The sequence below is a fragment of the Jaculus jaculus genome, chromosome 5 (assembly GCF_020740685.1).
Source record: "Jaculus jaculus isolate mJacJac1 chromosome 5, mJacJac1.mat.Y.cur, whole genome shotgun sequence".
Taxonomy (NCBI): domain Eukaryota; kingdom Metazoa; phylum Chordata; class Mammalia; order Rodentia; family Dipodidae; genus Jaculus; species Jaculus jaculus.
The window spans coordinates 56,854,299-57,123,624 of record NC_059106.1 but is presented as its reverse complement, the minus strand read 5'-3'; the positions used below and the strand labels follow the sequence as shown (position 1 = coordinate 57,123,624).

At 47.7% G+C, this 269,326-nt stretch overlaps 5 protein-coding genes, 1 non-coding gene and 1 pseudogene across 16 annotated transcripts; 2 read left to right on the top strand and 5 right to left on the bottom strand.

The window, feature by feature from the left end:
* Window positions 1-13,679: 13,679 nt before the first annotated feature.
* Rcan3 (RCAN family member 3) lies at window positions 13,680-41,316 on the bottom strand. The gene is made up of 5 exons (XM_045149094.1): window positions 40,945-41,316; window positions 30,898-31,131; window positions 18,213-18,386; window positions 16,194-16,365; window positions 13,680-15,050 (listed from the first exon to the last, which is right to left on the bottom strand). Exons 1-5 carry the CDS (start codon window positions 41,314-41,316, stop codon window positions 14,866-14,868), a joined length of 1,137 nt encoding a protein of 378 aa, XP_045005029.1. The 3' UTR covers window positions 13,680-14,865.
* Window positions 41,317-66,700: 25,384 nt separating this feature from the next.
* LOC101598674 lies at window positions 66,701-68,633 on the top strand (annotated as a pseudogene).
* Window positions 68,634-78,809: 10,176 nt separating this feature from the next.
* Window positions 78,810-128,849, bottom strand: Nipal3 (NIPA like domain containing 3). 4 transcript variants are annotated; one of them, XM_045149428.1, is made up of 13 exons: window positions 128,733-128,849; window positions 125,258-125,602; window positions 110,661-110,729; window positions 108,947-109,118; window positions 106,684-106,743; window positions 100,928-101,073; window positions 96,761-96,857; window positions 92,391-92,526; window positions 89,421-89,509; window positions 85,991-86,054; window positions 84,773-84,867; window positions 82,990-83,021; window positions 79,228-79,362 (listed from the first exon to the last, which is right to left on the bottom strand). In XM_045149428.1, exons 2-12 carry the CDS (start codon window positions 125,360-125,362, stop codon window positions 83,005-83,007), a joined length of 1,050 nt encoding a protein of 349 aa, XP_045005363.1. In that variant the 5' UTR covers window positions 125,363-125,602; window positions 128,733-128,849; the 3' UTR covers window positions 79,228-79,362; window positions 82,990-83,004. The 4 variants fall into 4 exon arrangements, with proteins under 4 accessions (XP_004657375.2, XP_045005365.1, XP_045005364.1 ...); XM_004657318.2 differs by lacking the exon at window positions 82,990-83,021 and having other exon boundaries at window positions 78,810-79,362; XM_045149430.1 differs by lacking the exons at window positions 82,990-83,021; window positions 125,258-125,602; window positions 128,733-128,849 and adding an exon at window positions 124,769-124,787 and having other exon boundaries at window positions 78,810-79,362.
* Window positions 101,757-101,859, bottom strand: LOC123461225. Its single transcript, XR_006637519.1, has one exon. It is a non-coding gene; the product is annotated as a U6 spliceosomal RNA (small nuclear RNA).
* A 165-nt stretch (window positions 128,850-129,014) lies between the features above and the next one.
* Window positions 129,015-182,390, top strand: Stpg1 (sperm tail PG-rich repeat containing 1). 4 transcript variants are annotated; one of them, XM_045150209.1, is made up of 10 exons: window positions 129,015-129,223; window positions 130,039-130,201; window positions 139,321-139,455; window positions 140,589-140,707; window positions 152,007-152,108; window positions 157,920-158,090; window positions 164,765-164,873; window positions 169,154-169,319; window positions 179,025-179,215; window positions 181,229-182,390. In XM_045150209.1, the coding sequence occupies exons 3-10, from the start codon at window positions 139,386-139,388 to the stop codon at window positions 181,303-181,305; spliced, it is 1,005 nt and encodes a 334-aa protein (XP_045006144.1). In that variant the 5' UTR covers window positions 129,015-129,223; window positions 130,039-130,201; window positions 139,321-139,385; the 3' UTR covers window positions 181,306-182,390. The 4 variants fall into 4 exon arrangements, with proteins under 4 accessions (XP_045006144.1, XP_045006143.1, XP_045006146.1 ...); XM_045150208.1 differs by having other exon boundaries at window positions 130,039-130,288; XM_045150211.1 differs by lacking the exon at window positions 140,589-140,707 and having other exon boundaries at window positions 130,039-130,288.
* LOC123460658 (M-phase-specific PLK1-interacting protein-like) lies at window positions 134,312-134,785 on the bottom strand. Its single transcript, XM_045149093.1, has one exon. It carries the CDS (start codon window positions 134,783-134,785, stop codon window positions 134,312-134,314), a length of 474 nt encoding a protein of 157 aa, XP_045005028.1.
* A 3,407-nt stretch (window positions 182,391-185,797) lies between the features above and the next one.
* Window positions 185,798-219,884, bottom strand: Grhl3 (grainyhead like transcription factor 3). 5 transcript variants are annotated; one of them, XM_045151199.1, is made up of 16 exons: window positions 219,672-219,884; window positions 206,642-206,828; window positions 203,077-203,138; window positions 200,969-201,314; window positions 200,641-200,714; window positions 199,801-199,954; window positions 199,546-199,657; window positions 198,477-198,571; window positions 196,161-196,319; window positions 195,680-195,758; window positions 195,435-195,568; window positions 193,694-193,728; window positions 192,533-192,621; window positions 191,761-191,846; window positions 190,189-190,253; window positions 185,798-186,456 (listed from the first exon to the last, which is right to left on the bottom strand). In XM_045151199.1, exons 1-16 carry the CDS (start codon window positions 219,686-219,688, stop codon window positions 186,342-186,344), a joined length of 1,809 nt encoding a protein of 602 aa, XP_045007134.1. In that variant the 5' UTR covers window positions 219,689-219,884; the 3' UTR covers window positions 185,798-186,341. The 5 variants fall into 5 exon arrangements, with proteins under 5 accessions (XP_045007134.1, XP_045007135.1, XP_004657569.1 ...); XM_045151200.1 differs by lacking the exon at window positions 219,672-219,884 and adding an exon at window positions 216,979-217,118; XM_004657512.3 differs by lacking the exon at window positions 219,672-219,884 and adding an exon at window positions 216,979-217,118 and having other exon boundaries at window positions 206,642-206,822.
* Window positions 219,885-269,326: the final 49,442 nt, after the last annotated feature.

Genomic DNA, 269,326 nt, shown 5'->3' with positions numbered 1-269,326 from the left:
CCTGCCACAGGCAGCAGGAAGGGTCTGGAAGCCAGAGAGGGTTCTGGAATCCCAAGAGGGCAGTTAGTATGCTTTGGGAGAGCATGACAGGGTCACAAAAGTCAGCTCTGGCTTTGGTTTTTCTGAAGAACAAAAGGAGTTCCATTATCTTAATAGAGTTTTGGGGATAAGGAAGAAAGCCCCTTTGTCATATGACTCAGCCTATGTGTCAGGAGCCACTGAGGAAGGCACTAGATGAGACATAAGACCATAACTCAAGTGGCCTTGGAGTCCCTTGCTTTCTGGCTCAGCTTTGAGTCTTGGGCAACAGAGCCTCTTAAATGACCACATCTGGGGTTGGGGAGATGTTTCAGCAGTTAAAGGCACTTACTTGTGAAACTCACTGATCCAAGTTCAATCCTCCCCAGGACTCATGTGAAGCTGGACACAGGTGGCACATGCATCTGTGGTCCCTATGTCCTATGGCCACGGGAGGTGGAGCCAGGAGAAGCTGAAGATTGAGGGCCAGCTATCCTCGTGTTTGTTTGCAGGAAGGTGGAGAATCGCTCATGGAGAAGTTCAAAGTCTATGTGGTGGTTTGGTCTCTGACCAACCAATTTGTGCTCCTACTTTTGGAAGCTTTGGAGACTGGAATATGTGTGTGTGTGTGTGTGTGTGTGTGTGTGTGTGTGTGTGTGTGTGTATAAAATGCTGGGGATGAAGCCCAGGGTCTTGCACATGCCAGGCAGATCTGCTACTGAGCCGCATCCCCAGTCTGGCCCTGGAGACTTTACCTCAGAAAGGATTGCACAGTCTAGCTTCTTTCTTCAAAGCCTTAATCTGCTGTTTATGGCTTCTGAGATGGTTGCTGGGGAAACGAGCCACATGTCATGTAGGATTAAAATGCAATTTCAGTGGGGAGACAGTACAGAGGATCACATCTAAGTCCACACTGATGCATCCAGTACAAGAAAGAGTGACAGCCAAGCTCTCTAGAGCAATGGCTTTCGAAATCAATTCTTTGCCTCTCAAACCAGGGGTGCAGAGAACCACAAAGGCCCAAAGTTGTCATCATTGTTCTTAGATATTGACATTTCTTTTTAAATATTTTATTTATTTATTGAAAAGGGAGAGAAAGATAGAGATGGAGGGGGGAGAGGCAGTTAGAAAGAGAGAATGGGAGCGCTAGGGCCTCCAGTCACTGCAAACGGACTCCAGACACATGTGCCACCTTGTCCATCTGGCTTACATGGGTATTGGGGAATCGAACCTGGGTCCTTAGGCTCTGCAGGCAGGCACTTTAACCACTAAGCCATCACTCTAGCCCTCATCAAGGTTCTTAGTTGTCTGTGGGGAACACGGTGCTCTTGTCCTGGGCATGGGTGAGCATTCCTTCTCACCCCCACCCCCACATCTGAGGATAGAGGGAGGGTGAGGAGAGAAAGGATGATGGCTGCTGCAAGTCATGTGATCCCCTGGGCTTCTGTCCTCCCATTTCTGATGTAACAAGGTAGGCTGGGTGAGGCCTGAGGTGACTCCCAGCTCTGTGGTAAGTTTGCTTCCCATGACTGTCCCTTTAATCAGCCAGCCCAGGTCCTTCAACAGCTTCCTCCTTTTCATTTTTTTTTTTTTTCAATGTAGGGTCTTACTCTAGCTCAGGCTGACCTGGAATTCATCTGTAGTCTCAGGGTGGCCTCGAACTCATGGCGATCCTCCTACCTCCACCTCCCGAGTGCTGGGATTAAAGGCATGTGCTACCATGCCTGACTTTGTTTTCATTCTTCATTTTAGGAGTTAGCACAAGCCATTTACAGGTAATTAAAGGGAAAACATGACAGGCTGTACATTTTCTTTCTTTGCCATTTTAGGGACTGAACCCAGAGCCTTGTGTGTGCTAGGCAAGTGCTCTACTATTGGGGCTCTGTGCCCAGCCTGCGAAATGCAGCCGGTGAAGCTTAGCCCTCAGCCATAGGCAGAAGTGACTCATTACCTTAGAGAGGAACCTGTGTCTGTCTAGGGGATTCTCAGAGCACTTCCTGGCTTGTAGTTACCTCATTCACACCCATCTCAGCTGCTGAATCCCAGATCCACAGCTGTCATGGTCATCTTGGGAGCCTCTGAGCCAAAGAAGAAAGTACACATTGAGAGTAGACACAATTCCAACAGCTTCTCTGTCTACTTGCCGTGTGATGTCAGTCAGCTCTCCCAAAATCTCTGGGCTTTAGTTTTCTCTTCCATAATTCATTTAGTCACTCACTGAATCTTACTGAGAGTCAGCTGTGCGCCAGCAGTGAGTGAAAGGAGTTGACAATCCCTGCTGATCCTTATGTGCTGATGGGCGAGCCAGCGCGAGGAAGCAAAGCGATGATACAGTGTGCTGGAGGAGGCGAATGCTCTGGAAAGAAACGAGAGGAGCTGGAGCAATGATATCTGCCCACTGTCTACCCCAAAGGTTTGTAGGGGAGCTCATGAGCCCATAGCATCACCTTGTCATAGACAGGCTGTGGAAATAAAATAAGAAAGGCGTGGTGGCACACACCTTTAATCCCAGCACTCGGGAGGCAGAGGCAAGAGGATCGCCATGAGTTTGGGGCCATCCTGAGACTCCATAGTGAATTCCAGGTCAGCCTGGGCTAGAGTGAGACCCTACCTCAAAAAACCAAACCAACCAACTAACCAAATAAATAAATAAAATGAGCAAATGAACTTTTTATTAGCATATATTAATTATGCATAACAATGGGTTTCATTATGACATTATCATACGTGTGCACAATGTGTTTTTTTATTTATTTGAGAGAGAGAGAGAGAGAGAGAGAGAATATGGGCACGCCAGGGCCTGCAGCTGCTAAATGGAGTCCAAATGTATGTGCTATGTTTATGTTGTGCATCTGGCTTATGTGGGTCCTGGGGAATTGAACCTGGGTCCTTTGGCTTTGCAGGCAAGTGCCTTAACCACTAAGCAATCTTCCCAGCCCCACATGTGTTTTTGTTTTTTACCGATTTTTATTGACAACTTCCATACTTATAGACAATAAACCATAATAATTCTCTCCCAAGTCCACTCTCCCTCACATCCCCTTCCTCTCTCCATTAGTCTTTCTTTTATTTTGATGTCATTGTCTTTTTCTCCTATTATGAGGGTGTTGTGAAGGTAGTGCTAGGCACTGCAAGGTTATGGATACTGAAGCCAATTTCTGTCTGGATGATTGCATTGTAAACAGTCCTGCCTTTTCTTTGGCTCTTACATTCTTCCACAATGGTCCCTGAGCCTTGGAGAGTGTAATAGAGATGTTTCAGTGCTGAGCACTCCTTTGTCATTTCTCCTCAGCACTATGGTGTCTTTTGGGTCATCCCAGTGGTTACTGCCAACTGAAAAGAGAAGTTTCTCTAACCAAAAGTGAGAGTAGTGCTTAATATATGGGTTTGAACATTAAGTAAAGTGCCCACAGGGCAGTTTGGTGAGCATAATGTATACATTTAGCCAGACACCAACAGGCATTACACTCTTAAGGCTCATGACCTTCCCAACCATAGGCTTTTGATTAGGTTTTCATTACCAGGCATGTGTTCCCTCCCATAGAGTGGGCCTCCAGTCCAATTAGAGAGCAGTTGGTTTTCCCCATAACAAACATGCCACTATTACACCCATTGGCTCATTTGGCCTGGTTGGCCAAACTTGAGGCTTGCAGTGTCCTCTGTTTTTATCACTGATGGCTTCTGTCTCCCATAATGCTTCATGCAATGCAGCTTTTCCAGCTTCCTGTCAGCTGGCCTACAAGGGGGAGGTTTTCAGCTCAGCTCCAGATTGATTTCTCAGTGACCTTGCAGTCTAGGTATGTGAAATCTTCAGCAATAAGGTCTTGCCATCGATTTCTGATGGGAAACTAAGAGCCTTAGCAAATGGCCTGCAATGTTTTTGGAACCTCCCTGGCCAACAACTCACTGGAAGGTATCTGTGGTGGTTTGATTCAGGTATCCCCACAAACTTAGGTGTTTTGGATGCTAGGTTCCCAGCTGATGGCAATTGGAAATTAAAGCTTCCTGGAGGCTGTGTGTTGTTGAGGGTGGGCTTATGGTGTTATAGCCAGTGTCCCCATGCCAGTGTTTGACACACTGTCCTGTTCCTGTTGGCCAGGGGATGATGTCCACCCTCTGCTCATGCCGTTGTTTTCCCTGCCATTGTGGAACTTTTCCCTTAAACCTTTTTTTTCCCCATAAACTGCTCTTGGTTGGGTGATTTCTACCAGCAATGCGAACTTGACTGCAACAGTAAAGTGGTACCAAGGAGTGGGGTTGCTGCTAGACACCTGACTGTGTGGCTTTGGCCTTTTGGAGCTGATTTTCAAAAGGAATGTGGAAGGATTTGAAAGCTTGGCCTAAGAGACACCTTGAGGTGCTGTAAGTACAGCATGATGGACTATTCTGGTCAAACTCAGACCTGAATGCAATAAGAACTATGGACTGTGAGGTTTGGCTTATGAGGGTGAGAATGAGCTTTGCTTGGACTGGGCTAGAGGCAGTTTGTGTGAGAAGCTTACTGTTATGCCCATGTTCTGAGAAGTTGTGCAGGGTTGTTTTGTGTAGAAAGAGACTGGTGTGCGCAGAGGGATATGGCACAGAAAAAGTGAAATAGTTGGGTAAACTGCTGCCCATTCAGCTGCAATTGAGAGATTACAACCTTTGAGATTGGGCCTGTTGACCTGCACTGGCAACAGGAAGAATGTAGACTCTTGAAGGGACCTGAGTGCTCAAGGAGTGTCCTGTTCTTCAAAATCTGCTTTATTATACACTCCCCCCCAGATTAACAAATTGGCCCCCTACCTGGTATTGTGGAGTATAAGAAATGCAGCAAAGAGAGGGTCATTGAGTTTGCAACATGGTCTTGTGTTTTGGAAATGGCCATGGGCAGTGTGAAACAGGTTTACTGGATGCCTACATGGAGACTGGATAGAGCTGTGAGGATGAACTGTAGATTGCAGTGGAGACCCAGTGGAGATGCTGGGACCATGAGATGACTGCTAAGGAAAGCTGCCTGTCCTGGGTGAAGTTTTCCAGGACTGTGAGTAGCCTAGGTGGAGGGGCGGAATTGGAATTCCAGAGACTTGTTGCTGGTTAGAATTATTCAACTTGGAGATTTGTCACTGGCTAGTTTTTGGACTTGGAGCTACAATTTGATGTTTGCCCTGTTTAAATCTTTAAGGTTATTTGTTTATTTATTGACAATTTCCATAACTACAGACAATTACCCATGGTAATTCCCTCCCTCTCCCCCCTCTTCCCCTTTGAAACCCCACTCTCCATCATATCTCCTCCCCCTCTCAATCAGTCTCTCTTTTATTTTGATGTCATTGTCTTTTCCTCCTATTATGAAGGTCTTGTGTAGGTAGTATCAGGCACTGTAAGGTCAGGGATATCCAGCCCATTTTTGTGTCTGGAGGAGCACATTTTAAGGAGTCCTACCCTTCCTTTGGCTCTTACATTCTTTCAGCCACCTAATCCGCAATGGACCCTGAGCCTTGGAAGGCATGATAGAGATGTTTCAGTGCTGACCAATCCTCTGTCACTTCTCAGCACCATGATGCCTTCTGAGTCTCCCAAGATCACCACCATCTGAAAAGAGAAGCTCCTCTAACCAAAAGTGAGAGTAGCATTAGTATATGGGTATGAACACAAAGAGAAGTGCTTACTGGGTAGTTTGGATTGCCCTGTTTAAATCTCATATTTGTTGAATGCTTCTTTGCTATGCCCAATGCTATCTTTTGCAATGTGAACGTTTATTCTGTGCCATTATGGGTTTTGGAGGGATTCTTTGGTATTATGGCTCAGTTAAAAGATCTTGGTTGATAATTCCTTATACACCACCACTCACTTTTTGGTAGAAGAGTGTATTTTGCTGTTCTGCTTATTTCCCCCCAGGCTGCTTTGGTGTAGCTCTTAGGCTGTCATCTTACTGGGAAGTTGTCCCACAATGTGTTCTGATCACACTCACTTTCTCATTGCTGGGACAAAACATCTGACCAGAAGCAGCTTATGGAAGGAAAGGGTTTATTCCAGTCTTATAGTTTTGAGGGGAAGTTTCATCATGATAGGGAAGGCATGGCAGGAGCACACAGCCAGACATCACTTCTTCACATTGGCAGGGAGGCAGCAAGGAGAGCCAGCTGAGTGCAGCAAGTGGGGCTGGTCTATGACACCTTGTTGCTCTTAGCTTAGTGTTGCTCCCAGAAAGCATCTGACCCAAAGCAGCTTGTGGGAGGACTCGAGGGGAAGCTCGATGATGGCAGGGGAAACCACGGCATGAGCAGAAGGTGGATATCACCTCCCCCAATGACACATCACTCTAACAAGGTCCCAATTACTAAGGTTCCATCAGTTGGGGATCAAGGATTCAGACCATGTAAGTTTATGGGGACATCTGAATCAAACCACCACACACCCCCAAACCCTGTCCCCAGTGACACACTTCCTCCAACTCTCGAAGGCTCCCAATTGACAATCAATATAGACCATCACAGTACTATGACTGCATCTGACACGTGAAGAGAAGGAGGCTTGAACAAGTCATATAACTTGTTCAAAGTCGCCCCGAGAGTCTGACCTTGGACCTTTGGACTTAGGTAAGCAGGGCTTAGCACTGTGGTAGGAACAGAACCAGGGGGAGGCTTGAGGTCTGGAGACTGAGAACCATTGACTCTTTGAGGGGGACACAGCCTTGGGCAGAGATGTCACTGATACTATTATCGGACTGTTTGCTCCACTCTTGTCCAAATCACACCACCTACCACCCTTCCCAACCTCCTTGGGCTCCTGTCCCCTCATGCTCAAGCTTTGAGGTCCACTCCTGATTCTCAAACACACTGGGACCATTCCTCTAGGGGTGTGACGAGCGTTTCCTTACCTGGCCATCTGCAAGTGGCCCTCCTTCACAATTCTGTTTCCTGCCACAGAGCTTCACATACCTTCCTCTCCCCCGTCATAAGCAGCGTCAGCCTTCTCAGGCCACCCTAGCTCAGGGTCTGCCTCTGAGCAGAGCCCATGATCCCTTGTCTTGCCCTCAGCTGGCTGTTTGAGGAGTCACAGCACTTGTAGGCTCTGAGAGGGCAGTCACTGGTCTTTAAAGCTAAGCAGATTGTGTGCATGTGTGCATGCTCATATGTGGGTGCATGTATGTGTAGGTGTGCACGTTTGTGGAGGCCACATGTAGATGTTGGGTTTCTTTCATTTCTGTGTATGGGGGGGTATATGTGGTGTATGTATGTGGGGTGGGGGTGGTGTATGCACACGTATATGCATTGATGTGGCATCTTGTGCACTTGTCTGCGGTGCCCAGTTTGCTTGTCTTCCATGGGCTCCCTCCGTCCCTCACCTGCCTGTTTTTTCCTTGCAGTGGAAGTTCTGATTCTGGAGCATGGTGTCTGCAAGCCCCAGCGATTCTTTGGTCTCTGCTCCCAGCAGGGCTGAGGTTCCAGGCATGTGCGGCCATGCCCAGCTGTCCTGGAGGTCGGAACTCGGGCAGTCTCAGGCCCACACGTGCCTGAAGGACACTTAACCACTGAGTCATCTTTCCAGCCTCTATCTTATTTTTAAATTATCTATTTATTTATTCCATTTTATTTATGTATGAGACAGAGAAAGAGGCAGAGAGAAAGAGAGAATGGACCTCTAGCCACTGCACCCAAGCTATGGAGGATAGTTCACATTCAAACCACAATTAAGGATCATGTTTCTAACACATGAACTTGGGAGACACAGTCAAACCACACAGTTCTCCCTAGTGTTCATTTCCCACTGTGGACACCAATTTACCTCCATAAATAATGGTGTAATGAAGAGCCTGGTATGGTGGTGGAGGGGGAGGCAGGAGGACCAGGAGTTCAAGGTCAGCCTCGAACTTACTACAATCCTCCTACCTCTGCTTCCCGAGTGCTGGGATTAAAGGTGTGTGCCACCACGCCTGACTTATGTTTTTATAAAAGAGAGTGAGAATTGGGACATCTTGTGTGTCTGACGGATGTGGATTTTGGGGAGTTAAACCTGGATCCTTAGGCTTTTCAGGCAAGCATTGTAACCACTAAGCCATCTCTCCAGCCTATTCTGTATTTTCTTTTTTTAAAATTTTTATTTATTTATTTATTTATTTGAGAGCGACAGACACAGAGAGAAAGACAGAGGGAGAGAGAGAGAATGGGCGCGCCAGGGCTTCCAGCCTCTGCAAACGAACTCCAGACGCATGCGCCCCCTTGTGCATCTGGCTAACGTGGGACCTGGGGAACCGAGCCTCGAACTAGGGTTCTTAGGCTTCACAGGCAAGCGCTTAACCGCTAAGCCATCTCTCCAGCCCCTATTCTGTATTTTCTTAATGTATTTTATTTTATTTATTTTGTGTATGAGAGAGGCAGATATAGAGAATGGGTAAGCCAGGGCTTCTAGTCACTGCAAATAATTTCAGACATATGCGCTCTGAATGCATCTGCCTTACGTGAGATCTGGGGAAATGAACCTTGGTCCTTAGGCTTCACAGCCAAGGACCTTAACCACTAAGCCATTTCTTTAGCCTCTATTCTGTATATAAAAACATTATTTGAGAGACAGGGAGGGAGGGAGACAGAGAGAATGAGAATGGGTATGCCAGGGCCCCCAGCCACTGCAAACAAACTCCAGACACATGTGCCACCTTGTGCATCTGGCTTATGTGGGTCCTGGGCTTTGCAGGCAAACACCTTAACTGCTAAGCCATCTCTTCAGCACCTTTAACCACTGAACCATCTCTTCAGCCCTATTTTTTTCAAGGTAGGGGTCTCACTCTAGCCTAGGCTTACCTGGAACTCATTCTGTAGTCCCAAGCTGGCCTTGAACTCACAGCAATCCTACCTCTGCCTTCCAAATGCTGGCATTAAAGGTGCGTGCCAGGATGCCTGGCCCCATTTTTTTTTTTTTTTTCGAGGTTGGGTCTTACTCTAGTCCAGGCTGACCTGGAATTCACTCTACAGTCTCAGGGTAGCCTCGAACTCACGGTGATCCTCCTACCTCTGCCTCCCAAGTGCTGGGATTAAAGGCATGTGCCACCATGCCCAGCCCCATTTCTTTCTTTCTTTTTGCTTTTGTTTTTTGAGGTAGGGTGTCATTCTAGCTCAGGCTGATCTGAAATTCATTATGTAGTCTCAGGGTGGCCTCTAACTCATGGTGATCCTCCTATCTCCATCCCCCCCCCCTTTTAAAAAAATAAAAATAAAAATAAACTTTTTCCAGCAATAAATCGTTTGTAGCTAAGGAATAAACCAGACAAATTTTCCTGTGGCTAAGAGTGGATTTGTGGCGGTTCTCAACTGCTGGTGGTAACCATGCCTGGACTCTGGCCCAGGTTCAGCATTAATGTTCAACAGGACTCCTGTTAGAGGATCAAGCAAGCACCTTAACCACTGAGCCTTCTCCCCAGCCCTGTTAGAGAATCAAACGCGGTCTTCCTCTCCAGTCTTTCTGTGTTATTCCCTAAATCACTCCAAAAGCAATGTAAATTTCAAAGACACAAAGAACTTATTGTTTAATGGACTGATTTAAAAAAAATTAAATTTATTTTTCTTAGTTTTAAAAACAAAACTTGTTACAAGTAATCATGACGCTTTCCCCCAAAACTACATTCTGTATTTGTCACCTTGATAGGACAAGAAATGCTCAGTCCTCAAAACACAGGAGAGCTGAAGTTGACAAGGGAAAAACCTACCACCATCTTGTCACATCAAACACACTAACACACAACAGAAGAGAAGACAACGTGAATGATGGAATAATTTCCATCAGGACAGGGAGGGTTTACCACAGCTCACGACACTGAAAGGTGACAGGACCACAAACATGTTCAAACAACACAGTATATTCAACTCCAAGGTTCAGGGAAGATCCAAGTGCACCGGCTAAGAAAGTGTTCTTGCACTTGGAAGTATGATCTAGAAGTGTCGAGAAGCAATACTTACTTGGGGCTCAGAAGCCATGGAAAGAATATGGCACAATGATAGGATTGCCACCTCTCTCTCCTCAGTCCCCAGTCTGTGTTAGGAAGATTACAGGCTAATAGGAAACAATACAAAGACACATGTATTATCTGCATAAATAGAAATCTTCTGTATGCCAAGGACAAACAGTTAAAACCATGCAGGAGTACCACAGGTTCACAAGATCAGACTGCTTCAGAAAGAACTGTAGGGCTGGGAGATGGACGGCTCCGTGGCTAAGGGTACTCGCTTTCCATGCCTGGAGGCCTGGGTTCAATCCACCAGTACCCATGTAAAGCCAGATGAAGCAAGGTCCATGCATCTGGAGTTTGTTTGTAGTGGCTAGAGGCCCTGGCATACTCATTCTATCTGCCTCTCTCAAATAAACAAATAAAATAAAAATATTTTTTGAGAGTGAGACAGAGAGAAAAAGAGAGAATATATTGACATGTCATGGCCTTCTGCTATTGCAAACAAATTCCAGACCCATGCACCACTGTATGCATCTGGCTTTATGTGGGTACTTGGGAATCCAACCTGGGCTGTCAGGCTTTGTAAGCAAGTGCCTTTAACTGTGGAGCTATCCTCTCAGATTTTCTTACTTAAAAATTTTTTAAAAAAATTTATTTGTGTGGCTGGAGGCCCTGGCGCACCCATTCTCTCTCTCTCCCTCTATCTGTCTTTCTCTCTGTGTCTGTCACTCTCAAATTAAAAAAAAAAAATTATTTGCAACCAGAGAGACAGAAGAGATACAGAGAGAATGGGTACCTCCAGCTGCTGCAAACTAATTTCAGACACATGTGCCAATTAGTGCATCTGGCTTTATGTAGGTACTAGGGAACTGAACCTAGATTGTTAGGCTTTGCAGGCAAGTACCTTAACCATTGAACCACCTCTCCAGCCCCCTTATTTCTTTGTGAGACAAGATCTTGTCATGTAGCACAGGATAGCCCTTGACTCTTTTTTTAATGTATCATTTTTATTTATTAGTGAGATGAGAGAGAGAATGGGCATGCCAGGGCCTCTAGCTACTGCAAATGAACACCAGACACTCATACCACCATATGCATCTGGTTTATGTGGGTTCTGGGGAATTGAACTAAGGCCCTTAGGCTTACCAGGCAAGTACCTTAACTGCTAAGCCATCTCTCCAGCCCTAGCCTTTGACTCTTGATCTTCCTGCCTCAGCTTCTGCATGCAGAGATTACAGACATGTGCTCCCACACTTGCCAATGTTTCCCTTAATTCAAGACAAGGTAAGTGAAGATGTGCAACCAAGAAGTAATGGAGAGGAAGGACAGACAGACCAGGTTCACTTGACAGGCAGGAGGCCATAGGCTCTGTGGAAAAGAAGAAAAGCCAGCAGATAGTGAGCAGAATGCACTGAAGGTTTAGTACATAGTCTACCATTTAGTTAGTTCGAGGTTTTCCTTTTAAAAATAACTGCTTGATCAGTAAAATAATATATGTTGCCAGGTATGGTGGCGCATGCCTTTAATCCCAGCACTTGGGAGGCAAAGGTAGGAGGATCACTGTGAGTTTGAGGCTAGCCTGAGAATACATAGTGAATTTCAGGTCAGCCTGGGCTAGAATGAAACCCTTCCTTGAAAAACAAAAACAAAAATCTATGTTGCCAGGCATGGTGGTGCACACCTTTAATCCCAGAACTTGGGAGGCAGAGGTAGGAGGATCATTCTGAGTTTGAAGCCAGCCTGAGAATACATAGTGAATTTCAGGTCAGCCTGGGCTACAGCGAGACCCTGCCTTAAAAATAAAAAAAATTTTAAAAGGGGGGGGAAATTTTCCAGCTTTGTAGTCCCCTCCTCCACAAGGAGTCTGTGTTCTCTCTGCTTTAACTCTTATTTTAAAATAAACTTTATTCTTCTAAGTGCTTCCCTGCCCTTAAGAAAGACAAAAAAGAATGAACCATGTGTAGCAGTGCTGCCTGTAATCCCAGGGCTTGGGAGGCGGAGATCAGAAGTTCAAGGTCACCCTTAGCTACATAGTAAGTTTAATGCCAGCCTGGGTTACATGAAAGCCTGTGTCAAAAATAAGCAGGGCTGAAGGTTAGGGTGCCTGCCTGTACAGCCTAAGGAGCTAGGTTTGAGTCCCCAGTACCCACATAAAGCCAGATGTACAAAGTGGCACATGTGTCTGGAGCTCGTTTGTAGTGGCTACAGGCCCTGGTGCACCTATTGTATCTGCCTCCCTCTCTTGTTCATAAATGAATAAAATACTAAAAGATAAACAAAAGGTATAGGCGACTCATTTCTTATAAGATGGTTACATGAACTAGATATAAAACAGCCAAAAAGAGGACAGCAACCTCAAGGCTCTGGCTAGGTTCACAATATTAACAGATAGATGGGCATTTAGTAGCATTTATTTATTAAGAGAATGGGTATGCCAGGGCCTCTAGCCATTGCAAACAAACTCCAGACACATGCACCACCTTGTGCATCTGGATACTGGGGAACTGAACTTGGGCCCTTAGGCTTTACAGGCAAGTGCCTTAACTGCTGAACCATCTCTCCAGCCCCTAGTTTTTCTTTTAGAATTCATCTTCTGGAACTATTATACTAGAAAGAAGGAAAATATTGTTTGCCACTTAGGAAAGTTTTGATGACATTACACACACTTACACACACACAGATGTTCTTCAATTTATCCAGTATTCTCAAAAGATCTAAAGAAGTGGATAGCTTGAACTACTTGAGTTCAAAAGCTTTACAATATGATCTTTAATTTTCAGGTGAAAAATGAAAGCTAAGACAAACAAAACATCAGGGTTTTGAACACATACACAATTAAATTATAGTGAATAAATACTGCACAATAGGAAACTTAAAAATATTCCCAACTGTTGAAATAATACAACTTCTCTGGCAGCTGGGGTCTATCCTGCAATCAAAAGGCATAATGCTGAGTTCCAAAGTGCAAAGCCAAGATGGGTTCAGGGGTGTGGCTGGGGCCCAATCACTTGGGAGGATCAACTGAGCCCTGGAGTTCAAGACCAACCTGGGTAACACTGAAAACGCATTGAAAAAAGAAATCAAAATAAGTTTATTGAATGTTTGTCAGCTAAACCAACAAACAGTGATCTAAATTCACTAAATCAGTGGCTTACGGAATAGATTTCAACTCAATTTGCACTAAGGCTTACCCGTGGCAAATATATATAAATTGTGGAATTTATTATCTCAGAGTATTGTAGGGCAAGGAAAATATAGAAAACTTTTTTTTTTTCTGTAGTTAGGCATAGCTCACACCTGTAATCCAAACACTCAGAAGCTGAAGAGGAGGACTGTCATGAGTTCAAGGGCAGCCTCAGCTACAGCATAGTAAGACCTTTGTCACAAAATATCTTTTAAATTTAAATTTTATTTAATTTGTTTATTTGAGAGACAGAAAGAGAGAGAGAGAGAATGGGGACACCAGGGCCTTTAGTCACTGCAAACGAACTCCAGATGCATGCACCACCTTGTGCATCTGGTTTACATGGGTCCTGGGAAATCAAACGTAGGTCTTTAGGCTTTGCAGACAAGCACCCTAAGTGCGAAGCTCTCTCTCCAGCCTTCAAAATATTTTTAAAAAATATATCTATTTACTTATTTGCAAGTAAAGAGAGAGAAAGAGATAGGAGAGAGACAGAATGAGCACACCAGGGCCTCCAGCTGCTGCAAATGTACTCCAGACACATGTGCCTGTGTATCTGGCTTATGTGGGACCTGGAGAGTCAAACATGGGTCCTAAGGCTTTGCAGGCAAGAGCCTTAACAGCTAGGCCATCTCTGCAGCTCCCTCAAAATATTTTTAAAAGTGTGATTTCTTCCCCTAATTCATAGAAAAATAGAATGCCTGACCTTTCTTTCTGAACAAGCTGACATGTTTAAATACTGAGCCTGAGTGCTCACTCCTGTGATTCCAACACTTGGAATCCCAGTGGATTCAGAACCAGTGTGTGCAAAATGTATTTCAGGCCAGCCTGAGCTATGGAGTGAGAATTTGTCTCAAAACAAATGGTAATCCATTCCCAATTAAAATGACCTTCAGAAAATCTGGTTGTCTTTTCTAGTTTAAGACTCAGGGTGATGTAAATATACACAGAGCAAAGAAAATCTCAAGAACTAGTAGGTAAGCCAACATCAGGAAGGGCAAGATAAAAACTGGCGAGTGAAGACAGCTGTCACTCACCAGGCTGGAATATGGAAGGCAGCAGCCATCGAATCTGTCAGGCAAGTCTCCGGTGATCATGTCCCACTTCCAGAAGTGGTTCCCCCAGGGAAGCCATGCCCGAAGGAGCCTGCCCGGGAACAGGGCGGACCGTGATCTACAATTTCAGCCCTGCCACTTGTTTATGATATTCACATCCATTTGGCATTTCTTCCCCAAGAACAATGGAAAAAATAGCTGAGGAATGTGATTTCTAGGAACGTTTCCATTAATCAGTTTTCATACAAAAAAAAAAAGTCAAAAATATTGAGTAACAATCAACCTCTGATCAATATGTTGGTTAGAAGCTATGATGCTGGTACAAAAAACACCCAGCAGATTCTCCAAATCGTAGCACTTTCTTAAATCTGTAAAAATGGCAGTGTACTAAATGACTACAGCTCTGGGCTTTGGTACCCAATGGTCTGTGGATAATCAGGGACACTAACTGCTGGGGAAGGGATAGTTGCCACATCCTGGGGACAAATTCTTTCACTTAAAGTGCCATTTAGAACGTTGTTCAAAACTCTACACAGGTGGAAGCACCCACTATTCTATCCTGCCAGGCTGGGCCTGTCGAAGCCAGGCCTGGCTGCCCACAGCACCCCTTGCTGCACGCAGCGGTAGGAGGCGCAGACACAATGGCTAGGCTGTGGCTGGCAGTGCCCCTCTGCCAGCGCCACTCACAGAGCACAGTCCAGTGGCTGCGGCTCGCTCGGCGCTGCCGTAGGGGCATCAGGACGCCGTGTCTGTGTGATTTTCTGCTTTGGGTTCTTTGTGTCTTCTTCCTCTTCAGTTTCACTTTCACAGACATGAACCACAACACTGGGAGTGGACTCAGTTCCTGCGTGCAGTTCGTATTTCTCCCCTGCAGAGAAGCAAGCACCGTAGAAAGCTTCATTTCCAACACAAAGAACTGTCCCTTCTCTCCCAACTTTCTGTTCTACCGAAGTATTTATTGCATTTAATAAAGGGTCTCAGGGGCTGGAGAGATGGCTTAGTGGTTAAGGCGCTTACTTGCCTGTGAAGCCTAAGAATCCAGGGTCAGTTCCCCAGTACCCATGTAAGTCAGATGCACAAGGTGGTGCATGCTTCTGGAGTTTGTTTGCAGTGGCTATAGACCCTGGAAAGCCTATTCTCTCTATCTGCCTCTTTCTCTGTCTCTCACATAAATAAATAAAAAAAAATTTTAAAGGGCCTCTAAACCAGGTGTGGTGGCGCACGCCTTTAATCCCAGCACTTGGGAGGCAGAGGTAGGAGGATTGCCGTGAGTTTGAGGCTACCCTGAGACTACATAGTGAATTCCAGGTCAGCCTGAGCTAGAGTGAGACCCTACCTCAGAAAACCAAGAAAAAGAAAGGGTCTCTGGCTGGTTTAGCAATTAGGCACTTGCTTGCAAAAGCCTGCTGGTCCAGGTACAATTCCTCAGTACCCATGTAAAGACAGCTCACAAAGTGACACATGTGTCTGGAATTCATCTGCAGTGGTAAGAGGCCCTGGCGCATCCTCTTCATTCCTCCTCCCTCCTCCGGGGGTGTGTGTGTGTGTATTTAAAGTTATTTATTGAGAGAGACAGAATGGGAGCGCCACGACCTCTACTACTGCAAACAAACTCCAGATGTTTATATGCATCCTGAGGAATCAAACCCTAGGCTTCGCAGGCAAGTATCTTAACCACTAAGCTATCTCTCCAGTTATATGTCTATTTATTTATTTAAAGACAAGATTTCATGAAACCAAGGCTGGTTTGAAACTCCTGATCCTCCTGCCTGCCCCTTCCAAGTGGTGGGATTTACAAGCATGCCAATATACCATCTAACCCTTATAGCCATGCTCAGCAAACCCAGGCTAAGCAACCTGCTGAAGCTTACAGCAGGGGACAACACCCACCCAGAATGTGAACCCAGTGTGACTGCACCTGCACTCCATCACAGGGCCAGACTCCCGCTGCTGAATACAGTCTCCAACACAGAAAGCTTCTGGAGACAACAGCACAACCTATATCTGTTACCTGGCCCCAGTTTGGAGACTGCACAGAGCAAATCATAGTTGATCACAGGCATGGCGTCTTCACTCTGCTTCCACCCCACCGGCGGAGAGGCCGGAGGGGAGATGAGGAACTGCTTGGTGGGCTGTGGTGGCAGTAAGTAGGACTTGTCCCGAGCCTCCCCGGACACCTGCACCTGCACAGAAAGAAGGATATGCTCACAGCCACTTTGCAAACAGAGCTGTGCTTTCCTCATTTCTGGATTGATAATTACTGTCACTTTTGGGAGAAGAATTAAGTATGAGTCTCAGACGGTCTGCAATCTCCCAGAAGGGTGCACTGCACAGGAAGGGGTACACGTATCACGTACTCAGTAAACATGGGTGGAGCCAAAGAGCAAACAGATGAACAGGGCTTCTTGCTCCATCTGGATCCCAAGTGTCCCTCAGAGGCCCACATGGTAAAAGCCTACTCCAGGAAGGTGGTAAAGGCTTCAGGAGGTGCAACACTGAGAGGTCTTTAGTTACTGGGAGTGCACCCCGAAGGTGACAGTGGAGCCCCAGCCCTTTCCTTCTTCTGCCTGAGGTGAGTGTGGTCTGCCATGATATGTGGCCCTTGCCACAGGCCAAAAGCAGTAAGGCCAATCAGCTATTGACTGAAATCTCAAAACTGTAAGCCAAGAGACCTTTCTTCTTTATAAGCTGGTGATCTTGGGTGTTGGTTACAGTGGTGGGAAGCTGGCTAACATGCTACTAAATTTCAATCTTAGGAGGAGAAAATTACTTTCTTATTTCATTATTATTATTATTATTATTATTATTATATTATTATTTTAGGCTGTTGTATCTCTCTAGCCCAAGCTGACCTAGAATTCACTATGTAGTCTCAGGGTGGCCTTGAACTCATGGCGATCCTCCTACTTCTACCTCCCATTGGGATTAAAGGTGTGCACTACCATGCCTGGCTTTAAATTTCAATCTTAAAAGGAGAAAATTACTTTCTTGTTTCATTTCATTATTATTATTATTTTAGGCAGGGTCTCACTGTAGCCCAGGCTGACCTGCAATTCACTATGTAGTATCAGGCTGGCCTTGAACTCACAGTGATCCTCCTACCTGGGCTTACTGAATGCTGGGATTAAAGGTGCGTGCCACCATACCTGGATCCTCTCTTATTTTAAACTCTACCTCAAGAGACTACCAGAAAGAATGTCTAGATATCAATTTCATTTAGTTTTCACTTGGAATGCAGGGTGACAATTAAACTGTCTGTTTATTGCTGTTTGAGACAAAGTCTTGTTATGTAGCTCTGGCTGTCCTGGAACTGTGTCACCCAGGGGAGCCAAGAAATCACCATGCTCCTGCCTTCACCTCCCAAGTGCTGGCATTACAGGCATGTACCACTATGCAAAGCAACAAACCTGTCTTTTGTTGTTGTTATTGTTTGTTTAATTAGAAAGAAAATTGCATTAAAAAATACAACACTTCATGAGTGTCATCTAATGCTATCATACCATCAAGTCTTTTGAGAAAACCACTGATTTCTCAAAAGGCCATGCCTGGCCTTTGCAGGACTGGAGTAAGGGGAGCTAGTGCTTACTACCCACAGCATGCGGGACAGGCTGGAGAAAAAGGGCCTTTCTGTGTAGTTCCATGCCCCCTGCTGGCCAGGGTTGGATCCATAGCTTCTTTCTTGAAGGTTCTGCATATGAATCACAGAACACAGAAAATGATCTCCCACTATTTTTCCCCAGGACGTCATATCCCAAGTGCCATTACGAATGCAGAGGAGAAAATGAATCCACTAACCCCATGGTGCCAGATAAACAAATTCCTTTAATGATCAGTCTCAGCAAAACAAAGTTAAAGGCTAAATACACTCTACAGATAAATAAAAACGCATCTACAAAGGACATTTTTATATTTTCTCTTATTGGGATATTCCTTTCAGAAACCTTTGACACAGTGGGTTAGGCAAGGGAGCTGGAAGCGGCTGGGGATGGGGTATGGAAGTCGGGGGCGCGGCCAGCCTGCCATGATGTACCTGCGCAAAATACAGCTTCAGTTTCTTCCCGTTGAAGTCGGCTTCGTGGAGTTCTATTCGAGCTCTCGCCGCCGCTTCCGGTTTGCTGAAGTTGATTCTAACTCTTCGAAAGCTTTTGAACAACTGGAATGTCACTTGGTCGTCATAGAGGGTGAAAAGTGCTTCAAACCTCTCCTAGGAGATGCAGAGCAGCAGGGAAGAGAGAAGGGAGAAAAATAATCAGGATGTGCAAATCTGGCTACAATGCACTTTACAAAGGAGGGGCCTCAGAGAGCCCCAGCCTCAGGAAAACAAAACAAAACAGAGTTCTAACAGTTCATTTTCCCCTTGATGTAGCATTGGGATAGTTAACCTCTTGCTGTCAATTTCAAAGGATTTGGAATCACCATGGAGCAAATCTCTGTTCTTCCCTATGAGGGATTTTTTAGATTAGATGAGGTAAGAGGACACACGCTAACTGTGGGCAGCGGCATCCCATGGGCTGGGTTCCCGGCCTGTATGAAAAGGGGAATGCTAGCTGAGCATTCAGCATTGGTCGCTCTGTTCTATTTCCTCCCTGCTGGTGTGATGATGCCAGTCAACTTCCTGTTCCTGTCGTGCTTTCGAGAGGCAGAGGTGCAGAAGTGGGAGGATCACTGTGAGTCTGAGGCCACCCTGAAACTGCACAGTGAATTCCAGATCAGTCAGCCTGGGCTAGAATAAGACCCTACCTTGACACAGCAACAAAACAAAAAAAACCCCACGAAACATGGGGAGTTAACTGATGCAAAACTGTTATAGGTTGAGCACATTTTAAATAGTTGCACTTGCCTGCAAAGCCTAACAACCTGGGTTTGATTCCCAAGTACCCACAGAAAGCCAGATGCACAAAGTGGCACATGCACCTGCAGTTTGTGGTGGCTAGAGGTCCTGGTGGGCGCGGTGTCTCTCTCCTTTCCTCCCTCTCTCTCTGCTTGTAAGTAAGTAAATAAATAAATCTTTTCCGACATCAATACAGTGTTCACAGTCCTGGATTGCAGAGGACTTTGGATTTTGAATTAGGGACACTCCATCTGCATCCTCTGAGGCAAACTGTAAAGGTCCTCAAGGTAGCTTTTCCCAAGGTCACCCCTTACAAGTTGGCATTAGAACAGAAGAGAGGAGACTGCAGACAGCTAGTAATAATGAACACTGCTGATGGGAACTAGGGAGATGATGAAAATGAGTGTGACCAACATTAAGAACACACCTGTTTGCAGATCGTTCAATCCAGATTCAATAGTTCTTCTTTTCTTAAAATTTAATTTTAATTTATTTGTTTTTCAAGGTAGGTTCTCACATTAGCCTAGGCTGACCTGGAATTCACTATGGATCCTCAGAGTGGTCTCAAACTGACAGCAATCCTCCTAACTAGCAGAGCACCGGCCTCTGCCCTCGCCAGCTCTGCATCTGGGCAGTACTGACATCCCAGCAGTGCACCGGCCTCTGCCCTCGCCAGCTCTGCATCTGGCAGTACTGACATCCCAGCAGTGCACTGGCCTCTGCCCTCGCCAGCTCTGCATCTGGCACTACTGACATCCCAGCAGTGCACCGGCCTCTGCCCTCGCCAGCTCTGCATCTGGCACTACTGACATCCCAGCAGTGCACCGGCCTCTGCCCTCGCCAGCTCTGCATCTGGCACTACTGACATCCCAGCAGTGCACCGGCCTCTGCCCTCGCCAGCTCTGCATCTGGCAGTACTGACATCCCAGCAGTGCACCGGCCTCTGCCCTCGCCAGCTCTGCATCTGGCACTACTGACATCCCAGCAGTGCACCGGCCTCTGCCCTCGCCAGCTCTGCATCTGGCAGTACTGACATCCCAGCAGTGCACCGGCCTCTGCCCTCGCCAGCTCTGCATCTGGCACTACTGACATCCCAGCAGTGCACCGGCCTCTGCCCTCGCCAGCTCTGCATCTGGGCAGTACTGACATCCCAGCAGTGCACCGGCCTCTGCCCTCGCCAGCTCTGCATCTGGCAGTACTGACATCCCAGCAGTGCACTGGCCTCTGCCCTCGCCAGCTCTGCATCTGGCACTACTGACATCCCAGCAGTGCACCGGCCTCTGCCCTCGCCAGCTCTGCATCTGGCAGTACTGACATCCCAGCAGTGCACCGGCCTCTGCCCTCGCCAGCTCTGCATCTGGCACTACTGACATCCCAGCAGTGCACTGGCCTCTGCCCTCGCCAGCTCTGCATCTGGCAGTACTGACATCCCAGCAGTGCACCGGCCTCTGCCCTCGCCAGCTCTGCATCTGGCACTACTGACATCCCAGCAGTGCACCGGCCTCTGCCCTCGCCAGCTCTGCATCTGGCACTACTGACATCCCAGCAGTGCACCGGCCTCTGCCCTCGCCAGCTCTGCATCTGGGCAGTACTGACATCCCAGCAGTGCACTGGCCTCTGCCCTCGCCAGCTCTGCATCTGGCACTACTGACATCCCAGCAGTGCACCGGCCTCTGCCCTAGCCAGCTCTGCATCTGGCAGTACTGACATCCCAGCAGTGCACCGGCCTCTGCCCTCGCCAGCTCTGCATCTGGCACTACTGACATCCCAGCAGTGCACCGGCCTCTGCCCTCGCCAGCTCTGCATCTGGCAGTACTGACATCCCAGCAGTGCACTGGCCTCTGCCCTCGCCAGCTCTGCATCTGGCACTACTGACATCCCAGCAGTGCACCGGCCTCTGCCCTCGCCAGCTCTGCATCTGGCACTACTGACATCCCAGCAGTGCACCGGCCTCTGCCCTCGCCAGCTCTGCATCTGGCATTACTGACATCCCAGCAGTGCACCGGCCTCTGCCCTCGCCAGCTCTGCATCTGGCACTACTGACATCCCAGCAGTGCACCGGCCTCTGCCCTCGCCAGCTCTGCATCTGGCAGTACTGACATCCTAGCAGTGCACCGGCCTCTGCCCTCGCCAGCTCTGCATCTGGCAGTACTGACATCCCAGCAGTGCACCGGCCTCTGCCCTCGCCAGCTCTGCATCTGGCAGTACTGACATCCCAGCAGTGCACCGGCCTCTGCCCTCGCCAGCTCTGCATCTGGCAGTACTGACATCCCAGCAGTGCACCGGCCTCTGCCCTCGCCAGCTCTGCATCTGGCACTACTGACATCCCAGCAGTGCACCGGCCTCTGCCCTCGCCAGCTCTGCATCTGGCAGTACTGACATCCCAGCAGTGCACCGGCCTCTGCCCTCGCCAGCTCTGCATCTGGCACTACTGACATCCCAGCAGTGCACCGGCCTCTGCCCTCGCCAGCTCTGCATCTGGCACTACTGACATCCCAGCAGTGCACCGGCCTCTGCCCTCGCCAGCTCTGCATCTGGCAGTACTGACATCCCAGCAGTGCACCGGCCTCTGCCCTCGCCAGCTCTGCATCTGGGCAGTACTGACATCCCAGCAGTGCACTGGCCTCTGCCCTCGCCAGCTCTGCATCTGGCAGTACTGACATCCCAGCAGTGCACTGGCCTCTGCCCTCGCCAGCTCTGCATCTGGCACTACTGACATCCCAGCAGTGCACCGGCCTCTGCCCTCGCCAGCTCTGCATCTGGCACTACTGACATCCCAGCAGTGCACCGGCCTCTGCCCTCGCCAGCTCTGCATCTGGCAGTACTGACATCCCAGCAGTGCACCGGCCTCTGCCCTCGCCAGCTCTGCATCTGGCACTACTGGCATCCCAGCAGTGCACCGGCCTCTGCCCTCGCCAGCTCTGCATCTGGCAGTACTGACATCCCAGCAGTGCACCGGCCTCTGCCCTCGCCAGCTCTGCATCTGGGCAGTACTGGCATCCCAGCAGTGCACCGGCCTCTGCCCTTGCCAGCTCTGCATCTGGCAGTACTGACATCCCAGCAGTGCACCGGCCTCTGCCCTCGCCAGCTCTGCATCTGGCAGTACTGACATCCCAGCAGTGCACCGGCCTCTGCCCTCGCCAGCTCTGCATCTGGCAGTACTGACATCCCAGCAGTGCACCGGCCTCTGCCCTCGCCAGCTCTGCATCTGGCAGTACTGACATCCCAGCAGTGCACTGGCCTCTGCCCTCGCCAGCTCTGCATCTGGCAGTACTGACATCCCAGCAGTGCACCGGCCTCTGCCCTCGCCAGCTCTGCATCTGGGCAGTACTGACATCCCAGCAGTGCACTGGCCTCTGCCCTCGCCAGCTCTGCATCTGGCAGTACTGACATCCCAGCAGTGCACCGGCCTCTGCCCTCGCCAGCTCTGCATCTGGCACTACTGACATCCCAGCAGTGCACCGGCCTCTGCCCTCGCCAGCTCTGCATCTGGCAGTACTGGCATCCCAGCAGTGCACCGGCCTCTGCCCTCGCCAGCTCTGCATCTGGCACTACTGACATCCCAGCAGTGCACCGGCCTCTGCCCTCGCCAGCTCTGCATCTGGGCAGTACTGACATCCCAGCAGTGCACCGGCCTCTGCCCTCGCCAGCTCTGCATCTGGCACTACTGACATCCCAGCAGAGCACCGGCCTCTGCCCTCGCCAGCTCTGCATCTGGCAGTACTGACATCCCAGCAGTGCACTGGCCTCTGCCCTCGCCAGCTCTGCATCTGGCAGTACTGACATCCCAGCAGTGCACCGGCCTCTGCCCTCGCCAGCTCTGCATCTGGCACTACTGGCATCCCAGCAGTGCACCGGCCTCTGCCCTCGCCAGCTCTGCATCTGGCAGTACTGACATCCCAGCAGTGCACCGGCCTCTGCCCTCGCCAGCTCTGCATCTGGGCAGTACTGGCATCCCAGCAGTGCACCGGCCTCTGCCCTTGCCAGCTCTGCATCTGGCAGTACTGACATCCCAGCAGTGCACCGGCCTCTGCCCTCGCCAGCTCTGCATCTGGCAGTACTGACATCCCAGCAGTGCACCGGCCTCTGCCCTCGCCAGCTCTGCATCTGGCAGTACTGACATCCCAGCAGTGCACTGGCCTCTGCCCTCGCCAGCTCTGCATCTGGCAGTACTGACATCCCAGCAGTGCACCGGCCTCTGCCCTCGCCAGCTCTGCATCTGGCAGTACTGACATCCCAGCAGTGCACTGGCCTCTGCCCTCGCCAGCTCTGCATCTGGCAGTACTGACATCCCAGCAGTGCACCGGCCTCTGCCCTCGCCAGCTCTGCATCTGGGCAGTACTGACATCCCAGCAGTGCACTGGCCTCTGCCCTCGCCAGCTCTGCATCTGGCAGTACTGACATCCCAGCAGTGCACCGGCCTCTGCCCTCGCCAGCTCTGCATCTGGGCAGTACTGACATCCCAGCAGTGCACTGGCCTCTGCCCTCGCCAGCTCTGCATCTGGCAGTACTGACATCCCAGCAGTGCACTGGCCTCTGCCCTCGCCAGCTCTGCATGTGGCACTACTGACATCCCAGCAGTGCACCGGCCTCTGCCCTCGCCAGCTCTGCATATGGCACTACTGACATCCTAGCAGTGCACCGGCCTCTGCCCTCGCCAGCTCTGCATCTGGCAGTACTGACATCCCAGCAGTGCACCGGCCTCTGCCCTCGCCAGCTCTGCATCTGGCACTACTGACATCCCAGCAGTGCACTGGCCTCTGCCCTCGCCAGCTCTGCATCTGGCACTACTGACATCCCAGCAGTGCACCGGCCTCTGCCCTCGCCAGCTCTGCATCTGGCAGTACTGACATCCCAGCAGTGCACCGGCCTCTGCGCTCGCCAGCTCTGCATCTGGCACTACTGACATCCCAGCAGTGCACCGGCCTCTGCCCTCGCCAGCTCTGCATCTGGCACTACTGACATCCTAGCAGTGCACCGGCCTCTGCCCTCGCCAGCTCTGCATCTGGCACTACTGACATCCCAGCAGTGCACCGGCCTCTGCCCTCGCCAGCTCTGCATCTGGCACTACTGACATCCCAGCAGTGCACCGGCCTCTGCCCTCGCCAGCTCTGCATCTGGCACTACTGACATCCCAGCAGTGCACTGGCCTCTGCCCTCGCCAGCTCTGCATCTGGCAATACTGACATCCCAGCAGTGCACCGGCCTCTGCCCTCGCCAGCTCTGCATCTGGCAGTACTGACATCCCAGCAGTGCACCGGCCTCTGCCCTCGCCAGCTCTGCATCTGGCAGTACTGACATCCCAGCAGTGCACCGGCCTCTGCCCTCGCCAGCTCTGCATCTGGCAGTACTGACATCCTAGCAGTGCACCGGCCTCTGCCCTCGCCAGCTCTGCATCTGGCAGTACTGACATCCCAGCAGTGCACTGGCCTCTGCCCTCGCCAGCTCTGCATCTGGCACTACTGACATCCCAGCAGTGCACCGGCCTCTGCCCTCGCCAGCTCTGCATCTGGCACTACTGACATCCCAGCAGTGCACCGGCCTCTGCCCTCGCCAGCTCTGCATCTGGCATTACTGACATCCCAGCAGTGCACCGGCCTCTGCCCTCGCCAGCTCTGCATCTGGCACTACTGACATCCCAGCAGTGCACCGGCCTCTGCCCTCGCCAGCTCTGCATCTGGCAGTACTGACATCCTAGCAGTGCACCGGCCTCTGCCCTCGCCAGCTCTGCATCTGGCAGTACTGACATCCCAGCAGTGCACCGGCCTCTGCCCTCGCCAGCTCTGCATCTGGCAGTACTGACATCCCAGCAGTGCACTGGCCTCTGCCCTCGCCAGCTCTGCATCTGGCACTACTGACATCCCAGCAGTGCACTGGCCTCTGCCCTCGCCAGCTCTGCATCTGGCAGTACTGACATCCCAGCAGTGCACCGGCCTCTGCCCTCGCCAGCTCTGCATCTGGCAGTACTGACATCCCAGCAGTGCACTGGCCCTATGCATTTACCAACTCTGCTTCCACGGAAGGAACCAACTGTGGGCGGAATGACGGTAGCTATGTCTGTACTTAACGATGTGCAGACCTCGTCCATGTCGCTATTCCTTAAACAGCAACATGTAGCAATAATTTCTGAAGTTGTTATACCTTCTCAGACATTAATAATCTAGAAATAAAGTGTACAGGAGGATGAGAAAAGATTCCATGCAAATACCATGCCATTGTATACAAGGGGCTTGAGCATCTGTGGAATGTTAAATCTACAGGGGTGCTGGAACACAATTTTCTACAGATATCAATGGACAAGTATACTGTCCTCTAGTTCACAGGCATGAGGCATCTTTTCATTAACTTATGTCTTCTACATAAAGCTATTATTTATGTCTTCTCGAATTCCTTTCTGCAATGCTGTGCAGTTTCCATGTACACAGTAGTGACAGCGAAGGGGGCAAGCTCTAGAGAAGCTGGGCTGTGTAATGCCTGTAAGACAAACTCAGTCAGGCTTTATTCCTGCTCTAAAGATCTGATTCTACAGTGTTTAATCTAGCCTTGAAGCTAACTAGATCTTACTTATTCTTGGCTTGAACACCACTATGGATTCAACTAAAGAAACATGTACTGAGACCTGATAATCTTCTAGTACCTGTTAAAAATACATACAGTTCAGTGTAACAGAAAGTTCTTCCCTAAACCTTTACAATACCCCCCACCACCACCACCATACTCAGTATCAAACTCAGGGACTTACACAAGCTACCCAAGGGTTCTACCATTGAGCTATACCCCAGCCCTAAGTCTTCCAATTTTGTTAATTTATTTATTTAGTGACAGAGTTTCATGTAGTTCTGGCTAGCCTTGAACTTCCTGTTGCCTCCACCTCCCAAGTTCTGGGATTACAGGTGAGCACTACCATGGCCTGGTTTATATGGTGCTGGGTACTGAACCTAACTGAGTTACATACATCCTCAGTTCCAAAGAGAAGCAAGACTAATGTGCCCTTATTTTAAGAAATGGAAATTGGGATTGAGAAAAAATGAGCCAATATAACCACACTGGGACAAATTCTAAACTGTTAAGTAAAAATGAAGTATTAACTCAACAATGGACACTTAAGTCTTATATTTGGCCAGCCAGGCCAAATGAGCCAACAGGTGCAACAGTGGCATGTCTGTCATGGTGGAAACCAACTGCCCTCTAATTAGACTAGAGGCCTGCTTCAAAGGGGGGGGGGCATACATCCCTGATACTGAAAACTTAAAACAGCAGTAGTCATGAGCCCTAGGGGTGTAACGTCTGCTGTTGTCTGGCTAAATGTATATACTATGCTTATCAAACTGCCCAGTAAGCACTTCTCTTAATGTTCATACCCTTATATTAATGCTATTCTCACTTTTGGTAGAGAATCTTCTCTTTTCAGTTGGCAGTGACCTTGGGATGGCTCAGAAGGCATCATGGTGCTGGAAAGAAGTGACTGGAGTGCTCAGTACTGCAATATCTCTATCACACCTTCCAAGGCTCAGGGTCTATTGTGGAAGAGGTGGCAGAAAGATTGTAAGAGCCAAAGGAAGGGTAGGACTTCTTACAATGTGCTGCTCCAGACACAAAATGGCCTAGATATCCATGACCTCACAGTGCCTGACACTACCTACACAAGACGATCATAATAGGAAGAAAAGATCATGACATCACAATAAAAGAGAGACTGATTGAGATGGGGAGGGGATATGATGGAGAATGGAGTTTTAAAGGGGAAAGTGGGAGGAGGAAGGGTATTACCATGGGATATTTTTTTATAATCATGGAAGTTGTTTTTTAAAAAAATTGAAAAAAGAAAAAAAAATGAAGTATCAAGGCTGTAGTGCTCCTGACAAAGCAATTGCCTAGCTCAGCACATGCATGGAAACAAACAGCCATGATGCTAAGTAACTATGAGTGAAAAGACAAGCCTTTCCCTTAGATTCTTCTTATAGCTTGTTTTCTCAGGATTGCATTCTCCCATACACTTTAATCACTGCTAGGTTACTCACAACACTGAATACAGTGTGCGTGCTGTTTACTAGTTACTATGCGGCACTGCTGAGGGAGTAACGACAAAAATAAAGGTCGGTATGTGTTCAGTACAGACACAAGCTTTCCTAGTATGCTAACAGTGACTGGACTCATGGATACTGCATCCACTCCCTGAGAGACATGGAGGGCTGAATTAATACTATCAAGATTAATTTAATTATCTTTAATATAAAAATCTAAAGCTCGGGGGCGGCTGGAGAGATGGCTTAGTGGTTAAGCGCTTGCTTACGAAGCCTAAGGACCCCAGTTCGAGGCTCAATTCCCCAGGACCCACGTTAGCCAGATGTGCAAGGGGGCGCACACGTCTGGAGTTCATTAGCAATGGCTGGAAGCCCTGGCGCGCCCATTCTCTCTCTCTCTGTCTGTCACACTCAAATAAATAAATAAAAATGAAACAAAAATTTAAAAAAAAATCTAAAGCTTTTAAAAGTATGAGGAAAACGGAAAGGATGATTTCAAAATTGGTAAATCGATTGAACTAGGGAACAAAATAGTATTTGTACATGAAAACCACCTGTAAAGAAAGAGAATTTCCAGGGCTGGGGAGATGGCTTAGTGGGTAAGGTACTTGCCAAGCCTGAGGTCCTGAGTTTAGATCCACAACACCTACATAAAACCCAGTATGGTGATGGACATTTATAATCCCAGCAAGATATGAGGCCAAAACAGATTTCCTGAAAGCTCATGGGGCAGCTCGCCTGGCCTACTCCGAGATGACTAAAAGGCCTTGCCTGCCTTAAACAAGATGGAAGGCAACGACTGATGCCCAGGGTTGTTCTCTGATCTCCACACATGTTGTGGCACATGTGTCTGTATCACAAAAACACACATGTACACATACACAAAGTTAGGGGTGAGGGTATACAATTCACCCCTTGCTCCAGGCAGGCTTTCTCTGTGGTGTCCTCACTATTTTGCCTGTCAGCTGAGCTTCCCAGTACACCTGAGCACCAGCCCTTTGCTCAGAAGCCCTGGGGATCCCACAGAAGGGCAGCTCCTGTACTTGATATTCGTGGTGCTTGTAGGATAGCTCATACCCACCTCTCAGCCCAAGTGTCCTAGTTTGGCCACTTACCAAGTATGTGTCAACCACACAGAAGTGCCTGCTACTTGACCTGGCCTACATTTTCCTCGGGCTCATCAGTACATCCCGTTTCCTCTGGCTCAAATTCCTTCCTCTGCTATTCACAACTCTTCTCTAGCAGCACTATGGAGGTCCTTTATTCCATCTGGCTGTGAGCCCGCCACCTTTGGTACATCAACGGACTTCCAAGTGCTTCTAACGGCACTAACGTTCCATGGCAGGGCTGTGTGCCCTGTGACACACTGTGTATTCCCATAGCAACTGGCATGGGGCCTCATTTGATGCAGATACTCTAATATGTACTGAGTCAAACTTGATTGACTTCTGCCCCCAGAAAGCCACCGAAAGGACAATTCTTTGTGAACACACATAGAAAAGTAAAGGACCAAGCCAGGAGGCAGAGACAGAGGCTAGTTTGGCCACCTACTGAGAACCAGGCCAGGACATGTAATTTCAGAACACAAGCAAACAGAAGGGGGTGGGGAGACGGAAAGGTCAGTGCTGTACTTTGGGAAAAATTCTCAGAACATTAAAAATGAGTAGCAGTGGCAGAAATACTTTACTTTTGTGAAATTAAGATCTGTAGGAAATAAAAATATATATATTTTTAAAAAGACCTATAGGAAGGGCTAGAGAGACAGCTTAGCGGTTAAGGCACTTGCCAGCAAAGTCAAAGGACCCAGGTTTGATTCCCCAGTACCCGTGTAAAGCCAGATGCACAGGGTGGCACACGCATATGGAGTTCATTTGCAGTGGTTAGAAGCCCCAGTGCACCCTATCTCTATCTGTTTTCTCTCTCATTCTATCTCAAATAGATAAATATTTTTTAAAAAGATCTGTAGGAAGGGCCAAGCCAGGTGGGTCATGTCTGAAATCCCAACACTCAGGAAGCTGGAGTAGGAGGACCACTGAGAGTTCAAGACCAGCCTAAGGTAACAGTGAGTTCCAAGTTTGCCCAGGCGAGGGTGAGACTGTCTTAAAAACCAAAACCAACCTAAAGATCTATAGGTGGGGCTGGGCAGGTAGCTCAGTTGGTAAAGTGTCTGACCTGCAAGTATGAGGCCCTGAGCTCAATTGCCAGAACCCACATGAGAAAGGCAGGACATGGTGGCACGCACTTATCATCCCAGTGTCAGAGAAGCAGAGGCAGGCTCCTAAGGGCTCGCTGTCCAGGCTGCCTGGCCTACTTGGGGAGTTCTAGGCAAATGAGAGATCTTATCTCAAAAAATGGTGGACACCACCCAATGAACAACACTGGGGGTGTCCTCTGGCTTCCATACACACATTCACATATGTGCCTGTGTATCACCACATGCTCAGGCATGCATGCATGCACAGGCGCACACCACAGAGCTATATGGTTGAATTGGGACTGTGACTCAATGGTACGGTATTTACCTAGCATTTGTGACATCCAGGATTCCATTCCCTGCATCACGAAAGAAAGAAAAGGAAAGAAGAGAAAAGCAAAGAGAAGAAGGAATCTATATTTTGTGAGGTCATGATGGAAACACACACAAACACATATACACACACTGTCTTTCCAAGTAAATAATAAATGAACTAAAGGAGAGTAACCTTAATAATCTTATTTTTCCTTTCAGGTTGAGAAAGTAACACAAGAAATGTTAACTAGCAAATAGTAAGTAGTCCTGAGGCCAAGAGAAAGCCGAGTCCCTTCTTTGGTAAGTACATATCCAAAGAATAGAAAACCAAGCCAAAAACATCCTGAGTTTAGAGGCCAGGCAGGGGGGCATCCATATGCCTGTGACCCCAGCTCCAGAAGACAGAGTTAGATGGCTGCAGGTCTGAGGTCAGCCTGGTCTACACAGAGTTCCAGTCCAACCGGAACTAAAAACAAAATAGCATGAGCCTTTTCCTCAATCACAGTCTCCAAAAACCAACGAGTAACTGAATAAAAAGCAAATTTAGGACTGTAGAGACATCTTAGCGGTTAAGGTACTTGCCAGTAAAGCCAAAGGACCCAGGTTTGATTCCTCAGTACCCATGTAAAGCCAGATGTACCAGGTGGTGCATGCATCTGGAGTTTGTTTGCAAGCTGGAGGACACACCATAGCTTCCATGAGAGCATGCCCATGCTCTAACTGCCCCATTCTCTTTTTCTCTCTCGCACACACATATAAATAAATTCACCATATATGTGTGTGTATGTATATATGTATATGTGTGTATATATATGTATATGTTTTTTGAGGTAGGGTTTCACTCTAGCCCAGGCTGACCTGGAATTCACAATGTAGTCTCAGGCTGGCCTGGAACTCAAGGCAATCCTCCTGCCTCTGCCTCCTGAGTGCTGAGATTAAAGGCGTGCACCACCACACCTGGACAAAATAATATATTTTTTTTAAAGCAAGTTTTGAGTTGGGCATGGTGGTGCACGCCTTTAATCTCAGCACTCAGGAGGCAGAGGCAGGAGGATTGCCTTGAGTTCCAGGCCAGCCTGAGACTACATTGTGAATTCCAGGTCAGCCTGGGCTAGAGTGAAACCCTGTTTGAAAAACAAACAAAAAGAAAAAGGCAAATTTAATAAGACTTGACTCAGCCTCATTCAAAGCTGGTGCTTACTGAAGCATCTGAGGAGAAGAACTGGTTTTGAAACCCGGTCTGTTTCAGACGTACACTTCTAAAACACAATCAAAGGTCTAGGAAGACACACACCTTTGGTCTTTAATTTTCTGTGCCACAAACGCCTGGACAGGCTGGGTGTGTGCTTACCTTCTGCTCTTGGACCTCAAACACCGCTTCATGGACACTGCAAGCAAAAAGTGAGGTGGGCAGGTCACTTAAATCCATCATTTCCTCCAAATCATCTTCGTTTTCACCAAAAACCATCTCTTCTTCCTCTTCCTGGTCACTGCTACAGAGATCGGACTGGCTGTCATTCCAAGATTTCATAGTGTCCCTTGGCACTGTCCCCAGACAACAGGTCTTCTCTGTAGACACCCACTGCTGGAAAAAGAGAAAATCACCTAGAGATAAACTCCACAGGCTGTGCAAGGGTGTGATCAATCCATTCCTCAAGACAGCAACTCATCAAGTGAAGTGATTTTATCCAGGAAAAATCAATCAGCGTTTAAATCAATTCACTTCAGTCTTCACAAATGAGGTTTTCTATCTATAAATCTGATTTGCTTAGCATATTTTATGGGGCAATGATATTTGAAAAAAAAAGCAAGTGCTTTCTAGTGAGAGTGGTTAAAAAAAAAGGATGGTATAAAAGGAGACCATATCAATATGTACACTAGTTTATGAGCAGTGGGAGGGGAGATGTGAGCCAGAACGGCCTTCACATATTTGTTTTGGGTTTCAGATGGAAAATATTGGAGGTGGCCCAGCAACATCAAACCCACACGGATCTGCTCACCATCTGCACCCTGAAATATGGTCTGTGATGCGCAGGATCTGCCTTTCTTGCCCAGAGTGTTCTTTTGAATATGCTCTCAAAGAACAAAATGAGTCAGGATTCAGAGTTCCCTATCAAACTAGTCTTTGTGAACATGTATTAGACACTTCTACACAGTACACAAGATTAACATCAAAGACAATCCGAGATGTGCCTTTTCTGAACTCTGACATGGGCTGCGAACACATGGCTTAGATGGGGCATGTTACAGAATGGTTCCTATAGGATAAAGATGGAGGGGTCCTCACTAGTCTACTCTATCAATCAGGACTCATCTGGACTTGGTTCTGTCAACATTCTGAGTATGGGGCAGGAACTCGGGTGGGTCGCTACATGAAAAGACACAGTTCTTGCCCACCAGGCAAGCAGGCCTTTTCCCAAGAGGACTATCCGGTGCACGCTCACCATGGGCCTTGTTCCACTGACTGTTACTGTGTGCCTCTCCTCTCCCTCAGGACACAAGCGTGTTCCACAGCTCCTCCACCTGGTTCTACTTCCCCTCCATTCACCCGCCTCTCCACCTTTCCTGCTACTTCCTGGAAAGAGTAGACACATTTGCCATGCTCACTTCCTCTGCCACTCCCTCTTGGCTCCAACTGCCCTCCCTACAGGCAGCAATGGTTTCCAGAGCGCCTGAACCTAATTGCAGGTCCCTGCTGCCTGCAGCAGCAAGTTCTCACTGTCCCCTCCCATGCACTCCCGGCCTCGCCCTCTCGGTGCCTGCCAGCCAGGTTTTCCTTCTGCTCCTTCCCTACTGCCCCTTGGAGGTTTCAGCTCCAGCCTCCTCTGGGCTTAGGTTTCCAGAGTGGTTGAATGGCATTGGAGCCTTGACTTCTGAGCTCTCAGCTTAGTGACCTGCTCCTCTGGGCCTCTGCCCCCACCCCAGCAATATGCCAGTGCTATCTTCATTTCACACAACTGCTCCTAAACCACGTCAGCACCAAAGGGTAGGGAAGCAGGAGCAGACTCTGGGGTGCTACAAAGGATGGGTAACCGGGAAAAGTACCATGTTCCCAGGAGACTCTGAGCTGCCTCTTGGTAGTTCCCTACACACACAGTCCCCCGCCAACACACTGTGGACCTCGGCTCCACCTCTCTCCAGAGTTCTACACACACATCTTTAGCTTTGTGCTGAACAACTATCAACTTGGGTAGTCCACAGGCCCTACAATCATTTTTAGCTGAGTCCTTTAATTTCATGGTTGTGCCGGAATTTTCCAGTCTGAAGGAAGCCCTGTCAGGAAGCGGTATTTTACTGCATCTTTCTTATTATAAACGCTTCCTCAAGTCTAGGTCAGGCAGGGTTTGTGGCTCTCATAGCACTCTGTTCCCATTTCTGCTCTATGCTCCTGTTGTGATTGTTTGCAATTCACTCCTAGCTACAGACTCCCAGTGCCTCTACATCCCCAAGCCCCCACCCTCCAAAGCCTCAGCCCTCAGCTGCTCAGTAAGGGGACTGAACCTGAGTAAGCAGCATGGTAGTAACCCCAGCCGCATGGCAGCTGGGGGGGAGGGACAGGGAAATTCAGTTCTTCATGGGATGAGAGACAAAGGTTACGGATGGGGCATTAGGGCAAAATGCCATTAACTCACTACTGGATGGTGCAGGAAACGTCAGAAAGGGGTGTGGATCAGGCTGTCGTGAACGTGGTGCTGCAGGGTGCTGACACAGAAGCCTATCAATGTCAGTGGGCCATTAAAGGTGTTTAGGTTGGGAAATGATATAGTTAACCCCTTTTAGCTTTTACTTTTAAAGTTTTAATTTACAAGCAGAGACGGGGGGGGGGGGTGGGAAAGAACATGAATGGAAGTGCCAGGGCCTCTCACCACTACAAACGAATTCCAGATGCATGTGCTACTTTGTGCATCTGGCTTTACGTGGATACTGGGTAATCAAACTTGGGTCGTTAGGTTTGGCAGGCAAGTGCCTTAACTGCTGAGCCATCTCTCCAGTCCCCACTCCCCATTTAGCTTTAAGGATCATAAAGAGTGAGTGATTTTTGCATCTAAACTATTAGATGCTCCCCTATTTAAAAGAGGTAAGGGAGGGCTGAAGGGACGGCTTTGCAGTTAAGGCATTTGCCTGCAAAGCCAAAGGACCCAGGTTCAATTCCCCAGAACCACCTTAGTCAGATGCACAAGGGGAAGCACGTGTCTGGAGTTTGTTTGCAGTGGCTGGAGGCCCTGGCACTCCTATTCTCTCTATTTCTCTCCCTTCCTCTTTCTGTCTAATTAATTAATTAATTAATTAATTAAAAAAAGAGGTAAGGGAGCTGGGCATGGTGGTGCATGCCTTTAATCTCAGCATTTGAGAGGCAGAGATAGGAGAATAACTGAGTTCAAGGCCACCCTGAAACAACAGTGAATTCCAGGTCAGCCTGGGCCTGAGGGAGACCCTACCTCGGAAAACCAAAAAAATATATATAATAATAAATAAATAAATAAAAGAGGTAAGGGGGCTGGACAGATTGCTCAGTAGTTAAGTGCACTTCTTGCTCAAGCATGAGAACCTGAGGGGGTGTGAGACTGAGGGAGTTTGAACAATGGGTGTGACCATGCACATTTGTAATCCTAATCCTGTGGGGCACAAGACAGGAGATTGAGAGCTGCAAGCTCCAGAATCAGTAAGAGACCATCTCAAGGAAAAACAGATGGGGGAGTGAGTGAGCAATGAAGGGGGACACCTGACGTTCTTCTCCAGGAGCCACGGCAAGTGCACGGGTGCTGCATTAGCACACACACAACAAAGGCCAGGAAAATGCTGTGCCCAGTGTGTTGGAGTTGGTAAATCAGTGAGCTCTGAATAATAAAATGTGTAATTTGAGAGTCAGGTTATTTTCTATACATACACACACACACACACACACACACACACACACACACACACACAGGTGTGCAGTGCTAAGGATCAAACACAGGGATCTGTGCATGTATGTGCTATCACTGAGTTACAGCTCTAACCCCTTGCCTAGTTTGTTTTGTTTTTAACTTGAGAGAGAAAGAAAGAGAGAGAGAGAGAGAGAGAGAGAGAGAGCGCGCGCGCATGAGCGAGTGAGCATGGGCGCACCAGGCCTCCAGCCACTGCAAACGAACTCCAGACACATGCACTCCCTCGTGCATCTGGCTAATGTGGGTCCTGGGGAATTGAGCCTTGAACCGGGGTCCTTATGCTTCACAGATAAGCGCTTAACCTAAGCCATCTCTCCAGCTCTCTTGCTTAGTTTTTGTTATGTGTGTGTGTGTGTGTGTGTGTGTGTGTGTGTACAGACAGAGGAGGGGAATGGGGGAGAGAAGGAGTGGGAGAAGAGAGAAAACAGAACAAAGAAACCTGAATTTTTTTTTTTTGGTAAATTTTTTTTTTATTTAATTCTTGTTCATTTTATTTATTTATTTATTTGAGAGTGACAGACACAGGGAGAATGACAGATAGAGGGAGAGAGAGAGAATGGGCGCACCAGGGCTTCCAGCCACTGCAAACGAACTCCAGACGCATGCGCCCCCTTGTGCATCTGGCTAACGTGGGACCTGGGGAACCGAGTCTTGAACCGGGTCCTTAGGCTTCACAGGCAAGCGCTTAACCGCTAAGCCATCTCTCCAGCCCTTTTTTGGTAAATTTTTATACACAAAAATAGGTTCTCTAGGCCATTCACATCATCACAACCGGCCGAAACCTGAATTGTTTTTAAAATTTTTTGTTATTTATTTATTTGAGAGTGACAGACAGAGAAAGAGGCAGATAGATAGAGAATGGGCATGCCAGGGCCTCTAGCCACTGCAAAGGACCTCCAGATGCGTGTGCCCCTTGTGCATCTGGCTAACGTGGGTCCTGGGGAATCAAGCCTCGAACCGGGGTCCTTAGGCTTGACAGGCAAGCGCTTAACTGCTAAGCCATCTCTCCAGCCCACCTGAATATTTTTATCCAGAGTTATAAGCTGGCTTTTTATCATATGTTACAAATGTCTGAAAAGCAAGATGGAGTCTATCTGCTCCCAAATTACTTCAGCATGTAAGAACATGATCACTTTCTTGTATAATCCACAGTAGGGGAGAAAAAAAACAACAGGGAATTTAATGATGTAATATTGTCTATATTCAAATATTGTCAGTTATCCCAATAATATCTACAGCAATTTTCCTTTGAAGTTTCGAATAAATTAATTAAATAAGGCATTGAGGGTTGAGCCTACCGCCTCTCACATACTAGACAAAACATTGTACCAATGTGCTACATCCCCAGTCCTTTTTACTTTTTTTTTTTTTGAGAGAGAGGGGGATGGGAGAGACAGAATTGGCATGCCAAGGCCTCAGCCACTACAATTGAAGAACTCCAGACACTTGTGCCACCTAGTGGGCATGTGCGACTTCATGCTTGCCTCACCTTTGTGGATCTGGCTAGCGTGGCATCTGGAGAGTAGAACATGGGTCCTTAGTCTTTGCAGGCAAGTGCCTTTACTGCTAAGCAATCTCTAGCCCCTCTCTTTTTACTTTTGAGGCAGGTCTAAACTGCCCAGTCTGGCCTTGAACTCTCTGTAGTCCAGGCAGTCCTGGAATTTAAGATCCTCCAGCCTCAGCCTCTCCATTAACTGGGATTACAAGCCCAGGTCATCAAAGTTTTTAATGATTATTAAGTCATCTGCATTTGGTCCCAAGATATTTCAGTCTTCCTTTTAGTGCTGCTGTATTTTTTTTTTTTTCACTTACACACCTCTATGTACAGGATAGACTGTGAAATTCCACAGGAACTGCGAACAAGTGAGGAGTCCTTGAGTCTACCCTAGCAAAAGGCAGTTCTATCACCAGACTGCCAAGACTGGCGCTCAGGTCTCCAAGCACTCTGTGTCAGGCAAATTACCCTGTCTCTCTACTTCTGTCTCTTCAATTATGGAATAGAGATGTCACAAATCTTTACCTAATAAAGATGTTAGAATTAAATGAGAAAATATCTGTTAGTATTTAGAACAATACTTGGCATATGGCCAGTGCTCAAAGACTACTTGATCACAGCATGCTCTGTCTATTCACTGTTAGCTGAAACAAGCCCAACAGTTGGCAAAACCATTGGCACAACTGAAATACAATAAAATGGAGGGGGACTCCAAACCCAAGTGCTCTAATTTCAAGCACCAAAAACTAGAAAAGCCCTAACATTTTGTATCACTTCAAGACAAGTATTAGACTTATCAGTAAAGGAAGCTCCTAAACAACCACTGAGGTAGTCATCTGGTCCTAGTGAGAAAACATTTAAAGATTTAAAAGCAGGAGCTGAGGTGGGGGGCCGTCCAGCATGCGTGAAGCCCTTGGGTTTAATCCCCAGCATCACATACACAAGGTGTGGTGTTACACACTTGCAATCCCAGTATTCAGGAGTTGCAGGCAAGAACATCAGGGGTTCTTGGCTACATAGGAAGTTCTAGGTCAGCCTGGCCTACATGACACCCTGTCTCCAAAGTAAGTAAATAAAAATAAACCTTGAAAAAAAGATTTTAAAAGCCCCCCAAAAATCTAAGAGCCTGGAGATGACGGTGGCTTAAAAGCACCTGCTGCTTAAGTATGAGGGCCTGGGCGGGGCTGCAGTCACCTGAGTTTGACTCCCTGGAGCCCTTGTAAAAAGCTGGGCGTAGTCCGTAGTCCGCTGTGGAGGAGGAGGGCAGAGAACTGCAGGTGCTCTGGGCTGAGGGAGAGACCTTGCCTCGGAGAGATACGTGGATGAGTGAGAACAGAGCACCTGCAGTTCTCTGCCTTCTGCACGCATGCTCATGGCACAGTGCAACTGTGAACACACATGTGCACATACCACACATATTCTACACGTACCAACATACATACAAAAAAATAACTAAAAGCAGAAAGGCATTTGTAGCCTTTCTATGATCCCTACAGGATTTTTTTTTAATCATAATGTAATACACATGGTGAGCAGTCATTATCAGACAGATGTTGGCTCTCTTGGCGAAAAACACCATGAGGGGTGTTTTTTTTTTTTTCCTGTTTGTTTTTGTTTGGATTTAGCTTGTCAACTTTGTCAATCATTTCATAATTTCCTGACATCTGGAAAGCAGTTAAATTTGAGAAGGGAAACATGGAAGGAATCACATAAAGTAACTCAGCTGTTAAAAGATAACCTGGGTTTCACTAGGGCAATGATTAAAAGAAAAGACAGGGCTGAGGATATAGCTCAGCTGCAGAACACCAGGAGGAAGAATCTGGATTCCATGCCCATAGCGATCACTGGAGTTGTGACTGCCTTTGCTCCACTCTGCACTAATCAGGGCTTAGCATCGCCTCCAGTGCTGCGGTAGCCCTGGCTGGCTTCTGGCAAATTGTGTCTTCATAGAAACATCAAATGGGTGGAAAAGCTCCAAGGAGCATGACCATCTGCTCTGCCGCAACAGCCTTGTGACAGAAGTAATCCATCAAGGTAGAATGTCAAGCCCTGTCAGCACTGATAAGAAAAAGGTAAATTCTTTCTCTTCTAGGATTTTTTAAAAAATGCTTTCCAACTTGAAAAACATTTAAATATGCTAGCCAGATATACATCTTTGTGAATGTGGTTTTTTTTTGGAGGCAAGATATCACTCTAGCCCAGGTTGACTTGGAATTCACTGTGATCCTTCTACTTCAGCCTCTCACATGGTATTAAAGGTATAAGCCACCACACCTGGCTTTTTTTGTAATATTTATTTATTATTATTATTTGGTTTTTCCATGGTAGGATGACCTGGAATTCACTATGTAGTCTCAGGCTGGCCTCAAACTCTTGGTGCTCCACCTACCTCTGCCTCCTGAGTGCTGGGATTAAAGGTATGTGCCAACACACCCCACTATTTTATTTATTTTTTGACATGTTCAAGCTGCTACCAAAGTAGGGGAAGCAAATATTTACTTTATTTTAACTTCTAATCTAAATTTTCAAAAGACCACCTAGGACTGACAGTGTGGGGGTTCTGAATCCCCTCATCCACCACTTATAGGTAAGGTTCTATTGTTTCTTAGCAGCAGTGGAAAGTAAGCAAATAAACAAAACCTTGATGGAACAGTTATGTAAAATAAGTAACAAAAATTAGATTTTTAAAATATTTCATTTAAAATTTTATTTATTTATTTATTAGAGTCAGAGAGAGAGAATGGGCATGCCAGGGCTTCCAGCCACTGAACTCCAGACGCGTGTGCCCCCTTGTGCATCTGGCTAACTTGTGAACCTGGTTACTCTGGCTTTGCAGGAAAGCACCTTAACAACTAAGCCACCCTTCCAACCTGAGTATTTCATTTTTATTTATTTGACAGAGAAAAAGAGGTAGAGAGACAGAGTAAGAGGGAAAGAGAATGGACAGGGCCTCCACCCACTGCAAACGAATTCCAGATGCATGCACCACCCTGTGCATCTGGCTTATGTGGGTCCTGGGGAATCGAACCTGGGTCCTTTGGCTTTGCAGGCAAGCACCTTAACCGCTAAGCCATTCCTCCAGCCCCGAAAGTTAGAATTTTTTTTTGTATTTTATGTGTTTTTTTGATAACAGGTATCACTTTTACTGACAATCTAGAATTGGTTTTTATTAACATTAAGGTTCCTGATCTACCAGAAATACTGGTATTTGTTAGAATAAGAAAGATAACAGAAATTACAACATGGAATGATCAGGCTTTTTTAATGTTTGGGGCTGGGGGTGTAGCTCAGTAGATAAGACTGCCTGCTTAGCAAGCATGAAGTCCTGACTCCGAGCCCCAGCCTTGCACAAAACTGGGCATGGTGCTGCACACTTGTAATCCCAGCATTGGGGAGGTAGAGGCAAGAGGATCAAGAGTTCAAGGCCAGCCTGGACTACATAAGACCCAGTCTTTAAAAACAAACAAAAAAACAAAAAACTAATGCTTTTTGTCTTGCTGTATATAATTCATTTCCCCTCTACATAATCTCTCAATTTCAGGGGAAGATGGAGCTTGTCTAACCTCTACCTTCTGTGGCTTTTGGATCCAAGTAGCAAACGATATTACAGGCTGGAGATGCCACTATTTCACAGATTTTAAATAAATGGATTTATAAGTTTCACTATTTTTCTCTTTTTTATTTTAGAACAGCAGTTCCTGTAACATCAATTAAAATTGGTTCTTATTTGTTACCCTAATGTTCCTGTGTTTTAAAGCTTTAAAAATACATTTCAATGGGGGGGGGGGTGGGAATCTCATTTCCCCTGGAAGAACTGGAAGCTCCTCCCTGGAGAACAGGCTGGTGCTGACCATAAGAATCTGCTGCATCCGAAGTCCATTTCTCAAACAGCCACACAAAACCTCCACCAAAAATGACGAATTTGCATGAGGCAAAAACACCTCGACTCTGAGTCTTAATAGTTTTTAGTTTGATACACTGTAGTCTTAAAAGACCACTGTTTTGTTTGAGACAGGGTCTTGTTATGTAGTCCAGGCCAGCCTCCTGAATGCTGAGATTATAGGAGTACATCATCACCACGCCCGCTTCTTAGAATAAGATATTTTAAGTCATATGTAATCATAACTACAGATAGCTGCTTCACTGGCCAAAAAGGCGATGGGAGGCTTTTAAGAAATGCAAGGACGTCTATGACAAAAGTTCAAGAAAATGAATGTGCCCTAGTAGGTACCTTTCAAGAAAGGGGGTTGAGAATGTTTTTGGCTTTGACCGCCACACTGCAACCTCACTCTAAATCTTAGTTTGAATCTGAAACACGGGTGGGGGGAGCTGTAAGAATCCTAATCTCTAAAGGAGATGATGAGATTTCCCACGGAAGCTGGAACGTGGCAGGCTAGCAACTGACCTCTTCTGATGGCATTACCTGTCCAGGGAGCGGACAGCAGATGGCAAGTTTGAAGAAGTCAGAATCAAGAGAAGCGCTGACTGATTAACCATGCAAGGTGGGGGAGGGGGCGTCCACCTGCTGCCCTCCCGGTTTTACAAGCCGCACCTTTCCTGCCTTCAGGGACAGGTTGGACCTATCAGCGTTCCAAAAATAAACAAACAAATAAAGTCCAACAGTGGGTGAAGAAAATTGCTGGTGGGTGAAGGAAACCATTTTTGGGGGTGGGGGATTGTTTGCAGGATGCCTCCCTAAAGGTTGCTGGGGAAGACGCTGGGCCCGAGGGGAGGCGATGGATCAGGAGCAGTATCTCCGGGGCTCCGGGCAGTCCCAGACGGATGCTGTGGCAGCTGCAGCAGTTTTAACTTTTGGGGCCTCAGGGGAGCCCCCACCCACAACACACACACACACACACACACACACACACACACACACACACACACACACACTCACACCGCAGCCAGGCCGGCTGCAAAGCCGCTCCTCGCTCCCGAGCGCCGGCCGCGCCCTGCGTGCGACGGGGACACTCACCTGCGCGCACCGTCGCTGCACGAAGGACGCGAGGGCCAGAGAGGCCGGGGGACCCACGGGGCAGCGCGGAGCCCGAGCGTCGCCGAAGTACGCGGCCTGGGGCAGAGGGCCGAGCCGGAGCCGCCGGGCGCCACGCCCTCGACGCCGGCGGGAGCGGGCGGCAACTCCGGCCCAGCGAGGTGGCTGGCGTCGCCCGCGCGCGCCCGCCCGCGCGCTCCCCCGAGCCCGCGCGCCTCGGGTTCTCCTCGGGCTCGGCTCACGGGCGCGCGGCGCAGGCGCACAGGCAGGTGGGCGGGGCCCTGGAGGCTGGGCGGGGTTTCCCGGAGGCGGGGCGTGTTCTGCGCGCGCGCAGTCGCTTTCTGTCGCCTGCATCTCATTCCCGAGCTGGTGCGGGGGGCAGCAGCTTCCGCCCTGACTTAGGAGTCTTAGATACCTCCCCAGAACAGGTCCTCTGGCGACCTTATCGTTGTTTTTGTTTTGTTTTCAGCGTGACCCAGAAACAGTTTCTCTTCTTGTCCTGCTGGCCCCATGTGACGGTGACAGGACAGTTAGTAGGAACACGATGAACGTTTTACTCGTGGTCTTCACCTCATTTAACCTCGCGGTAACCAGCCAACTGGCTACGTATCCGCGCCCTGCAAAAGCCGGGAAGGGCTGGCGGGGCTTCATTTCCCGAGGAGACACGCACCAGCTGTGGGTGACACCAGGTGTGTGACTGTCCCCGCGACTGCGTCCTCCCCGCAGGCTGCCCTTTCCCTCCTGTCCCCCTTCTTAGCCTTTCTCTCTCCTCACTGCTGCGCGCCCTAAGCAGATGTGCAATGTCGATAGCATTTGCATATGTAATGTTCCCCTTTTGTTTACAGAGCCTTTTTCCGCTCACAGCCTTTTGCTTGTCTCCCTTGGAGACAGCGGGGAACGAATTAGGCCCCTTGCAGACCGGAAGCTTTCCGTAAGTTTCCAGTCTCAGTGATTGAACCGAGGTTGGCACTGGCCACATGATGATGATAATGACTTCTGCTGCCTGCGAAGCCGCTAAGCCCAGCCTCGAAGGGAGCTCACAGGCCAGGCAGCTGTGCTAAACAGGGCCGCCGGAGAGGACCTTGTCTCAGCTCTCATTGGGAGAAAAGAAGCGCTGATCTCCCACTCGTGGCCCCTCAGATGTCAAGTAAAACAAAGACAAGGTCAAAGGCAAGGAAGCAGTGTTATTCCTCAGCAGCTGGTTGTGGGGCTGGGAGGCAGTGGTTGGATTAGGGCCCCGATCTTGCTGGCAGTTTCTGCCGCTTTCCAGCCCGCCACTCCAGCTCCATCCTGACCTAACCATGTTCTTCTCTCTCTCTTTCTTTTCGTTTTTCGAGGTAGGGTCTCACTCTAGCTCAAGCTGACCTGGAATTCACTATGTACTCTCTGGATAACCTCGAACTCATGGCAATCTTCCTACCTCTGCCTCCAGAGAGAGAGAGAGAGAAAGAGGCAAATAAGAGAGAGAATGGGTGCACCAGGGCTTCCAGCCATTGCAGACAACTCCAGATACATGCACCACCTTGTGCATCTGGCTTACATGGGTACTGGAGAATCAAACCTGGGACCTTTGGCTTCTCAGGCAAGTTCTCTCCAGTCTCTCTCTCTCTCTTTCTTGGTTTTTTGAGTTAGGGTCCTGCTCTAGCCCAGACTTACCTGGAATTCACTATGTAGTCTCAGGGTGGCTTCGAACTCACAGCAATCCTCCTACCTCTGCCTCCCCAGTGCTGGATTAAAGGCATGCCTTCTGCTGCTGCAAACAAACTCCAGATGCATGTGCCACTATCTGCATCTGGCTTTACATGGGTCCTGAGGAATCAAACCTGGGCTGTTAGGCTTTGCAAACAAGCACCTGTAACTATTGAGCCACCTCCCCAGCCCCACCCCCAAAGAATTTTTCTTACACATTAACGCTGTGGCTGTGAGCCATCACCACATCCAAAGCCCACTTAGCTTTGTATAACTGTTTCCTTCAGGTAGAGGCCCTGTCTGGGGATTGAGCTTGCAAGGATTTGGCCCAAAAAACTCAAGGAGCTCACAGAGAGGAGGCAGTGGCTGTAATGTCATCGTGTATGGACACTAAAGGAAATATTTGCAAGTGCCCAGAAAGCAAAGGAAGAAGGGTGCGATCCTGCCTTTGGACTCAGGGAAGACTGCAGACCCAAGGGTATCTGAGGGGGAGCTCTGCAGTTAGCACAGGGGGAAGAGAACATAGAAATAAATGATAGCGTACACAGAGGCATATAGGATGATCTTTCTAGTAGGAATTATGCATTCAACATTCTCTCTGCCCTCCTCTCTCTGGTATACAACTTAACAAGTGGAGGACATTAACTCACAGAAAAGTCCAGGGTTTGAGACATGGCTGAATCCAGGGGTTCAAGCAGTCTATCTGTTTTTAGTCTTTTCTCTGCATTTCTTTGTGTGTGTATGTGTGTGTTGTGTATACTGTATGCATATGTGTGCACATGCAGTTGCATGTGCCCCATGCACACACATGGAGGCCAGAGTAGAATGTCATAGTCCTCCTTGCTTGTTCTTCCATTTTGCAAACATAAAGATTTTAAAAAATATTTTTGGGGACTGGAGAAATGACTCAGTGGTCAAAGACACTTTCTTGCAAAGCCCAGTGGCCTGAGGTTTTATTTCCCAGTATCTGCTGTAAAACCAGATGCATGAAGTAGTGCATACATCTGGAGTTTGTTTGTAGCAGCAGGAGGCCCTGGCATGCCCATTCTGTCTCCTTGCTTGCAAATAAGTAAATAAAAATATTTTTAAAATAAAATAAATTTTTAAAAAGTGTATTTGCAAGGAGTACGAGAGAGAGAGAATGGCATGTCAGGGCATCTTGCTGCTGTAAACTCCAGAAATATGTGTCACTTTGTGCATATGGCTTTACATGGGTAGTGGGGAATTGAACCCAGGCTGTTAGGCAAGTACCTTTAACCAATTAGCCATCTCCCCAGTTCCTGCTCTTTCATATTGTTTCCTTGAGATGGAGTCTCTCACTGAACCTGGAGCTGCTGTTTTCAGTCAGAAAGGCTGACCAGCAAGCCCCAGATATGCTCCAGTTTCTGCTTCCCTCAGGGGCGTGTGACCATGCTCAGCTTGTCATACGTGTGCTCAGGATAGAACCTGGGTCCTCAGGCTTGCACAGGAAGCACCCTTACCCTCTCAGCATCTCCCTGGCTCCTTTCCTTTCATTGCTTGACTCTGTTTTGTTTTGATTAATTAATTAACTTGACAGAGAGAGAGAGAGAGAATATGATTGGGTGTGCCAGGGTCTTCAGCCTCTGCAAACAAACTGCAGACTCATGCACTACTGTGTTTCACATGGGTACTGGGGAATCACACCCACGTCCTTAGGCTTCACAGGCAAGCACCTTGCCAGCTGCACCATCACTCCAGACCTTGACTCACTCTCCCTTCCCTTCCCTTTACCCCCTTCCTTCCTTCCTCCCTCCCTCCCTCCCTCCCTCCCTCCCTCCCTCCCTCCCTTCCTTCCTTCCTTCCTTTCTTCCTTTTATATATATTTTTTTAATTTTTTAATTTATTTATTTGAGAGCGACAGACACAGAGAGAAAGACAGATAGAGGAAGAGAGAGAATGGGCCCGTCAGGGCTTCCAGCCTCTGCAAACGAACTCCAGATGTGTGCGCCCCCTTGTGCATCTGGCTAATGTGGGACCTGGGGAACCGAGCCTCGAACCGGGGTCCTTAGGCTTCACAGGCAAGCGCTTAACCGCTAAGCCATCTCTCCAGCCCCCTTCCTTTCTTTTAATGCAAGAGCGAGAGGGAGTGAGAGAGCGAGAGAGTTGGCACGCCAGGGCCTTCAGCCATTGTCATGCTCAGGCTGCCATGAGATGGCAGAACAGCTGCTTACAGATTCAGCTAACATCCTTACCGGCAGAAAGAGTTTACTTCCTCCAAACGTCAACAAAAGTCCCATCCTGCATCGCATTGGTCTAATTCAGGTTCCTTGTGCCTCACTAAACGATGCTCTTGAGAAGGGCACAGTGTCCCAACAGCCCAGACTTGGGCTGTGTGTTCAGGAAGCTGGGAGGGATGGCTTCCAGTGCTAAGGACTTCCTGTTAGTCTCTGTAGGCCCACTCTGTCCATTTTCTTCCTGCACACAGTGCTTCCAGGGGTCCTTTGGGCTCTGGCTTTCAATCACATTCATTCAACAGAGGAGCCTGAGAGCTGACAAGGATGAATCAAGGTGACCATTCCACTGCTACCTTCCCTTCTTGGTGGCTGCAGAGGATTACATGACTTAACTGCAGTCTAAGTAACATTCTTTACACAGGCACCCTGTCATGTGAGTTACCTTCTCATTGCTGTGACAAAATACCTGACAAGACAGCTGAAGGAGGGGTTTATGTGGGCTTGTGGTTTTAGAGGATTTAGTCCATCATGGCAGAGTTCCAAGTGACAAGAGCGTGTGTCTGGGAGTCCTTACGTCTGGGAAGACCAGGAAGCAGAGTTAGATAGGCTGACCCTCTGTTTCCCCTTTTTATTTGGTCTAGGATAACAGCCCGTGTGATGGTGCTATCCACATTCAGGATGGGTCTTACCTCCTTGGATAAACCTCTCTGGAAATGTCCCCACAGACCTGTCTAGAGGTGTGTCTCTTAGGTGATGCTAAAGGAAGCTGATGGGCTGAGGTTGCAGTGCAGTTGGTAAAAAGCTTGCCTAGTGTGGTAGTTTGATTCAGGTGTCCCCCATAAACTTAGGTGTTTTGAATGCTAGGTTCCCAGCTGATAGTGATTTGGGAATTAACACCTCTTGGAGGCAGTGTATTGTTGATTGTTGGGAGTGGGCTTATGGGTGTTATAGCCAGCTTCCTCTTGCCAGTGTTTGGCACATTCTCCTGTTACTGTTGTCCATCTGATGTTGGCCAGGAGGTAATGTCCACCCTCTGTTCATGTCATTGTTTTCCCTGCTATCATGGAGCTTTCCCTTTAGTCTGTAAGCCAAAATAAACCCTCCCCCCCACCACAAGCTGATTTTGATGGGTGTTTTCTGCCAGCATTGCGAACCTGACTACAACACCTGGTATGCACAAAGCCCTGGATTTGATTCCCAATACAGTATTAAAAAAATGGAGCTGAGCATGGTGGCACGTGCCTTTAATCCCAGCTCTTAGAGGGCAGTGGTAGGAGGATCACCATGAGTTCGAGGTCACCCTGAGACTACAGAATGAATTCCAGGTCAGCCTTGACTAGAGTGAGACCCTATCTCAAAAAACAAACAAACAAACAAATGGAGAGCCAGGCGTGGTGGCATATGCCTTTAATCCCAGCACTTGGGAGGCAGAGGTAGGAGGATCACCATGAGTTTGACACCACCCTGAGACTACATAGTGAATTCCAGGTTGGGCTGAGCTAGAGTGAGACCCTGCCTAGGGGAAGAAAGGCGTGAGGGCTGGGGAGACGGCTCCGTGGGTAAGAGGGTTTACTGTGCTAGCATGAGGGTCTGAGACTGCCCGAGTTCTGTTTCTCAAGACGCATGCAAACAGATATAAGTCTGTAACACTAGTTCTGTGGGGATCAGAGACTAGAGAATTGCCGGGGCTCACAAAAACCTCAGCTCTGTGATTCGAGAGACTTATGTCAAGGTAATACATGGATGAGTGGTAGAAGAAGGACACCTGGCATTCTCCTCTGGCCTTTAGGAACACCTGTAATTTCATCTGCACATATGCTTGCATGTGCCACAAACACACACCACATGCTACACAAACAAAAAGGACTGTGGTGCATGCTTGGGCTGCAAGGCCACTGAGAAATCCTGCTGGAATTGAGTTGATAACCTCCTCCATGTAGACCAGCTGACAGAAAGCTGAAAGAAGCCATTCTGCATGCAGTTCAACGGGGGAAAGAGAAATCACCAGTGAAGATACTCAACAGTGGACACTGCAAGCCTTATATTTGGCCAGCCTGGCCAAATGAACCAACAAGTGCAATAGTGGCACATCTATCATGGTGGAAACCAACTGCCCTCTAATTGGACTGGAGGCCCGCTCCATGGGGGGGAATACATCCCTGATACAGAAAACTTAAAACAGGGGTAGTCATGAGCCCTAGGGGTGTAACATCTGCTGATATCTGGCTAAATGTAAATACTATGCTTATCAAACTGCCCAGTAAGCACTTGTCTTAATGTTCAAACCCTTATATTAATGCTACTCTCACTTTTGGTAGAGAATCTTCTCTTTTCAGATGGCAGTGACCTTGGGATGTCTCAGAAGGCATCATGGTGCTGGAAAGAAGTGACCAGAGTGCTCAGTACTGCAATATCTCTATCACACCTTCCAAGGCTCAAGGTCTATTGTGGAAGAGGTGGCAGAAAGAATGTAAGAGCCAAAGAAATGGGTAGGACTCCTTACAACGTGCTCCCCCCAGACACAAAATGGCCTGGATATCCATGACCTCACTGTGCCTGACACTACCTACACACGACCATCATGATAGGAGGAAAAGATCATGACATCAAAATAAAAGAGAGACTGATTGAGAGGGGGAGGGGATATGATGGAGAATGGAGTTTCAAAGGGGAAAGTGGGAGAAGGGAGGGTATTTTCATGAGATATTTTTTATAATCATGGAAGTTGTTAATAAAAAAAAATTGAAAAGAAAAAAAGGAGGACTGTGCTGGCACACACCTCTAATCCCAGCACTCAGAAGATGGAAGCAGGAGCATAAGAAATTCAAGGTCATTCTCAGTTCCATAGAGTTTGCAGCCAGCCTGGTATACATACTTGCATGCCCTATCTCAACAAACAAGCAGGCAAACAAACAGAGAAATCAAGTTGCCAGTGAACATTAGCCATCAGACCACCCCTGATAAATTCTCCCTTTTCTGCCCTGAAGGTGACAGTGGCTCCCCTCTGTAGCCAGTCACAGAGAATTACCTCATCTCTCTTGCTTGATTCCCTCAACCCTGTCACGTGTGTGTATATAACCTTGATGCAAAGCTCCTTATATTCCCATCTGCAGGAACCCTGGAGGTCACACTCAGGGAAACTCAACTTGCTGTTACCAAAAGAAAGGATGCATAGAGAGCTGGCAACAGACCTGAGTGACAGCTCTGGAAGTGGCAGGACAGTCATGCAGTCCAGAGGTGACTGAGGTGGTGGAGATGGGGAGAAATAGATGCTGGCTCTACTCTAAAGACAAAGTCACTGCCATTCACGGGTGGGTGATGTATGACTCGTGAGCAGTAGAGAGGATGAAGGATGGAGTCAGAAGACACTTCCAGGGCCTTAGGAAGGCCTTGGCAACGAGGTGTGGTGTCAGTTGAATTCATAAACCCAGCTGAGACGACCCAGAAGGGCAGGTAGGACACAAAGAGCAAAGGGCAGAAGCCAGGCTGGCACCAACCTGTACACGGTGGGTGTGTATCAACTCTATTGTCTGGAATCGGAGAATGAGAGAACAGAGTGGAATCTTCCATGTCCTTTCTCTTTGCTGTTGTGTCTAGCAAGGAGCCGGGCCCACAGCTTGTTATGAATGAGCTTGACACAGTTTCACATTTCCAGCGTGCCCTCCCTCTGCTCATCTCTGTCGTTTGAGTTACAGGCAGAGAGGACAGGGAGCGAAAACAATTCCCCGGCCCATTGAAACCTGCGCCAAGGATGATAAGCAGTTGTCGTCCTGGAAAACTCAATGAGGACCTGTCAGCTGATGCCGCAGATCCCAAATAGCACAGCTCTTATCTTGCAGGAAAGTTTCCAGACAGGCGATCCCATTTCTGATTTTCTTATTCCAATTTGTGTAGCTTTAACAGGCAAGTATGCTAAAGCATTCTTAATGCTCATATTAGGTTTGTGCCATGGAAGTAATGCAAATGACAGGAGGTTTCCCTTTCACGCTGATGCATTGCCGGTGGGATATAAAGGCATGCGGCTATTTTGGAAAACTGTGATAACCATTTAGCTATCAAACTAAATGTATACCTAACCTATGACCCAGAAATTCCACTCTTGGGCATATATCAAGAGAAACGTAGGGCTGGTGATTGCTTAGCAGTTAAAGCACTTGCCTTCAAAGCCAAAGGATCCAGGTTCGATTCCCCAGGACCCACATAAGCCAGATACACAAGGTGGTATATGCATCTGTGGTTGGTTTGTAGTGGCTGAAGGTCCTGGTGTGACCATTCTCTGTCCTCCTCTTTTTCTCTCTCAAAAATATAAAAAGCAAAATATTAAGAAAAGAGAAATGTGCTGGCTGTGGTGGCACACGCCTTTAATCACAACACTCAGGAGGCAGAGGTAGGAGGATCACCGTGAGTTCGAGGCCACCCTGAGACTACAGAGTGAATTCCAGGTCAGCCTGGGCTAGAGTGAGACCCTACCGCGAAAAACAAAACAAAACAACAACAAAAATGTAAGCACATGTGTACCAGAAAACGCCTTCCCAAATAAAATAGAAATAAAGGGCTGGAGAGATGGCTTAGCAATTAAGGTGCTTGCCTATGAAGCCGAAGGACCTAGGTTCGATTCATCAGTACCCACATAAGCCAGATGCACATGGTGGCGCATGTGTCTGGAGTTTGTTTTCAGCGGCTGGAGGCCATGGTGCACACATTTACTCTCTCTCTTAACTAAATAAATAAAAGTCTTCCCATAAATCCCTCTCTAGCCCTTTCTCTCTCTTTGGTTTTCCTGTTCCCTGGTATCTGCACATAACACTCTCTTTCCTCTTTCCCTCTGTAACTCTTTCTCTTTTCGTCTCTCTCCCTCTCTTCTCACTTAATTGTTACAGTAGTCTTAAGTGTAAAAAAAAAAAGGCTTGTCCAGGAACCCCCTCCAAATTACAAATATTCCTGTTAGTCACCAGGAAAAGAAAGAGAAACAGTGGCTGATTCAAACAAGAGGCTACTAAGCAACAATGAAGGATGGACTCTTGGTACACATAGCAGAAAAAAAAAAAAAAAAAATCCCAGCAATGTTGATAACAACCCTATTCCCAGGTGGGCTCCCTACCCCCTCCTGCCACCCACATGGCAGAGCTCTCTGTGTTTCCTTTTCTTAATCTATTTTTTTTTTCCTTCTCTTAATCTAATAACATCTCTCTAAACCTTACCCTCTGGTCTATGGATTTGTTGTTGTTGTTTGTTTGTTTGCTGTTTTGGTTTTTCGAGGTAGGGTCTCACACTGGTCCAGGCTGACCTGGAATTCACTATGTAGTTTCAGGGTGGCCTTGAACTCATGGCAATGCTCCTACCTCTGCCTCCCGAGTGCTGGGATTAAAGGCGTGTGCTGCCACACCCAACTATGGTCTATGGATTTTAATTCTTTAAACTCATAAGACAAGAATCCAGGGTACTATAAATTTACTAATGTGTTAGCATATTTGCGTATTGGCAAGGGACCCCAAAATTCCCATTTCATATTGGTGTGATTGGCTGGGAAAACTCACGGGGTGTCTTCTCTACAACCTTCTTCTGTTGGGAACTGGACACTTTCTGATTTCTCTTTATGCCTGCTTTTTTGTTGTTGTTTGTTTGTTTGTTTTTTCGAGGTAGGGTCTTACCCTAACCCAGGCTGACCTGGAATTCACTCTGCACTCTCTTACTTCTTACCTCTGCCTTGCCAGTGCTGGAAATAAAGGCATATGCCACTACGCCCAGCTTTTAAAGAAAATATTTTATTTATTAGAGAGAGAGAGCAAGAGAATAGGTACTCTAGGGCCTCTAGCCACTGCAAAGGAATTCCAGACGCACCTTATGCATCTGGCTTACATGGATGGGTACCAAGGAATCAAACCTAGGTCCTAAGGCTTCACCTAAGGCAAGCACCTTAACCACTAAACTAGATCTCTAGCCCTATGCCTAATTTTTAAAATGCTAATTCCCAATGCCCTGTCTGAGAGAAATTCAAATGTCACCTGGGATTGCTGAACTGGGTTTTGGGTGACCATTGCTGTGGACTCAGAGGTCAATAAAAACTGAGCTAAACTAGCCAGGCATGGTGGCACACACCTTTAATCCCAGCACTCGGGAGGCAGAGGTAGGAGAATAGCCATGAGTTCAATGCCACCCTGAGACTACATAGTGAATTCCAGGACAGCTTGGGCTAGAGTGAGACCCTACCTCCAAAAACCAAAAATAAAACTAATAAAACTAATAAAAAAAAAAAGATAGGGACAGCCAGGACTAGAACTAGACTCATGGATGGTGAGAAAGGAGGAGGAGAGATAGGAGGAGGAACAAGGCGAGAGGGAATGAGGGGATGAGGGAGAGGGAGAAGAGTGAGAGGGGCTAGGGGAGCCCCTTTGTAAATTATAGCTAATATTGTGAGGAGTAAAAATGTAGTCTCAGGGTGGCCTTGAATTCATGGCGATCCTCCTACCTCTGCCTCCCAAGTGTTGGTATTAAAGTTGTGCTCCCCCTGAAAAAACACACACACACACACACACACACACAAAAACAACAACCAAAAAAAAAAAAAAAAGCCAAACGGAGCAGGAAGTGGGGAGAATGGCCTTTTGAGTGTTCCACGTCTTCTTTGCTTACTTAGCAAGGCTGGTCTCCTGAGCTGAGGGGGATGGGCTAGGCCTGAGCCTACACTTTCTTGCCAAGCCTCTGGGCCATCATGAGTGCCATGGGTACCACAGGATCCAGAAGTGACTGCAGCCCCTCAAAGCATGTAGAGGCTTCAGTGCCAGCTTCCCTTGTCAATGTTTGGCACACCCTCCTATTCCTGTTTGTCCACTCAGTGTGTGGCCAGGAGGTGATTTCCAGCCTCTGTTCATGCCACGGTTTTTCCTGCCATCATGAAGTTTCCCCTCAAGTCAGTAAGCCAAAATCAACCATTTCCTCCTACAAGCTGCTTCTGGTTGGATGGTTGTAGCAAGTAGAAACTGACCCTTAAAGAAGCTACTTGGCTTTCCTGACATAGGTCTCAATATTTATTCCAGAGGTTTTCATCAGTATTGCTTTAGTGGGTGACTGATCAGTCATAGGCCTTACAAAAAAGTCATCTAGATTGTGAGAATTAGTATGGAGTCACAATGGTCCAGAGCAGCTCAAATCCATAGACTTGGCCCCCTTATGTTCACCAACAAGGAAGGCAAGGATACAAGGCACCATAGATCACATTGGTAAAGGGTAACTAAATTCAAAGGTGAGATTTCCCCTAAAAAATGGGGCTATAGAGGATGCTATGGAGCAAAAGACAAAAGAGATTTAGGAGACTTAGGAGACATATATTGCCATTTGTTTTACAGATGGGTAGTTGTGGTGGTTTGATTCAGAGATTCCCCATACACTTACGAGTTCTGAGTACTAGGTCCCCAGCTGGTGGCAATTTGGGAATTGGAGCCTCCTACTAGAGGTGATGTACTGTTGGGGGTGGGCTTATGGGTGTTATAGCCAGTGTCCTATTGTCAGTATTTGGCACACTCTTCTGCTGCTGTTGTCTACCTGATGTTGTCCAGGAAGTTGATGTCTACCTTCTGCTTCCCTTCAAGTCTGTAAACCAAAATAAACCCTTTCCTTCCATAAGCTGATCTTGGTCCAGTATTTTCTGACAGCAATGTGAAACTGACTGCAACAGTAAATTGGTACCAAGAGTGGGGTCATTGATGCTAGAAACCTGATTATGTGGCTTTTGGCCTTTTGGAACTAATTTGTGGGAGGAATGTGGATGGATTTGAGATCTTAGCCTAAGAGATGCCTTGTAGTGCTGTAACTACAGCTTGATGGACCATTTTAATCAGAGTTGAAAGACCTGAATGCAGTAAACTATGGACTGTGAGGTTTAGCTTATAGAGCGAGAAATAACTTTGTAGGGACTGATCTAGAAGCAGTTTGTGTGAGAGGCTTGCTATTATGCCCGTGTCCTGAGAACTTGTGCAGGGTTGCACTGCAAAGAAATGGACTGGTGTGAGCAGAAGGATATGGCACAGAAAAAAGGTAGGGCCAAAATTGCTGCCTGTTCAGCTGCAATTGCTTGAGAGATTACAATATTGAGATTGGGACAGCTGATCTGCATTGGAACAACAGGAAGAATAAGTCTAAGAAGCCCACATGCTGAAAGAATGTCCTGTTCTTCAAAGTTTGCTTTATTTCCTCCTGGATTAACAAATTGGTAGCCCACCTGGTACTATGGATATAATAAATGCAGGAGAGGGTCACTGAATTTGCAACACAATTTTGAGCCTTTTCTTGGAAATGGCCATGGACAGTATGAAGCAGGCTTATTGGACTACCTGCATAGAGGCCCAATGGAGCCATAAAGATGAACCATGGGTTGCAGTGGAAATCCAATGGAGATGCCAGGACTATGAGATGGCTGCCAAGGAGAGCTGCTGACACCAGATGAAGTTTTCCCAGACTTTGAGTAGCTTAGCTTCAGGGGCAGAATTAGAAGTCCAGAGACCTGTCACTGGCTACAGTTGTCAGACTTGGAGCTACGGAGCTTGATGTTTGCCCTGTTTGTTTTAAATCTTTTTTAAAAAAATTATTTTTGAGAGAGAGTGCAATAGGGAGAGAGAGACAGAGAGAGAGAGAGAGAGAGGGAGAGAATGGGCATGCCAGAGCCTCTAGCCATTGCTAATGAACTCCAGATGCATGCCCCACCTTGTACATCTGGCTTATGTGAGTCCTGGAAAATCAAATATTGGTCCTTTGGCTTTGCAGGCAAGCTCCTTAACCACTAAGCCATCTCTCCAGTCCTGTTTTAAACCTTGTATTGGTTGAATACTTCTTTGCTATGCCCAATGCTATCTTTTGCAGTGTAAATGTTTATTCTGTGCCATTATGTTTTTTTTTGGTTTTTTTTTTTTTTTTTTTTTTTTGGCATTCTGGCTCAGTAAAAAGATCTTGGACTATGGGGATGTTTGAACATCATTGAGATTGATAAAAAACTATAGGGACTTTTTTTTAAAAAAAACTATGGGACTTTTAAAGTTGGGCTGAATACATTACATTTTAGATCATGTACAGTTACCAGTTTATGGGGGCTAGGGGCAGAATGTAGTGGTTTGATTCAGATGTCCCCCATAAACTTATGTGTTCTGGGGGCAATTTGGCAATTGGAGCCTTCTGGAGGTGATGTATTGTTGGGGACAGGCTTTTGGGTGCTATAGCCAGCTTCCCCTTGCCAGTGTTTGGCACACTTTCCTGTTACTGTTGTCCACCTGATGTTGGCCAGCAGGTGATGTCCATCATGCCATCATTTTCCCCTGCCATCATGGAGCTTCCCATCAAGTCTGAAAGCCAAAATAAACCCTTTCCTCCCACAAGCTTCTCTGTTTTTAAATTTTTTTTTGTTTATTTTTATTTATTTATTTAAGAGCAATAGGCAGACAGACAGAGAAAGAGGCAGAGAGAGAGAGAGAAAATGGGCACGCCAGGGCCTCCAGCCACTGCAAATGAACTCCAGACGTATGTGCCCTCTTGTGCATTTGGCTAACATGGGTCCTGGGGAATGGAGCCTTGAATCGGGGTCCTTAGGCTTCACAGGCAAGTTCTAAACCACTAAGCCGTCTCTCCAGCCCCACAAGCTGCTCTTGATCGGGTATTTTCTGCAATGTGAAGCTGACTGCAATGGTAGTATTGCATTTTGTTGGGGACCCATCAGTAAGGACTTAATTCCATAGACACCATGATAGGAGACGACAAGGCGTAAATCTGGGGTCCTATCAGTAAGAGTATAAATTTGTAGTCTCTGGGCTGGAGAGATGGCTTAGTGGTTAAGATGCAAGCCTGCAAAGTCTAAGGACCCAGGTTTGATTCTCAGATCCCATGTAAGCCAGATGCATGTGGTGGCGCATGTGTCTGGAGTTTGTTTTCAGTGGCCTGAGGCCCTGGTGCGCCCATTCTCTCTCTCTATCTCTCTCTCATAAATAAATAAATAAAAATAAATCTTAAAAAAATCTGTAGTCTATAAACAACATAGACTATATCCTAGTATGATCTAGAAAATGCTTTTGTGCAGGCTTTCTTGCTATATAAAAATACTATGCCACCTCAGCACTCCTGGCTGCCATGAGATCACGTGTGCTGAACTCTGGTTGGGGGATAAGCCTAAGGCCCCAAGGACTTGCTTTTCTAACTAAGTAAGATTGAGATTTTGCTTTTCTGCTTCTTTACCTTTTTCTGCCACACGGTAATGCAAATTATACTCATTGTGATATGCCCTTTAAATTCACGCTAAGCTGGATTCTGAGAAATGGGTTGTTCAGGTAGGTTCACACCATGTGTCATACACACCATGTCCTCAGGCAAATTGGCCCATTGCCTCTGGATAAGAACAGGGAGAAACCAGCAGCTTATAGTTTTGGTTCTCTTAGTTTCTTATTGTCTAGGATCACTAAAGCCTTGTTGGAGTATGGTTCTCAGCCTTTTATGAGACAGAGAAAATGAACATAACAATCAACAACCAGATCTAACAAGTTAAAACCTTATGATTTAACAATATGAGAACAGGTAATCTTAGTTTGTTATAAATATAATTCAGGTGTGTCATTGCTAATGAAATCACTTCCAGGTATTTTAAATTTATTGGTAAGGATTATCTCCAGGACAGTTATCAAGTTTTATATGCCATCTACAAATCCATGTTTTTAAAACAAGTTTGTATGATTCATTAAAAAAACATGTCTCGATGCCGGGTGTGGTGGCGCACGCCTTTAATCCCAGCACTTGGGAGGCAGAGGTAGGAGGATCACCGTTGAGTTCAAGGCTACCCTGAGACTACATAGTAAATTCCAGGTCAGCCTAGGCTAGAGTGAGACCCTACCTTGAAAACAAACAAACAAACAAAACAAAAACAAAAACAAACAAACAAACAAAAAACAAAAAAAACATGTCTCGGGCTTGGGAAATGGATCAGTGGTTAAGGTGTTTGCCTTCAAAGCCTAATGACCTGGTTTGATTCCCAGTACCCATGTAAAGCCAGATGCACAAAGTGGCACATGCATCTGGAGTTTGTTTGCAATGACTATAGGCCCTGGTGAACTCATTCTCTCTCTCTCCTCTCTCTCTACATGCAAATAAATAAACAAAAATAGAAAAGTCTCATCAACAGGTCACAAAGTCTAAAATTCACTAATGTTTTGCTCATGAAAACAATTATAAAATATTTCTTCAAAATGTTTAATCAAGTTCATGATGTTTCTATATTAAGCTTTTAACTACTGAAAAAACTGAGTCTTAATAGGATCAAGACTTATTCACTGATTTTTCTTTTATAAAACTAATTCCAGGGCTTGAGACATGGTTTCACAGTTAAGGCACTTGCCTGTGAAGCCTCAGGACCCAGGTTTATATTCCCCAGGACCCACATACACAGGTGCATAAGGTGACATGTGTCTGGACTTCATTTGCAATTCATCTGCAGTGGCTAGAGGCCCTGGTATACCCATATTCTCTCTCTCTGCCTCTTTCTTTCTCTTTCTTCTAAAAAACTTTAAAATTTCATTTATATGCGAGAGATAGAGAAAGGGAGGGAAGGAGAGAATGGGGGCGCCAGGGCCTTCAGCAACTGCAAACTCCAGACACATGCATCACCTTGTGCATCTGGCTTATGTGAGTTCTGGGAAGTCAAACCTGGGTCCTTTGGCTTTGCAGGAAACTACCTTAATCATTAAGCCATCTCTCTAGCCCCTCTCTCTTTCAAATAAACAAATAAAATATTAAAAGAAAGAAATACTTAAAAAAAAAAAACAATTTTGCTGGGCATAGTGGTGGATGCCTTTAATTCCAGCACTCAGAAGGCAGAGGCAGGAGGATCATCATGAGTTCAAGGCCACCCTGAGACTACATAGTGAGTTCCAGGTCAGCCTGGGCTAGAGTGAGACCCTACCTTGGGAAAAACAAAACACACACACACACACACACACACACACACACACACACACACACACATCCTGTTATTGTTGTGTTTATAACTTAGGTTTTATAAAAGAAATTAGTCTAACTCTAGTTATTAAAAGTTTTATTCTTTGGGATATCAGAAAATCTCTCCCTTTTCTGATAATCTATGTGCTGTCTCAAGTTTTGAGACTCTTCATTATCAATTCTGGGGTCAAAGTGAGTTAACCCCAACTTGTAATGTTAAAATGTTATTTACAGGGGCTGGAGAAGATGGCTTAGCAGTTAAGGTGCTCACCTGCAAAGCCAAAGGACCCCAGTTCGATTCCCCAGGACCCATGTAAGCCAGATGCACAAGGAGGCGTATGCGCCTGGAGTTCATTTGCCATGGCTAGAGGCCCTGGCATGCCCATTCTCTCTCTCTCTCTCAAATAAATAAATAAATGGAAAGAATGTTTTTTACAAACTATAATTTAAGCAACTGTTAGATAGCTTCATCCATTTTAATAATTATGGGTAACAAAAATGCTAAGACTTAAAATTACTATATGCTAATTAAAGTATTCTTAAAGTACAACAAATTAATTGCTACCCAAAAGGCCAAGGAGGGCTAGAGAGATGGCTTAGTGGTTAAGGCACTTGCCTAAGAAGCCTAAGGACAAAGGTTTGATTCCCCAGTACCCACACAAACCAGATGTACAAAGTGGTGCATACGTCTGGAGTTCGTTTGCAATGACTGGAGGCCCCGCCCCCCATCTGCCTCTCTCTCTCTCTTTCTTTCTCCTTGCAAATAAAGTATATTTTAAATTTATCCAAGGACATTGTTTGTCTAACAGTGTTTTCTTTTTCAAAACAAATTTGTCAAGGATTATATTAGAGCTCAGCTGTTTTAGTTTAGCAATGATCAGGTTCTGCTCGATTCTTAAATATTTGTTTATTTATTTATTCATTTGAGAGAGAGAGAAAGAGGCAGATATATAGTCACTGCAAACAAACTCCAGACGCATGCATCCCCATGTGCATCTGGCTTAAGTGGGTTCTGGGGAATCAAACCAAGGACCTTCGGCTTTGCAGGCAAACGCCTTAACTGCTGAGCCATCTCTCCAGCTCTGCTCTCCTCTTATGTGTAATCTGACCTCTCAAGTTCCTTAATTTATAACTTGCAAATCGTATTCCCTGTGTCAGGATATAGTCTCGCACTCAAGTTATCTTCATCTGAGAAAAATGGTCTCAAGTTGCAATGTTCAGTTTCCAACCTTCCCTGGGGTAATTGGTATGTTTTCAAACACAGGTGCCAAGATTTTGTACTATCTTGTCTTTTCTTGACATATGATTTCTAAGTCTGTGCTGGTAAGAATGTGGTTTCCAGGGCTGTTCACCTGCTCTGTGGTTAGATACTTAAAAGGATAAGACATGCCTGCTTTTTATGCTTCAGATGTGACCTACCCTGTCACAGGTAACTAAACTGAGATGTTAGGCAGAACGACTTTAAGCTTTTCTGCTATTCTTAAACTAGATCTATTTTACTACTCAGATATAGCCCCACCCTTCTTCAAGGTTGGTGTAATTTACTAAATGTTTTAATAACCATAGGTAGAAGCCAAAACTAACTGGAAACACCAGAGCTAAAAATGACAACTGATATTCTGGCCTCTACTCCCAGGTCAAAAAGGCCACCGAGTTGACAGGCAGGACTGCTGGTGTGTTCTACACTGGCTCTCTGGCAAGTCACCTGTTGTCTTAATCAGGGAGGACATGGAGACCTGGAGAATGAACTCAAAAATTGGTGTACAGAGCTGGAGAGATGGCTTAGTGGTTAAGGCACTTGCTGGCAAAGTCAAGGGACTCAGGTTCGATTTCCCCAGTACCCACATAAAGCCAGATGCACAAGGTGGCACATGTGTCTGGAGTTCATTTCCTGTGGCTGGAAACCCTGGCACACCCATTCTTTCTCTATCTCCTTCTCTCTCTCCTCTCAAATAAATAAACAACAACAAAAAATTTTTTTTGAGGTAGGCTATAGCCCAGGCTGACCTGGAATTTACTATGTAGTCTCAGGGTGGCCTCAAACTCATGATGATTCTTCTACCTCTACCTCCTGAGTGCTGGGATTAAAGGCGTGCACCACCACACCTGGCAAATAAACAATTTTTTAAAAAAATTTACAAAAAATTGATGTACAATCAACAAGAGGGCAGTCAAAACAGAGGATGGCCCTGATTTATCCTAACAGATAACGCCAACACTGAGGGCCATAGAATCCTCTCAGGTTTCTAGTCTCCTGGAAAGCCACTATTAACCTTCAAAAGTACATATATGATTAAATCTCAGCCACCTGCTTGCTTTTAAACAGCAAGAGAGAAACATATAGTCAAAAAAATATAAAAGGATAGAGGGCTGAAAAGATGGCTCAGCAGTTAAAGCACTTGCCTGCAAAGCCTAAGTACCCAGGGTTGATTACTCAGGACCCATGTAAGCCAGATGCACAAGGTGGCGCATATGTCTGAAGTTTGTTTGCAGTGGCTGGAGGCCCTGGCGCGCCCTTTCATTCTCATTCTTTTTCTCTGTCCAATAAATAAATAATTTTTTTAAAAGAAGTGATTGTTAGAATCAGAGGTCCTTGGGGCTGCGGGGATGCCAGCCCCCTCCCTGGGCCACATGGGTGCTGCAGCTGATTCATCTCCAGCCAGGTTGGCAAAGGAGTTGCGTCTGGCACTTGCTCCCCAGGACCACACGCCACCCCCTGCCACCTCCTCTAACGTATGTGTCAAGTGCCAAGAAAAAAATAGTAAATTATAAGAAGGGTGTTGTTCCACCTGTTGATTCACTTTAAGTCCTGCTCTTGAAAAGAAAGAATAGATGAATGTGGCTGAAGAGATGACTTAGTGGTTAAGGCATTTGCCTGCGAAGCCTAAGGACCCCAGCTTGATTCTCTAGGTCCATGTAAGCCATATACACATGGAGATGCATGTGTCTGGAGTTTGTTTGCAGTGGCTGGAGGCCCTGGTGTACCCATTCTCTTTCTCTCTTCCTCTTTCTGTCTCTAATAAATAAATAAAACTTTAAAAAATAATTAAAAGAAAGATAATAAATCAGTTTCTTGCAAATTTTCTCTTCATCCAAGGAATGTCTTTATACCTAAATTTATTTATTATTACATCAATGTATGCTTCCTTAACATAGATTCCCAGAAGAGGTTACCAGGTGAAAGGGCACAAGCCTTTTAGAACTCTTTTTTAAAAAAAATTATTTGCAGGCTGGAGAGATGGCTTAGCAGTTAAGGCACTTGCTGGCAAAGCCAAAGAACCCAAGTTTGATTCCCCAGGCACCCATGTAAGCCAGATGCACAAGGTGGCACACGTATCTGGAATTTGTTTGCAGTGGTTGAAGGCCTTGGCGCACCCATTTTCTGTCTCTCTCTCTCTTCCTCTTTCTCTCTCTCAAATAAATAAATAAATAAAAATAAAAAATTAAAGATTTATTTGCATGTGTGTGTGTATGTGTGTACCAGAGTCTCTTGCCACTGCAGGTGCCTGGCTTTAGCTGAGTGGCTTGGGAATTGAACCCGGGCCCGCAGGTTGTGCAAGCAAGTGCCTTTAACCAATGCACCATATCTCTAGCCCCTAAAATAATTCTTTTCCTCTTCCCTTTCTCCTCCTCTTCCCCCTCCTCCTTCTTTTCTCATTCACCACCCTCCTTCTCCTGCTCTCTTCTTCTTCTTCTTTTTTGTTTTAGCTTTTTGAGGTAGGGTCTCTAGTCCAGACTGACCTGGAGTTTTCTATGTAGTTTCAGGGTGGCCTCGAACTCACGGTGATCCTCCTACCTCTGCCGCCAAAGTGCTGGGATTAAAGGTGTGCGCCACCACGCCTGGCTTCTCTCTTCTTCTTTTTTTTTTTTTTTTTGGTTTTTCTCAAGTTAGAGTCTTACTCTAGCCCAGGCTGTCCTTGAACCCACAATGATCCTCCTACCAAAGCCTCCTGGAGGACTGTGTGCGATCACATCCAGCTTTTAAAAATATTCTTAATCATTTACTTGCAAGGAGAGAGACAGAGAAAAGAAATGGCATGGCACATCAGGGCTTCTTTTTTTTTTTTTTAATTTTATTTATTTATTTATTTGAGAGCGACAGACACAGAGAGAAAGACAGATAGAGGGAGAGAGAGAGAATGGGCGTGCCAGGGCTTCCAGCCTCTGCAAACGAACTCCAGATGCATGCACCCCCTTGTGCATCTGGCTAACGTGGGACCTGGGGAACCAAGCCTCGAACCAGGGTCCTTAGGCTTCACAGGCAAGCGCTTAACCACTAAGCCATCTCTCCAGCCCAGGGCTTCTTGCCATTACAAATGAACTCCCATTTGGCTTTATGTGGGTACTGGGGAATCAAACTCAGGCAATCAGGCTTTGCAGGCCAGCGCCTTTAATCATTGAGCCATCTCTCCTCAGCCCCCTTAGAATTCTTTTTAAAAATATTTTTATTTTATTTATATGCAGGGAGAGAGAGAGAGAAGAGAGATAGAAAGAATGGGCACGCCAGGGCTTCTAGCCACTGCCAAAGAACTCCAGATGCAGGCACCATTTTGTATCTGGCTTTATGTGGGTACTGGGGACTCTAGCCCAGATCATTATGCTTTGCAGAAAAATGCCTTAACTGCGGAGCCATCTCTCTATCCGCTCCTCCCCCGAGCCTAGGGTTCTTATTAGATGACAGATTCCACTCTGGGGAGGGTGTTCAACCCCTCCCCTCCCAGCTTCCGTTCCTTTCTTACCACATCCTTGGTAGCTGTGAACACCATGAGTACCAGAGGCTTTTCCTGTTCCACAGCAGCATGGGGACAGCCTCTCTGCCACTGGCTGCGACCTCTTCTCTTCTCTGTACTCCAGGTGGACACTGTCCATTGTCAGATCTCCTTCTGAGCTATTAGCAGCACGTCATGGACATAACAGCTCCCTATATGTAGCAAATAGTGACCCTGTTACTGTATTTGTTGAAAATTTTCTTTCTGATTTCCTTGCTGAAAATTTTCTAACTTTTTGTTGTTGTTGTTGTTTTTGGTTTTTCAAGGTACGGTCTCACTCTAGTCCAGGCTGACCAGAATTCACTACATAGTCTCAGGGTGTCCTCGAACTCACAGTGATCCTCTTACCTCTGCCTCCCGAGTGCAGAGATTAAAGTAATGCACCACCTTGCCCAGCCATTTTATAACTTTTGAATGTAAATTATTCCACCCTGTGATTTCTTCACCCTCTAAGTGTCTAGTTGATAGTAACCAGATATTAACCATCACACATAATCCCCCTTTTAAAAAAACTTTTATTTTATTTTATTTATTTGAGAGAGATAGAAAGAGGCAGAGAGAGAGAGAATGGGTATACCAGGGCCTGTAAATGAGCTCCAGACGCATGTGCCACCTTGTGCATCTGGCTTACATGGATCCTAGAGAATTGAACCTGGGTCCTTTGGCTTCGCAAGCAAATGCCTTAACTGCTGTACCATCTTTCCAGCCCAAGTCCCCATCTTTTGATTACTGATAGCAATGTGACTATGCATGTACATATATAAATATCTGTTCAAAACTGTTTTCAACTTTCTGTGAAAATCTAGAAGTAAAATTTTTCTTTTTGTTTTTCGAGATAGGGTCTTGCTCTGGCCTAGGCAGACCTGGAATTCATTATGTATTCTCAGGCTAGCCTCAAAGTTGCAATGATCCTCCTACTTCTGCCTCCTGAGTTCTGAGATTAAAGGTATACGCCACCATGCCTGGCCAGAAGTAGATTTTTAAATTTTTTTTTTGGTTTTTCGAAGTAGGGTCTTACTCTGGCTCAGGCTGACCTGGAATTAACTATGTAGTCTCAGGGTGGCCTCGAACCCACAGCAATCCTCCTACCTCTGCCTCCTGAGTGCTGGGATAAGGTCATACACCACCATGCCCGTAGAAGTAATGTTTTAATATGTTAATTCCATATTTAATTTTTTGAAGACATATATACAGGGTCTCTATGTGTACATGCTGGCCTTGAACTCTCTAACTCAGAGTGGCCTAAAACCCAGGATCCTCTTGCCTCTGTTTTGTAAGTGTTGGGGTTACAGGTTTGAGCACCACTCTATGTTTAATTTCTGAGAACTCCCCATTCTGTTTCCCATAGTGGCTGTACTGTTTTCCACTCACACTGCAGTGCGCAAACACCCCAGTCCAACTTACAAACACTTGTTATTGTTTATGGTGATGAAATGTTCTAAAGTTGACTGGTTGCACATGCCTGGGGGCATACTAAAACCTATTGAAATGTATGATTTAAACAACTGACTTGGTTGTTATGTGGTTTCTATCAATAAAGCTACTTTAAAAAAAATTGAAGTTGGGTGTTGTAGTGCACACCTATAGTGCAACACTTGGGAGGCTCAGGCAGGAGGGTTGTGAGTTTGAGGTCATCCAGAGTCATACCCTGTTTTAAAAGAAAAAATAGGGTCGGAGAGATGGCTTAGCGGTTAAGGTGTTTGCCTGCAAAGAAAGCCTAATGAATGAATGAATACCTTCCAATGAGTTGATGGCCAGGGAGGTCAATGATACCCCCAAAACATTACAGGCCATTGCCGAGGCTCTTGGTTTCCCATCAGGAATAGTTGGTAATAGATGGTAAGACCATTGCTGACGATTCCACATACTGGGGCTGCAAGATCACTGAGAAATCCTGCTGGAGCTGAGCTGAAAACCTCCTCCATGGAGACCAGCTGACAGAAATCTGGAAAAAACTACACTGCATGTAGTTCAATGGGAGAGAAAACACCAGTGGAGATACTCAACAGTGGACACTGCAAGCCTTAAATTTGTTTATTTATTTGAGAGACAGAAAGAGTGGGGGAGAGAGAGAGAGAATGGGTGCACCAGGGCATCCAGCCACTGCAAAAATGAACTCCAGATGTGTGCGCCCCCTTGTGCATCTGGCTTATGTGGGTCCTGGGGAATCAAACCGGGGTCTTTTGGCTTTGCAGGCAAACGCCTTATCCGCTAAGCCATTCCTCCAGCCCCCAAAAATATTTTTTAGGAAAGAGTGGATCGCTGAGAGTTCAAAGCCACCTTGAAAACAAACAAACAAATAAGAACTATAAGGCAAGATCAGAGGAGAGTCCCTATGCACTTGGGATACAGTCCTGCAAGGAGAGGTGAAGTGTCTGTGCCAGGAACCATGAAACTGGTGTGCAAGCAATGGAAAGAAGTGCAAATTAGATCCTGTGCTTGTTGTGCTGGAGTGAAGACACATCACCGAGGATGGGAACAGAAAGGAGGTAAGAGTTCATGTCTGACAGGCGGTTGTGACAGTTAATCCGATTGTCAGCTTGATGGGATCTAGAATCACCTAGGAGACAAATCTCTGGGCTTGGCTGTGAGGGAGTTTCTAGATTAGGTTAACAGAGGTGTGGAAACCTATCCTTCATGTGGGCAGCACCATTCCATGGACTGGGGCCCTGGACTGGATAAAAAGTGCACTGCAAAACTGGGTGTGGTAGTGCAGGTCTTTAATCCCAGCATTCGGGAGGCAGGGGTAGGATGATTGCCATGAGTTCGAGGCCACCCTGAGACTACAGAGTGAATTCCAGCTCAGCCTGGACTAGAGTGAGACCCTACATCCAAAAACAACAACAACAAAAAAATAAAGTCTGCTACTTTACAGATAGGTACCTGTGGCTTGGAGACCTTCCTCACTCTCCCGAGCAAGCAGAGAGGGAAACGCCCGCTTGTGCACTGAGCCTTGGGGCTCGGGTGCCTCCATGGGGCATCAGCATTGTGCTCTTCTTGGTTACCAAGATGGGCCTGGCAGTCCCTGCCTCCCGTGTGGTAGGATTAGAGGAGCGCGACCACACCTGCCTGGCATTCACATGGGTGCCGGGATCCCAACTGTGGTCCTCACATTTGCTCACAAGCACTTTGTCCACTGAACCATCTACACAGCTTGACGCAACCTTTTCTAAAATGATTTTTTTATTGATTTATTTATTTGACAGAAACAGGTGGGGGGGGCAGAGAAAGGACAGGCCAGGGCCTCCAGCCCCTGCAAATAAACTCCATACACATGTGCCCCCTTGTGCATCTGGCTTACGTAGGTGCTGGGAAATTGAACCTGGGTCCTTTGGCTTTGTAGGCAAATGCCTTAACCACTAAGCAATCCATCCAGCCCTTCAAACTTTTTTTTTTAAATTTATTTTTTAGAGCAAGAGTGAGAGAGAGAAAGAGAATTGGCATGCCAGGGCCTCAGCCACTGCAATCAAACTCCAGATGCTTGCGCCACCTAGTGTACATGTGCAACCTTGCACTTGTGTCACCTTTATGCACCTGGCTTATGTAGGATCTGGAGAGTCAAACTTTTTCTTTTCTTTTCTTTTTTTTTTGGTTTTTGAGGTAGAATCTCATGCTTGTCTAGGCTGACCTGGAATTCACTATGTAGTCTCAGTATGATCTCAAACTCATGGCAATCTTCCTACCTTTGCCTCCCGAGTGCTGGGATTAAAGGCATGCACCACTACATCCAGCTTCAGACTCAAATATTTTGACAGAAGGTATTTGGTAACTCTATGACAGTATGATCCAGGGCTACCCAGCCTCTTGAATCATCCTGGGAGTGGGCACTTCTGGGCATGGTAAGTTGGGCACAGAGGGTAGCAGTATAGCTATACTTCTTTTTTTTTGGCTTTTATTTATTTATTTTTTCTTTTCACAATTTTTATTGACATTTTCCATGATTATAAAAAATATCCCATGGTAATATCCCCCCCCCGCACTTTCCTCTTTGAAATTCCATTCTCCATCATATTATATTTCTGATGCTTTTCATTATGGACAAACAGGCTTCAGGAAGGTAAGACAGGCTTCCTTTGCTTTCAATTAGAAAGTAATCCTGAGAATGCAGGGCGTGGAAGTTTCTAGAGTGTAACACTGAGACTCCCATCTGTGTCCACTGAAGAAAGTGCAATGCTCTCAGGGCCATGTGGCCACTGGTCATCTGCCCTGGTGGCCTCAGTGACTGCCTTGTGCCATCACCATGAGGTGTTCCTCTCTTGGTCTGCTCTTGTGTTTATACATTTATGTACTACTTCATGTGTCTTGCAATTTAATGAGAACTTACTACGTAAAGTCTTTCTCTTTACACAGGGTATAAAGACTGCTTCCCATCTTGTCTGTTTCTGATTACACAAATAAAAATGAATTTATTCTTGAACAAAACTATTTTTTTGTTTTTTTTTAAATTTTTATTTATTTATTTGATAGCGACAGACAGAGTGAAAAAGGCAGAGAGAGAGAGAGAGAGAGAATGGGCACTCCAGGGCCTCCACCCACTGCAAACGAACTCTAGACGCGTGCGCCCCCTTGTGCATCTGGCACCACGTGGGTCCTGGGAAATCAAGCCTCAAACCGGGGTCTTTAGACTTCACAGGCAAGCGCTTAACTGCTAAGCCATCTCTCCAGCCCAAAACTGATTTTTAATTTTTTTTTAATTTTATTTATTTATTTGAGAGTGACAGACACAGAGAGAAAGACAGATAGAGGGAGAGAGAGAGAATGGGCGCGCCAGGGCTTCCAGCCTCTGCAAACGAACTCCAGATGCGTGCGCCCCCTTGTGCATCTGGCTAACGTGGGACCTGGGGAACCGAGCCTCCAACCGGGGTCCTTAGGCTTCACAGGCAAGCGCTTAACCGCTAAGCCATCTCTCCAGCCCTGATTTTTAATTTTTAAAAATACTCTTGGTCGCCAGGCACCGCTGTGGCCCAGTGGGCAGGGGGCCTATAAAGCCGGAGCCCTGCCATCCTTCACTGGCTGCACTCGTCCCTCGCCGCCGATCCGGCTCGCATTCGGTGCCTGAAAGAGGAAACAGTGACAGACGTGTAGACTGCAGTCCTCTGTCCTTTACACAGTTCTTTCACCATGCCTGGATCACTTCCTCTGAACACAGAAGCCAGCTGGCCAAAAGATGTGGGAATTGTTGCCCTTGTGATCTACTTTCCTTCTCAGTCTGTTGATCAAGCTGAGTTGGAAAAATATGTTGGTGAGGATGCTGGAAAGTACACCATTGGCTTAGGTCAGGCCAGGATGGGCTTCTGTACAGATGGAAAGGATATCAACTCTTTCTGCCTGACTGTGGTTCAGAATCTGATGGAGAGAAATAGCCTTTCCTATGATTGCATTGGGCGGCTAGAAGTTGGAACGGAGACAATCATTGTTGAAAAGTCTGGGAATACTGACATAGAAGGGATAGATACAACCAATGCGCGCTACAGGACACAGCTGCTGTCTTCAATGCCACTAACTGGATTGAGTCCGGCTCCTGGGATGGACAGTATGCTCTGGGAGTTGCTATATATGTCACAGGTTGCCGGTGTGGTGGTGCACGCCTTTAATCCCAGCACTGGGGAGGCAGAGGTACGAAGATCGCCATGAGACTGAGGCCACCCTGAGACTACATAGTGAATTCCAGGTCAGCCTGAGCTAGAGTGAAACCCTACCTCGAAAAAAAAATATATATATGCCACAGGTAATGCCAGACCTACAGGTGGAGTTGGAGCTGTGGCTCTGCTCATTGGGCCAAATGCTCCCTTAATTTTTGACGGAGGTCTCCAGGGGACACACATGCAGCATGTCTACCACTTCTGCAAGCCCGACATGCTCTGAGTACCCTGTCGTGGACGGGAGACTCTCCATCCGCTGCCACCTCAGTGCGCTGGACCGCTGCTATCCGTCTACCGCCAAAAGATCCGTGCCCAGTGGCAGAAGGAGGGACGTGATAAAGATTTCACCCCGAATGATTTTGGCTTCATGATCTTTCACTCACCACATTGTAAACTGGTTCAGAAATCTCTAGCTTGGATGTTCCTGAATGACTTTCTTAATGATCAGATCAGAGATAAAAATAGAATATAGATGCTATACTACAGAGTGGCTTGGAAGCCTTTGGGGATACTAAATTAGAAGGTACTTACTTTTTTTTTTAAAATTATTTATTTATTTATTTGAGAGCGACAGACACAGAGCGAAAGACAGATAGAGGGAGAGAGAGAGAATGGGCGCGCCAGGGCTTCCAGCCTCTGCAAATGAACTCCAGACGCGTGCGCCCCCTTGTGCATCTGGCTAACGTGGGACCTGGGGAACCGAGCCTCGAACCGGGGTCCTTAGTCTTCACAGGCAAGCGCTTAACCGCTAAGCCATCTCTCCAGCCCCAGAAGGTACTTACTTTGACAGAGATGTAGAAAAGGCATTTATGAAGGCTAGTTCTGAACTATTTAAGCAGAAGACAAAGGCATCTTTGCTTGTATCAAACCAAAATGGAAGTACGGTACATCTGCTGTATCTGGTTCCCTTGCTTCTCTTCTAGCCCGGCGCTCACCTCAGCGGTTGGCAGGGAAGAGGACTGGGGTGTTCTCTTACGGCTCTGGTTTGGCTGCCACTCTGTACTCTCTTAAAGTTACATAAGATGCCACGCCAGGGTCTGCTCTTGACCAAGTCACAGCAAGTTTATGTGATCTTAAATCAAGGCTTGACTCAAGAATTTGTGTAACACCAGATGTCTTTGCAGAAAGCATGAAGCTCAGAGAGGACACGCACCACCTAGCCAATTATAGTCCTCAGCGTTCAATCGATTCATTCTTTGAAGAAACGGGGTACATGGTGCAAGTGGATGAAAAGCACAGAAGAACTTACGCCCGCCGCCCCTCTCCGAATGACCATGCTTTGGGTGAAGGAGCAGGACTCGTGCGTTCAAACATAGCAACACAGCGTATTCCATGCCCTGCTAAACACGTGCCACAGCTCCCAGCGACAATAGCCGTTCAGAAGCCGCCTCATTAGCAATGGCGAGCACTAAGCTCCTCTGAGGCGTGAGAGTTCACAGTGATCTGGGGCTGGGTTGGGAATATGCGATTGAAGCAATGGGATGTCTGGGGACAATTTTAAAGGATTAAGTGATGCTTCAGTTTTTATGTGCCTGACACAGAACCTAGAAAACTGTCGTGTTTGGAAAAGTCTCTGCTCGACTTGGTAATGTGCTTCCTGTTGGGGTCGGCCAATGCTAAATGCACTCAATGACGCATTCAATGACGTTAAGGGCTCTGCAAAACTTTATACCTCTCTGGTCGGTCCTTTGTATGCATGCAGCAGAGGCATTGTCTACTTTACAAGAAATTTTTTTTATTTTTTATTTTTTTTTTTATTTGAGAGCGACAGACACAGAGAGAAAGACAGGTAGAGGGAGAGAGAGAGAATGGGCGCGCCAGGGCTTCCAGCCTCTGCAAACGAACTCCAGACGCGTGCGCCCTCTTGTGCATCTGGCTAACGTGGGACCTGGGGAACCGAGCCTCAAACCAGGGTCCTTAGGCTTCACAGGCAAGCGCTTAACCACTACGCCATCTCTCCAGCCCTACAAGAAAATTTTTTACATGTATGTGAGAATTTTATACTTTGGACAAATAGGAAAGTACCTGTGGCTTTTAAGAAACTTCTCTAGCTTGGGGAATATAGACAGAACATGTGATATGCACAAACCCTGCTTGAAATTGGCAAGACAAACATTTTTTTTAAAGATCTATAAACCACACAGAGGCAGAAAAGCAGACAGGCATGCTGGTTCTGGGATTTGTAACGGCAGGTCAGCAGTGACAAGTGATTCATGCCCTCTTCAGAGAGATGCCAGCATTGAGTAGGCCTCTGTCCTGGGAAACAAGGTTCATCTGGGGTTTCTGATTAGTTCATGGTGGACTGTGTTACTGGTATGTGAGGAGGCATGCTGCAATTCTTAGCACCTTATTCTGAAGGATGGAGGAAACCTTTGGCTGCTTCCTTTTTAAAATTTAAACTAGGAAGGATGGGGCGGGACATTACTAGGTTATACATGCTTCAGTATTATAAATTCACTTTCAGAGACTGACAGCTTAATGAAATTGATGGGATAAAAGTTCTTTTCCTTTGTGGGTGTGTGTGCCTTTTTTGGTGTATCTGATCAATGAATATAGGAAGGTACAACCCAAGTTTTTACACAGCCTGAGTAGCTAAAAAGAATATTCCACTCTAAGATCTGGAAATAGAATTTATAACATTTTCCTTGGACTTACACCATAAAACAACAAATAGAAAAAATCATATGGGATGAAAATATTGCTTAGAAAGTTTTGTAGGTGTTTTTGGTGCTGAACTATATCGACATGAGCCTTAGATTATAAAATAGAGATAGTTGGAACTAATGTACAGAAATAAATTTTTTAAACTTTATTTGCTGTTAAATTCTATGAAGTTTCAGTTATCTAAAAATACACACAAACATAAGTTTTAGATTGCAAGGTGATATGTAATGTAGTGTTTATAAAATACCCTTGTTTAATATGAACTAGTATTTTGATTGTACAGTTATAATTTGTAAAAATGATTTCATTTTAACATCCACTGGTATAGATTAATAATATAAGTTCAGATTTAAAGAATGTTGGGAAAATGGCACATGTAATACTTTGGCAAGTATTTGGAGTTCTGTATGCTCTGAAAGAGTCACTTAGTGTTGGTGCCAAGAACTGGGTTTTCTCAAAGTCCATTGCTGGCAGTGGGCAAGCCTGGTAATGCTGGCACAGAGCAGTAACCGCACACCTTACTAATAGTGAGATGAATAACTTGGAAATAAAGTTTTAGACGAATATTTCAGATAAAAAATATTATTTATTTGCAAGAGAAAGTGATCAAGAGAAAGAGGAGAGAGAGCCAGGGGTGGTGACACATACCTTTGATCCCAGCACTAGGGAGGCAGAGGTAGGAGGATCACCATGAATTCAAGGCCATCCTGAGACTCCATAGTGAATTCCAGGTCAGCCTGGGCTATAACACACCGTACCTCGAAAAAAAAAAAAAAAAAAAAAAAAAAAGGAGAGAGAATGGGCGTACCAGGGCCTCTTGCCACTGCAAACAAACTCCAGATGCTGAGCCACTTTATGCATCTAGCCTTATGTGGGTACTGAGGAATCAAATGCACACTATCAGGCATTGCAAGCAAGTGTCTTCTACTGCTGAGCCACCTTTCCAGCCCACCAAATTATAGTATTTTTTATTTGTTTATTTTTATTTATTTGAGAGTGACAGAGAAAGAAAGAGGCAGATAGAGAATGATCCTCTAGCCACGGCAAGAGAACTCCAGATGCATGTATCACTTTGTGCACCTGGTTTATGTGGGTCCTGGGGAACTGAGCCTTGGACCAGGGTTCTTAGGCTTCACAGGCAAGTTCTTTACTGCTAAGCCATCTCTCCAGCCCAAGCTATTTGTTTTTTTAAAAGGAAACATGTTAAACAGAACAAGTTTAACTACAAAAAAGAGTAACTTTTGCCAATTATTTATTTAAACACTTTACAGTTTCATGAAGCCAAAAAATAAAAACAAAGTAACAACTGAGTAAATAACTTCTATTTTTAAGTTACACTGTTTATTAAAGTCTGAGAAAGATGGGGGGTGTCAGGATCTCCTTCTGCTGGGGACAGGCTGAAGTTGAACCAGTCACTTGCCTGGGTAGTAGGGACACAAGGCCATTTCACGGGGTCCTTAAGGACTCAATTGATGACAGCGTGCTCCCAACTCCTCAGCCTCTCTAGAAACTTCGCCTCCCCTTCCTCTTTAGCCTGAGTGAAAGTGCTAACACAAGGCAGGCCTCCTGCCTCGTAAATCCCAGTCTAGCACCCTAGAAAAGCAGGGTTTGCAGCAGATGCTGGGGCTCCATCTGGCTCTGTTTATCAGCCATGTGACCTGAATCTCTTCTCTCTTTCCCTGCCCCTCCTCAGCAACTGGAGACTCGCACATGCTAGGCAAGCACCCTGCTGCTGAGCTGGACTTTTTTTGAAAGAAAAAAATTGCTAGGTGTGGTGGTAAAAGCCTGTATTCTCAACACTTGGGAGTTGAAGGCAGGGGATCAATAGGTCAAGGCCAGCCTATACTACATGTTGAGCTATATGGGCTATACAAAATCGTGTCTCAAAATAATTAATTTTGGGTGGAGAGATGGCTTAGTGGTGAAGATGCTTGCCTGTGAGCTGGGTGTGGTGGTGCACACCTTTAATCCCAGCATTTGGGAGGGGAGGCAGAGGTAGGAGGATCTCCGTGAGTTTGAGGCCATCCTGAGAATACACAGTGAATTCCAGGTCAGCCTGAGCTAGAGTGAGACAGAATTGAAATGTCAGGGCTTCAGCCATTGCAATCAAACTCCAGATGCTTGTGCCACCTAGAGGACATATGCGGCCTTTAATCCCAGCACTCAGGAGGCAGAGGCAGGAGAATCACCATGAGTTTGAGGCCACCCTGAGATTACATAGTGAATTCTAGGTCAGCCTGAGCTAAAGTGAGAGCCTACCTTGTAAAAAAAAAAAAAAAATTAGAGAGGAGAAATAGAGAATTGGTGTGCTAGGGTCTCAGCCACTGTAATCAAACTGCAGACACTTGTGCCACCTAATGGACATGTATGACCTTGTGCTTACCTCACCTTTGTGCATCTGGCTAACATGGAATCTGGAGAGTAGAACATGGGTCCTTAAGCTTTGCAGGCAAGTACCCTAACTACTAATCCATCCCTCCAGCCCTAAAAAGTTTTTTTTTTTTTAATTTATTTGCAAGCAAAGAGAAACACACACCCAGAGAATGGGTGCACCAGGGCCTCCAGTGAACAAACTCCAAATATATGTGCACACCACTATATATATCTGGATTTACATGGATATTGGGGAATTGAATCTAGGTAGTTAGGCTTTGCAGGAAAGCTGAGCCATCTCTCCAGACCACTGAAGGAGATTTTTTGAGACAGGACCTCTAGCCACTGCAAATGAACTCCAGATGCATGCACCACCTTGTACATCTGGCTTACATGGGTACTGGGGAATCAAACCTGGGTCCTCAGCCTTTGAAGTCAAGTGCCTTAACCACTAAGCCATCTCTCTAGCCCCACAAATTTTTATAAGACAGGATCTCATTAAGATTTGGAATTTGGCTTTGTACTTTGATCCTTCTGCCTCAGCCCCTTTCAGTACTGGGAAAATAGATGTGTGCTACCATGCCTGAGCCCAAGTCTTAGTTTCTTGATCTATCAAGCCAGGATGGCATTGAAACTTAACCCAGAATTGTTACAAAGGAGAAATGAAATGTACATGAGCATACTGTGTGGTCTACAGTTAGTGCTCAGTAAGTTTGTGAGCATTCATGTATGACTCATATTTGTACATGACATAAATATATATGCACTCCTGCCCGTGTGAGTGGAAATCCAGAATGAAGAAACGTGTGTGCATAAGACTGCTTCATTAAGAAAAATCATGGGCTGAGGAGATGGCTCAGTGAGTGAACTGCTTGCTGTGCAAGCCTGAGGACCTGAGTTTGGATCCCCAGCACCCACATAAAAGCTGAATGAGGGGCTGGAAAGATGGCTTAGAGGTTAAGGCACTTGCCTGGGAAGCCTAAGGACCCGTGTTCAACTCACTCTCCAGATCCCACGTAAGCCAGATGCACAAAGGTGAGGCAAGTGCCAGGTCGCCCATGCCCACCAGGTGGCGCAAGCATCTGAAGCGCGATTGCAGCAGTTGAGGCCCCTCCCCCTCTCAAAAACTTTGCACAAGAAAAAAAAAAAAGTTGAGTGAGTATGCCGCACTGCCCGTCATCCCTGCACTCTAGAGCAGGCTGGCTAACTAGACTAGCCAACACGGCAAGCTCTGAGTTCAAGTGAGAGACCCTGCCTCAATAAGCAAGGTGAAGAGGGCTGGGAGGATAGCGTAGCTTGCTTACAGAGTCTGCCAGCCCAGGCTCAATTCCCAAGCTCCCCATGTAAACCACAATGGGACACAAGTGTCTGGTATTTGTTTGCAGTGGCGAGGGTCTATTACATAAATAAACAAGATAAATAAGGTGTAGAGCAATAGAGGAAGACATCCAACATCAACCTCTGGCCTCCTCATGTATGTACACCTGCATGCACATGCCAACGCGAGGACACAAAGATGAACACAGACACCCAAGGAAGATCACACGTGTTCATTTTCATAATTTAAAAATGAATTAGCCCTGGGCATGGTGGCATAGGCCTTTCATCTTAGCATTCCAGAGGCTGAGGTAGGAGGATCACATGAGTCAGAGGCTAGCCTGGAGCTACAGAGTGAGTTCACTAGTATGAGACCTACCTCAAATAAATAAATAAATAAATAGATAAGTAAATTTAAAAAAATTCCAGGGCTGGAGAGACATCTTAGTGGTTAAGGCACTTGTCTGCGAAGCCTAAGGACCCAGGTTTGATACTCTAGGTCCCACATAAGCCAGATGCACAAGTTGGCACATGCATCTGGAGTTTGTTTGCAGGGGCTAGAGTCCTTGGCGTGCCCATTCTCCATCTCTCTCTCTCCCGCTCTCTGTCTCTAATAAATACATTTTAAAAAATCTTAAAAGAAAAAGAATTCCGGCACTTGGGAGGCAGAGGTAGGAGGATCACCATGAGTTTGAGGCCAGCCTGAGACTATATAGTGAATTCCAGTATGGGCTAAAGCAAGACCTACCTCGAAAAACAAAAACAAACAAATTAAAAAGTAACATATTAAAATTATTATAATTTATTTATTTGCAGTGTGTGTGCACACGTGCACTCCTGTGTGCTGGCATGCCCAAGTCTCTTGTCACTGCAAATACATGCCTGTCCACCTTCACCTGGGTGGCTTGGGAAGTGAACCCAGGCCAGCAGGTCTTACACGCAGGAGCCTTTAACCACTCAGCAATCTCCCCATCCCTTAAAAATGAAGATATCTTACATGAAGAGGAAAACCATTATTTCAATATAGCACATTGTCCTGATGGGATGCTGGTCATACTTGCAAGACTTTCCACAGATTCACTCTGATCTTTATGATGCCCTTAGGTAGTTTCTATTACTCTGTTTCACTGACAAGGCACAGAGAGGTCAGGTAATTTGCCCTGTGCCACACAGTCTGCTTTAACCATTGTAGGAATGGGGCAGGGGCAAAAGAGCTCACTTTGGCCTTGGCTGGAACGTGGTCATCTTTATATCTGCCCAGTTAACACAGCAGCCCCTAACTAACGTGGATACTTAAATCAGTCAAGGGCTGGAGAGATGGCTTAGAGAACATCTGTGGCTGTGGCTACCATCCTGGGCAGTACTAACAGAACATTTCCATCCTTGCAGAATGTTTAATACACAGACAGCTGCAGAGACAATGAGCCAAACACAGGACTTGAACTCAGCGGGTGCTGCACATACCTATATATACATATTTTTTAATTAAATACCACTTCATAATGTTATCTGCACATAGTACACACAGTCTTTTTTTTTTTGAAAAAATAAGACATGCCTTATTAGTCATGAAGTTAACAAAATATAAGCATCCACATAGAACGTTCCAGAGTGTCTTCATTTATACGGACTCTTGGAGACATGTTGACTGCTTTTGTCTGTCAGCCAGTGTTGGACCAGGTTTGGAATTCACAAGACTTCAGGGCGGGTGGAGGCCCTACCTGCCCAGACAGCTGACCCATGTCCACTCATCCAGTGTCCTCAACCTGGCCGGCCCTACCTGACCTCTCCCACCAAGCCTGAAGCTTACAGTGAGGGCACCAGGTTGCAGCGTGTGTGTGTGTGTGTTGGGGGGGGGGGTGTTTCCAAAGGCACCAGTCCGCAGAGCACTTACTCAAATGTCTAATCAAGGACTCCCAGCCTATAGAACAGGGGAACATGGTGGGGGTGGGAGAGGAAGACCAGAGAACTGAAGATTCATGCAAATTTGGTGACCCTGCTGGAGACAGGGGACTCCTGGGAGGGAGGGGAAGGGATGGCATTTAATGTTGCCTGGAGGATTCTGGAAGCCAGGCATGGAGGTACACGCCTGTCATCCAAGCACTGAGGAGGGTGAGGCAGGGTGACTGACAGTTTGAGACCGGCCTGAGCTACACAGTGAGCTCCTATCTTAAAACAAAATACAAAGCTAACAAACAAGAAAGGTAGGGGTTTGAGTGACGTCAGAGCCAGGAGGGACAATAAAGTCAGGGCTGTGGGTGGGACACTGACCTTCCTCTTCAGCATCCTAACACCCTGGGCTACGCTGCCATTAGCCACCAGGGGACAGAGCCCTGGTCAGCTGTCCCCCACTGACTGGCTGCTCTGCTCACCCTCCATTCAGAAACCCTGGGGCTGGGGCTTAGCACTTAATGCTCTTGCCTGCGAACCCTAAGGACCCAGGTTCGATTCCAAGTACTCACAGAAGCCAGATGATGCGTCTGGAATTGGTTCACAGTGGCTGGAGGCCTTGGCGTGCCCATTTTCTCTCTCTACGTCTCTCTCAAATAAATTAAACAACAAAAAAACAAAACGAAAAAACACAGAAACTTCGGAGCTGAAGTAGCTAAGCCATGACGTGACTGCCTCCAACCTGAAAGCTGCCAAGTTGCCCAGACCCACGCAGCATCTTCTGGGCGCCACTGTTTCCCTGATGTCCAGCACACTTGAAGTTAAAATACACTTGTATCTCGCAGGTGGGGAAAGCTAGGGCTAAACACAGGAGAAAAGGGAAGGACGGGGCAGAGGAGGGCTGGGCACACACATCACGCCAAAACGACGGCTGCTTGCTGGGCTCTAAGCATTCAAGCAGCCCCTGCCTCACCCCCTTGTCCACTCTTCACAAAGAAAAGTAACTTCTTGTGCTCCAGCTTCAGAAAAACCACTGGGGGACAGGGAGTGGCTGAGCAGCAGCGGAACCCGATTTTAATTCCTCTGTACTCTGTGGCCCTCTCTCTTCCTCCACACAGAACAAGGCCTTCTTTCCAACAGATGCCGGGATTTTTTCTCATGAACCATCACTGGCTCCCAGGTCCTCTGGGGTAGCTTTTAAATTTCTCTAAGTATTCAAGCTGCTTGAGGATTCTGCCTTCATGGCAGAATCTTTTTTTTTTTTTTTTTTTTAGTTTTTTGAGGCAGGGTCTCACTCTAGGTCAGGCTGACCTGGAATTCAGTCTCAGGGTGGCCTCAAACTCATGGCCATCCTCCTACCTCTGCCTTCCTAGTGCTGGGATTAAAGGCGTGTGCCACGACGTCTGGCCTCTACTGCAAAACTTTTGTTTGGTTCTGAGACACTAACAGCCCAAGCTGGCCTCAAACTTGTGTCAATCCTCCTGCCTCCACCTTCCAAGTACTGGGATTACAGGTGCGAGCTACCATGCCCAGATTTCACTGCTAATCCTTTGAGGCTGATCTCCCAACACCTTCCCTGGCTCTTCTTTTGATGATCATCTGGTTCCCAAGCTCTGGGCCTTTGCAAAACTGCCTGCGTGTGTGTGTGTGTGTGTGTGTGTTTGGGGGGGGTCATCACCCTCCTCTCAAATCTTCACTGTATGTGTGAATGTATGAAAACCACCTCCCATTCTAAAATCCCACTGTCTCGTTTAGGTCTCCGTGACTCATTTTCTGTGGTGAGCCTTATTTGAGATTCCTGGGTACTTGTGTCACCCTCCTCGAAGACATTGATGGCAGGAACTACTGATGGTTACATCTATGTTGCCCCCTACAGACCCGGAGGACAAGAACCACGTCTAATGCTTGCATCTGCGTCACCCCTTGTCGGACGGGAGGGTAGGAACTAGTCTGATGCTTATAGCTTTGCCCTTCAATCACTAAACACGTGACAAGAGGGCCCCTGCTGGCCGAGTTGATGCTCGTCCTAAGGGGATGGGCTCATTCTCTTGTTGCCTTTTTTTTTTTTTTTTTTTTTTTTTGAGGTAGGGTCTCGCTCTAGCCCAGGCTGACCTGGAATTCATTATGTAGTCCCAGGGTGGCCTCAAACTCATGGTGATCCTCCTACCTCTGCCTCCCAAGTGCTGGGATTAAAGGCGTGTGCCACCACACCTGGCTCTCTGTTGCCTTCTTAGAGAGATAAGCTGCAATACAGATGCGGTGAAGACAAAATACTGGCCTGTGAACACCATCACCTTGCCCATTAGCAGTGGGCCTCCCAGGGAAGCAGTCAGTGCAGTTCTAAGGTGGCCGCTGGTAGGAAATGCCACAGGCCCTGGGAACTACGTAGCCTGCCTACAGCGCCCAGAGAGGATGAAGAACTAATGACTGGAACTTTCTGGCAGGGTTTTGTGGCTCCTGGGGTTGTTTAGTAGCCCGTCTTTTCCATAAGCAGACTTCTGAGCGGCTGTGTTCCCAGCATCAGATCATCAGATCCCCTGGGAATGTAGGCTCTTTGGTCTCAATCCCAGGACCCCAGATCTCTGCAGCTGGGGAGCAGTAGCTCCATTTCACATACATTCCTCGGAAAGCCCGATGCTTGTCAAGGCCTGCAAATGTTCACCTACCACCCTAAACGTACATACCCGTCCAGGGGAAGACAGTCCCACAGACAGCCAGGAAGAGAGTAGCAGCTCGTGTGTGAGAATGCATGTTCCGGCCGGTCCCAGGCCGGGGGTCGTGGGTCCAGACAGTCTCAGCTGGCCCAGGAATGAAAGTGCCAAGCTTGGTTTGTGGGTTGGTAGAGGGGAGGAGGGAAAGGAGAAGAGTGAGGCCCAGTCAGTGAGCGCATCGGACTCTTCCCAGGGGGCGCTGGTGAGCAGGAAGAAAAGCAGCTTGTGCCCATCTTTTGTGGGGACAGATGGAAAGACGACTAAGGCTCTCTGCTCCTGTCTTTAACTTGTGTGGGCTGAGAGCCACTTCCCTGCTTCTACCCTCTGGCTTTTCCCTTCCCTAACCTCTGTGCAGGGGTGGGGCCCTCGCCCGATCAGTTCTTGGAGTTGGCCCAGTAGAAACACACCAGCTGATTTTCATGGGAGGTCACGGATGGCTGAGGCCAGTGTACACCTCCAAGGTGCAAATGACAGCACATTCCACTCAGGGTTGGCCCACTGTGCCAATGTGCAGGGGACACAGATATGGTTAAACTCCAGAACCATGAGTGAGAAAGGTATGCGTGGTGAGGTGGAGGGAGACTAGCTTTAGAGGTCTCTAGCCTTTCAATGGACTTGAAAAGAGAAGCAGAATGCCAGCCTTGCTTTTTAGCTCTTAGGAATGTGGCCTCCTGTGGTCACAGCCTGGGGAGGCTCAGTGAGTGTCCGCAAGGAAATACAAAGGCTTCAAACCCACACTGGTCTCCAGAGTGCCCACCAGGAACACTGCTCTTATATGCCCCCCCCCCCACCTCCTGGAAATTCCCAAGGCCAAGGCCATTTAGTATCTTCTTTGCCAGAGACAAAGGCCTTCCATCCAAGATCCCCTTCCACAGAGTTCTTAGTTCCAAACCAGAAGACCTGAAAGGCAGGCGTATAGAATGAAGGGCGAAACCGTGGTCAGCCTGGCTTGGCTGGCTTGGGCAGTTATAACTAGGGGAGGTGGCTCATTCCTTCTTGGTGTGCTCCAGGACCCGGTAGGGAACCCCAGGGTTGCTTCTGGAGTTGTGTTCTTCCTGCATGACCGGCAGTGTAGCTGGAGCGTAGATCTCAGAAATGCTGTCATTGTTTTCCAGAGCCCCGTAGGAAAAAGAAGCTTTGAGGTCAGGCTGGACCGTCGTCCCCTTGGCATGCATGTCTTGCATACCTGAAATGAAATTCGTTTTCCCCAGTCATCACGTGAAAAGGGGACTCAGAAGCTGTACCTTTCTCCATCACACCACAGACCAATCAGAGCACAGGGGCTAGTCCATGTGCATTATCAATTTCCTGGATGCATCAGATTTAAAAGAGAACACCCATAAATATGCTTTAGAAATCCAGTTGCTAAGCAACAGGAAGACATCTTCAGGAAATACACACACACACACACCAGGCACGTTCAGGAGGACCTGATTAGTTGGCCCAGAATGAGGTGGGATGACTGCTGAACCCCGGATGGAGGAGAGGGGACACTGTGCTTTGGATGTGGTAGATGCCATTTCACTGTGGAACCACTAATTCGGGATCCAGAAGACTTATTATACCATTGAGGGAAGATGGTGACTTTTGCATCCCTGATACCTGATGGCAAGCCTTGTGTTGTGATGCTCAGTGGGAGTGTGTGGCCTTTCTTAGTATCCCTGGTACACCTGAGGGTGAGGTAGGAATTGGCTTGTTACCTCTGAGCACAGTGATGCTGGATTTCAGGTATATTTGGGGGCAAAGGCCTTAATCTTTTTGTTGTTTTGCTTTTATCTTATTTAATTTTTTTAAAAAATATATTTTATTTATTTAAGGAGAGAGAGAGAGAGAATGGGTTGCCAGGGCCTTCAGCCACTGCAAACAGATTCCAGATGTATGCGCCCCCTTGTACACCTGGCTTATGTGGGTGCTGGGGAATCGAACCTAGGTTCTTAGGCCTCTCAGGCAAATGCCTTAACTGCTAAGCCATCTTTCCAGCCCCTTGTTTTGCTTTTAGATATAGAATCTTGCTATCTGGCCCTGGAACTTACTGTGCAGACAAGACTGGCCTCCAGCTAACAGCATCCTTTTATCTATCTCTGCCTCCTGAATTCTGGAGTAACAGGTACACACCACCTGCCTGGTTAAAGATCTTAATCTTTTGGGGTCTTATTCTAGCCCAGGCTGACCTGGAATTCACTATGTAGTCTCAGGGTTGCCTTAAATTCATGGGAATCCTCCTACCTCTGCCAGTGCTGGGATTAAAGGTGTGTCCAGAAAAGATCTTAATCTTTAATTTCTTACCCATCTTAATATTATCCTCATGGCCAAGGGAGACCGGTTATATTTTCCTTTTACTCCCCTCCCTCCCTCCTTTCTCTTCTTTCTTTTCTTTTGAGACAGGCTTTCACTATGTAGCCCTGGCTGTCCTGGGACTTTCGACATAGACCAGGAAGCCTTGAAATTGTAGTGATCCTCCTGCCTCTGCCTCCTGAATGTTGGGGTTTACAGGCATGCACCAGGTGCAACTGACACCTGGTTACTTTTGAGGCCAACTCTGTACCTGCCAGGAATAAAGTCCCTTCTAATTCTTGTGTCCTCCCAGCTGAGCCCGAAGAAACTAACTGCCAAGCATTTCCCATGAAGCTGAGGATGGTTACAGCTGGCCCCTGACTGTCTGTCATGCCCTGGGCACTGGGTTAACTCAGCCCTACCATCAACACCAGCAGCAATGGCAATGGCGGAGGTGTGCTGGTGTTAATGGTGCAAGCACTTTCTTTTACACAGTTTATCCCATTGGATCCTTGTGCCCACTGAGAAGGAAAATGCAGCAGCTGGAGGTAACTTACCTAAGATAACACAGCTCTGAAGGGCAGTGCCAGGTCTTAATGCCAGGCTGTTTAAACTTTGGAGCCCATACTCTTAACTGAAGTGCTTGCTGTGTAGCACTTAATCCTCAAACAATCCTGAGAGAGAGATGAGCTACTACTCTCGTTTTTCTGGATAAGAAAACAAGGATCAGGGATCAGCTTATTCAAGGTCACATAAACTGGGACCTGGCATCCAAGCCTGTGGTTCCCACACACTCTGCAAGTGGCCTTGGGAAGACTCCTGGGGAAGGTTCTAGTCTCCATGGGGCACATACATGATCAATAATTATTTCAAGAGGACAGTTTAAGAGTCTAATGGTAGGCCGGGCATGGTGGTGCACGCCTTTAATTCCAGCACTCGGGAGGCAGAGGAAGGAGGATTGACATGATTTTGAGGCCATCCTGAGACTACATAATAAATTACAGGTTAGCCTGGGCTGGAGTGAGACCCTATCTTGAAAAAAAAAAAGTCTAATAGTTTGAGTTTTGGGGGCGGGGGAGACAAGGGGTACCTGTTGCTCAGGGGAGAGTTGGCTAAGTGTTGCATGCCTTTCAAATTTTGTCAGTGTCCTCAGCCAAAGGCCACCAAGAGCCCTAGACAGTGCAATGGGGGTGGGTTGGCTGAGTCAGTGACATGTTGTACACCATGGGATGTTGGAAAGATTTATTTGGGGATTTGAGCTTGGGTTTGGGGATCTGGGAGAGAGCTCAAGGAAGCCTGGCTTTGCTCTGGACTTGACACTGTCAGGAAGTAGGGCACTTCTGTCCTTGAGGGTCGCAACAATTCTCCAAAAGACCAGACAGGGCTCAAGCTGGGGGTACAGCAGCGGTGTGCCACACTCATGCCAGGATGAACCGGGATGGGAATGGTTGCTGGTTTTTGTGGTTTGGACGATGTTCACATTTGGTCTGTGTTCAGACGTGACAAGTGAGTGCTCCCATCTCTGTGGAAACCCCTCATGGTAGGTGTGGCCCTGCCTGCTCCTAGTGTTCTGAGAAATGGTTTCTTGCCCCCCCCCCTGCTTTGGGGGTCTCATGCATCCCAGGTCGGCATTGAACACCTTTGTAGGCAAGGATGACTTTGAACTCCTGATCTATCTCTTACCACTTCCCAAGTGCTGGGATTCCAGGCACATGCCACCATGACTGGTTTATGTGAGGCTTGAACCCAGGACTTCATTCACGTTAAGCAAGCATTCTACCAACTGAGCCACATCACCAGGCTGGGAAATGGTTTGTTTGGCCAGGAACAACAGAGCCAGCAGAAGCCCCCAGCTCCTGCAAGCCAGGACCGTTTTCTTTCCCCGACTGAGGAAGGTGTTGAGGGCTAGAGACGTCAATCCTCTCCCACCTGTGACATCTTCTGGAACGGCAAAAGCCCCGGTCCTCAAGTGGCCAGAAAAATGGCTCTATCAATACTCTGAGTTTGGCATATGCCAGCTGGCACCAGATCAAACAAGTGCTTGAAACTTTCAAAACAATCTTTTTTAAAGCAAAATGAAAACAAGGCCAAATTGAACCAGGCATCTACCATGTCCAGTCACTGCACCAGAGACCTTGAAACATATGGCCCCACTACCCAGGAGAAGGAATCCTCATTTACAAGTGAGGACGCAAGGCCTTGGGGAGCACACAGCAGGACGGCGGCAGAGCCGACATTCGAATCCAGGCTGCGTGAACTCCAAGCCCTGCGCAGTACAGACCGTGAGCCTCGCCCTGGGGCAGGGTCTCCACTGTCCACCTTCTCATTTCCCCCTGGTCATGAGGTACAAGAGCCACCCCCACAACCAGGCCATGTTGGTGTCCAGGATTGCTTGAGGCCATCTTCCACTCCCCACCAGAGAGAATGACTGTATATGTGTATATACACATATTTGCACAGATATATACACACACAGTTTAGAAACGCACAGACACACAGGCACATACACATACTTGCACACACAGAGTTGACACCTCACCTATCTGGAATTCAGCTATCCAGCGCCCTCATCTATCCGGAACACAGCCGAGAAACAAGGAAGTAAGCAGAAAAGGTGTCTGAGCAGCCAGGTTCCGTGTTAACACAGTCCATGCATTACAGCCCATGCCCTTCACGTGCCAGGAGAAACCTCAGGGCCCCAACTCAGACCTTGGCCACTTTGCTACAATCCATAAAAGAAACTAACTGGGTCCAGTGGGAAGGTCGGCACAGAGTTGCTTTACTCGGGCAAGCTGGTCACAGCAAGCAAGACAGACAACAGCTCAGTAGCATAAGATGAGAAAATAATACAAGAAGGGGACAGTAAGCCATGTTATCAGGGGCATTTTATATGGGAGCACGTCGGTCAGCCCTGAGAACACACCTGTACCTCAACATCATTGCTAAGAATTGCTTTTTTTTTTTTGGTACTGAGACACGGTCTTGCTAGAATAGCTCGGGTTGGCCTTGAACTCATGAACCTCTTGTTTGAACCTCTGGAGCACTGGGATTACAGGAGTGTACCAGCATAACTGTCTTAAAAACCATTCTTGATGAAGGAGTTCTCTATGATGTGCTTATATTTTGTTCATTAGATTGTATAAATGAAGAATGGGCTATGATATTATAGAGAGAGGTCCTTCTTACATGTTTAAGATAAATTCTGAGTTCAAGGGCTGGAGAGACGGCTTAGTGTTTAAGGCACATGCCTGCAAAGCCTAAGGACCTAAGTTCGATTCCCCAGAACCCATGTAAGCCAGATACAGAAGGTGACACATGCATCGGAGTTCATTTGCAGTGGCTAGAGGCCCTAGCACGACCATTCTCCATTTCTCTTAAGTAAATGAGTAAGTAAATAAAAAGTTTGAGCTCAAGTGGGAACCTGGAGAATTTAGCCAACCTAGCCAGGGCTGGCCCAGTCTTTTTTTTTTTTTCTCCAAGGTAGGTTCTCAGTCTAGCCCTGGCTGACCTGGAATTCACTATGTAGTCTCCGGGTAGCCTTGAACTCACCTTGATCCTCCTACCTCAGCCTCCAGAATGCTGGGATTAAAGGCATGTGCCACCATGCCTTGGCCCAGTCTTTTTTATAAAACAGCTTATTTATTGTGCATGTGTATGTGTGTGTGTCTTGGGGGGCATATGTAGAGGTGTGCCAGGGTCTCTTGCCACCACAAATGGAAGCCAGATGCATGCACCACTTTTTGCATCTGGCTTGACATGAGTGCTAGGGAACTGAACTCAGGACAGCAGGTTTATAAGCAAGCACCCTGAACTTCTCGGTCCTAACTGGCCTGTTCTGACTTTTCCTAGGTCTTCACAGACCAGCCTCCATACTGTGCCATATTCGGCTGACTCACACTTGTATGTTTCTGCCAGGGTGTAAAGGCATTTGAGTTTCTGGGGATAAGTCCTGGACAACTAGGACCATCTAGGAGTGTTGTATTTCATTCACACTATTTCCCTTCCCCTCTCTGATCCATGCCTGCTGGATGAATGGAGCTTTCCATCTGCAGGCTTGGAGCCTGCATCAGCATAAACCCACAGTCAACTGGGATGCTCTCTACAAGATCCTGAGACAGACATGGGAACTGCAAGATGTGCTCAAAACCAACCGAGGTGACTCAGCCATCGCCTCCTCTGGGTATGACGAGATTTAAAAAAGATACAAACCAACAAAGGACAATGAGAGAACGGTCACACCATAGCACACGGCACAACTTTCCTACACCACGCCCAGGGCTGGCTGGCTTTTCCCACGTGGGCACATGGGGTTTTAATGTTACCTGGCATGGCATCCATGGAAATATAGGGCTCAAATGGAATGGCCTTCTTCCTGTTCCGTGTGATCAAGAAGACACCCAAGAAGGCAATGAGGCACCTGGGAGAGTGAGGAAAGAGAGGAAGACAAATGAGGTCCAGGTGCAGGGAAGGCTGCGGAAAACCTCCAAGGGGCTGGAGGGATCTGTGGGCCGCGGACACTAGTGAGTAAGAGCAGCCCTGCAGTCTTCACATGCCCTGAACTCCCTGTAAGCTGTAATCAGAGTAGAACAGATGCCCAGGTGAACTGCTCGGGGATCTGCTCTGATTTAGCCAGTATTTTCAGAAGCTTGCCTTTAAAAATGTTTATTTCAAGGCTGGCGGTGGTGGCGCATGCCTTTTATACCAGCACCCAGGAGGCTGAGGCAAGAGGATCGCTGTGAGTTCAAGGCCACCCTGAGACTACATAGTGAATTCCAGGTCAGCCTAGGCTAGAGTGAGATCCTACCTCGAAAAACCAAAAAAGAAAAAAGAAAAACAAAACAAAACAAAAATGTGGAGGGAGAGGACAGACAACCCAAAATTTGTCCCCTGACATCCACATGACCTCCATGGTGTGTGCCCCCCACATAAATAATAAAAATTATTTAGAAAACTCAAAAGGGCTGGAAAGATGGCTTAGTGGTTAAGACACTTGCCTGCAAAGCCAAAGGACCCAGGTTCAATTCCCCAGTACCCATGTAAAGCCAGAGGCACAAGGTGGCGCATGCATCTGGAATTTGTTTGCAGTGGGTAGAGGCCCTGGCACACCAGTCTCTTCCTCTCTCTCTCAATCTCAAGAAAATACATAAAATATAAAAAATTAAAAGGTGTAGTCATTTAAAATTTTTATTGGTATTACCAGATTGTACTCCACACTGAAGGACTGTTCCCAGTGTCCCAGATAATTAATGGAATATTAACTATCAGCAAAAGTGATGGAGTATCACAAACTTTCCTACATGTTACTTAGATCTGAGGTGAAGATGCGTTCTCTGTATGTCACAGTGTGAGGTTTTAGAAATGACAAGGAGATAAAAACCTCACAATGGAAGAGAGGAGAGTTAAGGCCTTTTGGGGTGTGTGTTTGTGTGTGGCAAGAACCTTGCTTCAGGGGCCAAAGCCTCCAGCCTGCAATTCCCCCTACTCCAAAGGATCAGATTGAAGTGATATGGGGACAGGGAAGTCTCCTGCTGGCAACTCACCCCAGAGCAAACATGCAGATGTGTAGCACGTCCTCCCCAAGGAAGTCCAGGTAGAAGACAGCACCTGTGGCGCGGAGGAGGAGAAAGGATGGGTGACTGGATGGAGTCAGAGCTCTCCACGTTAGAAGAGCGCTCTTCCATGCCAAAGTGACCAAAAATGCAGTGACTATGATGCTGAAAGAATGGACTGAAAGTCACTGTGTGTGGGTGAGTGGGGGGATTATCTTCTCCACCTACACTCTTATTTCTACCTTTTAAAAAATTTATCTTAGGGCTGGAGAGATGGCTTAGTGTTTAAGCTCTTTCCTGTGAAGCCTAAGGACCCCTGTTCGAGGCTTGATTCCCCAGGACCCCTGTTAGCCAGATGAACAAAGGGGCACACACGTCTGGAGTTCGTTTGCAGTGGCTGGAGGCCCTGGTGTGTCCATTCTCTTTCTCTGGTGTGCTCATTCTCTCTCAAATAAATTTTAAAAAATTATCATGAAAGCCAGGCGTAGTGGTGTATGCTTTAATCTCAGCACTTGGGAGGCAGAGGTAGGAGTATCATCTTGAGTTCGAGGCCATTCTGAGATGACATAGTGAATTCCAGGTCAGCCTGAGCTACTGTGAGACCCTACCTTGAAAAACAAAACAAAACAAAACAAAACAAAAATTATCTTGGGCTGGAGAGATGGCTTAGCACTTATGGGGCTTCCCTACAAAGCCTAAGGTCCCATGTTTGACTCCCCAGATCCCATGTAAGCCAGGTGCATAAAGTGATACATGTACAAGGTCACAAATGCACACAGGTGGCACATGCGTCTGGAGTTCAACTACAGTGGCTAGAAGCCCTAAAGCACCAATTTTTTTAAATCTCTCTCATCAAAAATGGGCCAGTCTGGGGCTGGAGAGATGGCTTGGTGGTTAAGTGCTTGTCTGTCAAGCCTAAGGACCCCGGTTCAAGGCTTGATTCTCCAGGACCCACGTTAGCCAGATGCACAAGGGGGCGCACACGTCTGGAGTTCATTTGCAGTGGCTAGAGGCCCTGGTGTGCCCATTCTTTGTCTGTCTATCTGCCTCTTTCTCTCTCTGTCTGTTGCTCTCAAATAAATAAATAAAAAACTAAAAATTTAAAAAAAAGGGGGCCAGTCTGTTGTGCTTGCCTCAAAAAAGGTTTATTTCTTGTCTGTGCACATGAATATATATGTGTGCAGATGCACGTGTATGCTGTGCATATGTATGTGGGTGCACATACCACATCCATGTATGAGGCCATAGGACATTCCTAGGGTGTTTTTGCTAGAGCTGCTTACAAGCTTCTGGACTCTCGAGGCTCTGCCTCCCATCGACACAGGCGTGTTGGGATCACAGATGTGCGTGCCACTTTTGCACGGGGGCTGAGGAAGCTCAAACTTGGGTAGGTAGGCTCTGAAGCCATCTCCTGAATCCCTAGATCTTTTTTCTTTTGGAAAGCTTTATTTTTGTGGTACTGGGGACTTGACCCTAGGACCTCACGCATGTTAGGCAAGCACTCTACCACTGAGCTGTAGCCCCAGCCCTAAAACTTTTGGGATAATTCTAAGTTCTAGCCTTCCTCCAGCATCATCCAATCACATCTTCCACTGTTAGCCACTTGTGGTGGTTTGAATAGATGGCCCCCAATATATTCAGTGTTTCATTAGTTTGTAGTTTGGATCTGCATCCACCTGGCTGGAGGCGGTGTCACTGGGCAGATCTTAAGATGTGGTGGTGAGTTTGAAATTCCAATCTAACAATATGCAAGGTACCTAGCTGGAGCTCCTGAAGTGTGCTGTGTGGTTTCTGGCTTTTGGCTTGTGCCTCTCTCTGTGTTTGGTCCTGTGAAGGCAGGCTAGCTTCTTCTGCCTTTATGAAACTTCCCCTGGATCTGTAAGCTTCAATAAATCCCTTCCTCTGCAACTGTGCCTGGTCTGGAAGTTCATCTCAGCGAACCTGAAGGTGTCAGTCATACCACTGGACATGACAATCCTTCTGCCTTCAGCCTCCCAAGTGCTGGGATTGCAAGCGTGAGCGCCATGCCTGACTTGTGACAGCTTTTTACTCAATGTATCTTAGACATGACTTAATGGACCCATGGAAACCCAGGAACATGATGAGAGATTGCTTGAAACTAAACTATAGACCTTACTGACTGGTTTTACACAGGCATGCATGCACATGCACATCACACACACACACACACACACACACACACACACACACACGTGCCTTTGGGCCCTCTCCCAACTTTGTTAAGGCAGATAAACAAGCTTGGTGTTCCCTCGCTGGGTTTTCTGACCGTGCGTGGCTAGAAGGCACCGGGTGTGCGTCTGTGAGTGGCAGGCTTGCTGCTGCCTAGCTGCAGCCCCTGCAAACCGCGCTCATCCAAGGCTGCAGCCATGCTTGCCAGCGCCCAACCCCCTTCACTTCCATTTAGGCTCAACCTCCCTCCGCAGGTGCTGTTCCTTTCAACCATGACTGCCCTTCGCTTCACTTTTCTTCCTTCCTTCCTTCCTTTCATTTTTTTTTAATTTTTTATTTATTTATTTGAGAGCGACAGACACAGAGAGAAAGACAGATAGAGGGAGAGAGAGAGAATGGGCGCACCAGGGCTTCCAGCCTCTGCAAACGAACTCCAGACGCGTGCGCCCCCTTGTGCATCTGGCTAACGTGGGACCTGGGGAACCGAGCCTCGAACCGGGGTCCTTAGGCTTCACAGGCAAGCGCTTAACCACTAAGCCATCTCTCCAGCCCTTGTTTTGTTTGTTTTTGAGGCAGGGTTTCACTCTAGCTCAGGCTGACCAGGAATTCACTATGTAGTCTCAGGGTGGCCTTGAACTCGCGGCGATCCTCCTACTTCTGCCTCCCGAGTGCCGGGATTAAAGGTGTGCCTCACCACGCCTGGCTCCTCACTTTTTTTGACCGTGACTTGGCTTCCCTGCTCTGGTCAGCGACCCCTGCGTCCCCGATATTGCTCACGGCAGTCCCACAGGTCACATACCTGCGCGCTCCTGCCACATGGAACCCGTATCACCCATCCACTGTGCAACACATGCTCGTGGCTCCACAGCCAGGCCTTCTGCAGAGGGAGGCACTGAGCTCTCATCAACCTTTTTACTGTGAGGGCTTCAGTGACTGTCACCATTTATAAAACAAGTAAGCCAGGCACAGTGGTGCATGTCTGTAAACCTAGCACCTTGGAGGCTGAGGCAGGAGGAGGAGTGCTTGAGATCAGGTGTTCAAGGCCAGCCTGGCACTAAAGGGAAACACCACCTCAAAATGAATAGTAACAAATGACAAATGCACAGATATGATTATAGTCTCTGGAGCCACTTCAAAAGGCCACTGGGAGAAAGGAAAAAAGGAAACTGAGAAAGCCACCTCCACCCAGGGTCAGTGCCCAGCTGCTAAGGCAGAAAACAGAAACCCTTACCTGCCGTGATGGCCACGGTGGTAGACAGGATGTAACCCACGCTGGCGATCAAGGAGGAGTCGTAGATCTGGGAGGCTTGACTTAAAAACCTGTAACACACAGCTGCTCCGGTCAGTGTGAGCATGTTGGGAAGGGACCACGGCGGGGCTTGAGGTGTGAACATGAGGTATGGAAAAGTGTTTGGGGTCTCTAGTGGCAGCCTCCTCTCACTATGGGGCAACATGCAACCCTAGGCCTGGCAACATTGCTTGGCCCCCCCTGCCCTAACGCATGCCTTTGTAAGCAAACACCTTTAACCACTGAGAAATCTCTCCAGTCCCACCGCCACCCCCCCCCCCGCCACAATATGTTTATTTATTTATCTACTTATTTATTAGAAGGGAGAAAGACCAGAGAGCCTGGGCGCTCTAGGGCCTGTTGCCACTGCAAATGAACTCCAGAGGCATGCAGCACTTTGTGCATCTGGCTTTTATTGTTTGTTTGTTTGTTTTTGGTTTTTTGAGGTAGGGCCTCACGCTAGCCCAGGCTGACCTAGAATTCACTATAGAGTCTCAGGGTGGCCTCGAACTCACTCACGGCAATCCTCCCACCTCTGCCTCCCCTGGGATTAAAAGAGTGAGCCACCATGCCTGGCTTATTTGTTTTTTATTTTGAGGTAGGGTTTCAATATAGCCTGATCTGACCTGGAATTCACTCGGTAGTGTCAGGGTGGCCTTGAACTCACAGAGATCCTCCTATCTCTGCTTCCCAAGTGCTGGAATTAAAGGTGTGCACCACCATGCCCGGATGCATCTGGCTTTTTACATGGGTACTGAGGAACTGAACCTGGGCCTGCAGGCTTTGTAAGTAAGCGCTTCTAACTGTGGAGTCATCTCCCTAGCCCCCTGCATTGTCATTGCAATGAACAGAGCTGCTTCTGGGTTTCTTCCACATACACTCTCTAGAACACTCTCATAGCATTTGTCACATTTAGACCAGTGCTACAGTTAAAAAAATAAATAAGGGTTGGAGAGCTGGCTAAGGCACCTTCCTGCAAAGCCAAAGGACTCAGGTTTGATTCCCCAGGACCCACAAAAGCCAGATGCACAAGGTGGCGCATACATCTGGAGTTTAGAGGCCCCAGCATGTCCATTCTCTCTCTCGCTCTCTCTCAAAGTAATTAATTTTAAAAATAAATAAATTTCAGTGGTCACTGCAATAGACAGGACAAAGAGGAAGTTGGAGTCGTTCCTAACCTCTCCATCTGTGACAGACACCACCCTCATGTGGGAAAGGCCCTCTGTCCTTTCTCGGGGGCATCCTGCTGACAGGGTGAGCACCCACATCTCACGTAACTGCTTCTGGGCAGTCGCCCACCTCCCCCAGCTCTCCTCCCAGCCTTGACTAAGCACTGAGACTGCAGCTCCGTGCCAGGGACGAGGAGACCAACAAACTCCTAGGAGGTAGCAGTGGTCCCTGGTAACCTGTGTGACCCTGAGCCTTCATGTGCATGTGACAGTGGCTCTCTGCAGTGGTCTGGGACCATGTGACAGGGCTAACAATAAGGATAGTTGAAATGTAACACTGATGATAATTGTCATGAAAGAAGCTGGCGTGTATGGGCACCATCCTGGGGGCACCTTAGGCAGGCACTGCGGATCTTGGATGCTGGGGGTGAAGCTGGCTTCAGAGCAGCTCAGTGGGATGCGGTGGAACAGGGGCAGAGGCCGGAAGTCTCGACTGCCCTCTGCCTCCGTTCACCACACTGCACATGGGACAATACTCCCTCGCTGCAAAAGGTGCTGTCAGGACAGGTGAGCAGACAGCCACGCAACCTTGTGCCCCGTCGGCAGCGGCTACTCCCGTGGTCCCCTGAGTGGCAGATGAGCCAAGCTTGAGCTTCTGGGCTGGCTCAGCCTCACCAGGTCCTCTGGGCCTACTCAGTTGGCACCTGCAATATTCTTGGTGTGCCTTCTCATTTTCAGGCCACCAGCCAGGTCCTGAATGTCGACGGGAGCAGGACCCAGGCCTGTCCCCAGAACTGTGGGACTTTACATCACTCTCATGCTCACAGCAAAAGGACACACACTCTTTTCCTGGGGAAGATCTGAAGCAGAGGTTTTATTTTGCCTGTGTATATGTTGTACATATACGCATGTTCATGCACATGTATGCTGTGTGTGTGTGTGTGTGTGTGTGTGTGTGTGTGTGTGTGTGTGTGTGTAGGCCAGAGGTCTTTGTCCACTGTTTTCCTAAGCCAGTCTCCACATTTTCTGAGACAGGTCTGTCCCTGAACCTAGAGCTCGCCGATTCAGCTAGACTAGCTACCAGCAAGGCCCTGCTTCCACCTCCCCAGCTCGGGGATTACAGGTGGGCCGCCATGCGTAGCTTTTATGAGGGTGCTGGGAATTCAAACTCAGTCTTCATACTTGCACACCAAGTACTTTACCCACTAAAGCACCTCCCCAGCTCTGAGGCAGATTTCTTGAGGACAAGCAATGACAAATCCTATGTTCTAAACTGGGCATGGTGGCACATGCCACCTTTAATCCCAGCACTCGGGAGGCAGAGGTAGGAGGATCGCCATGAGATCGAGGCCACCCTGAGACTACATAGTAAATTCCAGGTCAGCCTGAGCTAGAGTGAGACCCTACCTTGAAAAAACCAAAACAATAACAACAACAAAAATCCTGTGTTCTGCCTAGCAGACAAGATGATGGCTCCTAAGGACCTCAAAGCTTTTCTCAAAGTTCCTGAGAGAACAGATTTTCAGCCAGAGACCACTGGAAGCAAGTTCTCACATTTTGAGGCAGTGGGGGGGGGGAACACCCACAATGGGCTTCATCATTCAAGTGCCACAGAGCACCCTGTGACAACTCCATACCCCTGGAGCTGCTCTCTACCTAGAAATCTGCATGCTCTGCCTCCGGACCAAAGGGGACCAGGCCCAGGAAAGAGCAAGGCCCAGTGGGGAAAGGACGTGTAACTCACGCAGCCTGGTAGATAGCGGTGGCCACCATGCACACGAACATCACGTAGAAGATAGGGTAGTCGAGCTGCAGGTTCCCCTGAATGGACAGGACCAGCATTCCCGCCACGGCCTTGACAGTCACCACCGTCATGGAACCTGCGGAGGGCAAACAGGAAAATGAGTGTCCTCGGGAGAATGTAAGGAGTCTGACCCTGAACTGTGGTTCATGACTCCGATGGACTTGAGGACAGAGGTGGGAGGGACAGCAACAGAGTTGACCCCGGGGCTCACACCATGAGAGGTGAGGAGATGCCATCAGAATGGGTCTCCAACCTCTCCCAAGGCTCTTGCTGTCCAGGCTGACATGGCAAAGGGAGGAGAGTGGACATCCACAGGTATTTCCAAATGTCACTAATCTCCCCCATGAATGAGCAGTAAGTTTAGGTCTTTTAGCCTGAGTAGCAGTCACTGTGTCCAAAATACCCAGAGGCCAAAAGGGTCTTTGAATGGGCACATGAACTTCCACTGGGCATCAGTTCTGTGATCATCACAGGATAACAGATGTGTAAAGGACTCAGGAACTGGGGCTTCATAACATGATGTCATCTGTACTTTTAAAAACTTACAGCCAGGCATAATGATGCACGCCTTTAATCCTAGAACTCGGAGGTAGAGGTAGGAGGATCACTGTGAGTTCAAGGCCATCCTGAGACTACATAGTGAATTCCAGGTCAGCCTGGGCCAGAGTGAGACCCTACCTCAAAAAAAAAAAAAAAAAAAAAAAAGCCAAAGGACCCAGGTTCGATTGTTCAGGACCCACATAAGCTAGATGCACAAGGTGGCATCTGGAGTGTCTGGAGCTTTTTTTTTGGTTTTTCGAGGTAAGGTTTCACTCTAGCCCAGGCTGACCTGGAATTCACTATGGAGTCTCAGGGTGGCCTCGAACTCATGGCGATCCTCCTACCTCTGCCTCCCGAGTGCTGGGATTAAAGGCGTGTGCCACCATGCCCGGCGAGTGTCTGGAGTTTTACTGTAGTGGCTGGAGACGCTGGCGTGCCCATCCTCTCTCCCTCTTTCTCTCTCAAGTAAATAAATAAATATTAATAAACAACAACAACAACAAAAGAAAAATATTAAAGATGGCTCAGTGGTTCAGGTGCTTGCCTGCAAAGCCTAAGGAGCTGGGTTCCCCAGTACCCATGTAAAGTCAGACAGATGCACAAGATGGCACATGCATCTGGAGTTCATTTGCAGTGGCTAAAGTCCCTGGCTTGCCCATTCTCTCCCTTTATCAATCTCTCAAATCAATCAATCAATCAATCAATTTTTAAATATTTTTCACTTGCAATAGAGACAGACAGATAGAGAGACAGGCATGCCAGGCCTCTAGCTACTGACTCCAGAACCATGTGCCACCTTATGTGGTACTGGGGCATCAAACCTGGGCCATCAGACTTTGCAAGCAAGCACCTTAACTGCTGATCCATCGCTCCATGAGCCATCTCTTCAGCCTAAATAAATAAAATATTGCAAACATTTCTTTATTCCAAGAAAGTCTGCAGTGCTATGTTCCCCTATGCATATGCAAATTCAGACCCATATATGTTTATTTCAAAATTACAGTCATAAAACAACATTTATATGGTATACATTATAAAATGTGGGCTGGAAATGTTATTTTAAAAGTGGAGGAGAAATGGTATAAATTTAACTCTTTTTTTCTTTAAATATGTTTTTATTTTTTATTTATTTATTTAAGAGAAAGAGGCCGGGGTGAGAGAAAGAGAAAGAAAATGGGCATGCCAAAGCATGTACCACTTGTATATCTGGCTTATGTGGGACCTGGGGAATTGAACCTGCGCCTTTTGACTTTGTAGGCAAGCACCTTTAACCACCAAGCCATCCTTCTAGCCCTTTAAGAAAAATATTTATTTATTTGCAAGCAGAGGGAGATAGAAGGGAGACCGACAGAAAGAACAGATGTGGCAGGACCTCCAGCCTCTCCAAACAAACTCCAAACACATGTACCACTTTGTGCATCTGGCTTACGTGGGTCCTGGAGAATCAAATCTGGGTCCTTTGGCTTTGCAGGCAAGCGCCTTAGCCTCTAAGCCATCCCTCCAGCTCTCTCCCACTTTTCAGTGCTTTCTTCCTATAACCATTGGACTGTCTTGCCTGCCTCACAATGGAGACGACTGCTGTACCCCAAGGCTCGGCAAGGACTTATACCTGTAACTGTCACCTCCTTTGCTAAGCAGGAGTTAAAAGAAACAACGTGAGCATGCGACATAGGAAGCCATCCTTCAGGCTGAGCCGCCCTGCTTCCTGTCTCCGTCAGCTGCGCACAGTGCCGCGGGGGACCCTTGGCCATCTCTAGTTTCCAAATGCCGAGGACGAGCGCGTCTCACCCTGCCGCCCTTGTCACTGAGCAAATACAGGCCACGGCCTTGGCACTTTCTGGCCTTCCTACTCAAAAGCTGGAGACGACTGGCAACTGGGAACTTCTACCCACCTTGAATACAAAGTCTCCAAGGAATGGAGGTTTGGCTTGTGCTACAACTTAGGCACACCTACGAATGTTATGCTCAAACAGGACAGTCACAAAAGGCCATGTAGGATGGGGCCTGGTGGCACGTGCTTGAAATCCCCGTACTCAGGAAGCTGAGAGAGAGGACACAGAGTCTGAGGCCAGCAAGAGCCTATCTCAAAACTCAAAACAAAACAACAAAAGCCTGCTATAGGATGTGATTCCACTTACGTAAGATGTTCACCAGGGCAAGTCTAGAGATAGAAGATGTGTTAGTAGTTGCGTGAGGCTTGAAGCAGGGAAATGGAGCAGTTGTAACTTATTTATTTTTGGGAGGGGGGTGATAAAAATATTCTAAGATTAGATTGTGGCTACAGTTGCATAACTGTCACTTTAGTAAAAGTTTGTATACTTGAGGGGCTGGAGAGATGGTCAGCAGTTAAGTGTGCTTCATGCGCAAGCAAGAGAGCCAGATAAGGACTAAAGCCACCTGAGTTTAAGTCTCTAGAATGGCTTGGCCTAGTCACGTGAGCCTGTAGCCGACGTCCTGCAGAGGGGAGCAGAGACAAGCAGGCGGTAGCCCTGGCTTTCTGGAATCCATAAGACTCCAGCTCTGCAAGGGCTGTGGAGCGTTTGGCTCTGGCCACTTTAGGAGAATGCCACTACCTCCACCCCTGGGGGGTCTCTGCAAGGGCACACATAAGTGCATACACCACACACACCACATCCATACACACGAGCCAGACAATCGCATCCTCGAACAAGTAAGCTGGATGGTATAAAAATTCTATCTCAAATGTTTTAAAAAGGAAATCAAGGGCTAGAGAGATGGCTTAGCAGCTAAGTGCTTGCCTGTGAAGCCTGAGGACCCCGGTTTGAGGCTCAGTTCCCCAGGACCCACATTAGCCAGATGCACAAGGGGGTGCATGCATCTGGAATTTGTTTGCAGTGCCTGGAAGCCCTGGCATGCCCATCCTCTCTCTCTCTCTCTCTCTCTCTCTCTCTCTCTCTCTCTCTCTCTGCATCTTTCTCTGTCTGTCACTCTCAAATAAATAAATAAAATAAACAAAAAATATTTTAAAAAAAAGTAAATCAAAATGATGCAAGCCTTGTCTTCACTGACAGATATGACAGATGCCTATGTGGCTCGGGGCCTGGTCCCCCAGGGTGGAATAGGGAGCGCTTCTGCTCATTTCCGTTAATCCTCCCGCCCCACAGCCGCTTGGGTCTCCTGTGCGTGCATATTTAGAGCGAGGACAGTGTGGCTTAAGGAGGGAGAGCCATCAGTGAGGGTCACAGGGTCAGCGGGAGGTAAAGCCCAGCAGACCCCAAACCCTTCCTCCTGCTCGGTCACTGGGTGACATGTGGCGCCCTTGCCTCACTCACCCTTGCCCAGGCCCACCTCTCCCTCCGCACTCATGCCTTGGAAGGGACAGAAGAGAGTGAGCAAACAGGACAAGTCTGTCTGACTCCATTCTTCCCCTCTGTGCCCGTGGCTCCCTGAGGGTGCTGTGACCCCTCCAGGAGTGGCTCTGAGGAGACTTCTGAACTAACCCAGCCTGCCCTGTCCGCACCTGTGTGGTCCAGATGTTTGCTGGCTCCTCCCATCATGGGGATTTATTTAACTCTTTCTGTCACTGTTGTCCCATTGGAGATTTGGGACTTGAGCCAGAATGCAGGAAATAGTGGAACCCACATCCTTCAGTAGGAACCCCACTTCTGATGTCCATCTATAGAGTTAACCCCACCCCGGGTGGACTCAAGCAGCTTTTGCACCCAGAGACCATAGTCCATAGTCAAAAGTCTCATTTTCTTTGAGGGCTACTGGGGTTGTCAAAACCCCATCACCTAGACCCCGCTTACCGAGCAAGGCCACCAGGAGGAGGATGACGACGACGTTGTTGGCCTTCTTCTCCTTGTAAAAGTACAGCAGCAGGCAGAACACGATGATCTCCACCAGCTGCAGGGAGAGAGCCATGGGCGAGGTCAGCAGGGCTGTGCCAAGGCTGGCCGGGTGCCCTGGGAGAGCTGGGTAGGGCGGCTGTGTAACAGGGCGAATAAACAGCCAGCCTTCCCCGGCATACTGTCAGACTGTAGTGGGGAAGGGACACACCAGGTGACTCAAAGGACTCCCTGTGCCCTCCTGCTTTGGCTGCGGGGTGAGGGACTGAGCTCGTGTCCACCTGCCCCAGATGGCTGCAGCGTGTCAGTGTGAGGTGGGGCGTCCCTGCTCGTTACCTCGTCAGCAACCCCCATTAAACTTGAAGGCCTGTCAAGGAGCGAGGCGCTTGCTCACCAAGCCATCTGTCAGGAATTCAAGTCTCACTGCAGCCAAACTTCAGTGTGTGCAGATGAGCAGAGCAGAGAGGGGAAGGCAATTAATTGCTGGGCCTCATCCCAGCTACTCAGGAAGCTCCAAACCTGCCTGGGCTACACGGTAAGTTCAAGGCCAGCCTGGACAACTGACTCAAAGTAAAAAAAGAAAGAAAGAAAGAAAGATAGGGCTGGAGAGATGGCTTAGTGGTTAAGGCATTTGCCTGTGAAGCCTAAGGACCCATGTTCAACTCTCCAGATCCCATGTAAGCCAGGCACACAAGGTAACGCAAGTGTGCAAGGTGGCACGTGTGCACAAAATGGTGCACACATTTGGAGTTTGATTGCAGTGACTGGAGACCCTGGTGCACCAATTCTCTCTCTCTCCCTCCTCTTTTAAAATAAAAATAAATAAATAAAAAGTAAAATAGAGGGCTAAGGATGAAGCTCAGTAGGAGAGTTCTTGCTTAGGATATGTGAGGCCCTGGGTTCTGTCTCTAGTGCCAAAAAGGGGGGACAAAACAGTGAGCCAGATGTGAGGCAAAAGTAGCAGGATCTTCATGAGTTCAAGGCCAGCCTAAGAATATACAGTGAATTCCAGGCCAGCCTAGGCTACAGTGAGCCCCTACCTCCGAAAACCAAAACCAAAACCAAAATAAAAAGGAATGAGAGATGCTTGTTCACCAAGCCACGGGGTTAAGCGGCAGCTGCACTCAGGCATGCACCGCTGAGACTGAAAGCGGAAGGCAGCTGTTGGCTGTGGTGATGCATGGTGCAGTTCTGGTGCTTGGGAGGCTGAAGGGGGAGGACTGTGAGCTGTGAGCCAGCCTGGGCTACACGGTGAGACCCTATCTCAAAACCAAAAGGGAAGGCAACTGGGGTTTAGGAGACCCATGTTGGATCGGTCACTACACTGGTTGTGTAACCCCAGGTAAGTCACTGACCACCTCCAAACCTCTGTTCTTTCCTCTGAGATACAAAGGGCTTACACAAGGTGAGCTCACCCCAGGCCAGGAGCTGTGCTTGGCATCCTAACCATGTTTAACCAGCACAGTGACTGTGAGGGGACCATCACAAGCCCGTGTTAGCTAATGGCAGAGGCAGTATTCAAACCTGGGCAGCCTGGCTCCAGGTCCCATAGACTTTCCCATTAGACCTCGCTACCAGAGGCCAGATTCCAGAGGCCAGTATGGGGAAGTTGCTCACTATGAGTTAGCTCCAAGCCCACCATTGGCCACTTGGTCCTTTCTACCTCTTAAAGGTCCCGGTACCTGGTAATACATTCCCAAATAAAGCCATCTGTGGTGGTTTAACTCAGATATCCCCCATAGCCTTATGTGTTCTGAGTGCTAGGTCTCCAGCTGGTGGCAATTTGGGAACTGGCGTCTCCTGGATGTGGTGTATAGTTGGGGGTGGGCTTATGAGTGTTATAGCCACCTTCCTCTTGCCAGTTTGGCACACTCTCTTGCTACGGTTGTCCATCTGGTGTTGGCCAGGAGGTAATGTCTAGTCTCAGCTCATGCCACATTTTCCCCTGACATCATGGAGCTTCCCCTCACGTCTGTAAGCCAAAATAAACCCTCTCCTCCCACAAACTGCTTTTGGTTGGGCGCTTTCTGTCGGCAACACAAAGCAAACTGCAAGAGTAAAACTGGTACTGAGAAATGGGGCTGTTGCTGCTTGGACTGTGTGGCTTTTGGCATTTTGGAGCTGACTTGTAGGAGGAATGTAGAAGGATTGAAAACCCTGGTCTAAGAGACGCCACACAGTACTGAAGGCACAGTTCCATGGACTATTCTGGTCAGAGTTGAAAGACCAAAATGCAGTAAGAACTACGAACTGTGAGGTTTGGCTTATGAGGGGGAGAAAGATTTTGTAGGGACTATGCTACAAGCAGCTTGTGTGAGAGGCTTGCTGTGTTCTGAATGCCTGTGTCCTGAGTACTTATGCAGGGCTGCATTGCATAAAACTGGGCTGTTGTGAGCAGACAGATTTGGCATAGAAAGAAATGAAAGCTTCCAGCTAAAGACAATAGCTCAGTTCAGCTGTAATTGTTTGAGAGATTAAAACTACTGAGATTGGGTCAAATAATCTGTAGTGGGACAGCAGAAAGAATGTAGATTTTTTTTTTCCCCCTGGTCTCACTTTAGCCCAGGCTGACCTGGAATTCACTATGGAATCTCAGGGTGACCTCAAACTCACAGCCATCCTTCTACCTCTACCTCACGAGTGCTGGGATTAAAGACATGTGCCACCACGCCCCCTTAATGCCATCTTTTGCAGTGTAAATGTTTATTTTGTGCCATTATGTTCTTTGTGGTATTTTGGCTTGGTTAAAAGACCTTGTACTGTGAGAATGTTCAAACAGTATTGGGATTGATAAAAACTATGGGGACTTTTAAAGTTGGACTAAATGCACTGCATTTTACATTATGAATGGTTATCAACTTATGAGGGCCAAGGGTGGGATGTGGCGGTTTGATTCAAGTGTCCTCTACAAGCTCATATGTTCTGAATGCTAGGTCCAGCGTATATTGTTGGGGACAGACTACCAGTGCTATCGCCAGCTTCCCCTTGCCAGTGTCTGGCACACTCTCCTGATGTTGTTGTCCACCTGACCTTGGCCAGGAGGTGATATCCAGCCTCAGCTCATTCCACATTTTCCCCTGCCATCATGGAACTTCCCCTCGAGTCTGTAAGCCAAACTTAAGCCTTTCTTTTCACAAACTGCTTTCTTCTAGCAAGGTGAGTTGACTACAACATTGTCCTTCAGCACCCAGTGACACTAAGGCAGAAAACCGTGACAACAGCTCAGCTCCCCCTGCTAACGCTGAGCCCCCTACTAAAGTCTATTTAGGATAAAAGCCAGTGCAGAAACATCAATGACCATTTTGAAAATAAAGATTTTAAAAATTCCCTATAGCTGGAGGCCATAAAGCAAGCTATCTGGTTTCTACTCTTTCCTCCTGGTCTTTGTCTTGATGAATACATACAGACAATGCATGCTTTCTTATCAGACCGTTTTGGGTTACCATAAGCAACCCCAGGTTTTATGAAGCCGTCATAATCATAATTGCTGGAGAACACCGTGTCAGGCTTGCTCAGCAACATTCCTCAAGCCTGTGCGTGCATTCAGGGCCTAGTTTCTCAGCTATAGTTATGACAACTCTCCATGATTTGCCTATGGAATGTTGGAACAGCACTTGACCTTGAATCTTAAAATGACTGTGCATATGTAGTGATACTATGTCTCAAAACAAAACTATAGAGAGGGCTGGGGACATAGCTCAGTGACAAGAGCATTTGCTTGGCATGTGTGAAACCTGGAGTTCAATTCCTAGTCCACAAAAAAAGAATAAAATTAGATGGTCACTATAGAAATTCTAAAGAGGGAACAGAAGCCAAATCGTGGTTCTATCGCTTAAAGATACTGCCTAGAATTTCCCCTTTCCTCCCAGCCTTCCATAGACACATTCTGGGCAAAGACCTTCACCCCTTTCCACACAGCTATGATGGGCAGGGCAGTACAGGTGCGTTCAGACAGCGCTGCAGCACGTGTACGTGGAGGGTGTCCTGTGGGCTGCGCGCTCCTGCCAGCTCGTCTTGGGGCTTAAGGGAAAGTGCTGCGCCACTCCCAATCTCAGTGCTGGGCCTGGGTCTGATGTCTAGGGCTCGGCCCCTGTGGCCTGCTCAGGTGAAGGACGGCACCTCCCTTACCATGTACAGGAGAAAGGGCCAGCTCACGAGATGCCGAGCAATGTTCTCGCCCGTCATCTTCTCATGACTGTTGGGCGCGAAAGTCACCAGCAGGTAGGTGCCCACGATCGCCAAACCACAGCCCACGAAGGACAAGACATAGCGCTCTGCAGGGAGGGAGAGGAGTGGTCAAGGGACTCAGGGACAGGCTGTGACCCTTAGCAATGAGAGGTGGCTCTGCATGCAGCAGGTGTGCTTTGTTACTGTGACGATCTTTACTTCAAAAAGTAAACTAGGGCTGGGGAGATGGCTTAGCAGTTAAGGCGCTTGCCTGCAAAGCCAAAGGACCCATGTTCGATTCCCCAGGACCCATGTAGAGCCAGATGCACAAGCTGGCGCATGTCTGGAGTTCGTTCATTTGCAGTGACTGGAGGCCCTGGCATGCGCCCATTCTCGTCTCTCTCAAAATAAATAAAAGTTAGAAAAGTAAATTAACTTCCTTAATGCTATTTTAAAAATACTTTTATTTATTAATTGTAAGGAGAGAGAAAGAATGAATGAGAATGGCATGCCAGGGCCTTTTGCCACTATAGACCCACACACCACTTTGTGCATCTGGCTTTACGTGGGGACTGAGGAATACAGCCTAGGCTGTCAGGTTTTGCAAACAAACACCTTTAACTGCTGAGCCATCTCTCCAGCTGAAGATATAGCTCCTTCCTGCCCCCACCCTGAGGTAGGGTCTTACTCTAGTCCATGCTTACCTGGAACTCACTCAAACTCAGTAACCTTCCTACCTCTGCCTCTCAAGTGCTGGGATTAAAGGTGTGTGCCACCATGCCCAGAGCTTTAAAATATAGAATGTTTTTCAAAATTGCGTGTCATTCTTACACAGGAGTGATGCTAATCTCTGTACCCTTCCAATTTTGTACACATGCTGCTTAAATGAGCACTTAGCACAGTTGTAATGTTATTCCGGATGGGTGTGTTATGTATATAGCATGTGCTTTGATCACACTCACCCATTTCAATGCTAATTTTGAAACCTTAACCAAACTCTCATGAAGTGTGCCATGCATACCAAGAATGCTACATCCTCACAGAGCTGGGGCTTCACTCCCACGTCCTCAGCACCTGGGCCAGAACAGAGGACCTGACTCTTGCCTGTGTCCTTCCATCCCCGAGCTAGCTGAAAGGTAACAAACCTTGCTTTTGAGCCACACTGAGAGAAAGAGAGAGAGAGAGAAAGAAAGAAAGAAAGAGTAGGAGGAAGAGGAAGAAGAGGAGGAAGAGGGACAAGAGGGCGAGGAGGCAGGTGCCTTGTTTGAGCTTCATGAATTTTTTTTTTCCAATCTCACTTTATCTCAGTCTGACCTGGAACTCACTCTGTAGTACAAGGCTGGCATCGCATTCACAGTGATACTCCTACGTCTGCCTCTCCAGTGCTGGGATTAAGGCGTGTGCCACCATGCCCAACTGGACTGCATGGAAATGGACATGTGAGTGTCTGTGGTCACTTTGTATCCTGAGCGGCCGGGTTCCTTCATTCTCACTGCTGAAGACTGGATTGGTGGGCATTTGTATCCAGGCTCTGGTTACGAAAATTCTGTTGCTGTAAGGGTTCTTGTCCAAGTCACCTCGGAAACACCAGTGTGCATTTCTACTGGACATAAAGTAGGCAATGGAATCCTGGGTCATGGGATATGTGATATGTGGGTTATCGTAAGTGACATGGTTTTCCAAAGAGGTTGCTGCGGTAGAGAATAGTGTTCTGGCTGTATTCTTATCAATGCTTTTTTTTCTTTTGGTCATGTTTTTTCTATTCAGTTTTTATTTTTGGGACTTTGAGCAGACTAAGAAAGCTGTTCCATTGAGCCACACTTCCAGCCTCTGTGCCTTTAACATGCATTTTTTTAAAAAAAATTATTTATTGGGCTGGAGAGATGGCTTAGCAGTTAAGTGCTTGCCTCTGAAGCCTAAGGACCATGGTTCGAAGCTTGATTCCCCAGGACCCACGTTAGCCAGATGCGCAAGGGGGCGCATGCATCTGGAATTCGTTTGCAGTGGTTGTAGGCCCTGACACGCCCATTCTCTCTCTCTCTATCAGTCTCTTTCTCTCTCTGTCTGTCATTTTCAAATAAATAAATAAAAATTAAAAAATATTTATTTATTTATTTGGTCGCTTGAAGTAGGGTCTCACTCTGGCCCAGGCTGACCTAGAATTCACTATGTAGTTTCAGGGTGGCCTCGAACTCACAGCAATCCTCCTACCTCTGCCTCCCAAGTGCCGAGATTGAAGGTGTGCGCCACCACACCCAGCTCTTAACATGCATTTTATAATGTATGTGTCAAACCTATAATCCCTTTGTGAATAAGGCAGTAAAACCGAGTAAAACACAATGAAACATCTCAAGCAAACTTTCAGAGCCTAACATGTATCTTTGAAGAATGACTTCATCCTTTCCCAGTTGGTTATTTAACATGCTCCCAAGGGAATGGTGTTAAGGCTGTCACTATTCTGCCCTAGGACCTACCAGGAGCCAGCAGTGGAATCTCGGGCAGCCCTGAGTTCACAGCAAGAGCCTCTTTCTATTATGCTCCACTGGGATCAGACTCTTGAGGGATTGGGAGATGGTTAAGTGGTTAAAAATGCACAAGCTGGGCTGGAGAGATAGCTTAGCAGTTAAGACGTTTGCCTGCAAAGCCAAGGGACCCAGGTTCAATTCCCCAGGACCCACGTAAACCAGATGCACAAGGTGGCACATGCATCTGGAGTTTGTGTGCAGTGGCTGGAGGGCCTGGTGTACTCATTCTCTCTCATAAATAAATAAATATAAATTTTTTAAGTGCACAAGCCTGCTGAGTGCTGTTTGGATTTCCAGAACTCACATAAATCTGGGCACAGTGGTGCACGCAGCTGTAATCCCGGTGTGCCTAAAGTAATCCCAAAGTTTGCAGGGCAGCTAGGCTGACATTTGTAGTAGCAAACAAGGTGGAAGTTGAGGACCAACACCCCGAGGTTGTCCTCTGATCTCCACATACACGTACAAGGCCCTCCCCACAGTCTCCTGAGCTCCAGAGCAGCCCTGGGCAGCTGGCGACGGCTGCAAGCTTGGGAGTGCTGACTGCACAGACGCTGGCCACGGGAGCTTCCTGAGCACGAGCTGCACGTGGTTCACCTCAGTCTCCAGAAAATGTGAGGCCATCCTAATGTCTTCTTTCCCTTCTCAGTGCTGGCCCACCTAAGCCAGGCAATGCTCAACATTTGGTTGTTCAGTTATTCAGTGAGCAAATGAGCCCTGGTTCCAGCAGTGGAGCGGGTCTGGGTCTCACGTTCCACGGGCAGTTCTCCCTGTGTGCAGTGACCACTGGCGACCGAATGCTGGATTTCAGGGAGTCTCAGGCAGGGGGTGTCTGTGAACAACTTGGGCCGGCTGCTCACAGCACAATGGCACTTTGCTCAGGGAGTGAAGGCTAGTCTGCTCACCAGTGCTTATTCCCGCAAAGCTACTGATGCCCAGAGGAAGCGCTGTTTTCCTGGTTCACACAGGGAATGAGCTGGACTAGAATGGCTCTCATCCAGGACTACCGGCAGAGACTCCAGAGAGGAAAATCCTTCTTGCTGGTCTCAGAACAGCCCAGGGGCCCTTCACCCCCAGCAGCCCTGCAATCCCTCTCTCTGTGGCAGCATTGGTTGCTGAGCAGTGGCCCCGAAGCTTCCAGCTCTACTTTTGTTTCAGTGTAAGATTCTTTCTCTTATCCTATGTATTAGAGATAGCCGGGCGTGGTGGCTCACGCCTTTAATCTCAGCACTCAGGAGGTAGAGATAGGAGGATCGCTGTGAGTTCAAGACTACATAGTGAATTCCAGGTCAGCCTGAGCTAGAGTGAAGCCCTACCGTGAAAAACCAAAAAAACAAACAAACAAAAAAAAAAAAGACATTATTTATTAGAGACAAAGAGAATGGGCCTACTAAGGCCTCAGCCACTGCAAATAAAGTCCACACTCATGAATTACCCTATGTATCTGGCTTATGTGGGTACTGGGGAATCAAACCTTGGTCCTTAGGCTTCACAGAAAAGTTCCTTAATGGCTAAGCCATCACTCCATCCCAGGATTCTTTCTCTTGACCTCCCTGCCCAACCTAGATTTTGTTCCATACCAACAACTCCAAAGCTGACCACGAAGGTACAATAAGCGTGGCAAGTTTCTTCTTCCTAAAATTTTGTTTTAAAACTTTTCAGACACAGAAGAGGCTGGTAAAGGGTATCCACATTCTACTGCTTGCATGCCAAATGGACATTTAATTACCCTTGCCTTAGCATGTATCTAGGCCTCCCTCTGTCCCTTATTTCTGGATGCATTTCAGAGCAAGTCTGAGGTAACAGTATAAAGCTCACCTTGGGAAGCTATGTAAACCTGTCAGTGCTCTGGCCCCAGCACCAACCTCTGTGGGTGGACCTCAAGTTAACTGTGGCTTCTAAGGCCTAATATCATTCAGTCGTCCAATTTCCCTGATGTCTCTCTCTCTCTTTACTCACCACCAGCTAACACACAGTGTGCTTATTCCTGCCCCAGGACATTTGTATATGCTGTTCTCTGGGTGGTATACCCTGCCTACAGGCGTGGAACAGCAGTGTTCCTAGAATCACCTGGGTTTGGGATCACACCTTCAGAGTGCTGACCACTCTGTGCAAAGTTGTTCCCATCTCCCTAGTTCCCAGGCAAGAAGCATTCTAATTTTTCTGAAGTACTCACTGTGATCTAAAATTATTCAGTTGTTTGCTTATCTATTCCATCTAGCCTCCAATACACATTGGCACACAGATTAAGACTAATCTCTGTAACAGTAAAAACCTCATGTGTCCACAACATAGCATGTTGGTTGCTGACTCAGGAGGAACATTTATTCTCTACTCCTCTAGTTTCCATGTGGAGGGACCACCATTATGTAGCACTTCTTCCCCTTGACCTATTGCTCCACGTTTCTAAATTGGGTTGAGCTTTTCTATCAAAAACAAAGAGATGGGTTGGAGGGATGGCTTAATGGTTAAGGCGCTTGCCTGTAAAGCCAAAGGGCCCAGGTTCAACTCCCCAAGATCCATGTAAGCCAGATGCACAAAGTGGTGCATAAGTTTGGAGTTTGTCTGCAGTGGCCGGAGGCCCTGTAATGCCCATTCTCTATTTATGTATGTATGTATGTATGTATGTATGTATGTATGTATGTATGTATCTACCTACCTACCTACCTACCTACCTACCTAATATCTACTTATCACTTGCTCTCTCAAATAAATGAATAAAAATAAAATATTTTTAAAAACATAGACTCCATTTTTTTTTCTTCCTTCTGTGCTCTTAGACTATGTAAGGCAATCATTCTAGTTCAGAACTATACTCTGTAAACCCAGATATCTCCTTTGGGGACTCAGTCTCAGGTCTAGCAGGTTCACTGGGTTTGACACCAGCTCAGGCCTGAATCCAGATTTCACTGGTAATAAAGCAGAGCTTCTGGTCTTTCTGTGGACACCCAAGGTTTTAAAACTTGGTTAGGGAAGAAGTGTGCCTTTTGCTGGGCCTCCTGCAGTCTCAACAATAGATACTTAATCAACATTGACTGAATGAAATGAAATGAACAAACATTTCATGGGTAATCTTGATGTGTCGGCCTGGAGCATGACTTTTAAAACACATCCCTGGGAGCTGGTGAGAGTACATTGGGGAACCCAAGAGGGAAGCCGGGGGCAGGCGGTGAGCTGCTGGCATCTGCGACTTACTCAGAAAGTCCTTAGGTTTCCACTTTTCCTTGATGAATATGATCCCGATGATGGCGCTGGCTGGAAAAAGCACAGGGAGCAGAAGTGACGCTGCTGCCAGGCTAAGGGCACCCCTGCCTGTGCCCTCCTCTGGATGGCTCGCTCACAGGGAGCCTCTCACACATGCCCCCCAGAGCTCCTCCCTCTGTGCCTCTCACTCCATGTGGGAGAGAGACCCCTCTGGTGCCTTCCTCAGGATTCCCTACAAGCCAGGGCACAGGGCCAAGGGACTACTACGCCGTATAGAATTTCCATGTAGGATTTCGGGCACACTCCCCTGGGAGGTGAGAGCAACTGCTAGTCCTACTTGACACACGGGGACACCGTGGCTAAGAGGTGATGCCAGTATGGAAAGACCCGGGATCGATGGAGGCCAGGGCTTTCGTCTCCTCTCCTCTCCTCTCCTCTCCCCAGCTGCTGTGTGTCCACCGCTGTCCTGGCGCTCCCTGCCCTGCGACTGTCCTGAAGGAATGGCCTCTATCACCAGCGCGGCTCTCCCTCTTCCGCCTGTGTGGCCCTAGGGAAGTCACCTCCTGCCATCCAAGGGCATGCTAGATCTGGGGACATCAATCCGCTGACTGTCGCATATTTATGTGACCACAGGCCTCGTGAAATTGGCCACAAAAGAACAGTTACGCCACAGAGCTATGCATACCCTAAACCCACGACCCTTCTCCTCCCCTTCCTGGTTCCCATTCCAATCTCTTCCTCCTGCAAACTCCTTTTTTATTTTCTCTCTATTTCTGAGAGTCACTATAGCAACATACAACTGAAAATGAGTACTTCTCAGTCTGAATTATCATGGCAATAGACCATGAAGAATACACACACATGTGCAAAAAGTATTTTTTAATGCAAAAAAATACCAGGCTGGCCACATAATTCAGTGGAAAGGTACCTGCCCAGCACTGAAAAAAAAAATGGTGGGAGAGCCAGGCGTGGTGGCACACGCCTTTAATCCCAGCACTCGGGAGGCAGAGGTAGGAGGACTGCTGTGGTTTGAGGCCACCCTGAGGATACAGAGTGAATTTAGGTCAGCCTGGGCTAGAGTGAGACACTACCTTGAAAAACTAAAAAAAAAAAAAAAAAAAAAAAAGTGGGGAGAAAAACCCAACTTTGCATGTCCAAAGCTCTTAGTGCCCTTATAAGATACCAGTATGCCAACCATGCCAAAGAGAGAGTGGGTCTTATCATAGAACCAGGGAAAGCCAATCAATTCTAATCTTTTGCCAATTTCTGGTGACTAGTAAGGTGTCTTTCAATGCAGAGAATTCTAAGGCCCTACCTAGATTGACCAGGAAGTAAAACTATGATTGACTGGTGATGTCTGTCCTGAGTCCGGGAGCGCGTGCCAGGCACATGTCCTCCTTGCTGTGGAAGAGGATCTCTTAGCTCAAGGAGAAATAAGATTCCAGAGATCTCCCCGAGAGCGCAGAGAGGCAGGCAGAGTCCCGTGGAAGGACACATACACAAATCCAGTGTTCCAGCTCCTGACACAGGAAGCTGCAGTCCACTCGTCTCGATACGAAAACATGGGCCTTCTTTAGAATGGTATTTTCTGCATGTGTGACCTCAGGGATGTTAAAACTCCTTGCTCTCTGGGTTGGTTCAAATGCTCTACAAAGATACTTCAGAGGTTGCGGAAATCACAGGGAAAAGGCAGATGGGAAAGTTGGTGGAGCTATTAAAAGTGAATTGGGTGATGTGGACGGATCAGAGTGTGAATGTGCGAGATGCTTGGGTTAAGGTGTCGCTTCCTTCTGTGGCAGAAATCAAAGATGTCTAATGAGCATCCTCATTTTCTTTGTATGCATGAGTGGAGGTCAGAGGACCCGTCCAGGCGTCATCTGCAGGAATGCTGCCGCCTCCTTTCAGACAAGGCTTGAGAGCTCACCAGTCAGGCTCGGCTGGCTGGCTCGTAAGCCCTAGGGATCAGCCTGTCTCTGCCTCCCTGTGCTGCGCTTTCAGGCATGCTCTATCACACCTGGCATCTTACATGGGTTCTGGGGACCAAACTCAGTCCCTCATGCTTGTAAGGCAAGCGCTTTGCCCACGGAGCTGTCTCCACAGCCTGAGCTTCCTGAATCTTATGCAGGGTCTGGACAGCCTGCCCTGATACTAGCATGAGGAGCCCTTGCTACGTGCCAGCTGCTACTGCCAGAGTGGTTTATTTAGTGAGTGAACGTGCTGCACCTGGTGATGGCACTCGGATGCCCAGGCTTACCTATCACAGAGACGGCGCTGAGGGGCACAATGAGTGAGAGCGGGGCGAAGGCGTAGGAGGCGAACACGCCCAGCTCGCCCAGAAGCATCAGGAGCAGCCCCAGCCACCATGTCTTGGTCTTGAAGTAGGCGCGGGGGTCCTTGGAGCCTGCCAGGCGGATGTGGCAATATTTCTAGAAGTGGGAGAAGCAATGACATTTGACCAGATATTTGGAGAAAAAAAAAAGATGCTATGATTCAGGTATCCTAAACTGACACCCCACTATAGCAAGTACTATGGGAAGACCTGTGAAGCTTTCTTGGAGTATTTTCTCAGGGAGGTGGTGGTCTGAACAACAGTGCTCAACAATGCAGAATCCTTAAACCTGCCCTGAGAGGTTCTGGACAAATACGCTCCCTGGGCCTCCAAGTCCAGTTTGGGGGAGGTGTGGGCATGCCTGGAGATGGATGTTTCTGGATTTTTTTTTTTTGAGACAAGCAGTAGTCCAGAATTGTGATTCTCCTGCCTCAGCCTCCTCAGTGCTGGGATTATTGACATGAACCACCGTGCATGGCTCATAAATGGCCATTTCTTCTTTCCTTCCTTTCTTTTTCTTTCTTTCTTAGCTTGTGTGAACTCTTTCAGGGCAGCTGCATGGTGCCAGGGGTCCCTGTCGTCCTGCAGGGCAGCTGTGTGGTGCCAAGGAGCCCCGTCCCGCTTGGTATAGATTCTTGGCTTCAGCACAGCCATGTTCTAGCAATATGAACTTAGAGCACAGAAACTGAGGCTCTAAGCAAGGAAGGCCAGAAGGCCTTAGTGCCTGAGGGGCCTAAAAGTAGAACAGCACACATAGGTCTGGAGAAAAGAAAATGAAGCCAACGGATGGTTAAGAGACCACACGGACTCAGAGCAACTCACAGGCACACACAAGCAGCTGAGATGCCCAAGGCACACTCCTGTGTCCTCACAGAGCACAGCGTCACCCCTGCTAGGGGGGAGGCACAGTTCACAGACCCCAGAAGCCAGAGGTGCTGAAAGCAGCAGGGCACTATGGGCTTTCTCTTGTTAGGGGGGTCCAGCCTTCTTCTGGGGTTTCCAAGAATCAGTGTCTGAGATAAGGACCTGGCAGCAGTTTGTATAGGAGATGATTCCAGAAGTATAAGCCAGAGAGGGGAAAGCAAGGCAGGCAGGGAAAACTAGGCAGTCAGTCCTGCGAGTACCTGGGGCCTGGTGAACTCTGAGAAACTAGTAGAGAACAGGGGTCGGGGCATTTACCCAGCAATTCCCATCGCCACAGGCTGCAGCAGCGACAGGCGTGAGAACCACCTTCCTCCCAGGTGTGCCTGCGCACTGCTCCCTGGGGACTTGAAAGCCACACCTTAAGCAGCCAGCTTGCTCCACACCACAGCTGTGACCAAAGACCTGGTGTGTGTGTGGGGGGGGGGGGTACCCTGCAGGCTGGAAGTACCACCAGTATTGAGTCAGAGTTGAATGTGACAGCACTCTGATGAACCTGACAGCAATAGAAACAGACTAGAACCAGGACCTGAGAGGAAACAGGGGGTCCTGAGCTGTGGGGGGAGGAGTGATGGGGGGAGGAAGCAGGGCACAGACTACAGCGAGATTCTGCAGCAGCCCATGGGTGGAGCGGGCGGCGTCCCCCAGCCAGGAGGCTGTGGCCCTCAGCTTAGCAGCTGCTTCGCTGCCAGGGACGGTGCCAGGGCCCGAGACTCACCTGGAGGTTAAGCGCAATGCTGACCACAAGGTGCCCAAAAATTGCCAGGAGGGCACCAATCAAGTTTTCCTGGAAGACAAAGAGCTCATTTACAATCACTGCATGGATAAGGTTCCAATCCCTGTGCACAGCATTTGCTTGTAATCACTAAATGTATATCTGTTGTAGAATAATAACAAAATATATACACTAAAAGGAGGAATAATAATGAAAGCCAGGCATGACGGTGCACACCTGTCATCCGGCACTTGGGAGGTGGAGGCAGGAAGGTCAGGAGTTCATGGTCATTCTTGGATACTTAGTGAGTTTAAGGCTAGCCCAGACTACATACTACCTTGTCTCAAAAAGTTAAAACCGGCTGGAGAGATGGCTTAGCGGTTAAACGCTTGCCTGTGAAGCCTAAGGACCCCGGTTCGAGGCTCAGTTCCCCAGGTCCCATGTTAGCCAGATGCACAAGGGGCCACACACGTCTGTAGTTCATTTGCAGTGGCTGGAAGCCCTGGCGCGCCCATTCTCTCTCTCTCTCTCTCTCTCTCTCTCTCTCTCTCTCTCTGCCTCTTTCTCCCTGTCTATCACTCTCAAATAAATTAAAAAAAAAAAGTTTAAACCTGCAGCTGAGGTAATGGTTCAAGTGGCAAAGAGTGCGCTGTGCGGCGTGAGGGCCTGAGTTCAGATTCCCAGCACCCACATAAATGCCAAGTGTAGTGGTGTGTACTTATAATCCCGGAGCTAAGAAGTGGAGACAAGCTAACAGAGCAGCTGAATTAGTGAGCTGTGTGTTCAAGAAAAGATCCTGGGGCTGGAGAGATGGCTTAGCGGTTAAGCGCTTGCCTGTGAAGCCTAAGGACCCCGGTTCGAGGCTCGGTTCCCCAGGTCCCACGTTAGCCAGATGCACAAGGGGGCACACGCGTCTGGAGTTCGTTTGCAGTGGCTGGAAGCCCTGGCGTGCCCATTCTCTCTCTCTCCCTCCATCTGTCTTTCTCTCTATGTCTGTCGCTCTCAAATAAATAAATAAAAAATGAACAAAAAAAATCTTTCTTTCAACCAATTTGAATTGATTCTTTTTAAAAAAAAAAAAAAAAAAGAAAAAAGAAAAGATCCTGTCTCAATAAATAAGGTAGAGAGTGATTAAAGATGACACCCCCTCTAAAAAAAGAAAAGATGACACCCTTGTTGACCTCTGGCCTCCACATGCATGCACACCACACACACACACATGAAAAACCAGGGCTGGGGATGTAGCTCCGTTAGCAGAGTGCTTACGTAGCATGTACAGAACCCCGGGGGGACACAGTAGTACACACCTGTAATCCCAGCACTTCGGAGGTGAAGGCAAGAGAATCAGGAGTTGAAAGTCATCCTCTGATGCAATGAGCTCAAGGTCAGCTTGGGCTACATGAGAGGTTATCTTTAAACAACAGGGTTGGAGAGATGGCTTAGCAGTTAACTTGCTTGCCTGCAAAGCATAAGGACCCAGGTTTCATTCCCCAGGACCCATGTAAGCCAGATGTACAAGGTGGTGCATGCATCTGGAGTGCATTTTCAGTGGCTGGAGGCCCTGGCATGCCAATTCTTTCTCTGTCTGTTGCTCTCAAATAAGTAAATAAAAATAAATTAAAAAATTTAACAAACAACACAAATTAAGTCACAATTTGATTCTTACTCCTGTAAACATTTTTAAGTTTAAACATCAATGGAGACATTGCTTTGTGCTTTTGCTCAGCATGCTGAGCACACGTCTCTATGTTGGGCACATCTCGATCACCATTTTGGGAAGGTGACTGCCTGTGTGAGCTACATTCTGTTGCTTTGTTACCTATGGACAGCCAGGATGTTTCCTTTATCGACATCAAGGCTGGTTTCTTTTTCTGAGGGAAGGACTCACTCTAGCCCAGACTGGCCTTGACCTCACAGCAGTTCTCCTACATCAGTCTCTCGAGTGATGGGATTACAGGTGTGAGCCAACACACTTGGCTAAAAACAATGCTGTCGGGTGACACATCCTAGTAGATTTTTAGCAGACATTTGTGTGCAGTTGTGCAGAACCGGAGGTCGGGGCGCACTTAGTGCTTACGCATTCTTCTGCCACTAAGCACTGAGGGAATGCTGCATTTCAGCCAAGCATCCATCCTTCCTCCCACCAAGAGCCTTTCTGAGACTCCTTAGCTGACCACCCCGAAACTCTATCCAGCCTTCAAAGCGAAGGCCAGGCCTTAGGACATAGCCGTGAACAAGAGCAAGGCAGTCTTTGTTCTCCCAGCACTCAATCTGCTGGGAAAGGAGAGCTGCCAACCAGGCCAGATGTACCAACTGCTATGGGGAAACCAACTGCTCTCTGATTGGACTTAAGGCCCGATCCATGGGAAGGAATTCATACCTGGTACTGAAAATCTAGTCTAAAGCCTATGGCTGGGGAGACCCTAAGTCCTAGGAGGGGGAACTATTACTGTTATCTAGCCAAATGGATCTATTATGGCTACCAAACTACCCTCTAAAATACTTATGTCTATTCCCATATATTAATTCTTTTCTCACTTTTGGTTAGAGAAGCTTCTCTTTTCAGATGGCGGTGACCACTGGGGAGACTCAAAAGTCATGAAAGTGCTGAGAAGAAGTGAGACCCATCTATATCACACCCTCCATGGATCAGGGACTGCTGCAGAAGAGGTGTGGAAAGAATTTAACAGCTAAAAGAAAGGGAGGCATTCTTTGCAATGCTGTTGTCCAGACACAAAGTCCTCCCAGTGGCTGGTGCTACTTACACAAGACCTGCATAATAGAAGGGAAAAAAATGTTATCAAAATAGAAAGGAGACTAGTTTAGAAAGAAGAAAGGCTTCAGTGGAGGGGAGATATGGGAGGGAGAAAAAGGAAGGTGGAGGGAGGGGACTATGCTCATGATATATTACCTACATTTATGGAGATTGTCAATAAAAAGTTTTTCTTTTTTTTTTAAAAGACTGAGCCGGGGGCTGAAGAGATGGCTTAGCAGTTAAGCACTTGCCTGTGAAGCCTAAGGACCCTGGTTCAAGGCTCGGTTCCCCAGGACCCACGTTAGCCAGATGCACAAGGGGGCGCATGCGTCTGGAGTTTGTTTGCAGTGGCTGGAGGCCCTGGTGCGCCCATTCTCTCTCTCTCTCTCTATCTGCCTCTTTCTCTCTCTGTCTGTCGCTCTCAAATAAATAAATAAACAAAAATTTTTTTTAAAAAAAAGACTGAGCCAGGCGTGGTGGCACACGCCTTTAATCCCAGCACTCGGGAGGGAGGCAGAGGTAGGAGGATCGCCATGCTTTCAAGGCCACCCTGAGACTACATAGTAAATTCCAGGTCAGGCTGGACTAGACTGAAACTCTACCTCAGAAAAAATAAAAAAAGAGTGAGTGTAGCAGCAACATGACACACTCCTCAAGCAGGTCACCCTACAGGGATGAGGTCAGCCCAGCTGGCTGCCCTCCCTCCCTCTCGCCCTCTCCTGAAAGGGGGAATGCTGAAGGCAGAGGGGGGTCTTCCCTGAGAGTGGTGCCTGACATGAGATGAGGACAGAAGGACATCGCATGGACCACTGTCTTTGACGTCTTCCGGCAAGGCCGGGGGCTGCAGTGTATGGGTGGCGTGTTCAGCCAGGAGAGTGAGCTGGACTTCGGTTGCACTCCACTGCAGATAAGCAGGTCAGACTCAAACCATTTTCATAACATTCACCTACAACTGGAGAGAACAAAACTATCTGTGGGCAGAAACCATGGCCTTCCTGGGGGAACCATGGGATGAGAGCTTTTTATAGGGTCTCAGAGACCAAACAGGCCTCCCTACCATTTCCCTAACTGGGTTCCTGAGATGTTAATGTGGGAATGCACTTCGGGGGGGCAGGGGAGAAGCACAGTGTAGTTCAGTCAGGGCAGGCAGCCTATTCCCCACTTGCTGCAGAGAGGCCGGGAACACACGAGTTATAAACTTGGAACCTGCCACTGACATCCACAGCGTATACCATGTATCTAGATTCCTGGCGGCCTACATTTCAATCACTTTCCTTTTCTTTTGGTAGCACCTCAGCTTTGCTGTGGAGGAGTCTTCTCACCCTACCCCACACTGGACGTTGTTGGGACAAGTCGCTCAGTGTTCCATCCTCTGCCGCAGGAGGATGGTCCATGACTCTGGTCATCAACTTGACAGGACCTAGGATGCCTGTGAGTGATTATGTATACTAGCTTAGCCTCTGGGCATGCCCCCGAAGGGTTATCTAGATTAGGATTTTTTAAAAAAAATATACTACTTATTGATTGATTTGAGAGAGAGAGAGAGAGAATGGGCAGCCAGGGCCCAGCCACTGCAAACAAATTCCACATGCATGCGCCCCCTTGTGCATCTGGCTTACGTGGGTCCTAGAGAATCAAACCGGGATCCTTTGGCTTTGCAGGCAAGCACCTTAACTGCTAAGCCATCTCTCCAGCCCTAGATTAGGATCTTTAAGGCAGAAAGATCCACTCTAACTGTGAGTGACATCACTTCATAGACTGGGGCCCTGGACGCGTATCAGGCTCTGCCGGCTGAGCAGCAGCGTTCACCTCTCTGCTTCCTGGCTGTGTGGAGTGTGAGCAGTGCCTCAAGCCCCTGCGAACATTCCTCCCCCACCTCTAAGCTGAAATACACCCTTCCTCCCTGAAACTGCCTTTTGTCAGGCATTTTGTCCAAGCAAAGAGACGGTAACAGATACAAGGATGCAGGCGGGATCCAAGCTGAACAGGTAAGAAATATTCTCCTGGGGTCTATAAATCTTGAATCTTGGGTTGAGAAACAAGAAGGCTGAATAAAAGTTGGCTCACTCCGGCCCAAGGTGAGGCCTGGGCAGATCATCACTTCCTTCCTCTGGTCCCTCCTCCTGCCCTCCTCGGTCTGAGAGCACAAGGGGCTGGTTTCTGTAATTCTGTCAATTATAATGGACAGTCTAATTAAATAACACTTCCTAGAACCTCACAGTGACCATATGTGTTAACCTAACACAAAGGAGCTTTCTTAGAGGCATGGCTTTAGTAAATATTAGGGTTTTTTTTAAAGCTATTTGCTTTTACCTTTTGTTTTTTTGTTTGTTTGTTTGTTTTTTGATGTAGGGTCTCACTCTGGCCCAGGCTGACCTGGAATTAACTATGTAGTCTCAGGGTGGCCTTGAATTCATGGCGATACTCCTACCTCTGCCTCCCTAGTGCTGGGATTAAAGGTATGCACCACCACGCCCAGCTTGACTTCTTAATTTTTAACAACTTAGTTCAGATTAGTATCAGGCTCACTTTATTACTATGTTATACTTGCTCCTGAGCCAGGTGTGTGATCCCAGCACTTGCAAAGTGGAGGCACAAGGATCAAGAGAGTGGAAGTCTCTGCTATTATAGGTAGTTTGACACCAGGCTGGGCTATCAGGTCCCATCTCAAAGCACCAAAACCAAACCAAGCCAAACAAAAACAAAAGAATAATAATAATAACCTTGCTCCTAGATAGCTCCACTTCTTACCTCACACCTTATGCTATTATTATCATCATAAATTTCTTCATTACCTTCTAAAACTTAACCATCTCCTATGAGTGGATAGAATTCTGCCTTCATATAAGAATGATATCTAATCGCTTCTTGACCTTTTGATTAAGATCAAGTGAAGAATGACATCTAATTGGAGTCTCTCTCTCTCTGCTGAGTTACAGAAGGAACTCAGCTTACGTTTCCTGAATAAATGGCTAATCTATGCACAAATAAAGGGCAGCCAATGTGAGTGTGATCCCTGCCATGAGACTCAGTGCCAATAAAGAGGTGGAATTTCAAGTGAGGAATTCATTCTGGGCACAAGGTCTGAACTACTTGGCTCAAGGTCACTGGCATAGGACCACAGATTAGATTCTTAGATTTCCAATCCGAGTTCTTTTAGCAGGCCTAGCTGGCCTCCTCTTCTGACCTGCACGTGGCACCAGGCCAAGACAGAGCATATTCCACATGCTCAGCCAGCATTGGTGGATGGAGAGGACTGCAGAAAGCAATGTGCAGGGAACAGGACTTCGTGGGAGGCTAGGGAGAAAACAGTAGTCAGAGGAATGGCTCCATGTGGTGGTTTGAATGAAACGTCCCCCATAGGCTCATGTGTTTTGAATACTTGATCCCCAGCTGGTGGCAACTGGGAGCTGGAGGCTTGCTGGAGGGGGTGTGTTGCTTGGGGTATTATAGGCTACATAAGCAAACTTTAGCTTATCTAATCAGAAATAGCCAACTCACCTCTAGGTGAGTTAAATCACACCACAGGAGACAAACTCAAAGTTCCAGCTAATTGGTTCTTGATTTTGCTTCTGCATTCAGAAGCCTATGAAAGCCAGCTCACAGTGCTGATGTGGGGCTCTCTGGACTTCCCTTGGTTCTGAGTGTAGCCCAATGCATAAATCATTCCTCATTTGTCTAAAGTTTTTTGTTTTTTGTGTTTTTTTTAAGCAAAAGTATGGCACCTACTTTGTTTATAAGAGGCAGGGTCTGGGCTGGAGAGATGGCTTAGCAGTTGAGTGCTTGTCTGTGAAGCCTAAGGACCCTGGTTTGAGGCTCGATTCCCCAGGACCCATGTTAGCCAGATGCACAAGGGGGTGCACGTGTCTGGAGTTTGCAGTGACTGGAGGCCCTGGCGTGCCCATTCTCTCTGTCTCTCTCTGCCTCTCTCTCTCTCTCTGTTGCATTCAAATAAATAAATAAAAATAAACAATAATAATAATAAAAAAAAGAGACAGGGTACATGTTACAGGTTGGTATTGAAGTCCTGGGCTCAAGTAATCCTCCTGCCTTAGCCTATAGATGCGTGTCAACAGGCCTGATTTCCTTAAAACTTTGAAGCATTAAAACAAAAAAAAAAAAAAAATCAGGGCTGGAGAGATGGCTTAGCGGTTAGGCACTCGCCTGTGAAGCCTAAGGACCCCAGTTTGAGGCTCGATTCCTCAGGACCCACATTAGCCAGATGCACAAGGGGGCACATGCACCTGGAGTTCGTTTGCAGAGGCTGGAAGCCGTGGCGCACCCATTCTCTCTCTCCCACATACACTCTCACTCTCACTCTTTCTCTCTCTGTTGCTCTCAAATAAAAATAAAAATAAAAATAAAAATAAAAATAAAAATAAATCAAACACAGGCCTGGAGAGATGGCTTAGTGATTAAGGTACCTGCCTGTGAAGTCAAGGACCCATGTTTGACTCTCCAGGTCCCACTTAAGCCAAATGCACAAAGGTGAGGCAAATGCAAGCCCCACATACTCACTAGGCAACACAAATGTCTAGAACTCGATTGCAGTGGCTGAGGCACACCAATTCTCTCTCTCTCTCCCTAAAAAAATTAAATAAAAAATCAAACACAAGTGTTGGGGGAGATGGCTCAGTGGATAAAGTGTTTGCCGTGTAAGCCAAAGGACCTGAGTTCACATTCTCAGCATCCACATAAAATACCAGGCATGGTGTCATGTGCCTACAATCCAGCCATGGGGAGGTGGAGACAGTAGTATCCCTGGGACTTGCTGGCCAGTCTGAATAGCCGAATCAGTGAGTTTTCAGTTCAGTGACAGACCTTTTCTCAAAGAATAAGATGGAGAATGACTGAAAAAGACCCCTGATGCCCTCCTCTGACTGCCACATGCAGGTACCCACACATGTGCCCACAGACATATGAACACACAAACACGGAAACACATATTAAAAAAAAAAACGACAGAGGGCTGGAGAGATGGCTTAGTGGTTAAGCGCTTGCCTGTGAAGCCTAAGGACCCCGGTTTGAGGCTCAATTCCCCAGAACCCATGTTAGCCAGATGCACAAGGGGCGCACGCGTCTAGAGTTCATTTACAGTGGCTGGAGGCCCTGGCGCACCCATTCTCTCTCTCTCTCTCTCTCTCTGCCTCTTTCTCTCTCTGTCTGTCACTCTCAAATAAATAAATAAAAATAAACAAAAAGAAATTTTAAAAAACAACAGAAAAAAAAAGGTCAGGCTAATTTGGGGATAACATTCTGTGAGAAAATAGGTAAATACAATTTCCAGGAGAAAAAGGAGTGAGGTCAAGTTTCCAGCTGTAAAGGAGCTTGTTTAGCTATTTTTGCAAGGCTGTGGGACACTGAGCTATTTATGCTTCTGGGCTTCTGTTAAGAGTGCCTAACAGCTGAGGAGACAGCTCACTGGTTAAGGTGCTTGCCTAAAAAGACTGATGGCCTGGGTTCAATTCCCTGGTACCCATGTAAAGCCAGATGCACAAGGTGGTACATGCATCTGGAGTTCATCTGCATTGGCTAGAGGCTGTGGCATGCCCATTCTCTTTCCCTCCTTGTAAATAATTTTTTCTTTTGTTTTTTTCGATGTAGGGTCTCAACTCTAGCCCAGGCTGACCTAGAATTCTCTATGGAGTCTCAGGGTGGCCTCGAACTCACAGCAATCCTCCTACCTCTGCTTCCCAAGTGCTGTGATTAAAGATGTGTGCCACCACACCTGGCCAGTTTTTTTTTTTAATACCAATATTTACATGCTTTGCAAATATTTCAAGTTGTGATTAAAATTTTTAGATGTCAACTAAAAGAATACTTAAGGAAACAAGTGGTGCTTCTTTCCAAGGTCAAGTTTGAGGCCCTCAAAGGAAGTCCTGCTTTTTAAAAAATTATTATTTATTTATTTGAGAGAGAGAGTGTGTGAGTGTGTATGGGCATGCCAGGGCCTCCAGCCACTGCAAACAAACTTCAGACACATGCTATTTTGTGCATCTTTGGGTCCTGGGGAATTGAACCTAGGCCATCAGGCTTTGCAAGCAAGCACCTTTAACTCCTGAGCCAGCTCTCCAGCCCAGGAAGTCCTTCTTTACCTGAGGCCCTAAGGTTCCACACAAAACCCCACCCCCATAGGGACTCTGCCCCACAGCCTGGATTTTTTTTATGCTAATGAGGAGTCCCTGAACTTCAGCCATTGTAAGGGGCAGGTCTCTGGCAGGTGGGGGACAAGAGGACTGATTCCCCCTCCAGCAAACATATGGAGGCTATGTGGCCTCTACAGAAGAAAAAGCTGAGCTGGATACAGGCTCCAGGACTGAGGAAACCCATGGGATTCACTGCACAGCAAGTACAGGGCCCTTCCTCCAAGCCTCTCTTCCTCCACCCTCTCTCAGTCCTGCTTCAGGGACTTAACCTGACTTGGAGAACGCACTTACTAAGCATTAAGGTGACCCATATGAAATCCACAACAGTAGCTTCACGTGGTTCAACCTATAACTGAGTCACTATTACTTTTATGGAGATCAGGTGGTCCTTGGATGCTGTGGTGACCGGAAGAATAAGGCCATTGAGAAGGTACTGTTGACTTGCCACCATGCTGAAGAAGGGGCGGCATCTCCTGCCACACAGACAAGCTGACAACACTTCAAGGAAGGGTAGTTTGGGTGGAACCAAGAAATAAAACTGAAGGGTGAATAGCCTTCCCCCCAAACTAAAGGGAACTAAAGAGTTAATAACTATCCCTAAAGCTTGTGGGCAATAAAGAAGTGGAGGTATTACCTCGTTAAGTTTGACACCTTCCCTGACTGATGTACTCCCCTTAGCCTAAATGGCCTTGAAGGACCAGGGACCATCTGAGTATCCTCCCTTAGACGATCTTGGCTGAAGAAGCCTATTTTGAACAAGGGCACGAACAGCTACAATTTTTTTTTTGTTTGTTTTGTTTTTCGAGGTAGGGTCTCACTGTGGTCCAGAATGACCTGGAATTAACTCTGTAGTCTCAGGGTGGCCTCGAACTCATGGCAATCGTCCTACCTCTACCTCCTGAGGGCTGGGATTAAAGGAGTGCACCACCACCCTCAGCTTACAATTTTCTTATCAACTTCACCTGGTACAGTCTGTTTTTCCTAGTATCCTCCTTATAAGTCTGAACCCCAGCCTGGCTCAGTGCTTTGCTGCCCCTCACTATTTCAATAAACTGTCTGTAGAGATCAAGTCTGGCATTCTCTATTGGTTTTCTCTTACACTTTCCTTGCAAAAGCAACCCTACGAAGTTGGGGTTCCATGGGCATCTTCTGAGCACCTAAGTAGGAAGGAGTTCACTGATGAATGAAATAAGCCTCAAAGAAATAACCTGACCAGGGCTGGAGAGATGGCTTAGCAGTTAAGCACTTACCTGTGAAGCCTAAAGATCCTAGTTTGAGGCTTGATTCCCCAGGACCCACATTAGCCAGATGCATAAGGGGGCTCATGCATCTGGAGTTCATTTACAGTGGCTGGAGGCCCTGGCATGCCCATTCTCTCCCTCTCTCTCTCCCTCTCCCTCTCTCTCTCTCTCTCTTTCTCTCTCTCTCTCTCTCTGCCTTTCTTTGTCTGTCACTCTCAAATAAATAAATAAATAAAATATTAAAAAAAAAAAATAACCTGACCAGGGTTCAGGCAGGAGGCCTTGAAACCACAAGTGTGACAAGGCCAGCCCTACACAGTCTCTCTGAGGGGATTTCCAGAGGGGGCAAAGTAAACTTGAAAAAAACCAACCCCACCATGCAAGCGCCCTGGTCACACTAACAACCTGGCAGCCGAGGCTTGCGTGCAGTCATGTCCACAGCACATTACTCCAGGCATAATAGCCGGTTACAGCCAGACACGCTTAGTAACAGCAGACATCACTTACGCCCTTCCATCCCAGTGTCTCCAAGGGCCTCATCAGAGCTAATTATGCCTCGGAACCCTTGTGAAGTGGTGCATGGTCCAGTTTTATGAGTATTTAAAGTCATGAACAGCTGCCACCGCCCAGGGTTACGCAGTTTGAACATACACCCACTAGCTGCCCTCAGGGCCTGGCACAGAGCATTCAGAGCCAGTTCCAACTCCACCCTCACAGCTTGGATATGGGGCTCCAAGATTTATTTATTTATTTATTTATCTATTTATTTATTTATTTATGGTTTTCCGAGGTAGAATTCACAGCAATCCTCCTACCTCTGCCGCCCGAGTGTTGGGATTAAAGGCGTGTGCCGCCACGCCCGGCTGGGGCTCCAGTTTTGAGATCAAGACCAATGGCTTCCTCCCTGGACCCGTGGCCACCTCCTTAATCACTGAAGAGGCACCTTTGGTCCCAACGGGGGTTATTCAAAGCACTGTGAGGATGGCTAGCCCAGGATGTGAGCATGGCTAGCCCAGACACAGGGTACAACCTTGGAATTCTGACTTATCTCTTAAGAAAAAGATATCAAGCCGGGTGTGGGGGCGCACGCCTTTAATCCCAGCACTCGGGAGGCAAAGGTAGGGGGATCACCGTGAGTTCGAGGCCACCCTGAGACTACATAGAGAATTCCAGGTCAGCCTGAGCTAAAGTGAGACCCTACCTCATAAAACCAAAAAAAAAGAAAGAAAGAAAAGATATCAGAAGCCAGGCATGGTGGCATATGCCTTCAATGCCAGCACTTGGGAAGCAAAGATAGAAGGATCACTATGAGTTTGAGGCCACCCTGAGACTACACAGTAAATTCCAGGTCAGCCTGGGCTAAAATGAGACCCTACCTCGAAAAACAAAAACCAACCAACCAAACAAACAAAAAAACCAAAAAGAAAAGACATCAAAGGGGGCTGGAGATATGGCTTAGTGGTTAAGGCACTTGCCTGTTAAGCCTAAGGACCCATGTTCGATCACTCTCCAGATCCCACTTAAGCCAAACACACAAAAGGTGAGGCAATTGCAAGGTAGCACATACCCACTAGATGGCGTAAGTGTGTGGAGTTCAATTGCAGTGGCTTGGGCCCTGGCATGCCAATTATCTCTATCTCTCTAGCTCTAAATAAGAACAAAATAAAAGACATCAAAGGGACTGACTGCTCTGAGGCCATACCTGATCTGGTTCTGACCAGTCTCTCAGTTTTCCTGCGCAGAGCTCATTCTCAAAACTACAGTGTTGGCTGGGCTGAGCCCAGCTCTCCCCATACCATTTTGCCCTCCTGTATTTTGTAGGGAACTTATACACAGGGCAACTTTACATCATGCAAATGGGGACACACAGAGACTGAAAAGGCACCTCACTCACATACTGGGACACGAGGTAGGAGTCAGGACTCACAGTCATTCTACCCATAGCTTAGTCTCCACATGGACGTGACCCTGAAGGGAGGGAGGAGGCAACAGGATTTCAGACTGGGCTGCTTTTGGTCATGGCTCCAACCACAGACACATCAAGAGGATGTGGCAAACTTGAAGGCACCTCTCTCTGCTTCTTCCCAGAGTGGACTCTGGTTGGGACGCCCACCTCTGCCACCTACTAGCGGTGTGACTTCAGGGGAATTACCTTCGCTTTCTGAGCCTCAGCCTCCAGATCTGAAAGTCAACATGGATTTTAAACTTTCCTAGGATTCTATTCTATCAAAGAGGGACAAGGCTGAAGCGTCGCATGATACAAGGAACACTAAAATGATTTTAGCTGCTACCATGGCTCCTCTTTGTTTATTAATTAAGATGGGGTTTCATGTATCCCAAGGTGGCCTCAAACTCTCGATGTAGCTGAGGCTGGCCTAGAACTCCTGCCTCTGACGCCCAAGGGCTGAGACCACAGGTGTGAGTCACTGTGTCTGGTTGCTTGCTTCTTCTCTATTATTCTTTCTAACAGCAATTCTCAGCACCCTCTGATATTTTGTAATTCAAGAACTGATTCTTTACATGTGTAACTGACAGAAAATAGAGTTGTAGTGGTTTGAATCAGATGTCCTCCATACATTAGAGTTTTCAATGCTTGGTCCCAGCTGGTGGCAGTTTGGGAGATGCAGCTTTGCTGGAGGAGGTGTATTCCTGGAGGTGGGCTTAGGGGTGTTAGAGCCCAGGCCCCCCTGGCCAGGGCTGGGCTCACTCTCCTGCTGCTGTGTTCCCCCTGCTGTGGCAGAGGTGTCGTCCAGCCTCTGCTCGTGCCATGCTTTCACCTGCCACCATGAAGCTTCCCCTCGAGACTGCAAGCCAAAATTGACTTAACCTCAGCAGATACAGTACTTCAGTGGGCTTGTAACCATCTGTTCCCAGGCCTCAATTCTGGGTTGAGTCACCATGCCTTATCTATCCCCGCTCTGCATGAAAACACTGCAGCACAGGAAGCTGAACTGAATCAATTAAAATGGAAACTTACTAGAAGTCCCGTCAAGGAAGAAAAATATTCTGTGTTTTTTGAAATTATGTATCTGTCCTTCTGGCTTCCAGTCAGAGGGATTGTATTAATAGTTACATTTTATTTTCTTTTTCAAAAATATATTTTTAATTTTTATTTATTTAGTTGAGAGAAAAAGAGAGACAGAAAGAGAGAATGGGCATGCCAGGGCCTCTAGCCACTGCAAATGAACTCCAGACACGTGCACCACCATTTAGCTTACATGGGTCCTGGGGAACCTGGGTCCTTTGGCTTTGCAGGCAAGCACCCTAACCACCAAGCAATCTCTCCAGTCCCATTTCTTATTTTCTACATTATTATTATTATTATTTGGGTTTTAAAAAAATTTTTATTAGTATTTTCCATGATTATAAAAAAATCCCATGTTAATTCCCCCCCCCACTTTTGCCTTTGAAATTCCATTCTCCATCATATTACCTCCCCATCACAATCATTGTACTTACATATATACAATATCAACCTATTAAGTACCCTCCTCCCTTCCTTTCTATTCTTTTGGTTTTCGAGGTTGGGTCTCACTCTAGCCCAGGCTGACCTGGCATTCACTATATAGTCTCAAGGTGGCCTTGAACTCACTGCTATCCTCCTACCTCTGCCTCCCAAGTGCTGGGATTAAAGGCATGCGCTACCACACCCGACTATTTTCTGCACCCTTGATATTCTGGCATGTGTGGCTTCAGTGATGGGGGGATACTGAGCCTCTCCAGGCCTGGAAAACTCTCAGAAACAGTAAAAGAGACCACCTGCCCATATGCTAACCACTCAAGTGGAGCCTATGCCTTGAAACTCTCATGTCAACCATTCCTTGGCCTTGACTCACTCCAAGGTCAGGTACCAGGCAACTACGGAGAGTCCCTATTCAAATGACTCAAATTGGCCAATACTGGCCAGCCTGGTCCCAAAGTAAGACCAAGTCTCCATAAAACAAAGCAAAAACAAATAAACAAACAAACCTGACAAATTGGCCAATCCTAACATGTCAGTCTGTCCTGTCCTGCCACTCCTATGGCAATCACACCCTGGGGGAGGAAAATGGCAGGGAAGAGGCCATGAGAAAAGTTTTGGTAGCGCACTGTTCTATCTCTGACTTGGGGTTCTGGTCACATATGTGTATTTCCTTAGCCTAGCGCTCAGCACTTGGAGGCTACTCTGTGTGTAGTAAGGCTGGTTCAGAAAGGATTTGTGACTGGACAGCCGACCCTATTTTGAGTAGGGCAGCTGGAAGCACAGGAGCCCCACAAAGGTGGTAACGGAGCCGCCTCTTCCTTTGCCTCGCGGGAGCTGCCCTGCGCTCCACCTTGCGCACCCAGCCTTATGTGGGTACTGCGGAACCGTCCCTTGGCTTTGCCAGCAAGCCCCTTAACCACGAAGCCATCCTCTCCAGCCCTATTTCCCTCTTGCTAGAAAAACAGGAGCTTCCTACACTGACACAAAGCGCTTGCCTTGTAGGAGAAGGAGCCCTCGGCGCCGCTCACACTCACGGAGGCGGTGCTGCCGGTGGGCAGGAGCTGCCGCAGCTGCAGGCGGGCACCGTGCGCCGCGTCCATGGCGCTCTAGTGGCACATCCTGCCCGACCTGAGCTGCAGCTGCCGCGAGGTGGGGCCCGAGTCGGAAGCCATCTTTCCTTGCGTTCACCTCCTTCCCGAAGCCATCTCTTCCTCAGCCAGAGGGGTCCTTGAAGCTCTTGGCTGGTTTGGGGTGGTCTCCTCAGCTTCCCCGAGAGAAGAGGCAACTCCTGCTTCTCTCCCAACCGGGCAAGCGTGTGCCTCCTGACTCTGGCTCAAGCTCTAGGGTGGTAGAGAAGCACATTAAAAATTTATGAACAATGCAACGCTGAACTCAGCTTTGTTACCTGAGCTATTCAGACAAAACACAGCTGACCACCGGAAAGACCATTTAAAATTGCATTTATTAAAAAATATTTTTTTACATGTGTATGTGTGCGTGTGTGGCATGTAAATGAACATTTGACACATGTGCCACTTCTTTTTGTTTTGTTTTGTTTTATGAGATAGGGTCTCACTCTAGCCCAGGCTGACTTGGAATTCACTATGTAGTCTCAGGGTGGCCTTGAACTCGTGGCGATCCTCCTACCTCTGCCTCCCCAGTGCTGGAATTAAAGATGTGCACCACCATGGCCGGCTTGTGCCACTTTTGAGTCCAGCTTTATATCGGTCCTAAAGAATTGAACCCAGGCCAGCAGGCTTTGCAAGCATTTTGGGGTTTTTTTTTTTTGGTTTTGGTTTTTTGAGGTAGGGTCTCATCTAGTCCAGGCTGACCTGGAATTCACTGTGTAGTCTCAGGGTAGTTTTGAACTCCCAGTGATCCTCCTACCTCTGCCTCCCAAGTACTGGGATTAAAGGTGTACACCACCATGCCTGGTTGCAAGGTTTCTTTAGCTTCGGAGCATTTTTCCAGCCCCCATTTAAGATGTTATGTCAGGCCTCTGGCTCTTTCATAAAGAGATCTTGCTCAAAAGCTTTCTTCCTGATCCTTAGACACCCACTTTCCTATCCTACTCCCCTTCTTTCCTCTTCTCATATCCTAATTTAAACCTTTCTTCTCTCTATAAGCTTGAGGACAAGAAATAGAATATCATCACATCAACTTTTCCAGGTCTCCATAAATAAATAAACAAAACCCGTGACCAACAAATGGAAATTGTCCTCAGGCATGGTGGCACATGCCTGTAATAGCAACTCTCAGGAGGCTGTGGCAAGAGGATCACAAGTTGGAGGACAGCTTGGGTTATACAGTGGGCCTCTGACTCAAACCAAATCAACCGAATCCAACAACAGCAGCAGCAACAGAAACAAAACACCTGGGGCTGGAGAGATGGCTTAGCAGTTAGGGCATTCGCCTGCGAAGCCAAAAGAACCAGGTTCGATTCTCCAGGACCCACGTAAGCCAGATGCACAAAGGGCACATGCATCTGGAGTTTGTTTGCAGTGGCTACAGGCCCTTGCATGCCCATTCTCTCTGCTTGCAAACAGATAAAAAAAATTATAAAACACCCAAATCTTGGGAAGAAAGAATGAGAAGAAAACCCTGGCACACACTGTGCTGGAGGCAGGGGACCCAAGCACCCGGATCATGCTGCCTCTGAGTGACTCCTGTCTCTCTGTAAAGTGTGGCAGTGATGTGGCTTCAAGTAAAACCACCAATGACAATTACCTGGTAACATCATTACACTGGTATTTCCAGTGTTCCTCAAACTCTTCTCCCAAATAGAGAAGAAAGTCAAAATATGTCCCCTACTGCTCATGGATGTCTGTCTCTGAGGAGACAGAGAGGGAATCTGGGTGTGCCAGGGCCTCTAGCCACTGCAAACGAACTCCAGATGCATGTGCCACCATGTGCATCTGGCTTACGTGGGTTCTGGGGAGTTGAACCTAGATCCTTAGGCTTGGCAGGCAAACACCTTAGCCACTAAGCCATCTCTCTAGCCCTCAACAGGTAACTCTTTAACTCACATTCCATAACTTCTCTACCTGCAAAACCTGAAGAGCACTGGGTTGCCAAGTAATTGGGAAGGCATAATTATTCTTCACTTGATTGCATGTGCCTGTGAAAAGCACCACTAAGCTAAATGTCTGCATACTGGTCTTGGAATTTTAAATATAATGATGGTGGCCTAGGGCGTCTTCTACCTTGAAGAGACCCAGTGCGGCATCCAACCTGGACCATAAACTCCAAGAAGGTGTCTGCTGACTCCCCTGTTCCATTGACCTAGCCCAAAGCCTGGCAAGATAAACAAGAAAGTCACCTAAGCCTGCTAAGCCCCAGCTGCAATGTGGCCACTTCACAGTCAAGAATGTCTTACTCAGGCTAGGGTGACAGCAAACAGATATAGCCAGCCCCACCCACAGGATGTTAGAGGAAAGCAAACAGGCTTAGGCGACGGGCTGGGGAGGGCAGCTGAGAGGCCAGGCCTCCTCACCTCCTCAGGCCAGCTGGTTTTCTAGTTGGGCTTTTGTCTGTGGTGGTTTCATTGTCCTTTAAACAACAGCTTCCCTTCTGGCCTCAGGAACCCCCAGACCTTCCAGGCGTATAAAAAGTCAGGCTGGAAGTTCCTGGGTGGAAAGCCTCTCTGGAGCTCTACTGGCTTACTCCTTATAAGGCACACACTTTTGCTTGGTGATTGTCTTATTGGTTCCAAAGCACTTTGGCAGGATTAACATATGTCCAAGAGGCAAGCAGCCAACCCCCGAGGTGACAGTTAACAGCTCATGGTCGCTGACTGAAGAAAGGGAAGAGAATTCAGAAGGCACCTGCTTCTACTCCCATCCCCCAGCCTCATCTCAATGAATGACTCCACCAATTCCGCACAGAGCAAGTTTTTCCAGGGGGCAAATGTAGTTCACAGCCACCGAGACTAGGTTCTGTTTAGAATTTAAACCTAGCTGAAAACGTGGGGTACACATGTTCTCACCACCTGATTGTTGAGTGCTGGGTCATAAACCAGGCTTTCCCTTTCTGGGGGCTTTGAATCACTAAAGGGTGATACTCTCGGGTCCTCTTCCACTGAGCTGGCCATCTGATACCTCGGGAAGACAGCATCTCTGTTCCAGGACTACCCATGCCTTCCTTCATCCACCTGCGACTCGGGATACCAGAGGAACTGGCATGCAGGAGTCATGTCCCATTACCGTCTTTCACCTCCCGATTTGGTAACGCCCAGACTCACCTTCATTAGGGCAAACTCATGCCCACCCCCCTCTCACCCTGATGCACAAAATGGACAGAAAAAATAATAATAATCGTAGGTAACAGGGCACAAGCTGACAAGGCTGTCGGCAGCGAGGGAGGGAGGTTATTTACACCGGGGCACGTTCGATGATTACAAATGCATCGCTTTTCCTAACACACTAAGGTTGAATTCAAATCCCCTTTCTCCCACTCTCAACCACGACTCACCGGCGGCGTTCTGTCTAAGGTCCACCCGGCAGAGGTTCCTGAGAAAGGACTTCGACGGTCCGTGCAAACGGGAGGAAGAGCCTCGAAGATCCTTCCCAACTCAGACCTGCCAGGGTGCTGCAGTGTTTTGCTTTCAAAGGTCTCCGACCTGATTTGTCAGAAAGCCTGTCCGTCACAAACTGGTGGGGATTTCGCGCTGGCGAGTGGCTGGAGGGGGGAGGATGGGCGGGACATCCTTCGGCTGTTGGCTGCGCTGCTAAGCTTGCTTGAAGCGTAGGGGAGAGAGCGGTGGGCAGCTCCTGGCGCTCACCTGGAGGGTCCCCTCTAGCGGCCGCAGGAAGAACGTTGGAGCCACCTTCGTCCCCAGAGGATTGCTCACGTACATCTGCGCCACAGGTGGACTCGACTTTAGTAGCCTGCCAGGGCTCCTCCCAACAGATGTGCTCACAGCCACCTCCAGGGCTTGTCTGTGGTCCTGCGGTTCCCACCAGGTATTGAGATCCTACGCGTCCTTCAAGGCCCAGCGCCTCCCAGAGTCCCGGGAGCCAGCCCTCCTTCCAGTCCATCCATCTCCAGCCCTCTAGTCCCACCTGTTAGCCCTGGTCCTCCCCCGGCCGGCCCCCCATTTCATCACGCCTGCAGCTCAGCCCCTGACTGCTTTCTCCCCAGAGGGCTTTGAAGGTGACAAGAAACTGATTTTTGCACACAGCAACCTCCGAGGTTCTCGATGAGATCTCTCGTATTATAGATGAACTCATGACATCTAGGACAGACCTCTGGAAAGAGCCGGTGATGGGCTCAGATCCAGGACAGGGAGAGCCCAGAAGGAGCATTAGGCACATGAGAAGGACGTGGCTGTCATAGGAGCTGCCCGAAGGCCAGCTGGGCTGGCGTGAGATTTCCCCCCACACACACACCCCAAGGTTTGTGTGGTAGGAGCTGCGATGTCTCTGAGGAACATGCCTGGGTCAGTTTATAATAAGAGGTTGGATGTCATGCTACATTTAGAAGGAGCCACTGTGAAATGGGTAAGAGGTGGGGCTGTTGGAGGACTGCATGGCTGCCCTTGTACAGTTACCTTCATGGGTTTATTTTGTTTCGCTCTCTCTCAAACACTTTGGATGGATGATAATTCTCCTGGATTTATTTATTCTTTGAAGTAGGATTTTTTAAAACAAAACTTTAAGGCTTTTAGCCTACCCTGAGAATTTTAACAAGTCACCTACATAAAACCCTGTTAGTCATCCCCCTCCCCCTCCCCGTACAGGTTCTGGCGTTAGTAACCCCAACCCCCAAATTCTGGCAGCTTCCCTGCAGATTTTGAAACGGCTCTAACGATTGGCCAACAACTTTACACGATAAAGAAAAAGAAGACACCATTGGCTAGAGTCAGCTGGCAGGCCTCCTGTGACTCGGAATGTTAGGCCTGTGGTTGCCATAGCGACTGGGAGGCTGGCCAGATAGACTAGGTAAGAGCCAGCGCAGCCTGGGTCCGTGGGGTCGTGCGGAGGACCAGCGCCGCGCCCATGGAACACCACTGAGATCTCCAGACTCGGGTGCGTGTGGAATCCCTGGGTGGTGTCCTGACGGTGTGCCTTGCTGTCCCCACTTGAAAAGTAGGAGGCTTCTCTAACCCTGTCTTCCCCTATTCCCCACCAGCTCACTGGGCCTCCCAGCAAGAATCTTGTTTATTCTGGTCCTCCATTTACTGGCCTATAAAATGAAAGGATGAGGTTGGAATCTAGGGGTAACTAGCTAATTGCTATGATTCCTTACAGGCCTCTTGACAGTTTTCCCCGTTATGAAAACACCTGAGTTATTTACCTATGTGCTTTGAAAAATATGAAATGTTCATTTGATAAAATTATGATTGAATTCATTTAAAAAAAACAACAACCTGGACTGGAGAGATGGTTAAGGCACTTGCCTGCAAAGCTAAAAGACCCAGATTTGACACCCAGGACCCATGTAAGACAGATGCACAAGGTGCAGCATGTGTCTGGAGTTCTTTTGCAGCAACTAGAGGCCATGGCACTCCCATTCTCTTTCTTTCTTTTTTCTCTCCCTTTTTCTCTCTTTCAAATAAATAAAAAAAAATATTTAAAATCACCTGTGGTAAAAACAATTCACAAAATTCCATTAAATTCCACACACAAAAATTATGCCTGGGTTTTTGTTATTGCTGGTTGTGTTAGCTATTTCACAGGGTCTTACTCTAATCCAGATTGACGTGGAACTCTGTAGCCCAGAGAGGTTTTGAAGTCAAGGCTGTCCTCCACCCTCAGTCTCCTGAGTGCTAGGACTATTGACATGAGCCAACTATCCCCAAATGTGCCTGTTTTTTTTTAAAAAAATTTTTTACTTATTTATTCATCTGACAAAAAGAAAAAGAGAGAGAGAGAGAGGAGGATGATTGCTGTGAGTTTGAGGCCAGACTGAGACTACAGATTGAGTTCCATGTCAGCCTGGGCTAGAGTGAGGCCCTATATGGAAAAACCACACACACACCCAAAAATATTAATATAAAAATATTAAATATTAATATAAAAAATTGGATAGAACAAGAGACACTAGGAAGGAAAAAGGGACATTTCATAATAATAAAAGAATCAATTCATCAAAAATATATAAAAATCGTATATGCATAGACTTATTAACAGTTCCACAACATACATGTACCAAGCACTGACAAAAGCAAAAAGAGGAATAAATTCACAGTAACATATCAGGAGACTCTGAGCACATCTCTTTCAGTATTGATATACTGAGTAAGCAATGAGGATATAAAATACTTGAAGCGTCTGGGGAGATGGCTCAGTGTGTAGGAGCAGCTGCCATTCAAGTGTGAGGGCCTGAAATTGAGTTTGATTCTGATGCACCCACATAAATAACTGAGTGTGGCTACACACATCGCTAATCCCAGCCTTGTGGGACTCACGAAAACAGTGACTCAAGGTAACATGAGATGAATAATGTGGGGTGCACGCAGCATTCTCCTCTAGCTTCTGCACATACATGGCCCATGCACACATGTACACATATACTGTACACACCACACACACACACACACACACACACACACACACAAAAAAAAAAATATTTGGGGCAGATATGGTAGTACCAGCACTCAGGAGGCAGAGGTAAGGGGACCACTGTGAGTTCGAGGCCAACCTGAGACTATAGAGTGAATTCCAGGTCCTCCTGAGCTAGAGTGAGACCCTGCCTCAAACAAAACAAACATTCTGCACACCACTGTTAAGTAGTTTGACATTTGTAAGAAATACATTATCCAACAACACAAGGGAAACTTGAAATCATAGCAGGAAGATACCTGGAAATTTTCTGTTTGGAAATTAGTCATAGCAGACTTTCTAATTTCCAAAAGAATTATTTTAATGGGAAATGGAAGATATTTTAAACTAGGAGAAAAATTAAAACACAACATGTCACATGTATAAGATACCATTAAAAGGTGCTTATAGGAATATTTCAGATATTGAATATTTTTATTAGTATCAAGAAATAAAATCTAATTTTAGTGGTCCAAACTTTCACCTAAAAAACTAGAAAAAGTGGGCTAGACAGATGGCTTAGTGGTTAAGGGATTTGCCTGAAAAGCCTAAGGACGCAGGTTAGGTTCCTCAGTACCCATGTAAGCCAGATGCATAAGATGGCGCATGTGTCTGGAATTTGTTTGCAGCAGCTAGAGGCCCTGGTGAGCCATTTCCTCTCTCTCTACCTGCCTGCCTGTCTCTCTGTCTCTTTCTCAAATAAATACATAAAAATAATTTTACAAACTAGAAAAAGGAAGAGAAAACCATAGGGAGAAGGAAAAACGCTGTTTCCTTTTGAAAAGATCAATCATAGGCAAAATTCTAGTCAAGAGCAAAAATGCATATCTTTGCAATATACTTATTACCAAAGCTGACTCAAGAAGAAACAAGGAATACGGAGAACACTGTGTGTGTTTGCCAAAAGGACTTTGCTGCTGAAAACCTTCCCTTAAAGAAACTCCAGTCCTCCATAACTTCATTTGTAACTGAAAGGAGGAGTAATGCCAACTCAAGGAAACTCTTGGGAAGAAATGCCAGTGCTATATAGATTCTGCCTGGAAACAAAGGGGAACACACACTTTGCAACTCACGTCCTGGATGCGGAAAGGAATGACCTTACAAAAACAGAAAGAAGGAAGTGACGGATGGATGGTGCCAGGTTTGGGGTTCAAGATACAGGCCCGGGGCTGGAGGGATGGCTTAGCGGTTAAGCGCTTGCCTGTGAAGCCTAAGGGCCCTGGTTCGAGGCTTGATTCCCCAGGACCCATGTTAGCCAGATGCATAAGGGAGCACATGCATCTGGAATTCGTTTGCAGTGGCTGGAAGCCCTGGTGTGCCCATTCTTTCTCTCTCTCTCTCTGTCTCTTTGTGTCTGTTGCTCTCAAATAAATAAATAAGAAAAAACAAAAAAAGATACAGGCCTGGAGGCAAGCTGTTTGAGTTCAAGACGATTGTAATGGGTGGAGGGAGAGAGGGAGAAAGAGAGTACATCAAGGAGCAGGTGAGCAAGAGAGAAAGGGGGAGGGGGATTTGAAGGGTTATGGGAAGGAGAGGGAAAGTGCCCTGCAAGGGCCTTGAATGGTGTTGAGGTGTGGAGGCTGGAGGAAGGTGGCATTCCGTCAGCCAAGAGGCATCCTAGATTACCACAACAGGTGGTAGTTCCAAAATCAGACCTAGTTCAGACATGGCCAGGTGAGAGGAAGGAGACAGCTCTGGGACTCATATAGGGATTAAAAAAAAAAAAAATCCCCAACAAAATTTTAGCAAGTTGAATCCAGCCATATATATTTGTGTGTGTGTGTGTTTATAAATTGTGGCCAATAGTATTTATTCCAGAAACACTAGGTTGTTTTACTATTTGCATTAGTTAATTTTCCTGTGGCTGTAATAATATATCCCACAAAAGCAATTTAAGGAAGCAAGGGTTTATTTATTTCAGTTTACATTTCATCATGGAGGGCAAGGCCTGACCCAAGACCCCGAGGCCTCTGGTCACATTGCTTCTACAGACAGGAGGCTTAGAGCAATGGGTGCTGGCGCTCAGCTCGCTTTCCCCAGGGAGTGGTGCCACCTGCGGTGAGGGTGGGTCTTCCCACCCCAGTTAACCTAACCTGGAAGCTCTCTCACAGACATACCCAGAGATTATTTTCCATGGTGATCCTAAATCCTGTCACGTTGACAACCAGAAATAAACCATCATAACATTTTTTAAAAGATAAAATATTTTATTTTGAAACATTGTAAAAATATTAACAAGGCAAATGTCCATTACATGAGGAATGTTGAATGTGGGAACTGTAAACTAAACGCATTAAGGCGCTTCCAGAGAGCGCTTCAAATTATTCTGCCTTCTTGAATATCCACATGTGCTATGGTAAAAACAACAACAACAAAACAAAAAAACCAAGAGGTCCTTACTAATAGTTAGCCTAAATCATCATCTTTGCATTTAATTTAATTACACAAGGGAAAGTTTTGTCCGAGATGCTCCTGGCACGAGAGGGTTCTGGTTGAATTTCAGAGAAGTTAACAAGAGCGCCTTCCCCTTCGGTCCGTGAAGGTTTCCGATCGGCCGTGTGGCTGGCTCACATCCTCCGCAGATACTGGTTCGAGACCCGCCCAAGGGTCTTGGAGCATCGAAGGCTTGAAATAATCTTGCAATTTATCAGCCATTCTTCTTTCTCCCCCACGCTTGCCTGTGGGGTGCGGCGGGTGGGTCCGCTGCTGCTGCTGCCAGCGCCACGGGGAGCAGTGGAGCAGCGGCGGCCACCCCGCGGGGGACTGGGAGAAGGGCCGGGGGTGGCCGCCTGGGGGCGGAGGCCCCAACTGGTCCCCTGCCCGACCCCGAGAACGGCTGCTCCAGCAGGACGCAGGCGGGGACGGGTAAGGCAGAACAGGACGCGCCCTCCGGCACCCTCCCCGCGGTGAGGGAAGCCCAGGTGTGTTGCCATCCAGGGTGCCCGGGACGCCACTTCTGCCATCCCAACCTCCTACACCCATGCCTGGGTGAAGAGGAGTAGAGGGTGGAAAATTCTGCCGGCGCATATCAAGAATGCAAACTGAAAGACCTCACCGCCAAACTCTCTCAACCTGTTTGAACATTTTCATAAACGCAAAAATACAACGAACAATTAATTGCAAGCTCATCTCTACAGATGAAGAAAAAAAACACACTTGATAAAATTCAACTCCTATAGCCGGGCATGCCTTTAATCCCCAGCACTCGGGAGGCAGAGGTAGGAGGATCACCATGAGTTCGAGGCCACCCTGAGACTGCAGAGTGAATTCCAGGTCAGTCTGAGCTACAGTGAAAACCTACCTCGAAAACCCAAAAATACCTATTACTGCGTCGTCTAAAGGAGCAGAAGTGATACACTGATTGCGTAAAACAAGGAGACAGATGAGGGCGGTGTACAAGGTACTCACTGGGCAGTCGGACGATGGCTGGCTGCGGGCTGGAGAGACTGGGAACTCAGCAGCTGATCGGTTCCCAGGGCTGGGTACCCCAGCGGTCCCAATCTGGTGTGGAAGGACTGGAGGACTCCTGGGAAGTCTCTGGTCTTCGGTCCAAAGTGACGGATGTCCGCAGCAGGGTAGAGAACTCACCAGCAAGGAGCGAAGGCTGCCGCTTTTCCCTCCGGCCTCTTTATATCTGTGCTGCTCCTGGAAGGGCCACCCACTGTGGGGGAGGGCCTTCCTTCCTCAGTTAATCCCCTCACGATGATGGGCCCAGAGATGAATCCCTAAACCGATCGTTGACAATGGAGAGATTACCACTGAATACTGTTAAAATGGAAATGAATTTAAAATGAACAAGAGCGGGATGTGGTGGCACACGCCTTTAATCCTAGCCCTTGGGAGGCAGAGGTAGGAGGATGGTTGTGTGTTTGAGGCCACTATGAGACTACATAATGAATTCCAGGTCAGCCTGGGCTAGAGTGAGACCCTACCTCAAAAAAAAAAAAATAATAAAATAAAATAAAATAAATCAAATAAAACAAAAGGTGCCTTTAATTCCAGTACTCAGGAGGCAGAGATAGGAGGGTCACCATGAGTTCAAGGCCACCCTGAGACTACAGAGTGATGTCCAGGTCAGCTTGAGCTACAGTGAGCCTTACCGCGAAAAAGCCAAAAAAAAAAAAAAGTGAAAAAGAATTTATATGAAAAACTTACATCTAGGGCTGGAAAGATGGCTCAGCACTTAAGGAGCTTACCTGCAAAGCCCAGTGACTGGGGTTTGATTCCCCAGTACCCATGTAAAGCAGATTCACAAAGTGGCACATGCATCTGGAGTTCGTTTGCATCAGTTTAGGCCCATAGATTTTTTTCTCTCTCTCTTTGCTTATAAACAAATTTTTAAAAAGCTTGGTGTCAACTTGACAGGATTTAGAATCACCATGGAAAGAAATCTCTGGACCTGTGTGTGAGGAAGTTTCTAGATTAGGTTAACTGAGATGTGAAGACCCACCACTCCATGGACAGGGGTCCCAGACTGAATACAAAGGAGGAAGCAAGCTGATCACCCGCGCTCATTGCTCTGCGCCTCTGTCTGTCTGTGGAAGCAGTGACCAGCTGCCTCAAGGCACTGAGCCAGGCCTTCCCCTCCATGATGAACTGTAAGCTGGAACTGTAAACTGAAATAAAGAAACCCTTCCTTCCTTAAGTTGCTTTTGTCAGGTACTTTATTACAGCCCCAGGAATACTAGTGCCAATGTTAAAACCATCTGGCTGGGTGTGGTGGCTCACACACCTTTAATCTCTGCACTTGGCAGGTTGAAGTAGGGGAGTTCAGTGAGTTCAAGACCACCCTGGGCTAGAGTGAGAACCTTTCTCAAACAACAACAAAGAAAAAACTATACTAGAGTCGAATGTGATAGCTCATGGCTGTGTTCCCAGCACTCAGGAGGCTGAAACAAGAGGATTGCAAGTTTAAGGCCAACCTGAGCTACATAGAGATTCTGCCTCAAACACTAACCCACCAACCCCCCCCCCCCACTGCAAAAATAAGAAACTAAAAGCAAGGGGCCGGGGAGATTGCTCAGTAGTTAAGGTGCTTGTTTGCAAAGCCTGTTGCCCTGGCTTTGACTCCCTAGTACCCATGTACAGCCATATGCACAAAGTGGTGCATGCATCTGCAGTTTGTTTGTAGTGGCAGGAGGTCCTGGTGCCCACATTCTCTCTCTCTCCTTGCAAATAAATAAATAACCCCAAAACAAGCCAAAAATTTATAACAATGTCATATTTAATGTGGAAGACAATACATTCCTACTCAGACCAGTTACAATATAAAGCTGTCTGCTCTCAGCACTCACAATCACTACTGCTTGAGCTAGAGAGCTGGCTCGGCCATTAAAGGTGCTTGCTTGCAAAGTCTATTGTCTAGGGTTCGATTCCCCAGTACCCATGTAAGACCAAGTGCACAAAGTAGCACATGTGTCTGCAGTTTGTTTGCAGCAACAGGAGGCCCTGAAGTGCTCATTCTCTCAAATAAATATTTAAAAACCATAATCAGTCTAGCTCTAGATGTCATAATCACTGCAATGTTACATACAAGAAGTAATGGTCATTACAGATTGAAAAGGAAGAAATTGAACCCTTTAAATAAAAGGTCAATATACATACGTGATTATAAATATTAAAAGTCCTAATCTACAGAGAAGCTACTAGAAGTAGGAAATGAAGTTAGCAAGTTTGCAGAATTCAAGATCAATATATACAAATCAGTTTTCTTTCTTCCTTCCTTCCTTTCTTTCTTTCTTTCTTTTTTTTTAGATAGGGTCTCGCTTTAGCCCAGGCTGACCTGGAATTAACTGTGTAGTCTCAGTGTGGCCTCAGACTCACAGCGATCCTCTTACCTCTGACTCCAGAGTGCTGGGATTAAAGGCGTGCCCCACCATGCTACTTTTATTTCTTTATTACAGCAATGAATCACTGGAAATGGAAATCTTGGGGCAGGGGACTGCTAACAAAGCCCAGGGGTAGAGTTCTTGATGGCCAAGCATAATGAAAGTTCCTGGGTTTGATACCAGCACTGCAAAACAAAAACAATAAGATTTGGTTTTTCGAGGTAGGGTCTCACTCTGGCCCACGCTGACCTGGAATTCACTATGGAGTCTCAGGGTGGCCTCGAACTCACGACAATCCTCCTACCTCTGCCTCCCAAGTGCTGGGATTAAAGGTGTGCACCACCACGCCCAGCAAAAATTTTTATTCTTTTTATTGATAATTTTCATACATTTACATATTGTATTTTGATCATAAACCCCTCGGGCTACCTTCTTTTGTCTCTTCTCCACCCTTCTTCCGCTGAACCCATTCTTTGCAACTAGCCCCTCTTCTACTTCAAAGCCTTTTTTTCAGTCCGCCTCTATCATCCATGACAAAATATTGATTGATCCAGTATTGTGAAGGACTTGTGCATGAAGGACATGTCAAATTTAAAAAATTAATTTATTTAAGAGAGAGAAAGAGGCAGATAAAGAGAGAGAGAATGGGTATTCCAGGGCCTCAAGCCACCGCAAATGAACTCCATGCGTATGTGCATCTGACTGACATGGGTACTGGGAAGTCAAACCTGGGTTCTTAGGCTTGGAAGGAAAGCACCTTAACTGTTAAGCCATCTCTCCAGCCCCCCAAGTTTTAAAATTTTATTTTTATAAAATAAAAATATGAGACCTCCCAGCCAGCCTTCAAACCCAGCACTTGGGAGACAGATGTAGGAGGATTGCTGTGAGTTCAAGGCCACCCTGAGACTACATAGTGAATTATGGGTCAGCCTGGGCTAGAGTGAGACCCTACCTTGAAAAACCAATACATATATATATATTGCCCTTAGGACATATTTAAGAAAATCTTTCTAACATCTGTACACTAGTAAGTGCAAAATATTACCGAGATATTTTTAAAATATTCAAATAAACAGGGGCAATATACCCAATATACCATATTGATGGGTCATAGGACTCAACAAAGCTGCCAGTTCTCACTCAGTTGTTCTACAGATTTGATGAAATCCCAGCCAAAATCCAGGAAGACTGTCTTGGCAACACATGATCTGCCAGTAACAGCATCTGTGTGACATTATAACAAGGCAGCTGTTGTGACACACAGCACAGCAGTTGGCAGATGCCAGGTTAGGAACATACTGACTGCAAAAGGACATGGAGACTTGGGGTGACAGATAACTTTTAATATCTTCATTGTGGTGGACTTATCACAGCTATAAACACTTGCCAACGTGTAGAGTCACGTACTTATCACTGATTGATTGTATTCTGTGTGAATTTTCTCAGCTCAATGTATCATGAAAACAAAATCAAGGCTTTGGTAGCGTGGTATGCAACCGCAATGATAAACTTCCACAGCGTTCCTGCTTCAGGCAGCACTGTGTACTTGGAACCCAGGGAGTTATATATACAATGAGACTCAACCTGTCCTGCACCAGATTTGCCAACCTAACCTGCAGTTAGGACAGTGCTTAATTGGATAAATCAGTGTGACATGGTCCCTATGAATGTCATATCTTCTTGTTTCAGGTGGTTAGAAGATGTAGCAGAAGTTCCCCCCAAACAAATGGAACTTACCTCAGAACTCTGCTAACATGAACAACTATCCACAGAGCAATGAACACCTTGGCAACCATTCCAAACGTGCCAACAGGCCACCAAAAGGTCTAGTGAATTTAAATCACATGTCACTGTATGGGAAGTATAGAGCTCCTTTAGTTCCTAAGGACTGTGGTGCATCTTGGGCTATATCCACAGGACCACCTTTAGTGCATGTCAGGTAGATCACTTTCGGGGAGCCCTGCTGCCCCAAGTGTAGTGATAGGAAGAGACTGTGAGAAGAAAGGGTGAAGGGAGAAGGGGGCTATCTCTTCAACAGTAAAAGGCAGACATGTTGTTTCCATACATCTGGCAAGCATCATAGTCCTCTGTTTAAAATATGTAAGAGATCTGTGTGTGTGTGTGTGTGTGTGTGTGTGTGTGTGTGTGTGTGTGCGCGCGCGCGCGCACCTGTGTCTGGGTCTGCTCATTCTTTATTTTCCTGTGTTTTGTATGGAATCTCTTAAAATAAAATTTAATTTATTTGAGAGAGAAAGGCAGATAGAATGGGCACACCAGGACCTCTAGCCACTGCAAAAGAGCTCCAGACTCATGCAACACTTTGTACATCTGGCTTTACAAGGGCACTGAGGAATAAAACCTGGGTCCTTTGGCTTTGCCCACAAGTGCCTTAACCACTAAGCCATTTTTCCAACCCTATATGGAACATTTTTGTATTTTTTATTTGTGTATGTATGCACATGCCCCGGTGTTCCTGTGGAGATGCAAGGACATCCTCAGGTTGTTAGTTCTTTCCTTTCACCATGTTTGAAACAGAGTTTCTTGTTGTATGCCACCAGGAAGGCCAGACTAGCTGGCCTGTGAGCTTTGGGATTCTCTTGACTCTGCCTCCCACAGCCATAGATTCATCTGGATTACAGATGCATGTGCCACTGCGCATCTGGCTTTCTACGTGGGTTCTGGGTATTTGAGCTTGGGTGCTCAGCAAGCACTTTATTCACTGAGCTATCCCCCCATCTCTGTGTTAGGGTCACTTTTTTTCCTCACTCTAGCCCAGGCTGACCTGGAATTCACTATGTCATCTCAGGGTAGCCTCGAACTCTTCGTGATCCTCCTACCTCTGCCTCCCGAGTGCTGGGATTAAAGGCGTGCGCCACCATGTCTGGTTTAAGGGTGATTTAGTGGTTGCTTAGAGACAATGTTGATGATGTGCTGATGGTTTATTTTTTGCTGTTTAGGTTTTGCTACCGCATATCCGGCACATTCTTCCATTCCTTTTAAGTTTCAACCTTCAGCAGCTCCAGAATCAGAAAAGAAGGGATTTAACAGTCAAGCTAAGAGATTTTATCATAAAACGGTAACAGCACTGTCTTAAAAATTTGTCTAGATTTTGGCCTCATAGGAAGGCTGCTATGTCTCTTTGTGAACAGCAGAAGGCAGTGTCGCCCAAGGAGCCACAGCACCCTCCCAGGAGGTGCACTGCCAAGAGCGTAAGAACCAGCTTGAGATGTATTAATTTATTTGGGATGCTGAGGGTTCAAGCCCAGGGCCTGGCACATACTAGTGCTTGAGAAACATGACAGCAAGGGGGAAAAAACTATGTCTAGATTCATGATGTGAGAAATACAGAACCTAACCAAAAATACTTATGTGTGTGTGCGCGCGCGTGCATAAGTGTGGAGGCCAGATGTCCACACAGAGTATTGTCTCAACCACTCTCCACTTTTTTTTTTCTTTTTTGGTTTTTTGAGGTAGGGTCTCACTCTAGTCCAGTCTGACCTGGAATTCAATATGGAGTCTCAGGGTGGCCTCAAACTCGTGGTGATCCTCCTACCTCTGCCTCCTGAGTGCTGGGATTAAAGGCGTGCGCCACCACACCTGGCTTCCACTTTGTTTTTGAAGCAAGGTACCTCACTCAGCATGGGACCCACCAAGTTGGCTAGGCAAGCTAGCCAGCAAGCCCCAGGGACCGCCTGTCTTTATGTCCCTATTGCTGGAATTATAGGTACACACCACCACAGCGGTGTTTGCGCGGGTCCTGGGAGTCTGAATTCAAGTCCTCGCGCTTGCACGGCAATCACTTTAGCAACCGAACCATTTCCATTCAACTTTTTCTTTTAGATGGAGTCTGGTTCTATAACCCAGCCTGGCCTCCTAGCGGCCTTAGCTGCCTGTGTGCTGGGGTATCAGGAATGTTCCACTACACTCTGCAGCTAAAAAACAAATATATGAATACACACACACACACACACACACACACACACACATATATACTATGAAAATTCTATCACACTTTGCAGCTAAAAAATAAAAATATATTATGAATATAACAGAAGTATAAAATCACTCAAGTAGCAATTAGAAGTTGAAAAACCATTCCAACTCTACTCTGTGTGAGAGGGAATTTCATGACTTTCTCCAAATAACATGGGGCAAATCTAATAAATTTAGAATTTTTTTGTGATGAGGTCCATATCCTCTTTTTTTTTTTTTTTTTTTTTTTTTTGGTTTTTCGAGGTGGGGTCTCATTCTAGCCCAGGCTGACCTGGAATTCACTCTGGAGTGTCAGGGTGGCCTTGAACTCAAGGCAATCCTCCTACCTCTGCCTCCCGAGTGCTGGGATTAAAGGCGTGAGCCACCACGCCTGGCACCCCATCCTTCAAAAAAAACTTCCTTAAACAATATCTCTCCATCTGCACCCTCTTCCCCAGATCTCTCCCATCTGGAAGTTCCTTTTGCTTCCTTAGCAAGCCTTTATTTAATTTTGTGATTCCTGTGATCATTCTCCTTTCTTGCCAGCAGGGGACAGCAGAGTCCCTAGAGTCAACATATTTTGTTCTTCCTTCTTTTAACCAGGACCTTGGGAATAGCATTCCTTTGGAGTGGCCATCCCAGCTCCTTTCTGTGACAATATACAGGTGACTCTCATCTGTCTGCCTTGCCTAGATACAGAGTGGGGAACGGAAGATCCCGGTTCTGAACACAGGGGAGGCGGGTCAGTGAGAGGTCTTGTCAAGCCCCTCCACCCTCCGCCGGACTCCTCAGTTCTGAGCGAGAATCAGAGCTAGGGAAAGTATTAAGTTCCCTCCAAGTTTGATAGTTTAGGATTCTATGATGTAAACAGTAAGTAATATAGTGTACACACATATTTTTAAATCACTTGTAGTTTTTCCCAGGATGATTAATCCTTGCCCAGGCGTTCTTTTCTTCTTTCTCTAGTTTCTCTATTTTCACTGTCGGTTTCTGCTCCATTTTCTGTCTAAGTACTCATCTGTCAATTTAATGATAATGTATTGCCAATTTCAAGGGTGTTTTCAGCCCAGTTTCCAACAAAAATAATAGCAGTCACTACCGGCTGATCCCTAGTATATATCAAGCCATTCTAAAATTGTATTTTGGCTCTTGTGAACAATGCTAAAAGGAAGGGTTTATTATTTTAATTTAACAGAAGAGGAAACCAAGACTTAAGAAGGTTCATTGACCCACCCTCAGTCATCCAGTGCAGGGTTTGCCCCATAAGAGCCTCTAAATAAATAGTTGCTGAATCAACATTGCGAGAATTAGACATCAGCCCAGGCCCGGTCCACTCCAAAACCTCTTACTCTTTCCACACCACGCCACACCCGCCTTTGTGGCCTGCGAGGCCATAAATTTGGTTCATGCGAGTCAGCATGTTTCTGGAACAGCCTTGGCCAAACAGCTCCAGGGAGGGCAAGAAGGGAGCCTCTTGCCACTGAGGCTCCGTTCTGTATGACAAGTTCTGGAGGCTCAGGTCCAGCAGCTGAGAGCAAGTGTGCGAAACACTCCCGTTTTTCCAGAGGTTTCCTACTCCAGGAGCCAGCGGGCAGCCAGCCAGCCAGAGCTACAGGCAGCCTGATGCAGAGTTGGCTCAGAGGTGTGTTTCCGGCTCTCCCAACGTGGTTGCATTCATTGGATGATGTGAAAGCTCCCATCTAAGTGTCTGAATGCATTTTGGGAGAAAAGTGTGGCAATTCCTGGGTAGGGCAAAGGCCTCACAGAGCCCTTCCCTGCGTTCAGTTGTCACTAGCTAGGAGCCTTGCGACCCACCGCCTGTCTGCTTGGGCACTTCAGTTTCCTTACCTGAAACGTAAAGATCTGGGTTCTAACTTGGCTGAAGCTTCCTCAGCCACAACCACAGAAAGAAAAAAAAAAAAAAATCAACTCCTTCCATGCTCATCGTTCCCGATTTTCCTGAGGGAAGTGGGCACCAAGAGTTAAAGAGCGTGCACGGCATCACCCAGTAATTTAGTGAGGCAACGCAAGTTAACAACAGATTTTAAACCTCCTCTGCCTCACCGCCCTTCCTAAGCCAGGAGCTGCACGCACACACACCCTGTGCCTGGTCCCACACCCGGCTGCCTCCTCACCTCGGAGCCGTGACCCACTTAGCACACCTGAACTGCGGTGCCTGCTGAGTCCTGCCTGGCCAGGGCCCCCGAAGAGTTCCGCCACTGGGAGTGAGGGTCCTTCGTAGAGCCCCCCTGTCTGGGCTGGTGAGTTGGGCTGCCAGAAGTAAGGCCTATTTCCCTGAACTTATTTGTGATGGTCATCGTGCATGAAGAGACATGTCTCTGGGTGACTCAGCCCACCCCAGAGGCCTGCTGGGTGTTTCCCCCCCCCCCCCCCCGTTTCTGCCCCCATCGCAACTATATCATGGTCACTGTTTCCAAAGCTGTGTAAACCTGGTATCATTCCATCTGTTTCTTCTTTTTCCTTTTTCTAAATTTATTTTATTTTATTTACTTGAGAGAGAGGGAGAGGCAAATAGAATGGGCATGCCAGGGCCTTCAGCCACTGCAAATTAACTCCGTATGCATGCACAACCTTGTGCATCTGGCTTATGTGGGTCCTGGGGAATTGAACCTGGGTCCTTTGACTTCGCAGGCAAATGCTTGAACTCCTAATCCAGCCCTCCAGGCCCTAACTGTTTCTTTCATCTTAAAAATCAGGACATTACACTAGATCGGCCTTTACCAGGCATAATGACCCCATGATCCTGAGCCTGATGTCTTTCTACTCCAATGAACATATGTGGTAGCACAGAGGCGCCATGCTGTGTAGGTAGTTACCATATAAAATACCTGTTAAGGGGCTGGAGAGATTGCTCCATAGTTGCTTGCAAATTCTGACCAGCCTGGGTTTGATTCCCCAGTACCCATGTAAAGCCAGATGTACAAAGTGGCGCGTGGGTCTGGAGTTCATTTGCAGTGCCAGGCGGTCGGGTGCTCCCATACTCACTCTACCTGCCTCTCTCTCTCCCAAAAAAATGAATAAAATAGAATGCATAGTAAGGCACTGAGAAGGTGCCTTAGTGGATAAAGCACTTGTCCTCCAAGCATGAGGACCAGAGTTTGAATCCCCAGCCCCCACATGGGGCTGGAGGCAGAGACGAGGGAATCCCCAGAAGCCTATGAGCCAGGCAGCCTGGTGCGCACAGAGGTGGACAAGTGACCCTGCCTCCCCCAAGGTGCGAGGTGAGGCCCGACACTCGAGGTTGCCCTGTGACCTGCACACATGCCCGTACATGTACACACACATGCCCATACATGCACACACACATGCCCATACATGTAGACAAACATATATATACAGGGATTTAAAAAATTAATTTAAAAAATAAGTGCATGGTAAGTTCTCTGCGAAGCCTGACAAGGGAGCTATTGCTCCAAACGGCCCTCGACTAGGCTTTGATTGTGAACTTGTACAGGGTTAAAGCTGGTCACTTAAAGCTTGGTAATACCCCAGACCAGGAATGCCAGGGACATTAGAGTGGAATTCACAGGGCTCGCCATGTCCACAATTGGCTCCACATGTGCTCTCGGACATGGGAACCAGAGGAGGGTCCTGGACCCTGCCTTTCCAGCATTCCCCATCAATCAGCCCCCTTCCAAAGGGCTCTGCAGGACATAGTATGGTCATGTCAAACACAGCTGACCTGATCCTAGGCCAGGTACCCCTAGAAGACCTATACATACATTTATAGGGTCATCTTCAAAAAATTTTTTTGTTTGTTTTTGTTTATTTACTTATTTGAGAGTGACAGACACAGAGAGAAAGAGAAAGAGAATGGGTGTGCCAGGGCTTCCAGCCACTGCAAATGAACTCCAGAAACGTGCGCCCCCTTGTGCATCTGGCTAATGTGGGTCCTGGGGAATTGAGCCTCGAACCGGGGTCCTTAGGCTTCACAGGCAAGCACTTAACCGCTAAGCCATCTCTCCAGACCATAGGCTCATCTTATCTTGTCATAACCCCAGGAGCTACCCCCACCCCATTTCCAGGAAATGACCTGAGACAAAGAGGACCTTAAGTTGTGGCCCAGCTGGGGCTGAGCAGAGCCAGGACACAGTCAGACCTTAGCTGCTGGTTCCCAGGTGCTGTTTCCCTGGTCTCCCAGGTGGGAGCTGCTCCCCCCAGGCCCAGGCCCATTTGATGTCCTATTTGCCTTCTACTTGGCCACATTGGTGACACATCCATGCATTTTATCTCCTCATCCACCAAGGCCCCTTGGCGGCAGTCAGGGCTGTTCACTTCAGAGCCACAAACTGCTTGAGAGTGGAGCCACTGAACGGCCCTGGGGTCAAGCTCATATTCCCACGGCCATGGAAACACATGCATCATTTTTGCACAATTTTGATTTTTATCCTATTTTTTTTTCCTTTTTTGGTTTTTCAAAGTAGGGTCTCACTCTAGCCCAGGCTGACCTGATATTCATTTTGTAGTCTCAGGGTGGCCTCAAACCATGGCGATCCTCTTACCTCTGCCTCCTGAGTGCTGGGATTAAAGGAGTACGCCAGCACAGCCAGCGTTTATCATATTTTATCATATTTTTTGATACTTGTGAGTGGCAGAAAGGCTGTGACTATTTCCTTATCCCCTAGCACAGGCCCTGGTGTACCGACTTGAATCTCTGCCCATACCCCAATGGGGATTCATGGGGCTGCTAATAAGCTGAAAGCAGACAGGACTGGTTTAACCCATGCTTTGAAAGTGTGGGTTTATGTTCTGTTCTCCGGCGACAATTCTGACCCAGGGAGGCCTGCAATAGGCAGAGACCTGGTCTCCATTTCCATCTGCTCATATGACAGCTGCCTGGCTTTCCTCGTGCCCCTGCACCCGAGATACTAAGCAGCGCCAGCGTCCCCAAACTAGCTCCTCCCCATTTTCTTGGTGTTTTCTTGCTTGAAGTATAATTCTAGCTTTTTCTTTCTTTTTCGCTTGTGGGGAGAGGCATGGACCATGGTGCTGGACATAGTGTGTGGGGTCAGGAAGGAAGAGAGCCATCCAGGGAAGGGCATCTTATAAGGAGTGGGCACCAGAGCCCACTGTAGAACCACCTCAGGCAAATGCTGAGATGTAGGCACAGATGTAAAAGGGGAGCTTCTGCTTGGGGCCACCATCCCCCTGTCCCTTCCCTGGGTGTCTCTTGGAGGCCAGGAGCAAGGTGTGACAGATCTTCACACCCCTATTTCCACTGTCACGCTCACAGCTGATGAGCAGAGTGAGGCTCAGGGAAGGGACAAGTGTGGACTCAGGTCCCAGCTCTCTCGGCTTCTGCTCTATTCCCTTCCTACTTTTGGGCCACTGTCAAACTAAGTAAAGGCTTTCTAGCCATGGGGAGGTCAACAAGGTGTGAGCAGGCATCTCCCGAGACCCTGAGACTAAGCATTTGTAGGAAGGAGACTGTCCACTGGAGAAGTCTGCAGCCCTATGGGTTAGCCACGTAACAGGGCCGCCTCCACTCAGACTTGGTTTTCTCCTAGGGCACACCTCAGCCCTTCAGCACACATCTGACTTCTATTCATCCTGAGCTCATCTGAGAAACACCAGAGCCAAGCAGGACATTTTAAAAATTAAAATATTTATTTACTTATTTGAGAAGAAGGAGGGAGGGAGGGGGGGGAAGGAGGGAGAATGGGTATGCCAGGGCCTCCAGCCACTGCAAATGAACTCCAGATGCATCTGGCTTGCATTGATACTAGGGATTCAAACCTGGGTCTCTAGGCTTCTCAGGCAAACGCCTTAACCATTAAGTCATCTCTCCAGCCTGGGGACATTTTAAAGAGACAAAAACAGAGCTAGTGAGGTCATAAGCCACCAAAACGTGGTTTCCAAGACAGGGTGGGTTGACATTTGTACTGAATATATGAAATCAGAACTAGAAACCCCTGTATGAAGGACACTTTACGGAGCTCTAGGCTCTGGAGTAAGAAGTCCTTCCTAAGCCTGTGAAGATAGCTGGGCTGGACAGATAAATGCCAGCTCCCTCTATTGCTTCCCCCAGCCTGTACCAAGGTCAGGTGTCGGTAGATCATCTCTTACTCCTGGCACCTGCAGAGGCTGACCTCCAGGACTTTAATTCTTTCAATGAGCCCTCAAGTGCATCTCAGCCAAATGTCAGCAGAGGTGTGTTGGGTGGGACCAGGGGAGCACATCTGCCAATCACCCCTTGTTATTCCCACTCCCCTGGGACGGTCTTGGCTCCATGGAGGCTGTTCTGCCCCCCCCCCCCGGTGTGTCTTTGTTCACTTACTGCTCACACTGGAAGGTCTATGTGCAGATAGGTGTATGGCATCCAACGTAGAGCTTCAACAGATCCCTCTGAGGTGGCCAGCATGAGCTCCTGGAAGAAACACGAGTTCTTGGGCTGAGGAGATGGCTCAATGAGTCAAGTTCTTGCTGTGCAAGCACAAAGTCCTGAGTTTGGCTCCTGAAAAGTTGAGTGTGGTAGTGTGTGCCTGTCATCCCAGCCATGGGGAGGCAGAGGCAGGAGGACCCCTGCTGCTAGCTAGTGTAGCTGAATCCGTGAGTGCTAGGTTCAGTGAGAGACCCTGTTTCAAAAAATAAATTGGAGAGTGACTTAGGAGGACTCCTGATGTGGATCTGTGGTCTCTGAAACATAGGCACACACAAAAACACACACACACCTGCACACCTATGAACACACACACACATGTACACATACATACATATGAACACACAGAGACACAAAGAAATACAAGTTCTTTTCTATTCACTACCCCAACATACACATTTTTGTTCATTTATTTGGTTTTTGCCTCCTGAGATGTTTCAGCCCAGAAACAAAGACATAGCTCAGTTCACAAAATCCTGAATTCTTATCCTTTGGGGTGTCACCTGAGTTGCCTAGTGTCATCACTGTCACAAAATACTAGTCACATGAGCTATTATTGTGGAAGTGAAAAGCCTGAATTTTTTCCTGCCCACCCAAAGAACCATTGTCCGCATCCCCCAGTAGAGGAGGATGTGAAATTCTCTGTACAGGGATCTTCCCTTCATAAGCCCTCTGGGTGGGCATTGTGTGGAGGTGGTAATGGGCTGGCAACCCAGCTCTCCCCTGTGCCAGGACAAGCTCCCATTGCAGCTGTATAGATTTCTCTAGTGTAAATATACTCATGCCCACCAATTCCAAGTGGCCACTGGAAAAATTTGAAGTTCCTTCAACAAGCTTCCGCTGGCCAGCTCCAGCATGGTGCTGCCCGAGGAACTTGCTTTGGGTCTTCACCGAGGGCAGATTTCATTCCTGCAGGTGACACGGTGACAGTTCTCTTCCTATTTGCCCTGGACTCTAGCCCATCTGCTGTGTGACACAGTTCAAGTATGATGGATGCCTGGCGGAGTTGCTAGATTTAGCAAAGGAAAATACAGGGTTATTAGTTAAGTTAGAATTCCAGATTTTGGTATAACTGTGTCCCAAATAGTTCATGGGTTATACTTAGATTTGAAAACACCTATTTATTGTCTGTCTGTGATTCTAATTTAACTGGACATGGTGGGATGGAGGAGCCATTCAGCTCTTATGTTTTATCAGGCAACCCTGCTCCCCCCCCACACACAAGAGGGTTCAGAAAATTCTTATTTATTTGTCTTTTTGAGGCAGGCTCTCACTCTATCCCAGGCTAACCTGGAAGTCACTGTGTAGTCTCAGGGTGGTCTTGAACTCACAATAATCCTCCTACCTCAGCCTCCCAAGTGCTGGGATTTAAGGTATGTGCCATCATGCCTGGCCCCTTTAAAAAAAATTATTTGTGTGTGTTTGTGCATGAATGCATGTGTGCATATGTATGTGTGCATGGGCATGTGTACGCCACAGTGAATATGTGGAGGTCAGAGGACAACCTTGGGGTGCTGGTCCTCTCCTTCCACCTTTGTTGAGACAGGGTCTCTCTTGTCTTTTTGCCACTGGAAAGGCCAGTCTTGCTGGCCCACAAGCTTCAGGATTCTCCTGGCCCCACCTCCCCTGTCATAGGAGTGTTGGAATTACAGACACATGTGCCACTTTGCATCTGGCTTTACATGGGTGCTGGGAATGGAACTCAGGTCAGCAGGCTTAGTGGAGCAGGTACCTTTAGCTGCTGGGCCGTCTCCCTCGGCCTCTCAGACAGAGTATGTGCTGAGAAACTGGGAGCTACAGACATATGTCTTCCTGTCCACTGCTTTGACCTACAAGAGTCACACATACCCTAATGCAGCTTGTCCTAGATTTAAGGACTCTGGAAATTTCCCACAGCCCAACTCCTTGAATTATAGATAAGGAAACTGAGGCACTAAGGGGTAACCTCCTTAAGGTCATGTGATTGGTAGCTAGTTCCAGAATTCCTAATTTATAACTCCATGGGACTTTTTTTTTTTTTTTCTTTTATCTCATCTGAGAATTAGCTGGTTAGAGTAGATTCTAGAGTCAGACGTGTTCAGACTTTGGCTCTGACGTTTTCTAGTCACATGACCTGGGGCTTCACTCTTTTGGCCCATCTTCTTGCTTCTCAGGGGCAGACCAAGTGAGTCCACACATGGCGTTTCAGAGCAGCTCCAGGCCAACAGCGCCATGGGAACTGGCCTCCTTGTTTCTCCATGGGCCTTCATGCCTGTCCTCATAGTACCATGCTTCTTTTTTTACCTTGGGTGTATGTGTGTGTGTAAGGGTGTGCCAGGGTCTCTTGCACCATATGCTTGCACCACTTTTTGCATCTGGCTTTATGTCGTGCTGGGCAACTGAACCTAGGCTGGTCAGCTTGGAAAGCAAGTGCCTTTAACCTCTGAGTCATTTTCCCAGCCCAGCGTTCTTCTGAACTCTCAGCTTTGGAGGGGGATGGTCGCTGCGTTCCTGCTTCTGCAAGTCCTCTCCCTGGCTGCCTCACTGCCCCTAGCACTCAACTCCCTCTCTGTCTCTCTGAGAGACAGAAATGGGAATGAGCTCCCCTGTCCCCAGCCCCACCGGGCCCTTGTCCTTGTCCAGAGGGACTCAAGGCATTCCAACTTCAGCCCTCGGGATGCTGCTAAGAGCACATGAGCTCACCCTATGCACTATAACAAACCATGGTCACTCTGTCCCCACCAGACTGGAAAGTTCTGGAGGGTACTTCCTCAAGCTTTCTTTCTGCCCCAGGGGAGGCAACAGGGACAGTGGATCCTGGATAGATGTGGATGACAGGTGGAGATGGGAAGCCGTGCAGTCGGGGGTGGGAGGGACCCCTGTGTTCACATCTGCAGTTCGCCACTTAGTAGCCATGGCTCTGATCACATCCCTGCTGCTGAGGGAACACTTCACCTTCTCAGCAGGGAATTGAGGTATGCTACTTACTGCAGTGAGAATTAGGCAGATCTGCCTGCATGCGTCTCAGTGTCTCCACCAGAAAGGGGAATAGTAATCTTTCCCTCCCAGGATGATGCTGAAAACAAGATATATTATGAAGCCGGGTGTGGTGGCGCATGCCTTTAATCCCAGCACATGGGAGGCGGAGGTAGGAGGATCGCCGTGAGTTCAAGGCCACCCTGAGACTCCATAGTGAATTCCAGGTCAGCCTGGGCTAGAGTGAGACCCTACCTCGAAAAACAAAAAACAAAAAACAAAAAACAAACAAACAAAAAAAAGATATATTATGAAAAGCCCCTGGTGCCAAGCAGAACCCCAGGAGATTCCAGCAATAGAAAGATTCCCCCTCATTCAACGCCACGTGACCAAGCCAACTTTGAGTAACGTTGGCGTCCCCCTGGTAACCAGCGTGGGAGCTTTGGCCGCCCGCTGCCTCGTGCACCTGCCTCATGACACCCTTGGGCCCCACGGGCTCACCTCTTTTTGTCTCCCAGTTCGAGATAGCCTCCTTTGGAATGAAGGTTGTTTTTGTTTCATTTTGCTTTATAAACAGAAACACTCCCCAGTTTCTCTTCTCAAAGGCCTAGGAGGAAGCTGAGTCAGGTGGGGTGTGGTGACTGTGAAATGGGTCACCCTCCCCTCACTATGGGCTTGGCTGACCCAGTCCATGCACAATGACATGCACACAAACCACATTTAGAAACTCTTTTTATGCTCATTTCCCTAATGACATGAATTTTTTTTTTTTTTAAAGTGTTCTTTTGGAACGCAGCATGGCAGCTTAGTGGGAAGAGCCAGGGCCTTGGGAGTCCCGGCCTGGGCTGGAATTCCTGCCCCTCCTCTCAGTAACTGAGACAAAGATTGGGCAAGTCCGGGAGATGCTGGATCCAGGCTGTCACCCTGACAGCAATGGGGCCTGCCCTGTGGGATTACAGGGAGGCTTAGCGCTAATGGGTAGAAAGCTTGCAGAAGATCACTGCGGAGCCACATGTGTCCAGTGACGCTGTGTTCTCTTCCCTTTCAGAACAACATCCCTGGCCCTGGGTTCTACAATGTCATCCACCAGTCTCCAGTGTTCAACAGCGTCTCACTTTCCAAGAAAGGAACAGGCACCTTTCCCTCTATGGTGAGAACTCTTGTCTGGAGTGGGCGTTAACTGGTCAGTAATGACATAATCATATGTTGGCCGGCTGGTCCTTTCTCTCCAGCGGCCTATGCTTCCAGTTAAGAGTAACCACCTCCTCACATTTCGTGCAGAGGAATTGGACCCTGTGTCTCTAGGTCCTTTTTCTCCATAAAGGTATGCAGACAGGGTGGGGAGAAGCACCCAAAACTTGACCACCCAAATGTCACTTGTCAGCCCTGCATGGAGGAAGCATGTGTCCTCCTGAGGTCTTTGGGCACATGAAGCAAGTGTTACTTTCCCATATCATGCCCTAGGACAATTCTCACACGTGCTTTATGCAACCAGGTTGTTCAAAGTGTTGTGAAATTGAGTGAAACCAAGAAGAAAGGAGGTCTGCAATGTAGTGATCTCTGTACATTATGCTATAGGGATTTTACCTTCGTTAAGGGCTCTCACCGTCAAATGACTACATGAAAAAGTGGCAGCAACCCTAACTAGATTTGGGTAAAGACTGTCCTTTTGTAGTGTGTGTGTGTGTGTGTGTGTGTGTGTGTGTGTGTGTTGCTGAGGATGGCACCCAGGGCCTTGAGCCTGATAGACAGACACTTTGCCACTGAATTATATCCTCAGCCTAAATTGGCAAGCAAGGGAAAGAGCCAAACTAGGGCAAGGTTGCCTGAGGTGGAACAATGAAAAAGAATACAAAGCCGTCTGACATCAACAGAACACATGTGCCTTCTTGTCCCTTTAAAGGTTATAACAATCACTCCCATACATGTGTTATGCCTGACACTAATGTTTTTTAATATTTTTGTTTGTTTATTTGCAAGCAGAGAGAGACAGACACAGAGAGAGTGGGCATTCCAGGGCCTCCAGCTGATGCAAACTCCAGACACATGTGTCATTTTGTGCATCTGGCTTTACGTGGCTACTGGGGAATAGAACTTGGGTCATTAGACTTTGCAGACATCTTAACTGCTGAATCATCTCTCCAGCCTGGGACCAATTTTTTTTTTAAATTTTTTGTTTATTTTTATTTATTTATTTGAGAGCGACAGACAGACAGAGAAAGAGGCAGACAGATAGAGAAGTGGCGCGCCAGGACCTCCAGCCTCTGCAAATGGACTCCAGATGCATGCATCACCTTGTGCATCTGGTTTACGTGGGTCCTGGGGAATCAAGCCTCGAACTGGGGTCCTTAGGCTTCATAGGCAAGCACTTAACTGCTAAGCCATCTCTCCAGACCAGGACCAGTTATTTTTAAAACTACATAAAGTGAACATTTAAGACCCACTGAATGTAGCCACTTCTTGTTGGAAGTCAAGGTTGGTAGAATCTACTCAGGAGCACCTGACTTTGCAGTGGAGCCTCAAGGTCACGCGTGTTCCCAGAGAATTCACAGAGGAGCCAGGTCCCTCCTCTTCTTCTATACTCCACCAGGAGAAAGACCCCAAAGCAACTGGCAAATAAATGCCATCTTTCAACATCCGAGCATGGGAGATAAGACTTAAGACCTAATCCTGACTCAGCTGTGGAGTCTCGATGTGACCTCAAGCACGTCACCCTCCTGTGTGCTAGTTGCCTCATAAAAGCAGAGATTCCCTGGAGGCTCCGGGAAAATTGCAGTGAGAAATCCTCTTTGGAACTGCAGAACATTGTAAACATGCCATGCATTGCCTCTGTCACCACCTGAGTCACCCACAGGACCCACCTGGGTCTGCTGTCCGAGAACTTCCTTGCCACCACCATTGCTTCTTGGTACCAAGGACTACAGCCACAACTGGGACTCTGGCGGGTTTAGCCTACAGTACCTTCCCCACGGGGAGGCCACCCATCCCGGGGAGAAGGCTCAAGAGAAGGTCTGAGTGCTATGGAATCCAATCAGACCTTTCAGCTCTTTCAGTCCAGAACTGGGCTGGGGGGAAGGCTCAGTGGGTGAAATACTTGCCCCACACTGTAAGGACCTGAGTTCAGATCCCCAGCATCCATGTAAAAAGCTGGGCTTGGTGGGGCACACCACAATCCCAGCACTGCTGGGGTGCAGACAGGAGGATCCACAGGGCTTGCTGCCCAGCTAGTCTCACCAAGTCAGTGAGCGTCAGGTTCAGTGAGAGACTCTGACTTAAGAAACTCAGGTTGAGGGCCATTGAAGAAGACACTCAATGTTAACCTCTGGCCTTTACATGTGTGCATACACTCCTGTACACAAGAACATGTACACACACACACACACACACACACACACACACACACACACACACGCAAGCCCAGAAGAGGTAGACATTTAGTTATCCTGTTTTTTGATGGTCCTGAGACTTTAGGTTTATTTTTCTAAACACCTATGTCCCTAGATCACTGGGCAGGGGTGGGTAGGACCTGGCAGGAGGTCCCCACAAGACTCCCAGGTCCTGCCTGACATGAATGAGAGAACAGAGCACCACCTCCTCGCTTCCGTCTCCAGGACTTTCGCATTCAGTGCCTTCTCCATTTCTGGCTCTCAGAACTCGGGGGACTAAAGCCGCGCTCCTCAGAGAAAGATCACAATGGCCCAGAGGAGCGAGATGAGGGTGAGGCTGCCCCAAAACCTCTGTGGGCCTAGAAATTTGACACACTTCCTCATGGCTGCTGGAATGGGTCCACCCAGCCTTTTGAGAAGACCTGTCACCTCTTGAAGTTCAAATGACACAAAGCACCTCAGCAAGACACTCGAGTCTTTGCTCCAGAAGTTTTCACAGCGCTGACTACGGAAGTTCACTGAGGAGGTGGGTGGGGACTTTGGTGGCCTTTCTCTATTGCAAAGTGGCAGGAGTGGCCCTGAAGGAGTTAGTATGTTCTGGAGAGAGGTTGGTAAATGCCTCAGAAAACTTACAGATTAGAACCACCCGCCCTGCCACAATGCACCATATATAAACACAATTGATCTTTGAAGGCAAAAATAAAAGATGTCCCGATGGAGGGAATTTGCTGTTACTCTGGGGCCATGCCCCCTGAACCATTTCTCATTGGGATGGCATATCTATCTGGCCCGTGTCCCCTGGGGGGGGGCAGACTGCCCAGCTGAGGAGGCTGGTCTCAGCAGTTGACAAGCAGAAGTGCAGTTTCCTCTTCAGTAAAACAAGGACAGGCGTAACACCCGCTGCTCAGGCTTGTCATGAAAAGTGAACGCTTGGCCCCAAAGCAAAGGCCATGAACACATCAGGCCTGGGCGGTGCGGGGGGAGTTCTTTTTTCTGAGAACATGGCAAATTCTTATGATCAGAGCTGGGACTTAAGCACAGGTTAGAATCCAGATGAGGACAGCCCTGCTTCCGGTGAGATCTCCACCCACGGGCAGGCCACTGGTGATCGGTAAGACAGAGCTGAGAACGGTCTCCACCAAGCCCCAGTGAAGGGGTAGAGGGGCTAGCCCGTTCCCTCAGCATCCCCTATGCTTTGTGCTTGCATTATTATTATTGTTGACTTCCATTGAACCATGGTGAAAACTGACAGCAATGTTCCCAAGCTTTTAACCAGAAAATTATGGGAAACTTTTTGTTTTATCAGAGTCTAAAACTAGACTTGCTGTCCTAGGGTAAGGAGATGTTATCACCGAGTTTCTATGGCTTTTGACCCTGTTCATTTGGCAAATACTGATTGTGTTTGCTTTTAACTCAGCAGAGTTTATCATGGCTTCCTGAAAGGGATGATATTGGCTCTGTTGAAAAAACATCAATATTGCAGGGTTTAATGAAACCAGTAAATTGGTTTTTTTTTTAAGTTTAAAAAAATTATTTTTATTGAGTCAGAGAGAGATAGAAAGAGACAAAGAGAGAAAATGGGCACACCAGGCCTCTTGCCAGTGCAAACGAACTCCAGATGCATGTGCCACCTTCTGCATCTGGCTTACATGAATTCTGGGGAATTGAATCTTGGTACTTAGGCTTCACAGGCAAATGCCTTACCCACTAAGCCATCTCTCCACCCTGTTTTTTTTTTAAAATATATTTTATTTTTATTAATGAGACAGAAAGAGATAGAAAGGGAGAGAGAGAATGGGCTTTAAAGTTTTACTAATACCATTTTTATTGTTTTGTGATAGGGTCTTACTATACAGCCCTGGCTGGTCTGGAACTCATGAAGATCAGGCTGACCTCAAACTTACAACATTCCCACCTCTGCCTCCCAAGTGCTAAGATTACACGTGTGAGCCACCACATCCAGCTCTGTTTTTTTTTTTTTTTTTTAAGACAGACTCTTGCTATGTAACCCAGGCTGGCCTTGAATTCATAAGCCTTATGCCTACCAAGTTCTAGGATTACAAGTGTGCACCATCACCCCTGGCCTGGAAACAGTGACCTTGTGCTTGTGAGCGGGTGGGGACAGTCACAGGTAGACAGCCAGCCCTGAGTGGCACTGTACAGACGCGGGAAGTAGGCTCCTTGTGGAGACCACTCAGACCACAAGCCGTAAGACTTCCCTCAGAAGGAGCTAGCTCACTGCGTAAGGGTGCAGATCCGAGCTCCTTCCCGTCTCCACAGTTGATGAGTCAGGTATAAGCGGCCCAGCACCAGATTGAATGGAAATGCATTTATGGCAAAAAATATTTTTGCCAAGTCCCAAAGAGAAGATGAATAATCTGTTAGTTTACAGAAGTGGAAACAGGCCTGAACTTGCACTATCCAAGAGCAGATCCTCGAAGCCTGAGGTCCATTACCATCATTGCCAGCCACAGTATCACCTTTCAGAAAGTATTCATGAGCCAGATGTGACGGCTCATGCCTGTCGTCCCAGTACTCGGGAGACCAAAGCAGGATGTTTGTTGCAAGTTTAAGGTCTCTGTAAAAAGTCTGACATGGCCACATACACCTGTAACCCCAGGCATTGAGGGGAGCAGAAATATGAGACTCTCTGGGGCTCACTGGTGAGCCAAGCTAACTCAGAAAGAGCACAAAGCCCTTCACGAGGTTCAGTGAACACCCCAAGAAAATGGGGCAGAAGGACAATAGAGGAGGATACCCAAGAGCCTCCTCTGGCCTCTGCACCCATGTGAATAGGCCTGCATATCTTCACACACACACACACACACACACACACACACACATGCATACCCCATTAGCACAAAATGATAATAGTCATGATAATAATAATGACAAAATAAGAGAGGCTGGAGAAATTGCTCAACAGGTAAAGAAAGGCACTTGCTTACAAATCTACTGGTCCAACTTCAGTTCCCCATTACCCATGTCAAGCCAAACACCAAGTGGTTCATGCATCTGTGATTCCAACATGCCTACTTGTAATAGGTGGCAGAGCCAGGAGAATCCTAAAACTCACGGGTCAGTAACATTGGCACATACAGCAACAAAACAAGAGAGATGGGCTGGGAGAGATGGCTTAACAGTTAAGGCACTTGCCTGTGAAGCCTAAGGACTCAGGTTCAATTCTCCAGGTCCCATGTAAGCAAGATGCACAGTGACTAGAGGCACTGGCGTGCCCATTCTCTCTCTCTCTCTCTCTCTCCCTCTCTTTCTTTGTCTCAAATAAAAATTAAAATAAGTGAATAAAAATTAAAAAAATACAAGAGAGATGATTTCAAAAAGAAGGGAGAAGGAGAGGATAATCACCCCAAAATTGTCCTCTGACCCCCATACATGTACTGTGGCAGCAAACACATAGCCGCACATACACATATAAGTTATAATAAATAACAAATAAATAACTGAAATACTAAGCAAAGTGCTTAGGGACCTGATGCTGGGTCCGATCCTGCCCTCCGTCCTTCAGAGCCACACGATGATTGCTGACAGTGCCGGTTTCTTTGGCTTCCTTACAGTGTGCCCGGCTGGACACCATCATTTCTAAGTACCCTGCTGCGAATGCATACAACATCCCATCTGAGCTGGTTTCAAAGAAGGACTTCAGTACTTCCTGTTCCAGCATGTTCCAGTTGCCAAGTGTCATGAAAGCGGTCAAATTTGAAACGCCTGCCCCGAACCATTACAATGTAAGGACTTTACCAATGTTTGCCAAACCTGTGTTGAAAGGGTGGGTCACTGACATACAAAAAAGGGGGTCTGGGGGAAAAAAAATTGAACATTTGTTGACAAGCCTGTGGGTAAGTGAGACTGGGCAGGAATCTCCTAGGGAACCTGCAGTGTGGGCACTGCGGAGGCCAGCATGGGAGAATAGCAGAGGCTCTTGTTCTGGGAAAGGCTTATTCTAATCCCTCTGTTCAAAGACCCCTTAGGGGACACTGCTTTCTCATCTGTCACAATGGATATACTATTTAGCACTTTATCTGTAGACAGTATTCATTTACTTTTTAGAGCTTTTTTTTTTTTTTTTCGAGGTAGGGTCTCACTCTAGCCCAGGCTGACCTGGAATTCACTATGGAGTCTCAGGGTGGCCTCAAACTCACAGCCATCCACCTGCCTCTGCCTCCCAAGTGCTGGAATTAAAGGCGTGCACCACCACACCCGGCTTAGAGCTTTTTTTTTTTTAAATAGAAAAATTTGACTTTAAAATAGATCTTATTTGTGTCCATGTATATGGTATGTGTGCAATGGGTGTGCTGTGGAGGTCGAAGGACAACGTTGAGGTGTGAGCCCTCGCCTTCCACCGGGTTGTCTGAGACAAGGTCTCTCTGTTGCTTTGTTGCTGTGCGTGATGAACTAGCTGGCCAGTGAGATTTGAGACTTTTTTTTTCCACAAGGCAGGGTCTCACTGTAACCCAGGCTGACCTAGAACTCACTCTGTAGCCACAGGCTGGTCTAGAACTCCTGGTGAGCCTCCTACTTCAGCCTCCTGGGCTCTGGGACTAAAGGCACTTGCCAGAGTGCCTGACTCCGCCTCTCATCACCAGGTCTGATTTCATATGAGTTTTGGGGATCCAAATTCTAGTTTTCACAAGTGCTTCTAATCATTATGCACTATCACCCCAGCTCAACTTCTTTCCATATCCAAAATTTGATTTTTTTTAATGGGGGGGGGGTGTATGGGTGCACTAGGGTCTCTTGCTGCTGCAAAGGAACTCCAGATGTATGCACCACTTTGTGCATCTGGCTTTTTGTGGGCACTTGGGAATTGAACCCAGGCCAGCAGGCTTTGTAAGCAAGTGCCTTTAACTACTGAGCCATCTTTCTCCAGCCTCCCCCACTTTTTTTTTTATTTTAGAGAGCAAGAGTGAGACAGAGAGACAAAGATGGGGAGATAGAAAGAGGGAGAGAATTGGCATGCCAGGGCCTCAGCCACTGTAAACTCCAGACACTTTCGCCACTTAGTGGGCATGTGCAACCTTGTGCTTGCCTCACCTTTGTGCATCTGGCTTACATGGGATCTGGAGAGTCAAACATGGGTCCTTAAGCTTCGCCAGCAAGTGCCTTAACGGCTAAACCATCTATCCAGCCCCCCAATTTGGTTTTTAGTAGAAGTGCTTTGCCACTAGGGTACCTGTGAAGCATTTTGCTGTAGGTGGTTAAGAAATGCATCCAGGATGCTTGGTTCAAATCTCCACCCTGCCACTTTCTTTCTGGCCTTAGCAATCCTCTATTAGCCTATTAAGATACTTATTTATTTATTTGAGAGAAGGAGGGGGGAAAAGAGAGAGAAATGAAGAGAAAGAGAGAGAATGGTCACCCCAGGGCCTCCAGCCACTGCAAATGAACTCCAGATACTCCAGATGCATGTGGCACTTTATGCATCTGGCTTATATGGGTCCTGAGGAATTGAATCTGGACCCTTAGGCTTTGTAGACAAAAGTCCTAACCACTGATTGGTCTCTCTAGCCCCTTCATTGGCCTTTTAAGGACTTAGATTGTTGATCTATATAACATGAGCATATATGCCCACCTCTCAGGGTTGATAAAAATATTGAGTGAGCCGAATGTGGTGGTGCATGCCTTTAATCCCAGAAGTAGGTGGATTGCCATAAATTTGAGGCCACCCTGAGACTACATAGAGAATTCCAGGTCAGCCTGAGTTAGAGTGAAACCCTACTTTGAAAAACAACAACAACATAAAGAAAAATCCAAAAAGAAATATTGAGTGAGCTGGGCATGGTGGTTCATGCCTTTAATCCCAGTACTCGGGAGGCAGAGGTAGTAGGATCGCCATAAGTTCAAGGCCACCCTGAGACTACATAGAGAATTCCAGGTCAGTCTGAGCTAAAGTGAGACCTTACCTCGAAAAATCAAAAAAATGAATAAATAAGTTGAGTGAGATAACCTTATCATTTCAACATCTAAGCAGTGTAAGATTATCAATCAAATATTTTGAAAAGACCATTTTTTCTCTAGGAAGTCTTTATAATGCACTATATATTTTATATTTATAGCACATCTTAGTTTTGGCCACTGTTTCCAGGGCCAGTGGCCACCTGTGTCTGTAGCCTAAAAAGAAGATTATGGGGATGATGGTTCTGGTGAAGCCGGTGATGGTGGTGACAATGGTGATGATGACAGTGCAGCAATGATGAAGATGGTGATGATGGTGGTGGCAATAATGATGGTGGGGGTGGTGATGAAGATGGTGACGGTTGTGATGGTGATGATGATGATGGTGAGGATGGTGGTGGTGGTGAGGTGTTTTTAATAAGTGCTGGTCTAAGGGTCACGTATCCACCACACCTAATTAACTGATTGACAAAGCATCATACTTAACCGATTATCTAATTCCCAGTTCACAGACAAGGGAGCGGCGGCAGCTAAGTTACTCAGCTCAAAGGCGTCATTTGCACACCAGTGTCACATCACAGTGGACCACTAGGGACTGATGGGAGCCACATGATGGTCTTCCTGACATGAGTCCAGCTGCCACTCTGCCAGGCCAGTGATGTGGCTTAGATTCCAGTGGGAAACTGAGACCAACAAAATACTCACAACTAGTCAGCTTTTGAAGAGACAAGTGTCAGAGCCTGAGAATATGTATGGGTTGACAGTGCTGTGTCCTTTAGACTTGGTAGTCAGAGAAGCCCCAAGGCTGAGAACCGGGGGTCGGAGGAAAGAACAGAGTTGAGGGAACAGCGTATGCAGCGGCCCGCGAGGTGCTTAGCTCATGGGGAATTACAAGGGCAAATGGCCAGAGCATTATGGGCGAGGAGGAAAGAGAAGGGGGAGCAGACAGATAGGCTGTGCCTATTTCAGCACGTCTATCAGGACCCCGGAGGGAGTTTGAACTTTGTTCTCTGGGTACTGGGAAGCTTGTGGTGGAGGTAGAAAGTGTGGGGCAAGATGACCTGGGAGACAACGCAGGCACAGACTCTGTCCTGTAAGCATCCCCCAGAGTCCTCCCTGGGCGCAGCAAGCCCGTGACGTCGGCCCTCACACGAATGAGCCACAGACCCGACAGCTGTTCGTCTGCAATGACCACAGCTTGGCCAGAGTTTTGTCTTTCTGCCAATAGATGAACTTCAGGTGCATGCTTTGTGTTCATGATTGTGACTGAAGAGAATGTATGCATTTATAAATAATATACCTTCAGCCCTTGGAAAAAAGTAATCTCACAACCCTGCTTCCCAAGGCAAACACCACCAAGAGTCAGTGATTTCTTTCAGAATGTCTACACACACACACACACACACACACACACACACACACACACACACCCCACATACCACACACATCACGCACAGATACACACACTACACACATCATACACACACATACCTCTACACACCCACGCACACACCACCCTCGTTTTGGATCTGTCCTGTCCTGGGTCCATGTGAGTTTTCTGCTTCAGTGACTATCTACATGTCAGCTCTCTCCCCATGCCAGTACTGTAACTCGACTCCAATCTCTTTTCACCTGCTGGGTGTTTTCCTAGTCTAATGGTGAAATCTTCCTGTGACACAGAGCATATACAAAAATGCCCCATTTTCAGCGGCTTTTCTGTCTGGGTAAAGAACAAAGCCGGTGGGGTGGGGGGGACTGTTTTGTCTGCAGAAGGCTTTTCCCCCAACCTGGAGAACAATGGCGGAGGAGGCAGCGGGGCGAGGAGGAGAAATGTCCTAATCTTGTTAGCCACGCTGGCTGCTGCGCACTGGGCAGCTCACCTCCACCCGGCCCCACTCCTCCTGGAAACCTTTGCTGAGGACTGTGTCGTTACCTCCTCTCTGGGCCTGGTCCTCTCCCGTAATTAGCCTGCCCATCTGGCCTTTGTGGTGGCCCTTCTCTGCATGCAGCCTGCCACCAGGACCCTGGGAAAAGCTACATTCTTTCAGCTTTGTGAACATTAAATCAAAATGCCACCTGCGTTTCTCAAGAAACCTTTTTTTTTTTTTTTTTTTGAACAAAGGAGTATCAGGGAAAATCAAACCATCCTGGCCCTGGCAAATACTTTCAGTCAGTCAGTAAATATTCCCAGGGATCACAGGCACATGTTTTTTTTTTTATTGCCTCTGTTATCTCATGAATACCAGAGACTGACTGTAAATTGGCACTTCAAATATTTGAGATTCGTGTGTCACAGAAGAATGATCTGGGAGGGGGTTAATCCTGTCATTTTTAGAGCTCCGCGCACATCTAACAGTCTCACATGCATATTGCGTGGATCAGCCAAAATTCTTAACTTCTGGTCAGTCTAGAAAAGTGGAGACAAGGGAGTTAAGATTACAAATATGATCTCAATCTTAAGCGATAGGACTCTGTGCGCCCCAAATGCTGTGTTTATAGAAGGACTGTTTGCACAGTGAAGAATGCAGTCAGGGATTGGGTGGGGATGGGGGGACCAAGTGCCCTGAGAAGAACAAAAATTGTAGAAAAACATGAAGAAAATAATTTGAGTGTATGTATCACGTCACTCCCTTAAATGAAAACACTTCCTTAAGGGTTTGGGGTGCAGCTCAGTGGCGGAGCACTTGTCTAGCATGCCCAAGGGGCTGGGGATGTGGTTCAGTGGGTAGAGTGCCTGCCTAGCACACATGAAGCATCGAGTTTGGTCCCTGGCATCACATAAAACTAGGTGATGGTGCCACATGCCTGTAATACTAAAATACTTGGGGGGGGGGCTGGAGAGATGGCTCAGTGGTTAAGGCACTTGCCTGCAAAGCCTAACGACCCAGGTTTGACTTCCCAGTACCCATGTAAAGCCAGATGCACAAAGTAGCACATGCATCTGGAGTTCATTTGCAGTGGCTGGAAGCCCTGGTGTATCCATTTTCTTCCCCCTCCTCCTTGCAAATAAATAAATATTAAAAAGTGAGCAAGGTGTGGTGGTGCATACCTTTAATCCCAGCACTTGAGAGGCTGAGGTAGGAGGATCACTGTGAGTTCAAGACCAGCCTGGGACTACAGAGAGAGTTCCAGGTCAGCCTGGGTAGAGTGAGACCCTACTTCAAAAGAAATGAACAAAGCAAAACAAAAAATAGGGCTGGAGATATGGCTTAGCAGTTAAGGCGCTTGCCTGCAAAGGCAAAGGACCCAGGTTCCATTCCCCAGGACCCACACAAGCCAGATGGACAAGGTGATGCATGCATCTGGAGTCTGTTTGCAGAGGCTTGAAGGCCCTGGGGGGCCCATTCTATCTGCTTATTTGTCTCTCTCTCTCTCTCTCTCTCTCTCTCTCTCAAATAGATAAATGAACAAAGATAAAAAAATATTTAAAAAATATTAAGGGCTGGAGAGATGGCTTAGTGGTTAAGGCACTTGCCTGTAAAGCCTAAGGACCCAGGTTCTACTCTTCAGATCCTACCTCAGCCAGACGCACAAAGGTGAGGCAAGCCAGGGTTGCACATACCCACTAGGTGGTGCAGTGTCTGCAGTTTGATTGCAGTGGCCAAGGCCCTAGTACACAAATTCTGTCTCTGTCTCTCTTGGTCTCTCTAAAATAAAAATAAAATAAAATAAAATGTTAAAAAGTGCATCCAGCAGGGTGTGGTGGTGCACACCTTTAATCCTAGCACTCAGGAGGCAGAGGTAGGAGGATCTCCATGAGTTCAAGGCCGTCCTGAGACTATACAGTGAATTCCAGGACAGCTTGAGCAAGAGTGAGACCCTACCTTGAAAAACAAAACAAAACAAAACAAAAAGTGCATTCATTCACAGCCACACATTTAAATAAATAAATAAATAAATAAATAAATAAATAAATAAAAACACCTGGGAAGTGGAGGCAGGAATAGGAGTTCAAGGTCATTATCAGCTACATAATGAATTGCGAGCTGGCCTTAGGCTAAAAAATAAAAATAAACAATGTGTCTCAAAAACAGCATTAGTAGCAAGTGCTTCCACACCCAACACCAAAAGGACCCAAGACTGCAAAATCCTATCAGTAGCGACTCCTGCTGCCACCACCCCTCAGCAATGCTCTGTAACAAGTGCCCCAGGGACAATCGGCTATATTTTACAGGTAAGACAACTGGGCCCGGAGAGGCTAAACAACCCAGCAGAAGGGCGTCCAGAGGCTGTGCCCTCGGGCTTGTCTCCTGGCCACCGTCCTCGGCACCACGCTGGCTCACCAGCCTTTCTCTGGTAGGGAGGGCCGGTGTCACAGTCCACTTGAGCTGTCAGGAAGGTGAAGAAAGAGTCAGTGTGACCTTTTCAGCTCATGTCAGTTCTCTGAGAAGGACAGGTTTGAATTCGATTTTTTTTTTTTACTCATATTTGCCACTTGTTCAGGCAGGGTGACAGGGACAGAGACGGGAAGGCTCTGAGCCCACAGGACGTGTTTTCTCTCCCCCAGGCCTCCCTCTCTTGCTGCAAGCAGAGAAACAATGTCTCTGCTCGAGCTGGGTTTATGTCCAAAACACAGAGAGGATTCTTCCCTGTCACCGGAGTGGGGCCTGCGCCAGGTGAGCGGCTTGACCTCGGGGATCCTCTGTGGCTATGATCGTTTGGAAGGAGCAGCTGGGCTTTGGGGGAGAAGGCAGAGGAGGTGCTGAGCAGAGGAGAGGGGAAACCACAGCTGGTTTTGCAAACGACCCCAAAGCCTTCTTGGCCTTGCCTTTGGGGACCAGACCCTGGCCCTGGGCAGCCAGGTGGCCTCAGCTGGGAAGGGTACAGATTTACAAGCTCGGCGTGCCATCATAGGCCATGGGCCAGAAGGAAGGTAGACGAGTGACATCGAGAGGGACCAGGATCTCCTGGTCCTCCGACACAGCCTCAGTATTCCTTCCACTCCTGTGTCAAGAGGAGCTCACTATCTGCTCCTGGGCTCTTTTTCCAGCGCTCACTGCGCGCTGTTGCGCCTGTGTCTTTGTGGGCCCGTGCCCTGAGCCCTGCTTTTCACGTAAAGAAGTGACGGCTCAGAGAGTTGCAGTGACTTGCCCAGAGTCACCCTGCTAGTAAGTGGCCGGACTAAGCCCAAAGGGGGCCTGACTGAAGAGTCAGCTTCCCCGTAGTTCCTTGGTGCCTTCCCCAAGCAAACCAAGATTGCCTCCTGGATGGGGGCGCACCACCCTGGGTCTGGAAGAGCCCGCCCCCGCCCCCTGCAACCCAGCGGGGAGCCTTGGGCCCCAGAATCCCAGAGTCCCAGCGGCCGATCGGGAGGCGTGGCCTCTGCCGGCGCGCCTCTTGCAGGAGGTGTGGAGAAAATTGCAGGGCACGTCAGATTTCAGCAAATCCAGATTAAAGCTAAGAAGATCAAGCTGAGCCGAGTAACAAAACCGGCGCTAATTAGGAGGCTCAGCGCGGCCACAACTCCCCTCCACTGGCCGGGGCGCCTTGCATCATCTGGGGCAGAGCCCCACCTTGCTTGTTTATACAGCAGAACAAAGTGGGCACCCCCTGGGGTTTTGCTAGAGGCCCCACCGCAGATCCCCAGGGCCCCCAGGATGGGGCACCCCACAGCCAGCCACATGGGCCTGCTCCTCCGCAGAGAGTGGTGGCAGCAGACCCTGTGAGCATGAGAGGGACAGGACCCTCTGGCACCTGCTGTGTGCCAGGGCTCTAAACCAGCTGGCATCTTGAAGCGGCAAACCGCCCAGAGTGTGCGCTCTGTTCTCACTTGTTAGCTGTCCTGATGTCACTTTGTTTTATAGGCAAGTGCTGCTTAGGAAGAAGGTGACCCAACCCAGGGTGCCGCAGCCCAGCCAACAGGACACCTCATCTCTCATAGGCACACATCTCCAGCCTCTCTGGCAGCCCTCTGCCTTTTATCCCTTGCTTTTAATTTTCCTCATCTCCCATCTGTAATTCAAGGGTGGATTTAACCTCCTCACTCCCAGGGGGAGGTAGAAAATATATATACACCAAATATATATTCCACCTCATATAGCATATAGGCTCTATATATATGAGATGTATATCTCTATATTATAAATGATTCTTTTTTCAAGCTTGTATCAGGAACATCATTTCATGTAATTAATTTTTTTTTTCACTTGCTATTCCTAGCAGATGTGTGTGTATAGCATTCCACTATGTGCTGGTAGTCTATAAGTCGGAGCACAGAGGTCCTCTTGTCGGAAGTGTAGATGGTTTAAATTTGGTCACCAACGTGGATAGACGGGTGGTGGCTATCCTTGTAGCTAACAATCTGTGTCCAAGTAAGTGAGATGACTTCTCAAAGTAAATTGCTTCAAGTGGAATTGCTAAGTCAAAAGTGTTGTAGACCAGTGAAGCTTTTTTTTTTTTTTTTTTTTTTTTTTTTTTGTGACCAAACTGCATCAGAACAGAGCAGTGTGTCCTCTTGCTCCCAGGGCACCTGACCTTCCTCATCCTCACCACCACTGGAGATGGTGGTGTCAATAGGATCCTGCTAATACCACCCCAGTGTTCCTTTCAGCACTTCCCCAGTGGCGAAGGAAATTCTATTTGAAACAAAATCACCTGAGAATGGTGGCTCAGGTCTGTAATCTCAGCACACAAGAAGTTGAGGCAGGAGAATTTCCATGAGTTCCAGGCCAGCCTTTGCTACTGAGACCTTGTCTCCAAAACCAAAACAAACTGGCCACATTTGGCAACTTGAAATATTTTCCCTATAGCAAGCACCACCAATGATACAGTTGTTCCCACATCTCTGAATTCCCCCACATTCACACACCTATTTTATCTACTTGCTGAATTAATTTTCCTGGCTTCCCAACTTGTCTTTATTCAATCATGCTCCTTTGTGCATAGATATCATAATAGCATGTGGAGATATCTAGGCTTTTTTTTTTTTTCAAGGTAGGATCTCACTCTAGCCCAGGCTGACCTGGAATTCACTATGTAGTCTCAGGGTGGCCTCAAACTACGTCGATCCTCCTACCTCTGCCTCCCGAGTGCTGGGATTAAAGGCGTACACCACCACACCTGGCTTTAGGCTTTTTTTTTTTTTTTTTCCAGTCACAGATATCTTGAAAAATATGACCATGTGGTACCTATAATCCCAATACTTGAGAAGCTAAACCAGGAGGATTTCATCAAGTCTGATACTACCTTAGACTACATAGTGATTTCCAGGCCAGTTTGTGCTACAGTGTAAGACCTTGTATCCAAAATAAGTTAATTAATTAATTAAAAATAAATAAAACCCCAGCTAGGAATGGTGGTGCACGCCTTTAATCCCAGCACTCGGGAGGTAGAGGTAGGAAGATTGACGTGAGTTCAAGGATTGAACTTGAGTTTGAGGCCACCCTGATACTACACAGCAAATTCCAGGTCAGCCTGGGCTAAAATGAGACCCTACCTCGAAAAACTAAAAATAAAGAAATAAATAAAAATAAAACCCCACATCCACCCTGATTTGTGCACATTGTGACTCACTGGCCTCAGGTTGGCATTGGGCCCCAAAATGCTGTCCTGTGTCTACACACTGAGACTCACCCACTCACTCTGCCATAACTCCTTCTGCATGTCCCACCCAGAGTCTAGAACTTTCCCATTCTGTTGAATCATTCCTTACATCTCTGAGCAATGGGAAGCCTGACTGAGGTGTGCAGATGTCTTGAAACTTTTGCCACGTGTAGCTGATTTGTGATCCCAACTTCCTGAACCCACTTTCACGGGTGCTGACAACTTAGAGAGGCAGCTGCTCCCTGGCATTCTCTTCCTCCTGATGCTTGGCACAAACAAGCAAATTGGGTTCTGTCACAGTTTCTTGAGACAGAGCATGGTGGCACAGGTTTTAGAGACTGTGGCAGGTATTCAAGAAATGCCTGTTGTGTGTGTTATATTTCCAAAGCCACCATTAAAATAGTATTCAGGGGCTGGGGCGATGGTTCAGCTGGTAAGAGAGAGTGCTTTCTGCAAACATAAGAGCTCAAGAAAGCCTGAGACCACCTGAGTTCGATTTCCCAGGACCCATGTACAGAGCTGGGCCTGGCCATGCATGCCTGCAGTCCTGTGAAGGAACAGAGACCAGAGAATTGCTGGGGCCTGTGAAAACCACAGCTGTGTGTTCAGAGAGAGACTCGGTCTCACAGAAATATGTGAGAGGGATTGAGATAGGACACCTGACAGTCTCTTCTTGCCTCTCTGAGCACATCTGTGCATGTGTACGTGCACGTGCATGCACAACGCACACACACACACACACACACACACACACACACACACACACACACCATTAACCATACTACACATGTAAAAGAAAAATAGGAACTGGAGAGGTGGCTTAGCACTTAAGGCACTTGCCTGCAAAGCCAAAGGACCCAGGTTCAATTCTCCAGGACCCACATAAGCCAGATGCACAAGATGGTGCATGCATCCAGGGCTTGTGTACAGCAGCTGAAGGCCCTGGTGCACCTATTTTTTTCTCTCTCCCCCCCCTCTCTCTCTCTCTGAAATAAATGCAAATTAAAAAAAACCAAAACAGTATTCAGCTATGTGAATAAACCAGTTACCTCCTTTATTCTACAATGGAGGAAGCCAGACCCCAGGTTAGTGAATGTCCTCTGGCAAGTTATTTCCTGTTTTGGAGTCTCGGGTTCTTGTGTGTAGGATGGAAGGGTTTAAACCACCCACACTGCCAGGCTGCTGTAAGGACCAAGGGGTGAAGTGTGAGAGACTGACTCAGTCCGGGAGGGCAGTCCTCCTGCCCAACCACTGCGGAGACTCAGAGCCAGTGACAGGACTCTCTGGAGTAAGGTACTGCTTCTCATTGATCTGAGGAGACATTCCTAGTCTGTGAATGTTTCTTTCCATCCAGGGCATTACAATATCAACGACTCCCTTGTGAAGCAGTCGCCAAAAATCCTAGTGTCCTGCTTCAAATCAAAAACTGACCGTGGATTGAAACTGACATCAACAGGCCCAGGACCTGGTTATTACAACCCAGACGTTAGCACCAAAGTTCTGAAAAAATCTCATGTCCCGTGAGTCCTGATTTTTTTTTTTTCTTTCCAGGTGATTCTGGGGAAGGTTCCTTATGGGGGCAGAATAGGGAAAGGATGTCACTTTGGCAGGACTTGGTCCAGGAGCCCTTGCTGCCATGTGGGAGGTGCTTAGTGAGTGGTTGGTGAATGCATGGTATTTATTGAGCAACTGCTGTATGCAGGAACTTAACAGCTCATTCAGTTTTCATGTCATGCTGTAAGGATCATTCTTACTTCATAGCGGAAGAAAGCAGGCTTCAGAGAGGCTGAAACTCACCGGAGTGCACACAGCTGATGTCCTCCACAGGGAACCAGATTTAGGAGTGTTCCCCCTAAAAGCTGACATTGCTCTGCGTCTATCATGTGAAGTCCCTTCAGGATTGGGAGGATACACAGACGCTCTCTGTGTTTTGTACCGATGGAGACCTGCGGGATTTGGACTCTAGCTGTGCTGTTTGCAAGCTCTGTGACCTTGGACAATGTACTAATCTCGCTGAGCTGCTATGCCTTATCCATAAGGCAAAATGGAGGCTAACTCATGCATCATAGGGTTGCTGTCAGAATTGAAAATGTGTTATGGGGACCTGGAGAGATGGCTCAGTGGTTAAGGTACTTGCCTGCAAAGACTAATGACCCTGGTTCAATCCCCAGTACCTGCATAAAGCCAGAGGTACATGAATCTGGAGTTCGTTTGCAGCAGCTAAAGGCCCTGGGTGTCAATTCATTCTCTCAATCTCTCTTCCTCTCTCTCCTTACAAATAACTAAATAAAAATGATTGTTTTGAAATGTGTTAGGCATATAATAGGTATAAATGGTGGCAATATTAACACAACTTTCTTTTTAAATTTTTTTTGTTTATTTTTATTATTTATTTGAGAGCAACAGACAGAGAGAGAAAGAGGCAGAGAAAGAATGAACACGCCAGGGCCTCCAGCCACTGCAAACAAACTCCAGATGCATGCGCCCCCTTGTGCAACTGGCTAACGTGGGTCCTGGGGAATCAAGCCTCGAACCTGGGTCCTTAGGCTTCCCAGGCAAGCACTTAACCAACCGCTAAGCCATCTCTCCAGCCCCAACACAACTTTCTTTCTTTTTTTTTTTTTCAAATTTTTATTAACATCTTCCATGATTATAAAAAATATCCCACCCTCCCTCCCCCCACTTTCCCCTTTGAAACTCCATTATCCATCATATCCCCTCCCCATCTCAATCAGTCTCTCTTTTATTTTGATGTCATGATCTTTTCCTCCTCTTATGATGGTCTTGTGTAGGTAGTGTCAGGCACTGTGAGGTCATGGATATCCAGACCATTTTGTGTCTGGGGGAGCACATTATAAGGAGTCCTACCCTTCCTTTGGCTCTTACACTCTTTTAAATCTATTTTTTAAATTATTTTTATTTATTTATTCGAAAGTGACAGAGAGATAGAGGCAGATAGAGACAGAGAGAACAGGCGTGCCAGGGCCTCCAGCCACTGCAAACGAACTCCAGACGCGTGCGCCCCCTTGTGCATCTGGCTAATGTGGGTCCTGGGGAATTGAGCCTCAAACCGGGGTCCTTAGGCTTCACAGGCACGCACTTAACCGCTAAGCCATCTCTCCAGCCCTTTTTAAAAAAATCTATTTTTAAAATTATTTTTATTTATTGGCTCTTACACTCTTTCCACCACCTCTTCTGCATTAGACCCCGAGCCTTGGAATGTGTGATAGAGATATTGCAGTATTGAGCACTGCAGTCACTTCTTTCCAGCACCATAGTGCCTTCTGAGTCATCCCAAGGTCACTGCCATCTGAAAAAGAGAAGATTCTCTACCAAAAGTGAGAGTAGCATTAATATAAGGGTATGAGCATTAAGAGAAGTGTTTACTGGGCAGTTTGATAAGCATAGTATAGGCATTTAGTCAAACAGCAGCAGACGTTACACCCCTAGGGCTCATGACTACCCCTGTTTTAAGTTTTCTGTATCAGGGATGTATTCCCTCCCATGGAACAGACTTCTAGTTCAATTAGAGGGCAGTTGGTTTCCACCATGACAGACATGCCACTATTGCACCTGTTGGCTCATTTGGCCTGGCTGGCCAGATATAAGGCTTGCAGTGTCCGCTGTTGAGTATCTTCACTGGTGATTTCTCTTTCTCCCATTGAATTGCATGCAGAATGGCTTCTACCAGCTTTCTTTCAGCTGGTCTACATGGAGGAGGTTATCAGCTCAGTTCCAGCAGGATTTCTCAGTGGCCTTGCAGCCCAAGTACCCCAAACAACTTTCAAAAGCAGAGATAGAGCCAGGTGTGGAGGCCAGCCTAGGTTACATACTGGGACTATGTGTAGTCAAAGAGGGGAAAAGTGGAGACATCTAGCCAGGTGTGGTGGTGCATACTTTTAATCTCAGCATTTGGAAGGCTGAGGTAGGAGGATTTCTGTGAATTAGAAGCCAGGCTGGGCTACAGGGTGAGTTCCAGGTAAAAAAAGAAAAAAGAAAAGAAAAACAAACACCCCCCCCCCCAAAAAAAAAACAAGAAGGAAAGTGGAACCATCTGAGCTCTTATGGAATTTATTTCTGCTTACTTATTTACTATGTGTGTGTCTATGGAGGCCAGAGCTTGACGTCAGCTATTTTCCTTAATTGCTCATCACTTCTTCTTCTTCTTTTTTTTTTTTTTTGCTGCTATTGCTGGCTTTTGTTTGTTTGTTTTGTTTTGAGGCAGGGTCTTACTCTATCCCAGGCTGACATGGAATTCACTATATAGTCTTAGAATGTCTTGAACTCACAGCAATCTTCTTACCTCTGCCTCCCAAGTGCTGGGATTAAAGGCATGTGCAACCACACCCAGCTCCCACCTTACTTAAAAAAATTTTTTAATGTTTATTTGCTTTGAGAGAGAGAGAAAGAAGCAGATAGAGGGAGAGGAATGGGTGCATCAGGGCCTTCAGTCACTGTAAATGAACACCTGATGCATGTGCCACATTGTACATCTGACTTATGTGGGTCCCAGGGAATTGAACCTGGGTCCTTTGGCTTTACAGGCAGGTGCCTTAACCCCTAAGCCATCTCTCCAGTCCTTATCTTACTTTTTTAAAAATTTTTATTTGTTTATTTGAGATAGACAGATACAGAGAGAAAGGCAGATAGAGGGAGAGAGAGAATGGGCGCGCCAGGGCTTCCAGCCTCTGCAAACGAACTCCAGACGTGTGCGCCCCCTTGTGCATCTGGATAACGTGGGACCTGGGGAGCTGAGCCTCGAACCGGGGTCTTTAGGCTTCACAGGCAAGCGCTTAACCACTAAGCCATCTCTCCAGCCCCCTTATCTTACTTTTGAGATAGGGTCTCTCACTGTATCTAGAGCTCACTGATTTGGCTAGACTAGCTAGCCAGCAATCCCCAGGGTTCCTCCTGTCTCTGCCTCCCTCGTGGGGTAATTATAGATACCTAGCTTTTGAAAAATATTTTATTTATTTATTTGAGAGAGAGAGAGAGAAGCGGATAGAAAGAAAGAGAGAGGGGGGAGAGGGAGAGAGAACAGGCACACCAGGACTTCTAGCCACTGCAAACAAACTCCAGATGCATGTGCCAACTTATGCATCTAGCTTTACATGGGTACTAGGGAGCCAAACCTGGGTCCTTAGGCTTTGCAGACAAGCACCTTAACTTCTAAGCCATGTCTCCAGCCTGGTACAAAGCTTTTATATGGGTTCTGGGGATCAGACTCAGTTCCTCACACTTTACTATGGAGCCATCTGCCCAGCCCCTGCATCACTGTTTTACATTTGCATTTATGAATGAGATGGATCTTGGAGATAGTTTGTACTCTTCCCAACTGGCACATAAAAACTGTATATTTATGGAGACCACATGATGTTTCAGCACATTACATAACGTTTAAACTGGGAGAAGAGTCTGTTTCTTTAAACATCTAGCTCTTCCTCTTGCCACAGCTGAGATCATTCTGTGTCCTTCCAATATAGCAGCAGGGCATAGGTTATAGCTTCTGTTTGGGATGGTGGCTCCAGCCCATAGCCAAGATCTGGAAGCTTCACTAGGGAAAAATGGTGAAATTAGACACGAGAGTGGAAAACCCCCAGTTTGGATCATTTCACCCACAGCAGTGTATCTTTCAGCTTTTGCTCAGGGTTGAAGGAACAGTATGAAACCATCTCACATTCTGATGCTTGTGTCTGTTGGTCACCAGGCCCTGTGGCTCTCTGGCTCTGAGCTGGAGCTATGGGGATACCTTGGTCAATGGGACATAGAATCTTCCACCAGTTTGCCTGGGAAAAGCCTCAAAGTAAGGCAAAGGAGGATACATCAGACACCGGCTTGGCTAGTGGCCATACACTTCCACAGGACAATGACTGGAGCATCTGACAGTCACTGGCTAACGTGATGCTCTGGGAATGAATAAAAAGTCCTGGGTCAGTACTCTAGAAAGCACTGACCATTGTCCTCTCCCAGATCATCAGAGTGTACCAGGTGTAGTAAAGGCTCTGAGAAGGCCTGCAGTAAAGAGTCCCATCTCAGCACCGTTCTGGGTCTTCATGTACCCATAAGTAAAGAGAGCATTTGCCCACTACTGACACTTCAGGACCCCTCATTTGCTTGCCCTGTCACTAAGGGGAGCTTGCAGGGAACAGCTTGGACCCACAGAGGAGATCCAAAGCAAACATTTCATAATGCATACGGAGGCCAGGCATGGTAGCTCACACCTGTAATTTCAGCACTCAGGAGGTCGAGGCAAGAGGATCAGGAGTTCAAGGCCAGTCATGGTGTGTTTGAGGTTAGCCAGAGTACAGAGTACAGGGAGAGTCAGGTAGGTGTGTGAGCTGTGCCTGGAGGCATTAGCCTACGTTGCCCACCCAAAACAGTGAAGATCAGAGAGGCAGCGACACAGTGATGTGACCATAGTGGCCAACAGGGCCGGGGACGGCCTCATCCTGTCTCTTGGGGAGACTGCGCAGGTAGTTAGGCAGCGTGTGGCACCTCCTGCCTCCCTCCCTCACCACCCAGCCACATAATTCTAGGTGAGACAGGTCACTTAGCTCCCCAGGGGGCCCAATCCCATCTTGTAGGGAAAAGAACACCTCCAAGGAACTGGGCTGTTCTCCTGTCAGAGTTTATGCAGGTTCCTGCACCCCCAAACTCTCTCTAGTGATCCCTGCAGGGTAGCCCATGCTGGGGGCTGGCTCTGGTGCCCCACGGGCCTCCATTGAAGCTGGTCCTGGGTGTTGCCGGGCGCAGCTGCCAGGCTGACTCAAGGCCAAGAGGGTTTGTCGGTTTCCAGGGTGTCTTTAGAAGTGAAGTGTCAGCTGAAGTTTCACTTCTCCGGGCCCTGGTGTCTGTCATGGGGGTGACTCAGGGAGGCAGGGCAAGGCAGGTTTGGGGCTTGGAGATCAGAATGGTTCCTTCTGATGTTGTGGAGTGGCGGAACACCCAGATTTCTTTCTGACCCTTCATCCACTTCCGGGAGCCTTTAAGCCTTTGGTTTTTGCACAGGCATGCTGTCTTGTGGCAGCCAGAGCCCAAGAATCAAGCCCCTTGGCCCCGTTCCAATTCAGGTAATTACACCCGGACCCACCTAAAAGCTCCCCTGGGATCGTCAATTAGCTATGGGATGCTTCTGCCCTGGCAGCTGGTTGTCATCTGTCACCCGCTGCTACCCTGCTGAACAGATACTGCATTCCACCCCAGAGGCAATTGGTCTGTCCTTTAATGTGAAGAGAAATTGCCCCTTTATCCCTCCCAACCATGGGAATCCCCCAGGCAGAGAACCTGTGCCTGGGAGTGTCTCAAGGGTCCCAGACACCTTCCTCAAGTGACCCGCTGAGTCTTCGAGGACATTCATTATCTTTGGGCCACAGGCAAACAGCTCAGGTTGGGAACTGCTAACTCTTAATCCCGCCATGGGGATTCAGAAGCTTTGATAGTTGTTTTTTTTCCATAGCTGAGCAATGAGGCTCATCAAAGGCCAGCCACACCACACTGCAGGCTGTCCTGGGTGTAAACACCTGACCTCTGTGGTTTGACAGCCCCATCTTACCACCAGAGACCAGCCCTGGGTGAAGGGATTCTGTCAGGTGGGGTTCAGGTATCTGGGTTCCATCACCCACTTTGCTAATGCCGCTCCGTGATAGGGGTTAGGGGCTTCAAGCTGAGGAAGACAGGATGGCCTCCCAGACAGAGAGGCAAGGAGACAGCATGGAAGTGTGTGCTCGGGGAAGAAGACCCGCAGGTCTGGACCAGGGCCTGGTTGCCTACACTGAGCTGTCGGCTCGCACACAAGTCACCTTGCTGCCGCTCCTCTGCTGAAAGTGGGATCTGAATCCACCCACCTCCAGTCCCATGCTCCTGTGGAGCCCCAAGGGGGAACATGCCAGGGTCAGGTGAAGGCCCCTGAAATGTGGGGTGTGCAGAATGAAACTGAGTCTTCAAGGATGGGGACGATCCTACCAGAAGGATAAGTGAGGGAGAAGGCGGAAAGCTGCCCAGCTACACGTGTCAGCCTATGGGTTCCAGGAAGGAAGGATGGGGTTGAGAGGCCATGAGCAGCTTCCCCCTAACTACGGCGGCTCTGTCACGGGGGTGGGGGAATGATCAGAACAAGAGAACCATCTGTGACCTTCCAACCAAGCATGAATCCCTCCTGTGGAGCAGGCCTCAAGTCCGGTCTGAGAGCAGTTGGTCATCCCATAGCAATTATGCCACTATTGCACTGGAGGGCTCATCTTGTCTGGCTGGCCCGTTGCCAGGGTGACTCTTGCATGAGAGCCCCTGTGTCTCTCTCCTGAGGTGCTCCTTTCTCCTTTGTGCTAAAGAAACACATGCTGAGGCTGCAGGGATCATGCTGACAGTACTTTCATTGAGCACCTACTATGTGCTGGCACTCTGGGGGGTACTTCTCTTTCATTTTGTCATGATTGCTCTATAAAACATGGGTTTTTTTGTAGTTGAATTCATATCGATTTATTTACTTATTTGAGAGTGAGTGACAGAGAGAGAGAGGCAGATAGGTAGATAGAGAATGGGCGCGCCAGGGCCTCCAGCCACCACAAAGGAACTCCAGACGCATGCACCCCCTTGTGCATCTGGCTAACGTGGGTCCTGGGGAATCAAACCTCGAACCGGGGTCCTTAGGCTTCACAGGCAAGCGCTCAACCGCTAAGCCATCTCTCCAGACCCATATTTTTTAGTTGGCAGTAACACTTTTAAATAGTTATTTGACAAGCAATCTGCTCACACAGCATTGATGCCCAAGCAAACCCCTCGCCTGGAAGGTGGGGGACGTGGCTTCTTTCCTTTCCCTCCTCCCCCAGATGTCCTTCTGTGCTGGTGCTTTGTCCTGGATGACCTTCCATGCTCTTCCAGCTCATGAATGCTTCTTGTGGTTTCACCTGGTCTGGAATTTTATGACTGTGGAGTTTTGTTTTAGCGTCAATGATGATATGGCTTATTACAAGATGGCTAATAGGTCTTTAATTATTTGTTCTTTAAAAACATCTCATGTTGTGTGTGAAAGTCAGAGGACAGCCCTCCGGCATTGTTGGAAGCAGTCTCACCACACTAGCTGGCCCATAAGCTTCCAGAATTCTCTTGCTTCAGCCTACTGTCTCACTACAGGAAGACTGGGATTAGAAACGGTGTCTGGTGGGCTGGAGAGATGGCTTAGTGGTTAAGCGCTTGCCTGTGAAGCCTAAGGACCCCGGTTCGAGGCTCGGTTCCCCAGGTCCCACGTTAGCCAGATGCACAAGGGGGGGCACGCGTCTGGAGTTCGTTTGCAGAGGCTGTAGGCCCTGGCGCGCCCATTCTCTCTCTCTCCCTCTATCTGTCTTTCTCTCTGTGTCTGTCACTCTCAAAGAAATTAATTAATTAATTAAAAAAAAAAGAAGTGGTGTCTGGTACTTATATAGGTTCTGGAGATTTGAACTCAGGTCCTCATGCCTGTGTGGCAAGCACTTTATCCATGGAGCTATCTCTACGAGTCTGTTAATTTAATTTTTCCCTGTCCTTATTGCCTACGTCTTTTTCTTCGTGTGTTTGTTTGTGGTTTTGCTTTTAAAATAGGGTGTCACTATTTAGCCTTGACTGGCTTGGGACTCCCTATGTAGCCCATGCTGACCTCAAACTTTAAATGATCTTCCTGCTTCTGTCTCCCCAGTGTGGGGATTTCAGACATGTACCAAAAGTGGGGGGTTTTGATCCTGGCTGCAGACCCTGGCATCCAGGTACAAAGAACTCAGGAAACTTGTCCCAAGTCTCAGCCAATCTGTGGCGTGATTAGAATTCAGATGCAGGTCTGTGTGACTTTGAAAGCTAGATCTCTTCGGCTATGATGCTTTTCCAAATTGCTGGGCACAGGAGACTTCCACTCCAATACCATACTCCTGCCAACTTGCTCTGTGACTTTGCATAACCTCTTTCTCTCTGGACACCAACCTCCTCAGCAAAACAAGGAAGTTAGATAGACATCGCTAGGCCCTGTGGCTTTCTGGGGTTAAGAAGATGGTGGTCAAGAGTAGTGGAGTTCCTTCCTCTGCTTTGGGGCTGTTCTGTATTCTCAGAACCTTCTTCCTCCTATCTTGAGAGGCTTCAGGAGAGCCTTTGGGTGTGGGGCAGCCCCTCCTCTGCATGGTGGACATTGTGCATGGTGCCCGATGCCCTGGACAAGCCCCACACACCCTGGCAACATGGTTTAACTGTGAAGCAAGAAGCCCCAACCGTCCTCTGGTCCAACTCCCTCAGTTTCAAGACTGGGAAACTGAGTTCCAGAACTGGTGAACAGGTTCAAACTCCAGTACTGGGTCTGCTCGGCGTTCATCTCTCAATACCAGATAGACTCCCTTTCCCAAAGGATGGAAGACAGCCTGAAAGCAGGTGCAATGTCAGCAGTGAGGGTCACGTGGAAGTCTCTGGACTTCCAATCCAGGGCCACTCACTCCTATACCTGCCTGAGCGGGAAGAAGTGACCAGGAATCTGCCATGTTAATAGTGGATTGGTAAAATATTTATAACAAAAAAAATGTTTGCTTTCTGGGGCTAGAGAGATGGCTTAGTGGTTAAGGTGCTTGCCTGTGAAGATGAAGGACCCCGGTTTGATTCCCCCGTACCCTCTGAAGCCAGATGCACAGGTGGTGCATGTGTCCTGGAGGCCTTGGCGTGCCTGTTCTATCTGCTTCTCTTTCCTTCTCTTTTTCTCTCTCTCTCAAAAAACAAACAAACAAAAAAAACAATTGTTTTAAAAAGAATACTGGATTGGACTCTAGAGATCTGCTAGTCATAAAATAGCAAAACTCAGCAATGTGGGATACCTCTTCCCCTCTGCTGGCCATGTAGACGTCACACGTGGCTCACCAGGTCTCTTCCATCAAGCCCACATGAGGCTTCAGTTCTCCGCAGAGCTACACAGCTAGGCATTGTCAAGCAACAAGAATCAGTCCATATGATCAGTGCTGCCTGCACTTCTGCATCAGCCTGGGGACAATGTAACAACCACGCATTCTTGCTATCCCGAGAGTCATCTTGTGTAACCGTGACTAGCTTGTGTGGTATGACTGTGGTGGCCATCATGCAGATGAGGAAACTGAGGTCTGGGGATCCTGCCCAGGTGTTCTGGTGGCATGTGAGTCTTGGTGCCATGCAGGCTGTGTCAAAAAAATCTGGCATCTCCCCAAGTAGGCATCCAACAGTAACGTCTCCCCATTGTGTCTTCTGCATAGGAAAGTCCAGCTCCTGAACTTCTCCGCCCAGCCCCTGCCTCTGCCCCCAAAGCCGCCCCTCCCAGGCCCTGGTCAGTACGACCTCGTGGACTACGAAGGTCCCCCCAAGCATTTCATCTCCAGCGCGTCATTTGTGTCCAACACCAAACGGTGGCCAGTGGTGACATCCCACGCATCCCTGCCTGGCCCAGGTCAGAAGATTGCTGTAAATGACTGTAAACTGAAGTCTTCCACAACTAACTGTCATTCCAAGGCCATCAAATACCAAACAGCCTATATGGGTGTGGGCTGATGTAGGAAGTCCTCAGCTCACAGGTTCAGAGTACACAAGTGTTTTGTTTCTCAAGGTACCAGGGCCCTTGAGCAACAAGCCAGGCCAGGGGTCCAAAACTGAGGACAAGAAAGGCCTAATAGGTTAAAAAAAAAAAAGGCTCTGGGCAGTCAGTGACTATACTTTCTGGGGTGTGGAAACAGCATTTTCTAGGGTAGGGCATAGCTTTTCTCAGAAAAGCTCTTGTTTTAAAATATTTAAGGTCTGGGGAGATAGCTCAGTGGGAGATGCCTTGCCTCAAAGCACAAGATCCTGAAGTTGACCCTCACATCCCATGTTAAATATCAGGAACTGTGGCACATGCTTGCCATACCAAAAGAGGGAAGGGGGAGACAGAAGGATCTCTGGAGGTCATGGGTCACATCTATTCTGGCCTAATCGGTGAGCTCCAGACCAGTGAGAGACCCTGTCTCAAAAAGGGTGGGTGACGTTCCTGAGGGCGACGTCCAAGGCTGTCCTCTGGCCTCTAAATGCACATACACACGTGTGCATACACTGTACATCCTTGTGCACCCCCTAACACACAAATGCACGTGTACACACAGACACACATTTAACCCAGTGGTCTAGACTGGCATTTTATAGACAGGGAGGGCTGGGCGAGTGGGTGGGGCAAGCTGTCCATAGCACTTAGGGTATTTGGGGCAGGGCAGAGGACCCAGGCAGGGATTCCCCCATACTTTGAAGGAGATTTAGGATTGTACAATGAAGCAGCTTTGTGAATCTCCCTTCCTTCTTACCCATGAGCTGACAGAGCACGCTCAATGCTTTTACGTCTCCCGGGAGCGAACACCCCAAGAGGCTTGCTCCACTCCATCTCCACACTTCCCACCTTACCCGCTACCACTCCTTGACAATGGCCAGAGCTGGTGGTATCAGGGACTGGCAGGTGCGCCAGTGCCCTGGAGGAAGAAGGCAGGGTTGAGGGACCACTCACAGGGACCACTGTGCTCAGTCACCTTCGCTCCACAGGGTGGGGACATCTCGGATGCTCGCTGACTGGCTGAGGCCTGGTACTTGTCCCTACGGGCGCCAGTCTGGCAGGGGACATTAACCGCCCCCTCCCCCACACAGACACACACTCGTAGGTCATCCGTCCATCAGGAAGGAGGAGGAGGTCAGGCTCCTCGCTTTGGCCTTGCACGTGTAGTGGCAATCAGACCAACAGGGCAGAGCTTTGACATGGGGTGAGCTGGCCAGGGCAGGAGAACACAGTGTGTCCGGAAAACTGAGTTCCAGGAGGCCTGGGGGCAGGCAGGGCTCCTTGTCTGATCTTGTTTGGCCTGGTCTTCTAGGATCTTTGTTGGGGTGTGAGGTACTTGAGAGGTTCTGGAAGTGTAGACACCAAAGCAGCGCCCTGAGGCAGGACCCCCAGGCCCAGACCCAAAAGACCTGACCTGCTGCTGTGGCCACCTTCACTAAAGTGTGGCCTTCCCTGAGGGTCTTCTGGGTGGACGCCCATGAGGACATCAACTTTGGTGGCCTCTAGCAGATGAAGGTCTGCCTGGACTGCCATGGAGTTCCCTGAGTTAGCTTCCTAAGAAGACACACACAGCACCCTCCCCAAACAAGGCAGTTTGAGAAAAGAGCTTCTGGTCCCCTAAGCCTCATCTGCTAATGTTCTGGAAGTTTCTAACTAAATCATAACAAAATCTCAACAAAGTGTACACCTTATAAGAGCATTGTTTTATTGGGTATGTTGATCTCACATTTTATTGACACCAATTTTGTAGAGTTCTAGTGAAGAAGTTAAAAAGAGTCAAAGAATGCCTGAAGCCATTGTTCAAGTCCAGTCTTAGTGAAGAGCCATGTAAGATGTGAGATCCTGGTGGTCGTCTTCCTCTTCTCACACTCTCTCTCTTTCTCTTTTCAGCCACATACAAGCCAGAGCTCCCAGGGAAGCAGTCCTTCCTCTACAATGAGGACAACAAATGGATCCCAGTTATGTAGAGATGCCACAAGAGCTCAGAGAGAAGCCAGCCAGCTCCCTGCTTCCCGCTCCCCGCTCCCAGGACGTCCATTAGAACATGTTTCCTTAGTCACTGTTCCAGGGTCACAGCACAGCTATTGCATTTGGAGCTGCCACCTGGAAATTGCCCACCCCTGCCCGCTCTGGCTTTCTTGAGCAGAAAGAAGGAGGTGACAGAGCCCTCTGGCTACCTGCCCTGTACCTGCTCAAGCTGGCTCGAATGACTGCCCTCCAAGAGCTGTGGGTTCCTGAGGCAGAACCCCCAATGTACTGACAAGACAGTGTGCGGCAGATTCCCTTTTAGAAGCTGGAGGTCAGCCAGGGCTCAAGAGCCCAGAGTGTGCCCACGCCTGGTCCATCCATCAGCTCTGACTTCCACAGCCCTCCGTGACTTCTAGAAGTCAGGAAAGCCCAGGGGCACCTGTGACGTTGACACAAGGGTATTGCCTGCTCCCAGCTACACCTTGGTACTGCATCTTCAGGAACAACATGGAAGCCAGTCACATGGTCACCTCTACAAGTCACCCACCTCCAGAGAGGCCGGCCCATTGTTTTATAGAGTGCATTGGACAGCAGGTGAGGCAGGAGCCTCCTGGAGCCACAGACCTGGAATCATAGTCCATAAGGAAGAGAGGTCCCCTGTGTCCTTTGCCTGAAGGTTGTCTTCCCCGACCATTCCACTGCTTGGTCTCCATCGTCTTCCAGCAGCCCCTCTCCAGCGTCACAGCAAGCCTTTCTCATCAAGCTGGACAAGTTCTTTAGCAGCTCTTGTCTGGCCTGTCAAATATTTTTTCCTTCTGCCAGAGGGAGAGGTTGCCAAGAACCAAGGAGAAATAACCATACATCCTCTCCTTCCTCAGATATCAGTGTGTCAGTCATTTTCCTAAATGGGAGTCTTGGGCTCCCCTTCGCCTCCACCAGTCCTCAACGCCCCCTCCCCACACATGCCGTCCAGGCCCCTCACTTCCGGTGGCCTCTCCCTGATGTTTTGGACTGCTGTGTCCTGGGCCTCCTATCACAGCTGGCAGATGATCGCCTCTCCCTCTTGGAGGAGTGGGCAAGAAAGGGGGAGGGAATGGAGAGTAACATTCAATTAAACTGAATTCTTGGTTCTTACAGAAGCTGGGCTATTTGTTTGTTTTGTGAACTTCAGATCCATGCAAAGCTAAGACTTTGGGAAGATGAGAGCTGGCCTAGTGTGCACTGGACAGTGGAGGCGCTTCTAACCCTGTGCCTCTGTCTGCTAGGGTCTTAGGCTTCTCCTCCAAGGGGAGAGCTGGCCTGGAATCAGGGCCCCAAGTTCTAACACTTCCAGGGCATGGAACAGGTCATATGGAAGTTGAGACCACAACCTTCTGGAAGTCATCCTGCATGGTCTCAGCTAATGGTTGCCAGAGCTGCAAGTTTTTTTTTTTTTTAAATTCTGGGAAATCTTTGCACCCAGAAATGTCCATGTGAGATGTGGACAACTATATTTCCAATTAAAAAAAAAAAGTGCCACTTAGGATAGAGGATACTCTCCTGTAGGCCATCACTTGTCTACCTTGGTGTTAGACGTTGTAGAAAACTACTCAAAACTAACACTTGAAGCTGGACTTGCTTGGCAAGACTCTGGACAATAGGGCTGAAGCAAAGTAACTCAGGACCAGGGAATTCCATTCCAGTCATGCGCCAAGCCAGATCCCCCGACCCAGGCTTCTCACACGGCTGGGCTAGAATCCCCTGGACCTGGATCCCCGTGGGCAGACACTGGTGGTAATGTGCAGGAACATGACATTAGGTCTCTTCAGTCTTGTCACAGGTCCTACCCAGTGAAGACTCTCTCCAGAAGGGAAACTCCAAATGGGTTAGGAAGTAGACTCCCTCCATGTAGGAGGGAAGTGCAGAGCTTCCCTCCTCAGTCAGAACTCACATTCTGATGTTGTGGTGAGGCCAAGGTCCTAAGCTCCGGTGGTCTGCCTTGAGGGTCCCCAGGCTGTTCCAGCTTTGTTGCGCTCAGAGGTTCCCCCATGCCCAGTTCAACATTAAGATCACCTGGAAGTGGTTCAGACCCCGTGCCTTAGTCATGCCCAGCTCCAACCTCAATAGTTCTGATGTATTGATCCTAGGCATCGCATCAGTGATTTTTCTCATTGCAGTGACAAAGTACTGAGCAACAAAAGTAACCTAAAGAAAAGCTTATCTTGTCTCCCAGCTTGAAAGGACAGTCCATCTTGGTGGGGAAGAGGCAGTGGGAGGGAGTGGCTTCAGCTGTGGTGGCAACAGTGTGAGTGGCTGGTCACGCTGCATCCCGCAGTCCAGAAACAGACAGATGAACCCTGGTATTCATGTGGCTTCCTCCTTTGTCCCTTTGTTTGTTGTGAGGCAAGCCCAACAGACTGGGCTTTTTTTTATGCTAGAGAGCAAGAGAGAGACAGAGCAAGAAAGAGAGAGAGAGAGATTGAGATTGGCATGCCGGGGCCTCCAACCACTATAATTGAACTCCAAATGCATGTGCTACCTTGTGTACATGTGTGACCTTGTGCTTGTGTCACTTTGTACGTCTGGCTTACATGGGATCTGGAGAGTTGAACATGGGTCCTTACGTTTCTCAGGCCAGCACCTTAATGGCTAAGGCATTTCTCCAACCATTTTGTCCCTTTTTAGTCATTTTAGGTCCTCAGCCCATGGGATAGTGTCACTCACATTCAGGGTAGGTCTTCCTCAATTAAACTACTCTAGTGTACTTCTTGTGGAGACAAAGTCAAATTTATCCCACGGTGGCCTCCAACTCACTACTTGGTGGTGCTGGGGATAGAACCTAAGGACTCATGTACAAAATAGGTGAGCCCTTTACCAACTGAGCGGACACTCTAGAAACACCCTCACAGACATGACCAGAATCTCCTAGGCGATTCAAAATCCAGTCATTGAAGGTTAGCCATCACAGGTGTCTTTATTAAAGTTCTTCTTTTTAAATATAAATTTATTTATTTATTTATTTATTTATTTATTTATTTATTTATTTGAGGTAGGGGGCAAATGAGACAGGCAGAGCGAGAGAGAGAGAGAGGGAGGGAGAGAGAAAGGGAGAGAGAGAGCGCACACCAGGGCCTCTAGCCACCGCAAGTGAACTCTAAATGCATGCGCCACCTTGTGCATGTATCTGGTTTATGTGGGTAGTACGGAATCAAACCCGGGTCCTTAGGCTTTGCAGGCAAGTGCCTTAACCATGGAGTAGTCTCTCCAGCCCCATAACGTCTTTTTTATTAACTCTCCTCTCATACCCTCTTCTCCTTTTTACCTCCTTTACCCTACTTAGAGCATTTCGCCATCAGCATTCTGTCCCTCTACTTATGTTACCTACCACACGCCCCCTGAAGCCGCCCTCTCCTCCCTCCCTCCTGGCCTCTTTCTAGTTTCTCAGCCTCTACTATGGACTCTTACTCCAACTCACATACAAATGCAAACATGCTGCATTTGGCTTCCTGAGCCCCCACAACTTTTTAAAGTATTGTTCAGAAAAACATAAGAAATGCAACTATGTAGAAACAAAGCTACTGGGCCTGAAGCCAGGGATGCTGCCCCCCCCCCACCCTATGCCTTTGAGGCCCAACTGGAAGCCGAGGCTCTGCACGTACAGCTGAGGCCAGTGAGGACACACCCTGTGCTGTACAGCCAGAGAAAAGGAGTAGATACACAAGCCACAGGAGGGAATGAGAAAGGCAGGGAGAAGAAGGAAGAAAAGGAGGAAATTACTTAGAGAAAGAGGGCTGGCAGAAGGCAGCTTGGGTTGTGATTTGTTTCTGGAGAACTAGAGCTTGGTTTGCAGTACTTGCCAGCCTCTGAGATGGGGACATTCCCACATGGCTGACTTCAGGGCACCAATATGAGGCTGCTGCCCACAGTGGAGAAGATGCTCAGTTGCTTTTGGGATCCAGTTTGAGCGGGATCCAGAGGAAGTGACAAGTTGGAGAATAGGGTCGGAACTGGCCCAAGACTCGGGTTGCCTAGGTCTCATCCCTGGGCTCTGTGAGACCCTCCTCCTGGCCATTCTGGTCCCTTCCGAGGCCTCTCTTTCAGCATCAAAAATCCTCATGCTAGCTGGCCTTGTGGACCCACGTGTAGATTTTATTCTCCTGCCAGGGTGGGCGCCTCTGCTCACCAGTGCCACAGACAACTCCAACCTTGAGTATGGGACAAGGCAGCCCTGGAACAGGGCCACACTGAAGAAAGAGAAATCCCTCCACCCTATCCAGAGGCTCCCAGAAGGAAGACGTGAGTGCAGCTTATGAAGTGGTGCACAGCTAGGCTTTTATTACTAAGTACTATGATGTACAAAATGCATAAATGTAGATAACAGCTACAAAAATAGTCCAAGAAATATGAAATATACATTTTTTGAAATGATAAAAATGTATCCATGAAAATACAAAATTCTGCATATATACAATATATATTTTTATATATATATATATATATAACATAGGTGAAACATGTAAATAAGAAATGTGTACAACAGTTGAGTGGCAAGGTGGTAGTTTTACATAGCAGTCACTTCATTCCAGTCAGCCCTACAATTGCATTGAGGAAGTCAGTAAGAAAGACACTGTTTCCTCTAGTGTCTTTAAAAAGGTGTTTGGTTGCTCTGAAAATCAAGAGTTTTCAAGTTAACTGGCCAAAGGCTGAGTGAGAACTCCTTGGTCTGAAGTCGTTGGAAGGATCCGATATGGGCAGCTAGTGTGGCCCTGTGAGGAGGGTGGCTTGGCCCTCGGGAAGGGAGGAAAAGTCGGTTGGGTGTGTGCTGACCCAGATGCACTGTCCCTGGTAGGTGGACACTGGCAGGAGGCTTGGGGATGGACTCAAGCATGGACGAGGCTTTCAGATGCAGGTACAAGTCCCTGGCCCTGACAGCGGTGGGTTTGTGGCCTGCAGGCCTCTTGCCTCAAGGAAGGCATTCAAGTAACAGCGCTGAAACACGTGGAGAGACTGTGTGTGGCTGAGCCCAGCCCAGGGGTCCAAGGTTCAGGCTGGGGCCTCACAGCTCCTTCAGGGTGATCTGAATCTTGCCATCTAACTCGCCCATGTCCAGCAGGAAGGCGACATGGTTGCTGTAGTGCTGAATGATGTTGTTGTCCATGTTGACCAAGATTCTGGAAGGGAGGAAGAGACAGAGTTGTAATGTGGCCAGCCCCTGTGCACTGGCCCTGGAAGTGACTAGCTGACAGCACCACTTCGGTTCCTCACCAGCTTCCCCTCTAGCCCTCAGAACCAGCTCGCCAGACGGGCACTCCCAGTGGCTCAGTCCTCACTCGAACCCTGGCGTGTTGCACACCACACTCGTGTCTGCTGCACCTTGGTGCAGGCACTTTTGAGTAACTGATGTGCAACTAACTGTGTGATGTCTCTGGGGGTCACAGTGTTCCCAGCCACCAGACTGGGGAAACAGAGTGTGAGTTCAAGCCCAGAAGGTGTGGCAGTTTGGATTCAATGAGAGGCTACACTGAGTCTCTCGAGGTGTGCCTGCCTGAGCCAGAAGCTGGGGCAAACAATAGCCCTCTCCGTCTGTTCCTGTAAAACTAACATCTCTGTGGGACTGTACAAGAGACTGGAGGGGTGTGGCCCCCCTCTCCCCATCCTCAAGTCCAGGATCTGGCCAGTCTGAGAGATGATGGTCTAAGCCAGAGTTTATTCTAGGGCACCTGTAGGAGCTGCCTCCCTGATAACGGGTCACCAGTAGGTAACCTGAGTTGAGCCCGTGGGGTGTCCTTAGCCCTTCTCTGCTAAACTTCTGAGCAGGTAATGGAGTTGGGTATATCCAACCATACCATTTATCCACCTGCTCATCCACTCATTCACTCATCCATCTGTCCTTCACTTGTCCATCCATCCATCTACCCACCTGCCCCCCATCCACCTGTCCTCCATGTGCCCATTCACAACCCCATCAACTCCCAGCCTTTGCTGGCCTTTTCACAAGCAAGAGCCTTGCTGCAGAAACAAGGGCCACATGGAGAAGAGTCAGATCTACTCGCTGTCCTCCCGAACCTCATACAGACAGGGAGGCTGAATACGTGCAACTATGTTACTCTACTCACAGAAGGCGAAGCTGAGGTTGAAAGACACAAAAGTCCTTTGTCCAGCATTACAGACAGTACAAGGCAAGTCTGGGGTTTTAATCTAAACTCTTGTCTATTTCTACTGTATCAATTTTTGAAACAAAAAAAAGCCATAAAACCCTACAAATACAAGTTAGAAGGAAGCCAAGAAAAGGAAGACAAAAATCAAGGGTCAAGGAAGAGTTCAGGGGGATGTCTGGTTTGTGAGGATCCAGGCAGAGCAGTGGGGACGGAAGTAGCCTGAAGCACACGACTACTGTCCAGCCCGCTCCACCTACACTGCTGGGCAGTGTTCTTTCATACGAGTGGGTGAGGGTGGTTGGAGCCTGGGTTCCCAGAGGCTGGGTGCTAATTGGTCCTTTTCTCAAGCCTGGTTGGAGTCCCTTTGTTTGGGAACTGGAGGCTGGGGGCAGTCCAGAGCACAAGGATGGACAGAGGGCTGGGGGCTCTGGCAACCTTGGGGTCATTTGTTCATGCTTCCCACAGTGGCACTGATCTCCTTCTGGGTACTGGGCACTATGTAAGTGCCTCAAGGGCAGTGATAGCTCAGCTGTGCAGAACGGGAGCCAGACTATGACCACATACCCTCCCATCAGAGGTCAGTGGCAACTGGCCCTGAGTGGCAGGGGCTTGTCAGAAACTGCTGTCACTTCCCAGCTTCCAGCTCTCTTCTGTCTGGATCATGTTAAGCCCCTGGCCTTCTGCCAGCAAAAACAACCTATTGGTTAATCTTTCAAGCACGCAGTGATGCTTGTAAAGCTGATTTTATCTACCTTGCTCCAGAGGACTCTCAGCAGGGCTTATGAAAATAAACTAGGCCTGCGGTTAGGATATTTTCTCTCTTGCAGACCCTGGTGGAGGCAACATTGTCCATGGCCTTCCCTCTCCCAAGAAGAGTTTGGAAGACTATTCTCTTTCAGTCCCTTTGGGGCATCCTTGGACTGCAGTTTCCATGGCCATGGGGCTACTGAGTGATGCCTTGGGCTATGGTACTGAGCAAAACCCCTCAGCAAATCTGACCACAGACTATTTGCACATTGCTTAGTGATCAGAGAAACGGGGGGGGGGGGGGTGAGACAAAATAGTGGGGATGTGCACAGACTTCATTTAGGCAGCCAGGAGTCCCTTCTGTCAGTCACTAACTTGTGACTACTCTGGACCTTAGTTTTCATTTGTAGAAACAGAGAAGATCCTATCAAGCTGGTGAGATCATGACAGGCACTACATAGTCCAGCAACTGGCATGTCTGAAAGTGCTCTGGCAACGGAAGTCATTACAATTATGGTTTACACTGCTCCCTGGGGCACTGAAGAGAAGGCCTCTGGTGACTGGGCCATGGGGCATGGGTGGGAATCCTGCCTCCCATCAAGTACAAAGACATCTCCTGGCCCCTCTGCCTGGCCTGGGGTAGGATTTGCAGGGGAGCCCTGTGCAGGTGGAGCTGGAGGCAGGGGACATGGCACTGCACTGAAAGGGAAGTGGGGTCAGGCTTGTCTGGGCAAAGCAACCAAGTAGTAGATTTTGCTCCAGACAACACGTGAGCCACAGTCTGAAACCAAAACTTGGCGGGGGAGGGGGGATAAAAATCCCCCACACAGAAAGAACCTCTACTTCCATATAGCTGAAACAACAGGGGTCCCTTTCCAGGGGTTGGGCTGCAGGACAGACATCTTCTGCACCCCAGCTTTCTGTAGGAGGTTGAGTGGGGAGACACATCAGAGGGCACAGGGGGCGGGGCCAGGGCAGATGGGCTTTGCTTTACAATAGGACAGCATACAAATCACAGCACAGGCAGGTCCTGGGACCTGGCAGGGGTTACTCACAGGTGTGGCTGGAGTAGACTGTCCAGAGGGGGGCAGGTGGGCAGGTGAGCTGAGGCAAAGGGCCTGGGCTCACCGTTCTGGGGATGGAACTGATAATTTGTTTCCCTCCAGGGCTCATGCTGGACTGGAGAAGTCATCTATTTGGAAAGGGCTATGGAGGCCCCCAGGGCACTGGCTCTGACCAGGGATGAAGCCTGGGGACAGTCACCTGTGGCCCTATCTGCCCCCAATGAAAGGGCCTTCTGGGCACACAGCAAAGGGTGCTGTGTTCCCTGGGAACACTGCCATCCCTGGATGGAATAGGTGCTGCCCTCCTTCCCACTCCACTCTAGAGTAGAGGGACTCATGGACTGGGCCTCCACTGGACTCCCAATCACAGTCCCTTTCACGGCCATTTGGAGGCCACTCCTGCCTGCGAAGCTTTGCTGGGCCTTCACGCTGCTGCGCTTTTGCTCCGCTACTCCTGCTCATCGCCCCGAGCTTGGTCTCCCTACCTTATGTTATGGGTAATAGTATCTATTCCTCAGTGGGGAAGGGGGGTTTTAATGAGAGATGCTTATCCTAGGGTGACACATGGCAGTCAGGTGAATGGTGATCATTACAGTTGTTATCAGTACAATCAAAAAGACCTGGTTCTAAGAAAAAGACAAAAAATAAATAAAAAAATAAAAATTGAAAAAAAAGACCCGGTTCTCCACGGCCTTGGACTTGAACTTGGGTCTTGTGACGGGTGACCTGCATTTGCCCTCCCATCTAGGATGTCACCTATGGAGACGCCTTCATCCCCTTCTTGCAAAGAGACCAGGGTCTCTGCAGATGGCGGGGTGACCATGGCCTTGACCTGATGAGGGGGCACTCTCTACCCTACTGCACTCTACCAAAGCCAAGCATAGCTCCATTGGCACCAAGAAGCCCGCAGACAGGAGCTGAACTCAGCACTTACCCCCGCTTGCATTTCTTGTAGACTTTGTAAATGTTCTCCTCAGGAAACCCATACTTCTCAGAGATCTGGAATGAGAAGCAGGGTTTCACTGTCAGCAGCTCAAACTGGATTTATACACAACTTTTATTCCATTGCTTTTTTTAATTTCTGACCACAAAATATATGTCTGTAGTAATATATGTATATATTTTATCGACACACACACACACACACACACACACACACACACACACACACGAGAGATAGAATTGCAATCCCCCACTCCCATTTCCCCCATTAGCCTGTGGGTGCATACTTTCCCCTCTTTGGGCCAGGTGTGCACATATTTTCGAAACACATATAGGCAAATGAATCTCATTTTGTAGCCTTACCATCTTCTGACACACCGCCCTGTATCATGAGTGACACAGCAAACAGCACTTTCAGTGGCTGCACAATATCCCTATGAGCATCTGCTGTTTCCCTTTCCCCTTGCCTAATAGCTGATATCTGGGTTTATTTCCCTGAGTATTCTTGGCAGAGATCCTTCTAATCCAGAAATGTTCCTAGATTGATTGTGTCAATGTCTGGAAGCTACCAGGGAGAACAGCTGAGGTCAGACCAAGCAAAAATTTGGCAACTTTCTGAACACCGGCCAAACAAATTGTACAAAGACCGCACGGGCTTCCCTAAACTGTGGTGGGCTCTCTATCCCTGGAAACACGTAAGGCAGGAGTGGGTGTCTTTCAGAAGAGCTGTTGGGAAGAAAGCTCAACTCCCACACGGGGAAACTGACCCTTTAAGATGCCCAACCCAATGACTGCGAGTCATATTCAAGTGACATTAATGACCATTTGTGGGCCCAACTTCCTGGGGCTGATGCCAAGCAGGCTGACAATATGTGACGAGAACAGGACAGCATGAAGCGGAGAAAACTTGGACTGGAGTCACAGTTCAGGTGACTTCACCTCTTGGGCTATTTCTTCCCAGAAGTGAGGTGACACCAACAGTGCCCACTGGAGAATGCCAGAGCTGGCAGATGAGGCAGGCCTAACAAATGCCTGACATGCGGTGGGTCTTTCAGTCAGTCAGACTCACTTCCCCCTCCTGCAGCTGTGAGCCTTGGGCCATCCTGAGGGGTTCCACCTTTAAGCGGAGGCCCTGTGGGCCCATTGCTGCTATGTACTTGCTCAGAGTTTGGCTGCCCTGCCTGCTCTGGTGGCTTGAGGTGGGGTTGGGGAAGGTCTCCTTGCCCTGCCCTCAGCCACTCAAGCCCAGCAAGCAGGAGGAATGAGGCCCCTTGGGATGGAAAAATAAGCGTCTCTGGGCCTGACCTTTTTGGGTTTCATTCCCATTAAAACAGAAACAGGTTTTCAAAGCCAACAAAAGCCCTGGCCTGTCAGACAGCAGCCATCAGATTAAGGAGGATTTATGGTGTGTGCGACTCTCAGGGTGGAGCAGGGTTCTGGCTGGGAGATAACATCAAGAGGCACACCCCCCAGCAGGGCCTTGGCCCCCCACCTGGTGGGACAGGTAGGCCACCAGAGCCCTCCTGTGGGAAATGAGGTTGGTGAGAGCTGCCAGGCGCCTTACCGCATTCCTTAGCCCCTTCAGGTCTGGGGTCTTCAACATGAGTGCGTCAAACACCTCCTCGCTCTCCCTCCGCACATAGAGCAGAACTGAAAACCAATGGGGAGGCTTTTAGGGAAACACTGAGGACATAGTCCAGGGGGATCTCAGGGGTAGAGGATCTTAAGAAGTATGACTTTGCTGGAAGGCTGATTGTGATTTCTGCTGAGGGGTATACACAGCTGGGAAGCACTCCCATTGGCTCATAGCACCTCTTAGAGACTGTCTTGATTTGGGGAATTTGAACCCCAGATCTAGCTCTACTGCTTGCAGGTGTTAACCAAAAGAGTGATTCAACACCGCTGTGTCTCACTCTGTAGGTGTGTAAAATGGGGTCCTTGTTGTGGGGCAGTGTTTAGAAACACCAAGTGCTTTGCTAAGCTCACTTCCTGGCTGTTGGTGGATTCTTCCTGAAACTCAGCTAAGCTCCCAGAGGCTCATGAGTAGCTTACCCCCAAATCACAGACTCAAGAGTGTCAAAGTCAGATAAGCAGATACAGAAACGACCCTATTCCCACCTCCTTAGAGAAAGAACGGGGTTTCTCTCAGCCTGACTGGCCTATGGCCTGCACCAGCTGCTCTGGGACAGCCACGCTCACACAGGGATGTTCTCGTCAACTACCTCCAAGTCTTGGCCCAAACCCACTCCTCTTGTCTGTCCTGCCCTGAGTGGGGAAGGGGAGTAGGGGGCTTGGAGAAGGCTTCAGGGAGTAGGCAGCTCAAGGGCTCAGGCTACCTCTTTGAAGGTCATCTTCCTTGGCCTGCTTGGAGGGCAGGGGTTCAAATTCATCAGTGAATGGCGAGCAGGTACGCTTCAAGGGTAACCTGTGTGGACAGTATGCATGGACTGGTAAGGATAGCTGGGCCTCCAGGGGCCCTTGGGGCAGCAGATGTCACAGGAAATTTATAGCAGGACTTCAGGTGAGGTAGGAGGTTGAGCGCTGGTTTATTTGGTCAGACCCCAACCCTGCTGCATCCTGGCTTTGGGTGAAGGCTGGGCCCCTTAACCTCAAATGACCCATCTGTGAAGTGGGGCGCAGAGGAGAAACAGCAAACACCCTGCAGATAGCTAATATGAGGTTATGGGAGATGGCATGGGACACTTAGGGTCTCAATGAAGGTGGGCTGTTAGCACCATCCATATTGTCCTTTCTGGAAGAAGCAGTGGAAGAGGAATGACCATGGAGTCTGGACTGAAACAGGCATGGGTGTGAGTCCTGTCTCTGCTTCTTAATAGCTGTGTGACCATGGGCAAGTTACTTCATTTCTTTGAGCCCAAGTTTCCTCACCCAGAATACAGCAATGAGTCTTGCTTGTCTACTTGGCTGTGTGAGGTGCTAAGAGAGAACTGGGGGTGAAAGCACCTTATGAAATGTACATGTTGATTATAGGGAAGAGTGGATTCCAACAAGTGGTTTGTACAAAGTGCTTCCCTTGTTACGAATGTACACCCACATTACTCTCTACTTGAGTGGCTTAGCAAGGCTCAGGAAGGCCCCAGGTTGCCATGACAGATGGTGTGGGGAGAGGGGCAGGGTGGGGACATTTGTGGCCTCTGGGGGAGATGTGTTGGGGAGGAGTGTGGGCTTCACTCCTCCAGGTCCTCCCATACAGCTCTGCTCTGCGCTCTCCACATGTGCATCGCTCACAGAGGCTTTTCTTTGCCATTTTACAAGCAGATGTCTCGCCAGAGATTTGCCAACTTTCCACATAAAGCAAACCCATAAACCCCAGGCGGTTTCAGTGAGAAAGGAGCAGGAGTCCAGCCCAGGAGTGGGAGAGTCCCACAACTCCTCCCTGGCCCAGGCCTGGCTTGCTTTGGGTAGAAGGGGAAAGCAGCAGACAGTCGAGCGATACAGGGGTAGGTAGGGTCAGGATCCCTGGCTGCTTTCCATACCTGTCAGAGCCACCATGTCCTGCTGAGGGGACCACCTGCAATAAAGAGAAAAGACACTTCTTGTCTCATATAGGAAGAGAGGAGAACAGGCTTCTTGGGAAGAACTTCTCTGGGAAGGAAGTGGGGTGGGTGTCATGTTGGTGCCTTTCTAGCCCATTCTGTTTTGTGTGTCCCTAAGTGAGCTGAGGTCCTGAGTCAAAAGCAACTGTCTAGCCTGGGCTGCGAAGTCAGGACTCAGACACACAGTGGAGGTGCTACAGCTCTGTTGGCAGAGCAGTGAGCAAGTCTGAGCTCACAGGTGGTAACTATGGCTACTGTGCCTGCTGTGACCAGCAATAACAGGTGATGGAGCTGAGGCAGGGCAGGGCAGGGCATTGTGAGAACGAGGTGCCCTCCAGTACACTGTATGGCTGGTGCTGCTCCTCCTGTGCTGTCTAGCAATCACTAGCCATGAAGTCCTGTGGGGTGACGAGAGCCCAGGCCCCGAGAGAGAAGAAAGTGGCTCAGGGCCACATTCAGCTCTGTTCCCTGTTTCCCAGGGATCACTTCTCCTTGCTTCCATATGCAGACACTGGACCCCACAGAAGAGCTGCCCCCTGGCCAGAAACACTTGGGCTAGCAGAGGGAAACAAGAGAGAAGGGCTGATGCCATGGCCTGGGCCATGGAGACCACCTGGCTGCTTCCAGGGCAGCGGAGAGGACAGTGATGTTATGTACTGGCAGCTCTTTCCAGTGCATGATGCCAAACACATCTCGGAAACCAGGGCATGTTCTTTACAGATCACACTGCAGTGTGGGGAACCAGGTCCTCAGGGGAAGGATGTGGTCGACTGCTACAAATGGAAGCAGATGGGATACAGGCTGAGACCCTGACTCTGCTCTTGACTCAGGTGGCTGTCTCCCTCAGAAGACAGCTATGTAGGGGTGAAATACACAGCCAAGGGCAGGCCCAGCGCCTCCTGGCTGCAGGTGCTCAGTGATGATGCCCTGGCTGTATAGCAACAGCTAGTGGTCAAGGGCATGGATCCAGAGCTGGGTTATGGGTTGGGTGCAAGTCATGACTGCTTGTTTGCGAGGGGCACAGAGATATGCCTCCATTTCTGGTCCTCGGCCCATGAAGACTGTATGACTGACTTCACGGGAGTGCAGCGAGAGTTGGAGATAATGCAGGGGAGTACTTAGCACAGCACACAAAGCATCCTCACATTGCAACCATGCGACCATGAGTAGCCACCCAGCCTAGATGTGGCTGCGCTTAACCTCCATGTGGGCTCAAACATAAACTTTATTTTTATTTGCAAGCAGAAATAGACAGACAGACAATGCATGTGGGTGCTAGGAACTCCAGCTACTGCAGATGACTCCAGATGCATGTGACTCTGTGCATCTGGCTCATGTGGGTACTGGGGAATTGAACTCAGGTCGTTAGGCTTAGGAGGCAAGTGCTTTAACTGCTGAGCAATTTCTCCACTCCAAGCATGAATGTTTTGACAGACAGAGTCTACTTTGTGAGCTTCCTGCTCTTCCTGAGATCAGGCCACTGAAGCTACATGCCAGTACATATGTTCTGTGACCCACTGGGGTCCACCAGACGTACTTTGCTTGTGACTTTCTAAAGAACAGAATCTGGAAACACCCCCATGGGACAGCACTGAGGAACACTCCCCTCTGGGGTATGCTCAGACAGGCCCACCAGGGCCATGGTCCCCTTGCAGCCCACTCCCACCTGCCCTGTCCTCACCCCTCCAGGGCGCTGCAGGCCAGAGAAGTGCAGGTTGGGAATGAACAGCACAGGCGGGGTCTCCAGGTCAGCTTCTGGCCGCAGGTAGGTGGTCTCGTTGCCCCGGAAGCCTGACAGCAGGCAGCCCTTGATGCCTGATATAGGAAATGGAAGTCAATGTCCGAGGTCTCTCCAAGCTGGGCTCCAACCTCCTACTGTGGCCTCTCCCCCTCCTGCCCAGGCAGCCCCAGGCTGATGCCACCTACCACTACTGCTGGAGTCTGGGCACTTGACCTTCCTCCGGAACTGCTTCCGCTCATCATCCCGCATCTTCCTCTCAGCTCCCTGTAGGGAAAAGTTGGGGGTCACCAGAGGTCTGGGGAAGGCTGGCTACTTTCCACAGCTGCTGCTTTATACCTTAACTATGAGCCAGGCCTGCAGATTTGTGCATTTGCTCAGGGAGGCCAGGAAATGAGAAGGTACTAAAACTTAACCCAGTCTGCCTGAGGTCAGTGCAAACTGAGAGGGAGAAGGAAAAATGGTGAGTCAGAGATGAACACAATGAGAATGACCGAGCAAAAGAAGACATGGAGCCAGATGTATAGAAACTTGCCGAGAAGAGGCCAGAACCAACAAATGGGGAGAAGCAACCACAAGACAAGCATACTGAGAGAGGGACCAAAGGAAGGGCCAGAGAGGGAGGAGCGCACAGAGAACAGGAGATGCATGTCTTCCCACCACACACACCTTGTCACAGAAAATTTTGATCTGGCAGACAGCGCGGTGTACTAGGCGCTCGGTGCCTGGGCCACAGTCATAGGTGTCAATTTGCAAGTTCAAGGGGACACCCTTCACCCCCTTCTGTGAGGAGAAATCTGTGCTGAGGCAGTTGACACCAATGAACACCTAGGGAAAGAGTGTGGAGCTGGGTAAGCAAAGTGCTCATGCCTGTGTGTCCAGTGAGTCCCTTTGGCCACCCAGGACCCTACAGGCAAATATCACCATCAAGCTGGAGAGATTACTCAGTGGTTAAGCGTCTTGCATGTAATGCCTAAAGCCCCTGGTTTGACTCTCCAATACCCACATAAGCCAGATGTACAGGTGGTGCATGCATCTGGAGTTCATTTGCAGAGGCTAGAGGCCTGGCACACCATTCTCTTTCTCCTCTTAAAAATAAATAAAATATTTTTAAAAGTATCACTATCCCCTTTTACAGACTGGGAAAGCACTGCTTGGGGTGGGCATAGGGCCAGTACAACTTAGACTAGCTCTTCAAGGGTAGCCCACAATGGAGGCACTAAAGACCCTTCAAATACTGAAACCCAAAGCTTTACTTCTCTGCAACTTGCAGCAAGTTTGGGAGATGACTTTTCTGCTGGCCCAGAGATACAATGGGTGACACAGCCCTAAATGACTAGCTGCAGTCAGTGCTGAACTCCAGCAAGTGGCCTTTTCTACTCACGTGGCTCCTTGTCTCTTGTGGTGTGTAGCTTCCCTGGTCATTTCTACTCTATGGCTGTGGAGGCTGAGCAGAGACAAAAGTCCCAGCTCTGTTTCCCAGGGAGTTAGGACAGATGAGCCTGGACATGGTCCCCAGGCCTGCTGTAGGAAGCTTGCTAGCCTGTGACTTTGGACAAATCCTATGAGCTATCTAGCCTCATGCCCTCAACTACAACCAGGGATGGTTAAATTTTCTGCACAGCTCTCTCTCTCTCTCTCTCTCTCTCTCTCTCTCTCTCTCTCTCTCTCTCTCTGTGTGTGTGTGTGTGTGTGCTTGTGTGTGTGAGTGTGTGGTGGGGGACAGGGCGTTAAGACTTAGGCTGTGTGTAGGGATACTAAGACCAGTGGGAGAACACAGGCGGAAGTCTCTACTCAAAGACTCAGATGGCAGCTTGGGGATGGTCTCATTTGGGCCAGTCTGTTACCCACAGGGCTCAGAGTCACACCATGCCTAGGCTGGCCCCAGTGTCTGGGACATTTCCCTTGGAACATGGTCCTCACTTGAACAGTGAGTGAGGGGCAATACTTGAGCAGACCCCCTTGGTCCCAGGCTGGGGCGTCAGGTAGCATATGAGGGGTGGAGCTTCCTTTAGTCTGATTCAGCCTCCACTGGCTTCCAGCTCACACCTGAGAGACCCAGGCCTGGGGGCATGGCAGCTGTGAGAAAATCCCCACCGAAACCCACCTCTCATTCCCACGAAACTCTCCCACCTCCCGGCACTGACGGGCTCCTCCTCAGCCCCTGGCTCTGTTTGAATAATAACCGTAACTGGGCTTTCTGTCTCAGCAGTGTCGTTACCTCCTTTTAGGGGAACTTGGGGTGGCCCCCCAGCCATCCTAGCCTGTAGTTGCCTTTGACATGAATGGATCTAAGCCTGATGGCTAGGGCAAGCCTGTGCAGGGTGGAAAGGACAGGCCTGAGATCACTCAGCCTGGTGCCCTTTCCATGGAACAGCTCTCCACACTGAACCATGCAGAGGCCATGGGCACTCAGCCTGGTGGCTGGGCTCAGGTATGAGGCATGAAGAATGCTTGAGGCCCATGCACTGGCATAAAGAGAACCAGGAAGGCTCCTCGCCTTGGCCTGTCCCATGGACCTGTGCTCTACATGTTGCAGGTCTCAGACGTGACCATGAGAGAGCCTCAACACAGCCCTTGTCAGCATCCCTATGTGGGCTCTGAGAAGCCAGTTCCTAGGGCTGAGCTGTCCCTCTCACTGCTGACCTGCTCTCCTGCAGCTCTGCATGGGCCTGTGTCAGCACACCACTGGGGACTCTGGGCCAGCATGCACAAGGCTTAGTTGTCTCATGTGGCAAAGGGGTGGGCTAATTAGAGCACATCCCAGCATCTGCCTGCTTTGCCTGATCCCATTACAACCAGTCAGTTGGGGCCATGTTACACTCTTATCTTCCAGCCAAGAAACCCAGGCTCAGGGGACAACGTGACAATACTGGTGCGCAAAGGGCTGGTGCCTCTGACTGTCGCTCCAGGTGTTGTCAACCTCCCTGGACCCTCAGCACAGCATTTCCCAGGATGTGGCCATTCCAGTCCACTCACACTGACCTTGGCCTCCTCGTTGACATTCCACATGAAGGATAGTGCGTTATAAGCCACCTCCTCAATGTGCTGCACCGTGTTGAAGTTTTCTTTGCAGTCAGCTGAAAGTGCAGGAGACCGACAGGTCAGCAGGGAAGACACAGGGGTACTGTGGGAAGAGGGGCTGTGAACTGTGCCTCACATCTGGCAGGCAGCGGTACATCTCCCTTCCCTCAAGCTGTGCCCAGGAGGAATGTGTGATCTGTGCCCTAGGTGTGGAGGATAAGATGGGTCTCACTCGGGATGCAGGTCTGCCCTCGATCCCAGCCAGACACCCAGTGTGCTAGGGAAGGTGATGTAGAAGTGGTAGGAGCAGCAGTAGAAGCTAGGAACTGCCATTTATCCAATACTTAGACATAGCAAGCCCTCAGTGAATCCTCACAATTGCTGTGAATATTCAGTTTACACCTGAGGAAATGAAACTCAGAGAGGTCTGGTTACTTGCCCATCACCCAGCTCATGAAAAGCAGAGGCAGGATGGGAGTACAGATCTGTGTGGCTCCAGAGCCCATGCTCCTAACCCCTCTGTGCTCCAGCCTCTTGGCTAAGTCTTTGACCAGCCAGTCCCTTACATGTCCAGTACTGTTGGCTGGCAGGGCTGCTGACTCCTGACATTTGACAGATGGTTAAACTGAGGCTCAGGAAGGGGAAAGGACACAGATCCCACACCAAAACCTAGGCTGGGCCTCCACCAGTTTGAAATAGGCTGGAGACAGGGTGGCACACACAGGACCTTCCCTGTACACTCACCTGCTGGCAGAGCTTGAGGTCCCAGCCCCAAAGCAAAAATGGCTGTGCTAGGCTTCCAGCTGCCCACATCACCGTCCCCTGCCACTGCTGGCAGGCACAGCCAGCTACATTGCATGGAGACAAATACCACAGGGCTTGTTCATTTGATGCTGCTAGGGTCCTAGGCCCTGCTTACCCCACAGCAAAGCAGGCCAGCGCAGTCCTGTGCCCTGCAGAGACTGACCTGCAGTGGGAGTGCTGGGAGGGCTTAGGGAATGAGACCTGTGAGGGGCTGTGGCACACTCACCAACATCGATGACACGCTGCTTGGCCGTGGGCTGTCGGGAGTGCCAGTGCTTCCAGAACCGCAGCTGCTCCACCGGGACCTTCTCATTGTCGAAGACCACCATCACCACGCTCTGCAAGTACCACAGCCATGTCATCCCATCCTGGAGGCCCAGGTGCCCAGACCCTCCTCCACCCCCCACGACAAGCTGTTTCCTGGTGGCTTCTCCAGGGCTGGCCCACCTCTCTTCCCCACACTGCTTCAGGGCACACGCACCTTGACTTTGCTAGAGGACAGGGTGAGGCCCTTGCTGCCAGCTGGGGTGCGTAGAGTGACAGGGTAGAACTGGCCCTTGTTGAGGTAGGCCATGGGTGACTCACCAGCCTTGATGTGGATGGCTTTGGGGGAGCCTAGAGTGTACTCGAAGTCACTGTGGGGGCAAGAGGATGGTGAGGCAGGCTCAGGCAGGGTGCCCGGGGCAACGGGGCAGGGGCAGGGGCCTAGGGTCTTCTGTGGACTAGCTATGTGACCTTCTGAGCATTTTTCTTCCCTGGGCTTTGGTCTGCACATTTCTGGGGGGGTTCTATCTAATGGCTGTGTTAAGTAGTACTCTCGCTTGGGCTGGGGAGAGAGCTCAGTGGTTACAGGTACTTAACTACTTAGTAATTCTTTGCTGACTGAGGAAGACCTGATGAAAATCTGAGAACCCAGAGAAGTAGCAAAGCCATGGGGGCCAAAGCCAACTGAGCTTCAGGTTTTCTTTTCGGGAAGGGAATGAGACAAGGTCTCCCTATGTAGCCCTGGCTAGCCAGGAACTATGTAGGCTAGCCTCAAACTTGCAGCAATCCTCCTGCCTCTGTCTCCTAAGTGTTAGGATTACAAGTATCCCCACCAGGCACTGCCTAGAGCCTTGGTTTTCTAACAGGGTGCTGAGTATGGAGCTCCCAGCAGAGCCCATAACCAGGCTGTGGAAACCCTGGTCTCTCCTTTCACTAGCCTTTCCTCCCTCTCTTCACTCACTCATCAGGCCTGCTATGTTCTGGGGACAGTGTAAGACTCTATCTGTAGCTCCCTGACATGGCCCAGGTGGCCAAGGGTGCCCAGGTACCAAGTTACCTCTTCAGGTTAGGATAATCTTCTGGACATGGAGGCTCTGGGGACGTTTTCAGGATATCCGGGAAGAGCAGTGACTGTAGAGAAACATAACCCCAAGAGAATAAATGACCATGTTTGGGTTTCAAGGGCGTCAGCCCAGGGCTATGCATACAGCCTCTGACGGTCGTGCAAGGCACAACCTGGACAATGGTACGCGGCAGCCCTGCCTCTGGTCAGAACTCTTTCTCCCAAGGATTACAAGGCTCTGACCTTCCCACTAACTTCTCTCCTTCTGCCCATGCACAGTGTCACCAGGGGTGATGTTAGGGGTACAGAGGTGTTCCCTCACCTCCTGTGGGTCATCTTTGAAGGTGCTGTCTGGCTGCCAGCGCTGTGTAGGTGGCACCCCATGAATGCTCTCAAATAAAGAGTTGAGGGAGCCATTATCATACACATCACTGGTGGGCAGGAGGTAGCTGTCCACAGAGCCAGGTTCCAGTCTGCTGGGCCCTGCGGGGAGCGAAGCGGCTCGGTCGGGGGCAGGCGTGGCCACCTCTAGGCTCAGCAGGTTGTTCTTCTTGAGCTGGTCTGTGCAGTCTGGGCTTCCAGATACATTCTCTGCTAGGAACTTCATGAGGTGTGTGGGGCTCTCAAGGGGGGCAAGGTCCGCCTCATAGTCCATGCTGTTGTAGTACCTGGGAGGAGGAAGGGGAAAGTAAGAAACAGCCCTTCTCTCTGTGGAGGGGCACCTAGGCTAGACTGAGAGTGACCATTACACTGACCACCGATTCTGTGTAAGGCTGTGCCCTCCCAGCTTTCAAGAAAGCAGACCAAGCTAGGCTCTGCAGCAGGCCAGTTTGTCGCAGATATAAGAAGAGGGTATGGGGAACAGCATCTCATAAGGTTCAGGGTGGAGGGACCAATGTCTCCTTTAACTATTATAGGTCATAATACTTTAAAAAACAAAATTTAATCCTTCCTTCCTTGTCTTCCTCCCTTCCTTCTCTAACCTTCCCTTCCTTTGCTTTTCTTTTTGGCTATTTGAGTTAGGGTCTCACTCTAGCCCAGGCTGACCTGGAATTCACTATGTAGTCTCAGGATGGCCTCAAACTTATGGCGATCCTCCTACCTCTGCCTCCTGAGTGCTGAAACTAAAGGCGTGCGCCACCATGCCCAGCTCATTTCTTTCTTAACCAAATTTTCCTGTGTCAAAATGTCCCCTCTTCAAAATAACCATATTAAGTCATGTAGTAGTGTGTTCTGGGGACTGTATAGTTGTGATATAGTTAATATATGTTCACAGCAAGGTCTGGAAGGATGGAAGGGGTAGAGTATAGGATTGCAGGGCATTTTTTCTTTTTCTTTTTTCTCTTTCTCTCTTTTATTAAAAATAACAATTTAAAGTTTGATCATGTCAAATTCATGGAGTGAGTTGGTTGTAGGATTCACTGACTTTTTTCTTTATATACTTGTAGAGAATTAAAATCTTCTGCAAGAAGCAGGAGTTGCTCTTGTAACCAGAAGACTTACTAAGCCAGGTGTTCAGACCTCCTGCTCCAGCAGTGCAGGGGAGCCAGTCACCTTTTCATACTGGCCCCACCAAGAGCTGCATTGCTGCCCTAGCAGTCCCATTGGCCAGGAAAGAGGAAGTACAGAAGAGAGGGCAGAACCCCTAGTCCCCACCAGGCCATGCTCATGGTTTTGGGCTGCTTTTTAGAAGGAAGAGAATACTGTGGCCTGAGGCACTGATGCCAGGAAAAGGCAGAAGGCTTAGGGAAGAAGTCCAGGGACTCAGCTGTCCCCTTTCTCTCTCCCCAGGAGGCTTCAGGGAGGAGGATGTGAAGCGTGGACAGAAAAGCTGCCTCCAGGGCTTTCTCACCACTGTGACTTTGAAGTTTGTTTTCAGTAAATGCCACCCCACAAGGCTGCCTGCTCAGTCAGATTTATTTATTGTGACTTCTCAGGAAGGCTCTTTGGCTGTTCTTCTGCTGTTACTATTGGAGTACCTTTTTTTTTTTTTTTTAAATGTTTTTGAGTCACGTTTCATGTAGCCCAATTTGGCCTTGAACTCACTAGGTAGTCCAGGATGGTCTTGACCCTCCTGACTCTACCTTCCAGGTTCTGGGGTTATGGGTGATTATGCAGTGCTGGAGACAGAACCCAGGACTTCATACATGCCAGACAAGCACGCTACCCACTGAGCTACATCCCCAGCCCATCTTCGGATACCTGAAACCTCTCAATCACAGTGGCCTAAGAATGGACAGAAACCAGACTCAACTGCAGACATTATTGTCTTCTGATTTTAAAAGTTAAAACACACTCATGAGTCCCAAGAGGTGTCATAAGCCCCAGCAGTGCACGCCCAGGCCTAACAGGCATGTAAGCCTGCACTGAAGGGGGCAGAGTGGAAGCAGAGGGGAAGGAAAAGAGGCAGAGTAGCCCCAGCAACCTCACCTCTTTCCTTGGTCATTCCGGCCACCAGTGCTAGAGGACAGTATCCGTTTTTCCTTGGGGCCCTGCAGGGAGAGGAAGGAAGGAAGGAAGGAAGGATGGATGGATGGATGGATGGATGGATGGATGGATGGATGGATATGTGATTCTTGGCCCGGGCACTGAGTATTGTGCCCCTTCCTTTGGCTGTGACCAGGCCCAGGCTTGGAGGACACAAGACCTTTAAGTTCTAACCACCATTTAGTCTGAGCTCCAAGTTACAGACTGGGAAGAAGTTAATCAAGCTTGGCAGTTAAGAGAAGGAATTTGAAGCTAGACAAGGATGGCTGACTTCCTAGATTTACCATTTAAAAGTGCTGTGTGTCTTTAGATAAATGACAACACTTCTCTGAGACTCAATTTCCTCATATGCCGTTACATGGGGGATTATAACACTACTTCTTTGTGATTATAAAGGATTTACTAATAAAAAGAATACTTTTATTTTTACAGGAGACTACTTCCTATATTCTAGACCTCATACTAAATGTTTTTACTCTCTAACCTTCTCATCACTGGAACTTGGAGAGGAAAATGAGGGCCATAGAGATTCTGCTGTCTCAGGGCTTAGAAACATGAACTACAAATTTAGATTTATTAGTTCCCTTCTTAGACCTATCACACATTGGCTGTGGTTTGGGCGAGACACCTGCTACTTCTGGACCTCATACCATCCCCTGTGAAAACATAAGCCAGTGCTGGCAGTACTGGGAGCTCAGAGCTATTCTGATGTGATTTCTTGTGATTATAATACTTTTCTTTGTCCCTAAGGTTGAGAAAGCCATCCCCAAGACTGATTCCAAGAGTCTAGTGACTCCAAAGCCTGGTTTTTGTCATCCTCACAGAAAGGCCTGGCTTTCAGTAAGCAGCAGCCCCACATTGCCCATAGCTACATGCCAGTATGTGGTGCCCTGGGTGTTCTGGCCACACCATCAGGCTAGGCTGCATGTTCACAAGGCTGCTGGGCCCAGAGTGTTCCATTACACTAAGACCCTGCTGCATTGATACCAGTTAGGCTGTCGCCTGAGAGTTGGTCTCACCATCAGGGCCTCAAGAATGGCTTCTTATTGCTCAGGCAATAAAACCACAGATTAATCACTGGAACCTCATGAAATTACAAAGATTTTGTACTGCAAAGGACACAGTGAAAAAAGCAAAGAGGCAACCTACAGAATGGGAAAAAAATCTTCGCCAGCTATATATCTGATAGAGGATTAATATCTAGGATATACAAAGAACTCAAAAAGTTAAATAATAAGGAATCAAACAAGCCAATCAAAAAATGGGCTATGGAGCTAACTAGAGCATTCTCAAAGGAAGAAATACGAATGGCATATAAGCATCTAAAAAAATGTTCTACATCACTAGTCATCAGGGAAATGCAGATTAAAACTACATTGAGATTCCATCTCACTCCTGTCAGATTGGCCACCATCATGAAAACAAATGATCATAAATGTTGGCGGGGATGTGGAAAAAGAGGAACCCTTCTACACTGCTGGTGGGAATGCAATCTGGTCCAGCCATTGTGGAAATCAGTGTGGAGGTTCCTAAAACAGCTAGAGATTGATCTACCATATGACCCAGCTATAGCACTCCTAGGCATATATCCAAAGGACTCATCTCATTTCCTTAGAAGTATGTGCTCAACCATGTTTATTGCTGCTCAATTTATAATAGCTGGGAAATGGAACCAGCCTAGATGTCCCTCAACTGATAAGTGGATAATGAAGATGTGGCACATTTATACAATGGAGTTCTACTCAGCGGTAAAGAAAAATGAAGTTATGAAATTTGCAGAAAAATGGATGGATCTGGAAAGGATTATAGTACGTGAGGTAACCCAGGCCCAGAAAGACAAGCGCCACATGTTCTCCCTCATATGTGGATCCTAGCTACAGATGAGTGGGCTTCTGCGTGAGAAGGAAAATACTTAGTAGCAGAGGCCAATAAGTTAAAAAGGAGATATAAAGGGAAGAGAAAGGAAGGGAGGAGGGTACTTAATAGGTGGGTATTGTATATATGTACGTACAATGATTGAGATGGGGCGGTAATATAATGGAGAATGGAATGTCAAAGGGGAAAGTGGGGGGGGGGAGAAGGGAGGGTATTACCATGGGATTTCTTTTATAATCATGGAAAATGTTAATAAAAATTAAATTAAAAAAAAAAACAACAACAAAAAATAGAATGGCTTATTGCCCAAAAGAAGTGCCAGATCTAATTTATGGTCCAACCTCATCCTGTAAACCCCAGCAGCCACTTCAATTCCTTTCTAGTAGCCTGTAATGGGGTGGTATAGAGATGCCAGTCTACTAGGAAAGAGGCAGGCAGGGGATTCAAGACCACCCCAGGATGGGGATGAGAGACAGGCTGTGCCTTCCCCACCCCAACCCATGTGCCCCACCCTTCCTGAGTCTCTGGTGTTATTTAGAGGGTTTGTCTTCTTCTGCATAAAGGCAGATGACATGTCTCGTAGGCTAGTAAGTTTGAGGGCCTCTGTACGAGATGGCTTTAAAATTAAGTTCAAGTTCAGGGCCATTTATCTCAACACATCCAGGGAAGTTTCCTGGAGCAATCCCCCAGCCCAGGAGAGCAGGCAGCTTGCTGTCTGTGTGAGTTTTGATGTTCAAGCAGGAGTGCTGCCTAGAGCCCTGACTTGGCAAGAGTGAGCATGCAGGCTGCAATTCATTAGCAGTGTCTGGTGGTGGTGGTGGGCGATATCATGGGCTCACATTTGCCAGTACTGTCTGGCTGAAGCCCCATTTATCAGAGATGGAAGAGCTAATTCCCATTTTTATGAATCAACAGTTAGTCCCCAGAGTCAAGGCCAAGGTCCTTGAAATAATCAGGGAACAACAAGAGCCAGCATGATGGCAACAGCAGGAAGGCTAGGAAGACACTGGCAGGGGGAAAGGGATGCGGCAGAATGGAGTCCAAAGAAAGAGGACTCTCAGGAAGGGTGCAAAGGGGGTGGGCTGAGCAAAGAGCATGCTTCAGTAGGAGGGGCTGGAGCAGGTGGGTGGGAGTGATGGGAGGTGGGGATGACTGGAGGGACAGGGTTAAAAGGATAGTGGGTTGAGGGTATGTGTGTGATAAAGTGTGCTAGGCCAAGCCAGGCACCCAGCCACCTGCTACATGTGCCGTGGGTATTAGACTGCATGGGCTGCTTGGGAGCAGTAATGATCACAGCCAGCCCTGCCCTCCACAAGCTGCTGCACGGGGGGATGGAGACATGAATACTGTATTTTGAAAGAGAGAGGGAAGAAGGGCGGGGGGAGTTCCAAGTCATCGGTGGTACAGAACAGAGACCCACAAAAGCCCCCCTTCTTCCCATAAGAGAATGAGGTGATATTCAGGCTGACCCAATCTGAGAGTAGGGTTCAGTCAGAAGCCAGGGAAGGAGCCAGGAAGGGAAACAACATGTGCCAAGGGCCCAGGGGAGAGAGGCTAGAGGTAGGTGGGTATTGCCTTGAATACTGAGATGCACTCAGTGGGCCTGGGGTGCATCCTGAGTTGGCAGGCTTACCATGTAGTAATCGTACAGGAAGCTCAGAGCTGCGACACTCTCATCATCCCCGTTGACTCTCATCATGGCCTTGGTGGCCGCTGTCAAGGGGTTCTCCAGGTATGTCTTCCAAGCCTCATCCTCATTAGTGTAGGGAAACTTCTGGAAGTTCACTGGATCATTTTTCAGCAGGCGCATAGACCTGAAACTGCAGGTAGATGAGAGTCACTTTTAAATTGTGCCAGAGGAAGATCCCCAAGTCGCCAGCCAGTGTCCAGCAATGCATGGAGTTAGCAGCCCTAGAAACTCAAGGCCAGTTCACCACCATTAGGCAGGAAAAGGCTTTTTGGAGGAGGAAGGCATTTTGGGCTGGGGACACAGCATTGGGGGTGCGTTCACACAAAAATGAGGGGAGGAACGGCAGAAGTGGGGACGTACATACAATGATGATGACAAACGTAGTACCTAGCTCATAGTGGTGTTCTGTGCCTTTAATCCCAGCATCGAGGCTGAGACATGAGGATCATAAATTTGAAGCCAGTGTGGGCTCCAGAGTGAGGCTGGTTTTATTTATTTATTTGAGAGTGACAGACAGGGAAAGAGGCAGATAGATAGAGAATGGGTGTGCCAGGGCCTCCAGCCTCTGCAAACAAACTTCAGACGTGTGCACCCCCTTGCGCATCTGGCTAATGTGGGTCATGGGGAATGGAGCCTCAAACCAGGGTCCTTAGGCTTCACAGCTAGTGCTTAACCTCTAAGCTATCTCTCCAGCTCAGAGGCTGTTTTTTTTTTTTTTTTTTAAAGCACAAGCAAAAATACTAATATGTAACTTTTGCCAAGCAGCAGCCATGTTTCAGGCCTAAAGCTAGGCACTCTCTGTGAGTTATCATGGTGTTTAGTTCAGGTAGATGCTAGCATTATGTCCATTTTATAGTAGAGGTAACAAACTCAGAAACTGGAGGGAGTTTTCCAAAGCCTCCTGTGCCAGAGGTGCCTCAGGCTTGGCAAGGGGATGCTTTGGTACAAACGGTCTCACACTTGAGCTACAGAAGGATATGGTGATCTGGTTAAAATGTGAAGGCTGGGCTACCTAGTCCTAGAGTTTTTCTTTGTTTTCTTGCCTCTTCTTTTTCCTTTTTTTTTTTTTTTAAATATTCTTTCTTTCTTTCTTTGAGAGAGAAAACCAGGAAGAGGCAGAGAGAAAAAGAGAATGGGCATGCCAGGGCCTTCAGCCACTGCAAATGAACTCCAGAAACATGTACCCCCTGTGCATCTGGCTTATGTGGGTCCTGGGAAATTGAACTGGGATCCTTAGGCTTTGCAGGTAAACACCTTACATGCTAAGCCATTGCCCCAGCCCCTCCTTTTTTTTTTTTTTTTATGAGACAGGGTTTCATATAGCCTAGGATGACTTCTAACGTCCTATGACCTTAAACTTCTGATACTCTTGCCTCTACCTCTTAAATTCTAGGATTACAGGTGTGAGCTACCACACATGTAATAAACTACCTGTTGAGCTGTGCGTGGTGACGCACTCCTTTAATCTCAGCACTTGGGAGGCAGAGGTAGAAGGATCACCATGAGTTTGAAGCCATCCTGAGACTACATAATGAATTCCAGGTCAGCCAGGACTAGAGAGAAACGCTACCTTGAAAAACCAATATAAATAAATAAGCTACCTGTTTATTCAGTGCTGGAGATGGAAGTCAGGGCTCCTTGCATGCCAGGCAGGTACCCTATTAAATGAGCCAGAAGTTTCTGATTCCCTCACTCTAGGGTGGCACATTAACAAGGTCCTTGGTATTGCTGCTGCTTTAAGTATCTCCAAGAAGGTGCCTATGCTCAGCCACGTGCAAAGCTCTGGCCACGGTCATATTGGGAGCTTAGGGAGAGTGGAAAAAGCAAGAAATGAAGAGGAGGGGCTGCCCAGTCCAGAGCTGAGGTGGGTGCTCCCCCATCTGTGGGTGCCCCAAAGCCCGCTGCACACCTGGCGCTCTCCATCCTTACATCCTTAGACGCCCTGGAAAACGGGGTCAACAGCATTTGTCCTAACTTACTGACGCAGAAAGCTGAGACTCAAAGAGGACAGGAAAACACCCCAAGATCAGTGAGCCAACTCACAACCAGGATTTTTTTTTTTTTTTTTTGAGACAAGGGCTCAAGCTAGCCTCAAGCTCCCCATCTAGCTAAACATGGCCCTGAACTCCTAATCCTTCCGCCTCTACCTCGAGTGCTGCGATTACAGACTTTTCTACCAATGTCCAGTATATATAGTACTGGGGATTGACCCCAGGGCTTTGTCCATGCTAGGCAAGTGGTCTACCAACTGAGCTCCCATCATGATTTAACTCAGGCTTGCCCATCACTGAAGCCAGGTGCTTTCCACTCAGCCAACACAGCTTTGCCATGATGCAGGGGTTAATCCGAACCACAGCTGGGATTTCAGGCACTGGGGCAGACCCACATCTGCAAGCCATGCTGTAGGAAGTGCTGCCCGCGGGCTCAGGCCCACAGTCTCTCTCTCGGAGTTTACGTAGCAGCAAGGTCAGCCTAAGGTAGACAGTAAGGGCAACAGGGACAGCTGTTCCAGGAGCTCCATCCAGGGCAGTGTCCATCCCACTGGGCTACAGGGTGTGGGGTGCTGGGCCCTCAGAGTGGCAGAAGGAACTGTCACATAATCAAGAGAAATGATAGGAACCTTCCTGCTCTAGGGGCATGGAAGAGGAGGCACACTCCAAGTTTCTACTGCTATAAATCAAGGGGTCTCAAGACCTAGTAGTACAGAGGCCCCTCTTAGCTGTACTTGGACCTGGGGTTAGAGGCACTTACTGAACAAGTCTAGGGTGGCTGTCCCCAATCCCCCTTCTGGGCCTGAGACTATAAGGAACTCCCAAACCAAGAAGACATGGGAAAAGCAGGATGTTTGAAGGAACCTTCTTCCCAACCCCACACTGGTCAACATGGCCCCACAGTGTTCAACTTCTTTCTCATTTGCAGATAAGGCTCATGGTAGTGCTCACCATGTAGGATTAGGGGGATTGTGTGCATCCACGCTTGAAAAAACACATTTACAGCTGTGCCTAGTATGCTTAATGTACGCACACTTCGCCAGTATATACGTGACTAATGTATGCACATTACGCCAGCACACAGCAAGTGCCTAATGCATGCATACCACGCCAGCACCTAACAATGCTCGGAGCTAGACACTGAGAAGCTGCTGTGTGACAAGACATGATCCCACAGCACAGTGGCAGATCTGGGCCTCTGGTCTGGGTCTGCTGACTGGGCAATAAATGTTCTCAGCTTTGAAGAGCTATTAATCATTTGACCGTTTATTTTTGTTTTGGTTTTCGGAAGTTTAGGTAGCCTTCAATCTGGCATTTTCAAATACCATTTGTTTTTGATACCTACTCCCTCTTACTCCTAACCCCCTTCCCTCCCCAATTCCCTTTTGGTTTACATGTCACATGTTTCCTTTTGCCCTTTTTTTTTTACCCCTTTACTTGATCCCTTCTGAACAAGAAATTTAGAAGACAGTAAAGGCATGCCCCAAACAAAGGAACAATGCTTTCTGTTCATCTGGTGATGGAGCAGTTCCTGGCCTAGAGGGGGTCTCACATGCATCCTTCTGGGTCCCAAAGTCTGATTCCTTGATCAGGAGCTGTTCCATACCTTTTTAAAATGCATCTATGTGCATGTGGAAGCCAGAGGACAACTTCAGGTGTCATCCTCAAAGATACCATCCACTCTTTTTGAGACATAGCCTCTTACTGGCCAAGAACTTACCATTTGGCTAGACTGGCTCACCAGTAAGCCCCAAGTGCCTTTCCATCACCATCTCTCCAGTGCTGTAATTACAGGTAAGCCCCACCATGCCTGACATTTTTACATGGGCGCTAGGATTGAACTCAAGTGCTCAAGCTTGTGAGGCAAGCACTTCACTGACGTGCCTCTCCAGCCCCTCTACATCTTAAGCATTTACCACAGGCAGGCATGATGCCAACCGTACATGAGTCCTCATCTATCGCAGGCAACAGCCCAGAGAAGCAGACAGCATTACCTCCTTTGCCCAGGGAATACTGAAGACTCCAAGCAGCCACACCACCTGCTCAAGATCATTTAGCAGAAGTGCTGGGGGCTCAGCGGGAACCTGAGCCCTGGGCTCCACCACGTAGCTCTTTTTTTTTTTTTTATTTATTTATTTGAGAGCGACAGACACAGAGAGAGGGAGAGAGAGAGAATGGGTGCGCCAGGGCTTCCAGCCTCTGCAAACGAACTCCAGGCGTGTGCGCCCCCTTGTGCATCTGGCTAACGTGGGACCTGGGGAACCAAGCCTCGAACCGGGGTCCTTAGGCTTCGCAGGCAAGCACTTAACCGCTAAGCCATCTCTCCAGCCCTCCACCAGGTAGCTCTTAACCCATGTGTTAGCTTCACTTTTGGATGCCTTTCCTAGTCCGGAAATCTCCCTCCTCTGGAATATACTGAACCAGTTCTCTACTGCAAGATGCAAAGGAATTTCTCACCCACACAGGCAGGAAGACTGAGTAGGATGGTGAGATGATGACAGGAAGTGTTCCTGGATGAGGCTGAGAGGCTTGCAGTCCTGGTCCCCATGCTCGGGCCATCAACCCTAAATGAAGCATCTAGCTTCCCGGGAGCCCTGACTATGCACAGGGTAGCACTGTGCTCTCTGAAAGACTCCAAGAAGGGTTGAGGGCCCAGTGGGTGAGGATGAGCAAAAACTCCCAGGAGCTGCTACAGGCTAAATGTGAAAGAGGATCAAAGAAGGAATTAGCTTTAATCATGAGTGACAGGCCAGAACCAAGGGGAAACCAAGTGACTCCAGTTCTATAAGGTCATTTTCCTTAGCGCTGGTGTCCACCACAGAACCCTGAGCTATTAGAGGATGAGGGAATGGGGGAACTGGTGGGAGAAAGGACTTGGCCTTGGGCAACATCTGTGATCTCAGATCTCTACCAAGACACAGTACCAGAGCCTGGTGCACCCTGGGAGGAAGCAGCACAGCCCATGGGCTTGGCAGCATTGTGTCCTTGAGGAAAGTAGCCAGCCGTTCTCAGTTTACTTCCTCATCTGTTAAATGGGTCTACTGAGTGTTTTTGGTGTACCAGTCAGGGGGCTCTTCTGAGCCCTGGGAAATCAGCCAAGACCAAGTCAGATAACACTTGGCTCCCATGGAACGTTCAGTCTAATTGAAGACAGACCATAAACACACAGGTGAGTTAATTTTAGTTCATCATAAGTGCTGGGAAGAACATTAATGAGAACACAGTAATGTGACGGAGAGTAACCAGGGATGGCTACTTGAGTAGAGTTAATCTTTGGTTGTTAGGAGAATTAAATGCATTAACATAAGAAATGTGCTTAGCCTAGAGCCTGCCAGCAATAATGGCTCCGTAAATAATGGCCATCATCATCCCCAAAGCCCAGAATGAGATTGTAAAGAGGAGACTCTGCCTGAGGTCCTCAAATTATCACAGCCCTCCACACCTCCCCTCTATGAAGCAGGTTCTATGTCAAAAACAAGAGACAGTGTAATAACCCCTTGCCTTGTCTTTCACATTCCTTATCTCATGGAGCCTCCCTACTTACAGAGTATGTTATTATTCCTACTATTATTCCTATTTTAAAGACCCTGAAATAGACAACAGACAGTAGGTGACCTGGGAACTCTACCTTTCCACCAAGGGATGTAGGAGAAAGGAAAGCAAGATCAAAGGCCTCAGTTTGGGCTGGGCCTACTGTGTGCCAGGTGTGGTCAGATGTTTCTCGTATGTCATGGTGACTCAAGGAAAGCCAGTCCACTGAGGAGGAAACTCAAGTCCTGGATTTGATAATCCCTCTCATTTGCATAGTGTGCTCTATTTTTTTTTACATGTGTCTGTCATACATCTGTCATACCTAGAATCTTGCAATGCCGCTGGAAGGTAGGGAGGGAAGAAATGACTGTCCCTATATGTTAGTAGGAAAACACCATGGGCCACTAATTTGCCTAAAGCCACAGGTGGTAGTGAGGCATCAGATCTTTAACTAGCATCAAGACCCTTCAGACACCTCAGAGCCTCTCCATCTGCCTTACCTCCTTCCACTTAGAAGAGAACTGGAGATTTAAATTAAAAGAAACCAGCTCCAGGCCTGCCCAGTAGGGGGGTACAAACTGCCCAGGCAAGGGTGCCCAGGCAGGGTGGGTACCCAGGCAGGACGGGTGGGACCTTTCTTCAGCAGCTTCTTCTGGGCCCATGGCACAGAAGGGGTTTGGTGCCAGCTACTCCATGCCCTCAGTCTCAGCCTCCTGACTCCAGCATGCATCATTCACCATTCTGGGCTGGAGTGTGAAGAAGGTTGACTGTGGAAAGGCAGGCTTTATCCCAGCAGGCCTTTGACTTGCAAGGCTCGCTGCTCTGGAGTTTAAACACTGTAAACAAGGATAGAGACCAGATAGTTGCTAACTCTGCCATTAAACGAGGCCCTCTTGTGTTGCTTCCTTCTGTTAGGATCCTAGCAGTTCAGGATATAGCCAGACCTTAGAAACAGAATCCCAGAGAAGTGTAACAAATTGCCAAAACACATACAGAACAGAACTGGGAATCAAGTCTTTGAGCATCTTGTCCAGTGCTGAGTTCACTCCCTACCCTACCTATGTCACAGGTGACTCAGTAACTCAGAAGTGTAAGTAGGGGCTCTCAGTTTAGCAAAGTGAGAGAAAACTCACTACTGACAGGGAGCCATAAGCTCTACCTATGGAAGAGACTGGCCCAGGACAGAACCTGAGAGGTGGGTCCCTGTGCACTCCAGCCTGAGGAGGAAGAGTTTCAGGGGCCACCTGAGCTGGGTGTTGACACCCAGATACACCCAGTCAGTGAGTTGCCAAACTCAGTTGTGAACCACCCAGCCTCATCAGCAGTGATCAATCACATTCACTAGTCACCTACAGGGAGGCCCTGCCACAACTGCTCATAGAAAAATCATTTTTCAGCCAGCCCCACGCAAGGTGTTCCTTAGGCATGACAGGGGTGCCTCAGGGTTCTTGTGCTTGCCAGTGGCCCATCTGGTTTTCTGGATGCTCAGGTTATGAAATGTGCCTTGTGAAATGGGCTGTGGGGGACTTCTTGTGGGGGCCTCATTGGGGAAAGGGGAGTGCAAGGCATGGTCCTATGGTGATCCCAGTATAAATTAGGTAGCACAAATTCGTAATCAGAGGGGTGTGACCAGAGCTATGTGGAGCTGGGTTACAGTCCACCTGTGCTAAAGCTGTGTGACTCTTGTTAAGCAACCTGACATCTCTGTGCTTTGGTTTACTTGCCTGTAAATGTGTCAAGATGAGAGTGTTAACCTTACAGAATTATTATGATAGCTACCATTCATTAAGGGATTACCAAGTGCTGGGTGCTAGCTAAATGATTTTTAGTCTGCTTTAATCTTTGCAACAACTTTGTAAGGTATTACTGGTGGCAGATGTGATAAGGGAGTAAAGTTGACTACTTGGTGCCAGGACATAATAACATGAACTATGACTGTTATTACTAGGAACACTCATTCTGGGGGGTAGTGCCAGCAAAGTGCACAATTCACAGACTCACTTTCCATGCCTGGCAAATGGGTCATCTCTTCCTAGCAGCCAATACAGAGCTGATACTTGGAGAGTCCAGGCTAAGAGGCAAGCACCAGCAGCTTCCTCATCTGGTTCCCAGTATGCAAACTGAGGGCTGCCAGGCTCCAACCAACTCTGCTGGCTACATGTAAACTAATTATGTGTCATTGCCTAATTGTACCAGAAACTCACTTTCTGACCTTTGAAAATTTCTCCCGTTTGGAACTTTTTCTTTCATGTTCTACTCTTCTGGTTTCTTGCTTGTTTGTTGTTAACTGAGGTAGGTGTTAAAAACAAATGAAATCTATCTCTAGCTGAGATTGCTACATCCCTTCGTTCTTCATTCACTGATTCATTCACCATCCGCTGAGGGTGATTCTGCAACAGATGGGCATGTATTGAGCTGACGATCATACTGCCCCCGCCCTCCCGAACTTCCATTCTTGCTGCCCCCATTCCACAAGGCGCAGGGGAGTAGCTCCAAACATGGTGAGCTAACTGCTAGTCAAGACTTTCACCATGCCAGTCGCTCTAACTATTAAAAAAGGTGAATGGAGTAGTGACAGGGAGGGAAGACAAGAGAAGGGGAAAGCACAGTCAGGCCCTGTGCCCTCTCTCCCACGTCTTGGAAGGTGGGTGTTTTTATCACTGTTTTATATATACAGAAACTGACACAGGGAGCTTGTGGGAAAGTTACTGGATCTATAGGTGGCAGAGCTGGGTTTTAAACACAGGTGTGACCCTGGAGCAGGGCTCTCAGTCTGCTGACCCAACAGCAGCAAGGCAGATCAACGGGAGGACCTCAGAACCTTCTACCTCCCAAGAACTGGTCTTCTAGGCCAGTGTTTTTTTTTTTTTTTTTTTTTTTTTTTTAAGAGAGAGACTGAGAGACATAGGGAGAGAGAGAAAAGTGGCATGTCAGGACCTCAGCCACTGCAATTGAACTCTAGAGGCTTGTGCCACCCAGTGCCCCTCACCTTTGTGTATGTGGCTTATGTGGGATCTGGAGAGTCCAGCATGGGTCCTTAGGCTTCACATGCAAGCACCTTGCCCAATAAGCTATCTCTCCAGCCCTAGGCCAGTGGTGCTTAAACTTGAACACACAGGATCATCACCTGGAGGGCCTGTTAAAACACACAAGGCCCAGCCCCACCTCCAGAGTTTCTGATTTGGCAGGTCTAGGGTAGGGCTAAGAATTTGCATCTCTAAGTTCCCATGTGAGGATGATCTAGGGACCACTTTTCTTTTTTTTTCTTTATTTTTTTTTAATATTTATTTATTTATTTATTTGAGAGTGACAGACACAGAGAGAAAGACAGATAGAGGGAGAGAGAGAGAATGGGCGCGCCAGGGCTTCCAGCCTCTGCAAAGGAACTCCAGACGCGTGCGCCCCCTTGTGCATCTGGCTAACGTGGGACCTGGGGAACCGAGCCTCGAACTGGGGTCCTTAGGCTTCACAGGCAAGCGCTTAACCGCTAAGCCATCTCTCCAGCCCGGGACCACTTTTCTTTCTGTAGTATTTATTTTGGTGGTAGTGCTAAGGATGAAACCCTGGGGGCCCTGCATATGTTAGGCAAGCACCCTATCACTGAGCTACACCCCTAGGTCCCAGGGGCCACATACTGAAAACACTGTTGCAGGTGAACCAATAACTAATTACAAATAATAACTCCCTCTCTTCCCCTTCCTCATTTCAAAAATAACATAGGCTTGTAAAAATACAAGCATACAAATATGTGAATCGGGCATGGTGCTGCACACCTGTAATCCCAGCACTTTGTGAGGCTGAGGCAGGGAGGTCATGATTTGTATAGTCCAGTCTAGCCTATTGAATGAGTTCAAGGCCAGTCAGGTCCACATAGAGACCCTGCTTCTGAATGAATGGGCTAAAGAAACAAATGCAGAACGTACAGAAAAACAGAAGAGAATGCATTCACATTATTTCACTAAAAGCAAATCACTGCTAACAATTCCTCCTCCGTTTTCCACGTCTAGGCACATAAGCTGAAGCTTTGGTTAAAAGACCCAAGTGAGATGCCAACTCTTCCACCAGTGAGTTCTCCGCTAAGCCCTAGCCCTTACATTCTCTTTGAAGATGGATGACGCGCTGATACTGATGTGGTTCAATCCATTTTCCCCCAATTTTGCTTGGAGGATCCAGTAGCGTGGTGCCCCGCGGCCCTTCCCCACCCCACGTGCGGGTCCCCGGGATGCAGCCGCCGTCCCCCGCCCCCAATCCCGCCACCGACCCCGCCGCTCACCGGGGCGCCCGGAGCCGCGGAAGCCCGTCGCCGCCGCCCGCCGTTAGGGCTGAGTGCCCGCCTCTAGGCCCACTCCGCCCGGTTTTTTTTTTTTTTTTTTTACAGCCGTGGCTTAATGAGGGCTTTTAACTTTTCATTCACCAGCAGCGTAACTCCGACTTTTAATAACACACCTCGTGCACGACAAAAATTTGCTCCTGGCAATCATGGTTTCGACCACAAAACCGCAGCGGGGCGGCGTTCCTGGTTAACTCTTGCGGCGCGGCGGGGGGCTGGGGGAGGGGGAGTCCGGAGTCCGGGCGCAGCCCGGATCACATCGGGTCCCCCCCCCGCCCCGCCCCGCCCCGGGAGCCACCTCCCACCTCCCTGAGATGACTTCCCTCCCGGGTCTGGGGGGCTGGGATAAAAGCTCCCCCGCAGCCAGAGGGTCCAGGAAGGCGGGAAGCCATGGCTCCATCATGAGGCCGGCAGTACTACTAGGTTACCGGGTCCTTCAACGTGGTGAAGCCCTCCTTCCCTCTTGCAGGGCAGGCTACGGAGGTGCCCTTGGCAGCCTGGCGCACAGTGCGACCCTCGGGGTACTCCACACGGGTGGAGGGTCACGGGACATCTTTGCTCGGGAGAAGACAAGGCCCGCGCGTCGCCCACGCGGGAGGACCCCCACGTGGCAGGCAGTGCGCAGGCGCGGGCTGTTTTCCCGCGAGATTTGCGGGCCGCCGCCCCAGCGTGCCTTGCGCTCGGGTCCCGAGCCTCAGGGCGCAGCGAAGGCTTCGGGGCTTGGAGGCATCCAGGGCAGCTGGCTGAGGCCTGCGGCTGGCAGAGGCGCCCGGCGCTGGGCCCAACCACATGAAAGGCTCAGGCGCTCGCCACCCACCAGCTGCCTCGAGCTGGTTTCTGACTACACCGCCTGGCCTCCATGCTCCCCAACACCCAAGCCTTCCCAGTGCCGCCTCCCACTCGACGCCCCGTCGTCATGCTAGCGTTTATGGAGCTCTTTCTACTCCAGGCCGGGTGGTCTGCCGTGAGAGCGTTTCCCACCAACCCCCCTAACCACCCACCCACCGTCAGGTAGGTACGTTTGTAGTCCTCATCTTACAGATGAAGAAAATGAGGGTCAGGGAGGACAAACAAATTCACCAGGATCCTGCAGTTGGTAATGGCAGAATTGAGTCAGATGCACGTCTGACTTTTCCCACTGCCTCAGGGCTGACAAGTAGTTCACTCTGTGAGGGCTCAAGATGAACATTTGGACCAGAATGTTCTGCAGGGGAAAAGCCACAAGCAAGAGAAGGCTGGGATAGCAGCAGCAGCACTTCAGAATTTGCAAGCCAAGCACTTGCTACCACATTCCACCTCCACCACCCCCCATCTCCCCTCTCCATGGTGGGGACCCAGGCTCATTGTCATTTCAAACGGTGGCTTTAGAGTCTGCCAGCAATTACTCAGCAGGTACAGGGGTCCTTCACCACATTAGGAGAAGCCTCCATAGTCAGCTATCAGACTTCAGACCCAAGTCGTTAAGAAGACAAGCAGAAACTTTTCTGTTCAGGTAACCCAGCTTCAGAACACGTACCCCCTATGGAGCAACCTCAGTAGATTCTGTCTGAAGCCTCTGCAGTTTTCCCCAGCATGTCTAAGTGGGATGGGAGCACATCTCAAATGTATGTTTGTGCATCCAAAGTATGGAAAAATAGAAAGCCAAGAGGGTCAAGAACTGCCCAATTGCTTATTTCTACATAAAGTAAGGATGGCATTGTTAGTTTGCCCCTTACCAGGACTTAATGGAATTGCTGTTTTAAAGTTGAAGCCCATAACAACTCCATGATGCAACTACCACTGCTGGTCACAATTCACAGGTGAGGAAACAGACCCAAGTAAAGTGACTTGCCCAAAGCCACACAGATAATAGGTGACAGAGCTGGGATTTGAACCAAGGTGCCAGCACAATGCTCCTACTCATATTCTAGTTGGAGTACAATTGTCCACACATTGTCAACCCAGGAATCCATTCAAAAGAAATCTGATGCCAGTAACCACAGTGAATGTACTGTGAACACAGTTGGCTAACCCAAAAGAACCCAAGAGCCAGCTGCTATAATGAATCCCATCCGCAGTCAGGAATGGCCTACAGATCTTTAAATTCTTAAAGACAATTTATTGAGGAGAAGCTTGAAACCAGAAGAGATTTTTAATGCCTGTCTCTGCCTACTCACCTCAGGGTAGCAAGAAAAGGAAGGTTGATGTTTAAGAACTCTGGCTTCTCTTGCCAGCTCCCTACCTCCAACTTAAAGCAGCCAGCTCATAGCCTCATTCCACCTTCTCTGAGGTGTGGGTCTGAGCAGGGGCCCAAAGTGAGATCAGCATCTGCCAGTTGCGTTCTAAATCCCAGATGTGGGCAGGAATGCACCTGCATCCTGCCGAGCCACAGAGATGACCTCACCGAAAACAACTCCCCAGCCTTAGAACTGCCTCTGGATAAAACTGACCACATTTTATTGAACACATCTTTAGAACTTGACTCTTTGCTAAGCATTTTACAACTCTTAGCACACTTAATTCTCTCAAGAACTCATACAGAGCATTTTTGTTCCCATTTTCCAGATGAGGAAAGTGAAGCTCAGTCAGATAAATTGAATGACACAACTTGGAAGAAACAACCTGAATTTGAACCCAAGGTAACCCCTCCACAGAGGGCCCACATTTAACCACCACACCATAACCTTCCCATTTGGGATTGTTCCAATTCAGCAAACAAGTCACTTCAGAGAAACCTAACTCTGCCTAAGACAGCTCTTAGAACCACCTCAAAGAAGTTCCTTTTGGCAAAGAGAGAAAACCTCTGCGGAGCTGGGGTTGTCTCTGATTTCCAAGGTCTTCAGAGTGGTATCAAAAGGCAGTGCCAAAACCCTTCACAGTTTCAGTCCTGTGTTTCCCTGCCTCCCTCGAAACTGCTCAGCAGAGAGAAAGAGAAAACGATTTTCCCAGGGAAGCAGTCAGCTCTAGCTCGAGACCCGGGCTTGCCTCAACACGCACAAGGCAGAATCGTCAGCCCATTCATTTACCCTTACAAATTGCCGTGTGAATCCTGGCGCCGGCCTCTCTGCTCTTCCCCCTCCTGGAAAGCCCAGCCACCCTCTGCTGGCTTGGGAGCTCAAGGCATCCGTCAGTGTTTACTCACTCAAGTTCATTCGACATCCTGTTCGCAGGCTCCAAGGTTCTATCGGCACTGAGGTTCTGCTGTCTGCTTGTCTCTAATTCTTGCCTGACACAGACATTCCCTGCCTAGGGAAGTGTTTGATTTATGTCGAGTTTTGGGTGCCCGGTTTTTGCTGACAGCAGATTCCCCACGGCGGTGTTAGCGCTGATTGGCTGTAGGTACAGGTGCCTACGACTGCAGGTATACCTCAGCAGGTGCAGCTGTTAACTCTTGGCCCACCAGTAGGGGCGGAGCCATGGGGGGCTGGTTGGGTGGAGCTGGCCAATTCCTTCCTTGGTGAGGGGGTGGGGGGCGGAGAGGAGGGAGGAGAAAAATGTTGGGAAGACACAACCTAACTAGAGGAAAAATACAGGGACAAACAGATACTTGGCTTAAAGAAAACCCCTGCCTCTGTTTCTAGTTAGTATGCTAGATTCTAGAAACGTCCCTGCTCCCACACACCTTTGCTCCCCTTCTCCACTACTGGAAAATCTCACAGGAGAGAGCAGGTGGGTCTCTGTAAGTCCCCTTTCTTTCCTTCAGAACTTTCCTCTTAAGATATTCTTGAATAATATTTTAGTTATTTAAGTCAACTATGGTGGTCACCCCCTTCCTTCTTCCCCAACCCACACACTTTGCAGAAGAGAGAAGAAATGGGGGATGGAAAGGTATGGTGACTTGCCTAAGGGCGCAAGCAAGCTACTGCAGAGCTCCATTCAGATCTTCAGTTATCTGAGTTTAGCTGGCCCTTGAGCTGGAGCCAGTGGCCTTAATTGACATTTATTAAAGGTTTTGCTCTTGGTTCTGGGGTAACAAGCCACAAATCCTGTGTTCCTACTCTGGAGGTTTTGGAAGGTGGGAGGGAGAGATTGGGTGTGGGGGAATAGGGCAAGGGCAGTCTTTCATTGATGTGATACCAATCTGAATGGGATGTGGGCAAACCGCATGCCGCTGGCCAGCCCGGAATAGATGGAAAAGTTGAAGGTGGCCATCTCTCAGGCCGTGGCTGGCTGGTTATTTGAAGTGCTTCCTTCTGCTCTGGTAGACAGGGAGAGGTCAGACACAGTTAGATGAAGTGATGGTAGATTACATTTTGTGAATAAACATCTATAAAGCATGGTTGAAAAATCCAGAATGCCCACAGACAGGACAAAGCACTTCCATCACAATTAAAGCAAATCATCTTGAGATTTTATTTTTACCTGTCCTTCCCTCACTCCTACTTGGCAGATTACCTCTTTGCTGTCTTCCTGGCAACCTCCCTTTGGCATGTGCTTTCCTTGTTTGGGAAAGACAAGCAAGATCTCTGCTGGTTAGGTGGTGATTTTCAGGGTAAAGTCAGAATCCAAAGAAGCCCTCTAGGGGAGGGTTAAAGGCAGGTGGAAAGGGGCACGAGTTTGAGAACGGTCAGTTTGACTTCTCACTGGAGGCTGTGTGGAGGGTACCTCAGAGAGTTCTGACAACAGTGAAGAGTTATAACTGCGAGTCAAGTCACTTCTTAGAGCAGCCTCTTCAATGACCCATGCTCCAGTAGACACGTAGTTATTGGGTGTCACACCACTTCATTTTTGTTATCTACCAGGCCTTCTGGACTTTTCTGATAGATTTCTCATTAATTTTTTATCTCCCCTTTCTCTGGAATATGAACTCCATTAAATTAAAGGCCTTGTCTGCCTCTAATCTGGAGTGCTACCTGCAGTGTCTGCCTCCCAGTAGATGCTTGATAGGCCACATAGATACAAAATTGTGCCAAGCCTTCCTATATATTATCTTCTTACAAAAAGTGAGCTTTATTACCTCCATTTTTAGACGAGCAAACAGGTACAGAGTGAGTGACTGTAATGCAGGGCCGTGGCACAGCTGGAGGTGGGTTGGAATCTGAGAATAGCCTCAAAGGATAACTGGTGCCCCTGGAACTGCAGAGTTCGCTGCAGGCCAAAGGATGGCACGCTTCTCTTTGTAGCCGTCTTCCCACTTCATGGAGTTTCTGTCAGCTGTGTTGCAATGACTGTGGGGTGACTCATGCTGGCTGAGCTCAGGGGGCTGGGATTCCAGATGGCATGTCCCTGCTTGCTGGGCTTTATAAGTGGGTCCTGTCCTTTTCTCTGGATCCATCTCTGCAGTTGAGATCAGCAGAGGGTCTTTCACACAGGAAGCCTCCAGAAGGTGCCCTGGTCTGGGCTTGGTAGTCAGGACCTAGGGTACAGGGTTGCCAGACCCCTCCCCTAGTAGTCCTCTCCTCCAGCCATGAGGCAGGACTGGTCCAGACCTTCATCCCCACAGTTCAGGGAGGGCATAGTTCAGAAGCAATATGGTTCAGGCCTTGCTGACACCATTGCCTACTTTTGGGGAACATCAGCCCGTCCAGGGCAGGGGAATTGTACCATTTCCCTGCCTGGACATCCCAGCAAGAGGTTTTTCTGTCTAGGAAATTATAAGCAGAGACCAGCTAATCAGATGTCACATGATAATTACATTCACAATAATAACAGTAAATATTGGCGGCTCTATTCAGTGTTTGTATTTTATAAGCCCTATACAGAGTTACCTGTGTTAGGGGATAGTATATCTCTATAACATAGAGCTCTGTTAAAGTCCCAGCCACATCACTTACTAGCTCCAGTGATGATGGGAAGTAACTTAAGCTCTGAGCCTTAATTTCCTCCCCTGTAAGTACAATAAAAACAGTAGTGACCCCTCACTGGATCCTTGTACTAAGTCAGGTGATGTGTGTGCAGTACCTGGCACCAATTTTTCAGATATTAAGAAAGCCTTTTCCCCTCACCAGTCCTCATCGCTTAACCCAGTCAAAAAAAAAAAACAAAATTGGCAACCTGATTTTACAAATTAAGAACTTAGACTTAGTTTATATAATTTGCTAAAAGTCACAGTTAATAGACGAAAAAACAGAATTGAGCCTAGATCTTTCTGACTCCATGCTTATAGATTTTAAGACATGGAACATCCTTGGTTCAAGTTCTGCCTGATCTCTGGCCACTTACTGAGTATGTGACTGAGTAGAGCTCCTCCTCTCAGAGTCCAGGTTTCCCTTCCTAAGGGAGTAGTGAATCACTAAATGGGTAGATTTTCATATCTAAAGCACTGAGGGTGGATACTCTTGTTCCTACAGATATGGTGTGTCTGCAGGGTGGCAGAGTCCTTCAATCACCCAGGCCTTTCCAGGCTTATGACTACCTACCTGCTACTGAACAGTGTGACACTCCCCTTTAGGACCACTGAGCTCAGTAAGCAGTAAGAACAGGGCTTTACTGGATGTCTGCTATGGCTGGGTACCATGCACCTGCAGTGTTGCTATTCACTGCGATGGCCCTGTCCACAGCCCTTCCTTTCCTGGTGTGCCAGGACTTCATGATTATCTGAAACCCTTAATGAAAATTTGTTGTCCTGTATAAAAATCTTAAAATTACGGGCTGGAGAGATGGCTTAGCAGTTAAGCGCTTGCCTGTGAAGCCTAAGGACCCTGGTTCGAGGCTCGGTTCCCCAGGTCCCACGTTAGCCAGATGCACAAGGGGGCGCACGTGTCTGGAGTTCGTTTGCAGTGGCTGGAAGCCCTGGCACGCCCATTCTCTCTCTCTCCCTCTATCTGTCCTTCTCTCTGTGTCTGTCGCTCTCAAATAAATAAATAAATAATTTAAAAAAAATTTAAAAATCTTAAAATTACATGCATAACAGTGCTTCTGTGTAGTTCCTCCCCTCCATTCAGTCTTTGTTAAACTTGCATACTTAAAAATTCTACAGTTTCCCAGTTTCCATGTCACTAAACTGGACTAGTAGTATAGCACAGTAGTATAGATTTTAGAGGTCCTGGGTTTGTTCCCTAGCACTTCCAAAAGTCATTAAGCCAAAATAAGTGCCTGTAGACTAGATAACCATTGTGTCCCTGTCCTTCCTAGGGCAAAGGAAGAGATACGGAGAGAAGATTCGGGAGTCCTTGATTAAAGCTTTCCTGGGAGGCACTGGGATGCTGAAGAGGGAGTGGCTGACATGCAGACCTGAAGCAGCCAGCTTAGATATTAGATCTGATCTTGACTTAGCAATGACAATTACTGTAATTTATTGAGCACTTAACACTGTGGTATCTGCTTAGATCCTCTACCTGCAACACCAGTGTACGTGATCCACTCTAGATGGGCTCCACTTCTACAGGCTCGTCTGAGTTACTGAAAGATGTAAGCTTTGGAGACAACTCCAGAGGCCTTGGATAAGCAGCTTCACTCCCTCCTTGCCTCAGCTTTGTCCTCAGAGGAATTATTACCGTCAGGTCCTCCAGATGAGCCAGGTTTGGTCAGTGCTTTCTGGTGTGTCATGTAACTCCAGAGCCCTGCAAGGTAGCTGCTGTAGTCATCCCATCTTACAGAAGCAGCAGCAGGCTCAGAAGGCGACATCACATCTGAGGCAACCAGGCTCTCCACTTAGTGAAAAAGACAGAACAAAACCAAGATGTGCCTGTTCCCAAAGTCTTGTAAACAGTGCTTTTATGGGAAAAGCCTAGCATGGATTGACAGAAGGAATGATGGAAGAACAGAACAAAAATTTACAGTTTGGTTGCAGTATGTGTAAGAGAGGTATGATTTGTAAGCTTCTGGATTGCAGAAATTCTACAAAGAAAGAACTCATATAGCACTTTCCCCAGGCCTTATTGTAACAGGTGTTTGGTGGATAACTGTTGAATAAATGTAAAATGTATGAATGGGTATAATTAATGCAGAGTGTTAACATGGGCCTGGAGAGATGGCTTAGTGGTTAAGGCTCTTGTCTGTGAAGCCTAAGGACCCAGTTAATTTTCAGTGGCTAGGGGCTCTGGCACACCCACTCTTTCTCTCTCCCTGTCTCCCTGTCTTTCTCTGTCTCTCAAATAAATAAATAGGGGGGGAAAAGTGTGAACATGCTGGGCACATTGGCTGTTGCCTTCTAGCCCAACCCCAAGGAAAGACCTCCAGACTTTGAATTTCCAGAGCTTCAATGTCTGTCTATACCTTTGTCTACCAGTCTCATTCATAGGCATGTCGTGTAAGCAGGTCATGTCTGTGCAGAGGGACCTTCTAATCCTGGGAAACAAAAATTCATATGAGTACCCTTCAGCAGAGGTAAATGGAGATACCTAGCCCAGCCACAAGTTAGATGATTACCATATGAGTGTGATCAGTGCTTTGAACATCATTCACTGTGCTTGAGTACAGTTGTCAGCTTTTGTGAGTCCTCATTGAATTCTTACAACGGTCTCAGGTCGTAAATGCTGTTATTTTACCAATGAGGAAAATGGAACCCAGGAGTGGTACAACTTTAAGTTAAGATGAGCTGGATTTTGAACCTGGGTCTGGCTCCCTAGATCAGAGTCTTTCTCCTAGTCTTTTAGTAAGTTTTTCTGTTCTACTTGTAAAGCCGTTGATAGGAAATGCACAAGAAGGGCACTAGGGAATCCATGCATAAGGGAAACAGGCATGACTCATATTCTTGTTCATCTGTTGACATTACTTCTGATAGAAAAAAAGGAACTTGCAGTTATTAAAAAAGTCACAAATCAGCCAGCACTTGGTAGACAGAGGTAAGAGGATTGCCATGAGTTTGAGGCCACCCTGAGACTCCATAGTGAATTCCAGGTCAGCCTGGGCTAGAGTGAGACCCTACCTCAAAAAAAAAAAAAAAAAAAAAAAGAAAAGAAAAGAAAAAGAAAGAGAGAGAGAAAAAGAAAAAGAAAAAAGAAAAAACATCACAAATCAGGACTGGAGAGATGGCTTAGCGGTTGAGGTGCTTGCCTGTGAAACCTAAGGACCTAGGTTCAGCTCCCCAGAACACACATAAGCCAGATATTTGCACAAGGTGGCACATGCATCTAGACTTTACTTGCAGTGGCCAGAGGCCCTGGTGTGCTCATTCTCTCTCCTTTTCCTTTTCTTAAATAAAATATATACATACATATAGATATATACATATCTATATGTATGTGTGTATATAGTGTGTGTGTGTATGTATGTATGTGTGTGTGTATGTATATATATGTATACACACACACACACATCATGCATACATACAAATATATAAAGTCACAAATCATCTCAGTGTGGTGGTGAATGTCTTTAATCCCAGCACTTGGGAGGCAGAGGTAGGAGGATTGCTGTGAGTTCAAGGCCAGCCTGAGAGTACCTAGTGAATTCCAGGTCAGCCTTGGCTAGAATGAGACCCTACCTTAAAAAAAAAAAAAAAAAGTCAAATAAAAAATAAGTTACAAACAGAAAGATTTATCCTGAGCTGGGTAGGAAGCAGTGGAAGTGCTGTCCAGGGATCCTTCCTCTGGGCCAGGAGCCAGCCAAGAGTAGGCAGCCTGACAGGTGGGGGGTGAGGGGCGGGCTGCAAGGGTGACCTCATCCTGGAAGGAGCAGATATGCTGGCCCCAGGAAAACCTTGAGGTCCATTCGTTACAGGGACCTGTGCCTCAGGTCCTTGCAGCCTAACTGCTCTCCCTGGGCCCATCGCCAGCTTTCATCTTAAAAGGGCCATTAAACATACTGCCCACTTGCAAAGAAAAGTGCATCTTGGGGGCTAGAGAGGTGGCTCAGTGGTTAAGTGTGCTTCCTGAGCAAGCATTAGGGCCTGAGATCACCAAAATCTGAGTGTCCAGAACCCTACACAGACAGCTGGGCATGTCTCTACCCAGTCCTGTAGGGAATAGAGACCCAAGAGGCTGGTCAAAGGCTAGCTCTGTAATAGTTAGAGACGACTGAAAGGAAAAGGAGGCAGATGAATGATGGAGAGGGGCGCTTGACATTCTCTGGCCACCGCAGTTGAGTGCATGGGGTGCTGCAGGCATTAGCACACGTGTGCGTACACCACAAAAACTATGCACATGCCACATCAACAACAAACCCTGTAGAGAGAAGCCTGCTAATGCTGTCACCACCATGACAAGCAGCTCTGAAGTGCATCCTTCTCTGCAGGGGTAAGCTGGGTCAGGGAGGCTTCCTGGAGAGCCACAGAGCAGAGGTGGCCAAGGTCTGCTTCTGACCTGAGGGTCCAGGACCTAGTACTGACCAGGAGAAGCAAGTGGCATTGTGGTGTATTGTTTACAATGGAAGTTGTCAATAAAAAATTTAAATTTAAAAAAGAATGATAATAGGTCTGGAGAGAATGCTTAGTGGCTAAGGTGTTTTCTTGTGAAGCCTAAGGACCCAGGTTTGATTCCCCAGGACCCACATAAGCCAGATGCACAATGTGGTGCATGTGTCTGGAATTCGTTTACAGTGGCTGGGGAGACACTGGTGCATCCACTCTCCCCCCCACAAGTACATAAAATATTTTTTAAAAAGAATGATAATGTAATGAACTGAGGGTATAATAAAGTGTCTATTTACCATGTGTGAAGCCCTGGATTGCATCCCCAGCCATCCCTCCTCACTCAAGTGATAGTAATAGCTCTCACTTTTTGAGTACTATATCCCAGGGTTTGTACACTGACCTGTCCTGGCCCCTCTGACCTTGATCTGGCCAGGCATCTCCACAGGGACCGCACTGGATATGACACCAGGCCCTTTGGCTCAGAAGCTGAGCCTTCACCTCTGCTGGCTCAGTGATACCCTTCAGTTCTGGGGAGAGGACTCACTCATGCCTGGAGTTTGAACCACAGGCTGCTCACAGGGAAGCCCTCATACTCCAGGAAATATTTGCTCATCCCCATCTAATGTGGACTAATGAAAGCACCATTTTTCTCAAATTTCACAGAATCTCTGTGTGAGAAGAGACAGACCTCTCCTGTAGGGAATCTAAGAATCTCTTCTGTGGATCACCTGCCCCAACATACACAGCAGAGCTAATAAAGGGCTTGCATTCTGAGTTCAAACCCTGTATCTTTCAGTTACTACTCTGGGTTTGGGCAAGCCCTTGAACACTCTGAGCCTCAGTTTCTTCATCTGTATAGTGGGTACAACTCCTGCCTTGGAAGGTTTTAGCAGTTGAGGCAACACAAAGTATTTAGCCAGCTGATCAATGTCCGCTATTGTTTTTACCACTGAAGATGGACATTTCTTGCCATTGCAGTGGCACAGCAAGCCCTTTCTTCTTTTGCATCTGCCACCTACTGCATTCAACCCAGGGCAGATGTGCCTGATGATGGGGGTTAGTCACCAAGTTTCCCTGCCTCCACGGACATGAGCATGACTGTTGGTCTGTGTGCAGGTTTCTTAGAAACGTAATCAAGCCTGGACAGCTCAGTGTGGACAGCTCAGCCCTCTCCCCTTTCACAATGGGCTCAGTCGCTTGTGACCTAGGTCACATGCACCCCCTCCCTTGCCCACTGAAGGGCTCTGCAGACACCTCTAGGAAGATAAGTTTCCTGATAGGCAGGTGACAGTGACTTGACTCTCTAGCCCGTGGCTTTGGTGGTTTGGCTGAATTTCAAAACTCCCAGTGTCTGTGACTCCACTGATGATCCAGTGTAGGATCACATGTTTCCTTTGGCTGTTCTTGGTCACAACTCAGGCACAGAAACTGGGTAGGACCAGTTTGGAAGCCTTTTATTTCACCTTCTTCTACTCTCTAGTCTTTAGGGGGTCCCTGGAGCCTATGAAAAATGGCTTTCCTTACAGTCATCTCATACCTTCTGGTAGCAGTAATGATAGCAAACACTAGGTCTTGAGGCACACCTAGGCTTGAAACCTGGCTTAGCTTTTTGTTAGCTATGATCCTCAGCTTCATAACTTACTATTTTTTTCTGGGTCTGTTTTGTTATCTGCAAAATGGAAATACTAATATTTATTTCCTAGGATGTTGTCAGGATTAATGTGTGGGAAGCCCTCAGTGCAGTGCCCACACATAGCAAGTGCTCCGTGGTTGAGACAATACTGCCGTTGAGCAGGGAGAGAGTGTGGGACCAAGACTTGAACGTTAGACCTGATTGGAGTTCCAGCTCTGCTCCTTGCTGGCTGTGTTGATCTCAGGCAAATCATGTGTCCTGTCTGAGCTACTTTCTTCAACTGTGAAATGAGTGGTCAGGGTCACTCAGGTTCTTTCCAGCTGTCTAAGAGCAGTGAAGGTCCTAAAAGAAGAAAGCAAGGGAAAAAGGAATTGGTACCAGATGCCTTTATCTGCCAATGTGACAGTTCATAAACCCCAGGTCTTAACACCTGCTTCAAAGCCATGCACCCAGCAGCTTCTGGACAGAGCCTTCTCAACCAGGTGAGCTATGTGGAAGACCTCAAGATGCTTTGTGGTCACAATGAAGCGCCAGAGGAGGAGGAGGCTGGACAGCAAAGGCTGTGACACAGACCAGCCAGCCCCAGACAGCTCACCAGGCTCTTCCTGTGGTGCCTGGGGCAAGTGATAGCCTTCTCTTTACTGGGATGGATTAGTTTATGATGAGTGAAGGGTGTTTCTCCGGGAGCCTGAGGAAGTTCTGCTCCGTTGTAAAAGAGGCCTCACCTGGGAAATGGGGCAGCTTCTTTTGGGGGGGCCTAGTGACCTCTGACAGCCCCCCAAGCAATCTGAGTCACACCCAGTGGGAGGTAAATGATAGGAATGGAAGGGGTAGTCAGCCCCTAAAAAGGGGAGTTATTCTCTGAGTTATTCTGATGTTCTGTTTGAACCCTGAGGTGATTACAGGGTGGGATTTACAGAAAGAAAGAAAAGAAAAAAAAAAAAAAAAAACAAGGGTCTTCAACTCGTTCTACCAGTTTTTACTCCTTACCTTAAGAAAGCCACTTAACCATCTCCATCTTAGTACTCCAGACCTCCCTCTATAGGGGCAAGGACTTTAGAGAGATTGAGGTATGCTGACTAACACAGTGCCCCTTTGAAGCCCTCTATGCCCAACACTGCCATCTTCTACCCTGTATCTCATTCTTTGCCACAGAGAAAAAGCAGTATTATTTCTCAGGTGGGATGGCTGTGGCCTAGGGCAGTTGAGAGACTGGCTTCAGGAAAGGGTAGAACTAGGATCTAGATTCGGGTCACTACAGAACCTTAGTTGAAGCCACAGTTTCCTGTACAAAACTGACAGGGGCTTCTGGTGAAGCTCTGCCCAGACTGAGGGGACATAGGCCTGCCTACCTTCTGCAGAAATCCCAGATCTGTTTCCCAGAAAATCCACCTGACCACCACTTTCTAGTCCTCTGACAACACTGGGGACAGAGCTCAGCCCTCTCAGGCTTCTGTCTATGGAAAAGGTGGAGGCAGTGGGAGGAAGGATGGTTTTCCATTCACTGTCCCATCCAGTAGCCACAGACGTTCTCCTCCCTTTTTCTCAGGATCACTGAAATCCACATCTCTTTCCTTTCTCTCTGATAGCCTAAGGGAGAGCTCCAGGCACTTTGCCACTCTAGCTTTTCATGTAGTTTGCTTCCTCTCTCTGGATTAGAATTACTTCTGAATGCTCTCAGATTTTTTCAAGGAATCCTGTAAATGCATCCCAAGAAATGTGACAATCCCCAAGATGCTGTGAGCAGAAAAGGTTCTGAGATTAAACATTTGAAAGGCTTTGCACCTGCCCCTCTTAGAAATCAGCAAGACAGTCAGACCTCTGAAAAGCCCTGCACTGGGAAACACATTTTTCAAACTGAGATGACCATAATTTTTTATTCCTATAATAACTTGTAGAGTGATCTGCTGAGGGGCATGTTTTGGAAAGTACTGTCCCCAGACCCTGCATCAAAACAGAGCTGGTATTGCTTTCACGGATTTAAACCGTTCTGTGTTTCAGAATTAATTCACTAGCCTCACAAAATAAGGCCATATCTGCTCATTCCAATCCTTAGGAAAACATACTCATCAAGAAAGAAGATTTTCTTAAGATATGATGAGACTGTTACCAGGATTTTAAGAAGGATTTGCCAGGACTTCAGGATAAGGAGAGAACTTGGAATAGCCAACAGGCAGGGTTTGCTTCCTATTGGAAAGACCAAAGCTCGGGTGAGATGTAAAGAACAGTCGCCTATATCTGTAACCCAGTACCAGAGAAGTACAGACTGTTGACTGGTAAACACTATAAAACAGACGAGTGGATGAATTGACAACTGGCCAATGAAATGATTGGCCCCCAGGCACTTCCTGAACTCCATGTTGTGCTCCCTGCTGTGGCCACATCTGTACCCTCTCCAAACCAAACCCTGTCAATCCATTCTTCTGCTCATTGCCTTCAAGATAAATTCTCATGCCCCCACTGACACCAAAAGCCCTGTCAACAAAGCCATGGGGTCTTTCCATCCTTCTTTCTCATTCTGACTCCACTCCTGTCCTGGACTTGAACTACTTCAGAATTCTGTCAGAGCACAGTGGGGAATCCACAAATGCACCCCCAGGATGAACATGCCAGTGTCCCCACGTACTCTTGTACTCCTTGCTTTGGTCACACCACAGCCCTCAAATACATTTTCCACTTCTTTTTCTTTCTTCTGGCCTTATGTGAATCCACCCCTTTGCCCAGGAGTCCCCTGCTACTTAATCAGTCCTAGCATACCTGCAGGCTCATCTCAGAACTGACCACCACATGAAAGAAGTGACATATAGGATGTTCTGTAGATACAAAGGCCAAGAAAGGCAAACCTGGCCAGGTGTGGTGACATACGACTTTAACCCCAGAACTCAGGAGGCGAAGGTAGGAGGATCTCCATGAATTTGAGGCCAGCCTCAGAGTGAGTTCCTGGTCAGCCTGGCCTAGAGCAATACCTCAGAAAAAAAAAAAAAAAGAAAGAAAGAAAAAGAAAAAAGGAAAGGCAACCCTGATACAGGTGTGTGCAATCTTAACACTTGGGAGGCTCAGGAAGGAGATTGCAAGTTTGAGCCCAGCCTGGGCTACGCAACAAGACCCAAAGCTCGGGTGAGATGTAAAGAACAGTCACCTATATCTGTAACCCAGTACCAGAGAAGTACAGGCTGTTGACTGGTAAACACTGTAAAATAGAAAAGACAGAACTATGTTGCTTTTAGGGTGAGGGAATTGACTCAAAGTGGCTATTTGGGGCATGGGAAAATTCTAGATCTTTAACCTGGTGGTTACATGGATGAATACATCTGCCAAAATTAATTGAGCTGCACTTTCAAGATCTGTGCCTTGTCTACAATGTGAATTTAAAAATAAAAATCTTACCACCCAGATTTTCCTGGAGTGAATTCACTTTTTTTTTTTTTTGTCCATTATTCTATCCAAGCACTTTGTCCGCATAGCAGTTTCTCTGAAAACATGTCTGTGTGTGCTCACATGTGCATGTGTGTATTGAGAAGTGGATAAGCTGTCAAGAGTTGGGTACTTAACAAGACAAAGATTTGGACACATAATCCTGACAGCTCCATTTATCAGCAGCACAACCTGGGCAAGTTATCCAACCTCCTCAGCTCAGAGTTCACCCATCAGCGAAAGTGGAGAAGCAGTGTCTGACTCCTAGGGTGTTGGAGAAGGTTCAGGGCTGAGGAGGCTGGCCTCCCTGTGTGTAAATTCTCTGCTGCTGCTGCTGCTTGTTAGCATTGTTGGTTGGACACTTTCACCATGATTGCCACTGCCTGTCCCTCCCCTGCCAGCTGTCCCTTGGTCCATCCTTACCCCACCCTCCTTTGCCTGGTGTGGAAGAACCCAGCACATCGCTCTCCAAGAGCACTGTGGTGAGCAGTTCCATCAGAGATGGCTGTGGCAGTCAGCCAGCCCTGAAGTGAAGAATGTCACTCAACTCATGGTGGGTGGAGACTCTAGGGATACCTAACTACTACGGAAGAAAAGCACAAAGCAGGACTTCCTTTTTAAAGAATCCTTTCACCTGCTCTTTCCATAACTTATTCTGAATTGAGGTGATTGGGAGGCAAGATAAACAGGGTCCCTGGGACCTGGGGCTGGGCTCAGAATGCAGGCTTTGTCATTCAGAGACTGATGGGGAGGCAGGAACTCATCATCTGGAACCTTGGCCTTTGGACTTCAACCTGAGGGGCTGACTGGAGATGAGGTTCCCTGTGCATGGTGCTGGGGATCAGACATTGGGGTTTCCTGCCCTCAATCTGAAATAACCCTCTGGCAGAAGGCCTGAGTACCACCCTCCTAGAATTTTAGCTCTTGTTTATGTGATTTGTATTATTCAAAAGGCCAGTAGCATTTGAGATTAAAAAAAATAACTTTTTATCCAATTACATGGTTATTGAGAGGAAAAACAAAAACACAATGAAAATGCAGATAATTATAATGGGGGGAAGCCCTACATGTTCAATAGTTTTCCACCTAAAGAACCACACCATCATTCTTTTCTTCCTTTTCCTCTCCTTGCAGGAACATAGTCATGCTGGGTTAATTACAGGATGCCCGGGGGAGTAGTCTTCTGTGCTGTGCATGTGTGGCTCATCCTCAGATGCCCTATGCTTCAGTCTCCTCAATGTAAAATGAGAATCAAGAGGGCACTAACCCTTAAAGGAGAAAGACAGAGAGGCAGAGAGAAAGAACATGAATCTGTTACAGGATGCACTAATGCCTCAAAGTGACTGGCAGATGTCAGTTCTTACTGTAGCAAATATACATTCTCCCCTTAAATGCTGCCATACCCCAAATAACATTTATAGCTTACTATTACCCCTACTAGGCAACAGCACCACATTTTATCAGTCCCTCACAGTTGGACACGGCCCATTATTATCATAAGCAGTACTGTATGAGCATAATTATGGCTAAATGATTGTGGCTGATTTGAAGAAGTAGGATTGCAGGGTTTTAAGTATTCACTTTTAAGACATATTTATTAGTGTGCATTAATTATATAAAATTATAGGTACTTTGATCAGATTCACCCACCTCATCTCCCTTTCTTTCTTCCTTCTCCCTCCCTCCCTCCCTCCCTCCCTCCCTCCCTCCCTCCCTCCCTCCCTCCCTTCCTTCCTTCCTTCCTTTCTTCCTTTCTCTTTCTTTCTTTCTTTCTTTCTTTCTTTCTTTCTTTCTTTCTTTCTTTCCTTCTTTCTTTCTTTCTAGCATTACTAGCTTTTTACTGCCTAATGTATCACAGTATCACTTAACAGAAAGAAATCTTCCCAAGTTATCATGCCATATTTTTTAAATGTCAACAAAACAGCCCTGGGAATGCATTTTAGAAAGAGTGAAGTAAGTATTGAACAATGGTTCTTGTGGAGCCTGGCAACTTCTTCCGTGTGTGATACGTCGTCTCTTTTGAGGGGTGGCGTTTCTTTAGCCACAGCAGTGTTGGTTTGGGCCGCAGTGGGATCATCCTCATCAATGCCTAGACCAAGTTTAATCATCCTGTAGGTCCTGTTGGCATGTGTCTAGGGATCTTTCAGACTGAAGATAGAAGTGCAGTTTCATACAGGAAGATGACCAGACCCTTCACAGACTTGTCATTCTTACCAGCCTCTGCCTTTTTGCCTCAACATCTCAATAATGGAGTGGTCAGGGTTTAACTCCAAATGTGTCTTTGCTGCTGTGTATCCCATTGTTGAGTTGTCTCTTGGAACTTGAGCTTTCATGATTCTTTCCGCGTTTGCCATGCTTGTGACAATGCAGCATGGGATGTTTCTCTGTGTTCAATTTGACTCGTGCCCCTCCTTTTCCTCTTCCCGAAGGGTGTGTGCTTTCAGTATTTGCTATCAAAGTGTCCTGCAGAAACATGGTACCCAGTTCCTTTCCTGCCAGCAGAGAATGAAAGTGACTATTTCCCGGCACCACGGCACCATCACCAGGATTTATCATTTTTGTCCATCTTCAAACGATTATTCTTAAGCAAAAAAAAAAATTTCTTGCTGGATTCTGAGACCTCCCCCAGGCCAGGGTGGCAGGCGGAGGTTCCTTCATCCTTGCATATCTCTCGTGTCTAGTACACTCTGTTCCCCGCAGACATTCAGGAAATGTTTGAACTGAGTCTTAGAAGCTGTGCATGACTTTTTAAGTACCTCACACAGCCAACTCTTATTAAATGCAAAGCTTACCAACCAAGAATGATCCCTAGATGAACTGCAGAGCCTTTGCCCAGGACGGCAAATTATTTCCAGAAGCACTGTCTTGATAGGCCGCAGCTGTCAGCCAGCGGGAATCCTGCCCTCAGCTTGGGCTGGGCAGCTTATCTCCCAGTGGGTGTACAGGTGGAACTGGAGCTCTGCTCTGGTTTCAGGTGCTCAGGGGAGCTCTGAGGCAGGATACCTGGGTTTCGCACTGTCACCATTTTGGCCATCTTCCAGGGCTTGTCACTTTATCATTCTTGGGCTTGGTTTCCCCCTAGACTTTTAATGGTGAGTGTAAAAGTATTTCTACCAGTCATGGAATTCTGCTTCCCTTTCCCAAGATTCCCTGCCCCCACCAGGGTGTGTCTGTGTACACCACAGCATGCATGTAGAGGTCAGAGGACAACTTTAAGTGTCATACTCACCTTCCACCCAAGGTAGGGTCTCTTGCTCCCCATTCCATTCACCAGGCAAGCTGGACCACAAACTTCTGGGATTTTCAGAATAGGCATACTGGGATGACAGACCTGCCTCCTCCATGCCTTTCAGTTTGGTGGGGGGAGGTGGGAGGGGGAAGGAGAGGGAAGCACTTTATCCGCTGAGCCATTTTAACCCCCTTCCAAAATTTCTAGATGCCTTGTGAGTTTTCGAACTTGTCCTGGAGACAGGTTACATGGTGAGTGAGGAGACGGATTCTGAGGGTGTAGGGGAGCATTAAGTGCAAGGTGTTTCTGACTGTGATAAGTGACATGAAAGTAAGGATAAGCCCACTGTCTAGGTCCGCTTGCCTCAGGAGTACTTCCAAACACTGTCATGTTGAAGGTGGGAAGCTGATTATCTAAGCCAGTTCCCTCTCCGGGCCCAGAGAACAGAAGGAGCTGGTGCACAAACGCACAGCAGCAAGTTAGCAGCAGAGCAAGGCTGGGGCTCCAGCCTCCTGCGAGCACCTCAGGGACCAGCCCCGGGGCGTCCTCTCACACAGCTGACCTTTGCTCTTTGGCAAGGGAGGGGCCTCGGGTGTTCCAGCCAGAAGAGCCAACTGTGGGCCTCGGTCCAGGCCTGGTGCCAGCCAAAGGCATTGTCAGTGGCCGCTCCAGTTATTCCTTTTGTCTGATAATTCCAGCCATGGTCCCCTCCCAGGGGGAAGTCATCCACCCTCTCCTGCCTGAACTTGTCTTCTCTGCAGCTCCCCTAGGTGCCAAGGTGGAGAGACTCCCAAAGTGGATGCTGCTCCCAGGCTCCACCCCTCACTTCAGGGCCACCTTTGGGCAGGGGAAGCTGAACTCAGGCCCTAGAAGAAAGGGTCTCTACCTCCTTGGTGTCGCTTTCAGGTTTCCTGGCTCTCTAGTGCATGTTTGCATGCACATGGGCACACGCATGTAGGGGTTCGTGTGTGTGTGTGTGTGTGTGTGTGTGTGTGTGTGTGTGTGCGCGCACGTACACGCACACAGGGAGGCCAGAAGTCAGCATTGGGTGTCTTTCTCAATTGCTCGCCACCTAATTCCCTGAGGCAGGGTCTCTCCCTTGAACCCAGGGCCTGATGATTCGCTAGTCTAGCTAGCCAGCTTGCCTCAGGGACCCCTGTTTCTACCTCCCCAGTGTTAAGATTACAGGCAGGCCACCCTACCTACCCACTGGGCCATCTCCCCAGTCTCCTCTCTTTTATATAATGACATATTTCATTTAAACCAATATATAAGACAGTCTTATTACAGACAAATGAGGATTAAAAATAAGTACTTTACAAACTTTTTCTGTCTGGGTTTGAAATCTACTGTGTATTTTACACTTACATTGCATCTCTGTGTTCAAGGGATAGAAGCCAAAACATGGAAACCACCCAAGTGCCCATTCCCTGATGAATAAAACAAAAAATGACATGCCCATTATATGGAATATAATTGAGCCATAAGCAGGAAGGAAGTGCAAGGATGAGCCTTGAGAGCACACGCTGAGTGAAAGAAGCCAGACTCACAATACCATGGGCTGAATCAGCCCCTTTTAATGAATTGAGCAAATCCATGGGGACAGGAACTAGATTAGTGGCTGCCAGGAGCTTGGGGCAAGAGAGCATGAAAAATGAGTTCTTTTTTGGAATAATAAAATATCTTGGAATTATGCAGTGATGACAGTTACTATGAAAAGACCAGTGAGCTATATGTTTTAAAATGGTAAATTTGGAGCTGGACAGATGGCTTAGGGTATAAGACTTTTGATTGTGAAGCTTAGGGACATGGGTTCAATATCCCAGTGTCCACATAAGCCAGATACACAAAGTGGTGCATGCATTTGGAGTTAGTTGGTTGGAGTGGCTAGAAGCCCTGGCATGCCCATTCTCTTTCTCTGTCTCTTTCCCTCTCTTAAATATATTAAATTAAAATGGTGAATTTTATGACATGAAAATCATATCTCAACAAAAAAAGTTAGCAAAATTTAGTACTACCAAAACAACAAGGTTGTGTTTAATAGGAGAACTATGCTAATTTGGTTTCTAAACTTAGATGTAAACTCATTAAGTAAAAGTAAACTTCAGTTGCAGTAGCTACCTTTCAAGTCTAGTAAGCAGCTACCTGTAGCCATTGGCTACCACATTGGACATCACAGCTCTGAGGTCTGCTGCCCCTGACATCACCACACAAGGGTCTCAGTGGCCATCATGGGCCACACCCACGTGAATACTGAAGGAGCATCTGACAGGTCAGCACCACGTTCCAGGGGAGGGCGTGAGGTATACCATGGTGCAGAATCACATTCATCGTATCCTTGCTTTTCAACAGCAATTCTATCATGTAGGTGAGGAAATCTGTGCACTTAAGGAGTCTTTGAGATGACCTTTAAAAAAAATGTGGCCAGGTGTGGTGGTGCATGCCTTTAATCTCAGCACTTGGGAAGCAGAGGTAGGAGGATCGATGTTAATTTGAGACTATCCTGAGACTATATAGTGAATTACAGATCAGCCTGACCTAGAGTGAGACCCTACCTCGAAAACACAACAAGAAAAGTATATGCAGCCTGGAGAGATGGTTTAGCAGTAAGGTACTTGCCCCAAAGCCAAAGGACTCAGGTTCAATTCCCCAGGACCCACATAAAGCCAGATGTATAAGGTGGCACATGTGTCTGGAGTTTGTTTGCAGTGGCAGAGGCCCTGGAGCACCCATTCTCTCTCTATCTAGCTCTTTCTCTCTCAAATAAATAGAATATTAAAAATAAAATAAAATGTTACTTTAAAAATATTTTAAGAAAAAAAAATGAAATACAATACACTCTTGGTGGTGAGTTTTGACCCACATGAAAGACAGAACAATTTCATAACCGCTGAGCCAACTGCCTTGCTCAGCCAACAGCTTGCTCATGAATCCTTTTCACTGTCCCAGACAGTGGGCACTCAGCTCCCCTTTGCTCAAGGCCACACAGCTCAGTGGCAAAGCCAGGTATAGACCCAGGCACCAGCTTCACAGTCCACACTCTGAATTTCTGCCTTTCAAGACTCGTCCCTTTTCCAGAAGCCACATGGGCCTAGGGTTCACATGAACACTGGTGGAGCAAACAGCTCACCCCTGCCTTTCTGGACATCTTAGCTTCTGCTCTGGTGTAAGCTGCTAGGGTGCTAGATTCTCTGCTCAGTGGTAGTAACCCACAGCTTCTGATTCACACAGCTGTCCTGCTACTTGCCCTCACAGCCAGGCCTGGTAGTATTTGCCAGGAGAGCTGGGGAATCTCTCTGGAGGTCCTGCCAGTTAGCACCAAGCTGAGGGAAGGTCCCATTCCTCCTCACACAAGCCTTCCTTGAGGTGGACACAGCACCTGCCTTGTCACCTCTTTCTGCCACTTGACGCCCACCATCCTAAAGGACAGCACAGAAGCGGGTCCCAGGAGCATGGGTAGCCTGGGCCCTCCCCATACCACCACGGGCAGGAGGGAGGCACAAGGGATCTGCTGAGGAGCCATGGCCAGAAGTCAGCTGACTCTGGCCAGGGACTATGGGGTTATTGCTGTCCATCTGGTGAGAATCTGCCTTCTGAGGCTCAGAGTTGAGTTTCCCAGCTACAGAATCACCAGTGCTATTTAATTCCAAAGGACAGATTGCCATTTCCAGATCTTTCTAAAAGCTCCTTCCCTTCTCAAAGCAAGACAATTCCAGTACTTTCCCAGCTTGGCTGGCTGAGGTGGAGAAGCATGCAGCTGGCTTTGAGAGAGCCAAAGAGGTTTGGAAGCAGAAGCCTCCATTGCTGGCCTCACTGGCTCCTGGCTCTTACTGAGGGTCAGACACGGGCCCAATAGGCCAGGAGAGAGTATGATGCCTCCTCTGTCCAAGTCCTGTTGCCTTAACCCAGGTTCAGACAGCAAATTGTTATAAACAAACCCCCTCTGAGAAATGTGCAGTGATTCTAATCCCTGGGCCTCAAGACAGAGAAAAGGCCAGGGGAAAGCAAATATTTTATGGCTGTAGAAAGACAGCCACTCCTTCCTCACGTACTTCTGTGACAGCTCTCATGATGGGGAGAAGTCTGGCTAGAAAAACAGCACTATAGAGTCCCATACCTATTGAAGAACCCCATCTCTTCAGCTTCTCTCCTTGGACTTGAGGGGAGGAGGTGTGAACTGGAAAGGGAGGAATATGAGCAGACGTTAGCCACAGATATGTAGAGCTTTTGATCTAAATCTGATGAGCAGTGGAATCCAAGCTGGAGATGGATTTATCAGGAATACCCTAGGGCCCACTGTTTCTGATTTCTTTATTTCAAAATGTAGTATAGGTATGTCGGACACATTTTCCCAAAGTGACCAAAAGCAATATATATATTTAATGAGCATATTCCTCCACCAATCAATGTTCATACTTTGAAATCTTCTGAATGACTTTTTGTCCACAGGTAAGTAGAGTTTTTTCCTACAAAAAAAACAGAATCCCAGTCCAAAAAAAAAAGGTTTTATTAGCTTGGGTATTTTTTTAAACAAACAAAAAAAACCACTTATCAGTCATTTTTGTTGTTGGTACTTATCACTTATCTCTCTCTCTATTATCTCTTTTTCTTTTTGGTTTTTTGAGGTAGGGTCTCACTCTAACCCAGGCTGGCATGGAATTCACTATGTAGTGAATTCAGGGTGGCCTTGAACTCACAGCAATCCTCCTATCTCAGCTTCCCAAGTACTGGGGTTAAAGGCGTGTGCCACCACGTTCTGCTGTAGTTGTTACTTTTAATGATTATAGCAATAGTTCTTAGGCACACCAGGTAAATTATTAACATAACCAGAAACAGTCCCACCCCGTCTTCTGGAGACGGACACCACAAAGCTCAGCAATTCCAGGGTGGCTGTCTTCGTAGGGAGATGAAGTCCTCCATCTTTTCTAGTTAAAAGTGGCTGTTAAGCAGTCAAGGCCCGAGATGAAAGAAGTGGCAGGGTTGAGTCAGCATCTTCCGTCCCCCTTGCCATGCCTGTCACCTGTTTGATGAGGCTTGCCAGCGTGTCGTCACCACCGCAGAATGAAAAGATGGGCGTTTTTATGAGCTAGGGCCGTGTCCCTTCCCCTCCGGCCCTTCCTTCTCCCACTTCAGCTTGAGGCTGAGGAAAAACACCTTCCGTGAAAGATGTCTCACAGATTTACCTCAGAAATCAGGATACCACAAGATGGGGAGAAGCAGACATTACTTTGGGGAGGCTGGTGGGGCTTTTGCCAAGTATGGGCTTCATCTTCAGTCTCCTCCTCACAAAAAACAAACAAACAAACAAAATAACCCCAAGCACTACATGGCTATCTTCGGAGACAATCCCTAGGTCTCTGAATGTTAAAGGAAATGTCTCCACCTGCCCCTTCCCCTCAGTGAAGAAACCCAGCATCCCACCACCCTCAGACTTTGCAAGACTATAAAAGTCCCAAGGCAGTATGCCCAGGAGGGAGGGGCCCCTCGTCAAGGAAACCCTGGATGTCCTCAGCCCTAATGACAGGTACCTAACAGCAGCCAAAGTGGAGCAGAAGCTTATAAAACATCTAGGCAGCCCTCATGGGTGGGGCGGGCCGTGGAGAGGAGTGGGGTGCGTTGCTGGGCTGATAGAGCCCTGCCTGGTCTTTGCAGCATTTCCCGCCTGCTTCACTGGCACTGATGAGTAAGGTGAGGGAGGGGACCGCCACAGTCACCCACGGATCACAGCGGCACTTGCTCCAGGCCACAGAGGGCAGAGGGTAACATTGGCATTCCACACTTTGCCTAAGGAAGTAAACACCATCCCCTCCCTTGCCCTCTCCTGGCACGCACATCTTTCCATCCAGGAGAAGGGAAAGGGAGCCAGGGCAGGACTATGTCCCAGGACATGTAAAGCTCCTTTTGCCCTCCCAGCGCTCCAGGCTCCACACTGGGATCACTGTGAGCCTCCTGCACAGAGATTGACTTGCTTGATCACAGCCAAAGCGAGAAACAGAGAGGATGTTGGGCCAGTTCCCACTCAGAAAATCAGGGTGGGGGGTTCTCCATTTAATTTGCTTTCCATGAGTGATCTGGTAGTTTACTACAGACTCCACAACAATGTGGAGGCTTAGTATAAGCAAAATGGAAACCCCACAGTGTTATGACTCTTGACCTGGATGAAACTGGAAAGTGTGTTATCAGATGTCACACATGTCACAGCCAACACCTAGGGACATCCTAATGCCCTGATGCTGGGGTTTGTGCAGTGACCTCAGGGCACTTCATCAATAAAAGCTAACAATGGCAATAATAGGTGAATGGTGGCTGACCTTTGCTGACCTTGCTTCCCTAGGCAATTTTTCACACCTAACACCTACCTTATCTAGCACTTAGAATAAGCCAAGCTCAGAGAGGTGACCTGACCGCCCAGGGTCACACAGTCTCACAGCAAGGACCCAACGCAGAGCCCAGTTTCCCAACTGTGTGATAACGACTAGATGTTGGTACCCTTTGGCAGGTTCAGGTCATGGGCCACAGAGCCAGAAAGACCCCAGAGCCTGTCTTGGTCATCACTGTGAGTCACTTTACTTTCATAAAGTCACTTTGCTGATTTATAAAATGGAGGAAATATCCCTGTCTGCACTGGAAGTCATCAGTTAACGTGGGTTGACATGGATTTCAGGGTACAGTCAGGTGGGAAGGGCTGGGAGCTATACACCCAGCAGTGCTCCTTGCCCCAACTTTGATGAAAGCTGTAATTACAGCCCCTCCTGCCACTCTAGCCCGGAGGCCTTGATGGCTTCTGGCTGCTCTGAGGATCAGGTCACATCCCTGCATAGATGGGCATTAACAGGGTGCTTTTGGAGGGGGGGCTCCATTAACAATCTAATAGTTTTTTTTTTTTTTTTTTTTTTGGTTTTTCAAGGTAGGGTCTCTCTTTGGACCAGACTGACCTGGAATTCACTATGTAGTCTCAGGGTAGCCTCGAACTCACAGCGATCCTCCTATCTCTGCCTCCTGAGTGCTGGAATCAATGGCTTGCACCACCACACCCGGTTAGGTTTTTTTTTCTTTATTTAAAAAATATTTATTTGAAAAAAAAAGCAGAAAGAGAGAGAGAGAGGGGATGGGCATGCCAGGAAAGTGACCCCACGGCAAGCAACGCATCTAGAACTGCATCTCAGAGCCCCCCACCCTCATGGATCCTTTTTCCAGGAGCCTGCAAAGCAAGATGGCAGCTCTGCAGTTTCTCCCCAGGTCTTTGTTATTTCCCTCCCAAGAGCTTGTATGCAATGTGCTGAATTTGAGCCAAATTCATATTAAATTACAGCGCCTCTCAGTGACGCTTTCACCTGCCAGGATCCAGGCTGGGCAGGTTCTAGCCATCGTCAGATGGAACCCTCCCAAAGGCCTAACAGGGTGGCATCACTGCTCAGGTGTGTATAGCGGTTACTGTGGACTGGCTTTGCTCAAGCTCTTACCCAGCCCTATGAGGTGAGTACTGGTTTTTATAGATAGGGAATCTGAGGCAAAGATCCAAAGGCCAGATGGTCAAGGACTTAGGTCTCCAAGGGAGGTATTATGGACCGGGCTACACACTTGATCCCTACTCTGTATGGCTTCTCCACTCCATGAGCCACTGTTATCCCATTTGGCAGATGAGTAAGCTGAGGGTGAAAGCCTATGCACAGTGTGTGTCAGAGCCATACTCAGACTGTCCCAACAGACTGACCCGCATTTTAGTGCTGCTGGTCTCCTTTCAAGGGATGTGGATGATGTGGTTGGGGGAAGGGGCGGGGCAGACACCCCCGATGCCATACCACCTGGCTCAGACTAGGATGAGAACAGTGATACCCCAAGAGCTAAGGTCCTTGCCCAGTCAGTGGAGCAGAGGCATGAACCCATGGGTCCTGAGCTGAGGCCCCAGGACATTCTGATTTTCCAGAGAAGCCATCTGGATCCACTCTAAGGAGTTCATTATTATTATTATTTTTGGTTTTCCAAGGTAGGGTCTCACTCTAGCCCAGGTTAACCTGGAACTCTGTGGTCCCATGCTGGCCTCGAACTCACAGTGATACTCCTACTTCTACCTCCCAAGTGCTGGGATTAAAGGTGTGCACCACCATGCTGGGCTAGGAGTTCATTCTTTTGGGTTCTGAAGGTGACTGATCTCTAAGCCATTTTAGAAGTGTGCATTTATTTACAACCTTTTAGGCTCATGCTGTGTTAAGGATTTCAACTACTGGTCAAGTCACACAGACTCCAAGAGAGGGTCTCAGGCAGGGTCTGAGATGACCACACCCCTCCCCACTCTGTCACCATTTGCTTTCCAAGCTGTAGTACCAGTATTCAGGATATTGAGGCAGAAGGATTGTGAGTTCCAGGCCAGCCTAGGCTACATAGTAAGACCACACCTCAAAACCCAAAATGGACCATGGAGATGGCTCAGTGGGTAAGTGCTTGTCACACAAGCATGAATACCCGAGTTTGAATCCCCAGAATCCATGTGTACACCAGGCGTGGTCCACACGTAATCCCAGCATTAGAGAGTCAGAGACAGGGGGATCCATAGGGCTTACTGGCTAGCTAGTCTAGCTGCATGGTCAGCTCTGGGTTCAGTGGGAGGCCCTGGCTCGAGAAATAAGGTGGAATGTGACAGAGGGAGACATTTAACATTGACCTCTGGCTTCCACGTACGTGCACACACATGCACAAGTTCCCACACATACGTGGGCCCACACAGATGTGAACATGCGTGCACACCAACAAAAGAGCGAGCAAGCAGACAACAAAGGCCTGCTTTCTTTGTGTCTATTTTATATTAGACACATACTGGGCTTTCTTCTTCTTTTTTGAAATTTTTTTTAATTGACAGTTTCTATACTTACAGACAATAAACCATGATAATTCCCTCCCTCTCCCTACCTTCCCCTTCACAAATCCACACTCCATCATATCCTCTCCCTCTCTCCATTCATCTCTTTTTCATTTTGATGTCATCATCTTTTTTCTTCTATAATGAGGGTCTTGTGAAGGTATTTCTAGGCACTGTAAGGTCGTGGATATCGAGGCCAATTTCTGTCTGGACAGTTGCACTGTAAGCAACCCTACTCTTCCTTTGGCTCTTGCATTCTTTCCACCCCGTCTTCCACAATGGACCCTGTGCCTTGGAGGGTGTGCTAGAGATGGTTCTGTGCTGAGCATTCCTCTGTCACTTCTTCTCAGCACAATGGGGCCTTTGGGGTCATCCCAGTGGTCACTGCCATCTGAAAAGAGAAGTTTTTCTAACCAAAAGTGAGAGTAGTATTAATATATGGATATGAACATTAAGTGTAGTGCTTACAGGGCAGTTTGATGAGCATAGTGTATGCATTTAGCCAGATAAGAGCAGGCAATACACTCTTAAGGCTCATGACCTCCCCCACCATAGGCTTTTGATTAGGTTTTCAGTACCAGACATGTGTTCTCTCCCATAGAGCGGGCCTCCAGTCCAGTCAGAGAGCAGTTGTGTTCCCCTAGAATGGGCATTGCCACTATTGTACCCGTTTGGTCTTTTGGCCAGGCTGGCCAAACTTGAGGCCTCATTTACACATGATTTGGAACAAACAATTTACATTAAATTAGCATTAAAGAAAAATGTCTTTAGCTGGGCATTGTGGCACACACCTTTAATACCATCACTTGGGAGGCAGAGGTAAGAGAATCGCTGTGAGTTTGAGGCCAACATGAGATGACAGAGTGAGTTCTGGGTCAGCCTGGGCTAGAGTGAGACCCTGCCTCAAAAAACCAAAAACAAAAGTCTTTAAACAGAATCGCACACAATGTTATGTTACAGCTGCTTGTTTGGTGAAAGTGCTGTGATGGTTTGCAGACACTTCGCGCTGCATCTCTCCAAAGGGCAATGACAACTGGGTCTTGAGCAAGGACAATCGCCGTATATAACAAAGTGAATGTCACTAGTTAGAAGGGCTTCCCTGCCAGGCTTGGTGGCACACACCTTTAATCCTCGCACTTGGGAGGCAGAGGTAGGAGGATTGCCATGAGTTTGAGGCCACCCTGAGACTACATAGTGAATTCCAGGTCAGCCTGGCTAGAGCAAGACCCTACCTCAAAAAACCAAAATAAATAAATAAATAAAAATAAAAGGGCTTCCCTTTGGGGCCAGGGCTGTAGCTGAGTATTAAAGTGCTTGTCTAGCAAGGGTAAGATACTGGACTCAATTCCCAGCCTGCAAGAATAGATTTTTTTTTGTACAAAGCATACTTCTCTTACACAATACAAAGATAGTTACCTGGAACCTTATTACTTTGGTGTATTTAAAATCATTTGTTGGGGGGAGCTGGAGAGATGGCTTATAGGCGCACGCATCTGGAGTTCTGTTGCAGTGGCTGGAGGCCCTGGTGCACCAATTCTCCCCACCCTTGCTCTCTCACTCTCTGTCTCATAAAAAGTTACAAAAATAAAAATTATTTGTGTAGAGTGTGGTGGCTCACGCCTTTAATCCCAGCATGTGGGAGGCAGAGGTAGGAGGATTGCTGTGAGTTCGAGGCACCCTGAGACTACAGAGTGAATTCCAGGTCAGCCTGGGCTAGAGTGAGACCCCACTTTGAAAAAAAAAAAGGTGCATGTTGGGGGGCACTCAAGGGCTTCTTGCTACTGCATTTAAACACAGGTGCTTGGACTGGAAAGATGGCTTAGCGATTAAGGCACTTGCCTGAATACCAGACATCTGCACCCCTTTTTGCATCCAGGATATAGATGGCTTGGGAATTTAACCTGGGCCAGCAGGCTTTGCAAGCAAACACCTTTCACCACTGAGCCATCTTCTCAGCCACGTAATTTAAAATGTTTTTGAACAATTCAGAAGAAAATGCAAATATTTATATTTACTCTTCTCCTCCCACTCCTGGTCAGCCATGTTTCCCCCCTTTTTAGACTTTGATAGTTTCCTCTTCAAATTGTTTTATCATAATATTCTGAAGACTAATTTTTCCGACCAAGGTATCAACATTTTAAAATCTTTTTGATGAGATTCCTATGCCCATATCAAAGGACCTTTTAAATTAACCCAAGTAAATCCTACTGGGTAAATTGATTTTCGGATTTTATTTTCACTCAACTGCAGGCTGTGTGGTGCTTTTATAGCACTTGGCTCTCCAGACCTGTCTTGCTCTTCCCAGACACCTGTGTAGCAGAATGCAGGTTCTTACGGGGATTGAACCACTTCCCCAGGTAGACATTTAGCTTGTTGCCTTTTTTTTTTTTTCTTGTTTTGAGGTAGGATCTTGCTCTAGCCCAAGCTGACCTGGAATTCACTCTGTAGTCCCAGGCTAGCCTCAAACTCACAGTGATCTCTTACCTCTGCCTCCTGAGAGCTGGGATTAAAGGTGTGCACCACCACACCCGGCACTAGTTTTCATTATTGCACACATTTCTTATCTGAGTTTTCCCCCTCAGTCCTGGGGGCAAGTGCATGCCAAGAAAGCGCTCTGTTACTGGGCTACACTCCCAGCCCTTACAAGCACTGTTGGCTCGTGAACATTCGGAGTAAGTCCAGGTCTCAGGGATGTTTTGGTGGATGGGACTTCCGTTCCTCCCACAGGGCTTGCCTCGGGAGTACCTGATGACAAGGCTTGCTCAGAGTGAAGGTCAGAGGGCCGGAATTCCCAGCAGTGCGCCAGTGTGAGAAACAGGTGCCTGTGAGGGCAGAGCTGACTGTGGGCATCAAGCGGACGCCCTGGCAGTGCGTGTGGTCCCATTCCTCAGGCCTTGTGCAAACACCCGCCTTTGTCACTGGCTGAATAGGAAAGTCAGTCCCAAATTAGCACTAATGTGAGGGTGTTTAACCCTCCTGTGAAGTCCTTTGACAAGCACAAAAGAACTTTTTCAGGGGCTGGGCTGGGCAGCCCAAACAGGTCTGATTTAGAGACACGTGCATGTCTCCAGGACTCCATAGCGGCTGTTCTCTGTGGGACCTCAGTAACCCACACCTGGAAGGTTGAATGCAGTTCTGGCTCCACCGGCCTTGTACCTCAAGGGCCAGGGCAGGCTTCCATGCCACAAGCAGGACCTCTTGACTACTTGTGGTAGTTTGAATGTGAAGGGTCCCCCCATAGCCTCTAGTGCTTTGAATGTTTGGTCCCCAGCTGGTGGCAAATTGGGAGGTACAACCTTCTAGGCATTCAAAACACATGAGGTCACATTTCAAACTACCATACTGGTTAAGGCTTTGACATTATGGAAGCCTGCGTTCAAATACCAGCTCTACCCTCACAGGCTCAGATACCCTGAGCAAGTCTGCTCCTCCTCTGAGCCTCAGTCTTCTCTCCAGAGACAAGGGTGACAGTAGACATGACCTCAATAACATGTTAGAAGATCACATGGATTGATACAGGGCCACCTGTATGGTGGATGGGGGTCTTTCCTGACCAGACCATCTAAAATCACAGGGCTCCCCAACCCAGCCCCACACTTCTTTTCTGCTGCATGTTCCCTGATCTCTGACCCTCATCACCCTCTGACCTGCTACATGAATGGCTTCTTCCCACTTCCCCGCTGTCTCCCCAGCCACAAGCTGTATGAGGGCAGAGCATAGATCCTTTGGTTTATTTCTGGATACCACAAGCCTTGTGTGGGACCTGGCACTCATTAGGCTCCCAATCAGAACTGGCCTTATATAGCACAGATACCTGGTGTAGAACAAGGCTTCTATAAAAAGCAGCTTTGGGCTGGAGAGATGGCTTAGCGGTTAAGGCGCTTGCCTGTGAAGCCTAAGGATCCATGTTTGACTCTTCAGATCCCACGTAAGCCAGATGTACAAAGGTGAGGTAAGTGCAAGGTCACACATGCCCACTGGGTGGCTCAATCATCTGGAGATCTATTGCAGTGGCTGAGGCCCTGGCACGTCAGTTCTCTCTCTCTCTCTCTTTCTTACCCTATCTTTAAAAAAAAAAGTATCTTTATGAGACACCATTGTTGGCCAACTTTTATTCTTTTCTCAAAATATTTTTTATTCTTATTTATTTGAGAGAGAGAGAGAGAGAAAGAAGGGCACACCATGGCCTCCAGACACTGCAAATAAACTCCAGATGCAGGAGCCAACTTGTGCATCTGACTTATGTGGGTACTGGGGAATTGAACTTTGGTCTTTGGGCTTCACAGGCAAGTGCCTTAACCACCAAGCCAGATCTCCAGCCCCAATGTTTATTCTCAAATGCAACTCCCAGGAACACAGGGGCAAGTAGGCCCTGAGGCCCTGGGGCGGGCCTGTGGAGATTTTCACCCTCCTCAACTAAGTAAGACAAGAGAGCCAGCCCAGGTCTCTTTCTGTCGAGATGGAAGGCAGGCGTGTCTGTCCTGGGAGTAGCCTGCTGCATTTGGCCAGGCCTGTAGCAGCCTGCATGCGCTATGGCCAAGGCGGCCTGGGTGAGGCACAGGGTTGGCCCACCCCAGGGGTTTGGGCTGAGAACTGGCCTGTCTGGGCCTGTCTAGCCCTAATCTGACCATTGAATCAAGGAACCAACTGAACCCCAAGTCGTTCTAGGGGAGTTTAGAAGACCAAAGCCACTGTGTCCTCCACCTCAGCACAGCCCTTCTCAGGCAAGATGCCAAGTTCAAGGGCCTCCAGTACATGTTAGAGGCTTTATAACCACAGGCCATCTCTCAGGTTCTGAAAAGGTTCCATTGTTTCCTGAGGGCCCACTGAGTGTTAGATGTGTGCAAGGATCTCGAGACAGAGAGTAAGGCACAGAATTTAGGTTCTCTAGGGTTCCCAGTCTTAAAAAAAAATGATTTATTTACGTGTGTTTGTGTGTGTGTGTGTGTGTGTGTGTGTGTGTGTGTAGGCACACATGTATGGGCACTCCAGAGTCTCTTTCCACTGCAAATGAGCACCAGACACATACACCACTTTTTTCCTTTTGTGTCTGGCTTTACAGGAGTGCTGGGGAGTTGAATCCGTTCCAACAGACTTTCCAAGCAAGTGCCTTTAATCCCTTTAATTGCTGAGCCACGTCCCTCTCCCCTGGAGCTCCTAGTCTCACCCTGGGTGGTGGGCATGAAAAGAAGAGTTCCTTCCTGAAATTACCGGAGGAAAAGTACCCAGCACAGTAGGTGCTTTTCCCTGAGTTCTAAGCTAGGCAGGGAGAGGAAGGGGTGTTTCTGAAGACAGGACCTAGAAGCTGCTCAGAAAACTTCACGAGTGATAACCAAATCAAGGAGTTGGGTTGTGGTGGGTGGAGGGGAATGGTGCCTCCGAAAGGGGGAACAGTATGTGCGAGGGCCCAGAGGCAGTCCTGGTGAGCGATGTCTTTTCATTGAAACCTCTTATCTTGCTGATGAGGAAACTCAGGCCCTAGGAGGTTAGCTCCCTTCCTGGGGTTCCACAGGGTGCCTCCTGAGCCTGTGGGGTTTTCCTGAGGACTCAACCTGAGTCACATGAACCCTCCAAAGACCAGTTTCAGCTCATCTATCTGGGGAAAATATTCAAAAAGAGTCAGGGTGACTGAGGTTTGTAGGGAGGCGAAAGAGAGAGAGAGAGAGAGAGAGAGAGAGAGAGAGAGAGAGGGAGGGAGGGAGAGGCAGGCAGACAGAGAGAGAGGGAGACCTTTCTAGGTTACCAGGAAGGCAATTCCAGAATTCAGACATCCTTTCCCTGGCTCCTCCTTGTAAGCTTTCCCAGCTGATACTCCTCTCTTGGAATGAATCACTGTGCAATGCTGGCCAGATGTGCAGATAGGTAAATAAATAAACCAAACATGTGGCCCAGTTCCCTCCTCCTGGCGGAAGCTGCTCCGTGCACACAGGACAAGCATCTTGGGATTTAGTTTGGCTCCTGGTAGTTGGTTTTCCCCCATGTTGTTGAATGAGATCAACTCAGACAGGTAAATTCGGCTCCAGTGTGGTCAGGCTCTAGTGTGGAGACAGGGCAGTGGGTAGCAATTCTTGGGGAACGCTTGAGGAAAGTGTGGGTCCCTCACTGGGACTTGAGTCACATTCATTTGTATGCCTCAGCCTGACTTCCTGGGCTGGACAAGTAATCTATGTGGAGGTGGCCCCAGGTGGCATCCCCCATATTTGTCTATGGGAACAGCCTAGACACTCACTTGTCCTCAGGTTAGCCACGCCCTCCTGGCTGAGCCTTAGGTAACAGTTTGAGCCACCCATCAGCTTGGGGCATTTGTGCAATTCCTCATTTGCCCAGGTGAGTCAGTGTGTACTAAGCGTGAGTCTCCGATGGGGGTGGGGATGCAGCCTCACCTTGATCCAGGGACCTCCAGGAGAGCGATACAGCAGGACATCTGATGGGAAGGGTGCGGGCACCCCCACCTAGCTTCAAGAGCAGACTCTCCAGACCCGCCAGGGCTTGTGTATGTGGAGTGCCCTGGAGACATTTGAAAGAGCCCCCCAGAAACAACCACCTGACCCCTTTGAGCCTCAGCACAGTGGGGCTGACTACCTTGCCCAGGCTCATGAGACCAGTACAAGGCAGAGTCAGGACTGGAAGTGGGCGTGGGCCAGCTCCAGATCCCCTCACCCCAAATGAGTCCATTAATGCGCTTCAAGTGTGTATGTGTGGATGCAGGCACATCAGAGTGGTTGTTCTCTCCTGGTGTGGTGGGGCTGGAGGGGAAGGGTGGGGACTTCCACTTTCATGCCTTCACATTCAGGTAGCGTGGTAGTTTGACTCAGGTGCCCCCATAACTTAGGTGTTAGGTTCCCAGCTGATGGAGATTTGGGAATTAACACCTCCAGGAGGCAGTGTATTGTTGGGGGCGGGCTTATGGGTGTTATAGCCAGTTTCCCCTTGCCAATGTTTGGCACACACTCTTTTTGCTATTATCCACCTTATGTTGGTCAGGGGCTGGTGTCCACCCACTGCTCATGCCACTGTTTTCCCTGCCATTGTGGAGTTTCCCCTTGAGCCTGTAAGCCAAAATAAACCTCTTTTTCCCAGAAGCTGCTCTTGGTTGAGTGATTTCTACAAGTAATGCGAACCTGACTGCAACAGGTATCATCTCATTTTTTAAAAAAATTTTTTTCATTTAAAAAAATTTTATTCATTTATTTGCAAGGAGAGAGGGAGAGAGACAGACAGACAGACAGACAGACAGAATGGGCTGCTGCAAATGAACTCCAGATATATGTGGCACTTTGTGCATCTGGCTTTATGTGTGTGCTCAGGAATTGAACATGGGTCATTAGGCTTTGCAGGCAAGTGCCTTAATCGCTGAGCCAGTCCCTCATTTTGCTTTGTTGTGTCTTTTATAGCATGCATTACTTTTATATTTAGGGGAAAGTGAGACAACGTGATTTTAACACAGTGCTCTAGTTTGAGAATGCTGATCAAAGATCTTAAAATATCGCAAGGGGATGATCAGATAGATCTAAGGCCATCTCTGAAGACATTGCTCTCAAACTTGTGGCTTCATCACCCTACCTGGGTGTGACACCTTTCAAGTGCAGATGTTGCTAGAACATTACACAGCCTGGAAGAGTAGAGTTTCAAACCTGGAATGGTGAGAAACCTCTGTAGGTCTAGCACTCAGAAAGTTGAGGCAGGAGAGTCGTAAGTTTAAGACCAACATAGCAAGTTTGAGGGCGGCAATAAGAGGCCCTGGTGAGCCCACATGCCACTCGATCTATCTTGCAAATAAATAAAACTATAGAAAACTCTAAAAACAACTATAAAGAAGAGAGAATTGCCATGGTTCACTGTATCAAGTTCTAAGTATGGACGTGTCTCACCTCAATAAATCCTCATCACAGACCCATGAGTAGATGTGGGGGCAGACTTCCAAATGTTAAGTAATTTATCTACCATTAGCCAGCTGGTACTGGCTGAGACTTGAATGTGACATAGTCTACCTGCAGAAGCCAATCTCAACCACTACAGTTGCAATTTTTCTTTAGAATAAAGATGACTGTTTGTGGACTGTCTCCAGCGAGGGACCTGGGGGAGGCTGGTTGTTCTGGTGTGGGGAGTGTGCCAGCCACAGGGCAGGAGGTCTGCCAGCCAAGGATCCTCCAATGGAGACTGCTGGCCGTAGCCCAGAATTCCTCCAGTGGCAAGTCAGGCCGACTTGTGCCCCAGAGGGCATGAGCTAAGGACCAAGTGTTAACGACATCTAACAATTTAACATCTTTTTCATGTGTATGTAATGTGCACACATGTATGCATGCTTGCATGTGTGTGTGCATGTGTGTACATGTGTGCTCAAGTGTGCTCAAGTGTGTAGAGGCCAGAGGTCAACACTGAGTGTCCTTCTCAATCACTCTCCACTTTATTTTTTTTAATTTTTGTTTATTTATTTATTTACAAGCAGAGAGAAACAGAACAGAAGAGAGAGGGGGAGGAAGAAAATGGGTGTGCCAGGGCCTCTAGCTGCTGCAAACAAAATCCAGATGCATTATGCCCCTTTGTGCATGTAGCTCTACATGGGTACTGAGGATCAAACCAGAGTTGTTAGGCTTTTCAGGCAAGCACCTTAATTGCTGAGCAATCTCTTCAGCCCAGTTTATTTTATTTATTTTTATTTTTATTTATTTTTTGGTTTTTCAAAGTAGGGTTTCATTGTAGTCAAGGCTGACCTGGAATTCACTCTGTTTTCTCAGGGTGGCCTCACTCACAGCGATCCTCCTACCTCTGCCTCCCAAGTGCTGGGATTAAAGGTGTGTGCCACCATGCCTGGCTAATTTTTTAAAATATTTTATTTACTTATTTATTTATTTCAGAGAGAGAGAGAGAGGCAGATAGAGAGAATGAGCATGCCAGGGTCTCCAGCCATTGTAAACAAGCTCCAGACCTATGTTCCACTTTTGTATCTGGCTTATGTGGGTACTGGGGACTCAAACCCGAGTCCTTAGGTTTCACAGGCAAGTCCCTTAACCTCCAAGCCATCTTGCCATCCCCCCACTTAATTTAAAATTTTTAAAAATCTATGTATTTGAGAAAGAAAGAGTATAAGCACACCAGGGCCTCTTGCTGCTGCTGACACACTGTAGACATATGCACCACTTGTATGCCTGGCTTTACATGGGTACTGGGAATTGAATCTGGGCATGCAGGCTTTGCAAGCAAGTAGCTTTAACCACTGAGCAATCTCCCCTGCTCCTTCTCCCCCCACCCTGCCACTTCATTTAAAAAATATTTATTTTTTATTTACTTATTTATTTGAGAAAGAGAGGAGAGAGAGAAAGAGAGATAGAGAATGGGCATACCAAGACCTCCAGCCACTGCAAAATAATTTCAGACACATGAGCTACCTTGTGCATCTGGCTTACATGGGTCCTGGGGAATTGAACCTAGGTCCTTTGGCTTTGCAGGCAAGGGCCTTAACCACTAAGTCATCTCCTCAGCCCCACTTCATTTTTTGAAACAGTGTCTCTCAATGAACTCACCAATTCCACAGCCAGCAAGATGGCGGGATCCTCTTGTCTCCATTCCCCCACCCCTGGGATCACAGGCACATGCTAGTGCGCTTTTCCAGTGGGTGCTGGAGATCTGAACTCAAGCTCTTTACTGATTAGCCATCTTCACAGCCCAAACCCCGTTTATGAAGCATGGATGACGGGCATGTAAAATACGAGGTGAACATCACTGCATTAAAACCCAAGAACCCCATCGTGAGTAGATATTATGATTACTCCCGCTTTATGGGAGAGGAAAGTGAATCCATTTGGCTTGAATAAGGACTGATCTTTGTTTGAGATGGGGCTTCACACTGTAGACCAGTCTAGCCTGTAACTTGCTCAGGCTGGTCTCAAGTTTGCAGCGATCCTCCTGCCTCGGCCTCCCAAATTCTGAGATTCTAGGCATGAGCCACCACACCAGGAGGACTAATCTTTGTCACTTTGTCATCTCAACAGAGTTGGGCTCTGGGGCAGCAGATTCGTACTAATGACCTCATACGTTCTGCACAACTCCATAAGGTGCCAGAGTGAGTCCTCCTATTCTCTAGAGGAGCAGATGGAAGCTTGGAGAAGTTTGGCTCCTGTTATGCAGCAGAATGTGCTGAAACAGGGTCAAACCCTAGGCACTGTGTCTCTCACCATTCCACTCTACTGTGAAGGTGACAAACCAGTGGCCTATAGCCAGGCTTACAGAAGAATTGGGTGGCCTGGCTAAAGCTACTGGGCATTAAAATACTCCTACATGGGCTAGAGAGATGGCTCAGCGGTTAAGGCACTTGCCTGCATAGCCTAAGGACCCAGGTTCGATTCCCCGGTACCATGTGAGCCAGATGGTACAGTGGCTAGACACCCTGGGGTGCCTATTCTCTTTCTTCTCAAATAAATGAATAAATATAAATATAAGTATAAAATACCCATGTAGACACCAGAGAAGTTAGTGTGAATGGAAGTGAGGGTGTAACTGCCCAAGATCCCTAGTTCTTTAGGGATGGGTCACTGAGCATCTTGAGCCAGCTTGTTTGGGTTCAAATTCCAGCTTTCCCATTGACCAACCAGCTGTGTGAGTTCAGGCATAGGGCTAAACTTCTCTGTGCCAGGTTCATTTATCCTTAAAATAGGGATAAGTCTAACGCTACTTATCTGGGGGTTAATAGGACACCATCTGACGTGTGTAAGGGGTTGAGAACAGAGCCTGGCACATTGTGTGCATTACATAAACACCTGGGATTCCATCCCAGAGTTGGGCAATGTATCCACGGCTCTTCAGTTTTGCTGTATACAAAACTATCTATGCTGAGTTGTGATTCGGTGCGATCCCTGTTTTTCTGGAGACAGTGGGTGTGACAAGCAGCCACTAAAGAATGTGTCAGTATCACTGGCAAAGCCGAGGACACTGTGGGCCACATTGCACAATGCCCCTTATCTCCAGATTCCCATGCCCTACTCTTTCTGGAGCCAACACCAGAAGGATCATGTCTCTCTGACATGCATGAGCAGTGTCTGGGATCCTGGCATGATCCTCTTGGCCATCAGGAACTTAGAAATGAAATGCAATTGGCAATCATTGGCTTAAAGCCAGGTTGCAGGAACAGCGAGCTTCATCTTTTTTCTGATGGTTGTTTTCTCTGTTAAAAAAAAAATACTGTGGAGGCTTTACCTCAGTGGTAAAGGCGCTTGCTGGCAAAACCTGAAAGCCCAGGTTTGAGTGCCCATTGTCCATGTAGAGCTGCACATACGTCTGGAGTCCATTTGCAATGGCAGGAGGTCCTGGCATGCCCATTCTCTCTCTGTCTCCTATGGCTTTCTCTCTCCTTGAAAGTGAATAATCTATAAAAATATTTTTGGCCAGGCACATACCTTTCATCCCAGCACTTGGGAGGCAGAGGTAGGAGGATTGCAATGAGTTTGAGGCCACCCTGAGACTCCATAGTGAATTCCAGGTCAGCCTGCGATAGAGTGAGGTCCTACCTCCAAATCCTTAAAAACATTTCTTAAAAAATTATTTTATGGGGCTGGAGAGATGGCTTAGCGGTTAAGCGCTTGCCTATGAAGCCTAAGGATCCCGGTTCAAGGCTCGATTCCCCAGGACCCACATTAGCCAGATGCACAAGGGGGTGTATGTGTCTGGAGTTTGTTTGCTGGAGGCCCTGGTGCGCTCTCTCTCTCTCTCTCTCTCCCTCTCTTTCTCTCTCTCTCTCTGCCTCTTTCTCTGTCGCTCTCAAATAAACAAATAAAAAATAAAATAAAATAAAATAATATTTTATGGGTTAAGGAGATGGCTCAGTGGTTAACAGTGCTTGCAACTTAAGTATAAGGGCCTCTCAGACCAGAGACTGCCGAGTTCAATTTCCTAGAGCCCACCTAAAAAGCTGGGCATGCTCATGTACATCTGTAATCCCGGTCTGCAGGGAGACCACAGAATCACTGGGGCTGATGGACAAGAGCTCTGGATTGAGGAGAGACCTTGTCTCAAGAAAATATGCAGACAAGCAGTAAAAGAACACCCAGTGTTCTCCTCTGGCTTCTGCACACATACACATGGGATGTGTGCATCCAAACACACGCATGAGTACAGGACAAACACATACACACATGCACACGCACACACACATGCACACGCACACCACAACTTTACTCTAGGAGCCAGGAGATAGTTCGTTAGGTAAGGTGCTTGCTGTGTGAGCATGAGACCCAGAACTCCTCAGCACTCATTAAAAGCTGATGTGGAGGTAGAGACAGGTGGGACCCCAGGATGTGCTGACTGGCTAGTCTAGCTGAGCTGGTGAGCTCCGGGTTCAGCAAGAGACCCTATCTCAAAAAAATAAGGCAGAGATCCCCTGAGGACTGACTGAGAAGACACCCGATGTCAACCCCTGGCTTCCACATATGCATGTGCACCCACACACACACGCCCTCACATGTGTAAACAAACACATATGCTCACATGTATTTTAGACTGGTTGTGTAGCACAAGCCTTCAATATGAGTCTTTAGGAGGCTGAGGCAGGAGGATCACAAGTTCTAGGGCAGCCTGGACTACATGGGAAGTGTAGGCCAGCCTAAGCTACATGACAACACCCTGTCTCAAAACAATTTAAAAAATATCTGACAGTCTCTTCAACAAGTAGTGCTGGGAAAACTGGGTATGTATATGTAGAAGGATGAAAATAGGTCCTCATCGTTCTGCATTACAAGAATTAAGTCCAAATGGATCAGGGACCTTAGTATCAGATCTGAAACTGCTAGAGGAAAAAGTAGGGAAACCCTTCAACATATTGGCATAGACAATGACTTTCTGAATATAACTCTAGTTGCTCAGGAAATAAAACCACTGATCAGCCACTGGGATCTCATGAAATTACAAAGCTTTTGTACAGCAAAGGACACTGAATAGAGCAAAAAGACAAACTACAGAATGGGAGAAAATTTTGGCCAGCTATACATCTGACAGAGGATTAATATCCAGAATATACAAAGAACCCAAAAAAACAAAAAGTTATCAAACAACCCAATTAAAAATGGACTATGGAATGAAATAGAGAGTTCTCAAAAGAAGAAATACAGATGGCATATAAACATCTAAAAATGTGTTCTTATCCTTAGCCATCAGGGAAATGCAAATTAAAACTACTTTGAGATTCCATCTCACTCCTTTTAGAATGGCTATCATCAAGAAAACAAATGACAATAAATGTTGGTGAGGATGCAGAAAAAGGGGAACTCTTCTACACTGTTGGTGGGAATGTAATCTGGTCCAGCCATTGTGAAAATCAGTGTAGAAGATCCTGAGATAGCTAAAAATAGATTCACCATATGACCCAGCTATAGCACTTTTAGGTATTTATCCCAAGGACTCTTCTCACTACTTTAGAGATATTTCCACAATCACATTTATTGCCGCTCTATTCACAATAGCTAGGAAATGGAACCAGCCTAGATGTCCCTCAACAGCTGAATGGATAATAAAGATGTAGTACATTTACACAATGGAGTTCTATTCAGTGGTAAAGAAAAATGAAATTTGCAGGGAAATGGATGAATCTGGAAAGGATTATACTAAGTGAGGTAACCCAAGCCCAGAAAGCCAAACATTGTATGTTCTCTCTCATATGTGCATCCCAGCTACAAATATTTAGACTTGTGTGTGAGCTGGAACCAAAAGACATTAGCAGAGCCAGCAAGCTTAAAAAAGAAGCGGGGGTGCTATAAGGAAAGAAGGAGAGGGAAGGACTTAAGGAGATGGTATTGTATATATATGTGTGTGTGTGTAAGTAGAACAGATTACAGGGAATGAAATGGCTTAAGAGAGGACAGGGGAAGAGATCAAGTAAAAGAGAGATGGGAGAGGGTCAATCAAAATTCAAGATATTCTGAATAAGACATATGAACGTCTATTTTTTTTTTTTTTTTTTTTTGGATAATGGCAAATCCAGAAGACATAGACTCTTACTAGAAAATTTTTAGTGTCATGGATGGGATACCTTCTAATGAGTTGTTGGCCAGGGAGGTCCCTGTTGCCTCCAAAGCATGATAGGTTATTGCCAAGGACCTTAGTTTCTCACAAGTAACAGATGGTAAGACCTTATTGCTGAAGACTCCACATGCCTGGGTGGCACAGTCACTGAAAAATCAAGCTAGTGCTGAGCCGAAAACCTCCTCCCTGTAGACCAGCCAACTGAAAGCTGGAAAAAGCTGCCCTGCACGCAGCCCTATGGAAGACATGTACACCTTTAATCCCAGCACTCAGGAGGTAGGAGGATTGCCGTGAGTTCAAGGCCAGCCTGAGAATACAGAGTGAATTCCAGGTCAGCCTGGGCTAGAGTGAGACCTTACCTTGAACCCTCCCACCAACCAAAAAAAGAATGGCCAAAGGAAGGGTAGGACTGTTTACAATGCAACTGTCCAGACAGAAGTTGGCCTCGATATCCATGACCTCACAGAGCCTAGCAATACCTTCACAAATTCCTCATAATAGGAGAAAAAGACAATGGCATCAAAATAAAAGAAAGACTAATGGAGAGAGGGAGGGGATGTGATGGGGAATGGGGTTGTAAAGGGGAAAGTGGGAGACAGGAGGGAATTATCATGGTTTATTGTCTATAAGTGTTGAAGTTGTCATAAAAATATCATACATTAAAAAAATAGTAATCTTGGGTTGGAGAGATGGCTTGGCAGTTAAGGTGGTTGACTGCAAAGCCAAGGGACCCAGGTTCAATTCCCCAGGACCTATGTAAACCAGATGGACAAGGTGGTGCATGCATCTGGAGTTTGTTTGCAGCAGATCAAGGCCCTGGCATGCCCATTCTGTCTGTCTGTCTGTCTCTCTGTCATGCAATGAGTAAATTGTGTGTGTGTGTGTGTGTGTGTGTGTAATGTTTTCACAGGGAGGGATGGGGAAAGGTTGTTGAATGGATAGTACTTTACAGTTAGATAGGAACAGGAAGTTCTGGTGTGTGATTGCACAGGACAGGAGGGTGACTATAGATAATGATAACATACTGTACATTTCATAAAGCTAAATGATTTGAAAAGTTTCACCACAAATAAATTGACAAATGCTAGAGAAAAGTGTGCATAACCTGATTTGAGCATTACACAACATGTACACGTATTGAAATATGACATGACACCCCAATTGGCATGTATAATTTTTCTTAATTTAGAGAATACTTTATTAGTTTCTGTAATCAAACCCATGTAGTTAATAACTGAGATATATATAATTTTATGTTTTGTAAATGAGTTAATGATAAATTTAAAAAATAATCTGCTCCTGGTGGCTTGGGTCTGTAATACCAGCTACTTGGGAAAGTGAAGCAGGAGGATGATAAGTTCAAGGCTGGCATGGGCTACTTAGTGTGACCTCATCTTGAAATGAGTAAAAAGAAGGCTGGAGGGCTGGAGATGTAGCTAAGTGGTAAAGAGCTTGCCCAACATGCCCAAGGCCTTGAATTCAAGCCCCAGTACCATAAAGGTAAAAAGAAATTAGGGCTGCGGAGATGGCTCAGCTGTTAAAGGCACTTGCTTGCAAAGCCTGTTGTCCTGAGTTCTGTTCCCCAGTACCCACATAAAGCCAGATGCACATAATGGCACACACATCTGGGGTTCATTTGCAGTGGCAAGAGGCCTTGGTGTGCCCATACTTTCTCTCTGTCTTTGCAAATAAATAAAAAGATATTTTTTAAAAAAGAAATTAGGAGCCAGGCATGGTGGTGCACACCTTTAATCCCAGCACTCAGGAAGCAGAGGTAGGAGGATTGCCATGAGTTCAAGGACACCCTAAGACTACATAGTGAATTCCAGGTCAGTCTGAGATAGAGTGAGACCCTACCTTGAAAAAAGAAAGGCAGTAGAAGAAGAAATTAGGGGCTGCTGGAGAAATGGCTTAGTGGTTAAGGTGCTTGCCTGTGAAGCCTAAAGAGCCAGGTTCAATTCCCCAGAACCAATGTAAGCAAAACGCACATGGTGGCGCATGTGTCTGGAGCTCATCTGCAGTGGCTAGAGGCCCTGATATGCCCATTCATACTCCCTCTCTCAAGTAAATAAATCAAAATAAGAAATTAAATGTTTTATTTTAAAATAAATATATCTTGGGCTGGAGAGATGGCGCAGTGGTTAAGAGCACTTCCTAGGCAAGCATGAGGATCCGAGGAAGTCTGAGCGGCAGAGTTTGATCTCCAGGACTCACATAAACAGCTGGGTGTGACCACACGCATCTGTAACCTCATTTGGTAGCAGAGCAGAGACCAAAATCACAGACTTGTGAGCTCCTGAAAGAGGGGCAAGCTCCAGGAACAGTGAGAGACTCTGGCTCAAGTGAGGACAGACACAAGAGTGATGAGGCGAGCCGGGCGTGGTGACATACACCTTTAATCCCAGCACTCGGGAGGCAGAGGTAGGAGGATCACCATGAGTTCAAGGCCACCCTGAGACTACATAGTTAATTCCAGGTCAGCCTGGACCAGAGTGAGACCCTACCTCGAAAAACCAAAAAAAAAAAAAAAAGAGTGATGAGGCAAGAGCATGGGGCACCACAGGGGCACGTACACACACACACACACACACACACACACACATAAATAAATAAGTAGGGCTGGAGAGATGGCTTAGTGGTTAAGACTCTTGCCTGCAAAGTCAAAGGACCCAGGTTCGATTCCCCAAGACCCCACGTAAACCATGTGCACAAGGGGGCGCTCGCATCTGGAGTTCGTTTGTAGTGGCTGAAGGCCCTGGCACACCCATTCTCTCTCTCTTCTCACCCCCCCTTTCTCTGTATCTATATGCTTGCAAATAAATAAATAAAATATTTAAAAATAAATAAATAAGTAAACAAATTTTGTTTATGAACAAAAAAGTTAACATTTATTTTGTTTCTCAGTAGACTTGAGTATGCATTTTGGCATGTATAAGGATGTGCATGTTTGTCTGTATATGTATATATGTCATGTGTGTACATATGTTTTTAAAAAAATATTTCATTTACTCATGTGAGAGACAGAGAGAAAGGGGCAGATAGATAGACAGAGAGAGAACAGGCACTCCAGGGCCTCTAGCCACTGCAAACACACTCCAGATGCATGTGCCACCTTGTGCATCCCGCTTTACATGGGTACTAGGGAATTGAACCTGGGTCCTTTGGCCTTGCAGTCAAGCACCTTAACCATTAAGCCATTTCTCTCTAGGTCCATATGCACCTTTTTTTATTTTTTTTTACAGAGTATATTCTTTTTTTATTTTTATTAGCATTTTTCATGATTATAAAAAGATTTCCCATATTAATTCCCTCCCTCCCCCCCACACTTTCTCCTTTGAAATTCCATTCTCCATCATATTACCTCCCCATCACAATCATTGTACTTACATATATACAATATCACCCTATTAAGTGCCCTCTTCCCTTCCTTTCTCTTCCCTTTATGTCTCCTTTTTAACTTACTGGCCATATGCACCTTTTTAAAAAAGATTTTATTTTTATTTATTCATTACAGTCAGAGGGAGGGAGAGAGAGTGAGAAAGAGACTGGGCGCACCAGGACTTCTAGCCACTGCAAACGAACTCCAGATGCATGCGCCCCCTTGTGCATCTGGCTTATGTGGGTCCTGGGGAATCGAGCCTCCAACCGGGGTCCTTAGGCTCCATAGGCAAGTGCTTAACCACTAAGCCATCTCTCCAGCCCCCATATGCTTTTTTTGAAAGGGCCCTGGGGATAAAATCATGGGATTCACACATAAAGAGCTGGTGATCTATACTGAGATGAACCTCATACATATACTTTGGAAAATGAAGTTTTATTTTGAGATAAGGTCTCAAAGTTGTTCTCAAACTCACTATGCAGCCAAAGATGACCTTGAACTTCTGATCCTCCTGTCTCCACCTCCTACATGCTGAGGTTACAGGTGTGCACCACCATGCTCAATTTATGTAATGCTGGGGATTGAGCCCAAGTCCTTATGCTTGCACAGTAAGCACTCTTACCCAGCGAGCCATCTCCCCAGCCTCAGGGAGTCTCACTTGACATGAAGTTTGAGGATGCAAGTTCACAGCAAGGACTTTCTCTCTTTGTCTTACAGCGAGCATCAGCCACATGCATAGTCACAGATTTTCACCAACTTTACCCCTAGATCCTTCAGCCCAGCAGTGAAAATACCGACAATAGCGGATTGGAAAGATGGCTTAGCAGTTAAGGCGCTGGCCTGTGAAGCCTAAGAACACAAGTTCGATTCCCCAGTACCCACATAAGCCAGATGCACAAGATGGTACATGTGTCTGGAGTTCGTTTGCAGTGGCTGGAGGCCCTGGCACCATCATTTTCTCTCTCTCAACTAACTAACTAACTAACTAACTAAATAAATGGTTTTTTTGTTTGTCTTTTTTGTTTTTCGAGGAGTATCTCACTTTAGCTCAGACTGACCTGGAATTCTCTGTGTAGTCTCTGGGTAGACTCAAACTCATGGTGATCCTCCTACCTCTGCCTCCCGAGTTCTGGGATTAAAGGTATAAGACACCACACCCAGCTAAAAATATTTTTTTTAATAAATTTTTTATTTATTTATTTGAGAGCGACAGACATAGAGAGAAAGACAGATAGAGGGCGAGAGAGAGAATGGGTGCACCAGGGCTTCCAGCCTCTGCAAACGAACTCCAGACACGTGCGCCCCCTTGTGCATCTGGCTAACGTGGGACCTGGGGAACCGAGCCTCGAACCAGGGTCCTTAGGCTTCACAGGCAAGCACTTAACCACTAAGCCATCTCTCCAGCCCTAAAAATATATTTTTTTAATACTGACAATAGGTCTGGAGAGATAGTTTAGCAGTTAAAAGCCCTTGCTTGCTGTGAAGCCTGAGAGCTTAGGCTCAGTTCCCAAGCATGATATAAAACTGGATGCATCTGCTGTTGTTTTTTCCAATGGCAAGAAACCCTGGTATGTCCTCAGCCCCAACACATATATGTGCAAATCAATAAGTAAATATGAAAAAGAATGCAATAAAGTGGCACCACACATCAATTTAACAGCTGACCAGAATTCCATTTTATGGACTGACTAGCCCCAAACATTATCTTCCTTTTCTATCTTTATTTTCACCACTTTTGGATATGACTTGGGTTTGAAGCCATGGGTCATAAATCCTTTTCAACTGTAACCATCAGGGAGCCATCACCTCTACAGAAATTAGTTTTTTTTGTTGCTGTTTTGTTTTGGATGTAGGGTCTCACTCTAGTCCAGGCTGACATGAAATTCACTATGTAGTCTCAGGATGTCCTTGAACTCATGACAATCCTCCTACCTCTGCCTCCCAAGTACTGGGATTAAAGGCATGTGCCACCACGCCCGGCAAGTTAATCACTTTTAATGACCATTGATAACCCTAATAATCATAGCTCCCACTTACTGAGCGCTTACTACAAGACAGGCCCTGTCTAAGCCTTCATGCTGCTCCAGTGATGTGGGCTGGCGATACTCCCACCACCCTCCCCTGGACCCCTCCTTTCCTCCCGGGATATCTTACTGGAGACAGATGGTATCAGCTCAGCGTGGTGATTAAGCTCAGCAGGTCTTTGCTGCAATTTTCATAATGAGCCAGTGGCTTTTGACCCATTTCCAAGGCCAAAAGCAGCCTTAGGGCCTCGCCCTATCATAGGTATTTGGTGGCTGTAGTGCTAAATTTGACCCACAGACTGCTTTGGGGTGGGCCAGTGGGTGCTGGACAGGGAAGGGAGGAAAGGCAGAGAAGTGAAATGGGCTCTAGCCCCTTGCTTCACGGGGGCCTGAGAAGTGTGCACCACGATGCCATCCCATAGGACAGAATGCCAGTTGCAGCTGGGATCCACTATTATGTCCACTCATAATGACACCTTGAGAGATGCTTGGTGTCATGGTAGTGTGTCACCTTCCCCACTCTCTTTCCCACTCTCAGCCCAGCCTTAGGGAAGTCCCTGGTGAAGGGGACAGAGAAATTTGAGAGAGAAATGCTTGGTGTGTGGAAACTTCACATGGGGACTCTTTTGTTAATATGTTGATTGAATCCTACCTGCCTATCCATTTATCCACTCATCTATTCATCCACTCAACTATCCATCTAATAAGCCATCCACATGTCCATCATTTATCCATGTACCCATCTATTCATCCACACACCCATCCATCCACTCTTTCATCCATCCATCCATGCACCCATCTATTCATCCACACACTCATCCGTCCACTCATCCATCCATCCATCCATCCATCCATCCATCCATCCACTCTTCCATTCATACATCCATCTATTCATCCATGTATGCACCCCTCTATTCATCCCCACACCCATCTATACATCCAGCCATCCATCTATCCACCCACCCACTTACCCATCTATTCATCCATTCTGCAAAGGACTATGTGCAAGGTATACATGTAGATGCTTGGGGTACCAGAAATACAGAAGAGTAAGCACAGGTCCCTCTTGTAGGCAACAGACAATCTCACACAGGAAGCAGCAATGAACTGACAACTCTGTAGACATTGAGTGTAATTTCTAGGAGCCCTGCTAAGCTGTGCTGAGGGACTTTAGCTGAATTTGTTGTAGCTGGTTTGGCCTCTGGAAGCTCCTCACATCCCAGCTCAGGTCTCAGCTCTGCCAGCTATTATCTGTAGGCCTTGAGTAGGTCACTTCACTTCTCTGAGCCTCCATTTAATAGGAGTGATGATCTGATTCATGAAATTGTTGAGAAAATTAAAGGAAGTATGTATGTAGGACATGATGCCTAGAGGAAATTGACAATCGTTGGTTATTTCATTTCTCTTTCCTCAAGTTCTCTGGGCAGTGCTTGAAAGGAAAAGACCTAGTTCCTGATATAAAGGGACTTGGAAGAGGGAAAGGAGAATGACCTGTGTACAAGACACTGTGAAATGCTTTATTTATTTTTTTTTTAATTTTTTGTTTATTTTTATTTATTTATTTGAGAGTGACAGACACAGAGAAAGAAGGAGACAGAGAGAATGAGAGAGAGAGAATAGACACACCAGGGCCACTGCAAACGAACTCCAGACATGTGTGCCCTCTTGTGCATCTGGCTAACGTGGGTCCTGGGGAATCGAGCCTTGAACGGGGTCCTCAGGCTTCACAGGCAAGCACTTAACCACTAAGCCATCTCTCCAGCCCCGCTTTATTTATTTTTATATTGAGCTGGCCTGAACATCCTATGAGGGAGTTCTAGGATCTCCTCTGTTTCCTCACCTTTTATAAAACCTGGAGATTTCTGGGCGTGGTGGTGCATGCCTTTAGTCCCAGCACTCCGGAGGCAGAGGTAGGAGGATCACTGTGAGTTCAAGGCCACCCTGAGACTACATAGTGAATTCCAGGTCAGCCTGGACCAGAACGAGACCCTACCTTGAAAACACCACATACTTGGAACCTATTGTGAACAGAGCCGTACAATGAATTTAGTGAACAGCCCAGATGAGGCCCCCAACCCCATAAAGGGTATGTGAATAAAAATAAAAAAAGAAAGAAACATATAAATAAGGAAGGTAGTTCTATTGGGGACAGGGTGCCTGACTTGAGCACAGCTTAGCCTTGGGGCCAAGCTGGATTGACCAGCAAGGGCTCTTTATTTCCTGGCCACACACTTCATGTGCCCTGACCTCCTCCACACATCGCTAAGGTGTTGGCTTAGGTGAACATGTCCTCTCAACTCTCAGCTACTTCCTCCTCAACCACATGGAGCATTTGGAGTTCTGACATTGTGGTGATGGATTTGGGGAACACACATCTGGTTCTAGAGACAGAAAGCCTGCCAAAAGGTAGAGCCAGAAGCTTCCATCATACTTGAGGAGGCAAAGAAAACTGCACAATAGATTCCCACTGCTTCTCTCATTTGCATTTCCCTGATTACTAATGAAGTGAAGCATCTCTCTGGCCAGGCGCTGTCCATTTGAATTTCCTGCTCTGGGAGGCACTTGCTCAGGGCCTTCTTTTTTTTTTTTTTTTTTCTTCTCCTGTGACTTCCTCCTCCTTTCACACAGGAAGAAACTAAAGTTGAAACAGTAACATGATTTGCCTAAGGTCAGATAACTGATTTACATAAAATGACAGAAAACCAGATTATCTATTATATCGTGCCTTGCTCAAGACCTGCTTGCAGAACTGAATTGAAATGGACAAAGAGAACACTCCCAAACAGAATGAAAGGCACGTGTCACCAAGTGCTGAAAAGAGCATGCATTCTACCTCTGTGGCTCCAAACCCTCTCTGTCCCCTGTTGTTGTGTGATTTGAGCAAACTCCAGGCTGCTCTGAGAAAAGCCCAGGTGAGTGAGGATGCCTACCTCTGTGGGTCACTCAGCAACCATCAATTTTTCCCTCTTGTCCTTTCCTAAAGGGCACAAGAAGGGGCCATGGGCATCAAACCAAGTGAAACGGATAACATCATGGTTTCACTGTGTCTCCCCAGAGTTCATGTTCCCAGTGCAAAAGTGTTGGGAGATAAGGACTCACACGACAGGCCTGGGCCCCGAGGGCTCAGGCCTCATGCATGGATCCCTGTTGTCAGAGAATGGAGGTCAGTTATCACAGAGTGGTTTTGTTCATAAGCGTGACTTTGGGAGGCTGGGGAGATTGCTCAGTGGGTAAAGTGCTTGCCACAGAATCATGAGGACCTGGGTTTGGATGCTAAGTGTTCATGTCAAAACTGGGCATGGTTTTTGTTTTTTTGAGGTAGGGTCTCACTCTGGCCCAGGCTGACCTGGAACTCACTAGGTAGTCTCAGGTGGCCTCAAACTCATGGTGATCCTCCTGCCTCTGCCTCCCAAGTGCTGGGATTGAAGGCATGGTACACCACATGCCCTGCTAACCGCCCCCCCCCCAAAAAAACTGGGCATGGTAATATGTGCTTATGACAACAGCACTGGGGGAGAGGAGACAGGAGGATCCCTAGTTTGCGGGCTGGCTAGTCCAGCCAAATTGGTGCCAGAACCTGTGTCAAAAAATAAGGCAGGGGTTGTAGAGATGGCTTAGTGGTTAAGGTGCTTGCCTGCAAAGCCTAAGGTCCCAAGTTTGATTCTGCAGACCCCACCTAAGCCAGATGCAAAGGTGAGGCAGGCACAAGGTCACACATGCCCACTAGGTGGCACAAGTGTCCGGAGTTCAATTACAATGGCTGAGGCCCTGGCACACCAATTCTCTTTCTCTCTCTCAAAATAAAAACAATAAAAACAAATTTAAAAATGTACTCCCTAACTCTTGGACTTCCCAGCCTCCATAGCTGTAAGAAATTGATTTATTTCCTTCATAAATTACCAGTTTCTGGTGTACTACGATAGCAGCACAAAATGAGGAAGACGTGCTATGAGAAGTCAAATAGCACATGGCCCCAAAATGTTCAGTACTGATCCCCAGTCCTGGGAAAGTGCTACCTTACTTGGTAACTTTGCAGATTTACCTAGATGAAGATCTTGAGGTGAGAGGTTGTCAGATGTACTGGCTGGTTCTCATGGGAGGAAGGCATGAGGATGGTAGCTGAGGTTGGAAGGATGCGCCCAGAAGATGGAGGGAGGGCCGTGAGGGAGGTGGGCAAAGCGGGGAGAAATGGATGCTCCCCTACGTCTATGGAAGGGCAGGGGCTCTGTTGGTATATGGACTTTGGTTCAATGAAACCCACGTCGGACTTCGGAACCCTGGGCTATAAGAGAACAACTCTGTGGGGGATTTTATTTGTTTTGTGGGTTTTTTTTTGCGGGGCTGAGGATGGAACTTGGGCCCTACCCCATGAGAGGTAAGCACTCTACCACTGAGCTATGCACCAGCCTTTGTGTTGTTTCAAGCCACTAAATTTGGGGTAACTCATCCTGGCAGCAACAGGAAGCCAATCCAGACAGCATCTCAGGAGGACCAAGTGTTCTGAAGAGGAGAAAATCCTGAAGAAATAATAATAGCTCCTGTTGTTTTTAGAGTTTAGCTTGTACCCCCCCCAAAAAAAAATTCACGATCATTTTCAAATTACTTCATTTAACTTAAAGCATAAACCATTACCCCATTGAGAAGTTCAGAGAACAGAGGCACTATTCTGGTCAGAGTTGAAAAACCTGAATGCAGTAAGAACTATGGACTGTGAAGTTTGGCTTATGAAGGTGAGAAAGAGATTTGCCTGGACTAGGCTAGCCGTTTGTGTGGGAAGCTTGCTGTTATGCCTGTGTCCTGGGAAGTTGTGCAGGGTTGCTTTGCATAGAAACGAACTGGTGTGAGCAGAGGGATATGGCACAGAAAGAAAAATCTCTGGGTGAACTGTTGCCTATTCAGCTGCAACTGAGAGATTACAACTTTTGAGATTGGGCCAGCTGACCTGCACTGGAACAACAGGAAGAATGTAGACTCTTTTGGAAGGACCTGAGTGCTCAAGAAGTGTCCTGTTCTTCTGTCTGCTTTATTCTCCCCTGGGTTAACAAATTGGCACCCTACCTGGGATTGTGGAGTATAAGAAATGCAGGAAAGAGAGGGTCATTGGGTTTGCAACACGGTCTTGTGTTTTGGAAACAACCATGGGCAGTGTGAAGCAGGTTTGCTGGATGCCTGCATCGAGACCCCATGGAGCTGTGAGGATGAACCGTGGATTGCAGAGGAAACCCAGTGGAGCTGCCGGACCATGACATGGCTGCTAAGGAGAGCTGCTGGCCCCAGATGAAGTTTTCCAGGACTGTGAGTAGCCTAGCTGGAGGGTTGGAATTGGAACTCCAGAGACTTGTTGCTGGTTAGAATTATCAGAGCTTTGTCACTAGCTAGAGTTGTTGGATTTAGGCTACAGAGTTGGTATTTGCCCTGTTTAAATCTTGTATTGGTTGAATATTTTTTTGCTATGTCCAATGCCATCTTTTGCAGTGCCATTATGGGCTTTTTTGGGGGAGGGATTTCTTGGTATTATGGCTCAGTTAAAAGATCTTGGACTATGGGGATGTATGAACATCACTGGAATTGATAAAAACTATGGGGACTTTTAAAGTTGGATACATGTATTGCATTTTATATCATGTATGGTATCATTTTATGGGGGCCAGGGGCAGAATGTGGTGGTTTGATTCAGGTGTCTCCCATAAACTTAGGTGTTCTGGAGGCTAGGTTCCCTAGCTGATGGCAATTGGCAATGAAAGCCTCCTGGAGGCAGTGTATTGTTGGGAGCAGGCTTATGGCTGTTATAGCCAGTTTCCCCTTGCCAGTGTTTGCCACACTCTCCTGTTGCTATTGTCTATCTTATGTTGTCCAGGGGATGATGTCCACCCTCTGCTCATGCCATTGTTTTCCCTGCCATCATGGAGCTTCCCCTCGAGCCTGTAAGCCAAAATAAACCCTTTTTCCCCCAAAGCTGCTCTTGGTCAAGTGATTTCTACCAGCAATGCAAACCTGACTACAACACTAGGCATAAT

Coding starts and splice junctions, on each gene's coding strand:
- Rcan3 (XM_045149094.1), bottom strand. CDS start 41,316: ATGCAGGCGACAGAAAGCGACTGCGCGCGCGCAGAACACGCCCCGCCT. Junction 31,132..40,944: donor TGCAGCGACGGTGCGCGCAG/GTGAGTGTCCCC, acceptor CTCTTTTTCCAG/CAGTGGGTGTCTACAGAGAA. Junction 15,051..16,193: donor AGTCTCCAAACTGGGGCCAG/GTAACAGATATA, acceptor GCTTCTCTGCAG/GGGAGAAATACGAACTGCAC.
- LOC123460658 (XM_045149093.1), bottom strand. CDS start 134,785: ATGGGTGTAGGAGGTTGGGATGGCAGAAGTGGCGTCCCGGGCACCCTG.
- Stpg1 (XM_045150209.1), top strand. CDS start 139,386: ATGAACAACTATCCACAGAGCAATGAACACCTTGGCAACCATTCCAAA. Junction 140,708..152,006: donor AGAGATTTTATCATAAAACG/GTAACAGCACTG, acceptor CTTCCCTTTCAG/AACAACATCCCTGGCCCTGG. Junction 179,216..181,228: donor CGCATCCCTGCCTGGCCCAG/GTCAGAAGATTG, acceptor TTCTCTTTTCAG/CCACATACAAGCCAGAGCTC.
- Grhl3 (XM_045151199.1), bottom strand. Junction 199,955..200,640: donor GATTATCCTAACCTGAAGAG/GTAACTTGGTAC, acceptor TTGCCCCCACAG/TGACTTCGAGTACACTCTAG. Junction 191,847..192,532: donor GGAAGATGACCTTCAAAGAG/GTAGCCTGAGCC, acceptor ATTGGTTTTCAG/TTCTGCTCTATGTGCGGAGG.
- Nipal3 (XM_004657318.2), bottom strand. CDS start 125,362: ATGGACGCGGCGCACGGTGCCCGCCTGCAGCTGCGGCAGCTCCTGCCC. Junction 110,730..125,257: donor AGGGCTCCTTCTCCTACAAG/GCAAGCGCTTTG, acceptor TTTGTCTTCCAG/GAAAACTTGATTGGTGCCCT. Junction 106,744..108,946: donor CAGCGCCGTCTCTGTGATAG/GTAAGCCTGGGC, acceptor TGCTTTTTCCAG/CCAGCGCCATCATCGGGATC.